This window comes from Macaca fascicularis, chromosome 12 (assembly GCF_037993035.2).
Source record: "Macaca fascicularis isolate 582-1 chromosome 12, T2T-MFA8v1.1".
Taxonomy (NCBI): Eukaryota; Metazoa; Chordata; class Mammalia; order Primates; family Cercopithecidae; genus Macaca; species Macaca fascicularis.
This window is the reverse complement of record NC_088386.1, coordinates 123,919,035-124,207,392: the sequence shown is the minus strand read 5'-3', so window position 1 is coordinate 124,207,392 and position 288,358 is coordinate 123,919,035. Positions and strand designations below refer to the sequence as shown.

Sequence of the window (288,358 nt, the reverse complement as noted above, 5' to 3'; positions counted from 1 at the left end):
TGGAATGCTTATACACTATTGGTGGAATGTAAATTAGTTCAGCCACTGTGTAACGCAATCTGGAGATTTCTCGAAGAATTTAAAAACAGAACTACCACTCAACCCAGCATTCCCATTACCGGGTACATACCCAAAGGAATACAAGTCATTCCACCAAAAAAGACACATGCACACATATGTTCATCACAGTTCTCTTCACAATAGCGAAGATACCAGATCAACCTAGATACCATCAATGGTGGAATGGATAAACAAAATGTAGCACAAATGAAATACTATGCAGCCATAAAAGAGAAAAAAATTATGCCCTTTGCAACAACATGGATGCAGCTGGAGGCCACTATCCTAAGCAAATTAATGCAGGAACAGAAAGCCAAATACTGCATGTTCTCACTTATAAGTGGGAGCTAAACACTGGGTACTCATGGACATAAAGATGGGAACAATAAACACTAGGGACTACTAGATGGGAGTGTGAGGGAGGTGGGGACAAGGTCTAAAAAACTACCTATTTGGATACTATGCTCAGTAACTGTGTGATGGGATCATGGGTATGACAAACCTCAGCATCATACAACATAACCATGTATCAAAACTGTACATGTACCTCTGAATCTAAAATAAAAGTGGGGCTGAGGTTGGTGGCTCATGCCTGTAATCCCAGCACTCTGGGAAGCTGACGCGGGAGGATCATTTGAGGTTAGGTGTTTAAGAACAGCCTGAAAAAAATGTTGAAACCCTGTCTCTACTAAAAATAGTAAAAATTAGCCAAGTATGGGGGTGAACACCTGTCATCTCAGCTACTCTGGAGGCTGAGGCAGGAGAATCTCTTGAACCTGGGAGGCGGAGGTTGTAGTGAGCCAAGATCGCACCCCTGCACTCTGGTTTGTGTAACAGAGCGAGACTCCATCTCAATAAAATCAATAAATAAGAATAAAATATAAATTGAAATTTTTTTAAAAGACATAGTATTTGCATATGACTTATATACATCTTCTTATATACTTTAAATTATGTTTAGCTTATAATACCTACTACAATGTAAAATCTATGTAAATAGTTGTAATATTCTATTTTTTATTTGTTATTTTTTACTTAGTATTGTTAACTTTTATTGTTTTTTTTTTAAATTTTTGATCCACAGTTGGTTTAATCTGCAGATGTGAAACCCATGAATACAGAGGGCCAACTCTAGTTTCTATAGATAATTTTGAATCACACTAAGGTTTGTAATTCCAAAAATCCGACCAGGTGTGTTGTCTCATGCCTGTAATCCTAGCACTTTGGGAGGCCAAGACAGGAGGATCTCTTGAGCCCAGGAGTTCAAGACCAGCCTGGGCAACATAGGGAGACCTCGCCTCTACAAAAAATTTAAAAATTAGCCTGCTGGGGTTGCACACATTTGTGGTTCCAGCTACATGGGAGGCTGAGGTGGGAGGATCGCTTGAACCTGGGAGGCTAAGATTGCAGTGAGCCAAGATAGTATCACTGCACTACAGCCTGGGCAACAGAGCTAGACCCTGCCTCAAAAAAAAAAAAATCCTTACAATTTAAAAGAACTAGAGCATCAATATTAATGGGACATAATGAAGACTGTTGTCTAATCTCGTAGTTAAAGATAGCAAGAGTGTACCAGCTACAATGACAACTCCTTTCCTTCCTCACACAGAGTACTCCTCGTAGAGGCAGACATGCGTAGAGAGCTAGTGCTGCAAAATGGTGCAGAGCAGGCACCCAGAGCCAAGGCCAGGCACAGGACATCTTTGCCTTCAGACCTTGTGCAAGTATCTTAACCTCTCTGTGTCCTAGTTTTCTCACTTTTCAAATCAGTACAACAGTAACTTCTACGTCAAAGGTGCTGAAAATTAAATGTCAATAGATACACACTGAGAAGAGTATTTGGTATGCACATAGTGAATACTTTAAAAATGTAAGGTACTGTTTTTATATGTTGAAGTACAGGAGAAACATATAAGAATGAAAGAGCATAGATTGTTTGTTTTGGATTGAATTATGACTTCCAAATTCCATATGTTGAAATCCTAATTCCTAATACTTCAGAATGTGACCTTATTTGGAGATAGGGTCATTGCAGTGTAAGTATTTAAGTGGAGGTCACACTGGAGTAGGGTAGGTCTTTACTACAGTACGACTAGTGTTGCAAAAAAGAGAAATTTAGATGCAGACACACATAGGAGAATGTCATGTAAAGATAAAGGCAGAGATAGGGTGATATTCTACAAACCACGTAATGCAAAGTTTGCCATCAAATCATCAGAAGCTAGGAAGGAAGCATAAAACATCCTGTCCTGTTGCCCTCAGGACCAACCCTGATGACACTTTGATCTTGGACTTCTAGTCTCTAGAACTGTGAGACAATATATTTAAGACACCCAATTTGTGATACTTTGTTACAATAGTCCTAGAAACTAATACATTGATCTGAAACTGGTAATACATAAATCTTTCCATGTTCTTGATTTTCTAAAGTAGAAGTGTAAAGACAAAAAAGAAAGACTTTCCCTGCTATTCCCACCAAGTTTTTACTGTTTGGTAAATGGCCACATACATCATGTTGTTTTGTGAGCCTCACACAAGCCAGTAAGAGAGTCTCTGAGTAAACCCATGGGAGATACTGAGGTTACCAGCAGGAATGGAAGACTGGCCTTCATCCACGGGCTGGAATCACAAGGGGCTTCAGACACATCCATCATCTGAAGCTACCATGGACAGAACCCTGGGTGCGAGTCATTCTCTGACAAGCCAACAGTTGGGGATGCCCCAAGTTCTAGGCTGGTGCCTCCTTCTCTGCAGAATTCCATGACATTGGGCTTCTTTGATGTGTTTACATCACATTGTTTAAAGAAAAATAGCTCTGGAGTTAGATTACCCTGATTAAAGCCATGACTTCCTCATTTGCTAGAGATGCTACCTTGGACAAGATGCTTAACATTACTGTGCTATCAATTTCCAAATTTTGTTAAAGTGGCTATTATATTAACTGACCTTTGCTTATAGGTTTATTGGAAAAATTAACTATAATGTGAAGGGCATAGGATAGTGACTGGCATATAGAAAACATGCAATAAATGTTATTCTATAATTTATTATTATTTATTATTATTCTGTAATATAGTCTTTTAAACACACCTGTGTTTACTGTAATATGGAAAAAAAATCTCTCAAAAACTTGGTGAAATTTTTTTTTTATTTTTTTGAGATGAAATCTCGCTCTGACACCCAGGCTGGAGTACAGTGGCGCAATCTCGGCTCACTGCAACCTCTGCATCCTGGGTTCAAGTGATTCTCCTGCCTCAGTCTCCCGAGTAGCTGTGATTACAGGTGCCTGCCACCGTGCCCAGCTAATTTCTGTATTTTTAGTAGAATCAAGGTTTCACCATATTGGCCACGCTAACTTTGAACTCCTGACCTCAGGTGATCCACCTGCCTTGGCTTCCCAAGGTGCTGGAATTACAGGTCTAAGCCACTCCATCCGGCCAGTCAAATAATTGTTACATGGATGTTTTGTGTTCAGCATTGTGACTGAATAGAGAGACCACATTATGGCAGAAAATATATGCACTTCACAGTCTTAGAAGAAGTAAGAACATTCTTCAAACCCCCTACTTCATCATGCCCAATTAAAAAAAAAAAAGTGTTATCTGGAGTCAGAGTAAAGAGTTGGGACAGAGAGGTGAACAATCAGGGCAGGACAGTTGTCCTGAAGGAAGACACCAATAGTTGCTCAATCCCTGAGCCTTCAGGGATTAAGAAACCTGAGCTTGAGATTTCCACACTAAACCCTGATAAGGAAAAAGATAGAAAGAGGTTCAGATTTGTGATGCTCCCTGGCAATTGGCAAAGCAGAGGTAAACCATCTTTAGAGAAAAGCTTTCATGAATGATGTCTAAGCAATGAGTTCATAAGGATCAACCAGTATCAAAGAAGGCGATCTACTATGCATGAGAATCAGCAGAAATATAGAATGATATTCTTACTTCTTCAAGATAACAGATATTGGAATTGCCAAATACAAAATAGTAAACAGCTATGTGTACAAGTATTACAGACATAAAGTGTCAGTCTCAATGATGAACATGCAACACAGATCATCAAGAATAAGTAGGAAGCATGATTTTAAAATATAATTTTTGGGGAAACCCAAAATATGCAATTTTGAATTTAAAATTTAAAAATTCAATAGATGGTTCATAGTAGAGATAGTTGAAGCATTTAGTGAACTAGAAGATGTAGAAATAGAAGATATATCAAAAATTGTACAGAATGCATCACACACAAAGTTAAGAAAATGGCAAATGTGTATAAACTTTAAAAGATATGAAGAATAGAATGAGAATAGGATGTGTATATCTAATTGGAGTTACATAAGCAGAAAAGAGAGACAATATTTGAAAAGATAAAGAATGCAAATATTCTAAACCGATGAAAAATGTAAATCTGCGTATACAGGAATACAATATTCACAGGTAGATAAATTAAACCTTCCAACTAAAAGCATAAACACTGGAAAATGTCAATTAGAAGCTAATTAAACTGTTTTAATATGCAGATGATGTAACTGTCTACCTAAATTCTCCACCCCCACAATCTACAAATTGTTAAAATGATAAGGATAATTTAGATAGGCAGCTGGACAGAAGACGTGTATATGAAAATTAATTTTCTAAAAGCCAGCAACAAGCAGAAATTTAAAAATGTAACATTTGTTATAAAATAACACTAAAATGCATCAAATTTCATCTAATAAAAGATACGTTTCACCTATACAAAGAAAGTCATGTAAATTTATTTAAATAAATAAAGGCCTAAATAATACAGATTTCATTTCATTAGATAAACAAAATCATTTTTCAGTTCTCCCCAATTTGATCTAAACACCCAATGTAATTTCAACAAAAATTCCAGTAGCATTTTCTGTGAAACTTGACAAAATTATTCTGGAATTAATTTGGAAAAGCAAAAGGCAAAAATATGCCCAAGGTGCCAGGTGCGGTGGCTCATGCCTGTCATCCCAGCACTTTGGGAGGCCAAGTGGGGCGAATCACGAGGTCAGGAGATGGAGGCCATCCTAGCTAACACGGTGAAACCCCATCTCTACTCAAAATACAAAAAAATTAGCCAGGCATGGTGGCGGGCGCCTGTAGTCCCAGCTACTCCGGAAGCTGAGGCGGGAGAATGGTGTGAACCCGGAAGGCAGAGCTTGCAGTGAGCCGAGATCGTGCCTCTGCACTCCAGCCTGGGGGAAAGAGCGAGACTCCATGTCAAAAACAAAAAACAAACAAACAAAAAAATGCCCAAAACATTCCTAAAGAAGAAAAAGAAAAAAAATTAGGCATATTCTAGCAGATGTAAAAACTTATTATAAAGCCATAAAAATTAATATAGCTATTTTTTTATGTATCCATATATTGATCAATCAAACAGAAAACCTAGAAACAGGAATTATGATCAAACAAATCATTGAAGATCATTAGAAAAAGCGGTCCTTATTCAATACATGAAAATAGGATATTGGGTTGTATAATAGAAAAATGCACAAAAGGTATTAATAAAGAATTATATAAAAGAATAAACACATATAGCTGACATGAAAAGATCTTCAACTCTTTAATGATCTTTAGAAATACAAATTACAACCACAATGAGATGCTGCTCTTTTACATACATTAGATTTGCAAAATCTTAGAAACCTGACAAGATTAAAATGTTCACATGGGTATGGAATAACTAGAACACACATTCTGTGGAAACTGTCATTGATACAACATTTTGGAAAACAATTTGTTTTCCATTTTGTAGGAAGTGTGAAAAAGCGTACATTGTCATGTCAGAAACATACATACTGGATTTTTGTCCTTAAACATAGAAAATTAAGTCAGTATTTGGTTCCCATTACACACTGAAACTCAGTCAGATGTTTTACAAAGAGGAAATCATCCATTAAAGTAGATATATCTCCTCAGCCTCATTGTTCCTCCCTATGAGATAATAGTATAAAATTGCCACTAAATGCAGGGAAAGAAGACTTACCTTTCCAGACAACCTACTTAAAATGATAGTGTTTTCCTAGTGGCTCAGTTGGCTCTCTAATTGGAGCCCACATGGTTTCAAACGGCAGCTAAAAGCATGGCAATAAAAGTATGCTCACTCGAGGCTGGCATTATAAACAATAACTTGAGAAGATACACATTGAGATGAAAGTCAAATTTACAAAAAGACCATATGATGACTCAATGGGTTGGCTAGAAACATCTGTTACTGAAATAATAGAATGTGGCAAGGTGGAGTTTCTCCAAAGATAAAATAAAAACTCTTTATGGCCTTAAACAGGAATGTGTTCAGGATGCAGTTGAAATGTCAGTCTTTTTTTTTTTTTTATGTGCAAATCCACTGAGGCAACCTACACATTACTTCTCTGATTCACAAGTAGCATTAAAAAACTTGGACCTCAGTCAGGCACAGTGGCTCAGGCCTATAATCCCGGCACTTCGGGAGGCTGAGGCAGGCGGATCACCTGAGATTAGGAGTTCGAGACCAGCCTGGCCAATATGGGGAAACCCTGTCTCTACTAAAAATACAAAAATTAGCAGGAGTAGTGGTGCTAGCCTGTAGCCCCAGTTAATCGGGAGGCTGAGGCAGGAGAATCCTTTGAATCTGGGAGGCGGAGGTTGCAGTGAGCTGAGATCGTGCCACTGCACTCCAGCCTGAGTAACAGAGCAAGACTGTGTCTCAAAAAAAAAAAAAAAGAAAAGAAAAAAAAAAAAAGATGGACTTCGAGAAGAGACAGGGAACAAGAGCTGGAGTATTTAGCTTTAGGGATCACTGGTTAGTTCACCTCCCTTGTACTTCTCTTATGTTTGGGGTCTTTTCCACATTTTATTGCTCAGAAAATCATTGGAAATTAGCTTTTATCTACTAGGCTTGGCATCATGGCTGTCTTTCTTTCTAAAAATATTTGTCTTACAACACTTTATGAAAACCTAGTCAGATGTTTTATTAGGAAAATGAATAAAACAATAAAAAGCATCATTCTTTTGGGGGAAAAAAAGCACAAAATTAGCCTATTCTGAACAACAGGAGTAATTTTAATCCATAGTTACATTTAGTTTCTTTTTAATATAAATGTATAAAACTAAATCTAAACCATTAGAAGCTGGCTATGCAATATATACATTGTTGAAATCTTTTATTAATGTATTGGCTTGTGAGTCCCAGCACACTCAATGCTATTAAAAGACATCCAGGACTTGTGCTGGAAATCTCTGTGGAAAATGCATGCATTTTCTTCCAGTTTCCTTAAAAATCATCACACTGTGAGCATTTATAAACTTCATAAGATAAAACACACACAGTCAAAGTGGAGACCATATTTTGAGAAGTTATTTGTGTTGGGCCGTCTCCATATGTTAGTTTTTTTGGCTATAAAACAATCCTAAGAGGTTATCATTATTAATTCCACTTTACAGACAAGGTAACCCAGGTTCAAAAAGATTAACAACTTGCATTTACAGAGTTTATGAGTATAAACTGTCGATTTAAACCAAGATTGTCAAGGTTCATGTTGTTCTTATTATTCTATACTGCATTCATTCCGAAGTCAGGCTGTCTTACCCAGCACAAGTCCCTAAAGGATTCATTTCTGATTTTGCTCATGCCCTGTTCATCACATTTATTTGTTCAATAAGTATTCGTTGAGTACTTTCTCTATGCCAGTCTCTATGCCATAGGTTTAGGATACAGAATTACGGATTACAGATTGTTTAAAATTAGAGAATATTTACAGCCAAGTGTAGAAAAATCTCTAGAGTAGGGAGACACCTATGAATGCAGTAGCCCAAAGTGAACTGATTGTGGCTGCCAAAAACACCTCAAGAAACTGACAGCAGGTGTTCTCTAGGAAGTAAAATAAACTGTGAATAATGCTTGTCCTTACAAATAAGCAATAACCAACTGGCAAGAATGTAAGAGGAGAGGAGTTAGAAAGGCTGGATTTGGAATCTCAGCTCTGCCCTTTATGAGCTGTGAAAACATGGACGATGAGATGAAGCTTTCCATGTTTGTTTCTTCAGCTGTAAAGCAGGAAAATGATAATAGTCAATCTCTTGAAGAAATTAAAATAAAATATTGCTGTGGTTTGAATGTGTGTGCTTCCCTCGACCCCCCCAAATATTTGTATGTTGAAACCCTAATCACCAATGTGATGATATAGATAGGGCCTTTGGGAGATGATTAGATCATTAGGGTAGAGCTCTCATAAATAGCCCCCTTATAAAAAAGGCCCCAGAGAGCTGCCTGGCCCCACAGCAAGAAGATATCATAGAGACACCGAATCTACCAGTGCCTTTATCTTGGTCTTCCCATCCTCCAAAACTGTCACAAATAGACTTTCTGTTGTTTGTGAGCCAGCCAGTTTATGGTATTTTGTTGTAGCAGTCCTCACAGACTAAGACACACATAAAACTTCAAGCACACAGAAGATAATCAAACCCTACTGCCACTATCATTTTTATTTCCCTAAACCTTCCCTTCATGTATCTAGAACCTATGCCAATATAGCAGAAAGTCATCATCCACTTAGTTAAAGGAAAAATATTTTAACATAATATAACAGTTTTCAGTTCAGAACTTTCACTTTTGGAAATGCAGACACAAAAATAAAACCAAATTACAAATATATTTTCTTGAAAAAGATTTTTTTTTCTTTTACATGCTAAAGTACACTATAAATACATTTGAAGTTGGTTATATATAATCCTTTAAAAGTTTAAGAGCTCAACTCCCTGGATTTTGCTCTTTCATTCTGTTTGTAATTAGGCCCCATGTATGAGTCACCTGCCAATGAAGATGTGAAACTAACTTTCCCTCTTTCCTTTTGTCCAACAGTGATTGTCACTATTGGCTAACCATTGAAAGCACCTGCAGAGCTTTGAAAACTACTGTTGTCTGGGTCCTCATTCCCAGAGATTCCAATGTAATTGTCTGGGATGAAGCCTTGACATCAGGATTTTTAAAGCTCCCCAAGAGATTCTATCTATGTACAATTAGAGTTGAGGGTCCTATCCCTCAATAGCTTCATTATATATTTGCCACTGACTGGTTAAAATTTTATGTGTGGGTTACAGTAGGAGAGAAAATTAATGAACTGCACAAGAGAGCTGAGGAAATTACCAGCATGCAGCACAAAAAGAGACAGGGGAAAATGAGTGCAAGGTTAAAAAGCATGGAGAATGAAATAACAGGTTTGACGTGCTTTATGTTTCAGAAAAAGGTAAAGATAATAGGACAGGCAATATCAATATGTCTAAGAATTTTTTAGTTCTGAAGGAAGATAAAAACCTTCAGCTTGAAGAAGCACACAGATACGGTTTGGCTCTGTGGCCCCACCCAAATCTCAGGTTGTATTGAAATCCCAATGTTGGGGGAGGGATCTTGGGGAAGGTGATTGGATCATGGGAGTAGATTTCCCCCTTGCTGTTCTCATGATAGTGAGTGAGTTCTCACAAGACCTGGTTGTTTAAAAGTGTGTAGCACTTCCCCCTTTGCTTTTTCTCTTTCTCTTCTTTCACCATGAGAAGATTGTCCCTGCTTCCCCTTCACCTTCTGCCATGATGATTGTAAGTTTCCTGAGACCTCCCCATCCATGCCTCCTGTACAACCTGTGGAAATGTGAGTCAATTAGACCTCTTTTCTCCATAAATTACCCAGTCTCATAGCAGTGTGAGAATGGACTCATACACACACCAAGCTGGGAGAGAGAAGATGACTTCTTCCCACACCCGATGTTTCCTTTCAGGTGTACAGAATGTCATTGATGTGATCCAACACGGCCCTTTATCCTCCCTGTAACTCACATTTCCCTTGGTGTACTAGTCGAGGTTCTCTAGGGTAAAAGAACCACTATGATCTAAATAGATGAGAGGACATTTATTATGCGAATTGGCTCATGGGATTATCATGGATGAGAAGTCTCACAATATGATGTCTGTAAGCTGGAAACTCAGAAAACCCAGTGGTGTAATTCAGTCTCAGTCTGGAGGCTTGAGAACCGGGGGAGCCCATGGTGTAAGTGCCAATTTGATGAGGAAAACCTCAAAACCGGGATGGAACGGAGGGGAAAAAGTGAGCACTAGTATAAGTCCCAAGTCCAAAGTTCTGAGAGCCAAGAGTTCTGATGTCTGAGAGAAGGAAAAGACAAATGTCCCAGCTCAAGAAGAGAGAGAAAGAGAATTGCTTTCACCGCCAAGGCAAATCCCTCAGGGGATTAGATGCTGCCTGCACATATTGGTGAGGGCAATCTTCTTCACTCAGTCTACTGATTCAAATGCTAATCTCTTCCAGAAATACCCTCATAGACACACCCAGAAATAATGTTTTACCAGTTATCTTGGCATCCCTTAACCCAGTCAAGTTGATGCATAACATTAACCATCACACCTCAGGAGTGATTTCTCTGACTAGCAAATATAGAAAAAGCAGCTGGATATGCACAGTTAGATATGCTAAGATATGCTGGATAGGCTTAGCTCTTTCTTCTTCCTCACTGAAGCCAACTGCCCAGGGAAGGCTTACCTGGGCCAGACCTGTCCTTACCTCACCTTACCTGGCCTTACCTGAGGCCAGACCTCTTTTCCCAGCAGTTGCCCAGTCCAGTGCTGCCTGGAACAGGACTGGTGAGTCTGTCTAATGCTGAGGTGAGAATGTAAGGAAGTGGGAACTCACATACCGAAGGAGGGAGTGTAAATTAAAACCACCACCTTTGAGGGCGTAATTGGACAAACAAATCCTTAAGTTGAAGATGCACATTATCTATGCACTGGCAATTCCACTCTGGAACTGGATATAATCCCATGAAACTCCCTTGCAAGTGGATATTAAAAATGTGTAAAGGTCATTGATTGTAGCAGTGAGAAAACTACTCAAATGCCGATCAATAGGTATATGGTATAGTCACAGAATAAATACTATGCAATGTTAATATTCACGAACTACATAGATTTGTATAGATGTGGATAAATCGTAAGATATTGAGTGAAAAAATTCACTCAAATTTTTAAAACAAGTACACATATATAATGTTATATATAGTTTATGAATATGTACATATATAATAAAAGTAAATCATTTAGATGGGGTAGATCTTCACGACCGTGGAGGGAGTTACTTCCGTGGAGGGTGTGAACCTCCACAACTTGAGACAGGTCTCAGTTAATTTAGATCGTTAATTTTGCATGACCATGACATAGCCTCAGGAAGTCCTAAGGATGTGTGCCTGAGGTGGTCAGAGCACAGCTTGGTTTTGTACATTTTAGGGAGACATGAGACATCAATCAACATACGTAAAATGAACACTGGTTTGGTCCAGGCCACAGGTACGTAAGAGTCAAACAGTTGCATTCTTTTGAATTTCTGATACGCATTTATCCCAGTGAGCAGAGAGATGACTGAGGAAAATGGGAGGCAGGTTTGTCCTAAGCATGTCCCAGCTTGAATTTTCCCTTTAGTTTAGTGATTTTGGGGGCCCAAGATCTTTTTCTTTCACAAGGGAAACAGAACAGTATATATATATATATGTGTGTGTGTGTGTGTGTGTGTGTGTGTGTGTAACAGGCAAACTTTCCTTTCCCTAAACTTAAGTTCTATTTCATCCTAAAGGAGAAGGCCATTCTGGTTCCACTCCACCCCACTTTACTAGATGAGAATGTCCACAGTTTGGGAAGCATCTGAAACTGCTTCTGCTCTCCCTTCCACCCTCTTCTACAGGTCTCCTCTAGGAGGAGTCATTGAGCCTGCGGGTGAACTAGGGAGCGAATGCTTCCTTTCCTCTGGGTTTTCTGAACAACCTCCATACACCATCTGCATCGCTGTATGGCAAGCTTATGAGGCAGTTATGTCTATGAGTGATGAGGTGAGTCTGCACAGGTGGGTACTAAAATAGCGAATTTTTTGGCCACTGATCCAGTTCAGCTCTGCTAGCATGCCTTGTAGCTTAACTCCCGTCTGTCTGTCTCTTGAATTCTTTACTCAGTTTCAGAGCTTGGAAGCAGAAGATAAAATTGCTGTCAGTCTTCTAAAATGCCAGTATCTCCAATGTGGACACTCAAGAGGACAGGATTTGAAATTCTAGGATGCATGTATTATATCCCCAAAGGGGTCAAGATCTAAATAATAAATGGAATGAGTTTGTAATTTAGTCATAAACAGATAAAATACTATTAATGCTATAATAAAAATGATAACATATGCCAAACGCTAGATTCGGTATTTATATTTCAATGTCTGGCAAAAGTTCTATAGCAAAGTCATTGTTATCCTCATTGTACAGTTGAGACAACTGAGTTTAAGCTTTAAACAAAGCTTTAAACAAAGGAAGCTTTAAACAAAGGTCACAGAAGTTGGATATGACAGAGACATTACATGATTCCATACCTATCTTATCTTTCTCCTGCAGTAAATGAGCCTAGAAATTAACTTTGCTCTGAGTCAGGAAGTAGACAATATCCTTTGGGAGATCACTAGTATTATGAAACAAAAAGAACTTGGATTTTCTCATTAAATCACCAGTGCAACTCTTTGGAAAGCCAGTAGAAAAGCAAACAACTGCTCTTCTTTTTATGTGCGCTGATCACAATTATTGTTTCGAAGCTCTTCATAGAGAAGCACGCACCAGGCAAATAATTTCATGGTAGAGTAAAATTAAGATTGCATATTTCACTGTGCTATGTACTGGAAAGTTACATAACATTCGGGAAACACGTGTGGGTTTTATTATGGTTTTTGGCAATTTTTGCAAGGGAGGTGAGATGTAATAAAATGGTCTCACTTTAATACATCAAAATATGTTGAAAGTAAAGTGTGAAAAAATATTCTCAACCAAAAAATATCAAAATTGATTCAAAATATTACTGGGAGACAGGCTACTGGGTTGTAGGGGTACATATGAGGACTGTTTTATTTAGTTTTGAGAATCCACTGCATCTGGACACCTTGTGTTTTTGTAGTGCGGAAAACTGGATTGCATGTATTAATGCTTTTGTGTGTGCTGAAGTATATGTATTGACATTTCCTGGCCATAGTAATTGCTAATTATGTGTGTGTCCAGAATGGACAAAAAGCCCAACCACAAGCAATAACAGGTTTGGAAAATTTGCCCTCGGTATCCTACCTCTCTGTGAGACTTACCTCACAATGAACCTCACTCTGCCTCATCTCCTAAGTGCACAGTGACCTGGTGCTCTTCCCTCCTCTTGACTTGTTTCAAGGATCTTGCATTACAAAACCCCAGGGGCACCATTCATAGGCAGGTTGTACCTCCAGGGGAGACCATTTATGTAAACTATAATGTGAAAGTCCTTCCTGAGATTGTGCCACCTGGTGACCCTCACCTGACCCCCTGTTTACCTTCTCAACCTCTTCTGCAACCCACTGGCTCTTTGCACGTGGCCTCCTTTCAGTTCCTCAAATGTGCCATCTTCATGCTACCCTACAGCCTCTGCACTTGCTCCTCTCTCACTCAATCATTCAACGCACGCTCTCAAAGTGTTCTCAGCATGCTCTCTTCTATACTAGACACCAAAGCAGTAACCAAACATCAATGATGTCGAGAATTATTCATTTCTTGCCTGCCTGGTTTTATTATAGGCAAATAAAATAATCCTAAAACAAACACATTCAGGGTTCAAGTAAAATTAAACAACAAGCATACAAGAAAATGGCATGCTGTGCATTTCATGATATTTTTGTACATGCTCATTGAAGAGACAGATGTACTTGAGGAAAGAGTGTGTATGGTAATTGGGACCCTGAGTTTTCAGTCCTCAAAATCTACCTTAAACTGGTTTAACAGAAAAAAAAGTGGGAAGTGAGGTTGAAATGCACATGCAACTAGAAAATCCAAAGTGTGGATCTGAGACCCAGCTAAATCCAGGGGCTCAAATATTATATTTTCAGCTTTCTACCCATTTCCTTTCTATTTCTCAATTTCTTGGGTTTGCTGGGCTTCACTTGTTGGCATTAGTCGTTCCTGTTTCAGTCAGGCTTTTGTTTCCTTGAAGGTCAAGATGTGCATCTTAGCAAAAAGAAGAGAAAGCCTGCATCTCAGCAACTATGCATCAAATGCACGGATAGACTGTCTGGGTCTGTTTGGTTTCATCACTGTATGTAGGAGGATTGAATACCATACTTAACCAGGCCTGGGTAGCATGCCCACACCTCTACACGAATAGAGACTTAAAGTACTGTAACTGATCATTCCTTCACAGTAACATGAATGGAGGATGAGTGACTTCCTTACAGAAAGTGACGTTCTTATCAAAAGTAGATGGAAATGGAAATGTGTTCTATATAGTTAAAACTATCGCTGCCAGTTTTTATTTTGATTACCCTCAAAACAGAGTCTAAAACGAGGATGTGGGTATGGTTCATTCCAGAGAACACAAGGGAGGAAATGTAGGAAGTAGGAGAGGGAAGGAAGAAAAACCAATAAGGAATAAATTAAACACAGGTTTCTACTGTGACTAACTGGGGCTTCTTTATACTTAGAACTCTCCAGAAACCAGGTAGAACACATCTCGGAATTAGCAACTAGAAGAGAGGAAAATAGGGGGGATTATTCCCTGGCTCACCCTCTGTTGGTTAATGGTTGCCTCCATGCTGTTAACTCTCCCTGCTCCCAGTGGAACAAGAAAGTTCTCAGGCAGAGAACAAAGGAGGTACCCAAGGTAGGCATCTGTGCATGCCAGGTGTGGCAGCTGCAGCTGGCCAAGGGGATGTGGAGGGAGGTATGAGCCATGTGTGTTACAGCACCACAAACCACTGCAATATAGAAAGTGACATCTGAAATAAAGTGTGCAAAAAATATCATCTAATGAGATGCAGGAAGAAGAAAACTATAACTTTTTAATATTTTTTCATTTGGGGTCCTCAATCCATCACTAACAGAAAAATTTAAGATTTCTCTACTATTTATCTAATATAATACGAAATAAACTAGTGTCTTCTAATATTTAGTGTACAGACCAATACTGGCACCCTCGCTCAGTCACCTGTAGTAAGCAAGATCTCCTAAGAGAGAAAGGGGTGTCACCCAGCTATCAGTTACAAGGCACCAGGCTGGCTCATCCACTGGCTAGGCATTTCAAATTATTGGAGTTTACCCAGTGCTCAGTTAAGTTGATTTAAAGATAGTATTGTTACTAAATTGACACTCACAAAATGGAAAAGTGGCTTATAGTGTGTGCTACAAAAAAAGCACCAGAGGGAAGAAGATGATTATAACATAATAAGGGAAGAAGGAAATGCAGAGATGGGGTGAGAAAATGTATGCTATAATACATACGATTTCAACCCTGTGTAATTTATTTGGGCTTTAAGTGTGGTCACTTTGGGAAATGTTTTCTGTGTGATTGAGAAAAAAATGTGTATTACACTTTTGTTCGGTGCAATATTTTATTTATATAAATTGAGTCCAAATTGCAAATCATGCTGTTCAAATTGGTTTTACCCTCCTTGTGTTTGATGACTCATTGTATAATTCACTCAAAGTGTTTTAAAATTTCCCATTATGATTATGGGGATTTTGTTTCTGCATGTAGTTTCTGACATCTTTCTTTCTGCATTTTGAACCTTGTTATTAGGTTCATCAAAAACTAGAAGCATCATATATTTGTTAAATAAACATTTTTGTGATGAAGGTGGAACCATTTTCACTCCTGCAAAGTTTTTTACCTTCAAGTAGATTTTTCCTGATATTAACATACCTGCACCATATTATATCAGTTAATGTTTGCATTGTATGGCTTTTCTCAATTATTATTACTTGTGTATGTGTATGTTTGATGGAGTTTCACTCTTGTTGCCCAGGCTGGAGTGCAATGGCATCATCTCGGCTCACCACAACCTCTGCCTCCCGGGTTCAAGCGATTCTCTTGCCTCAGCCTCCAGAGTAGCTGGGATTACAGGCATATGCCATCACTCCTGGCTAATTTTTGTATTTTTAGTAGAGATAAGGTTTCTCCATGTTGGTCAGTCTGGTCTCGAACTCCTGACCTCAGATGATCCGCCCACCTTGGCCTTCCAAAGTGCTGGGATTACAGGCGTGAGCCACTGTGCCCGGCCTTTTCAATTATTTTTTATTCAGCCTTTCTGGATCTTAAACTTCCAGGTAATTTTCTTTTATTTGTAATCCATTATGGCAACTTTTGTCTTTTAACTTTCACATGTATTCAATTTCCATTAAATTTAATTTATAATATCTTGGGGTGTATATCTATCAATTTACCATGTCTTTTATTTTTGACCAACTATTGAATTTTCTTTTTTCTCTTCTTTTTTGCCTTCCATGAACTAATTAAATTTTTTAGTATTTTATTTCTCTCTCTTCTCTGAATTAAGAAATTATGTTATTTAGTGCTTACCTGAGAAATAAAACATACACTCTTGACTTATCAATGTCTAATATTAACTGATTTTTGACACTCCTCCTAAATAAGCCAAGAATCTTAGAAAAACTTTACATTAATTTAAATAATATGCTATTGTTACATATTCTCCATATATTTTAAACCACATAACACATTATTGATGTTTTAGATCATCAATAATGTACATTTATATACAATCATGTGCATTAATATACAATAAATATGTATTTAAATTTGTATGTATATTTATCTTCTATATCTTTTCAATCATTCTTCTGTCTCCAAACTTCATTCTCAGATCATTTTTATTCTCCTTGAAGAACGCACTTTCTTCTCTATTTTAGGCTCTATTTGGAAGTGACAAATCTCTGCTTTATCTTAAAATGCTTCAATTTAACCTTTTAATAATGTGAATTCTTGATGGGCTCTTACATTCTTTCAACCCATGTAAGAACACTCATTGTTTCTATTCAGTATAGTGTATACATATTTTTATGTAATCTGATGTTTGCAAATTCTGGTCGTCCTTAAAATTTTGGCTTTGTTATTGTTTCTCTGCGGTTTCTCTAGGATGAACCTACATGAGAAATTATTTTTATTTTTCTTGTGGGATTGACTGGGCTCTGAATGTAGAATTTATGTCTTTCAACTATTTTTGAAAACATTTACTCATTATTTCTTTAAATGTATTTTCTAACTCATTTCGTCTCCGTTCCTTCTGGCATTCCAGGTTTAAAAAAATAATAATAATAAGCTTTCTCACTGTATCATGTGGTTCTTTTACCTTGTCTTCACAATTTTCCATCCCCTTGTCTCTTCATGCCTCATTTTAGATGGCGAACTGGCATAATAAGAAGTAGAATAAATAAAGAAGAAAATAATACACTCTGCAGTTATATCTAGTCTATGATTAAACTCATACTTGAAGACCAGAATTTTGGTTGCTGTAGTTTGCAGTTCTAAATTTGTTCTATTTATCTTTCCATTGTCTTCATCCAGAAGGTTAATCACTGTATCAGTTAGAGTTCTCCAAAGAAGAAGAATAAGAATACATGTATATAAATACACACACACCCCCCCACACACATATGTACACAGACACAGACACAAAAACACACACGCACAGATTAAGAGATTTCTTTCAAGGAATTGTCTTACATGATTATGCAGAAACTGGCAAGGGAAAAACTTCCAGAAAACCCTCAGGCAGCAACTGATACTGCAGTCTTGAGGAAGGATTTTCTTCCTCAGAGAAACCTCAGTTTTGCTCTCAAGGCCCTTCAACTGATTGGATGAGGCCCACCACATTATCAAAGATAATCTATTTAAAGTCAGCTGATTGTAGATGTTAACCACATCTACCAATGCCTCCACAGCAACAGCGAGATAATGTTTAATTAAAAAATAGGCAGTCTCGCTAGCCAAGTTGACATATAAAACTAGCTATTACAATCTGTATTTTCTAGTTTGCTGTCATCAGAAGCAGAAAACCATCACCTTTTCAAGAAACAACTTTTCTGTGTATTCATGGAAAGTCAGCTTCTGGATCACTAAGCAGGTAAGAACCCTGACTGGTAGGCTTCTCAGCATCCACTCTTAGTCTCCATCTTGAAGCTATATTAATGCCAGCAAGCCTATGGGCTTAAGGGATACTGACTTTACCCTGGCTCTAGAATGGAAGGGGTGTGTTATGGCAAATTTCATAAGCCTCAGAGCTCCTCCTTTCCAAGAGCTCCTTCCAAAGCTCTAGTGGGAATTAGTAATGAGCTCATCTGGCAAATATTTTGCAACATTTGCAAAAGTTATTTTAACAATTGGTTAAGGCTTCTATCTTTAAAAAATATATATTGTAGAATTGTTCCAAGCATTTAATTAAGAAAAGTACTGTTATTAAGAAAGAACAATTAAGTGCTTGCAACAATTAAAGTATTTAATTTAGCTTTTTAAAATGTGTATTTTTAATTGCAGCATTTGTTAGCTTGTTAAAATGTGTAATTTTTCTATCCTTGCTCTAAATTAATATTTATACCTAATTTATACAGGTAATTTCATATTCCTTTTTCTTAAAGATCCCTCTCCCAACCCAAATAATAAAGCTTTGGATTCCACAACACTTGAATGTGCAACCAGCAGTAATTGTTTCAGGAATATTTAGGAGCCCATTTGAATCAATGGGCCAGGAAAAGGTATCACTGCAGTTTTCAAGGCAGGAAGAAGTTTTCTCTTTCTCTTTCTCTTTCTCTTTCTGTTTCTCTTTCTGTTTCTGTTTCTGTTTCTGTTTCTCTTTCTCTTTCTCTTTCTCTTTCTCTTTCTCTTTCTCTTTCTCTTTCTCTTTCCCTTTCTCTTTCTCTTTCTCTTTCCCTTTCTCTTTCTCTTTCTAAATGTTTCATAATGAGCCACAGAAATAAACAAATTTCACATCACAGCTCAGTGCACACATTGTCTATAATTAACAAAATTTGTATAAAAGGTGTTTATCTTTCCCACACGTAATTCATTCTGACATTTTCAGATTCTATTCTGTTCTATTATTTTCCCTTACATTAGTTCATTTAAATGTTGGTCATGGTGGACTATATTGTTTATATGATCGGCTGACGGGTCATCAACACATTATGAAAAGCCCCACTCTAAGGTTAGGGTGAAGAGGTGATGTCTGGAGCTGCTGTAGCCACTTGGCTATGAAAAGTTAAGTCAGCCAAACAAAAGTAAAGCTGAGAGGATTGCAGAGAATTAGAAGTAGGGGTGTCTCATCACTTCATACCTGAAACTTAAATAGCTGTGGAATTTTCTTTCACTTGGGACCAAAACCCTTTTATAGTGTTAGAATAAAACTAATTTAAAATGATACATCACTGAATATTTATTATGGTTTATTGAATATTTATTGACTATTAAGTAGCAATACTCAAAGCTACTTTAAATTTGTTATGTTTTATTCTGGTTCTGGAAATTAAAAGCATCCTAGATCTTCTGCATCCAATTACATATAGAAATTGATTGCTTACAGCATCGTGAATAGCAGTCTGAGTGGTATCTGGGTTTTTAGGGTCTTTTTCATTTCCTGCTACCACTCCCTATTCCATTGTCATTATAAGCCACATCCTTTGTCAGCACAGGTTCTGAAGAAATTATGAAAAAGTATATATAATCTCCAGGAGTTTTGCCCATAGTATAATCTATATTATCACCCATGCCATTTTTGGCTTTAAAAAAATCTATTTGGCCGGGAGCGGTGGCTCATGCCTGTAATCCCAGCAATTTAGGAGGCGGAGGTGGGTGGATCACAAGGTCAGGAGTTCGAGACCAGCCTGGCCAATATGGTGAAACCCCGTGTCAACCAAAAATATAAAAATTAGCAGGGTGTGGTGGCGGGAGCCTGTAGTCCCAGCTACTAGGGAGGCTGAGGCAGAGGAATCCCTTGAATCTGGGAGGCGGAGGGTGCAGTGAGCCGAAATCATGCCACTGCACTCCAGCCTGGGCAACAGAGAGAGACTCCATCTCAAAAAAGAAATCTATTTGACTTCAAAAATATTAAATATAATGAAATGCAATTATGTTTGTTTTGTTTTTTAGTAATTTATTTCTAATATTTCAAAACTATCTCAGAATTCAGCATAGTCCCTGGATCTAGTGAATTCTCATGATAAAGAATGCTTTGTCTTAGAAATCTAGTTTCCTAAGCAAATGTTCTGCATATATTTGTGTATGTAATATAATTGTTGATTCATCATATCTCACAGCTGTTTAAAATAATCACCTTCTGCAAGATGAAAAAATATTGAGGCAATTATATTAGAGCATGTTTTTGTGTATGTCAAACTTACAACTATAAAAAGCATCTGAAATAGGTTCCAGAAAGCTGTAAACTAAAAAGGAAGGGAAGGGGACAAGTGGTGAGGAAAACAGAGTGAAAGACAGATAATCATCTTCTGATTCCCCAAAAATATGTTCAAATGTGTTTGGCTTCAGCATAAAGAAACCCTTTTCGTACTTTGCTTTTGAAAATGTATAAAATAAAAGATATTTCTTTTTTCATACAATAAAAGATTATTCCAAACACGGGTGTATTATTTTAATTAACTACAAGACAAGGTTAAGTGGACATTTAATGAAACTGTGATGACACAGAATTGGCAGTCAATCAGCATTCGCTGAGTGAAAGAGGAGCTGAATTGAGGTCAGTCTAAATTAGGTTGTTGGGAATAAAATGCATAATACCTGTTTCATAGGAAAATCCAGAAGCGTATGACTATATTTCAACAAATCTTCAAAATCTTACTTTTTAAAAATATTTGGACAAATGCTTATCATCATTCAAGAACAGGAAGAGGGATATTCATGCTTTTAGCATGCCTCCACCACCTGTCAATAGCAAGATAATATGTAAAGATCAATGCTGTGGGCTTTAATTTAAGAAGAAAGTGGGAATCCACTGGAATTGGGAAGGACACCCCAGATCCAGGAGAGGAGAACCTGGGAAAATAGCCTCCATGACAGCACCGGGCTGATAAAAAAGTGAGTGAAGTCCCAGTATGTGCATTGGGCACGGAGCCTCCCTCTCTGACTCAGGGGAGTCCTTTCCACAGGGGATCCAAGCAAACCAAGCCAAGAGAGAGCACTTTGTTTCTCCCAAGTCCTGGAGCTAACTTGGGGAGAAGATTCAAGGTCCTGAAAGGAGAACCTACTGAGAAAAGCTGCAGACATTTTTCCAGACCCAGAATCAAGAGTAGGGTGCCATTTTTAATCCAGGCACATACAAAGTTAGCCATTCTTTGGCAATTGGACAGTGCACCCATGCAGGCATTGCTGTCTCAGGTCAGAGATTGGAGCACTCGCTCTGGAGCAGGTTAAGGGCCTCCACAGTTAGAATTGTGGAAAGCACCACAGTGGTAAGTACTGGAATTGTGCTCCCCTCTGTTACAGGCCTGAGGCAGGAGGAGGAACTGCTACAGCTGCAGTTTCTGTTGGACAGTGAGACTTGCAGCCAGGGCCAGCTTGGCAACCTAGCACTGGTCAGCCTCTCCTGAGATCGTGGTGCAGTGGGACTCTCTCCACTCCACCCCCAGGCACGACTGCAAGCATTCAAAGCATAGGCTTACCTGGGCCAGCAGCCTGAGCTTCCCAACCCTTTCTTGGGCAGAGATCTTGGTGCAAGGGTCTTCCTTGCTTCAATTCCAGGCAGATCTCCAGGCATTCAGAGCAACTGCTTGCCTGGTTCAGCAGTCTGAGTCATCTCACCTCTCCTATTCAGAGGTCCTGGTGCAGGGGGACCCTCTGCATTCAATGCCCAGGCAGCTGTCCAGGTATTTGGAGCACTTGCCAACCAGGTGATCCAAATTAGCAACCTGGCCTGCCCCACCCTTCCTGCAGAGAGACCATGATGCAGCAGGGCCCTCTCTGCTCCATGACCAGGCATAGCTCCATGTATTGGGAGCACCGGTTTGCCTGGATCAGTAACCTAAGGTTCCCCACTGTTCTTATACACAGAATGTGATGCAGCAGAGCCTTCTCTGTTCTCTACTCCACATCAAGGCAGATCTCCAGGCAGTAGGAGCACCAACTAACCTGGATCAGCAGCCCAAACCACCTCGCTCTCCTGTTCAAAGATTGCAGTGAAGTAGGGTCCTCTCTGTTCCATACCCAGGCATATCTCCAGGCAGTCAGACTATTTACTGAATTACCAGCCTGAGTTGCCCCACCATTCTTGTACCCAGATGTGATATAGCAGGGCCCTCTACACTCTACACACCCAGGCAGATCACTAGACATCTAGAGCATTCACTCTTATAGATTAGTTTAGGCCATCACTCCTACTGAGCAGAGAACTTGGGGCCAAGGAGGTTTCCCAGCTCTGTGCCTCTGGGTGCTTGCTGGCTGCTGACTCAGTTTTGTCTTGGTGCTGGTGTATGTGTGCCTGCCACTGGAAAGCCTGTAGGTGGGCCTGTCTGGTCTGGCCCCAACCATCTTGCCTTCCATCTCACGGGCATTTGACAGGGAGCTCAGACCACTGTGAACTCTATGGATTAGCCCATTGCCTGAGGCAACAGAGAGCTTCTCCCGGGAAACAAGGATCAAATATATACACAGCCATATTGGCCACATCCAGCTGTTATGCATAAGGGCCATCTACTGCCTTGTAGATCAAACCACACAGCCCAATATAAAACCTGCTGAGAGAAGTAAAGCCAAAAGTCACTATCCAGCATCCTCTACCATAAGGACACCTGGCAGGGGATGGGAAAATAATAATAATAATATAGTAAAAGAAAAACAAAAGAAAAAACTCTACCCACATGAAAATAATTAATTAAAATGCCAGAGTCTCCAGATGAGAAGAAATCAGTGCAAGAATTCTGGCACCATGACAAATCTGCATTTAGTGACACCACCAAAGAATCACAGTAGCTCTCCAGCAATGATTCCTAAACATAATGGAAACTCAGAAATGACAGATAAATAATTCAAGGCAAGGAAACTCAAGGAAATCCAAGACAAGGTTCAAAATCAACACAAAGTAACTTCTAAATCAATCCACAAAATGAAAGAAGAAATAAACATAGAAGAAATCAATTAGAGCTTCTGGAAATGAAAAACTCACTCAAAGAATTTCACCAGTTGAAAGCTTTATAAATAGACCAAACCAAGCAGAAGAAAGAATTTCAGAGCTTGATGACTGGTCTTTCGAACTGACCCAGTCAGACAAAAATAAAGACAAAAGAATTTAAAACATGAACAAAGTCTTTGAGAAATATGAGATTATGTAAAGTGACCAAACTTACCCTTTTAAGTAGATGAGGAGTGACCCACTATTGCTATGGACCTCTGGAATCCTGGCAGAAGGAGATGCCACAACTTCCATGGAAAATTGTCAGGGAGAGCTACTTAGAGGAGTGGTACAGGCAGGACTCCAGCCTGTGCAGAACCCACAGGGTTTCGTGCAGGAAAGTCTGCAGGGGAACGTGGCCAGTGACGCACATCCCCCAAGGCTCTCCATGCTCCTCTAGGAGACTTATTCAGAGTTTATCATGTCCAAGGACCCAGACAAAAATGTAGCTGATTGAGGGGCAGACAGAATAGCTGTGACTGGGAGACTCGTAACCATGTAGATCAGGAGCTTCCCAGAGGGGTCTCCAAAAGGGTGACAAAGGTATTGCATTCATTTCTGAGCTCGAACAGGAGACAGAAGACACTTTCAGCTGAGATTGTGACTCAAACTTAATGAAAAGAATATTGACAGAGTTGTGCGCAAAGACAAGAAAAGCAACAAGGGATGCTGAGCTTCTTCAGCACTGGCAAGGGCAGGAAGCCCTTACCACCTATAGGCCTGAGGAGGAGGTAGGGGAGAAAACTCTAACAAAGAGCAAGCTGCCTGACAGGTGTTGCAACAGTCAGAGAGAGACACCGCCACCGAAGAAGGCAGATGGTGCCCCCCAAACTCTCCTACTCCTGCACTTCAGTCTCCTACCAGCATCTTCCATTTGCTGCCCACAATATGAAGCAGGGAGCAGAGGATCTTGATAAGGTGGTTCTTAGGGGTCAGTCCTCTTGGGACATTGAGCAGGATCGGAATCTTGGGAACAAGGGACAGAAAATGGGCAGTAAACAGCACAGCCATCTTTTAACTGGCCATGGTTAGGGATTTTTTATTTGGTAACTATTATAAAAATGTATAATATTTACCTATAAATCAATCAATTCGTCAACTGAGCTTGCTTCTTCTCTCTTTTCTGTCTGTCAGGCACATGCACAAATCATATGATCCATTATTTAAAAATACACACTCGCCTGTAATCCCAGCACTTTGGGAGGCCGAGACGGGCGGATCACAAGGTCAGGAGATCGAGACCATCCTGGCAAACACGGTGAAACCCCGTCTCTACTAAAAATACATAAAAAACTAGCCGGGCGAGGTGGCGGGCTCCTGTAGTCCCAGCTACTCGGGAGGCTGAGGCAGGAGAATGGCGTGAACCCGGGAGGCGGAGCTTGCAGTGAGCTGATACCCGGCCACTGCACTCCAGCCTGGGCGACAGAGCGAGACTCCGTCTCAAAAAAAAAAAAAAAAAAAAAATACACACTCAGTCAATGACAGACACAGAAGCTGCTTTTCCCTTTTATTTTTAATTCTGACCCTAAAGAACTGTAAAGCTTTTTATCTTCTTAATAAAAAGCAATATCATGATCTAATAGCATGGAATTAAAATGAGGAGACTAACCTTTGGCTCAGCGCATGTATTTTAATTTTTGACATTATTTTATACTTTGTGAATGAAGAATAATTGATATCAGATTAGAAAATATTTTGCATCTCTAGAAAATACCATAGTGTTTGTAACCATTGTATTGAATGGTGATAATTTACAGCAAAAGTCCTTATGTTTTTCTGTTCACTGAGCATAGCCCTTCTCTGTTGTATCTTTCTTATTCATTCCTGGATGACATTTCAGGCAGATCCTGTAGCTTTCTGATCACCCGAATAGTGGTCTCATGTTTATGATAATGCCAACTCTCAGGTACAAAAAGTGCATCTATAAATTCAAGGTTTCCTTGGCACATCTAGTTTGAAGCTTCTGTCCACTCACAACTGGAGGCTGACCTGGCATAGGGACCAGTCATGGCAGAAGAAGTGGGACGTATTGACCATGGAGGTGGGAACTGTCCGCTCTGGATGCAGGTAATAATAAATCTGAGGAAAGTTCGGGGTATTTTTTTATTATCACCATACATGGGAAATTTTAAACAATGTCATCCAGGAAACACTCCTGCCTCTGAAAAACCTTCTGTCGCTCCATCTTTTAAACAACCACTAGGGTTGTTGTTGAGTTTTAGTAATCTACCCGTGAGCTCCACATAAGCGCAGTTTTCTTACTTGCCCTTTAATAAACTTGTATTCCACATGGAAGTTAATTTGGGGAACTTTCAGTTATAGAGTCTACCCTGCCATACACAGCCTGTTATACACATTCACTCAAGAAGGTGTTAGTAAAGTTAGTAAAGCTGGAGCTCATTTAGGCACTGTTGTCAATCCGCACATATTCCTGGGTAAAAATAGGAGATTCAGAATAAATAGGGATAGCTGTTTGCAATTTTTCTTTTCTGAGTTTTCTTTTTAATGCGAAGTTTTAGAGAGACTAATCACACACAAATTTGCAAACAGCCAGAATCAAATGTGAACAATATGCAGTGATACGCTAGTCTTTAAAATTGTTCCTTGTGAAGAATGCCATTGATTAGGCAACAAAAAATGTAAAGAAATGAAATTTATATAGAGAAAAAAATCTAACTTAAAAAAGACTGACAGGAGAAAAGACAAAAGATGATGGTCTTGCCTTGCCAGAGATATCAAAAAGTCAACATTTGAATGCTTTGGTCATTTTCACAAAGAACTGGACATGTTCTAAGTCAATGAATCAAATAAACTCAATGTTACCAATCATTCAGCCATTTTATCTGATTTCTGCAGAAGAAAGAAAATTTAGAAGTTTTTTTCAAATAAGAAGTGCGTGATGAATTTTCTAGTGAAGATATTTTAGTGGAAATGTTTTAACTGCAGAGATATTTGATTGCCTCTAGAGTCAACTCTAAAGAAAAAAGACCTAAATAGTATTGCTATTTCTGGAATGACATTTTTATGAATTTCTGCCAAACTTACCCTGATAATTAAGACTTTTGTTAACTATTTTTAGATCTGTCACTTCATGTGAAAGAAACATTTCATAATTAAAATGATTAAAATGTGTGCATCAACCAGATATAAGCATAGATATGTAATGAACAATTTTAACAATTATTAACAAATTTGAATCAACTAGAAACTGTAATATTATTCAGTACTCTGATAGACTACTATATTAGTATAGGGTTTTTTTTTTAATATAGCAATGTAATTAAAAGAATTCATTATTTTTCTTTTTGTACTTTAATATTAATTTAAAATTTATTTAATTTTATAAAATTTCAACTTTTATTTTAGATACAGGGGTACATGTGGAGATTTGTTATATGGGAATATTGCACAATGCTGAGGTTTAGGGTATGAATCTCATCACCCTGGCATTGAGCATAGAACCCTATAAATAGTATGTTTTGTTTTTGTTTTTGTTGGCATGATTTTACATATGAAGTTCAATAAAAGAAAATTTTCATAGTCTGCATTCATTTTCTTGCTATAACAATTTTTTTTCAAGATTATTGCCAAAAATGTCTTTTCATGTAGAAGATGGTGTTAAAGAGTGATCTGGTTCAGGTGTCCATATGCTACTTATATCACAGACAGGTATATGTACTTCTGTGAAGAATTGCGTCTCCGTCTTTATTCTTTAGTTCTTCTACTTCTATCTCCTCCAAAGGATAAAAAAGAGGAGCTCCTTTTCTTCTTACATGTCCAGATGTTAGAGTCTATGCTGGATGCTCGATTTCCTTTGGGAAAGGTGTTCAAAGGGTTGGTTTTTCAGGGGCTCCGGGATTGCATTTCCTTGGGAAGCCCTTTAGACACTCTCCCCTGTACAATTCCTTGACGTGACTGATGTGATTGTTTTACACTATCCTGTCATTCCCCCATCTGAGTTGATGTTATTTGGAAGTACACCCCATGGCCTTCCATGCTGAGTTCTCCTTATGCTGGCAGACCATCCTCTTGGGGAAGGAACCAGCTGTGTTTTATTGTGTCCACCGGGCCCAAGGGAAACCCATGAATCCTAGCCATCCTAAACATCAGGATCAAGGGCTGCCTACATGTTACCTGTTCTTCTTGTCCTGCTTACGGAATGCTCCAGAGCAACAGGCACCTGTCTTGATCTTTATGCACGTCCCAACTCCAGGATGTACCTATGAGGCCCTCCCAAAATTCCACACACACAACACTCTGCCCATGGCAGCCCCAAATAGGTTGATTTTCTGCAGCACACGTTTCTAGCCAGTAGTAGTATATAATGCCACTTTCCCATGCTTGCTCACAATCTCAGTCTTCCTCTGTGGTTTCCTTGAAGTTCACTCACTAGGCCGTGTGTTCTCTAGTAGTTAGCTCTACTGGTTACGCCAGTTGGGTGGTGAAGGTCTCAGAATTACTTTGATTAAGTCTTACTATGCTGTGAAGTAAGCTCTTATATGCTAATTTTAGCATGAAACAGAATTTCTCACCTGCCTGTATTTAGTTTGGGTACATCAGATCTCAGTAGAGAGGAGAGGGAGGCCTCACTCAATGGAATGGGAGTGGGGGTAACTGTCAGGCAGGATTCAGGAAAGCTTTTAGAATTTTTCGGCAAGAATAGAGGGAGCTCCAGGTTTGTGATTTCTGTTTTCTCTGTGAAATGAAAAATGAGATTGTCTATGTCTACAAAAAGAAATGGGAAGAAGTAGTATGTTTAAAGACAGTGGAGAAATATTGAAAAAAGTTTTTGTAAAGATCTATAAAGACTGGGAAAGCAAGTTAATATGGAAGAACACATCAAATTATAAACATTTTTGAGCCCCTACTCTCCGTGTGCAAAATAGTACCAAAACATGGGGTAGAGCACAGGCTGGAGGGCCAACAAAGATCAACCTTGATTGCCCAATAATATAACCTTAGATGGGCTACGTGTGTGTTTAGATACATGGGATTCTTTAGATTGTTAAACAAAATTATCCACAGACACTTTTTTTTTTTTTTGAGACAGAGTCTCACTCTGTCACCTAGGCTAGAGTGCAGTGGTGTATTCTCGGCTCACTGCAACCTCTGTCTCCCGGGTTCAAGTGATTCTCCTACCTCAGCTCCCAAATAGCTGGGGTTACAGGCACACGCCAGCACACCCCGCTAATTTTTGTATTTTTAGTAGAGACAAGGTTTCACCATGTTTGCCAGGCTGGTCTTGAACTCCTGGCCTCAAGTGATCCACCTGCCTCGGCCTCCCAAAGTGCTGGGATTACAGGCATGAGCCATCACACCTCACTGACACTATGTTTTTGAAATTAGAAAGATGGAAAAGGAGATACTAAGAATAATGAAAGGAAGATATAGTGCTCATTTTCAACAACACAAGTGTCCTATTTTTTCAATAATGGCTTCTTAGACCTCTTTTTGTCTTTCTCTATATATAATATATATTTATATATTTATATGTGTGTATATGTACACATGTTTACACACTTTTACACATGTGTATGTATACATATACTTATGTGTTTGTGTGTGTACATATATACACATCTATAAATATATATGTATATATATCTATGACTTTCCTATACTGCATTTAAAAGTTGAAGCTATCACTCTGACATTGGTCTGCGCAATGAATTTTTTTTGGATATGACTCCAAAAGCACAGGTAACAAAAGCAAAAATAGACAAATGGAATTACATCAAACTAAAATGCTTCTTCACAGCAAAGGAATCAACAGAGTGAAAAGAAAACCTACAGAATGGGAGAAAATATATACAAGCTCTACATCTGATAAGGGGTTAATATCCAAAATATTCAAGGAATACAAACAACTCAACAGCAAGAAAACAAATAACTCAATTTTTAAAATGGGCGAAGTACATTTCTCAAAAGATGACATACAAATGGCCAATAGATATATGAAAAAATGCAGATTAAAACCATAATGAGATATCAGTTCACCCTGTTAGAATGGCTATTATCAAAAAGACAAAAGATAACAAGTGCTGCAGAGGATGTGGAGGAAAGGGAAGCCGGGCACATTGTGGAGGGGGATGTAAATCAGTACAGCCATACTGTAGGGAGACCCCCTGAAACTATTGCTACAGAGTAAAAGATGAAATGCTCCTGATTATTGTAAATACAAAATTGCATGCAGGATTGTGTAAAGACAATGCCAGGTTGGACTGCCAGAATGAGCCAGCAGCACGTGATGTGCTCCCCCTGCAGACAGCCTATGAACGGACGTGCAGTCAGGGAGGTTTCACATCACCAAGATTGCTATCCCAGAAAAGCAGATGTTCATCGCTCTGGAAATGGAATGCAATCCTTGTGGGGAGCCTATAAACGGATGCATGGGTTGGGGGGCGCCTGTCCATATGGATAAGACAGGGCTATAAACACCCTCATCTTGCCATAGTTCTTCTAGGCCTCTTTACGGTTAAGGCATACTCCCTTCTGAGAATTTCTGGTCTAACCGGTTGTCTATCTTCACATCCTGTTTCTATGGATTATTTGTAACCAGCTTTTGCTGCAACTGTTACTGCTGATTAATATCTTGCTAATCATAGGTTATGGAAAGACTGTGTTTCTGTTTTAAGGCTCTGTTAGAAATTACTGATGCACACACTATACTGTAAATTCTTCCCTCTGTATACTGTACTTCTGCATACAGATGTTAAAGAATTACTTCATCCCCATGTGACTATCTCACCTCATAATCAAATGACCCTAAATCCCTCACTAACCTACCCCTGCCCTCACTAAACTTAATAATAAATGCTGGTATATTCAGTGAATTGTTGGCACCACAGGACCAGATGGTGGTGACCCCTCTGGACGCAGCTTTCACTATCTTGTGTGCGTCTCTTATTTCTTGACCTGCCAATCCACCTGGGAACAAAGAGAGAGCCCCATTGCTTTGCAGGGTGCTGGCCAGATCTCGCAATATCTGGCGCCCAACATGGCCTTTTTGTTCCTTGGCTCAGTGCACTCTGAGTGTGGGTTCGTCATGACTAGTCTTCAGTCTCGATGGTAAGGTCTCCATGTACACTTTTTCCAACTCTCCCTTCTTTTTAGGTTTGTCAACCAATAATATTCCAGGGTTATTATGGGACAATCGCAGTCTAAACACCAGGCTTATCTGTCTTTTATTAAACTTCTTCTTAAACAGGGTGGAATCAAGGCTGATTCCAATAACCTTATTCTCTTATTTCAGACTATTGAAAAACATTGTCCTTGGTTCCCTGACAAAGGTTCTATGGACCTGTTAGACTGGGATAGAGTTGGTGCCACTCTCCGCCAACTCATGAGAGATGGTGTTTTACTTCCTATTTCTGTTTGGACTGACTGGGCTCTTATTCATGTTGCTTTACTTCCTTTTCAGTCTAGTGATCCTCTTCAACTGCCACAAGTTAATGTGGATGGTGAATCGCTCCCTTTACCTTGGGTAGCTGACCCCCCTACTAGCCCTCCTTCTGATGATGAGGAAGAATTCAATCTCTCCTTCTTTTCTCCCCAAGAGGAGGAATCTGGTGATGATCCCCTCTCTCCACCTCCTATCTTGGAACCTGTATATGTTAACTCTTCTTCTACTAAGCTGTTGCCCCCTCTGCCAGAGGAGGACGTGCGGCATTCATATGAATGACCTGTTTCTCCTTCCTCTCATCCTTTTGGACCTCTCCCCTCTTCTAAGCCTACTGTTTCTTTTGACGCTCTGGGACCCCTTCTTTCAGAGGCTTGGAATCCCGCTTCCCCCCAGTCTGCATCCTGGCGCCCTCACTCTCCTTCTCTTCTTCTGTTCTTGCACAATTGATGTGTGAGTCACCTGTTTGGATAGAGCAGTGGGTGCTTTCCAAACACAAGTTGGAGGCTTTAATTCATATTGTTAATGATTTACTACAAGCAAACACTATTGAGCCCTCCTTGTCTCCATGGAACTCGCCTGTGTTTGTTGTACAAAAAAAGTCGGGAAAATGGAGGATGGTAACAGGCTTAAGAGCTGTTAATGCACTTATTAAACCTATGGGGGCATTACGACCCAGTATGGCCTCCCCCTCCATGATTCCTAGGGAATCGCTTTTAATTATAATTGACCTTAAGGACTACTTTTTTCATATTCCTTTATACAAGTCAGACTGTGAAAAATTTGCTTTCACTATACCATCCATTAACAATTCAGCTCCCGCAGCTAGATATCAATGGAAAGTTTTACCTCAAGGAATGATTAACAGTCCTATTACTTGTCAGTTGTTTGTCAGCACTGTGTTACAACCTATCTGGCAGACTTTTAAAAATAATTATGTTCTTCATTATATGGATGATATACTGATTGCTGCTCCCACAAAAGATGAATTAATTCAATGTTTTACCTCTTTAAAATTAGCTGTTGCCAATGCAGGACTCCACATTGCTCCTGATAAAATTCAACAAGCCACTCCTTTTCTGTACTTAGAAATGCAGCTAGAAGCTCGCTCCATTAAGCCCCAAAAGTCCAACTTCGTACTGACAATTTAAACACCTTAAATGATTTTCAAAAATTACCAGGTGACATCAATTATCTCAGACCAACCCAAAGCATTCCTACTTATGCATTATCTCATCTATGTGCCACTTTATCAGGAGATACAGATTTAAACAGTCCTCGCTCTCTATCTGAACCAGCAAAACAAGAGTTGTCTTTTGTAGAACAATGAGTGAGCTCTCACATGTCTCTCATATTGACCCAAATTTAACTTTACAATTTTTAGTTTTTCCTTCCGTCCACTCTCCTACGGGACTTATAGTACAAAGTGATTCTCTAGTTGAATGGGTATTTCTTCCTACTTCAACCTCTAGAACTCTTTCAACATATCTTGATCAAATAGCCACTTTGATTGTGTTAGGACATCAACGTATCACTAAATTTCTGGCTTTGATCCAAACATTACTGCAGTCCCTTTGTCAAAAAACTAAGTTAAAAATGCCTTTTCTGCATCTTTGTGCTGGCAAACTAATCTGGCTGACTTCATTGGCACTATTGATACTCATTTGCCTAAGTCAAAATTCTTTCAATTTCTACAAAATACTTCCTGGATTCTACCAAAACTTACTTGTTCATCACCACTAGAGACAGCCATTACCATTTTTACTGATGGATCCAGTAATGGAAAGACAGGGTATGTAGGACCAAAAGATAAAGTCATTTCTACTCCATACACTTCTGCTCAAAAAGCCGAGTTGTTTGCTGTTATCTCTGCATTACAGGATTTATTTATTTATTTATTTATTTTTTGAGACAGAGTCTTGCTCTGTCACCCAGGCTGGAGTGCAGTGGCGTGATCTCGGCTCATTGCAACCTCCACCAGGTTTAAGCAATTCTCTGCCTCAGCCTCCGGAATAGCTGGGATTACAGGCACCTGCCACTATGTCCAGCTAATTTTTTTGTATTTTTAGTAGAGATGGGGTTTCACCATCTTGGCCAGGCTGGTCTTGAACCCCTGACCTCGTGATCCACCCACCTCAGCCTCCCAAAGCACTGGGATTACAGGTGTGAGCCACCGCGCCCGGTCATTACAGGATTTTGGTCAGCCTCTTAATATTGTCTCTGACTCAGCTTATGTAGTCCATGCTGCTAAGGCAATAGAAACAGCTACCATCAAAAATATTGCTGACACTAATCTGTTTTCCTTGTTCTCTTTGTTCCAAAAAACAGTCAGAAACTGAAACCACCCTTTTTTCATCACTCACACTTGTTCTCATACTAACTTGCCTGGACCTTTATCCAGTGGTAATCATAAACTTGATACTCTAGTTTCTCTAGCCATTACAGATGCAGAACAATTTCATCAACTCACTCATACTAATGCCTCAGGTCTTAAACATAAATATTTTCTCAGTTGGAAACAAGCTAAACAAATTGTACAACACTGTTCTCAATGTCAGGTTCTTGTCTTACCCACACCATCTCCTGGAGTTAATCCCCGAGGCCTTTCTCCTAATGTTATCTGGCAAATGGATGTTACTCATGTTCCTTCTTTTGGAAAATTAGCTTATGTGCATGTCACAGTTGATACATTTTCCAGTTTCATCTGGGCTACCTGTCAAACTGGAGACACCATTTCTCATGTTAAAAAACATATGTTTTCATGTTTTGCAGTTATGGGAATTCCTAGTGAGCTCAAAACAGACAATGGTCCAGCCTATTGCAGTAAATCTTTTAAAAATTTTCTTAATCAGTGGCATATTAAACATATTACTGGTATTCCTTATAACCCACAAGGCCAAGCTATTGTAGAAAGAAGTAACAGAATTTTAAAGTTACAATTACTTAAACAAAAAGAGGGGGATAAGGAATTGTCTACCCCTCACATACAACTAAACTTGGAATTGCTCACGTTAAATTTTCTTAAAATTGCTAAATCTAGTTCTGTTACTGCTGCCGAAAAACATTTCTCTGGTAACTGTTCCACAGTAAACCAACGAAGGGAAGTATGGTGGAAAGTTGTTCAATCTAATATATGGTCAAAAGTTTCTATTTTAACATGGGGAAGAGGTTATGCTTGTGTTTCCCCAGGTGAACATCAATCTCTTGTTTGGATGCCTGCTAGACACCTGAAATTGTGTCCTGAAGATGCACGCAACAACGAGACAGCGAAATTTGCTGAAAAATCGCCACAGCAGTAAACAACTAACACATCCAATTGTCAAAAAGAAGAAAATGACCATGCTAACTCCTTTACAACAGACAATCCAGTCAGTCATCCTGAACAATTTGTCTCCAGCGATCGAGGTCAGGCTCAACTTCTGCTACCTCTTGATGACACTAATCCTTCTACCCTCTGTCACTCCACAGACTGTTAAAAACTATACATATTGGGCCTATATTCCTTTTCCTCATCTTATTTGAGCCATGACATGGATGGACACTCCTATTGAGGTCTATGTTAATGATAGTATTTGGATGCCTGGTTCTGTAGATGATCATTGTCCTGCCCAACCTTCAGAAGAAGGAACCCCTTTCAATATCGCTTTAGGTTTTAGGTATCCACCTTTGTGCCTGGGACCCACTAATGGATGTCTCTCATTAGATATTCAAACTCGGGCAGTCACAATACCATCTAGTCACTCTGTCCCTCCTTTAGGACACTTGATATCAGGGCTCTCATTAAAACCTCTAAGGCAGATCAAAACAAGAATCACTGATTATATTCACACATCCCAATATAAGCCTTTAGGACCTGCATGTCCTCTCAACTTGTCTTCAAATGCTGACAAATTAATATGGAAGGATGGTGTAAGTCCAGAAGGAACTGTGTTATTTAATTCTTCTCGCTACACCGTTGTTGATTGGGCTCCTAAAGGTCATATTACTAGTGATTGCTCTCAAGGTCACAGAGATCATCAACATTTTCTCTATGATATTACTTACCAAAAAAGTACTGACAACCCTCCCCTATTACATCATAGATTTAACTTCTTTTTTCCTTTTAAGTGGAAAGAGGCAGGAGTTGCCCCTCCAAAGCCAAGGCTCATTGTTCCCCACTTAGGACCTGAACATTCAGAATTATGGAGATTAATCATAGCTATGACTGATATGAGAGTTGGGGCTGGAAAAAGTGTTATAAGTAAATCCACCTTGTCACCTCAAAAACTAAGACAACAGATCGATTTACACTACTATTTCCACACAGCCAAATATATCACTATGGTAGTTGTCAAAAGGTCAATTCAAAGATGAGACGGTACAGATTATGAGGACTCCCCCCATTGCTAAGGTCCCCCCACCACCTCTCATACAACCTATTCCCCCCACCCCACATTCACAAAAAAGAATACCATCCCAAAATATACATATACTATCTATATGGAGTCCAACAAAACGATACCACTTAAAAGTTGTGTTAAACCACCATGTATGTTATTAGTAGGAAAGATACATATTAGTTTAAAAACCAACATAATTACCTGTGTTAATTGTTACTTGTATACTTGTATTGACTCATCCTTTAATCAATATCATAGTATTTTAATAGTCAGAGCCAGAGAAGGTGTTTGGCTCCCCGTAGCCTTACATAGGCCTTGGGAATCTTCCCCTTCTGTCCATGTTATTAATAATATTCTACAGAAAATTCTTAAAAGAAGTAAATGGTTTATTTTTACATCAACTGCAGTAATAATGGGCTTGATTGCTGTTACTGCGACGGCTGCTACTGCTGGAGTTGCATGACATCAATCTATTCAAACTGTTCATTTTGTGGATAAATGGCAAAAAAAAAAAAATTCTACTCGGATGTGGAATTCTCAGTCAGGTATTGATCAAAAATTGGCCAATCAAATTAACGATCTAATACAAACTGTTACATGGATGGGAGATAGAATTATGAGTTTAGAACATAGATTAATGCAATGTGATTGGAATAATTCTGATTTTTGTATAACTCCATTTCAATATAATGAGTCTGTTCACTATTGGGAATCAGTAAAACGCCATTTACAAGGGAGTGAAGATAATTTAAGTTTAGACATAAGCAAGCTAAAAGAACAGATTTTTGAGGCCTCTCAAGCACACTTAACTGCTTTACCCGGTGCTGAAGTTTTAGACGGTATCTCTAAGGAGTTATCTAATCTCAACCCCATTCAATGGGTAAAATCTTTGGGAGGATCCACTATCGTTATTTTAATTTGTGCTATTGGTTTATTGTTCATGTGTAAAATTGGAAAAAATATTCTTCAATCCAATCGTAATCAGTGCCAAGCTATTATTGCTATGGTTCATTTAAATCAGAAAAAACGGGAAGATGTAGGGAGACCCCCTGAAACTATTGCTACAGAATAAAAGATGAAATGTTCCTGATTATTGTAAATACAAAATTGCATGCAGGATTGTGTAAAGACAATGCCAGGTTGGACTGCCAGAATGAGCCAATGGCATGTGATGTGCTCCCCCTGCAGAGAGCCTATGAATGGACGTGCAATCAGGGAGGTTTCACATCACCAAGATTGCTATCCCAGAAAAACAGATGTTCATAGCTCTGGGAATGGAATGCGACCCTTGTGGAGAGCCTATAAACGGATGCATGGGTGGGGGGGCCGCCTGTCCATATGGATAAGACAGGGCTATAAACACCCTCATCTTGCCACAGTTCTTCTAGGCCTCTTTAGGGTTAAGGCATACTCCCTTCTGAGAATTTCTGGTCTAACCGGTTGTCTATCTTCACATCCTGTTTCTATGGATTTTTTGTAACCAGCTTTTGCTGCAACTGTTACTGCTAATTAATATCTTGCTAATCATAGGTTATGGAAAGACTGTGTTTTTGTTTTAAGGCTCTGTTAGAAATTACTGATGCACACACTATACTGTAAATTCTTCCCTCTGTATACTGTACTTCTGCATACAGATGTTATGTTAAAGAACTACTTCATCTCCATGTGACCATCTCACCTCATAATCAAATGACCCTAAATCCCTCACTAACCTACCCCCACCCTCACTAAACTTAATAATAAATGCTGGTATATTCAGTGCATTGTTGGCACCGTGGGACCAGAAGGTGGTGACCCCCCTGGACGCAGCTTTCACTATCTTGTATGTGTCTATTACTTCTCAACCTGCTGATCCACCTGGGAACAAGGAGAGAACCCTGTTGTATTGTGGGCTGCTGGCCAGATCCTGCAATACCATATGAACAACAGTACAGAGGTTTCTCAAAAAATTACAAGCAGGCCAGGCATGGTGGCTCATGCCTGTAATCCCAGCACTTTGGGGGGCTGAGGCAAGCTGATCCACCTGAGGTCAGAAGTTTGAGACCAGCACGGCCAATATTGTGAAACCTCATCTCTACTAAAAATACAAAAATTGGCTGGATGTGGTGGTGGGTGCCTGTAATCCCAGCTACTCAGGAGGCTGAAGTGGGAGAATTGTTTAAAGCAGGGAGGCAGAGGTTGTAGTGAACTGAGATTACACACTGCACCCCGGTCTTGGTGGCAGAGCAAGCCTCTGTCTCAAAAAAATAAAATTTTCTTTACAAGCAGTTCTACCATGATTTACCAATCCTACTATGGGATATATATCCAAACTAAATGAAATAAGTATGAAAAGAGAGATCTGCACTGCCATGTATATTGCTGCATTATTTGCCACAGCCAAGACACAGAATCAAGCTAAGTGACCATCAGAAAATAAATGAATAAAGAAAATGTGTTTTGTATACACAATAGAATACTATACAGCCTTTCAAAAACAGGAGGAAACCTTGTCATTTGAGACAACATGGATAAATCTGGAGGATATTATGTTAAATGAAGGAAGCCTGGTAGAGAAAGACATATTGCATGATCTCACTTATATATGGAATCTTAAACAGTTGATCTCATGGAGGTAGAGGGAAGAATGGGGGTTACTAGGAGCTGTGGTAGTTTGGTTGGTTGAAAGGGAGGTTTGTGAAGATGTTGCTGAAAGAATACAAAATTTTAGGTAGGAGGAATAAATTCAAGAGATCTATTGTACAACATGGTGACCATAACCAATAATGTATTGTACTTTTAAAAAATGCTAAGAGTCAATGTAAGGTGTTCTTACCACAAAAATAACTATAGAAAGCAATGCATATGTTAATTAACTAAATTCAGTCCCTCTACAATGTGTATATACTTCAGAACAATGTGTCACATATGGTAAACATGTGCAATTGTATTTGTTAATGTAAATACATAAATAAATAAAAATTAAAGCTTTCAATAGAGCCTATCACTTAGCTTCAAAACAATAAGTTAAATATATCTCGGGTAGATAATTGAAATGAAAAATTCTATTTTTCTCAAGTAGCAATGATCAATTTTCAAATAGACCTTTCTCCCTACTGCCTCAGAGGTATTTACAGAAAACATCATGATTTCTCTTTAAATATAGCACATTGCTTCTGTTATTTTTAGTCTCCTAATTCTCTTTCCAATTGCTCAGTCCACAGCTTGACATATCTTTGGAAATGATTCCTTGGAGGGCTTAGTATGTTTTATAAAAGAGCAGAAAGACCTTTTATTTTCATGCTTCATGTGTGAATTTTCCATGCCCAGTTTCAGAATAAATAATCACTTTCTGTGCTGTGTTGTGAATGTTCATGACATTCAATGATCAACCTCCAGCTCTGGATATTTTCAAAAACAGAAATATCTTACTTTCACACAGAGGGAAGGACACAGAAAACGTTCACGTTGCTTCCTTAAGTAACAAATACTACTATTACAGAAATGCTATTTGTTCCTGGTTAACTTCCTTTGGTTCGCAGAAAATTTTTCTTTGTGAGTCATCTAATCTGAATTGTACATTACTTTTGTTTGACATCTCTTGTAAAGGGCTATAATTCCCATTTTCACAGAGGAATAATTTGCTGAACAGTTTCCTAGTGGTAGGTCAGCATTTATATTCTAAACCTCCTGCCTACAGGTATACTTTCTTTTATATTTGGCAGAAATATCATCCCAATTACCTGTGGTTTCCCCTTCTAAAATTATGTGTATCTTCAAACAGTAAAAGATAAAAACAAGAAAGCTCACCTTCCTTTAAGCAATAAATAACCAGCAGTTTATTCAGATGAAAGAGATGCTTTGCCTGATTGATAGTATGTGAAAGAGTGAGAAACTAAGGAAGAAGGAAATAAGAGATGTAGCATGCACCAAGAAAAGATTAATGAAGGCATTGCTTGCCTGGAAGCATTGAGGATAAAAATGGCATCCTGCCCCTCTGCTAGATTGCCTTGTCACATCTATCCAATGAGCTTTGGGGTAGGGTGGCTTGGCCTACGGGCAGTTAGAAAGGGAAGTGCCAGAGTGAAATTAGGTCAGCCTGGATGCATGGAGTCAACCACCACTCCCCACTCCCCGGTTCCATAGGGTCCCCATAATCCTACATTCAAGGATTGAGTTCAAATCTAAGTGAGTATAGTGAAAAAACTCAAAGATTAAAATCTGTTTCCAATGTTTTATACATTGATTTGAGATATGGTTAGATGGGTGTACACATTTGTTAAGGCTCATGGAATTTGTATCCTTTAAAGGAGTGAGTTTTATTATTTGTGTATTAGACCTTAATGAAGGTAATTTCAAAAAATAATTTAAAAACTTTTAGCCATAAAGATGACAAATATTAAGGAATATGCTTGTGATACAATGTTATTTTATAAATTTTTATTATTATATTAGTTTACTTTTAAAATAGAAGTTTTTAAAATAACTATGTCTGAAAAAATGTATATTCTCTAAATAACCTCTATAGGTAATATCATTATCTTTTCTGGTAATTAAAATAACTAATATCAACAAGGTGAAGAGAAACCCCACAGAACAAGAGAAAATATGTGCAAACTAACTATCTCACAAGGGATTAATAACCAGAATATACAAGGAGCTCAAACAACTCGGTAGGTAAAAAACAAATAACCTGATTTAAAAATAGGCAAAAGATCTGAGTGGACATTTCTCAAAAGATGACCTACAGAAGACGGCAACAGGTATGTGAAAAATTCTTCAACATCATTAATCACCAGACAAATGCAAATCAAAACTACAGTGAGATATCATCTCATCCCAGTTAGATTGGCTATTACAGAAAAGACTCAAAGATTAAAAGGGTGTGAAGGCAAGGGTGTGAAGAAAGGAAAATTCTTATACACTGTGTGAATGTAAATTAATACAACCACTATGGAAAACAGTACAGAGGTTCCTCAGAAAACTAACCATAGAACTTCCATAGGATCTGGCAATCCCACTGCTAGGTATATACCCAAAAGAAGTAAATTCAATATATAGAAGATATATCTGCACTCCCATGCTTATTGCAGCTCTGTTCACAATACGAAAGACTCAGAATCAACCTATGTCCATCAACAAATAAATGGATTCAGAAAAAGTGGTACATATATACAATGGAATATCATTCAGCCATAGAAAGAATCAAATCCTGTCATTTGCAACAACATAGATGGAACTGGAAGATATCGAGTGAAATTAACCAAACACAGAAAAACAAATATGTTCTCATCTATATTTGGGAGCTAAAAAAAAAAAAAAAAAATTGAACTCATGGAGATAGAGAATAGAATGAAAGTTATTAGAGGCCTGGAAGCGAGGGGATTAAGATGGGAGCTGGCCACAGTGGCTCACGCCTATAATCCCAGCACTGTGGGAGACTGAGGTGGTCAGATCACTTGAGATCAGGAGTTCGAGACCAGCCTGGGCAACATGATGAAACCCCATCTCTACTAGAAACACACAAAAAATTAGCCGGATGTGGTAGCAGGTGCCTGTAATCCCAGCTACTTGGGAGGCTGAGGCAAGAGAATCGCTTAAACCCAGGAGGTGGAGGTTTCAGTGAGCCAAGATTATGCCACTGCACTCCAGCCCCGGAAACAGTGCGAGACTCCGTCAGAAAAAAAAAAAAAAAGAAAGAAAAAAATAAAAAAGCTTGTAAAGGAAATTTTTAAACAAAAAGAAAAACTAAATCTTTATTCCAGTTCTGACATCACAAGTGAAGTTAATCTCTGACTCTTTCCTCATCCATAAAATGAGAATTTTGTCTACTTTACTAACATTACAAGGCAGTTGTGAATATCACAAGAAATAATATACATGAAACAACTTTACAAAGTACCTCATCAGTGTTCAACTTTAAATATATAACACATTTAGCGGTCCAATTAGTCTATAAACCCAGTCTTGTCTGAAGCTCTTTCTTTTTCACATTGTAGCCTCCAGCAACTATCATAACAGAGTCAGCATATACTAAGTGTTCAATAAATGTTTGTTGACTAAATAAGTTAAAGAGGTATAAACTGAGTACCAACTATTGCCAAGGAATAAGGTAGGCACAGAGAAAATATGCACATCAATCAAATCAAGATTCTACTTGAGCAGATAACACACGCATGTAGACTTAACAAGGTGATCTGTCCCTGAAAGAGATGCACTTGGAGAAGCAAAAGGATTAGCATGGGGAAAAATAATTGGACTTTCCTTGGCCAATCTTTTTCATCTTCAGAGAAAAAGGTCAAGAAAAGAGAGCAGTGAGGATTCAGTTGTCCAAAATGAAACTTGATTATAAAGACCAGAAGGGGCCATTCATTCAACACTAGTCAGAAACAGAAATATCTTTTTCTCTTGTCCGTGCCACAAATGCACACAAATACACACAGAGAAGCTTATTTTCTGTGTATTTCTAAGTAATGCTGAGGAACATGAGCAGTGAAAGGAAAAGTTATCTGGAAAAGTATTAGTAAATCATTGCCTTAAAAACTTTATGGTACCTCAGGGTCGCTTCAAATCTCAAATGAATACTGTCAGTAAGTTTTTTGTTTGTTTGTTTTTACAAATAACACTGCTACAAGTTATTTTTCATTTCCATTAGGAAACAAATGTGTACCTCCTTTCCTAGAAAAGAAGTAAGAAGAACCTCTTACTTATTAAAGTTGTCCAAATGTTGAGGATTCTGACTAAGGAGTGACAGCTGAGCATTGTCACTTCATAACTGAAGCCACTGCTGCTTTCAAAGTCCAGTGCAACCGGGACATTGAATTTGGAGAATGGCTTCCTTGATGCTGCCAGTTGGGTTTCTGACAAGGGGTGTGCCTGAGTCTTGAAGCCACTGAAGAGGGCTCTCACTCACAGTAACAAAATTCCAGGGGTCCATAAGCTACTGTAGTTAGTGATTTTACACAAACCTTTCACAGACTTGCAAAAGTATCACAATCACTTTAAATACAGCATCCAGGCCAACCACTCATGCTCTATTATTTGGTGCAGCCAATTACCAGACCTGGCTATTCATGCCCAGTGGGTGTTCCAGTGCTGCACTTACTTTCGAAACCATTTTATGAAGTTACTGTGTCTTTTCAACATTTGCAAAGCCAGCCTCTCTTTCCCCTACCTCTTCGCCACAGAATATGATTAGTTACATCTGCCTTTAAAAAATGTGTAAAATTGTACATTAAAGTTTGCATCATATTGATCAAATGCTGTTTCTATAAACCAGTGAAAACATTCATTCATTTCCTCTCCTTTTTTTCTATGTAAACTAAAACATATTCCTATCAAGACACAATCTTGAAGGCATGCCCATGCCTAGCTGTGACAGGAACAAGACTGCCTATGGGGAGCATAAATGTTTGCATGCTGGTCTCCTAACAATGGACTGCAAGGTGAAAAGCTTTACCACTGTTGGCCCAATAGACCACCATCTGTGCAGAAAGCTATGTACATTGCTCAGCAGGGTGTTCCCGATACAACCTATTCATGTCACTACAAATATTAGAAATATCTCAGACAGCTATTGAAAATCAGAAACTGCATGCAAGGTGAGGAAGTGTCCTTTATTCTAAGATCCACCTGCCCCATGAAAATCACCCTCCTGTGCGTTCTTCTTATTCTTTAGCCACTAAAGACAGTTTGATGCCCTGGTGTTTATTTCTTTGCCAGGAGAGAATCTAAATCCAGGATTTAACTGGTTGTTCTCTGAAGCAAAACTGGGTTGTTAATTGAAGAAAGAAAGTAGTTTACAAAGATGCTAGAGCTAACAATGGTCTTTGGAGTCCCAAGCAGAAGCACTGGGCTTTGTGATCTCCCATGGGTGGGTCTTCAGTAAACATAAAAGCCTTAGTTAAAATGCTCCCCAGTCAATGCTTACACTAACAAGAGTTTCTGCTTGAGCGAATTAGAGCAACTTCTCCAGACCTCTGTTGTCATGCAACTCTGCTGCTCACAGACACTAACTTTTGCATCTTGTAAATAATTCTGGGATGATTATTCAGAGGATGTTTCAAAGTGTCAAGTGTGGTGATTTACAAGGACTGTTCACTTAAGGTCTACTATCCACACCTCCCCTGACCCCAACAAAAGACATAATGAGAAAAATGAACTCGTATTGGCCACAAGATAATCTCCTGGGAGAAAATCGATTTGGTTAAATGTTCATGAAGTTGAAAACTTCACAAAATGAAGTGCTTTTCACAAATTAGGCTGGAAACCTTTCAGTGACAGGATATTTGGAGAGGTTTCTTACACTTCCAGATTTGAAGGAATTGGGAAAATCTACAAAGGCAGCTCTTAAGTTCATGCATCATATATAAGAACAGTATATTATACTCTTTCCTTCCCTCTGGAATCCAAGTGTGCTTACAGCTCACTATATGAATTTGAGAGTGGGTAACACATCCTTCTACTTAGAGTGACAGAGAGTAATGTCTTCCCTCTGGGTTCCAGTGTGAAGACTTGAACTGCTTTATAGATAACATCTCACTAATTTCCTTTGGATAGGAAATCATCTAGAGGAATTTGAGAGTAGTGACTATCATACTAATGTCAGTGGAAGAGGGGGAAAGTTAAGGAATTACTACTATGCTGAGCATCCTCTGAAACTCGTGTTTTCTCCAGGCCTCTTTCTAGTCTATTGTTCCTGTGCTGGGCAGTCTAAGGTAATCCTAGTTTCAGCTTTTATCTCCCAGAAATGCTTAAAAATTATTTTGAATTACCTTAATGTCTTTGACTCCTTTGCTGTACAATTTGTTGTCATGGAAATAGCACTAGACTTAAAGGAAAAAGGCAGGTTTTCCTGTCCCTACCATTTGCCAGGTGTGCAGTTCACATAACTGCTCTAATATTCAGTTTTCTCATTTATTCATTTGTTCATTAATTTGGTAAGCAGATATTCATTGAGTATTTACTCCAGGTCAGGTAGGGTGCTAGACACTAATGATAAAATGGTGACTCAAATTGTTTCAGCCAAGGTGACCATCATTGATTTTTTTACCTCCCCATAAGTTCAACTCTTTCCTCCACTGCAGAGTGGGTTGATTTCCCTTCCCTCGAAACTGGGTAGGCTTTGCGACCACGTGACCAACAGAATACAATACATGTGGTGCTAGATCAAAAGCACAGGCTTCAAAAGTCTGGTGGCTTTCAGTTTCTGTCTCTTGGAGCATCTGTTTGTGGAATCCCGAGTCCACCTTGTAAGAAATCCAACTACCCTGAAGCTACCATTTATAAGGAAACCCAGAGCCAGTCATATGGAAAATCCATGGGAATAAAGAAAGAGATGGAGAGATGGGTCAGGGGAAAGCTTGGTCAGTCCCTGGCTTCTTCACATAATCTGATACTGGGGCTGGAACAGTATCTAAATCATTTTAAACAGGAAGGTAACAAAATCAAGGTTGGTCTTTATCAAAAGACATAACCTCCCCAACAGGACTGCTGCTTGCTCAAGTGTTATATTATGCACAAGCATTTTTATAAGGCTAAAAGCATTATTAAAATGCAAAAATTATAATTAGTTATTACAAAAAATGTTTTAGTGAGTTCACGAAGAAAAAGCCAGACTTTAAAACCCAGAGGTAAATAGCACATTTTCAAGAAATATTCACAATGAAGGGAAAACTTAGTAATTACCCACAAATAAAATTAGTACTCTAATGGCATATACAGTTAAAATGTATTACAGCAAAGTAAAGTAAAACTACAAGTAAAAACATTTCTTTCGTTACATTTTCTCTTTGATTTGCTATGGCCAAAAGCACAAGGAATTTGAGATCAGAAATTGTGATTTGTCATACTAATTCTGTCCATAAGTAGTTATATGACCTTGGTCCAGTCTTTGAAATCTAAATACTTCACTTTCCCACCTGAAAATTAAGAGATCACAGTAATTGTTTTTTTCCAGTTCTTTAATTAAAATTGCTTTTATCTATTATCTATAAAATTATTACATATGTAAAGACATGTGAATATATAAAGAGAAAACTCCTGTATCATTTTGTTTTAGAATTTTTGACAAATTGTAAGCCAAACTAATATATTCATGACACTCTTTACACTGATATATCACTCATAAACTATGTTTTGTTCGAAGACTATTTTAACAGATTGTTCTTGGCAAAGTCGTTACATACTTTGTTCTTTAATTTTCTAGCAATCACTTAAGAACAACTGATTATTCTGAGTTTTACTGGAATGAAATGTTAACACATTCTATAAAAGGCTGGTTAGTTCAGTTGAAAGTAATTCACTGTCAGTTTCTGGGCTTACCCTCCAAAAGGACCTTAAAATAATTTACTGTTTTGTGTCTACTAATATGCAAGTCCCATTCGTCCTATTAGGGGACTTTCCCTGAAGGAAGATGAGCTTAATCAAGCTACTTATTTAGCTTGAGGTTTTGTATGTTTATAGCGTCCCCAGTCTAGGTAGAATTTCAGGCTTACCTAGATCCATTTTTCACTGGAGTTTACATGATTATGTATGAATAAGTATAAATGAATTTCTATAGCACCTTCTATATTCAAGTCTTCTTGCTAGAAGAAAGATACATTTGAGCAACACTCAGTCCCTGCCACTGTTCACTTAGAAAGCAAAACATTTATGCAAATAAGTACTGTAAGTCTGAGAGTATTATGTCATTATATTATGTCATTATATCTTTATAGCATGATTGCATGGTAACAATAGACTTCCAGACCCCAACTCCCATGCACAGACTCTGAGAAACACCTTTAGGTTAAAACAGCTGAGATCAAATTGAAGGAAGTCATCCGAGCAGGGAAAGCAGTGGTAAAAAGCATAAGCTTTGGCTTCAAAGACAACTGGGTTAGTTCCGCCACTTAGTAACCCTAATAATAATGGCAAGCTATATAAATGTTCTATATTTGGTTCTACATCTATAAAATAACAACATACACCTTCCTCATTGAACTGTTGGGAAGTAGTTTAATTGAGAAAAGATATACATCATGGTGATTATAATGGCTGTAACATAGTAAACACTGAATAAATATTGTCTGTAAGTATGATGATGTTGGTAGACGTTTTAAACAATGAAAATCAACGTAGGCTGGTGTCTGAGGACCAATTGTAGCATTGCACACAGACAACTACTATTCACTTGTATTAGGCAATACCTAAGTATGCTATACAGGCAAATCCAAAGCCTGTGTTGATTGGGTAGAAGCAGTATTCCACCAGTAAATTATGACATAGTCAGGATTATACTCCAGGGTTACCACTATACTGATTTGGTAAAATTTTTCTTTTACTATTCGGAGAACTAGTTCACCTTTCTCTGATATCCAGTATGTTCACACATTAATTCTCCTTTTCTCCAATTAAAGCTTACTCTCTAATATCGAATTAAGAGTACGTATTTCCAGCATATTATAGAGTCATATTATATCTAAATACATATTAGAGATATGTATTTAGATATAATATCTATGTATTTAGATATAATATTAGAGATACGTATTTAGATAATACATAATATCTATGTATTTAGATATATTAGAGATATGTATTTAGATATAATGTTTAGATATAAATAATATTTAGATACAATATTATATCTAAATACATATTAGAGAAATATGTATTTCTCTAATATCAAATTAAGAGTATGAATTTCCAGCATATTATAGAGTCATCTTCCCACAAACATTCCCATTTTAAAAGGGACCAACACTCTAAAGGAAATGAGCAAAACTTTTGTAGGCACCAGGTATATGGAGTGAGCAAAAGAATTTTCAATGCTGAGAGGTAGACAGATGCTTCCTCACACACCCTGAGAGTTGTATCTATTCATGTATGACTAAAGACAGAGTTACTTTGAGACGTTTGTTCACAGAAACTAAAAGATTGTCAACAGGATATGAAATGTGAAGACTACGTGCTAATTGATGTATAATTAATATATGATCATAACTAGTTAAAAATATTTATTGACAATACTACTGTTATTGAGAGTTCTTAGTTAAAGGGAAATAATTATGCAAGTAGCATAGGTTTCCAGGTGCTAAAACAAGTCCAAAAATAGAGATCGCAGCAGCATCTGGGATTTTTGTCTTATTGCACATAGTTTACATCATTACATAGGTGAAGCCCAGAAATCTATATAACAGAGCGTTCTATTTCACATCTCTCTGCTTTTTAACATAACTGGGTTCTCATAAAGGTTAACTTTTATAAAAATGAGAACGATAACCTCAAATGTCGGACAGAAGATATGAACATGGGTGTGTGTGCTGAGTTAAGGATGTCATCGAGAACAAATGTCTGAGGATGTATATGTGTGAATGCACATAGGGATGTGTGTAATTGTGCACAAATGATTGCTAACCTAGTGGTTACAATGAAAGAAACAATAACGTCTACCATTCATCAGTTCCCTAATGGTTATAACTGGCATTATAGTCTCTGCTTCACAGTCCATCCTGAGAAGCAGATATTACCTAAAGGGAATCTGAACCCAAAATCACACAGTTAATAAGTTGCCTATTTGTGGTTCACACCCAGGCTTGAGCAATGCTATAGACTTTATCCTCACTCTGTAATACTACTTCTTGTTATTCCCTCCTGTTAACTGCTTTGCTTATAACAAGATCAACCACATATTTGTCATTGAGAGAAATATGCATCTCTCATATGTTGCACTATTGCTTGATATTTTAATGAGGTCTTACCTCTTGCTGCATTATTTAAAAATCAAGTATGATTTCTTTTTATCTGGAAACCATCCTAATGCTGAAGTCAAGCATCTACCTTACATTCCCAATAAACTTTCAGTCATTTATGTCATTTATATCTTGTCATAGAAGATCAGCCTGGAATCCATTATGCGGAAGAAGAGAAGAATGCAAAAGCAGATTGTTCTGCCTTAATGCAGTGAGAAGGGGAGCTCCAGGGTAACTGCAAATGCCACTAAAGAAGAGGGAGAAGAAGGTGATTTTTGTCAGGTATGAGTTTGTATGAGCCCGTTTTCACATTGCTGTAAAAACTCCTCTGAGACTGGGTAATTTGTAAAGAAAGGAGGTTTAATTGACTCACAGTCCCCACATGGCTGGGAAAGCCTCAGGAAACTTATAATCATAGTGCAAGGTGAACAGAAAGCAGGCCGCTTCTTCACAAGGCGGCAGGAGAGAGAGAGAACAAAGTGGGGAAGGCCCCTTATAAAACCATCCGATCTTGTGAGAACTTACTCACTATTATAAAAATCGCACTGAGGAAACCACTCCCATGACCAAAACACCTCTCACCAGGTCCCTCCCTCAACACGTGGGGATACAATTTGGATTATAATTTGAGATACATTTGGGTGGGGACACAGCCAAACCATATCAAGGTCCCCACTCAAACATTCAGCAGTGGGTCTAAGGAATAGAATCCACTTTGGAGTGGCTGCTGTTTCTGAAGCAGGATTAGAAGTAGGGGTTAATTAGTGCCTTTGCCCCTTCAGGCTGCTGTAACAAAATGCCATAAACTGGGTGGCTTGTAAACAATAGAAATTTGTTTTTCATAGTTCTGGAAGCTGGGAAGCCCAATATCCAGGCACAGGCAAATTCAGGCTCTGGTGAAGACTTACTTTCTGATTAATACACAGCCACCTTTTCACTGTAACCTTACATGGCAGAAGGGATGAAAGGCTTCTCTCTGGCTTCCTGTATAAAGGCACTTTCCCATTCACAAGTGCTGTGCCTTCCTCATCTAACCCCCTCCTTTCCAAAGCCCCAAATCCTAATATTATCACCTTAAGCTTTAGGATTTCAAAATATAAATTTTCAGAAAACACAAACATTCAGACCATAGCCATTAGGAAGTGGGTGCCCACATGAGATAAGGGTAGCAATGGTATCGTATAATGATGAGAAAGCAAGGGAGGTGAGGGGTGTCATTGGTAAGAAAGTAGTAGCCACTCAAAAAAACTGAAAGAAGGAATTATTTTGGCATTTCATAGCTGCTGCTTGACCAAGGAGGAACCATGTTTGCTTTTAACATTGCAATGGGCTTTATGTCTATCCTGATTCATGGACTGCTGTTTTCTTTCTCAATCCAAGCTGATTTTTCACTTTTAGTCCAGGACAGGATTTACACTTTTACTACTAATTACAGTTGTTGAGATTATAAATCATTTCTATTTTATTGTTGTGTACTTCCTTTATAGCATGTTTTATATGTTCTATAATATTTTAAGGATCAGGGTAAATAGAGAAAGTCCTTGCAAAAGCATAGTTAAAAAGCAGTAATGAGTATAAAATCAATTTTCAATCAGGAGTCTGGAAAAATAATTGTATTTATATATATATATATTCATTATCTAAATCTCCTGTCTGCATTATTGAGCAATGCATTTTCATTTTAGATAATATTTATGTGAACTAAATGGCTAATACATTTCAATCAAAGCAAATTTCTAGTTTAGTATGTTGGAAGAATCCAAGTGTTTCAAAATGCTCATGGGCAAGAGAAGGAAATGGGAAAGTAATAAGGAGTAATGTTTTATTTATTAGCACAGAGATGATTGGACTCAAAAGTTATCATGGTGCATTTTATCACTAACCCCAAAATGAAAGGCTTCTGAATAGTACAGCCCACAATCCAGCTCCTGCTATTGGTCCCGGTCAGTGACTTCTGTATTTAACAGCACTTTCCAAATCTCAGAGTGGCCACATCTACATTTTAGGGAATTCCAAGAATTCCACATTGCTTTCTGAAGATGTTCATAGAAAATGGACAGAAAAAAAATTATCTTGTCTTCATCTATACCTTACAATGAGTAATAATTGATTTTAAATTCAATTTTAGCTTTGTCAGACCCAAATAGATCACTAAAAGTGCCAGGGTATCTGACATGCCCTCATACAGAGCAGAACTGAAGGTTCCGGTGGGTTCTTCTTCCTCTGCTATGTTTGGTGTCAGTGGGCAAATTGTGTGCTGTCTAATGCTTCATACCAAACACACCATTGCTGATTTAATGTCACTAACAATAAGACAGGACCCCATGTATTTTCCCCATGAAAGAGAAAGACTAAGATTGCCTGCTTTGATGTGTTAAACCATTGCTCTCTTTTCTTTCCATTTATTTTATCAAATATTTTATATAGAGAGTAAATTCCAAATGCAAGGTTTCTAGGAGATAAAAAATTACACAAATCTTGTTACCAAGGTATCCATCTAATGGAAGCTTTGGCAGGAAATCCTAAAGCCCCAGTTTTTCAATTTTGAGATACAGGATCAGGAAATATAAACCTACTATTATTTTTATTACAAACCCTTAGAGATGGGACTTGAGCTTACTTTTTCTATAATATATTCTTCTTTGTATCTATAAGCATATCAACAGTGAAGATATATTTCACACTTATTTGGACTTCTGTGTTAAAACTATTTCACCATCGCTGCCTTTGTAAACACATGTGGTTTTTCCTAACACCTCAAGAATATAGAGTGATCCCATCATTCTGAAATCTTTTATTTACTTTATGGACTTTAGAAACAACTCTTGATACAAATGTACCAGAAAAAAAAAGTTTCTAATTATCATTCTCCCTTTCGTCTCAATTTGCTGTGTCTTTATAAAAAAGCACATTTAGACTCTGAAGCCATTCATGAAAATTCTGATTCACAGTTGAAAAGCACCATTCAAGCAGGGCGTGGTGGCCATGCATGTAATCCCAGCACTCTGGGAGGCCCAGGTGGGCGGATCACTTGAGTCCGGGACTTTGAGACCCGCCTGGGGCAACATAGAAAAACCCATCTCTACAAAAAAAATGCAAAACTTAGCTGAACATAATGGTGCAAACCTGTAGCCCCAGCTACTTGGGAGCCTGATACAGGAGGATCACTTAAGCCTGGGAGGTAGAGGTTGCAGTGAGACGAGATTGAGCCACTGCACTCCAGCATGGGCAACAAAGTGAGACTCGGTCTCAAATTCAAAAAAAAAAAAAGAAAGAAAAAAAAACACCACTCAAGTATTTGATATTTATACTACTGTTTTTTTGTTTTGTTTTGTACTCTTTTAAGTTTGAATTCTTCTAGAGAAAGCCTTAGAATTTTATATTCTGTCACCATTTCTTGTATTCTAAGGATTTGGAATTGAATTGCAGAAATGGCCAAGCTTTATAAAATCAATTTGTTTTTACAATAGATACGAATTTTAAACATTCAATCCTTTCATGCTATCATATTAGGATCCTTCAGCTATTCATAGCAGAAGGGATATTCTTACTAAGGCAAACTTCATGCTAGTGCAAGCTAACTCAAATCCTTCCAATGGCACTTTATCTTCTTTCATTATCAAGCGCACTCACTAACCATTTCAAAAAAAATAAAAATAAATGCTTCTTGTTTTAAGACATGAATTTTGAGGTTATTATACAGGACTTTGGAAAAATAGATCACTAATACAAGCAGAATCTTACTAATCATTATTCATCCCGTCTCAAATATCCTGCTAAAGACAGACACAGTGGTCACCAAATAAAGCACAGTTAATGCTAGTATATGTGAGGTCAGTTAATACTTGTCAAATAAATTACGGAATGGACTGACAACAGATGTGGGTCAAGAAGAGGGTGATAAAAATGGTGAGAGGATGGTTTCATGCCAGCCTTAACAACAGAACTTTATTCTCTCGCAGTTCCAGAGGCCAGAAGTCTGAAATCAAGGTATTAGCTGAGGCGATTACTTCTGGGAGCTCTGAGACCTGAGAGGCTACTTCATGTCTGTATTAGTTTCTTAGGGCTGTGGTCATAACAAAACACCATGAACCAGGTTACTTTAATGACAGAAATTTATTTTCTCAATGTTCTGGAGGCTGGAATTCCAAGATCAAGGTGTCTGTAGGGTTGATTTCCTCTGCAGTCTCTCTACTTGGGTGATAGATGGTCACCCTCTTGCTGCTTCTTCATGTGGTCATTCTCTCATGTGTACACACCCCTGGTATCCCTCTCTGTGTCCTAATCTCTTCTTCTTATAAGGACACCAGTCAATTGCATTGGGGCACACCCTAATGACCTCATTTTAATTACCTATTTAAATGCCCTATCTCCAAATAAAATTATATTCTGAGACACTGGGGGGCTAAGACTTCAACATATGAATTTGCTGGAGGAGGGGCAACATTCAGTCCATGACAATGCCTATCTCTTCGCTTCTGGTGATGGCCAGTGATTCTTGGCATTCCTTGGTTTGTAGATGCATCACTCTGATCTCTGCCTCCTTTTTCACGTGTGTGCTCCCTGTATATATCTGTATTATATTGTCTTATGTGAATACCAGTCATATCTAATTAAGGGCACACCCTACTTCAGTATGATCTCATCATAACTAATTATATCTGCAATGACTTTATTTCTTATTTTTATTTATTTTTTTTTTTACATTTTCTTTTTTTCATTATAACTTTAAGTTCTAGGCTACATGTGCACAACATGCAGGTTTGTTACACAGGTATACATGTGCCATCTTGGCTGCTGCACCCATCAACTCATCATTTACATTAGGTACTTCTCCTAATGCTATCCCTCCCCCAGCTCCCCACCACCCCTCCCCTGACAGGCCCTGGTGTGTGATACTTCCCTCCCTGTGTCCAGGTGTTCTCATTGTTCAACTCCCACTTATGAGTGAGAACATGTGGTGTTTGGTTTTCTGTCATTGTGATAGTTTGCTGACAAATGGTGGTTTCCAGCTTCATCCATGTCCCTGCAAAGGACATGAACTCATCATTTTTTATGGCTGCATCGTATTCCATGATGTATATGTGCCACATTTTCTTAATCCAGTCTGTCATTGATGGGCATTTGGGTTGGTTCCAAGTCTTTGCTATTGTGAATAGTGCTGCAATAACATATGTGTGCATGTGTCTTTATAGTACCATGATGTATAATCCTTTGGGTATATACTCAGTAATGGGATCACTGGCTCAAATGGTATCTCTAGTTATAGATCCTCGAGGAATTGCCACACTGTCTTCCACAATGGTTGAACTAATTTACACTCCCACCAACAATGTAAAAGCATTCCTATTTCTCCACATCCTCTCCAGCATCTGTTATTTCCTGACTTTTTAATGGTCGCCATTCTAACTGGAGTGAGATAGTATCTCATTGCGATTTTGATTTGCATTTCTTTGATGACCAGTGATGATGAGCATTTTTTCAAGTCTGTTGGCTGCATAAATGTCTTCCTTTGAGAAGTGTCTGTTCATATCCTTTGTCCACTTTTTGATGGGGTTGTTTGTTTTTTCCTTGTAAATTTGTTTAAGTTCTTTGTAGATTCTGGATATTAACCCTTTGTCAGATAGGTAGATTGCAAAAATTTTTTCCCATTCTGTAGGTTGCCTGTTCACTCTGATGATAATTTATTTTGCTGTGAAGAAGCTCTTTAGTTTAATTAGATCCCATTTGTCTATTTTGGCTTTTGTTGCCATTACTTTTTTGTGTTTTAGTCACGAAGTCTTTGCCCATGCTTATGTCCTGAATAGTATTGCCTAGGTTTTCTTCTAGGGTTTTTATGGTTTTAGGCCTTACGTTTAAGTCTTTAATCCATTTTGAGTTAATTTTTGTATAAGGTGAAAGGAAGGAATCCAGTTTCAGCTTTCAACATATGGCTAGCCAGTTTTCCCAGCACCATTTATTAAATAGGGAATCCTTTCCCTGCAATGACTTTATTTCTAAATAATGTTACAATATGAGTACAGGGGTTCGGAACTTGGGGGGACATAATCCATTAAAAAGAGCAATAAAATAAATTCAATAAAAGCTAAAATTAAGGACCCCAAACCTAAACTTTTAGCTGCTAGGAATTGAGAGTTTGCAGCAGGGTCCTGCCCCAGAAGGAAAGTCACAGATACCTGCTAAAAGCAGAAAAAGTTATATCTGGAACAGAGAGTCTCAGATGTAAGGAATCATTCGTCTCTGTGACTTCAACTTATTCTGAAGTAAGCAGGGAAAATAAATGTTAATGAGGGAGAGAGATACAAAGCCACTAGCTGAAAAATAAAAGCAAGCACTGAAAGACAAATCCAATGGAGAGGTCAGACACTAGGAACATAAAGGGAAAGAGATGGTAAGCAAGAAACCAAATTGCAAAAGTCAGATCAAGAAAGAGGCTCTCAGCAATGCTGGATCTAGTCTCAGGAGTGGGGAATTGTCACAGAATTCAATGATCTGGGGAATTCTTATAGTTGCAGTGATTCTGAAATAGATATAAACCATCTGAGGTATCAAACCATCGCTTCCAGATGCGTAAGTCACCAGGTCTTCTGTGTAGAGGACTTTACACACCATGAAGCAAGAGCAGCCTCCAAGCATATGGGCATGAAATGGCTAAACATTAAAGTCCCAAATTGCCACTTCAAGGAATAACAGAATCATTTTCACCTTGGTCCCCAGGCAAGAAAGAGTCATTTTGTCCTAAAAGTTTAAATACTCTAGAACTTTCTCAAGAGACAGAGAATGTCCAGACTATCCCCTTAGTTACACTATGGAAAACCTGGTCCAAGTTAAGGAGGAAATTAAGACAATGCTGAATACTATCACATTTAGAGTTGCACATATTCGTGTACATAGCTCTTGTTCCAGAATTTGGTTTGATTCATTCTTAAGAAGTCATGTTAAGAAACACTTTCACTTGCCATTAGATATTTTATACATAGATGCTTAAACTGCCAAGAGCCTGGCTATGAGAGGCAAGATTCTTCATCAGTAAGAGCAGCACCACACAGGCATCATGACTCACCATCTCTCTCTCTCTCTCTCTCTCTCTCTCTCTCACACATACACACACACACACACACACACGCACAACCTCTCTCTCTCTCTCTCTTTCTCCGTTTAGAAAAGTTTTGCATTTAAAATTCTTTCTCTTTCTTGCATGCAGATCACCAAATAGTCATCTAAAGATGGTGAATCTTTAAGGACCATCATATTAGAGAATATTGGGTGTGAGTGGCCTTCAATGTCACTTTGTCTAATTCCCTCATTTTACAAAAAATTAATCTAAGGTCTCAAGAAGGTAAGAGACTTGCTTGAGTTCATACATCTATATTTAATTACCTTTTCTAATGTGACTGTTATGAATTACTGTAAACTACATATAAATTCCTAGATGTTGTGTTTAGTTTTCTGGGGAAAATAAAGAGAAAAAATATATGTGTAAACTAAGTGTGTTAATGGTGTCCTTCTGGAATCCAGAACTGAAAAGTTGCCTTTTTCATTTTGTTTTATAAGTATTTGTCCATTCAAATATGACTGAGATGATTAACAATTCTAAAACTTTATCAGCTAGCCCTTTAGAGGGAGGATAGAAGGCAGTTGTCTTGGTCCATTTTGTAGTGTTGTAACAGAATACTCAAGAGTGAGTAATAAAGGGAAAAAAGTTTACTTGGCTCGTGATTCTGGAGGCTGGGAAGTCCAAAAAGCATGGCACCAGTATCTTCTTGGCTTCTGGGGAGGGCCTCATGCTCTGTCACAACATGGTGGAGAAGCAGAAATGGGAAGTGGGTACATGCCAGTAGGGACAAACATGAGAGGCAACCTCACTTTATAGCAACCCACTGTCACTGAAACTAGTCCATTCCTGAGAGAACTAATCTAATCTCAGAAGAGCAGCACCAAACTACCTAAGCAGACACTCCATGACCCAAACACCTTCCATTAGGCCCCGCCTCTCAAAGATTCCACCTCTCAATGTTGCCACATTGGGAATTAAGACTTTCGGCAGGAACACTCAAACAATAGTGACAGCTAAGGGTAGAGGCTTATAAAATTGAATTCAGAATAGCTAGAGATATGGTATGAAGAGTAAGAATGAGAGACAAGAAATGGGAACACCAAACATGGTCTCTTCACAATTTCCACTGGGCTGATATGAAGGTCTTTACTGCAATAATATGATTTAGGCTATATATCTTTATAAAGAAGTTAAATCATCCAAACATTTTTTAGCAAACCAAACAAAACACCCATAACTCATTCCTCTTAAGCGATCCTTATCTTCCTGTTGTCATTTATTGATATAAAATGTTCCAGTCCTAATTAAATCAATTGTTTTTAGTTAGACCCAAGTACTTTCCCCACAGTGAGTTGAGATCCAGCAAATAGGCCCTTGCTTTGTGGGGTTTAAGGGAAATCAGTGAATTGCTAGTGACAGTTTTTCTCTCCAGCAGTCAGAAAGCTTCTTCCCTCAGGGAAGTTCCAATTACATGAACTTAAAATGTAGGTTTTGAAGAGGTGAATGAGCTTAAAGAATGTTCCTCTCTGCTCCTACTTGGAAAAAAAAGGTTATCTCTAATAATAATTATTGCTGTAGTTATCACTTGCTATATGTCAAAAACTGTGGGAAACTCTTTTCATGCATTATCTCACTTCATCTTTACAGCACTCCTATGAAACAGCCACAGGGAAAGTAAAACTTGTGTCAAGAGGCTGGCAATGGGAAACTATGACTAGAAAAAATAGGAAAGAGAATAAGCTTTGTGTCATTAAAGCAATAAAACCAGCTGATTTGAAAAAAGTATTACATGCACATTATGATGAAGCAAGATCGCTCCATTTTCTACTGAACAATTAAAAGATTAACTAACAATGGCAGTTATCAAGCCACAAGGAAGAAGTACTTCATAGAAGTTTGTTGCTCTCTGTATTAGTTAGGGTTCTTCAGTGAAACAGAACCAATAGGAAAGACAATTGATAAATGGATGGATGGATGGATGGATGGATGGATGGATGGATGGATGGATAGATAGATAGATAGATAGATAGATAGATAGATAGATAGATAGATAGGCAGATAGACAGATAGATAGATACCTAGATAGTTATTTTCTATTATATTACATTATGACAATTGGCTCACATTATGGAGGTTGAGGTAATTTAGTAATTTAGCCCAAGTCCAAACCTGGAGCTCCAACGTCTGAGGGCAGGAGAAGATGGATGTCTCAGCACAAGAAGAGAGAATTTATCCTTCTTTTACCTTTTTGCTCAATTTGGGCCCTCAACAGATTGGATAGCACCCACTTACATTGATGAGGGCAGATATTCTTTATTCAACCTACTGATTTAAATGTCAACCTCTTCCAGAAATTTCCTCACTGGAATACACACACAAAAATATACCTCATTAGCTACCTAGGCATCCCTTAGCCCAGTCAAGTTGACACATAAAATTAGCCTTCATATTCTCTAAGAGATATTGCAGTGGCCATTCTTAGACCTGTAATGAAATGTCAAACTGTCATGTCAGCTCCAATGCAACTGTTAAAAGTGTGTTAAGGATTGGGCTGGTTTTCTCATCCTTCTAATGGTGCATTTTCCTTTTTCACACTCCTTCAGTCATAAGATAACTATTTTGTCTTCTCTTTTGTTAAGATCATGTTAGTTTCTAAAGTTAAGTTCATTTATATCTTCTTGTGTCCTCAATTCTTTTGGGAGTTTGAAAAACATGATTATATAGCTTATCTAATATGGTTTAGATTTCTGTCCCTGCCCAAATGTCATGTTGAATTGTAATCTCCAGTGTTGGAAGAGGGACCTGATGGGAGGTGATTGAATCATGGGGGTGAATTTCCCTCTTGCTGTTCTCATGATAATGAGTGAGTTCTTACGAGATCTGGTTGTTTGAAAATGTGTAGCATTTTCCCCTGCACTCTATTCCTCCTGCTCCAGTCTTGTAGGACATGTTTGTTTCCCCTTTGCCTTCTGTCACAACTGTATGCTTCCTGAGGTCTCCCCAGCCATGCTTCCTGTACAGCCTGTTCAACCGTGAACCAATTAAACCTTTTTTCTTTATAAATTACCCAATCTCCAGTAGTTCTTCATAGCAATGTGAGAACAGACTAATACATCATCCAACTTGTTTTGATTCTTTCACTGATAGCAACATTCTATTGCAATATTCTTCATCTGAACCGGAAGCTATCCTCCTATCATATTAAGATTCAGTCACTATGTGTATTGTGTAATATTTACTAAGTCTCTCTCTAAATGGTGTATCATCTTTGTTATGTTTCAAAATGTCTTTTAGTGTTTAGGAAGATTTCTATTTTGATTTGAGTAGAAATCTTTCTATTCAAACCTTTTATACTGTTGTTAATCTTCTTTTGTCTTACTTAATCTTTTACCATCTGGTTTGTCTGTTTTGGCTGGTTCCTTTGATTTTCACTTACTAATGATAAAACTCAATGATCTTATGCAACATTCCCCATTCACTCTCCCTTTTCTTCCTATTTTTAAAATTGTATTCCTTCCACCTTTTCAGAACGTATAATGTTTACTTGGCTTTCTCCCATCCGTGTCGCCATTCTCAGTTTGGTCATAATTTTACAACTAAATATGTTAAATGTTCACCACCAGTCTTCTGGCTGAAATTTCTCCAGTTGTCTCCTGGGTGAATGAAACTCACCATACACTTGAATTTTGGGGAGTGGTTGATGTATTTAGGATTTCCTTTGTAGTTACATATTTAAAACTGTTTTTTTCTATAGTGTTGATATTTCAAGGACAGCTTGGCTGGAAATTATTTTCTTGGGTCATTTATCTTTGTGCTCTTTGAAAATGCTGTTCTATAGCACACTGGCTTTACATTCAGCTCCTGAAGAGTCAAAACCAGCCGAATTTTATTACCTTTATAAGGTACTTTGATCTCTTCGCCTGAAGGCCCTGCGGATCTCTTTCTTCGTCCTTAAAGACTAACAACTTTACTAAGAAAGATTTCAGTTTACTGTCAAATCAATTTTTTGAGATGACCTCTTTTAATAAGAATTTTAGAAGTTTCATTTTTTTAATTTCCAAAAAGATTTTTTTGGATTTTAGTTTTCAATATTAGTTCTCTATTATTTTTTTAATTTTTGTGGGTACATAACAAGTGTATATATTTATGGGTTATATGAGATATTTTGATACATGAATTCAAAGCATAATAATCACATCAGGGTACATAGGGTATCCATCACCTCAAGCTTTTATCCTTTGTGTTTTAAATGATCCAATTATACTCTTTAATTATTTTAATTATCTGTTTTTTTAAAATAGTTTGATGTTTTTCTTCTTCAAAGACCCCAATTTCATGTATGTTGAAACATCATTTTCTGGCTTCCATTTGAACCACTTTTACTCTCACCCATATTACTTTTTCTTTTATCTAATTTTCATTCTCCTGGCTAATGTTCTATTTTCCTTCCATGTATCTTATTACATTTTCCATGTTATCTATTTTTTGAGTCTTTGTATGCTCTTAAACTTTCTATGTAATCTATTTTTTGAGTCTTGTATTTCTGAAATAGTTTACGTTCTTTTATTTATTTTTAAAGTTCTTTTCTGCAGTCACATGGGTCCCTCTTTCTCCCTCTGAAACAAAGGGGTAATATAACAGAAAAGCAGTCACAGTGAAAAGAGATAACACAATAAATTGAAGTCAAAATATTTTACTTTCACAAATGTTGTCTGAAAGATGACCACGTGAGCACATTACTGGGACTTCTGCACAGATGTGGAACAGACCACTGATGGGAGGGACGCTGAAGCTTCTGATTTTGCTAGCATTACAATGACTCCACCTCTGGTGACAACTGGATGCCAGCAACATACTACGTGCTCTGCATCCATTATCTTATCTAAAACTTCATTTAATACCGAAACAACAAATCTTTAAGAAAAACAGTATTATAATCTACATGTTATCATGAGGAAAATGGGACTACAAGAGGCAAATCTTAAGTGGAAAACTTAATATTTGAATGCAGTACCTCTTTACTTCAAAGTCTGTGTTTCTTTAGCCACTCTGCTTTGATGCCTCTGTTAATTACCCCGTCGTATCCACTGATACTGCATTCAGTCTTTCTAGCCCCATTTGCCTTTAGCTGACACCTCCTCTCCATCAATGCCTTTAAGCCTTTCAAGACACCTGCATTGGTTTGTCCTTTTGAAGTCTTTGATCCTGGTTCAATTTCCTGCTTACTCATCTATTGCAATTGCTCAGAATAAAAAACACATAGAACGTTTCTACCTTCACAGCCCTCATAGTCATCTTAAAGATTCCAAGCACATTCATACCAGAGATGTAAGAAATTATGAAAATAGCATTGGAATGATCAATTCTTCATCATCTCTGCCAAATCTGGAGCCTCCTTGCTCACTGACCACCCTCTATCTCTGTTCATAGAGGATAAAAATAGGAGAGATCAAGGATAATAATCAGGTTATTTGCTGGAAGTATTGGGTAACTATGATAACATTTTCTAAAAGGTGGAAGACTGGAGATGTAGCTGCTTGGGGTATGGAAATCTCTTAGTGCCAACAGCCTTCTTTTAAAACCAGAGACACCAAAAATTGAGGGAAAAGTTAAGACAGGTATTTTCCAAGAATGGACATTTACAACAAGATTTACTTTCATACTTATTGAATAAAAACAAGAATTGCATGCTGAATTTTAATGCCTCCAATAATCATAGAAACTTAAAATTTGCTTTATCTGAGAGCATATGGGAAAAGAGAATACTATGACTTTTTTCAACATATTTATTTGTATATACAGACATTTATTTGACCGGCTTATTTTGACTTGTTTGTCTGCCTTCCAAACTAGGACAAAAGTTCCATAGGAAAATGAATTATAACTTCTTTGTTCACTGATATATCCACAGTACCAAATGCAATGCAATTGCAATCGATGAGTAAATGAATATTTGCACATACTAGACACTGACAAACTTACGTTGAAAGAAAAAAATAAAATAACTTCAACTATCAAATTTTATAATAAATATGAAATATTTATCAAAAATGAGTTGGGTTATGGATCTTTTTAAATACCAATTGTCAGTAAACTGTCATCACTGAAATTAACATTCAAATTTAAGAAGTTCATTCTAGATGACAAAGTTATCATTATTTTCTGTAGTTTCCTTTACACATGCACAGATATACATGGGCTTACATGCAAATGAACAGTAAGGCTGATAAATTGCTTAATAGCTAGAGCAATTTAAACTCCTACTTCACTCACGTGGCTTCAGTTTTCATCTCTCAGAATGTATAGTGAGCAGTGACTGAAGATATAGAGAACAACAGGACAGCAAATGGCGAGAACCTTGATGGTGGAGCATCTTTTTTTTTTTTTTTTTTTTTTTTTTTTTTTTTTTTGAGACTGACTCTCACTCTGTCGCCCAGGCTGGAGTGCAGTGGCATGATTTTGGCTCACTGCAACCTCCGCCTCCCAGGTTCAAGCGATTCTCCTGCCTCAGCCTCCCGAGTAGCTGAGACGACAGGTCTGTGCCACCACACCCAGCTAATTTTTTTGTATTTTTAGTAGAGACGGGATTTCACTGTGTTAGCCAGGATGGTCTCAATCTCCTGACCTCATGATCCACCCACCTCGGCCTCCCAAAGTGCTGGGATTATAAGCGCGAGCCACCGACCCGGCCAGTGGCAGTATCTTTTGCTCATATATGTTGAATTGCAAGGGCTGCATTTCCTGTAGATACAGGTACTTTACATAGCAACCTCACTAGTGAGCTTGAGGGTTTTGCTCTAGATGCCGACAGCATCTGCTGCAATGCTTCTATGTTGCTATGTGAAGTACCTACATCTAGAGGAAATCCAACCCTCATGGTAAATTCACGTAACAGATTCTGAATTCTTCCAGACAATGCACGGACTGTTTCCAGGTTCCACATTCCCCTTTCCCAGGACTTCAAAAAGTACCTGAAACATGAAAAAATGAAACCTCTTAACCCAAGTTTAGTTATATGTCTAAATTACAGGAAATTCTATGTGACTACTTTTCTGTGGTGGGCTTTTGAATAATGCCTCCCAGAAGATGTTCTGATCCTAGTCCCTAGGATTTGTGAATATGTTATCTTGTGTGGCAAAAGGGGCTTTGCTGATGTAATTAAGTAAAGGATGTTGAGATGGAAAGATTATCCTAGATTATCTGGTTGGGCTTAATGTGTAAACACAGGGTTCTTAAGAAAGAGAGGTGCAAGGTCAAAGGAAGGAAAAAGCGATGTGACAACAGAACCGGTGACTAGAGTCATGTGACCACAGCCAAAGAATGCCAGTCATCTCTGATACCTACAACAGGCAAGGAATCCATTCAGAGTCTCCCCTAAAGCCCCTGGAAAGGACAAGTCCTGCTAACACCTTGATTTTAGCCTCATGAGATTAATAAAAGACTTCTGACCTTCAAAATTGTAAAGGAATAAAGTTGTGTTGTATTAAACCACTAAGTTTGTGGTAATTTGTTATAATAGCAATAGGCAACTAATACACTTCTAATATAACTTGCAGACTCTTTCTTTTTTTTTTTTTTTTTTTTTTTTTTTAAGACAGAGTCTTGCTCTGTCACCCAGGCTGGAGTGCAGTGGTGTGATCTTGCTCACTGCAACCTCTGCCTCCCGGGTTCAAACAATTCTACTGCATCAGCCTCCTGAGTAGCTGGGACTACAGGCATGTACCACCAGGCCCGGTTAATTTTTTTGAATTTTTAGTAGAGGTGTGGTTTCGCCATATTGGCCAGCCTGGTCTCAAACTCCTGGCCTCAAGTGATCGGCCCACCTCAGACTCCCAAAGTGCTGGGATTACACACATGAGGCACCACACCCGGCCAATTTGCAGACTCTTGTTCATTCCCTTTTCACCCTTGATGCAAAATTGCCCTCTCTCGGCTCCATCAGCCCACTTTCTGAGATTTTGTGTCACTTGTTTCTACTTCTTGAATATCTGTGAACCACGTAGCCATCCTGAGCTGGGCTGTGGGTTTATTCAGTCGATAACTCTCTAACAGTAAAAGCTTGCTTCACAGCAGTGACAGTGTCCCAACAGTGAAACTTTCCTAGGGGTATTTCAAATTTTCTCTGTCTTTGCCTTGTCTTCTAATCCTTACTCTATGATGCTAAGAAAGTAATTTTTTAGCTCCTGCTTGGTACTGTTTTCCTAAGAATGTCTTCCAAATATATCTTTGATCACTCAGTCTGCCTTTAACTTTTTACTTTGTTCAATTTCCTTTTTCTTTTTTAACAGTACTTACATCTTCTATAATTGCATTATACACATCTTCGGGATGGCAGTTAAAATTTGACTGGAACAACAAGCCTATCTTGGTGGTTACGTCTAAAAGGGAAGTGCATCCAGCTTGCCAGATCATATTAACTCTTAAAGACTCAAGATCCTGAACTGAAATGTTCCAGGAAATAATTTGATATATTGGTAGATTTGATTTCTATTGTTGCTGCAACAAATCACCACAAACTTAGTGGCTAAGAACAACAAAAATGCATCATACGGTTCTGGGGATCAGAAATCCAACATGGGTCTCACTGGGCTAAAATGAAGTTGTCAGCAGGGTTGCAGTCCTTCTGCAGACTTAAAGAAGAGTCCACTTCCTTGCCTTCTACAGGGAATCTGAATTCCTTCGCTCATGACCCCTTTCTCCAACCCCTTTCTCCTGCCTCAACTGAAGGCAGAATCTTAGTGTCTTCAGATGTCCGTCTGACTCTCTGTCTCTCGCCTGGTTCTTATACTGATAAAAATCTATGTGATTCCATTAGATCTCAGAGATAGTCCAGGATAATCTTGCCAGCTCAGGGTCAGCTGATTAGCAGCTTTAATCTCACCAACAACCTTAATTTCCCTGTGTCGTGTAAGATAACTGATACGGTTTGACTGTGTCCGTGCCCAAATCTCATCTTGAATTGTAGCTCCTATAATCCCCATGTGTCATGGGAGGGACCCCAGTGGGAGGTAAGTGAATCATGGGGGCGGGTTTTCCCCGTGCTGTTCTCCTGATAGTGAATAAGTCTCACGAGATCTGATGGTTTTATAAAGGCCAGTCCCCCTGCACCCTCTCTCTTGCCTGCTGCCATGTAAGACAGGCCTTTGGTCCTCCTTCACCTTCCACCATGATTGTGATGCCTCCCCAGCCATGCTGAACTGTGAGTCAATTAAATCTCTTTCCTTTATAAAATACCCAGTCTTGAGTTTGTCTTTGCTAGCAGCGTGAGAACAGACTAATACAGTAACATATTCAGTTTCCAGGGATTAGAACATAGACATCTTTAGGGGGTCATTATTCTGCCTTCCAAAGTTCATAAGAGCATTCACTAGTATTTTAGCCATATCCTGACACTGTCTAGCTGCGGGAACTTTTTAAAGTCATCTGTCTCTGTCTTTTTCCCTTGGAAAATTAGAGATCTAAGCTCCTGTTCCAGTTGAAACACAGCAAGTGTTTCAAAATGTAAAAACATATATTTTTAAATATATTAAACATGTATTTAACCCTCCCATAAATGATGTTTCTCTTTTCCTTTGTAAAGAGAAAGAAGTATTTTCTAGACTCCTAGTCTGGACTCCTAGAATCCTAATCTAGAAGATACTTCTCCACAAAGGCCTCTGTGAAAACCTGAAAAAAAAAAATACAACCATTAGTTAACAGCTAATAACTTTTCATCTATAGCAATAGTGTTTTATTGTTGCAAATAGCCAAAAGTAAAAAAAAAAAAAAAAACAATTGAATCCTTCACAAGTTGCAGCCGTTGTATATTTCTCAGCATATAAATTATTTTACACATTGCAGGGGCTTCCAAACACTTCACAGAATATGTTCAGAATTACTCCTTGAAAGCATGCAGTAAGTTATGTAACAAGCAACCCCCACTTTTTAAAGCTCACAGTGTTGTTGCCAGGGTTGTATTTCCTATTACTGAGGTGAAGAAACAAGCTCAAAAACATGATGAGTTTTTCCAAGGTGACCCAGTTAGAAAGTAATAGAGTAAGGAATGAAGTTGTGTTTATGCCTGGAAACAAACACTGTTTTCTCCACGTCAATATCCCGCACATACTTATCTCCTCCATTAATAAATGGAGGGAAAAAATCGAGAAGAATAAAAACAAGGGTTCACTGGTAGAGGGTGGGCTTCCACTAGCCATTGTATTGGTGATAAATCATTTTTTATGACTCCTGCCTTGGTTTCAAACTTTAACCTCTCATTTCTATCAATTACACAATTTGTACAAAAAGTGTAGGAAGAAATGATGTATATATGATTTTAATCTGAATGCATTTAATCAAGAGCTTCTTATGGGTTGAGAGATTCTTGGTGACTGTGTCCCCAGGTGAGTTTGTGCTTATGGAACTCAATTTACTAATTTACTAGCAACATATAAAGTTGAATAAAAAATACTAAACAAGCTTCAATACATGAGGAAGGTTAAAAACTGGTACCGTATTTTCGCACTACGCAGCTTTTTTCTTTATAAACAAACTTGACCTAGAAACAAAAAAAAGAAACCATGGAATAACTTTTTTAAGGGAATGTTTTATTCCTGATACTTATTTTATTGCAAATTAGTATATAAAAGTTGCTATTCAAATTATGATACATATTAATTACATATGTTAATTGTAGTAGTTTACTAATTAATAATAATAAATTAATAACATATTAAATGTATCTATTAAGAGAGTGTATGTGCCTTTTCACCAACATGCCACATCCATCCTACTCCCTCCAGTGAAGATAAAAGTATGTAGCTAGCACAAATCTAGCTTGGAGTCATAGTGAAGGCAGTAGTTTGCCAAATGTTTAGGTTAAGGTTTATGGCCTAAAGAAGCTGCCTCTGATTATTTTTCTTATTCCTTCTGTGATCTAGGTTGAGGTTTGATGCCAAATGTCAAACACAGAAAATCAGTTAAAAAACTAAATCTAAGCGAATTAGATCATCGAGAATAACTTTGAAGTAAAACAAACCAAATCAATATAATTATGCCAGTGTATGCTTCCAAACCTAAAACCTGTATATTTCACCAACATACAGATTCTGTGACAAATCACTTTACATCAAACACCATTTTTTTTGTGGTTAATTACAAACATTTGTTTCCCAGGAAGACAATGGATCTATGTCTCTTACAAAAATCCACAGCAGGGATTGCACTTTACACACGAAAACTGACAACCTTGTCTCACAGGTTTTCGAAGTTGAAATAGCACCATTGACAATGTCTGGGCTACTTTGTGGGCTATTTACTACATCAAAGATAATATTTGTATGAGAGACATAAGATGTAATCGATCCTGTGACTAAAATTTTAGATAATAGAGTTATTTACTGCCCTTGCAACCTCTTCTGTTGAATGACACTTCAAAAGATATTTTACAGAAAATCACCAATGATGGCCATTATCTCCCCCATAAATCAATCAGCTATTACTTTGCTGTTGCCAAAAATAGCACCAAAGCCAGAGTAAGAACCTAATAAACACAGCAATTATTTTAAAGGAGCTTCTCTTAAAATCCAAATATAGATTTAATAGTTTAAGAAATAAATGGAAATTAAAATATTTTAAATTAAGTCACATTAATATTAATTTATTCACTGAATATTCATTAATAGTTACTGCATTCTGAAGCCTGGCTAAGCACTGGGAGTATCCCAGTGAACAAGGTATTATAGCTTCGTATGCTGCTTTCACGTGGGGCTTACAATGTAACAATGATGACAGACATCACATAGGCAATAATATTAAAATATCAGCAGTAACTGTCAAGCTATCCTAGAGGAGCTACAAGATGCTTTGGGAACACAAAGTATACAGTCACACAGCTGGCAGTTTTGTAATTGAAATATTAAAAAATACAAAACAAAAAACACTTTAAGATCGAGGCAAATTTATTATTTTAAAATTTAATTGTATAACTATGGAATAAAAATGAATATTTAGAATTTAAATTTAAATATGTGGGTTATGTAATTCCTCCACGGAATTCTTTTCCAGTATGCTCTTGAAATTATAACCGCATTAGAGGAATAAATTGTATCTACAAAAGAATACTCTACAATTACTTCAGGTTTTAGAGCTGAAGGGCAGAAAAATCTAATTGATTACTTATATTTAATTAAGCATTTTTGGGACTGGGAAAGTGTTTTTAAAAATAATGACCATTCTAAACACTTACATATAATTTGTTTTAAAATTTTTTCCCAGTTGTTACTTGTGCTGAATATATAGTGAAGGAGATAAGGATGTGTCCATCTATCCATATATTGACAATTGTCATGAGCATACACATGAGGCAGGCAAACAACATATTTGGGTTGAATCAGGTTAAAAGGATCACCAAAGTCAACTTAAAAAAAAAAAAAGAATTTTTAGGCTGGGCGCAGTGGCCCATGTCTGTAATCCCAGCATTTTGGAAGGCTGATTGCTTGAGCCCACGAGCTCGAGACCAGCCTGGACAACGTAGGGAGACCCCTGTCTCTACAAAACATAGAAAAATTAGCCAGGCATGCTAGTGCAGTCCTGTGGTCCTAGCTACTTAGGAGGCTGAGTTGGGAGAATAGCTTAAGTCCAGGAGGTTGAGGCCATAGTGAGCAGAGATCACACCACTTTACACCAACCTAAGTGACAGAGAGAGACTCTGTCTTAAATAAATAAATAAATAAATGTTCTATTGAATTCAATCAACTAATATTTATCATGCCAGCAACTGGGGGTATGCTAAAATGAAAGGGTTTTGCTTTGGTTCCCATGAAACTTATTGCCTTATAGGTAGACAAAGAGGTCTACATTAGAATACGATAAAGTGATGAGTGCCACACTAGCCCTAGTAGACGAGGACAGCAGAGGACACAAGAGGAGCAACTTGCTCATTTATGGGAGTATGGAGAAGGCATTCCTGGGACATTGCATCTGAGACAGCAGTGAGACATGACAAAATCAGGTGGAGGAGGGGATAGGGGTATGAAGGTGGGAGAAGAAATTACCAGCCACTCTTTATTTTGTGTGATCTTGGTTCGCTGTGCTTGTTGATCAATATCTCCCCAGGTTGCTGTTTCCCAGTTGGCCTTCACAGCTTCACACACCTCACTGAGAAGATTGCTGACCCCAGCCTGGGAAGAACCCATGCTTCCAACGTGTGGCAAACACTAGCCTTGCACTAGGGATCAGACAAGTGTTCAGTTTCAAAAGTAAACCGTATGGTTTCTTAGCCAGTATGTCTGGGGAGCAGAAATTTGACTCATCCTATAAAACAAATCCACATTTTTTCTTTATTTTTGCATGAAAATAATATTAATAAGCCTTTTCTGATTAAGAAAATTTTTGTAAGAAAAAATCAGAATGTACAGATAAACAAAAGAAATAGGTTCCCTATAATCCTATTACCAGGGAATAACTGAAGTGATATAACATTTTTATTGTTATATAACATTTTTATATAAATCAGTGTTGATTTTAGACTTTTTTTTTTCTTTAAAGACTAATAGCAGCATACCTGCTGGCCATTTGTATGTCTTCTTTATAGAAATGTCTATTCAGGTCATTTGTTCATTTTTTAATTGAGTTCTTTAATTTTGTTGCTATTGAATTACAGGAGTTACTTACATATTTGTGAGATTAACCCCTTATCAGATATATGATTTGCAAATACTTTTTTCACTTAGGATGTAGCAAGCTGAAAAGAGCCTCATATCCACTCTATCAACAAACAACAAAGCAGACAAACAGTATGTTTATGGCTTTCTTTGAACCCCTCAGAGATCTGAGAGCAGTGGATCATCAACTGGTCTGAAATCCCAGAGACAATTGTCTGAGAGAGAGACAGGGATAGAGTATTTGCTGACCTGGACCAGAAGTTGCTGGACAGGAAAAGTTCAACTAGATAGTTGTGGCATTGGTGGAGGCTAGGTAATGTCTGGCAAGAGAATGAGTGTACACTCTCTGGAAACACAAATATATAGAAAATTCTCACCCGCTTGCACGCTTTTATCGTGGATCCCTGAAAAATGTTTGGTGAGAGTCCTGAAAAAGTTTCCCTTATATGCAGGTCTTGAGGAGAAGAACAGCAGGTGCATAAACCCCACCTACACACTTCTCCCTGTCTACTGTAAGAAATAAAAGCCTTAATATTGCAGCTGGGGGAGGGCACCACTGTCATCTTCAGGGCACTGGGTAAAATCCATCCCAGCTGGGAAAGTCAGCAGAACAAATGTTTTCCCCTGGAGAGGGCGCAGGAATGCCGTGATGGGATCAGGACTACAGCTGGGGGAGGGAGCAACGAGAAAGTCTTACCCAGGAGTACAGGACTTGCCCGAGACTGAGACTTAATCAGAATTAAGAGAACGTCCTCCTTGCCTGTCTTGCACCACTGAAATAGCAACGTGTAGAGTATAAAGTAGCAGTGGAATGGCACTAGGATAGCTGTAAGAGCACAGAGACATCCAGTGAGAAGCACAGCACCAAGGAAAGAAGGAAAAGCGAAGGTGGAAAGGCACTGAGTAAAGCCCTCTGGCAAATCAGCCCGCACAGTACACACAAGGCAGCACTACAGGATTTTTGAAAACTATGGGCACTCCAGCAAGGAGAGTAGGCTGAGAAAGGCGCCAGAGTCTATGGGACAGTGCCAACCCTCCCTTCGCCTGCCAAGGTCGCTCATGAACCTTCTAGGAAGACAAGAATCTGGCCTCCCTGACCTTACGAAAGTATGTTAATCAAATAAGGAGATAAAACGTGCTTTATTGGCCGGGCACTGTGGTTCACGCCTGTAATAGCAGCACTTTGGGAGGCCCAGCCTGGCGGATCACGAGGTCAAGGGATAGAGACCATCCTGGCCAACATGGTGAAACCCCGTCTCTACTAAAAATACAAAAACTAGCTGGGTGTGGTGGTGTGGGTCTGTAATCCCAGCTACTCCGGAGGCTGAGGCAGGAGAATGGCTTGAACCTGGGAGATGGAGGCTGCAGTGGGCCAAGATCACACCACTGCACTCTAGCCTGGTGACAGAGCGAGACTCCGCCTCAAAAACAAAACAAACAAACAAAACACACAAAAAAGCAAACAACAACAACAACAAACAAACATGCTCTATTTAACAGCTCCCTAAGTAGCTTACCATTGGGACAGAAGGCCTGTGAGTTTCTATTGTTACACTGTCGATGTTTGTTTTTCTTTGATGAAGCGTGATTTTGGTGTCATATTCAAGAACTCTTTCCTTAGCCTAATATTCTTATTTTTCTAAAGGTTTTATAATTTTGCATTTTACATTTAAGTTTATAATCCATTTTGTGTTAATTTTCGTATAAGGAATAAGATATTGGCTGAGGTTATTTTTTTCATATGAATATTTCTTTGTTCCAGAACAGTTGGAAAGAATATCCTTTCTCCATTAAATTGTCTTTGTAACTTTGCCAACAGTCAGTTGACCATATTTGTGTATGTCTATTTCTGGACTTTCTATTCTGCTGTATTCATCTGCGTGTTTGTCTATTTGTTAGTACATAAAAGTCTTGATTACTGTAACTTTACTATATAGTAAAGTCCCACAAGTGTTATGGGTGTGTCCATGTGGGAGGTGGACTTGCATAGTGTTACTCAGCACACCATACGTGGAGACGAAAAGTCTCCCAGCTTCTAATCTCTTGGCTCCTGCTTTTGTGCTTTTCCTACGTCGTTTACTCTTCCGTAATTCACCTCATCTATTTTATTTTTCTTTTAATGCTATTTTACTGTGGTAAGAACACTTAACATGACATTCACCTCGTAACAGATTGTAAACGTATATTATTGTTGATTACAGGTACATTGTTGTACAGCAGCTCTTTGGACCTTATTCATCCTGCTTACCTGAAACTTACTGCCTGTTGATTAGGAATTCCTTTTTTCTCCCTCCACCCAGCCGCCATCCTACGCTGATTATATGAATACAACTATCTTAGATATCCTACAGAAGTGGAATCTTGCAGTATTTTTCTTTCCATGACTAGTTTATTTTACTTAGCATAATGTCTTCAAGTTTCATTCATGTTATTGCATATTTCCATATTTCAGAATCTCCATCTTTTTTTTTTTTTTTTTTTTTTGAAATGGAGTTTCGCTCTTGTCGCCCAGGCTGTAGCGCAATGGCGTGATCTTGGCTCACTGCAACTTCTGCCACCCAGGTTCAAGCTATTCTGCCTCAGCCTCCCAAGCAGCTGGGATTACAGGCACCTGCCACCATGCCTGGCTAATTTTTTTTGTATTTTTAGTAGAGATGGGGGTTTCACAATGTTGGTCAGGCTGGTCTAGAACTCCTCACCTCAGGTGATCCACCCACTTCAGCCTCCCAAAGTGCTGGGATTACAGGTGTGAGCCACTGCACGCGGCCAGAATCTCCATCTTTTACAGGCTGAATTGTATTCCATTGCATGTGTATTACACATTTTCTTTATCCATTTATCTGTCAATGGACATTTAGGTTGTCCCCACATCTCTTCTATTGCAGATAGTGCTGTAACGAGCATGGAAGTGCTAACATCTCCTCAGTATCCTGATTTTAATTCTTTTGGGTAAATACTTAGAAGAGGAATTGCTACATCATGTGGTGGTTTTATCTTCATATTTTTGAAAAACCTCTGTACTATTTTCCATAATAGTTGCACCATTTTATATTCCCACCGACAGTGTGCAAGCGTCCCAGTTTCTCCACATTCTTGCCAACACTTGTTGTCTTTTATGTATTTATTAATTTTTTTAGGAGCCATCCTGACAGGTGTGAGAGGATATTTCACAGTGATTTTGACTTTAATTTCCCTGATGACAAGTAACATTGAACATTGTTTCATATACCTCTTGGCCGTTTGCATGTCTTCTTTAGAGAAATGTCTATTCAAATCATCTCTCCATTTTTTAACTGAGTTATTCATTTTTTGCTATTGAACTATAGGAGTTCCTTACATAATGAGGACATTAGCCCCTTATTGGATATGTGATGTGTAAATATTTTCTCCTATTACACAGGTTGCCTTTTTATTCTATTGGTTCCTTTATTGTACAGAAGCTTTTTAGTTTGATACTATCTCACTGGTTTATTTTTGTTTCTGTTGTTGGTGCTTTTGGCATCATAGCCATGAAATCATTGTCAAGACCAATGTCATGAACATTTTCTCACTTTCTTTTAGAAGTTTTACAATTTCAAGACTTAAATTTAAGTCTTTAATCCACTTTGAGTTGGTGTTGTGTATGATATAAATAGAATGCATCATTTTATTTCAAATAATCTTTTAAAGATGATTTTAAAAATCAACAAAAGCTGTTTTTCACGACATATGAAACATCTATAAAATAGTAAATTAAAGCTAACAAAGAAAGATAAAACAAATGGCATCAATTGTTCATCAGCAAACTTTCAATACATCTGTTTTAAGTATTCTGCATAAATAAGAAATAATAACAATTACATAAGTGTATAAACATTTTCACTATCTTTTCTGTATATATAAATATCACACCTACACAATTTTTCCTACTGAATCTACAATACTTTATGAAAATTACTTCACACATAGGAGGGCTTTTTTCCTCACTATCAGATATATCCTTAGCTATTGCACATGTATATGTGTTTCTAATAATTAGAAGTTGACAGAATTAAACACTCAAAGTGCATTTAATCTCATAAGACAATGTAATATTCCAAATGCTAAAGAAACAATATCTTTCTTATGAGAATGAATAATTCAAAACCACAATTCCCAAATTAATATCTAAATTCAGTGCAATCCTAATCATACCAGCAGGATTTCCCATAGATATCTGTTAAGAACAGAATATTTGTGTTTCTTCAAAGTTCATGTGTTAAATACCTCCAAAATGCATGTGTTAAAGCCCCAGTTACCAATCCAACTATATTTGGAGATATGGGCTTTATGGGGATACCTAATGTTAAAGGAGATTGTAAGGATGAGGCCCCAATCCAGTAGAATTGCTGTCCTTAGTAGAAGAGACACCACAGAGCTAACTCTCTCTCTCTCTCTACCGTGTGAGGTCACAGTGAGAAGGGGCTTTGCTTTCTGTGAGCCAGGAAGGGAGCCCTCACCAAAACCCAAATCAGATGGCACCTTAATCTTAGACTCTCTCAGAACTGTGAGAAATACATTTCTGTTGTTTAAGCCACCTAGTCTATGGTATTTTGGCTGTGGCTGCCCGAGCAGACTAATACAATATCAATCAGCTATCTCTAAAATTTTTTGTTGAAAGGAAAGAACTAGAATAGCCAAAAGAACTTTGACAATGAAGAACAAAATTGGAGGGCTCACACTAACTGATTTTAAGGCTTACTGTAAAGTTACAGTAACGAAGACTGTCATAGTACCAACAAATGGGTAAACACAGAAATGAATATAGCAGAATAGAAAGTCTAGAAATAGACATACACAAATATGATCAACTGACTGTTGGCAAAGTTACAAAGACAATTTAATGGAGAAAGGTTACTCTTTCTAACAGTTTTGCAACAATGAAACATTCACATGAAAAAAATAATATCAACCAATATGTTATTCTTTATACAAAAATTAATACAAGATGGATTATAAACTTAAATGTAAAATGAAAAATAATAAAACCTTTAGAAAAATAGAAAAATAAGAAAATTAGGCTAAGGAAAGAGTTCTTGAAAATGACACCAAAATCATGCTTCATCAAAGAAAAATTGATAAATTAGACTTCAACAAAATGAAAAACTTTGTCACTATGAAAAGTCCTGTTAAGAGAATAGAAATATAACCTACAACCTGGATATAAAATATCCGTTAATTATATATCTGGCAAATTTGGTATTATATTTGGAATGTGTGTGGGAATGTGTGTAAAATCTCAAAACTCAACAATGTTTCAGTTTTTTAAAAAAAGAAAAATGGGTAAAAATTTGAACAGACAAATAATTAAGGAAGATGTGTAGATGGAAAAGAAGCACAGAAAAGACGTTAAACATCAATAATCATTAGTTAAATGCAAATCGAAACTACATTGGCACACCATTACACACTCATTAGAATGATTAAATTAAAATAAAATTGATACTATCCAATATTGATGGAAATGTGGAGCAATAGAACTCTCTTAAGTTGCTGCTAAGAATTCAAAATGGTACAGTCACTCTGGAAAATAGTTTGGCAGTTTCCTATAAAGTTAAACCATAAACTTAACATATGACCCAGAAATTGCACTCCTATGTATTTACTTTAGAGAAATGAAATTGTGTATTCACATGAAAACTTCCCCCTTGGTTGTATAACAGCAAATTCTTGTCAGAAAACTGGAAATATACCAAATGTTCTTCAGTGAGTAAATGGATAAACTGATGTACATTCATACAACAAAATACGATTCTGCAATTTAAAAAACGTGAATTATTGTTAGACACAATGTCTTAGTCTGCTTCTGTTGCTATAGCAAAATACCTTAAACTAGGTAATTTACAAACAATAGAAATTTATTTCTCACTGTTCTGGAAGGTGGGAATTCCAAGATCAAGGCATCAGCAGATTTGATGTCTGGTGGGTACTGCTCACTACTTCCAACATTGTGCCTTCTTGCTATGTCCTCACATGACAGAAGAGGGCAAAAAGGAAAGAGTATTGCGTTCTCACATGGCAGAAGGGATGGAAGGGCAAAAGGCACCAGAACACTCCATTCAAATTCTTTTATGAGAGCACAAATCTATTATGAGGGCAAAGCCCTTATGATTTAATCACTTCCTTTAAAAAAAAAAAAAAAGCCCACCTCTTAATACCATCACCTCGAGGTTTAAATTCCAACATAAAAATTTTAGAGAGACGCATACATTCAAACCACGGCATGCAACAATCTGGATAAATTTCAAGTGCATTATGCTAAGAAAAAGAAACCATACAAATGATTTCATACTGCATACTTACATGTATGTGACATTCTGAGGAATAAAACCAACAACAACAAATTTTGGAATGGAGAATAAATCAGTGGTTGCCAGAGGTGAGGGGTGGTTGAAGATGGTTGAAGGACTACAAAGGTATAGTATAGGGGAAGTTTGGGGGAGAAGAGGGAATCATCTTGATTCTGATTAGGTGGTGGTTACCGGACTTGATAAGTTTGTGGAAACACCCAGAACTCTACACACTCAAAGTGAATTCTACTGTGTGTAAATGTTTTTAAACAAATTTTAAAATATACCTTTAAACAAACAACAAAATATCATGAGAATGTTCCTAGTTCTTACCCCTGCCCTGATGCCCCCGTAGATGGAGCACTTGTCTTCACTCTTGCTTCTGTGGACTCTATTCCCACATCACAGCCAAACTAATCTTTTGACAACATCAATCACATTTCACTTCTCTGCTCAAAACCCTCCAAAGGCTCCCCATTTCATTTAGAATAAAATCAGAGTCCTTAAATGGTCTACAAGATCTTTTATGATTTGCTCTACCCCACCCTCCTTCCTATCCTGCAACTTTCCCTCGGAACCATTCTCTTTATTCCCTCTGCCTGGAAATATCTTCCCCAGATAGTCACTCCCACCACCCTTTCCTCAGTGATCACTATCTCAATAGGGCCAAACCCTACCACTCTATTTAATGCTAAAAGTACCCAGTACTCTCAACTCCTCTGCTCAACTTTTCCTTCTTAAAAGTACATATTGCCTTCCATTAAACCAATTCATGTACTTCTATGTGTTTTGTTGATTGTCTACCTTCTCCTAGGAGAGCATATAAAATAAACAGGAGGGCAAGGGTCTGTGAATGTTTTTTATTCACTAATGGAATCCAAGTACCTAAAAAAAAAAGATCTGCCATTGAAAAGGAGCTCTATAAGTATGTGTGGGCTGAATAAATAATTGAACATTGTGAAAACCTATAAAGTTTGCTAGGAACTATAAGGATGTATAAAGTAATCCCTTAAAGACTTGTACAAGCAAAATTATATTTGCCCTATATGACCTGGCGCTTTCACTTAAACAGCCATGGCCTCTTCTAAATGGCAAGATTTAGAATATTTCTATTCTAGGCCCAGCGCTGCATAGTATTTTAAACAAGTTGTCTTTTCCCTAGGCCTGTGATCTGTTCTATAAAATAAAATATTTGGAAAAAAAATCATTTCAAGTTCTTCTGTAGACTTAGTAAAGATTCATATAGACTTTGCACATTAGATCTACCTTAGAAACCTTTATAAAATACAGATGCCTGCACACTATCTCTAACAACTCTAACTCAGTCAGTCTTTGCAGGGCTTAAGTATGGATCTGTTGACGGGGTTGAGACCCACTGACCCAAAGAACATGGTTCAGCCATTTTCAAAAGCCATCTTCCAAAAGTGTACGTTAACGTTTTCAGGTGCTTACTGTTAAAGCTAAATGTTGATCACTAAGTTGATCATATTCAGATGTGTTCTGTTGACTTGATAGGTGTCATCAATGCTGCAGATCCTGGGGAGGGATATTAGGAGAGTAGCCATAACTAGACTACGTAAGGGCTTCTTCCCATTTCACTGCTACCTCTGAGCATACTGGCTCCTTAAGCTGCTAAATAAATATCATATCTCACTTGTTTCTTCTCTATGCCTATATCCTTAAAGATAAGTAGGGCATTTCCTTATGCCCACACAGGTAAATCTTAGTCATTTTCACCTACTCTTAGAAACTGTTCAGGCCCTGTACAGTAATCCCTTCAAGTTCTATGACTATCATTGAATCTTTGATATGAAACTTCAGAATTCTTACATTCTAGCTCCTCACACCTCTTCCAGAAATCAGAATGAAATCTACTGACTTCTGACTCTGTTTTGAGACCACATTAAGAGAACAGCACCTGCTGCCCTCCGAAACCTTGAGAAGCTCAAATTCTGACAGCTGCCAACCACTATGATCGGGCTAATTGCACCACCCCTTCCTGCTCTCAGAATTGGTAGAAGCTAACATATTGGAGAGCAGTGCCACAGGGACTGAGAACTTTGCAAAGCTGAGAAACTGGAAAGAAAATTTCAGTCAAACTAATGATTTGAAGAGTTCCATAATGCCCTATTCTCCACTTACTTTTTTTAAAATAATAAAAAGAAATTCCAACTGTTTATTTTAACATGTAGCACAAAAAATTGCAACTATCTCCCATTAATTTGTTTGAACCTCATTGCTTAGTTGTTTTGGCAGGCGCAGTGATCACTGCAATTGTGAAACACAAGAATGTTCTATTTTGTTTTGTAAAGTAAGGCTCTGAGTCTCAGTAATCAAAAATTTTTTTAGGACTTGGAGTGTACATAGACATTTTCCTTGTCTCTTGGTAAGGACTATAATGTGTGACATGTAAATTACAGACTGAACCACTTCCCTACAACTGTAATTTATCTCCTGATAATTTTTTCCTTTCTCTTTTCTTTATTTTTAAATGAAGAAGTATATACTATACCTGTCAGATATCTTGGGAGAAAAACCTCAGTGTCAGTCAGCGATCCATACTATTATTTGAGAGAGTCATGAGGACGCTATAAGACTTACAGAGAATGGTGGGGAGAGAGTGAGAAGAATACTATGATGCTCACTTCTCAGATTTGTGCTCAACCTCAGAATGGATTGTGAAGTGCAAGTTTTAGCTGGCCAAATCCTACATGTGGAAGAGGGAAACCATCACAAAAAAAGACAATGTGCACCAGCCTTCTTTGTACCTGCCAAGCTATCGAGTTCCTCCTTAAGTTAGGGCTGATTCAGAAACTATTCCAACAACCGTTTGTTCCCCCGCCTATTGGCCACATTCTTCTTTGCATATCTTGCTTTTTCTGTCTGGAATGAGTGTAAATGTTCCCTTTTGAGAAATATGTTCCCCACCAGCCAATCCAAAGTTACCCTGCTGTCTGTAATTTATACTGTACATTACTATCTAAAAGTCTCCCATTTACTCTGCCCTCTCCATCAGAAACTAAGCTCTGGCTGTGCGCAGTGGCCGAGAACTTTGGGAGGGTGAAGTGGGCAGATCATCCGAGGTCAGGAGTTCGAGACCAGCCTGGTCAATATGATGAAACCCCGTCTCTACTAGAAATCCAAAAATTTAGCCAGGCATGGTGGCGGGTGCCTGTAATCCCAGCTACTGGGGAGATTGAGGCAGGAGAATCACCTAAACCCAGGAGGCAGAGGTTTCAGTGAGCTGAGATCGCACCATCGCACTCCAGCCTGGGCAATGAGAGCAAAACTCCATGAAAAAGAAAAAGAAAAGAAAAGAAAGGAAGGAGGGAAGGGAAGGGAAGGGAAGGGAAGGGAAGGGAAGGGAAGGGAAGGGAAGGGAAGGGAAGGGAAGGGAAGGGAAAGGAAGGGAAGGGAACTAAGCTTTGGGGCATAGGCAAGGACCTGGCCACTCCTGTTATTAATGCCCCTCAGTATGCACTCAGCTGAAATAGTACCTGAACCATGGAACACACTCAGTGAGTACTCTGGTCTGAATATTTGTCCCCCTCCTCACCCCTACACACAATTCATATGCCAAAACCCAATCACCAATATAATTGGTATTAGAAAGTGGGGCCTAGGAAGGCAATAAAGTCATTCCTCGTGAATAGAATTAGTGCCCTTATAAAAGAGGTCCCAGAGAGACGCTTTGTCCCTTCCACCAATGTGAGGATGCAGAGAGAAGGTATCGCTGTAAATGGAAAGCAGGCCCCCACGAGCCACTGTATCTGCCAGCACCTTGATCTTGGACTTCTGAACCACTGGAACTGTGAGAAACAAATGTCTGTCATTTGTAAACCACCCGGTCTATGGTATTTTGTTGCAGCCACCCAAATGGAGTAAGACAGTGAGTATTCATTGTTGAATAGCGAAAACATGAATAGACCAAGGAAAGGAATGAAGGAAATCAACAAGTACAATCCTGTAGAATCTCCAAAGCAGAGGCATGTGGGCCCAGAGACAATCTGGGAATCATTGCAAAGCAGGGAACTTCTAAGAAACAAGAATCCTGGCATGGATGTGCAATTGAGACATACGGCCTTCCTTCCCTACCCACCACGCCAGCCCACCAAAATGGCTGATCACGGTAGGCAGAATAACAGAACCCAAAAGACAGTCAGATAGTCATGCCTCAGTCCCCAAAACCTGTGAATGTTACTTATGTGAGCAAAGGGGCTTTGGTGATGTGATTAGGTTAAGGATTTTGAGATGAAGTTACCCAGGATTATCCAAGTGGCCCAATCTAATCATGTGAGCCATTAAAAGTGGAAGAGTAAGGCAGAAAAGTGGGCCAGAGATATAGTGTGTATGAAAGACTTCACCCACTATTGCTGTCTATGAAACTGGAGAAAGAGAGAGGGCTAAGAGCCAAGCAATGGGGCTGACTTTAGAGGCAGGAAGTGGCCCCAAGTTTACAGCCAGCAAGAAAATGAGGACCTCGGTCCTACAGCCACAAGGAGCTGAGCTCTGCCAATCACCTGAATGACCAGGAAATGGATTCTTCCCTAGAGCCTCCAAAACAACATAACCTGTTGATACCTTGATTTTAGTGTGATGAGAACAATAATGAACTGACCTCCAGAACTGTAGGATTATAAATTTTATTTTGTTTTAATCCACTACATTTGTGATAATTTATAATAGTCTGATGAGAACTATAATTAACTGACCTCTAGAAATGTAAGATTATAAATTTTGTTATTTTAAGCCACTAAATTTGTGGTAATGTTTCTTTTTTTTTGGGGACAGAGTCTCGCTCTGTGGCTCAGGCTGGAGTGCAATGGCCGGATCTCAGCTCACTGCAAGCTCCGCCTCCCGGGTTTACACCATTCTCCTGCCTCAGCCTCCCAAGTGGCTGGGACTACAGGTGCCCGCCACCTCGCCCGGCTAGTTTTTTGTATTTTTTAGTAGAGACGGGGTTTCACTGTGTTAGCCAGGATGGTCTCGATCTCCTGACCTCGTGATCCGCCCGTCTCCATCTCCCAAAGTGCTGGGATTACAGGCTTGAGCCACCGCGTCTGGCCACTTTGTGGTAATTTTTTATAACCATAATAGAAAATGAATACACTGATCACAAAAGCCTTAGATCAGAAAAATACAGTAGAATGAAATGTAAGTAAAACCAGTGTTCCCATATGGTGCAGTGTGTATACTTAGCATCTCACCTCACTCTACCCCTCTGCTGCCAAGATTTCTCTTAGGAAAAAGAAAGAAAGGAAGAAAGGAAGAAAGGAAGAAAGGAAGAAAGGAAAGAAGGAAAGAAGGAAAGAAAGAAAGAAAGAAAGAAAGAAAGAAAGAAAGAAAGAAAGAAAGAAAGAAGGAAAGAAGGAAAGAAGGAAAGAAGGAAAGAAGGAAAGAAGGAAAGAAGGAAAGAAGGAAAGAAGGAAAGAAGGAAAGGAAGGAAAGGAAGGAAAGGAAGGAAAGGAAGGAAAGGAAGGAAAGGAAGGAAAGGAAGGAAAGGAAGGAAAGGAAGGAAAGGAAGGAAAGGAAGGAAAGGAAGGAAGAAAGGAAGAAAGAAGGGAGGGAGGGAGGGAGGGAGGAAGGAAGGAAGGAAGGAAGGAAGGAAGGAAGGAAGGAAGGAAGGAAGGAAGGAAGGAAGGAAGAGACCTGGATCGTTTCGAGTTCAACTTACAATGGTGTTAATCTTTCAGAGAATTCCAACAAGATGGAGCAGTTCTATTATTATTATAGTCAGGATCGATTTTATTCTATTATTCTATTCAGGATTGATTTTAAAGCACTGAAAGCATTTTAAAATATTGATGATTGTTTCTTTAGCAGCAGTTATGCTGCAACATCTCTTTATTCCACTGTGGCTAAGAGGGCTTTGCATCAGCCTGTGTGTGTGTGTGTGTGTGTGTGTGTGTGTGTGTGTGTGTGTGTGTGTGTTCCCTTTCTACTTATCTCTAAATTCCCATTGATTATGGGTACTTGGAAGGCAATCATTTTCTTTCTCTAGTGAAGACAGCATAATCTAGAGAAAAATCTTTAAATTTTTGTATAGGCCATGCACTTACTTTAGGTAATATTCTAGTTGACCATATAAAAGCAATATTTTCTTTCTGTTTTTTAATTCAATTTTTACCTGAAATTACTGTTGTTTCACATGCAATTGTAAGAAATAAAAAAAGCAAGCTTATATACCCTTTACTCAGGTAACTCCAAAGGTAACATGTTGCAAAAGCTATAGTATAATATTACACCTAGGATATTGACATTAATACAGTTAGGATATACAATATTTCCATAACCACAAAGATCTATCAATCATGTTGCCATTTTATATCCACATCCATTTCCCTTGGTCCCCACCCCTCCTTAGTTTCCATCAATCATTAATCTGTTCTCCATTTCTAAAATTTTGTTTTCTACAAATGTCATATATATATAATATATATACATTTATTATATATTATTATATATTTGCATAGTATACATATATACATATATTATATATTATTATATATTTACAATAATATAACCACCTGGATTACTATTTTCACTCAGCATAATTTTCTGGAGATTCATCCATGTTATTTCATGTATTGATATTTTGTTGTTGTTTTTAATTGCTGAGTAGTATTCCAAGGTATAGCTATACCAATTTGTTTAACTATTTGCCAATGAGGGATGTCTTTGTTGTGTCTACGTTTTGATTATTACAAGTAAAATGGCTATAAACATTGGAGTAAGAATATTTCATGGACAGAAGGCTTAATTTCTCTGAGATAAATGCTCAGGAGTGCAACTGTGGGGTTGTATTCTTCTAGCATGTTTAGTTTTTTTATGAAATTGATAAACTACTTTGGAGTGATTTTAATATTTTATATTCTCACCAGTAATGGATGAGTGACTCCGTTTTTCCCACAGCTTTTTCAACATTGGGTTGTGGAAATATTTTTAATTTTCGCCATTTTGAAAGGTAAAAAATGAAATATCATTGTCATTCTAACAAGAAACAACACAAAATTAAAACTTACCTAATAGTAATATTGGTCATCTTTTCCTGTGCTTATTTGTCATCTGTAAAACCTCTTCAGTGAAATGTCTGTTTATATCTTTAGCTCATGTTCTAGTTGGATTTTTTTTGTGTGGTTTTTTTTTTTTTTTTTTACAGTTGAGTTTTGAGAGGCTTTTAAAATATATTCTAGATGCTAGTCTTTTGTCAGGTATTTAATTTCCAGAAGTTTCTTCTTAGTGTGTAGCATAATAATGTCCCAGAAATTTTGATATATTATATTTTCATCTTCATTGAATTAGATGTATTTTTTAAATTTTCTTTGAAGCTCCCTCTTTAACCTATGGAATATTTAGATGGGTGATGTTTAGTTTCCAAGTATTTGAATATATTCCTCTTATCTTTCTGTTCTTGATTTCGTTTTTGTTCCCATTGTACTTGAAGGACACACTGCATATATGATTTCAATTATTTATAATTTATTGATATTTCCTTATTGCCCCCAAATATGGTTTACCTTGGTGTATGTTCAATGGACACTTGAAAAAAAAAAGTGTATTCTATTTTTAGGTGGCATATTCTATAAATGTCAATTTGATCCTTTTGGGTGATGGTGTTGCTGAGTCTTTCAATATTCTCAATAATTTTCTGACTAGTCGTTTTATCAACTGTTGAGAAAAAGTGGTTAAAGTCTTCAGATATAATTTTGGATTCATCCGTTTCTTTTTTTAGTTCTATTATTCTGTTGTTTTGTATGTTTTGCAGTTCTGCTGTTTCTGTGTATACATTTAAAGTTGCTATGTCTACTTGGTAGATTGACCCTCTTATTATTAAATAATCTCCCTCTCTGTCTCTGGTAATTTTCCTTGCTCTGGGGTCTATTGTATGTTATATAAATATAGCCACATATGCTTTCTTTTAAATAATGTTTGCCTAATATATCTTTTATTACACTTCTACTTTTAATCTTCCTATAGGGCTATATTTGAAATGTTTGTTACAGAGAGCAAATAATTGGGTCATATCTTTAATCCACACTGCCAATCTCTGTCTTTAAATTGTTCTATTTAGACCCTTTACATTTAATGTAATCATTGGTACATTAAGCTCAAAATTGACAGGGTTTTATTTTCTTGTTTCCATTTGTTTTCTCCCTTCTTTGTTTTTGTTTCCTTTTTCCTCCTTTACTATGGGTTAATTAAACATTTTTAAAAATTTTTAAATGATAAAAATCATTTAAAATGATTAAAATAATTAAAATCAATAAACCCAATTTTATTGATTTAACCTACATTATTTTTGAGCATATATATGTGCATAGCTTTGTAATTTCTATACATGCTATATATGTGTATACATATGCATGTATGTATATATATGTATGTATATATATACATATATATAAATTTATAGTTTATTGTTGTTGGTCAATTTACCAGTTTGAGTAAAATATGTAAACTTTACTTGTCTTACAACTTTTACCCTTCTCCCTTTAATATAGTTGTCTTAAATGTTTTCTCTGTCTACATTTAGAACCATATCAAAGTCATAATCTTTCCTTTGATTTTCAAATATAGTTTAGGAAACTCAAAAGGAGAAGAAAATTCTGTGGTACCTTTCAAATTTTTCCTACTGCTTTCTTCTTTCCGGATATTCTAAGATGCCTGAAACTGTAAAGACAGTTTCATTGGTATTTAGACAATTTCCTTTAGTCATTCTTTTAGAAGAGGTCTGCTGGAATCCTATACCATTTTCATCTTCATTTCTAATGCGTATTTTTATTAGACATAAGATTCTGTGTTCATAGTTCTCTTCCTCCGCACTTGAAAAATGTTGTCAATTACTTCAGTACTCCATGGCTTCCAGTGGGAAATTCACTGTTTTTGAACTATATTTCCTTTATGGGTAAAGTGATGCTTCTCTCCAACTAATAAAACAATTTGTGTTTTATTGTGGTTACTCTATTTTCACTTCTAAACCTCCCTTTAGTTTTTCTTTACATCTTCTACTTACATCTGCTTAGACTTTTTAGGGGCTGACTTTCTTTTTTTTTTTTATTTGTTTATATTGCTCATTAAATTATTTTTATCATGGCTGCTTTAAAATCTTTGACAGATACATTTAACATCTCTGTCATTTCCATATTATTAATAGTATCGATTGATTGTTTTTTGTGTGTGGATTTGCGTTCAGATCTGGTTTTTAATATGACAAATAATTTTCTATTAAAGCCTGCCTAATTGGGGCATTATGTCAGAACATTCTGAATTTCATTCAAAGATCTGTTTTAGATGGATTCTCTTGACACTTCTCCTATAAGGCAAGGAAAATAAGGGCAGCACTACCTCATCACTAGCAAGTGGGAGTAGAAATCTGGGCTCCTCACTTGGCTTTTGTTGACACTTGAAAAACAGGTAGTGGTATTCATTACTGTGAAGCAAGGGTGGGTGGGAGTTTAGGCGACTCACTAGGCCTCCACTGATAAGAGTGGTAGGAGTACCTAGTTCCTGCTTCCCATGTGGCCTTCTGTGATTGGGAGTGGGGGGCAGGGGATACACATAGGGCCTTATTACTTCTGAACTATGGTTTTTAGCTCTCCACAACAACTTCCCTGACACTGCCTCAGTGTAGAGTGGAAGTGGGGGAGTGCTCATTACTGCTCTGTGGAGATGAAAGTGCAAGCTCTATTGATACCAAGGTGAAGAAGCGGTGCTGCTACTCCTTGTTAGGATTGAAAGTCCTGGATCCCATGGAACCAGCCCAAATGTCCATCAATCAATGAGTGGATAAAGAAATTGTGCTATATATGTATATATAATGGAATACTACTCAGTCATAAAAAGGAATGAATTAATGGTATTTGCAGCAATTTGGATGAAACAGGAGACTACTATTCTGTGTGAAGTAACTCAGGAATGGAAAATCGAACATATGTTCTCACTTATAAGTGGGAGCTAAGCTGTGAAGACACAAAAGCATAAGAATGATACAATAGACTTCGGGGACTCAGGGGACAGTGTGGGAGGGAGGTGAGGGATAAAAGAGTGTAAATTGGGTTCAGTGTATACTGCTCAGGTGATGGGTGCACCAAAATCTCACAAATCACCACTAAATAACTTACTCAAGTAACCAAACACCACCTGCTCCCCAAAAATCTATGGAAATAAAAAATATTTTTTAAAAAGTCTTGGCTCCCTACTTTGCCATGATGCCACCTGCATGTGTGGAATGGGAAGGGGACTTCATTATTTCTGTGTGGTTGTGGAAGGTCAAGCTCTTTTTGGCACCATGATGGGGGAAAGGAGACATGAAGAGGAGAGTGCGGCCAGTGTTTGGAGGGGATGAAAGTCCTGGTCCCTACTTAGTTTTCTTTGACATCACCTGGCCCAGGGTACTGACTTACATCCTTAGAGCCTACAGATGGTGAAATGTAGCCTCCCTCTTTGGCCTTTGATGGTGTAGTTGAAAAAGGGCCACAGGTTTTTTTCTCATGGTGTTTGGCCACAGGGGAGCTATTATTGTGTGTAAATGTTCTGTCTTGCTAGGCTGCCTCTTTCCTGATCCTGTGGCTAGAAAGAGGAGTCCTTTGTCAAGGCTTTTCCTGTCTCTGCCCCTTGACATTTCTGGGTTGTCATCTTCTTCAGCCAAAGTCTGGGAGAACCTCAGGAACTCATCATTATGTCATGCTTTGAGTCCCAGGATCTCTAGGGGTCTGCATTCTTCCGTCCACCTTTTCCTCATGCCTGTTTTATAGATAACCTCCGGGGGATTTAGTTGTACTTACTAGGAGGATCAGCTAAAAGTACATTGGCTCAACCTTCCCATTTGTGGAAGTCCCAAATTTTATTTTTAATTTGTTTTTTAATTGGGAAAAGAAGCAAATTCCACAGCGCCCTCATCTTAGCAGATACTTGCTACTGTCAGTGTCTTTCTTCTTAAGACAACTCTCATTTTTGCTCAGGGAGATACCCAGCCGGCAACTGGGGAAGTTTGTGACAGCTCTTCCTCCCAGGTTCCGAGTGCTGTCCTCGGAAGGATGGCGGCTCTCATAGGTTTTGAGATTTCTGTGTGCGCACACGGTTCTAACAGAAGAGAGAGAAGACTAAGTCACAGTTAAGCAAAATGAGTTAAAGAAAAGTGAAAACCGAAACCAAGAGAGAAAGTCCAAATAAAGGGAAAAGACTTGGGGGCGTCAAAAGAGAGCATGGTTCTGAGTGCTCGACCATAACATGGTAGACCACAAACGAAAATGAAATCCAGACAGGAAGCCAGAGGAGCGGCGCGCGACCAGTGGGGAGTGTGGGCACTGCCAGGAGTGAGGGCGTGAATGTGGGAAAGTGGGCGAACAACTTCAGGGCTCAGACCTGCTGTATGCCAGAGAGAAAGGGAGGGGAGACCGACGGCGGGTGGGGAAAGAGACATTTGGTCGGAATCACCTATGTTTCTGGGCACGAATGAGCTGTAGAGCAGGATCCTCGAGCAACTGAGACTGGGGCCCGCCCTGCAGGAGGCAGGAGCCAGGCAGAAAAGTGGGAGCGTTGGCCAAGCGCTCCTGCAAGATCAGAGAGGACGGCGGGAGGGGACAGCGGGCGGTCGCAGCGCACAGAGCTTGCTGGCCAGGGAGGAGCGAGTCTCCGTGGGCGCCGCCGCCGCCCCAGCCTGCGCGCCTCTCTCCTGGCGCGCGCCAGTCTGCCACTCTGGGAGCTGGGTCCTAGCACCACAGACTTATCCTTCGCCTGCACTTTCCGTCTTTCTTCTCTAGGCGCCCATCAACAATGGATGGCAACTCCCTGCTCTCTGTACCAAGGTAAGACCCGCTTCTTTCTATGCCCAATATCATGTGGATCAAACTCCGTTCCGCGTTGTGAGTCGCTCACCAACTTGCCCCAGAGTGCTTCGGTTTGCACGGGGCTCCCAGCGAGGAGGCAGGGGTCACTGCACTTGTAAATAAGTCCTGTCCAGCCTCGCTGGAGCTACAGGGGTCCCTGTCAACTGCCCCACAGCGCGCGAGGCTGAGTGGGGCCTGTGCACTGGAGTGGCACGGGTTGGGGGTCAGCCCCGTGCCCGCCTCTAAGGCCCAGGGACGGAGGTCTGCTCTGCCCTGGGTGGAGCCAGGAGCCGGACTTTCCGCGGACACAGCTTGGAGAGGTTTCACACCTTGTGAGGAGCCAGATTCCAAGGTCTAAAACAGGAGGGAACCGGGCTAGGGCAAAGTACCCCCGCTTTCCGTCCACCTTAACCTGGGCGGGTGTCTGGGGCTGCTAGGGTGGGGAAGATCGTCCCTCGCTCCCGACCGACACCTAGACTACCCCCAAAGCGAGATCTTAAGGTTGAACAGAAAAGACCTGGGTCTCCTGCAGTCCCGCCGTCCTCCGCCGCCCCCACACTCCCTGCCAGTCTGCGAGTTCCTTCTTTAACACCTTTGGCTTTTCTCGTCCCCACACCGGGGTAGGTCAGGGACGCCCCCCCGGGGGCTGCCGGGTGCAAGTAACGTGTTTTTCGGGGCGTGTTTCTTTCTTCTGTTTCTTATTTGCCCCTGTTCCGCACTCCTTCTAACTCAGTCTTTTGCGAATTTAAGAACCCGAGATTTTTATGTCTTCCCCATAAACGTCTGGGTGAATCGGGGCGGTGGTGCTGCTCCTGCTCCGCCAGTTGGGCAGGTGGCCTTTGCGCTCTTTGCGCTCGCTGGGCGCGGAGCTTTCGCGCCGGGAGCGGAGGATGCTGTTGCTCCCAGGTAGAGGGTGCCCCGGCTGCGGCGCAGCGCCACCTCCCCTCGGCAGCGGCTTAGCGTGGCTCTTGGAGCCATCCCTACTCCCTCTTTTCCCCAAGCAAACAGCGAGGTAGCTTCCAGAGGAGAGCACCAGGCCCTAGAATAAACACGTTAAGTTCGGATTCTTGGAGAGCAGCAAAACCCAATATCCACTGGCCAGGGCACGCGTGTAGTGATACTACATTGCCAAGGAGCCGAGATGCGGTGGGAGGGGAGGTGGGGGTGGCGGAGGAGGAGACAGACTGCTTTCCAAAGGTATTGAAGGCTGCCATCTAGAGACTTGAATTTTTTTGTATTCCGCGATGAAATAACGCTTTCTCAGTTCCACAGGCGCTTCCTCCTTAAGCGTCCCTTCGCCGCGGGGGCAGCAAATGCTTCAGAAAAGGCCCGCGGTGGTTTCTGTGCACCCCCCTAAGTAGCTCTTAAGTGAAGTCTCAATTTCCACCCTCGGATCCCTGCCCCAGCCCAACAGGGTCAAACGACCACCACTAAGTCTTCCCATTTTGCCGATTTTTCTTAACTTAAAAAAAAAAAAAAATTGCCAGTGATATTTAAGCAAAGGTATTAAGGTGTTTGGAAAGTCATGTAAACTGGAAGCTCAGTTTCTCCACCTGTCTATTCTACTGTCTAGGGCAAATGGTCGTTAGAATTGAAATGGTGAATTGGGTGGGCCTAATAATCTTCCAATAGAGATTTTTGATCACAGATTGATTGCTTTAATCCGGTTTTACAGACCAATATAGCTGTGCCTGAACCCTGACTATATTTCTATTCAAATACTGGAACATTTTCTAAATCACTAGAAACACATTGTGCCAGTAATTTATTAATATTATTTCTGTCTCAGTACTATAAAATGACCTTTTAAAGAGCAAAGCAACTCCGATGATATTGCTCTGTGTCTTGTAGTAGCCTATTAAAATGTTAATATAGGTTTAATATCAGCTGCAGCAAACTAAGCTTTTTGAACATGACTCTTTATTCACCTATTTCCACAAATCAGCATAGCGATTTCGGGTATTTTATTAGTATTCTTAGTCGTGTAAATTAATTCCTACACATGAATTGATTCAATCCTCTGTTTCCTTGTATACAAGAAACATCATTTCTTTTCTATAAGACTTAATTGAAAGCCATAGGGATTGGTATGCAAAAAGTAAATTAAAATTTTCAATGGTGTAGACAAATCATGTATTAGTCGTGCTACTTGTTCACAAAACATTGCATTTTAAAGAACTGATTATTGAATATTCTACGTAAGCTTTTCAAAGAAAACAACAATGATTAGCAAATATCAAATTGTTACTGGTCGAGGCTTGTGATGTCCAAATCTGAAAACATTTTTGGTATCTAATAAAATTAAGTTGGTGGTTATAAATCATTGTTTCTCTTAAGAATTAGAAAACAATTTAAGACATTCTACTTAATAATTAGAGAAAACAAAATGATTTAATAACATATTGAGTGAGTTAGAGAATATGTTTTTATGTTGGCTTTTCCATTTTCTTAGAATTTTCAATTAAACACAAATATAAATTACTGAAATTTCAATCAAGTGATATTCTGTGAAGATTGATATTAAAACTGAATGTGACTCATATACTTCAGAAACTGTAAAACATGTTTTGTTTTGGTTTTAAAGGAAATGTTTCGGGTTCTTTGAGTTATTAAACTGTATTCCCTTCCTTCCATGAAAACTCCAATTCATTTTTACTAGGAATATTTTCATTTTTAAATGTGCAGTAAGTTATGTGGATTACATCATAGATTTCTTAAAATCACTGGTTATCAAAGCTGGAAGATACCTTCCATAAGGAAACCAAGCTGTGCAGAGATTAAATGTTTCCATGTTAGTTGCATTATAGACCTGGAGTCCAAGTGTTTTCTGACTAGTAGTCCAATTCAAGAAAAAAAAAAATTTAAGGGGGATTTTTTTAAATCTAAAAGCTTTGATAGAGGTTCTTTCGTCATCTATTTTATGGAAAATTGATTTGATTCGCTAAGTTACAAAATTAGATATTAGAAAAACAAAAAAAGAATCAAAGGACTTCTATCCAATCTGTTCTATAGTACACTGTAATACAATGCAGAAGTTTCCACTTAAAAAAAAGTCAATTTCACTTTTATATTGGTAACTAGTGTGTGTATAGTAAGGTGTTATCCAGTGTTATCTAATATATTAAATTATTTGATCATCACATCCTTGTGGACTCACAAGGATTATGATGGATATTATCATCTCCATTTCCTAGCTGAAAACTCTGAAGCGAAAGGAAATTAAATAAAGCAAATAATTGTATTAAAAATCCATATAAATTGTATGTAGCAGAGCTAGGTCATCCACAAAATTCTTCTGCCTTCAAGTCCAGTTTTCTTTCATGTACTGATTGAAAATCCATACTTTATTTTAAATGGAGGGAAAAATAAATTCTGGTACACAACTTGGACAAACACGGATATCATCAGAACACATGGAGGCAGCCTAAAAGCAAGGAGACCATCTTTTAAAGCCAACAAGTGCTAAAAAATAATCTTTCTTAGCAAACAGAAATAGTTTGTCACCTTGACCATATCTAAGCTTGAATTTGAGTGTTAAGAGAGTTCCTTGCTTTCTAAACATTTGCATTGTTATACTGTATTGTTTTGTTCTTTTTGCTTGGTTTACCGGATTCTATTTTAATAATAAAATGTTTATATGGCACTTCAAATGATAAGATCAAAACTCATCAAATGTAAACTTTTGAAACAATAATTTGTATTGATTTTCTCCATGTGTAATAATGTGTATAGGCTTCCTGTCATTTTGTTTTAACCAATCCAAAGTTTAACGTGGACACATTTCACTAAAACTCATCAGAATCTCAAGATCTTACCTCTCAGTATGTTAGTTCCAGGAAAAATAAAATTGATTTTTTAAAATGGAGCAAACAACCCAACACTGTATACTAGACCATGATCTTCCATCACCAAGTTTTTATAGAAAGGTTAACTGATTTTAGATTTACACAAAAGGAGAAATTTAAGAGTACATTTAAATTTCTTTGTCTTATTTATGAAAAACTTTCAGAAAAGATCAATCAATTGCTCTTAAGTTGAGGAACAGGGACAAATATGAAATGCTGCCTTAAGAGTACACTTCACTTCATTCTCTGTTCTGGAATGCACACTGTCCTCAAGGCCAGTACTGAGCTGTGGGCACCTTCCCCAAGTCTCACTCCCTTCTCAGGGTAACACTGCCCAAGAGGTACAATTTCCTATAGAGAAAGGAACTGGGAATTAGAAAGTCCTGGTGCCTCAAATTCTGAAAGTCCACTTTGTTGCTGGGTTGTGGATACTTGGTTAAGAGACTGGAATTCTGAAGGCAATTCCCAATAGAAAAAAAAAGAAAAAAAGAAGGCTTAAAAGACCAACATTAAAACTACACTTTAGATACTGGCAAGTTTGATGGGCCCTTTACAATCATCTCATAAATTAATGATTAAGATATATTGTGTTTTACAAGTGGCCTCCTTTGGCTGGTGCTACTCATTTGAATTTTTTCTTGGTGTTACAGAGTTACAGCTACAAATCATGGTAAGGAGGGGAAGAGGAAACAGTGATGAATTATATTTGTTTGTTGATTTGTTGTTGTTGTTGTTTTGTTTTGTGCTTTTGTTTTTGTTTTTAAGACGGAGTTTCACTCATGTTGCCCAGGCTGGAGTGCAATGGCGGCATCTCCGCTCACTGCAACCTCCACCTCCCTCCCGGATTCAAGCGATTCTCCAGCCTCAGCCTCCCAAGTAGCTGGGATTACAGGCATGCGCCACCATGCCCGGCTAATTTTGTATTTTTAGTAGAGACCGGGTTTCACCACGTTGATCAGGCTAGTCTCCAGCTGATCTCAGGTGATCTGCCCCGCCCCAGCCTCCCGAAGCGCTGGGATTACAAGCGTGAGCTACGCACCCAGCCCTGTATTTGATATTTGGAGATCTGGTGCTTAGTCCTGTTCTGAAATTAATGGCTGAGAATGTCTGGTCAAGTTACCTGACCTGTTGCTTCTCTGCCTCCTCCTGGATGTGCTGACCTGTATCTTGGATATATTTATCTTCTATGTCCCTCTTACTTTAGTCTTCTGTAATGCCACAACCTGTGTTGTAGCAGGGACTCTCTCTTGGGTATGATATGGATAAATGTCTTACTCTCTTGAAAGAGGAGGGTGAAATCAAGGAATTTAAAAGAACTGAAGCAACACCACCCATCCGAAAGAAAGCTTGTCTTGGAGAATTGGGCTTTATTGTTTTTAATGTTCCCCCAGAGGTGGGAAGTAGCCTTATACTTACAGAAACTCTTTTTGTAAAGAAGACAGCACAGTAATTAAGATCCGGTTCTGTCACATATTAGTGATTGGTTACCCACTCTGGGGTAAAATGCTGACCTACTCTGTGATTTATTTTCATCATCTGGGAAATGTGAAAACTACTTCAACCATTTGAAAAGGATGTGAGGCTTCAGACAGTATTATGAAGTACAAGAATAGTCTTTAGCCATTGCTTCCCATCATACTGAATGAATTCTTCTAAACATGATTGTTTCATGATAGATTTTTAAAGTTGATACTGGTGAATAGCTCACATAACTCAGAGATAAAGTTGACTTTATCTGATATTAGCATAGATACCCTTTCTTCCTTTTGTGTTTTTTTTTTCTATCTTTTTAAAAATATCTATCTCTTCAAATGTAAGTTTTTTCTTATAGATAGGGTATTGTATCTTACCTTTTTATCTCATCTAAAAATCTGTTTTTTAAATTGATGTGTTAAGACCATTCACATTTGTTAAGATTGTAGATAGGGATAAATTAGCTAGCTATTTTCTATTTGTGTCATATGTTTTTTATTCTTTTTAAAAATGTCTGCTCTGCTTTGGGTTAAATGAGAATTGTTTTGTGATTCCGTTTTACTTTCTTTATTGATTTGTTATTTATCTTCTGTTAAAAAGTGTGTGGTTGCTCCAGGATTTAGAAGATGTTTTTTATTCAGCAGAATCTACCTTCACATTTTAACATACCAGTTCACATCCACTGTGAGGTTTTTACAAGGGTACATTCTGAATTATCTCCTCTGATCCTTTGCGCTAATGTCATCATATATTTTATTTTTGCAAATGTCATAAACACACTATATATTTTGCTTTAAATCACCAGATATTTTTAGAACAATTAGAAATATGAAAAAAACCCTTCATTTATTCCATTTCTGACATTTTATTTGCATACATCCAAGTTTCTGCCTGGTATTGACATCTCTTCTGTCCAAAGAGCTTCTTGGATCTGTGACTTCATGCCTGTTATTAATTCTGAAAAAAAAATTCAGCCATAATTTCTTAAAATGTTTTTCCTATCCTGTTCTGCATTTTTCTTTTCCTTCTAGAATTTTAATTGCACATATATTAGAATATAGCTCTTGGATGTTCTCTTCTAATTGTGTTTTTGTTTCCTTTTCTTTTTCTTTTTTTTTTTTTTAGATGGGTAATTTTTATTGACCTATCTTTAAGTTCATTGATTCTTTCCTTGGCTGAGTTCATTCTACTGATAAATTTATCAAAGGCATTCTTCATCTGGTTACCATGTTTTACATTTTTAGCATTTCCATTTAGCATTTAGTTTTACCTTATAGTGTTCATCTCTCTGCTGTAACTACTCATGTGAACTTGCATGCTGTCTGCCTTTTCCATCAGAACCATTTCAATTAAAATCATGATTTGTAATCCTCTGCCAAATAGTTCCAACATCTGTGCCATACCTAGGTCTGATTCTGTTCGTTGCTTCATCCCTAGGATTTCAAACTCAAAGTGTAATGTTAACTCCATCACTGTCCCTCTCAGTTTTCTAATGCCAGTCCATTTCCACGCTGGAGTCCTGCAAGACCTTCTCATGCCACATAGTTTTGTTTATTTCAGACATTTTTCACCCCATATTCTAAGAATGTCATTGAAGCATATGAGATGCGGGTGATTTTACTATGTAATCTCAAGATATCACTTTCTTTCTGAATGTCTTTTGATTCAGTCTTTCTCAAAATATGGTCTCTGAATCAAAAGCAGTTACAAAGATGGGTGGATGCTATAAGAGGCTTTGACACGCCACAGGAAGCAATGGAAACATAGGGAGTCACAGCCAACAAAGTTTAGCATGTGAATTAGAAGGTTTTGTATCTGTTCCCAATATAGCTAAGAATTCAGATACTAAAGCCTCTACCTGCACGCCAAGCCACATTTCTGCTTGAGATAGAAGAGGTGACATATTCTGCCACATGGTTTAACAGAGTTTTTCTCCAAAAACAATAACAATAACATGCAGACCAATGTGCTTCCTTTTATTCCTTTTAACTACATATTACAAAGCCAAATTATTGAAATAGTGTCTGAATGTGTTAGAGTAGCCATAGTTTTAGAAATACAAGTTACTTCAAAAAACATAAAGGTATCGTATTGCTTTTCAATAGCTGCTTTTAAAAATTGTCAGAAAATGAGTGGCTTAAAACAATACATTTATCATCTCACAGTTCTGTAGGTCAGAAGTCTGACATGGATCTCACTGGAATAAAGTCAAGGTGTGGCCAGGGCTGCATTTCTTTCTGGAGGTTTTGCAGGAGAAATGGTCTCATTGCCTTTTCCAGCTTCTGGAGGCTGCTTATATGGCTTGCCTCATAACCAGCTTTCTCCATCTACAAAGCTAGCAATAGATAGTTCAGTCCTTTTCTCCAATCACACCATCTGACTTCTGGCCTCCTCTTCTGCCTCCCTCCTTCACTTTTAATAAACCTTGTGATTACTTTGGGTCACCTAGATAATCCAGCATAATCTTTCTATATTAAGATCGGCTGGCTATTAAACTTAATTCCATCTTGAACCTTGATTTTTCTTTGTCATACAATGTCACATATACTACAAGTTTCAGAAATTAAGATATGGACATCGTTGAGGGAGTTCATTATTCAGTCTACCACAGGCATTAATTGAACTAAAAACTGATCATCCTGGCCATCAAATGACACATGAAATTCTACGAGGATTAATTTCCGTCTTATTTCTTTCTCCTTGTGTCCTTCTTTCTTTATTAAATAAAAGGGAAGAGGGACAAGACTATTTGTTCCTCCTCTGAGATATGTGAGTCATTCAGTGTGCCTGAGCTGAAAGAACTAAAAGTTATTTGAGAACGTAAAACCAGACAGATCAGGATGGACCTGGAAACCCTACCAAATTCACTGTTTGGCACATGTTTATTGCAGTGGTCATTAATACTATTCAGCAAGTTTTCCAATTGTACTCTTAAGCATAGGGCAGGATTGTACTGGCTCTTCTCCTTGGTATAAAACATAGTGACATAATATGATTTGACCAATGCAAAGTGCACAGAAGGGGTACGTGTCTCTTCTAGTGTAAGTGTTAAAGATCTCATGTGTGGCGTGCTATATTTCACTTACTTTCTGCCACGGTGACTAACAGATTTCAGATTGTGGCTGTTCCAACAGCCTGAGTTTCAGAATGAGGTTGAATTGGAGCAGAGCCCCAAACTAGTCCATGATGGACACGTAGCATGAGTAAGAAATATGAATAAGCCTTTGTGGTCTTAATCCCCTGGGGTTCTGGAATTGTGTGATATTGCAGTATAACCTAGCCCATCCTGCCTGATCCGGTTACCCGCAGGGTTGAAATGGTAGGTGATCAACTTTGCATTGGCTTGTGAAGATTTCCAGAGGATCTCACAGAACTCTGTTTTTGCTCTAGACCTCCAAAGACCCTTATCACTACCTAACAACATATAACTGGACGTATTGATACGAGAATGAAGTTGGAAAAAGGGAGAAATGAGTCTCACCCTGAGCAGCTGTGCAAGTAGTCAGGAGGTACGTCCTGTGGACCAGCTCCAGATAATCACAATAAATACCATGGCCTGCAGGCTTCTCCTCCTGGGGACATGGAGTGTGAACTGGGAATCATACTTATCTTGTTATCAATTCACACATTGCCCATTTCACTGTACACAGGCTTCTGCTATTTAGGGATGGAATGATGTTGTATCTTATATGGTTTCAACTGTTGCAAATACGGTGAGACATGATCATTTTCCTTTTTTTATTCTTTCATTTCTCTTTCATCCTCATATGATTAAAAATATAGTAAACTTGTATTTAACTTACACATTTATTATATATTATACATTCTTATATAGGATGTATACACACACAACTTTATAAGATTTTTTCACAAAATCCAACATACCATAATTTCTAAGCCTCTTAAGAGATTTTCGAAGGTTATTTTAACTCCAAAAATTTTCAGGATAAACAATGACATTAGATGCTAAACCTTACGTTAGATGCATCTGTGCTACACAGGGTTGACAAAACACTGATTTTGGTAGCATGTCAACAGAAGTAAGTAAGAACAAGATTCAAAAGTCAATTGTCAGGCAACATTTATTGAGCAGACACTCTCTCCTGACACCTTCAAGACTCTCAATGGAGTAAGAACGACCCAGTTCCTGCCTTCCTTACATTAACAGTGTGTGGGTCCAATTGCACAGTGGGTACAGCTGGGGCCACAAATCAAAGGATGTAAAGAGGCATGCTAGGAAGTGGATACCCAGTACACCAGGAAGTTGACACTCATTCCACTCTGAAATTAACTTTTCATTTCTTGAGCAATCTCTCGCAAACGAACCAAACTGATCAGTCCTTCTCTTATTTAACTCTTCGGAGCATTCGACATAATTGACAGGTGACCCCCTAACTTAAAAATATTTCTTCCTAAGAAGAGATTATTTATCAAAAGGCAAATTTATAAAAAGGCAAACTTGGCTTTTTAAATAATAAGTGCTATTCTCTATGCTGGGAAAATGGGAACCCACTGGATATGGGATATTAGAATTACGAAGGACTTGAGCGCGGGTCATCTTGCCCTGTCCCCTTCCTTTACAGATGAAGAAACCAAAGTCAAGAAAACTTAAATGAATTACTCAAATCACACAAATATTTAGAAATTAAGCCAAGAATAAAATGATATGCAACAGATTGTACTTAAGACTGCATTGGATTTACTTAAAATAATAATAAATCTCCAAAACAAAACTGGAAGCACTTGAAATTGAAATTTTCTGTTACGGAAAAACGTGTCTATCAACCATGTCTAAATACCTTCTTTACTTTTCCATAAGAAAAAATAATGTCTGGCCGGGCGCAGTGGCTCAAGCCTGTAATCCCAGCACTTTGGGAGGCCGAGACGGGCGGATCACGAGGTCAGGAGATCGAGACCATCCTGGCTAGCACGGTGAAACCCCGTCTCTACTAAAAAATACAAAAAAAAAATAGCCGGGCGAGGTGGCGGGCGCCTGTAGTCCCAGCTACTCGGAAGGCTGAGGCAGGAGAATGGCGTAAACCCGGGAGGCGGAACTTGCAGTGAGCTGAGATCCGGCCACTGCACTCCAGCCTGGGCGACAGAGCGAGACTCCGTCTCAAAAAAAAAAAAAAAAAAGAAAAAGAAAAAGAAAAAATAATGTCTATGTAATTTCTCACCTCCTTATTTCACTTCAGCTGCCAGAAGTCCTAGAAACAAATTCAAAGCTCAATTATAACAACAGTGTAGAAATTTGTGACCTGAATATCTGCGTTCCTTTTAACCATATTGACCTCTTATTATAATTTCTAGTATTCTTAACCCTGAGTTCTAACTTATGTTTTTCCACTTTATTGCATATATCTTTTCCGTTAACTATCACAAATTCCTAGAAAAACAAGATGGAAAGGAAATATACCCCAGCAATATGGTAACCTTGGTTCTAGAACAATACAATAAAGTAAATATCATAATGAAGTAAGGCACACAATTTTTTTTTTGTTTTCCAGGGGATACAAAAGTTATGTGTACTCTATAGTGTCGTATATAAAGTGTGCGATAGTATTATGTTTGAAACCACAATGTAGATATCTTAATTTTTAAAAACTATATTAAAAAAGTGGTAATAATCATCTGAACCTTCAGAGAGTTCTGATCTTTTTGCTGGTGGCGGGTTTTGCCTTGACATTGATGATTGATAACTAATCAGGGTGATTGTTGCTGAAGATTGGGGTGGTTGTGCAAATTTCTTAAAATAAGAAAACAAAAATGCTTGCTCCATGGATCGGCTCTGCTTTCCATGAAAGACTCCTCTGTAGCATACTCTGCTGTTTGATAGCATTTTGCCCATAGTAGAACTTTCAAAATTAGAATCAATCCTTAGAACTTTCAAAATTAGAATCAATCCTCACAATCTCTGTCACCGCTTTATCAGTTAAGTTTATGCATTTAGGATACTTTATCAATTAAGTATTCTAAACTGTTTGTGGTCATTTCAACAATATTCACAGCATCTTCACCAGGAGTAGGTTCCATCTGAAAAAAACAATTTATTTGTTCATCCATAAGAAGCAATTCCTCATTCATTCAAGTTTTATAATAAGATTGCAGCAATGTAGTCATATCTTCAGACTCCATTTTTAATTCTAGTTCTTACCATTTCTATCAAATTTGCAATTACTTTAGCCACTGAAGCCTTGAACCCCTCAATGTCATCCATGAAAGTTGAAATCAACTTCTTCCAGACTCTCATTAATGTTGATATTTCGGCCTCCTCATGAATCATGAATGTTCATAATAGCATCTAGAATGCTGAATTATTTCCAGAAGATTTTTAAATTTACTTTGCCCAGATCCATCATAGGAATCACTATGTATGGCAACTATGCAATTTTTTTTAATTTTCAAAAATATGGAATGCTTCAAGAATTTTCATGTCATCCTTGTGCTGGGTCCATGCTAATCTTCTCTGTATCATTCTAATTTTTGTAAATGTGCTGTGTAAGCAAGCACAAAATGTACTTTTTAAATCATAAGACTTGAAAATCAAAATTGCTCCTTGATCCTTGGGCTACAGAATGTTATGTAAGCAGGAATAAAAACAACATTAATTTTCTTGTACAACTTCATCAGAGCTCTTGGGTGACCAGGTCCATTGTCAATGAACAGTAACATTTTGCAAGACATATTTTTCTAAGCAACAGGTCTCAATGGGCTTAAAATGAACAGCAAACCATGCTGTAAACAGACGTGCTATCATCCAGGTTTTGTTCCATTTACAGAGCATAGGCAGAGTAGATGTATCATTAAACCTTAAGAGCCCTAGGATTTTTGGAATAGTAAATGAGTATTAACTTCCACTTAAAGTCACCAGCTGCATTAGCACTTAAAAAGTGAGTCAGCTTGTCTTCTGAAGCTTTGAAGCCAGGCATTGACTTCTCCTCTCTAGCTATGAAAGTCCTAGATGGCATCTTGTTCTAATTTAAGGATTTTTCATTTACATTGAAAATCTGTTGTTTAGTGAAGCCACCTTCATCAATAATCTTAGCTAAATATTCTGGATAATTTTCTGCAGCTTTTTCATCAGCATTTGCTGCTTCACTTTGCACTGTTATATATGGAGACAGTTTCTTATCTTAAACCCCATGAACCAACCTCTTCTAGCTTCAAACTTTTCTTCTGCAGCTTCCTCACCTCTTACAACCTTCATAGAATTGAAGAGAGTGAGGGCCTCACTCTGGATTAGGCTTTGCCTAAAGGGAATGTTGTGGTTGACTTGATTGTGTGTTCAGAACACTCAGACTTTCTCCATACCAGCAATTAGACTGTTTCTTTTTCTTATCATTTGTGTATTCCCTGGATTAACACTTTCAATTTCCTTCAAGTACTTTGCCCTTTGCATTCACAATGTGGCTAACTGCTTGATGCAGGAGGCCTAGCTTTTGGCCTTTCTCAGCTTTCAATATCTCTTCCTCACTTCATCATACCCAGTTTTAGATGTAAGGTGAGATATGTGTGATTTTCCTTTCATGTGAAGACCTACAGGCCATTTTAGAGTCATTAATTGGCCTGATATCAATATTATTTTGTCTTAAGGAATAGAGAGACCCAAGGAGAGGAAAAGAAAAGGGGTAACTTCCAGTCACTGGAGCAGTCAGGCCACCATTTGTCAATTAAGTTCGCCTTCTTGTATTGCCATGGTGCATATTGCCACAAAATAATTCCAATAGTAGCATCGAAGATCACTAAACAGATCACCATAATAGCTGCAATACTAGTAATGACAAATTTTAAAATATTGCAAGAATTTTCAAAATGTGACACAGAGACATTAAGGGAACACGTGCTGTTTGGAAAAATGGTGCCAGTAAGATTACTGGATGCACAATTTCCACAAACCTTCAATTTACAACACAGTATCTGCAGAGCACAGTAAAGTGCAGTAAAATTAGGTCTGTCTATATCCATTATTAAATCAATCACTCTATCAATCAGTCATTTTCTTTAAAACAAAAGAAAAAAATTATTTTCTTGTGGCAAGTGGAAGCTCATAAAAATTATAGCCTATTCATATTTAATTTGACTTTAATGATAAACTGTATATAAAAAGTTGTAAGTAGTTTCTTTGAAATGATTAGTGCATTAAAGTAAAATAATCTGTTTTAAAATAAATATATAATAAGATAGAATGCTAAAGTTTTTTTGGATATTTTCCTAAATTATTCATTAAGCATAATATTACATATACATTTTAAATATGTGTGTATGTAAGATACCAGTGTATACTAAAGGTATTAATGTATGAGAATGTCTTTTTCAGTGTGTACATTTTATACTTTAGTGTATTTTTCTCAGATATTAAAATGAATTAAATAATATAATAGGAACTTTAAAATATTTAATACTGCTTCCAAAGATACTAAGAGAATTGATTATTTCCTTTCTTTATACTTCGGTGTTAATGTAAGTTACATAACATACCTTATTTCTTTTTGTCCTACAAGCCTATACTTTTGAACTAAGAACATAAAAAGAATTCAGTAAATTACTTTCGGTAGACTGCATATAGGAATAGACTTACCCATTTATTTTCACTTGAGTACATAATTCTTCCACTTAATTTACATAGACAAATAAATTAAAGAATTTATCTGGGTAATTCAAACCAAAAATAAAACTCAGATAAAAATAAATTAAGGACTCGTGGAAGTCATTTTTCTCTAAGCAAAATCTTGGCCCCATATAATGTGTTCATTGCCTACTCATGGATTTAATATATCCTGAATATTTTTAATTTGTACTTCAACTTTTTAAATAAATGAATCAACAGTGCTTCAAAATAGTGATTAAAAAGGTACATTGACTTCACTTGTGTTAATTATCAGTCGATCGGCTATCTGACCTGGCATTCTGTTACACTGTTAGTATTTCTATCTTTGCAAAGGTGAAAATTATGTGGTGACTTCAAGAGAATCAGGTAATATAGAAAATTAACTGCAGTTTCATCACAGGGATCATTATAAAAGTATCCAAGAAAGAGATTCAGTATTCAGAGAACATCCTAACTAGAGAAGTTGTTATCACAACTGATATAGTTTGGATGTATGTCCCCACCCAAACCTCCTGGTGGGAAGTGATTGGATCATGGGACTGGGTTTTCATGAATGGTTTAGCACCATCCTCTTGGTGCTGTCCTCATGATAGTGAGTTCTTGCAAAATCTGGTTGTGAGAAAGCATATGGCACCTTCCCCTCTCTCTGTGGATCCCGCTCTCACCATGTGATGTGCAAACTCCCGCATTGCTTTCTGCCATGACTGTAAGCTTCCAGAAACCTCCCTAGAAGCACATGCCAGCTCTATGCTTCCTGTACACCCCACAGAACTGTGAGCCAATTAAACCTGCTTTGTTTATAAGTCACCCAGTCTCAGGTATTTCTTCATAGCAATGCAAGAATGATACAATAACGATAATAACACTCAGCTCTTACAGATCACAGTCATTCATCATGCAGAAGAAATGTGTGAAAATATTAATGATAACTTTTTCCTCAGTATTTCTATTGTGTCAAAGATATTTTCCACAGGATGAATATGAACATATACAAAGAATGAGGCAGGAAAAGTGGAGATATGATCCAAGTTTTAACCTTGAAAATTAATTATATAGGACCAGTATGGATGATTGCGGCTGGGCAAAAAATCAGGGGAATAGCTCACTTAACTTATTTGAAAGGAAGAGATAAAACCTAGTGACTTGAATGTAGTCTTCACTATGTGAGGGTACATAAAACCTGGAAAAAGACATGTAAAGTAAATTTACTACACGAAGGTCTAAGTGTCATACTAAATGGTGAACAAAGTTAATATGTTTGGGCATTTCTCTTTCAAAATAATATAAGGAAAATTAGTTCATTTTGTCAATACTTTTTAAGTAAATATGAATTATGTAATAAACCAATAATGAGTTATGTGTTGATTAATAGATCATAATTTCCCTTCAAAATTGTATGTAAACATGGCCCTTTGTGTCACAAGATCATAAGTGCCTCATAAACAGCCTTATAAATTTTGCCAGCACTCCCTTTAATTCTTTGATTCTCAGATCTGTCTCTTTGAGGCACCTATCATGTCATAGCCCTCATGGATTTCTCTTCTTCTGACATTAACTGTTCTAACTCTGCCAGACTCATTTGGTGGTAGTTTGACATATATTAAAGAGTTCTCTAATGTCACTTTCTTCTTTTTTTGGAAATCCTTCACCTTCCTCAAAGTTTGTCATTCCAGTTGATTAGCATTTTACTTAAATAAAAGTCACAACCTCTTAAAGTATCAACAGGCAACAACTACCAAATATGTTGATGCAATGGACAGAGAGACATTCAAGGTAGGTGGGGTGAGAACTTTACTGGAAACTAATTGTTAAATGTTCAGTACATTAGCTAATACAACTTTTGCTTTCTTACACAATCTTGTAATTGCAGAAACTGGCTTAACAATAACAAGGACACCTGATCTTTTGGGGGACAATTTGCAATCACTTTAAGTTTATCAGATTTTCTCCATGGAATGACATTGCCAAAAATCATTTTTATTTTCACAAAGGTTATCTGTAGAGGAGTGAGTTAGCTCACTAAGCAATGCAGGTGCAATTTAATATTTCAAAATCTCAATCCTCTAAGAAATGTTCTAATGTAGTTAATATTACAGAGGTCTTTATGTTTCCAAAATACCTTACAATTATTATTCTATTTTTAATGCACTGGTAGTTATTTTAACTGAATGTATGAAAGGCACCAAATGGTGTTCCAGGAAGAAAGTAGGCCCTTGATAAATATCAATACCCTTCTCTTCCCTTTGGATAAGACCACAGTGTTATTCAAAGTCTAAAAGACAGCACATAGATCAATTGGATTAGAACTGTGTAGTGGGACTTCTAACAGTGTTTGAAGCGGCCAGGACTTTGGGGAGATGGATACATATCTAGTCTCTCAGAGTTACTGAGTCACTTATTGACCCCTATAGTGGGTTCCAAATGCCTGTGAAGTGGGTAAAAAAAGTGCTGCCACAGAAACAAGTCTCTTTACAGAGAGTTAAGGTCTAATGTAAAATAGATATAAGCCTTGGCAAAACAGAATCCATTCATTCTTTTATTTATTCGGTACTCATGTTGATCCTTTATTGTACATCGGATAAAATCAGCTGATATGCAATAATGAACACAAGTAGAATCCGCCCCCTTCTCATGGAGCTTTGGTACCAATGGAGAGAAAGACTATGACATCAGTGGACATATAGCAAATTGACATGTGTGTACCAAGGAAAAAGAACATGGTCTTTAAGAACATATGACAAGGAACAAGACGTAAGCAGGAGAGCAAGGCAGATTCTCATGAGGAAGAGCGCTCTGGCAGTGAGACCAGCAGTTGGAAGAGTCCAGAGGCAGGAGAGCAATTGAGCATTTAAAGAGCTCTAGGTGTGTGCCTGAAGTACAGGAAATGAGGAAGAGACGAGTGACAATGAGACCTGAAAGGCAGGGGCCAGAATAGGTTAAGCTTTGGGGATCATTGGGTATTCCTCCTAAAAACAATGGGATGTCATTGATGGTTTTCAGCGTAGAGGTGGCTGGAAGCCCTAATTCATGTAAAAGTTATAGCCCAGTGTGTGGCATATTGTAAATGCTTCATAAACAGAAACTGTTACTATTGTAATAATCACTGTTGAAACTATAATTTCAATACCACAATCTTTGGGTGCTGTATTAGTCAGGGCTTTCCAGAAGGACAGCATTAATAGGACATATGTATACGTGAAAGGGAGTTTATTAGGGAGAACTGACTCACACCATCACAAGGCGAAGCCCTACGATAGGCCATCTGCAAGCTGAGGAAAAAAGATGCCAGTAGTGACTCAGCCAAAGTCTGAAAGTCTACAGACCAGAGAAGCCAACAGTGCAGCCTTCAGCCTGTGGTTGAAGGCCCAAGAGGCCCTGGCAAACCACTGGTGTAAGTCCAAGAGTCCAAAGGCTGAAGAACCTGCAGTCTGATGTCCAAGGGCAGAAGGAAGCATCCAGCCTGGGAGAAAGAAGGAAACTAGAAGACTCAGCAAGCAAAGTTATCCCATCTTTTGCCTGCTTTGTTTTTGCTGTGCTGGCAAGCCAAATGGATGGTGTCCACCCACACTGGGAGTGGGTCTTCCTCTCCCAGTCCACTGACCCAAATGTCAATCCCCTCTGGCAACACCCTCACAGGTACACCCAAGAACAATACTCTACCAGCCATCCAGGCATCTTTCAATCCAATCAAGTTGACAGCTAATATTAACCATCACAGGGGCATTCCTGGGGAGAGCTAAGATTACAAGATCACCAGAACAGGGTTATTTCAAAGTGGCAACTGTCGTTAAGATGGCATTTTAAAAGCATCTTATTGAGTTTCAAGGACATCTGGAAGCAGTCACCCATCAGGTTGGTCATATGTCATGCAAATAAGAAGGCAACCCAGAATATCCCGAAGGTCTTCTTCATAATACTCGTTGGTATATTACCATGTTCTCAACTGCACATAGCAAGGGAGGTGGAAATACTGCCTACACCTACAAACACCCATGTTGACCCGTGTACATTATAAATAGGTACAATAGATCCTCTTCAGTATTATGGAGGAAAGGAGGAAGAGGGATAAAATAAGGAGTAAAAGAGAAAGAATATGTAGATGGGATGAGGAGGAGGAGCCAGTAGTAGGTCACTTAGTACCTTAGTCTGCAACTTGCATAATGAGCATAAAAGCTGTTGGAATTCAGTCAAAAATTTTTTCTCCCTAACATTTGATATGTGTACAATAAATAATACATAAATAAATAAAATAAATTTCTTTATTATAATTCTCTCTTTCTCTCTCTCTCTCTCTCTCTCTCTCTCTCATCTCTCTGTCTCCCTGGATCCCCATGCTACTCAGTTGGCTTAATAATTGCAGTCATTCACTGGGGCAGTGCAAAAATCTAAAACCTACCAGAAAAACATTGGGTGGTACTGGTAATCTCCAGCCTGTCATTGTTGCTGCTGATATCCAGCTGCTCATTGACATGCAATCGCTTTCTGCTCGCTTTAAAAGTGGGACAGCAAGATTTTGTCTGAGAGCCCCAGTGCTTCATGATTCCGTTTCTGTGGCTATAACAAAGCCGTTCCTCCCAGTTTTGCTACCTACTCATGGCACTGGCTTTAAAAAGGGCTTTGTGGCAGGGCGCGTGACACACCTGTAATCACAGCACTTTGGGAGGCCGAGGCGGGTGGATCACCTAAGGTCAGGAGTTTGAGACCAGCCTGATCAACATGGTGAAACCCCATCTCTACTAAAAATACAAAAATTAGCCAGGCATGGTGGCGCATGCCCATAATCCCAGCTACTTGGGAGGCTGAGGCAGGAGAATCACTTGAACCCGGGAGGCGAGGGTTGCAGTGAGCCAAGATCGTGCCATTGCACTGCAGCCCAGGTAACAAGGTGAAACTCCGTCTAAAAAAAAAAAAGAAGGGCTTTGTTTCCTCTCCTTATGTATTCTGCCATACTCTGTGTCCCTCCCATCCTGTTACCTCTCAAAGTCATGTTAACATAGCAATATATAATGTATGTGTGCTACATAATCCCTGTTGTCAGTATTAACAACTAATTTCACTGAACTCTTTTCGTTGTATATTAACTTGAATAGCTGCATGAATATAATTTAGTAAAAACGACCAAACCACTGGTCTTGTTCAAGCTTAACTAAGATAAAGCTTACCAATCAGTAATTAAGGGGAAAGATCCACTTGATTTGACCAGTTAGAATACTTCAAATATAAGAGATATTTCCACAAAATATTACTTATATCAGAATTGGTACCTGAAATTTAACTATTAATGAATTCTCTAATTTAGCTCTTTTGATTCTAAAATGCAGATATAAAAAGGCAGGAAGCATCTGAAGAGTTTCTAATTCTGGAGATCAACCTGTTTCTCCAACCTCTTTTATTTGGAAGGAAAGCACACAGAAGCAGCAAACCTCAGCCTCTGAAGGGGCCCAACTCCTGACTCTACACGGCTCAAGGGTTATTTCTTAGCAAAGAACATGTATAGCTTACAACCAACATATATCAAAAATAAAAACAAAGCAAATTCCTGGTAATTGGGAAATACCTTCTGTTTTCTATTGACTCCTTCCTCTGGGCCATGATTTTTTTGTTAATAAATCGTACTTCTGAAGGAATATGAACTTGAACCATGCAATAACACAATAGATTCAATAACACAATAGATAGAAAGCCTAGGAATGTTTCTGAATATAGTACTGGAAATCCTGTAACCAAGGTATTTCAACTGATCACTGCATACTTAATAGGACGTACAAGCTTGGAGTCCAAGGTGACAAAAACAAACCAAATATTTCAATCAAGGGCAATTTGTAAGAGTGGATTAGATGTAATGTGGATTTGTACTTCTAAGCAGACATCTATTTTATTTTATTTTATTTTATTTTATTTTGTTTTGTTTTGTTTTGTTTTAAGTTCCAAGATGCATGTGCAGCATGTTCAGGTTTGTTACATAGGTAAACGTGCATCATGGTGGTTTGCTGCACCTGTCAACCCACCACCTAGATATTAAGCCCAGCATGCATTAGCTATTTTTCCTGATGCTCTCCCTCCCCACAGCCTTCTGACAGTGTGTATTTTTCCCCTCCTGTGTCCATGTGTTCTCATTGTTAAGCTCCCACTTTTAATCGAGGTTATGCAGTGTTTGGTTTTCTGCTTCCTGAGCAAATATCTTATGAACCTTTTTTCTTCACTGATGGCTGAAACTCATGTAGCAAATGAAAATTCAGCCACAACATTCTGAGTAAAATATCATTGTTTCTAGATTGGGCCAACTCAGTAGCCTCCCACTTACATCTACTCTGAACACCTCAAAGGTCTCATATGAGCTCACCCTGTCTTCCTATCCAGGCTTTTCCTGACTTTCACATTCTCTCACTGTCTATGCAGTAGCTATATTGACTTACATTTAGTCATTCCTGGCTACTGGGTCTCTTCATCTAGATCATTCCTATTCATCCTTTATAAGCCAGATTCCCAGTGAAGCTTTCCCTGGACTTCCTTGTCAAATCGCAAGTCAAATCCCTGCTAAGTATCAGTGCCTCACAGTTCATGGAAGTCATACATTTGTACTTGTTTATGTGATTATTTGTTTAACACCTGCCTTATCCACTCACTGTGAGCTTGTTGAAAGCAAGATTCATCTAAGTTTTGTCACTCTTGTATCTACAGCGTCTCATCGCATTTGACACAACGTCAGACCTGACAATGTTTGTTAGACAAATAAATGAAACATAAATGTTATCTGGGCCAAGTTTACCTGTGTGCACAGAGAATTTGTATAGCACAGAGAACTTGTAATATCTTATTTGGAAGGCCAAGAAAGTCAGTATAAGGAAAGGGGCACTGAGTCCAGAGCACTGAAAATAAGTATTTATTAACTGACAAATATGCAGAGGTTTAAAATATATTGAAAAAGTACACCGAAAAGCAGTCATTGTCCCATCAAGTATCTTTGATTGGTGATATGATTCAACTGTGTCCCCACCCAAATCTCATCTTGAATTGTAGTTCCCATAATCCCCACATGTCATGGGCGGGATCTGGTGGGAGGTAATTAAATCATGGGCGCGGTTACCCCCATGCTGCTGTTCTTGTGATAGTGAGTGAGTTCTCATAAGGTCTGATGGTTTTATAAGGGGCTTTTCCTTCTTTGCTCGGCACTTCTCCACCCTGCCATCATGTGAAGAAGGTCGTGTTTCCTTCCCCTTCTGCCATGATTGTAAGTTTCCTGAGGACTTCTTCAGTAATTTGGAACTGTGAGTCAATTAAACCTCTTTCCTTTATAAATTACCCAGTCTCAGGCAGTTCTTTATAGCACTGTGAGAACAGACTAATACAATTGGTATATAAAAGTTTACCCCTAACCAAATAAATATATTATTTAAGATACTTAAGATATTATAAGATACTCATAGACCTAACTAAAGAACATTTAAACTTTATAATCATGGGGAAGACGGACATGAGACATGATTGGTACAATATTTCACCTCCCTTGCTTCCATGCCGGGTTCCACTGACAGCATCAATTCTCAGGTTCATTAAAAACACCAAATTAAGCTGAATTTCCTCCACTCTAATTTGTATTTTGGCTGGTTTCTGTCTTCTTCAAAGTGATAGAGGTTTTTCTGTTAAAGACCTTGTTTGGCAGCTGAGGGTAGGGAATGTCAGGTTCCCTTGACTTCCTCTCCAAATGAACAAGAAGCTCCTGGCTCCAGACTCCTAGCCCCAGACCAGATTCCTAGTAGCAGTCAACAAACCACAGATTGGTCTGGAGGGAGATTGCAAAGACACCCTTACATAAAAATTAGTTCCACAGACATAGTGCTGATGACACAGAGGTCAGATTCATAGTTCTCTGTGGTGAGAAACTAGAGCAGAGAGGAAGGGAAGGGCTTGATGATTGAAGCCCCCTGTAGTCTATGGAAGATGATCTTAATATGTCCCTCAGTTTGGCCAAACTTCACATAGCTTCCTGACTCTAGGCACAGACCTCCATTTCCTTACAGCAATTTCTCTAGAAAATGTGTAATTATAAGTTATTTCTTTAATTTTTTGTGACATAAATCCTTTTAAAAGCCTCTTTTCAATTTTATAACCCAGGAATGCCTTTCTTTAAGGATCCGGGAGCCAACTCCTTGAAATGCAAACATGCAGGGAGATGGCACCCCATCTCCCAGTTTCTGCGGGAGAGTAGGAGCCTAACTTCTGTGGGTGCGTTGTTTCCAGTTGTAGTTTTACAAGCCCCTCCTTTCATGAAGATATGAGAAAGTTTACTTTTCCTTTAGATAAGGCCAGTTAGCAAACACAGATGGCCTATGGTTTTCATTCCCACCCCCAACCCTGCTCTTAAAAACTCCCCTGATCTTTGCTTAAGCAGAAATGAGTTCTGTTTCCCATTTAAGAAATGGAGTTCTCCTCCATTGCAATAGCCTCGAATAAAGTCTTTCTTATCTATTTAACTTTGGTGGAATTTTTGCCTTCACACCATATTTAGGAACCTGGACTGTGTCTGAGTTAGGAGAGGCAGGGTGGGACAGCAGGGGAGAGCTTAGACTGGGAAGAGGATGGACCCTACAGTCCAGACTGGAACCCTGACTCCACCACTGCCTATTGGTAAATGACTTCATCCCTCAGTCTTGGTTTCTTCATCTCTGCCACATAAGGAGGGACTGAATCCATTCAGTGATATTAAGAACAGAAAGAAGGGGGTGGAATGCAAGACATATTTGGACAGCAAAATTGGAAGTATTTGGTACTTGACTGGGGTGAGGGAAAAGAGATTCCAGGGTAAATTCAATTTTTCTTTAGTTTAGATAATTTGGGCTCATTGTAATGCCAAAAACTGAGCAGCAAAGTCCTAGGGAAAGGCAGAGCAGGCTGAAATAAGTTGTATTTGAAATAGATGTGAAATATATAGATGTGGACATCCAACAGGCCATTGGGTATTCAAATCTGAAGCTCAGGGGAAAGATCTGTGGTGAGAATATAAATGTAGACTGAAAATCTTAGAGGGATGAGATCACTTGGGTGAACTGGTTAAGAATAGCTCTCACTTTTTCATTCCCAATTCTATTCTTCCTGAATTTTGAATCTTTTTCTATTTTTCTTATTTTCCCAGTGGGCCCCAAGTTCACACATAGAATTGGCCAGAGAATTCGGTGTCTCAGACTTTGGCCTTTCATACTCCCAAGGACATAACTTCAACTTGTCTCTGGTTCTTCCCACTCCTGGCTACTTTAACCACTTTCAGACTGGAGCTGGGATGTAACTGCTCTCTTGGCGCTACTGTAAGGGGTAAAAATCACATCGACTATGCTAAAAAAAGAAATAAGCAAATTACAATTACGATTATCTTATATATGTGTATTTTATTTTCACACAGCCTCTCTGGTCTTAAAAAGAGCAAAGTGGGTAAAGAATGCAGATAGTGGACAATTTGGGCAATAAATTGGAGCTGTTTGAATGTATGGTCAACATTGAACAGAATGCCGATGAATTTCACTGAATAATGGCTCAGTTCTCCGTGCTGCTTTGCTTGAGTGCACAGTCATGGAAGAAATGAATCTGTGTGTTGTCCATTCTGCTGCATACTTCTTGACCTTTTCCAATTGTGTCGGTCACAGTGAGCTTCATTAAGCTTGACATGCTGTTGTGCCCCTGGCATTTCCACATTAGTATCATGCATTCTGCAGCAGGCTAATAACCATGGCTTAATAAAAAGTAAAACTATCGAAAACTCAGTGCCTTGTTTTCTTGGTGACATTTATTTTTTTCTTTTAGGACTTACAATTATCCAACGTAAACAAAACAACTACTACACCTCTGTGGCCACCTAAACAGTCTGAAAATATTTTGGCCTCTGTGTTTTACTTCTAAAACTCTCCAATGAAGGCATTGCCTGCAATTGTGAAACAGACTCATGTACTACCCCTTAGCTTTCTTCCATAAGCTTCCCCGCAAAACGACAACTCCTTTACCCCCGTACTCATAAACCAAGGTAGTAGAAGTGCCTGCAATGAGACAAATAGACTCAGAATCCCTCTGAAAGAAAAGTCTATTAAAAAAACAACTAAAAAGGAGAAGTAACAGATGTTCTATTGCTCATTATCCAGCGCTCCATTCCATTATTATTAATTGGATCCTGCCTCTTTCTTTTTGGAGGCTGAGAGTAGAAAACCTTGAAATATTCAGATATACATATATTTCTGATTATTTGAATTTTTATTTCCATGATATTCAATATACAGCTCTCTGGAAACATGTAATTTCCTTTTGGTGCTGTGTAGGCAGTATTTTGCAATGGAAAAATCCCAAGGCGCGAAATCGAAAGACCTGGGTTTTAAGATCATATTCTATGACCTACTGTGTGACTTTGGCAAAATTAGTTGACTACCCTGAATGTGTATATTAATGTTTCCTGACCTGATTCTTATTATTTGTGTACAAAGAAAACTATCAGCTTATGCGAAAATATTTACTTTATAAGAGTAATATTCAAATGTCATTTTCCTTAATATCTTGCATATTTTACTTTTATTTATTTTACTGCTCTTCTGTCTCTCTTCTCCGGTACAACATAAACTCCATGAAGGTAGGGATGTTTGTCTGCTTTATTTACTGCTGTATCTTGAGCTCCTTGCACAGTGCTTGCTGCCCAGTAGCTTTATTAATCTGTTCTCAAGCTGCTAATAAAGACATACCTAAGACTGGGTAATTTATAAAGGACAGAGGTTTAATTGACTCACAGTTCCACATGGCTGGGGAGGTCTCACAATCATGGCAGAAGGCAAAGAGAAGCAAAGCCACGTCTTACATGGTGACAGGCACGTGCAAGGGACCTCCCCTGTATAAAGCCATCAGACCTCGTGAGACTTAGTTGCTATCATGAGAACAGTACAGAAAAGACCCACTCTCATGATTCAATTACCTCTCATGGGGTCCCTCCCACAACACATGGGGATTATGGGAGTTACAAATCAAGATGAGATTTGGGTGGGGACACAGCCAAGCCATATCAGCAGCTAGTTGTTGAAAGAATAAAAGAATGAACATGCACACAGATTTCTACTTGGTTTTATAATTGCTTAGAAAGGATTATGTTCTTTCTGATTGTTGTACTTTTAAGTTGCTTATGGAACTGTTAACAAGCCATAAGAAAGTCATCCCATTTTGATTGAGTGTTTCAGGAGAAATGAAATGCTTGTGTATTTATAGAAGACTTCGCCTTAGAAAATGAGGAGCTCAGAAGTAAATTTGAATCAGTGACAAGAAGGCCCTGGACGTATAACCATGACGATTTATTGTTGCACTGGTAATTTTGCTTAAAGCAATAAACTTCATTCCATCTACAATGGAGAAGAATTGGGCCAGTACATTAGGAACACTAATAAAAATAAAGCATCCTCTCAGTTCCTGTGGCTATTGTATCACAATTGGAATGTAACTACATGTGAAACATATATGTCGGATTTGGGGGGCAGTTACAATGTAAACACTAAAAGTATATATAAAAGATCTTATTACAAACTAGGTTTTAAGGGAAAAATAAAAGAGTCGTGTTCTCTTAGTTGGCACATCTTAGCTTAAATCTTTCACAAGGGAAGACATTTCTAACCACAACGCTCTTCTATATAGGACACATTCAGTTCCACTCTGCCTAGAAGCTGGCTAATAAACTGGATGACCTGCTGAGCTTTCTCCCTGAGCTACAACAAACGACAGCTCCTAAATTTTGAGGTTTTGCTTTGTCCTCTTTGCCTGCATCACATAGAAGCTCTCTGGCCTGTTTGCAACTATAATTTGCAACAAATATTACATTTATAGGATTTCTCTCAGAGATATATGTGTAGCACTTTTGGACATTTTAGTAATAAAAGAATCATTGTTTTAAAGTAGTAAGATGTCTGGAAGTCTCTTTACATAATCACCGTAGTTGGACTTGCTCACTTTTTGCTCTTAGTTCACTTTTCTCAGTGGCATCTAATGAGGCAACAGAATAAACCTGCTATGCCAATGGCTATATTGTCCTAATAATGACAAAACACCTCATCTGCTCAGTCTCAAGAAAATTTCATGCTCTGCTTCCTCCAGAAAAGATGAAATGTGGTTTCCAGGAACAAGTCAACAAGGTTCCTTGAACCTTGACTATTTGGAAATATATGGAGTTATAAAACCTGAAACACATACTTATGTCTTATTTGGTTTACAGTCTTTTTAGTGAGTAAACTTTTTCTTTTTTATGATTTATATGGGGGCATAATGCTTAAGGTTGCCATTAATAATAGTTGCATATAGGTTATGCTATTTAATTGTCTCCGTTTCAATTATTTTATTACTTAATTACTTTATTAATGATCTACCTTTAGAAAGCAAATAATTCTTACTCCATGAACTGTTGTCTCACCCAAAAAAAAAAAAAATGAACAACGGTAACTGCTGAATGAATAAAAAGGGTAATCATTGTTATTCATCAAACAGACATACTGGTACCATCTCAGGTCTTGATTTCATCTTCTGAAAGAAAATGAATTGGGCAAAGGTAGCACTAAGAACTAAATAAGAAAACTTTCAGTGAAACCACAATAATTGAGATTAACTTGGATGAAAAAGTATAATTAAACACCTCGCTAATGTCTAATGGTACTTGGGAAATGCATTGTAATTAGAAATACAACTTACACAAAAAGGAGGAATGTTGCTATACCATGTTTTAAAAATGGTTTTCTTAGGTGAGTTAAATAATAACCCTTGTGAATGGGTAATGGGCTTACAATAGTTTATTTACAAATTATACAAAAATATAATTTAATAAGTAATATTGATTATTCTAATTTCTGAAATGCTGCCCAAATTAAAACTACCATTTTTAACTACATTTTTTTCTTCAAATATAAAAACTAAGGATAATCCTACAAAATCTCCCTACTATTCTTTACAAGTTAGAAATGTTTTAAATGGCCGGGCGCAGTGGCTCAAGCTTGTAATCCCAGCACTTTGGGAGGCGGAGACGGGCGGATCACGAGGTCAGGAGATCGAGACCATCCTGGCTAACACAGTGAAACCCCGTCTCTACTAAAAAATACAAAAAAAATAGCCAGGCGAGGTGGCGGGCACCTGTAGTCCCAGCTACTCAGGAGGCTGAGGCAGGAGAATGGCGAAAACCCGGGAGGCGGAGCTTGCAGTGAGCTGAGATCCGGCTACTGCACTCCAGCCTGGGCAACAGAGCGAGACTCCGTCTCAAAAAAAAAAGAAAAAAAGAAAAAAAAAAGAAATGTTTTAAATGTTGATTTGACTCACATGCTTTTTTTCACGAAATGGAAAATGCAGGTATATTTTCCACTTGTAAGCACAATGTCTTTAAACATTACAGCTTTGGACTTACATGAAGACTTGCATATTGTCTGTCGTTTTGTTAACTATTTATTTATTTTTGGTTGAGTGATTTTATGTGAGAAAAGAGAAAGTAGACGGTTGATTCTATTTTCATTTTTGCATCTCATTCTAAAACCTGATCATTTTTAAGTTGCTTTTTTAACTGAGCGAGAGTGAGGAGTCATCAAAGATTGACATCCTATTTGCCATCCCTCTGTATCCAACTACTTCTGATGCTTTCTGGGAAGCTTTTCAGGCAATAGGCCACTTCTTTCTAATTTAGTCTTTTCTGCTCACAAATATTATTAAGTCTTTCTTATGCTATCCACATTTTTCTTTAAGCCCGCTGGTGCTATCCTTCTCTGTGTTTTTCCCAACACTGTCAGATAAATGTTAAATGCCTGTGAATTTCTGTTCCAGAAATGTGACAAAATTATTCATCAGTCCTCTTGCTGAAAATGACTAAAATTGCAAAAAAAAAAAAAAAATTAACATTTAAAAAGTATTGAAAAGTTGATAAGAAAATAAGGAATTACTGGCTAAATATCATCAGACCACCAAAGATAAACAGAAAATCTTAAATATCAGCCAGAATAAAAGATACATTACCTTTTAAAAAAATAATTAGACTGATACTTGACTTCACAAAAACAACCATGGAATTCCAAAGATAATAAAGTGATACTTTCAAGATGCTGAAGGAAAATAATCACAGTTTAGGATTCCATATCAGTGAAGAGATCTTGCAAGAATAACTAAAGTTATTTTTATATAGACAAAAACTGAGAAAGTTACTTCTCACTAAAGAATATTACACAGGATTTACTTCAAGCCAAAGAAAGACAATCTCAGATATGATGTCTGAAATACAAAAAGAAATAAAGAATGAAGAAAGTTTTAAATATTCAGTAAATCTAAGCAAATAATGATTATATAAAACAATATTAATACTAACTTATGGGGTCAAAAATAATAAAAATGTAGGCAATAATGTAAGTTAGGAGAGTGCATTAGTCCATTTTCACACTGCTGATAAAGACATACCTGAGACTGGGTAATTTATAAAGAAAAAGAGGTTTAATTGACTCAAAGTTCCACGTGGCTGGGGAGGCCTCACAATCATGGTGGAAGGTAAAAGGCACATCTTACATGGCAGCAGACAAGAGAGAATGAGAGCCAAGTGAAAGGGGAAACCCCTTATAAAATCATCAGATCTCGTGAGACTTACTACCACGAGAACAGTTATAGGGGGAACTCCCTCCATGATTCAATTATCTTCCACTAGGTCCCTCCCAGAGACATGGGAATTATGGGAGCTACAATTCAAGGTAAGATTTGGGTGGGGACACAGCCAAACCATATCAGGGGAGTTAAAGTGTTCTAAGATCCTTGTATTTACCAGGAGGAGGATAAAAATGTTAATTAGATTTAGAACATGATAAGATAAGTATACATGTTATATTTTTAGGATAACTACTAAAAGAAAAAAAAAAGAAGGTATAACTTCCACACTAGGCCAAAAATTAATAAAACTTGACTAATGCAAATGAAGAAAGAATATAAAGAAGAGATGGGATTGTATGAAAGCAGATGTTAAATGGACCCAAATATATCAGCAGTTACATTAACAATAAATGAACTAAACGCTGCAAAGAAAATGCAAACATTATCAACTGGATTTTTTTAAAAAACTAAACAAAGTAAGACATATTTAAAACATGAAATACTAATAAGTATGGCCATCCAATGGCTAACCAAAGAAAACATGCAGCTGGGCAAAAGGAACTTTAAAACAGAAAGACATTGCTAGAGATAAAGTATAATGGTAACGACCTACATTGCCAGCAAGATATATTATTTTAAGTTTCTATTCGCCTAATAAAATTGTCTCAAAAATAAAACAGCAAAATCAAACAGAATTACAAGAAGAAATTATTCAAAAGTTTATTAAGAACTTTGAAGATCTGTATATCACAACCAGCTTAACTTAATACACCTATATGGAATACTACAACCAAAACCTTCAGAAAGTATGTAACATTTATAGAAACTGGACCTGCATAGTGGAGAGTAAAGCAATTCTCAACAAATACCAAAGATTAGTGTCGTGTGAAATATGTTATCTGAGTACAATACAATTCAGCTAGAAATAAAGATAAATTGAAAATTTCTAAATGAATAAAAAATTTAAAATACTCTTTCACTAGCATACAGAGCTACAAAACTGTAATGAAAAGTAGAAAGTAATCTGAATTTAAGGATAATAAAAATTCTACATTTCAAAACTCATAGAATGAAGATAAAGCCATTTTAAGAGAAAACATATAGCCTTAAAAGTGTACTTTTTTAAAAAAAGAAAGGCTAAATATAATACTAAATATAACATGCATCTATCCTCTGAGATTTTAAAAACAACAACAAAATAACTCCAAAGACAGTAAAGAAAGGACAAGATAATAAGATCTGAAATTAATACAAGAAAAAATAACCAACCTTGCAACAGAGTGAGATCCCATCGCTACAAAAAAAAAAAAAATTTTTAAACTACCTAAGCATGGTGGTGCTTACCTGTAGTGTCAGCTACTGGGAGGCTGAGGTATGAGGATTGCTTGAGCCAAGGAGATTGAGGCTGTGATAAGCCATAATGGCACCACTGCACTCCAGCCTGGGCAACAGAATGAGACCCTGTCTCCAAAAATGAAATGTAGACTATGGAGAATAAATGAATCAAAAATTACTTCTTTGAAAATGCAAATCAAATTGACAAATGCCTGGTATCCTTAATTTTAAAAGTGGGGTAGAAGCCCATAAAACAATGACAAAAATGAAAAAAAAAGTAAACATTATTATAGATATTACAGACAAAAGTATTATTAATAATATAACATTATTAAAATGTTATGTTGATACGTAAAAATAAGATTTAGATAAAACAGGCAATTTTGAGTACAAATATAACTTACTAAACTAACTCAAGAAGAAATGGAAACCACAAATAGTCTATAGACATTAATTTGATTCTGTGATCAAAAACCTTCCAACAGAAAATTTCTACTCCCAGATAGCTTTGCAGGAGAATTCTGCCAAATATTTGATAAATAGGTAATTCCAATAGTATACAAATTATCCTAGCAAGTAGAAAAAGAGAAATATCCTGAATTAACTTGACAGGGGAACAAAGGAAATATAGCAAGTCTCATTCATGATCAGAGGAATAGATGCGCAACCAAAATATCAGAAAGTCGGATTCCACGACATATGAAAAAGATAATATTGTTATAAAACTGAGTTTATCTCAGGAATTCAAGCCTGGTTTAACTTTAGAAAATCAACTATTATAATCAATCAAATTAACAAATAAAATTAAAGCACTAGAAAACCACAAATAGACAAGAACTTCCTTAACTTAAACAGTATCCACAGAAACCTATAGCAAGCATAATATATGGTGGCGTAATTTTAAGGATTTTTGCATTACTCTGTTCAACATTTCCTGAAGGTCCTAGCCCATGCAGTAAAGCAAAAATGAGAAACAAACAGTAAAATATTTAGAAAGGAAGGAACCAAAACTCTGAGCATTTCCAGTTTATTTGATTGTATACACAGAAAATCAAAAATAATCTGCAGATAAATTATCCATTATTAGACTGAATAAATAAATTTAGGATGTTTGCTGAATATAAATCAGAAAATTTACATAAATAATATTTTTTCATATGAGTCACAAACAAAAATGGAAAATGTTAAAAAAGGAAACCATTTATAATGCTATCAATAAATATGAAATTTCTAGGAGTAAACCTAAAACAAGCATGCAAGACCTTTCCAGAGAGAATTATAAATGGCTTAGACTGGAGATCCTCTTCTGTGACTATACAGATGGTTGCTCCTTCATCCCTAATGGTCTCTTCCCCAATCCCTCCACACAAGGCAGGTATCCTGCCTTTATATCTCTGATATTTTACTACCTTAGTTATTCTCTGGCATTCTCATTCACATAGTAAAATTATATTGAATTCTAAAGATGTACCAATGACTATCAGGCAATGAGATGCAAAGATAATTTTGCTGACTACATCTTATTCACTTCTTGCTTCTACATACATTGATATTATTGATTTTTTTAATAATTATAATGACTTTCTAGCTTTTGAGATTTGAAGTAATATCCTATTGATATGCATGATTTGCATTGCAAAAAAGAACTAAAGCATGCCTTACAGGTAAGCATTGTGTAGAGACTTAGTTAAAGTAAACAAGTCATACAAAAAAGCTGAAATCAATATTCATAAACTATGTGGCCCTACAATTCTCTCTATTAGAATATCAAGCCTGAGAAACACGAAGTGTGTTTCTTACCCAGATATTCATAAAACAAATTGGAAAGCCCTGAAAGTTTTATCCAAATGATGTAAATTACCTTTTTAATGCATCAATTATATAAAGCTCAATCACAGACACAAATCCAGCATAGTATCCAAGACAGATGTTATCTGGAAATATACCTGCAAACTTTCAACTCTTTCCTGAGTTTTAACAAAATTATTACATCCTCACTGTTTAGCTACTTGTGTTCTTTGTAAAACAGCCTGCTGAGATCTGCATCTTTCCTCTTAAATCACACTAAAACTTCTGTTTCTTTTTTCCCCCCACCCTCTCCTCTCTTGCTTCCTCTCCAAATCTGCTGGTGTTTGTAACTCCCTTATTGTGGTTGTGGTCCTCTCCGTCAACCATGTGGGTAGTTGAACAAAACTCACCTACCTGCCTCTCTGCTGCCTTGCCCACCAGGAGACACTCCCAGGAATCCAGGTTGGTTGAGGGGTGTGGGGTCCAGGGGATTATAAAGCCAACTCATGATCAGGGCCTCCTCTTCCATTCCAGCATCCCATGAGCCCTCTGGGATCCCAGGTCTCAGGTTTTTACCCTGCCCTTGCAAGCCTCCTTGTTTAGGGTACTTCAGCCAGACAGCAAGCTATGCTGCACACCTTACCTCTTCTTTACCATCAAGTGTTACCCATTCTGTGCCCAATTCCCCATCCTGCTACCTTCTTCTAGCTTAGATGACTGTAAGGAATTAGGGATTTCAGCACAAGACTAGACAGGTGGCAGACAATTTTAGTTAGGCAGAGCATTCCTCATTCCTTGAATGTCAAAAGGAGGATGGTTTTCTACTTGCATGGAAACCCAGGACTGACAGTGTGTTTGGGGATAACCCTCAATGACCCAAGTATCCCTCTTCTCTCAACAAGAGCAGCCATACAACCTGATGCAGTCAGCAAGGCAGCTTCTTGTGCAAAGCCTCACTCGTGTCTGCATTGCTCTTCTCTGGGCTCCAGTATCAATGAAACCAGAGCACCCCAAAGAAAAACAGTTCTAAAGACAGTTAGCATGGTACCAAAGCCTGTTGTATTCTGTGAGGACAACAGGGCATCCAGGAAAGAGCACAGGCTGGAGTCAGTTTTGTCTAGGTTTGGATTCCAAATTAAGCCTCTTGATTAACTGTGCAACTGAGTAAATGCCAAGCTTGAGTCTCAGTCTCCTTAGAAATATAATAGGGGAATAGCACCTTCCCTCCTGTGATGCTGTGAGGCTTTAAAGTGGCAAATATAAAAATCCTGTCACAATGACTAGGGCAAAATAGGTGCTCTAAAAAGTATGTTTATTACCATTGACTGAAGTTATCTCCCTTCGGTAACAACAAATCTTGTAAAGTGAATCATATGGTTCCCATTTAACAGATGAGGCACCTGAAGCTCAGGGAGACTAAGGAATTTTCCCAAGGTCAAACTCATAAAAGTGACAGTTGGGACCCAAGTGCCAGTATTCTGACTTCTGCATAGTATCTTCACCACACCTTATGGCATAAGAAATTTTCAAACTTTGACATATTTATATCAACTGCCAGTCTCCTCAGGTGGCATATATATTTAATGTGTAGATACTGTTAGACATTGCCTCATTAATTCTACTGGTTTTAAATATTGCAATTATAAACCACATGCATGTTGTGTTGATTTTTAAAAAACAGAAAATACGAGATTTCCACTCATGGTTTATATGTATGATTTCTACTTACCTGATAGATTCACTAACACTGGTATCTCAGGACTATAGACTCTCACAGACAAAAGCACAGAGTTATAATTAAAAGATCATCTTTATTAACTTACTTAAAGATAAATCACATAATTTTTTAAGTGGTACCATTATTGACCCTACCACATTTATGGAGCACTGAATAATTGTCAGGCATTGCACTAAGTATATTGTGGAGTTCAATAGTGAATCAGATATTCTTTTCATCTCAAGAACTAAATAACAAATTTAGAAATAAAATATGTCAATTTCAACTCCACTTAAATTGGAAAATCCCCCTTCCTTCAATCTAAAATGCAAATGTGCCTTAAGATGGAGATTGGTACATATTAACATTGAGGGGTGAAGAGATATTTACTGAGTTTTATTTTTATAGATATTGTCTCCAAGAGGAAGCAAAAATCCAATTCTTTGTCAGATGTATAAGTAGCTTGCTGGCACTATTCACAATAGCAAAGACATGGAATCAACCTAAATGTCCATCAAAGATTGGTTAAAGAAAATGTGGTACATATACACCATTGAATATTATGCAGTCATTAACAAAGAACAAGGTCGTGTCTTTTGCGGGAACATGGGTGGAACTGGAGGCTATTATCCTTAGCAAACTAATACAGGAACAGAAAACGAAATACTGCATGTTCTCACTTATCAAAGATGAGAACACATGGACACAAAGACGGAAACAACAGCCAATGGTGTTAATTTGAGGGTGGAGGAGGAAGAGGAGCAGAAAAAATAACTATTGGGTACTGGGCTTAATTCCTGGGTGATGAAATAATCTGTACACAAACTCCCATGACACAAGTTTACCTACATAACAACCTTCACATGTACCCCCAAACCTAAAATAAAAGTTAAAATAATATTCATAAGTAGCTTGCTAGAGGATTTTTAGGACAGTGAAAATACTCTCATTCTGTTTAATGCTATAGTGACAGATATGTGTCACTTTTCCAAATCTATAGAATATACAAGGCCAAAAGTGAGCACTAATGTGAACCGTGGGCATTGGGTGATTACAATGTGTCAATAGGGATTCATCCATTGTAACAAATGTACCACTATGGTTGTGGATATTGACAATGGGGAAGGTTGTGTGTGCAGGAGCAGAGGGTACATGGGAACTCTCTCTGGACCTTCCTGTTAAATTTGCTGTGAACCTAAAACTGCTCTAAACATAGTTTTGGAAAAAAAAAAAAAAAAGAAAACCAAACAATTTCGCTAATGCAAAAGGCAAAAGCAAAAGCAAAAAAATCTGAGGGAAGAAAACCTAAGATGAAAAATATGTCTGGGATGTTTGTTATCCATGTAACAAACATGTATTTGAATATTCTCCAGGATCATGTAATTGAATATTCTCCAGGCCAATGATTGTAATGAAAAGGAGTAGGCTCACAAGCCACACTTCAGAGGGGTCCCAAGTTCGCCAGTTACTGCCCAGTGTAGCCCCATTTACCACATTTTCCAGAGAAGACAGAAACTCAGTCTTTTGTAGGTACATTCTTTCGGTTTTCAATTGTTGGCAGCTAATTTAAAATATTTAATACCGTGCAGGCCAACGTGGCTCCCCTTTCTCAGTTCTGTTTATACTCTCATTGCTAAATGTTTTTGATATAAAACTACCTCTATTTTAAGTTTACTGTATTTTTATTTATAATTTTTTAATATCTAACAAGCTGTACTTTTTAAAGTCCTAAAAGGAAAATGCATTCATGATGGGAATTAAGTTACCTAAATTAGGTGGAAATAATCTACAATTGTACTAATAGAAACTCAAGGTACATTCTGAAGAGCCATTCGTTGAATCCTAATATGCCTGCCAAAATGAGAGCCAAAATCGTCTGGGTAAGGTTATCCTCTCAGCCCTTTCTTAAGGAACATTCTTTAATCCCATTTCAATGTACTGAGTGTTCGGTTCTGCTTTAAACATTTTTCTACAGGGTTTGGATATTTTTTAAATACTCCCAATAATATATACTAAATGTATAGAAAATATAGAAAGGGATAATAAATCCAATAAAGGGCTCAATAAACCCTGGAGTCCACTAAGATAGTTAAAGAAAAATGAAGCCAGTAGCATTGGCCATTCTTACACTTCAGGAGATTAGAAGATACTGCTTTTAAGAGCATTCCTTTTTGTGGTGTGATGATGTTGTTGTTTTAAACTGTGTCAGAAACCCTATCCAGCCGACTCCAAGAGGTTTTTCTCTTGGTTTAAGTCTCATTATCCAGAATCAGTGAAGTGCTCCTTAGGATTGTCCAAGTTTGATTTCATTTCACCACCTATCTGCATATACAACTAGAAATCATTTGACAGCCTCATCCCCCAGAGATATGGGGGAGGCAAGATATAGACTCATAAACAATTATCTGTGATAAAGGATCTTTCTCAGGCAGGACTAAAGCTTTTGCCATGGGATGTTATCTTTGGCTTTAAGGCAGTGTGTGCTGGGTTTACTGGTTTTGTCACTTTTTCCAATTACATCAGTCCCCTTTACTGTGGCAGCTAAATTATCTGTTATCTTTGGTGGGGCCCATGACAAGTCATCGCCAAAGCTGTAACCTATGTATTAAGATTGAAAATTTCATTTGATTTGAAAGGAAAACATTATTTAATAATCAGAAAATTTCCTCGGAACTCTTAAGTGTAATAGAATTTCACATTTCCTGTTTCTTCATTTCACATGCTTATTTGTTTATAGGCACTAGATTTTGAAATATCTTTATATCACCCATTTTAAAATAAAGAAGCTTTCCCAGTCACAAAATAATATATATTAAAAATATAAAAAATATAGCAAGGGACAAGAAAAAATATCACAAATAGCTACGTTATCCAAAGATAGCTGCCATTAACATTTTCGTATTTCTATGTATATGAAACTATGTATGTATTTGTTTCAATGAACTCATTGATTCAACAAACAATTCCTGAGCATCTACGATATGCCAGGCATTATTCTTGGACTGGAACTACAACGTGGAAAACCAAAAAAGATAAATTTATTCATGAAATTTATAATCTGTAGGGCACAGGGGTGGGAGCAGACAAAGAGAGACACATAAAATAAATAATAAACACAGTAAACCAATACATTCTATAGAACATTGGAACATCATACTGATACTGAGAAAAATAGATCAGGGTAGGAGAGACCGGGCAAACAGAGACAAAGAGGCCTGTGTGGCAATTCTAGTTCAGGAAGTCAGAGGAAGTCTCACTGAGAAGGTGACAGTTGAGGAAGACCTGAAAGAAATAATGAAGTGAGATGTGCAGATCCGAAGGCACAGAGCATTTCCAGCCGAGGCAACAGTTAGGGAAGGCCCTAAGACAGCAGCTGTGCCTGGCCTGTTTTAGGAACAGCGAAAAGGCCAGTGTGGCCAGAGTGATTTGATAGAGGGAGAAGGCAAAAAGACAAGGTCACAGAGGTAACAGAGGGTTCGTGCATGCGGGACTTGGTAGTCCATGGCAAGGACTTACAATTTTACTTGAAGTAAAATGCAGACTTCTGCAAGTCCTTAAGAACAGAAATGACCTAAATGGCTGGGCATGGTGGCTCACGCCTGTAATCCCAGCACTTTGCGAGGCTGAGTTGAGCAGATCACCTGAGGTCAGGAGTTCGACATTAGCCTGGCCAACATGGTGAAATCCACACACAAAAAAAAAAAAAATTAGCCAGGCGTGGTGGTGGGCACCTGTAATCCCAGCTACTCGGGAGGCTGACACAGGAGAATTGCTTGAACCTGGGAGGTAGAGGTTGCAGTGAACCGAGATTGTGCCACTGCACTCCAGCCTGGGTGACAGAGTGACACTCCATCTCAAAAATAAAAATAAAAATAATAAAAAAATTAAAAATTAAAAAAAAGTTTTTGAAAAAAAAAATAGAAATGACCTGAATGGACTTATATTTTTATCATCATTATTATCATTTTAGAGACTGGGTCCAGTCCTGTCGCCCAGGTTGGGGTGCAGTAGTACAATCATGGTTCACTGCAGCCTCAAACTACTGGGCTCATGTAATCCTCATGCCTCTGCCTCAGAGTAGCTGGGACCACGCCATGAGGCCCAGATTTTGTGTGTATGTGTGTGTGTGTATATATATATGTGTGTGTGTGTGTGTGTACGTGTGTGTGTACATATTTAATATGTACATATATTTAATATGTACATATATTTAATATGTATATATTTTTATTCATGGAGACAGGGCCTCATTATGTTGCCCAGGCTGGTCTTGAGCTCCTGGCCTCAAGCTATCCTCCTGCCTTGGCCTCCCAAAGCACTGAGATTATAGGCGTGAACCACGGCATCTGGCCCAGTCTTTTATTTTAAAATAATACACCCATGTCAATAGCTACACAGTGTAATATTTTGCACTCAACTGTGTTCATTTAACATGGGAACATTTTCCCATGACATTTTTTAGGGCAAAGAGGCATCATCTTCATGTCTGCATACTAACCTTATCAATGTACTTATTGGGGAATGTATTTCTAATTTTTAGGTTTTTTTCTATTTAGAATAATGAACTGAATATCTCAGTGTGTAAGTCTTTCGTTTGGTGTCTATCATCTAAAATAGATTCCTCATGGAAAGCATTGCTGACAAACAGGCATGCATGGATAAGAGTTGTGGAAAGTATGGACAGGTTGTTTTAAAAAATGTCATATGAATGTGCACTCCCAGAAGCAAAATGCAAAGCAACACTCTTTTTTTAACTTTTATTTTAGATTGGGGGCACCTAACCTAAAATTAAGTTAGGTTTGTTATATAGATAAACTCAGGGGCTTGTTGTACAGATTATTTCATCACTCAGATATTAAGCGCAGTACTCAGTGGCTATTTTTCCTTGTCCTCTCCCTCTTCCCACCCTCCACCCTCCAAAATGCCCCAGTGTGTGTTGTCCTCATCTAGGTGTCCATATGTTCTTGTCATTTAGCTCCCACTTACAAGTGCTAAGATGCAGTGTTTGGTTTTCTGTTCCTGCGTTAGTTTGCTAAGGATAATAGCCTCCAGCTCCATCCGTGTTCCCACAAAAAACATGATCTTATTCTTTTTTATGGCTGCATAATATTCCAGTAACGTTGTTTTGATTAACAGAATACTATATGTTTTCTTAATTTCAGAGAGCAACAAAATTCATTCCTTCACTTATTTATCAACAAAGATTTCTTAAAATGTACACTCTGCAAAGCAGTCCCTGCACATCAGAATGGTGTACACGCATGCTCTTCATATGCAACTACGTTTCTTCTCGCTCCTCTTTTACTCCCCTTCACTTCATTATACCATTTTTGTTTTTTGTTTTTTGTTTTGTTTTGTTTTGTTTGAGACAGAGTATTGCTCTGTTGCCAGGCTGGAGTGCAGTGGGGCGATCTCGGCTCACTGAAAGCTCTGCCTCCGGGGTTCATGCCATTCTCCTGCTTCAGCCTCCCGAGTAGCTGGGACTACAGGCACCCACCACCACGCCTGGCTATTTTTTTTTTTTTTTTTTTTTTTTTTTTTTTTGTATATTTTAGTAGAGATGGGGTTTCACTGTATTAGCCAGGATGGTCTGGATCTCCTGACCTCATGATCCGCCCGCCTCGGCCTCCCAAAGTGCTGGGATTACAGGCGTGAGCCACTGCGCCCGGCCCATCATACCATTTTCATATGACTACCTTTAAATGTAAATGATCAGCATGAACGTCTCAAGCCAGAGTCCCGTTCCATGTCCAACCTTCAGTAACATTTCCTTAATTCAGTTCCATTTGGCAGTGTTTGTGATAAGTGAAGCAGAGCCTCCACAGAACTGTAACTCCTGGAATCCCTAGAAGGAATAATTTGCCAATCAAATTAAGAAGGCAAACAGAAAAAGAAAAAAATACATTAAATACAAATAGTTATTATATATTTTTAATGTAATCATTAATTTTTTGCCAATAAAACTAACATTTTAGCAATACAACTACTTTTCTCTAGAAACACTTTCAATTCATGTTTTTCACTAATATCAGATTAGTCTTCTGTAAGCTTTAGAGCTTTGCTTTAATGATCTCAATATTTTCCCATGATAATTGATATAAAACTTCGCATGAACAGGTTGCATCTTTGTATAGTGTTAGAATAATTGATTAAATTCTGTGTTGTCTTGGATTTTAAAAAAAGCCTTTGTTATTCTTCATTTTATAATATAACGATAATAGTTAAGAGTCAGCAGAAGAATAGAAATTTCTCATTGTATATATTTTGGAATCCTAGTTCTAAGAAAAGTGTCACTATAATAAATACGCAATCCATTCAAAAATGTGCATATATTAATGTTGAATACCAAAATGTCCTGAAAACCTATCAAGGAGACTCTTAAGAGTAAATAGATTTACAGGGCTTAATGTGGTATTATTTCTCAGTTTCGTATTAAGTGCTTACCTGTGCTAGGTGCTACGTGACTCCTTTACAGGAAATAACACCATAAACCACCATAACAGTCTCATGACAAAGCTTCTGTTATCATCTGCATTTTACAGGTGAGAAAACTAAGGTTTAGAGCGGGTTGAGTGACAGAGCCAACTCCAACTCTCCAGTAACTAGTAGAAATGGAACTTGCCCTTAGATTCTTGAATGCCAACACACTAGGAACTGGCTTTATTTAGACTCATTTAGATGACATGGTCACAGAAGCAAAGAATTAAAAGGAGTGTTAGAGATCACAGTGGAAAATAACATGGTGTTGACAGCAGCAACTGAAATCTTAGATCTGTTATTTGGCAGCAATATAATCTTGTCGTATTAGGCTGTTCTTTTGCTATAAAGAAATACCCAAGACTGGGAAATTTATCAGAAGAGAGGTTTAATTGGCTCATGGTTCTGCAGGCTGTACAAGAAGCATTACACTGGCATCTGCTTCTGGGAAGGCCTCTGGAAGCTTACGATCATGATGGGAGACAAAGAGGGAGTGGGCATGTCACATGGCAAAAGCAGAAGAGAGCGAGAGGGAGGTGCCACCCACTTTTAAACAGCCAGGTCTCAGGAGAAGTCACTCACTATTGCAAGGACGGCACCAAGGAAATGGTGCTAAGCCATTCATGAGAAATCCACCCCCATGATCCAATCACTTCCCACCATGCCTCACTTCTAATACTGGGTATTATAATTCAACATGAGATTTGGGAGGGGACACATATCAAAACTATATCACTTGGATTACATGTTAACCTCATCAATCCTCTGTTTCTCCTCTATAAAATGAGTATAATAAAATTAGTATGTAAAGTACACACTAGAGTGCTCAGTACCTGCTATGCATTAAATGAGAGTAAATTCTGTTAGAAGTAGTATAAAGAAGATTATATATCAGAGTGAGGCACCTGCCCAAGTGGTTTGATGGAAGAACACAGGAATATCAAGCAAGTATGGTAACATACATTCTGAATGTACCTGAACTACAGTCTAGATTTAGCAGAATGCAGTGATACACATAGTGTGCTTTGACTATCTGAAAAATAGATACCTATTTTTTTTTTTTAAATAAATAACTCTAGGCTGGGTGCAGTGGCTCACGCCTGTAATCCCAACACTTTGAGAGGCCGAGGCGAACGCATCACCTGAGGTCAGGAGGTTGAGACCAGCCTGGCCGACATGGTGAAACCCCATGTTTCAATACAAAATACAAAAATTAGCCAGGCATGGTGGTGGGTGCCTATGATTTCAGCTACTTGGTAGGCTGAGTCAGGAGAATCGCTTGAACCCAGGAGGTGGAGGTTGTAGTGAGCTGAGGTCACGCCACTGCACTCCAGCCTAGGCAAAAGAGTGAGACTCTGTCTCAAAAGAAAGAAAGAAGGAAAGGGAAGGGAAGGGAAGGGGAGGGGAGGGGAGGGGAGGGGAGGGGAGGGGAGGGAAGGGAAGGGAAGGGGGGAGGAAGGAAGGAAGGAAGGAAGGAAGGAAGGAAGGAAGGAAGGAAGGAAGGAAGGGAGGGAGGGAGGGAGGGAGGGAGGGAGGGAGGGAGGAAGGAAGGAAGGAAGGAAAGAAGGAAGGAAATAAAGAACTCTAGGAATAAATATTTCTATAGTAACGATCTAGTGGTATTCATGTATAAATATGCACATATTCATGCAAAATTAACTTAGCAGCAGGAATGTGTACTTTCTATCTTACATTAAAATAATGTTTTTATACACATTATTTGTAGGACACACATTTTGAAAAAATTCCCCCATAGCCTTCATTAAAAAATGAAAGATAAAAGAGAAAAAGGCTAAGTCATCATGCTCACTTGATTGATCCTTTTTCAGAATGAGGGATTATAGTTGGGGTCTTGGGAATGCCTGAGATTGCGAAACAGCTTTTAAAAATATAAAACTAGTAAATCTGTACAGTAGTGATCAAACCATAGGAAATAACTTGTTATTGTCTCCTTAATGAGAGATAATATATCAATTTACAAAGCACAGATTGTTCAGTAGGTGTTATTTATATTGTTATATGATCTCCAATAACAGTCTGTTTGGAAGTACAGCTGTTTTCTTCCATTAGGAAGTTTACCATTTGATTGCCTTTTCTGCTATAATCCACATATTTTATATAGTAGCTGTTTAAGAAGAGATTTCACATTTTACTGCATATATCTGATAGAGAGCATTGCCTAAATTTAAAAAGTATTAATTGAACAATATTCAACATAATGTTTTAGAGAAAACATTATACTGGCTATTGTTGAGAAAAGATTTCAGAACTGAAAATAGGGAATTTATCTGCTGTTGGTTTTTACAAATTACATTGCAAATGAAATAACAATACTAAATAGTGTCTTTGTTTTTCATCTTCTTTTAATAATCAAGACTGAACTAGAGGATAGTTAAATTTGAAGCCATTCTTTCTTCTAAGAATGGGACACTTGTTTTATGATTAGTCATGAATGACCTGTTTATATTTTGTTTATTGCCACTTACCAATACCTCAAAAAGTGAAACCCACGCTCAGGTCTGCAACAACATTTTCACCAATCTGAAGACAAAAACTGTAATAAAATTTTCTCACCCATCTTTTCTTGAAAAGAAATCCTGGATAATCATTCCTGGATAATATATCACAGTTTCTTGCTACACTGTTACAAAGTCCTTTATTTGAAGAATCATGGTTAAAACAGAAATATAAAGGGTTTTCTTGAAGTTTATTTGGGAAAATAAAAGGCTGGGCCCTTTATAACATCATTACTGCCTTGGTTATTTTTATTTTACTGGTCTAGGAGATTAAGAAGTCTGGGATTTATTTTCCAGCTATGGAGCCACCTTTAAGTATTGAAACAGGACATACAATGATAGCTTCTAAATATTTTCAAGGTTTGATAATGGTTTCCTATGACACATTTTCTAAAATCCTACAGAATAAATGATGATTTTGTAGGTCTTTCAGCTACCAAAGAGTTGGTGACATATTTAATCTGAATGAATGACATGATATGTCCCACCTAGGAAAGAAAGGAAAAAACATAAACTTCTTATCTAGGAGATGAAACCAGAAACATGTGCACAGCAGTAAATGAAAAATTTTGCACTGGATGCATATTTAAATTGGTAAAACAGATTTTATGCAAGCTATTGGAGTAGGAGAGAGAGCTGTCAGTGCAGAACTGAGGTTAACTCCTAACACAGCAGGGATTAGTGGGGATTTACACCCCACAGGCAGAGTGAAGGGGTGAGTAGACAGAAAATTACTAAGAGGGGATGTCAACAGTAGGGGATTCTGGCCAGGAGCTGTGGCTCACGCTTGTAATCCCAGCACTTTGGGAGGCCGAGGTGGTTGGATCACAAGGTCAGGAGTTCGAGACCAGCCTGACCAACATGGAGAAACCCTGTCTCTACTAAAAATACAAAAAAAAAAAAAAAAAATTAGCCGGACATAGTGGTGTGTGCCTGTAGGACAGGAGAATCACTTGAACCTAAGAGGCAGAGATTGCAGTGAGCAGAGATCACACCACTGAACTCCAGCCTGGGCGACAGAGTAAGACTCTGTCTCCAAAAAAAACAAAAAAAAAAACCACACAGTGGGGGATTTTTGCTAAACTGTCCTAACAGGCTGCTTAGTAGACAGGCCAAGGACTTTGTTATCAAAAGTGAGCAGATGAGGACGTTGATCAGATATTTGGATGTGAGAATTCTTTCTAAACATCCAAGTCTAAGTCATAGCAGGATTCTTCTCTACAACTGGCTCAGAGGCCAAGGTCCAGGCCCGGCTGAGAAGATGTCTCAAAGGAGCTTGAGTAATGTTTGGTCAAGAAAAGAGTCTTTGTCAAGATTGGATAGAAGAGGAAGACAGAAGACACTAACCCCTCACGTGATGTTTTAAACAAGTCAGTTTTTGAAAAATTGACCTAAACCTCTGGGCTTCATGTAACAGGTAAATTACTTTGGATGGGGGTAAAATAAGAACATTCACTTGAGAGAATTTTCATTTTGAACTGTTTAAAATCTGTTTGAATATTTTTAAATCCTCTCAATTTTTGGTTGTCATATGTTGTTAAATTGATTTTAATGACAACAACTCAATTCCTTGCTCAAGATCTCTTCTGGTAGCTCTGAGTTTTACTTTTTTTCTGGTGTTGGGATTAAAGGATTTCATATAAAGCTCAAGAGTAGATATTCCTAATAGGGTTGAGACAATCAAATGAATTATAATTACTACATTTTACCAAGAGGATTCTTTAAGGGGGGAGAAGACAAGAGCCAATCTTATCTTTCAGAAATCTGTTAAAATGGTTTAACTTTACCCTGTGTTTACTTGACATTTTAGCAAGCATAACAGCAGAATCTCTTTTCATTAGAACTATCCTGGGAAATTCTTTAAATTATCTTCTCAGATGTGGCTTATCTCACCATCTGTCAGTACTGCAGAAAATTTAGCATTAAATTCAAACGCTTGTTTGTGCCTAATCTTTTGAGGTTAATCAGGATGCCCAGAAAGATAAGAGCAAACAACCTCAGTAAGAGCTTGTTGGGCATCTCCCACTGACTGGCACTGTGCTGTGTCCTAAGTGATGCCCTGCCCTTTTAGAACACACAGCCTAAAGTGGAAAGAGACAAATATTACAAAATTATATGCCTTTTGGACAAGTGCTAAAGCAAGATACGGCTCAGAGTGCTGTTGGAATACACAAGAGGAGTGTCTCTCTCACTTCCTGAGTTGGAGTGGGGTGGGAATATTTGGGTGGGAACGAGGCAGGAGTGTAAGTGTGCTTGTGTGTGCGTGGGGCACTGGCGGTACGTGGGAGAGGAGAAGTGGCCTCCTTGGCAAGGGGAAGGGAGAAGGGAGGTGCCAGAGGTAATTTATAGGCCAAGACCCAAAGGATACAGTAGGATTTACCAAGAAGGGAAGGTGAGGACTAGGCAGAATATTCCTAACCAAAGTAATATCATGAGGATATTACACCCGGGCCTCTTTATCTATGTTTGCCCAATCTCTTTTACTCTGATCTATTTTTCTCGGTATCACAATGACGTCCCACAGGCAAATGGAATGTGAATTCAATTTAATATGTTATATAAGCATTTCTCAGACTCTAATGGATGTATAAATTACCTGAGTTTAATGTCAATATGCAGATTCTGATTCAGTAGCTCTGAGTTTCTGGGTGTCCAACAAGCTCCCAAGTGACACCAATACTGCTGGTCCGTGGACCAAACTGCAACGCAATGTACGGACAACTCAGTTTCCAGTAACTGGATACGACTCTCTCTAGGGAAATAACTGGATATTCCCTAGGCTGTTTTCACTATTGATGTGACCTACTTATTCATATTGCATGAGTCACTGCAGTGGTAGCAATACGGGGGCAACATAGTATCTCATTTATTAATATATGAAATTGTTCTATAAAGAAAGCTGCTTTATAGAAATCTGGTTTAACATCACTACTTCAAATGCAGCTTCGTACCTTCTTTCCCATCTTTATCTACATCCTCATTGAAACACACTTAACAGTTTCAGCATGAAACCAGTTTGAAAGGTCATGCTTAATAAATATTGTCAACACTTGTCAAAATCAAAGGAAAATGTCCCAGGGAAGAATTTGCCGCCTTACCCATTAGGAGCAAGTTATAAAGCTGTCCTGTCTCTTGACAGCAGTTCGTTTAATGTCGATTTCAGCTCATTTTAATACAGGCATGAGTTTCATATCGCTGCCATCTCCGCCTCATCCTGTAACAGCAAACGTTCTGCTTCTCTAAAGAGCAAGGACAGCATCATTGTAAATACTCTAAAAATTCTCTCTCCAGCCAAAAGCTATGGGAACAGACTGGGCCATGTTGTAAAGTCACCTACTGGAAAGGCACACCCACATCAGGTGCTTTAAAACATAAGCCTACCTACATTTTCTTTGATATTAGGCATCATTAAAATGATATACAATGTGTTTCAGAAGATGCATTTTTTTTTTTTTTTTTTTTTTTTTTTTGAGGCGGAGTCTCGCTCTGTCGCCCAGGCTGGAGTGCAGTGGCCGGATCTCGGCTCACTGCAAGCTCCGCCTCCCGGATTTACGCCATTCTCCTGCCTCAGCCTCCTGAGTAGCTGGGACTACAGGCGCCCGCCACCTCGCCCGGCTAGTTTTTTGTATTTTTTAGTAGAGACGGGGTTTCACTGTGTTAGCCAGGATGGTCTCGATCTCCTGACCTCGTGATCCGCCCGTCTCGGCCTCCCAAAGTGCTGGGATTACAGGCTTGAGCCACCGCGCCCGGCCCAGAAGATGCATTTGCTTTAAATATGGGTGCAGTGGAGTTGCATTACACTTGTCATCTAGTAATGCATTAATTTTTGCCCCACCATGTGACTCAACTTCCTCATTTAATACTCACAACAATGAACAAATATATATGTGCATATATATAGTTAGATTTATTTATTAATGCTATACAGGCTTAGCATTAGAACAAATGGCATCAGCCTTGCAGGCAAGCAAAAAAACTTTCTAATTCCCTTCCATACCTTCGTTTTCAACTAGGATTTTACAGTCATCTTAGAGGCAGAAAAACTTTCATACCAAGATATCTGTGGGTAGACTTGTCATTACTTCCTCCTATTAGATGAGCTCAGCAGTTCTTAAACTTTTGAGTGCATAAAAAGTACTGTAGCAGGTTGTCTATCTAAAGCTATAAATAAAAGTGCTTTATGGGCAAATATGTAATTTTCAAGGCTGACCTTTTAGTTTTCTCTATTTTTACATTACCCCAAATTTGGACCTAACCATCTCTGCGCAAGTTAGATGTGATTTCCTTCCAGAGTGACCAGAGGCTGTTGAAGTGCTTTTTTGCTTTTTGTTTGTTTTTTGTTTTGTTTTGTTTTGTTTTTTGTTTTCGAGACGGAGTTTTGCTCTTGTTGCCCAGGCTGGAGAGCAATGGCGCGATCTCGGCTCACTGCAACCTCTGCCTCCCAGATTGAAGCGATTCTCCTGCCTCAGCCTCCTGAGTAGCTGGGTTACAGGCATACACCACCATGCCCAGCTAATTTTGTATTTTTAGTAAAGACGGGTTTCTCCATGTTGGTCAGCCTGGTCTTGAATTCCTGATCTCAGGTGATCTGCCCGCCTCGGCCTCCCAAAGTGCCAGAATTACAGGTGTGAGCCACTGCGCCCGGACTCAAAGTGATCTTTCTACAAAGTTTCATAGCTGGAAGGAGCAACCTGAGGTCTGTGTCAGCCTTACTTCTCACTTTGCCCATTTCTTACTTCTGCAGTCTCTAGCCTCTAAAAATCACAGCAGATGTCTTAGCACTGGGAGTAAGTCCAGGGATGGCCTGCATGGAATGGATCTACTAGCCCATCAAAGCTGCCTGGAGGACACACTAGCAACAGGACACAGAGCTGTGGGACCCTATATCCTGTCTCCCTGACCTGCACACAGGGCCTTGGCTGGCTCCTAGAAGGAGTCATATAACTTGACTTAGAAGTCAAGTTTTTATAGATCAAAATTAGCTTGGTGCATGGCCTTATCTTCCACATGTAAACTATTTGGAGCCTAACAGCAATAGCCGTTTGGCCTTTTGGTAAAAGCCAAACTGTCCTGTGGACAAGAAAGCATTCAGAGAGACGTCCACGCTTGGGTTTGAAGTAAATGGCAGCCTAAAAAGTTATAGGCCCACATTGTAGGAAACCTGTAAAGACAGGGGCTGAAAACTAGGTCATCTCTGATATTTTGCCAGGTGACTTCCAGAGCTGTGAGGGAACCACAGACTTTAGTCCAAACATGTCATTTATAAATGATGAGACTAAGACTCAGAAAGGCTACGTGGCAGAATAGGTCAGGATTGGCAGCCAGGAAATGCAGCTAATTTCTTTTTCTTGCTTTCTTGCTCTCTTTCTTTCCTTCTTTCTTTCTTTCCTTTCTTCCTTCCTCCCTTTCTCCCTTCCTCCCTCCCTCCTTCCTTCCCTTCCTTCCTTCCTTTCTTCCTTTTTTTTCTCTCTCCCTCCCTCCTTCCATCTTTCTCCCTCCCTCCTTCCTTCCTCTTCCTTCCTCTTCTCCCTCTCTCCCTGTCTCTCTTTTTTTCTTTCTCTGTTTCTTCCTTCCTTCCTTTTGTCTTCTTTCTCTCTTTCTCTTTTTCTTTCCTTCCTTCCTCCCTTCCTTCTTTCTTTCCTTCCTTTCTTTATCTTTCCTCAGCTAAGCAAAGGTAATATAGATGTCATCCTTTCACGTACATTAGGTTCACTCTAGCCCTCAAGTGACAATTGCTCAAAAAGTAATATATTAAAAATTCTAACAAAACAGATTTTATTTTAATTACTCTGTGCAGATTTTGCCTGAATCTATGATTTGTTACACAGCACAGTCAGTAGTCATTTTTTAAATGTCATTCCATAATAATGGAAATGCCAAAAGACTACACTAATGCCCTGTTTGACTTATGGCTAATTGAAAATTGATTAATTTAGTGCTTGAAACATGAGAGTTATAGGTTAGTTAGAAATAAATTGTTTGTTTAACTGATCTTTTATTTGGCACTTGTTTTAAGAGAAAACATCTACCTTTTGCACTGAAAATTTTATACAGAACTATCAGATCGTATTCCAAAAGTGTATGTTAATGAATTGTGCATTGTTCTGTGTGGACAACAACAACAAAAATTAAACATATAGACTTAAGCTATCAGTACATTTTAAATGTCCAAATTATTATATTTTCAGAAGAAAAATATTTAGAAATACATATAACATTTAGAGAGTTTTTATATTTAAATGAGGTTCAATTTTGAGTTTCTAGTCATATTATTTAAAAAATTTGATAATTTTCATTTTTATCACATCTTGAAAACACAGAAGCAATTTTTTATTTTTTTATTTTTTATTTATTTATTTTGTTTGTTTGTTTGTTTTTTGTTTTTTGAGACAGAGTCTCACTCTCTCACCCAGGCTGGAGTACAATGGCACCATCTTGGCTCACTGCAACCTCCACCTCTTAGGTTCAAGCTCTTCTCCTGCCTCAGCCTCCCAAGTAGCTGGGACTACAGGTGTGCACCACCAAGCCCGGCTAATTTTTTGTATTTTAAGAGAGAAGGGGTTTCACTGTGTTGCCCAGGCTGGTCTCAAACTCCTGAGCTCAGTCAATCCACCCACCTCAGCCTCCCAAAGTTCTGGGATTACAGGTGTGAGCCACCACACCCAGCATTGTTTTGTTTTCTTTTGTTTTGTTTTGTTTTGTTTTGTTTTGCTTTGAGACAGGATCTCACTCTGTCACTCAGGCTGGAGTGCGGTAGCATGATCTCAGCTCACAGAGACCTCCGCCACCCAGGTTCAAATGATTCTCATACCTCAGCCTCCTGAGTAGCTGGGATTACAGGCACATACCACCACACCTGGCTAATTTTTTTGTATTTTTAGTAGCAACAGGGTTTCACTGTATTAGCCAGGCTGGTCTCAAACTCCTGATCTCAAATGATCCGCCTGCCTCAGCTTCCCAAAGTGCTGGGATTACAGGCGTAAGCCACTGTGCTCGGCCAATTTTAAATATTTTAAAAATATTAATACAACTCTGTGTGTAGTCAAGCCCATCAAGATTTGACAGAGCTGGTGAGGGGGCAGGGGATGTAAGTCTATACTTTTGGAGATAGAGAATTTGAGGCGCTCTCTCCAGCCACAGAGATGATAAAGAGATTACTTGCATTTTCTAAAGTTCACACTTTTTTTTAATGGCATTATACGGAGTCCAAATTAAAATTATATTTTACCTCCATTTTAAAAAATAAAATGAATATTTGTTATGTGTTGGTGTTTTCAGAGCTGGATTAATGTGACAATTGAGAAAAATGTATTTGGGTTTTAAAACCACTTGCTTAAGAAAAGATGCGAACAAGGCTAGTAGTCAGACAGATGCAATTATGTCCCTCAAAGCACTGTGGAAGGCATTGGGTTGCAGTTTTACAGTCACAGTAGGATCATCTATAGTGGTTCCACCAATTATAACAGTGTATGCAACAAAGAAATATCCATTTCAGCAATGGGATTTGCAGTGTTTAATGCAATCTGAAAAGATGATTTTTGATACACCACGTTGTGATTTATTCTTTATTTCTAAATATAGAGATGACTCACTGGAATGTGTTTTTGTGTTTTGGGTCACAAACAGCAACTTGGAGTCATCACGGATGTATGACGTTTTGGGACCACAGCAGGGCAGAGGCTGTGGCAGCTCAGGAGGCGGCCCGGGGAACTCCATCACTGCCTGCAAGAAGGTAACCTTGGCTTACACCACTTTCTTCTTGACTGTTGAACTTGAACACTCATTTAACTGGAAATTTTAAGCTCTCTTCCTAAAGTAGGAACAACAATAAAAACAAACAACAAAATGATCCACGGTTAGCTTTCCCAAGTAAGCCTTGATAACATTAAAATTTTAACTTATGGAAATGATGAAAAAATTCAAGCATAGAAAATTATAAGCCTCCACTGCCATACTACATCAACGCAAGACTTTTTGCCGGTACTTCTTCTTAAACTTAGCCATGAATAACAGTTTCTTGCATCTCCTTTCAGAAAAATGTTCATGGGTTTTGAATGAGTCAACATATTATATTAAGTTACTAAGTCTGTATCTAAGAAAATTTTAGGGCTGTTTTGCTTTTGGTATTTCCATAAAACAAAGGGTATGCTGGGATTATTTTACTAAGAAAAACAGAATTGTATTTTCTAGAACATAGACTTAAGAGCCGATTAAAAAAAAATATATGCTCTAAGATAGTTGCAAGAACCCTTGAACAACATAAAATCATAGAACCTGACTACCTCATTTTTCCAGCCAATCAGCACTAAGGCCCCAAAACTTGAAGTAAAATGCCCACGATCCTGGTTCCCCATCTAATGCTTTTATCACTATTTGATGCTGAATTCCAGGGTAGTATATGTTTCTTCTCATCCCAATTCAGAAGCAGTCACACTGAGTTATTTCATTTATTGCAAAAACATTAAATTATAAAAACTTACAGATGTAAATTAACACAAATTCTGTTACTAAGCATATTGTTTATGTGTATGTATTGTGTATATATGTGATATACATTATATATATGCATATATATAAACATATATGTATGTCTGTATATATATATACACACCCAGTTAAGCAGCATTAATAATTCTCTGCTTGTGTGACTTTTGTATAAGTTTTTAGTTTTCAAGTATTAGAGAAATGAACAAATATCTGTACTAAAAATATACTTATTACAGAAAGGTAACATTAAACATAATTTTACAAAAGTATTTCCATACATTCATTCATAACCGAATCTGAAAAAACTTTCTAATTAATTAAGGATTCTTATTAGCACATGTTGTATGATCTATTATTCTTTCTCCTCTTATAAATTCCTGCAAAGGAACTGGTGCTATAAATTCCCCTTTTTGATGAAGGAAACTAATGCACTATAATTCAAAATGATTTCAAGTTATTCATAAAAGAGCTAATAGTTTATAAATCGATTTATAAAACAGGTCTCCAAGCCTTAGGTATACTCTGTCGAACTCTGTAACTCCAAATTGTAAATGCTTCATCATAATCTGTACCTTTTATAGGGCTAAATAACTTTTAGCTTATTCTAATTTTTTAAAATACATGTATGTTTATTGATACAAGGTTGTGTGGTATTTAAAAGAAGAATTGAATCCAGACTGCCTGAATTTAACAGCCAGTTCCATCATTACTTGTGTGATCTTGAGCAAATGACTTTACTTCATGTCTCAATTTCCTCATGTGAAAAATGAAGAAAATAGTATTACCTATTTTACAAGATTGAAGCGAGGACTCAATGAATTAATTGATGTGAAATGTTTACAGCAGTGCCTGGCACACTTCATGCACTCAAAATAAAGATCTCTATCACTAATATTACTCTACAGAAGAATATTGTCAGCAAGCATATGGTCACAGAAAATAATTCCGTATAGGTATTACCATTCCTAGAGAGTTAGGGATTTATGATCTGTTATCTCAGCTACAGTTATTTCCCTGGAAAAGAGGTGGTCACATTTATTTCTTTTAAAAAAAAAAAAATCCCATCTAGAAGCTACTTAACTGAAAGGGCTGTTTGGACCTGGATGTCTACTCAAAAAATTAAAACTGGTGCTGGGCGTGGCGGCTCACGCCTGTAATCCTAGCACTTTGGGAGTCGGAGGCGGATGGATCACCTGAGGTCAGGAATTCCAGACCAGCCTCACCAATATGGTGAAACCCCGACTCTACTAAAATACAAAAGTTAGCTGGGTGTGGTGGCAGGTGCCTTTAGTCCCAGCTACTCGGGAGGCTGAGGAGAGAATTGCTTGAACCCGGGAGGCAGAGGTTGCAGTGAGCCAAGATCATGCCACTGCACTCCAGCCTGGGTGGCAGAGCAATACTCTGTCTCAAAAAAAATGAAAAATAAAAAATAAAAATAAAGCTAATCTTTAATTCTAAATGACTTCATTAGCATATATATTTGCATGTGTATACATATGTATAAATGTGTATATGTATACATCAATATATACATTTACAAATACTAATGTAAAATTTTAACATAATCTGACTCATTTCACAATTATTTCTAGAATAACTATTGGGAAATTGAACATATTAAATTGTCTTTTTTACAGATCACAAATGATCAAATATAGGCAATTTTGTATGGCCCAACCTAAATACATTCAAAACTCTGTTAGATCTTGGGGAGAAATACAAAGATAGGTCATAAATGACCCTCACCCTTAATGAATTCACAGCATGGTTTGGGATATAATACTGGTTTCTCTTGTAAAAAGTCAAGTAATAATTCATAAGTTAAACTATTATGCAAGATAACAACAGACATGCCTTGTTTTACTCTACTTCACATTATTGGACTTAGCAGGTACTGCATCTTTTACAAAATGAAGGTTTGTGTCAGTCTTGCATCCAGCAAGTCCATTGGTGCCACTTTTCCAACAGAACATGCTCACTTAGTGACGCTGTGTCACATTTTGGTAATTCTCTCAGTATTTCAAACTTTTCGTTATTATATCTGTTGTGGTGATCTGTTACCAGCGGTCTTCGACGTTACTATGGTAATTGTTTTGGAAGCCATGAACTGCACCCAGATAAGATGATGAACTTAATCAGTAAATGCGTGCGCTCCGACTGCTCCAAGGAAAAGCCATCTTGTTAGAGGCTAATGAAGTTGGTAACTTCAAGTGACGGCCAATGCTCATTTACTGTTCCAAAAATCCTAGGGCCCCTACGTATTATGATAAATCTACTACCTGGGTTCTATAAATGGAACAACAAAGCCTAGATTACATCACATCTGTTTACAGCATGGTTTACTGAATATTTTAAGCCCCCTGTTAAAGCCTTCTGCTCAGAAAAAAAAAAGATTCCTATCAAAATATATTACTGCTCATTGACAATGAATCTGGTCACTTGAGATCTCTGGTGGAGCTATACATGGAAATTAATAATGTTTTCATGCCTGCTAACACAACCCATTCTGCAGCCCATGAATCAAGGAGTAATTTTGATTTTCAAGTGTTAATGTTTAAGAACTGCATTTAATAAGGCTGTAACTGTCATAGATAATAATTCGTTTGATGGATCTGGGCAAAGTAGATAGAAAATCTTCTAGAAAGGATTTACCATTCTAGATGCTATTAAGAACATTTATGATTCATGGGAGAATGTCAAAATATTAACATAAACATGAGTTTGAAAGTTGATCCCTACTCTCACGAGTGACTGAAGGGTTCAATACACGTAGTTGAAATAACAAGAAAACTAGAATTGGAAGTAGAGCCTGAAGAATGACTGAATTGCTGCAATCTCCTGATAAATCTTGAAGGAATGAGGAATTACTTCTTATGGAAAGAAAGTAGTTTCTTGAGATGGACTCTACTCCTGGGGAAGATGCTGTGAAAGTTTTTGAAACAACAACAAAGGATTCAGAATATTACATAAACTTAATTGATAACACAGCAGCAGATTTTGAGAGGACTAACTCCAAATTTGAAAGTTCTCCTGTGGGTAAAATGCTATTGAATAGCAAGCATTGCATGCTCCAGAGAAGTCTTTGGTGAAAACAGAGTTCATCAATGTGGCAACATTCATTGTTGTCTTATTTTAAGAAATTGCAACAGCTACTGTAAGGTAACTTTCACTGTCCACCACCTTGATCAATTAGTAGCCATCAACCTGGAGGAGACAAGATCTTTCACCAGCAAAAGGATTACAGCTCGCTGAAGCTCAGATGATTGCTAGCATTTTTTTAGCTACAAAGTATTTTTAATTAAGCTACATACTTTGTTGGTTATAATGCTATTTCACACTTAATAGACTATAGTATAATACAGACATAACTTTTATATGCATTGGGAAACCAAAAGTTTTGTGAGTCCCTTTATTGTGACATTTGCTTTGTTGTGGGGATCTGTGACTGAATCCACAATATCTCCGAGATGTGCCTATGTAAATCAGCAGAAAACAGGTTTTGTTTTCATTAAAAGCTAAGAGCCAAGATCATCCTTAGATTTGCAATAGACATCAGCAAGTTCAGCAGAAAGTACTCAGAAGGATGATCAAGATTTGAATTGAGAAAGAGAACATACACCCAAACTTGGAAAGGGCTGCTACAAATTAGTGAAGAAGTCAGTACCTTTCCTGGTAATATATTTTTTAATATTTATAGCACATTTCTTTCATTTCAAATATTCTGTCACACTTACATAAAAATTGCATTTAAAAGACAATTTAGTAACTGTATATGCCACATGTCAAACACTGTGGGGCTCTCATTGCTTACCTTCTCTTCAAAAGAGTAGTTCACCAGTGTTTTCTTCTTCTTTGTATCCAGAACAAAAGCACCCAATAAAAAGTCATTTAATAGTGAATGGTTTTATGCCATTATTAATTATTTTATTATTAAATAATACTGCGAGCTAATTCTTTAAAATCTTGTTAATCACAGATTACAGAACAGAGAAAGAGAAGGTCCATGTGTTAAATGCCCATGCAATGTATGTTCTGTACAAAAAAGGCAAAAAGAACAAGGACAGTTACATCTGAGAAGCAGCAAGGCTGTCCTGATAAATCGCCACTCTTCACAGTCAATCAACCTTCACTGAGAGTACCATGGATAATTGAAATCTATTGGTAATTCCCCAAACTCATTTCATGTAATCGTGTCATCTTTTTCCTCATCAAATCTTTTTATCAGAACTGACATATTGCTAAATTAACTGGTGGAAGAAATAAAACAAGGGTCCACAAGATAATGCATTCATTGGATAATCAGCCTCCGAAAAAATTGCAAATTGACTGAATTTCTTTCATATGTTTCATAATGAATCTCTAAGGGTTTCAGGAATCCTACCCAGACACAATTGCTTGTGTTCCTCAAATTTCCTCTGTAGTATTAGAGAAATATGATCCCTGGAAACTGCAGCTCTGAAAAAGCCATAGCATCAGGAATGAGACTTTGGTGTGCTTATTCGAAGGAGGAACTCTTCAATATATGTTTTTGGTAGTGAGAAATGGCCTTTCCCCAGAGCTAAGATGACCATACCATACAGTGACAATTTTCATATATTGTCCTCGTATTTTGTTAATAGACCCCCATTTGCTCTTATAAGTGTTTTGGTATGCAAAATAGCTTATATGGTCATCCCAACTCTGGCTTCAGAATTATCTTTTTTCTCTCTCTCTTTTTTAAGAACTAGGTAAGTTAGATAAATTCACACTGAGGTTTTAGTGATTGCTTAATGGAGTGGTGACAAATAAATTATGTTTGCTACTACTATTACCCTCTCCCTTAACTGGCATTGATAATTGAGCCTATTGAACCTGGACATGACCTCAGAATTCTACTTATTACAAAGCTCTAAACAAACACTTTCAATCCATCCAAGTTGGAAAGTGAGCTAACCTCTATGTCACCCTAATTAATGTGCATGGAGACACAGGGCCGTTTTAATGTATGCAACATGATTTCCCAAAATAATGCATTTAAAATGATATAATTACAAAATACTACAAGAAAAAATGGAAAAGAGCTGCTGGGTAGGAAGCCCTAAAGTTCTCCCCCTTGAATCCCTTGAATTATATTTAACATAAGCATTGCCTGATGCCCCCATCTCATACAACCACTCCTTCTTTGTTGTTGTTGTTGTTGTTGTTGTTGTTGTTGTTGTTGTTGTTGAGGCATATCAACACCAGGCTGGTGTGCCGTGGTGTGATCTCAGCTCTCTGCAACCTCCGCTTCCTGGGTTCAAGCATTTCTCCTGCCTCAGCCTCCCAAGTAACTGGGATTACAGGTGTACGCCATGACACCCAGCTAATTCTTTTTGTATTTTTAGTAGAGATGTGGTTTCACCATGTTGGCCAGGCTGGTCTCGAACTCCTGACCTCCAGGCCTCCCGCCTCAGCCTCCCAAAGTGCTGGGATTACAGGCATGAGCCACCGTGCTCAGCCCAACCACTCCTCCTTATAAGACAAATACAACCACCATTGCTAAACCGAATCTTAGGGATTTTACACTAAACAAGCTAAATGATTGTAAGTGTCATTCTTTTATATTTGTTTAAAACTAGGTGAAAATTCTTCCTAGTCTCTTTATAATAAATAAAAAACTGTTATCTCCAGGGCAGCAATGGGATGTTGTGTATCAAACCTGGACTTGGAATTGAGAGACCTGAATTAGATCCCGGGTTTCTCTTCTTACTGTATGTGCTTAGGCCGGTGATGTAACCTGTCTGACTCAGATTCTCTAAGATTAGTGTGATACTTACATACAAAAAGGTTTGTGTACCCCCTTGGCACATAGTTGATGCTCAATGAATATTAGTTCATTCTAAATAAATAATCTTTTAGATAAGGGAAATCTTTATTTAAATGAAATTTAAAAACAGATGTGAATGTAGCATGCAATGTGCCTCCACTGTATTGAGTATCTGTTAGATTTTCCTTTCCTCTGAAAGCATTATATTCAATGTCATATTTCCACAACAGCTGGCATTTTCCATCTGTGCTTTACTTAGACTGAAGGTTTGCTATTTGGGATATAGTGAAATCAAGTCTCTGAATAGGATTCTTGCGAGGAAAAACTTGTCGGAGAAAAATCAACACCTGGAATATCCTTCTCTTTTCATGGCATGTTAATTAAATCCACCTTAAACTTGGACTTATCAAAGGTGGCAGACTGAAAACACTTCAGGTTCCCAGAGGCAGAGTTTGATCTTAATATGATATCTGAACAGCTTTTTGAAGTTTCAAGAGCATTCTTGGCCATGGTCCTCCCCCCCCCCTTAAACTGACTTAAATTTGCTGTCAACAGTGACAAAGATATATCTGAAGAATGACAGAATGGGTGTCCCTGGATGTTTCATTTTATTCTGCAAAATATACTTTCATCTAAGCTCATATCTTTTTGATAAGATGTAATTAACGAAAGCAATTTAATTAATGTGTTCAGGCACAGGCATACAGATCGGGAGGCTTTTTCACAGTCTGAGCCATATCTCTGGAGACATTTTTATTAGTCAGAATTTGATTGCTCTTGGACAAGAGCCCCAGTAATACTTCTGAGAAGCTACGAAGCACTTTCACTGTGTTTCAAAGCTAGATAGTCACATGATGGAAAATCGATATAACATTCTGTATTTGTAGAAGCTGTTTCTCTCAAATAAGCAAGGACCTTACGAATCAGTAAATAAAATTAAAGAAAAATCAGCATTCTTGAGCTTATTTACATCCCTATAGAAGGAAGACACAAGAATTTCTCCCTGGAGTATAAACCACTCTAAAGTTTCAAACACTCTCTTCTGATCTAGCAGCCTGTCAGTGGTCTTCAGGCTGGTTTCTAACACCAGAGGATGGCTTAGCCAATTTTTGCGAAACAGTTACATGTCCTGTTTTATCACTATTCTGCAAGAGTAATCAGAAGCATTGAAGAAACAGGGATATTTTTAAGACAAGAAATAGAGAATTATCCTACTAAAAGCGGCCTTTAAAGAAAGCTAATGTGATCGTTTTCAAGAGAATTCCTCAAAACAAAGATAGCTTGCAATCTGGGCTGCCAGGAGGGGAATACTGGGTAGGGATGGGGATAGCGGAGGGGAGGGGAGGTGAAACCAGTGTATGGGGTAGTGGATGGAGACAAAAAGAAACCTGGGTGAGATACATTTGACAGTCAAGATCGGAAGGACTCTTTGACCGTAAGGGCTGAACAGGAGAATGACTACTTAGGCTAAGATATTTATGAGTGGTGGTACATCCAAGACCACTGGGAAGGGGGCACTGGGAGACAGAGAGGAGAAGAAGCTCTGAGTTTTGGTTCAGCCCAGTTGCATCAAAAGAGCCAGCCACAACATTTCCTCTGGAGGCAATTTCATTCACCATCTAAGGAAACTTCTCTATGCCCCGAGCCACACCAACATCAGGGTTGTACTGAGGACAGAATGCAAGTAATAAAAGCTTTGATTAAGGGTTCATTTTCTCTTCCTTCAGCAAAAGCAGGTCAAGAACAGCTTCTCTCACCTTAGAGGCAACCAGGTCCACACAGACACCAAGAGGTGGGGCTGCCTGTGTTGCATGGAGAGCTCATCCTCTGGAAAATACCAATGTGGTGACCCTAGATGGGAAAATTTTAAGCCATCAGTTATGGCTTGTTTTGCAGTTTGAATACAATTCAGCTTCTTATTCTGAAGTCAGTCTGTTTGAGGACTTCTCTTCTGGACTCTGAACTCTGCTCACTTCTCGTTGCCTCCAGCAATTTTTTCTATACAGTGGTGACAGTCCAACATGCCAGCCTTGTTCTGTTCTCTACAGCTCAGTTCCTTGAGCATCCTTTTCACTGTATGTGAAGAGCCCCTAGAAGGAACCTGCATGCTTTTACTTTTTTCCTTTAAAAAAACAAAAAAAGAAGATCAAAAAGGAGGACTCTGAAAACTTAAAATAGCTTAGAACATTTTGTGGAGTTGAGGCTGATGCTGTACTGCTGGAACTAGGCAAGTGATCTGTTTTTCTGAATTCCTGTGGTCATTACCCCAAGCCTTCTGTATTTTATGTATTAAATATCTCTCTAGAAATACAGCGGGTTTACATTGAATATATCTAATCCAGCATTAAAAATTCTCCTTTCTATCTTTGGATACTTAAAAAAAGACTAGCCAGCCTGCTCCCTATCACTGGCCTCAAGGCCTCCCCTGTTTTCTTTCAGTCCCTCCTGTAAGAAACGTTCCCAGCATAGTAGGCTGGAGTACACACTACATTCCCCACGTGTCCTCATAGCATCCATCTTTCTCATATCATGCCAGACTCACCCTTCTGATTAAAGTGCCAGTTTTCAGTCCTGCCAGTGTCAACGTGGGAAGGAATAACATGGCTCAGATAAATTGGAACACGTCTCTACAAGGGACCTTGTGGCTCATGATCCTTTACAGTGAGCCCTCTCCTTTACACCCTTACATTCACTAGGCACATCTCTGCCTCTTGAGAAGGGAACTCACTCTAAAAGTCTCATATCAGGCTCATACTCTCCAGGATGGAAAGTATCCAAGAAACATTTGTATCCCTTCACAGATTATGGGCCCATCTGCATGCAGTTGTTTCCTGTAGCTTTTTCCCAAGAAGAGAAGAGTCAGAGAAAAGAGAACTATCTCTTTTTTACTTTATTTTATTACTTTATTTTGTCTTGCTTTGTCACCCAGCCTGGAGTGCAGTAGTGTGATCATGGCTTACTGTGGCCTCGAACTCCTGGGCTCAAGTGATCCTCCCACCTCAGCCTCCTGAGTAGCTCAGACTATAGATCCAAGGCACCATGCCTGGCTAATTTTTTGTTTTTATTATTTTGTAGAGACGGGGTTTCACAATATTGCCCAGGTTGGTCATGAACTCCTGGCCTTAAGTCATCCTCCTGCCTCAGCCTCTCAAAGTGCTGAGATTACAGACAGGAGTCACTGCAGCAGGCCATGTCACTTACATTTTAATTGCCACAGTCCAAAGGCATGCACCAATACTCAAGAGATACGTGGCCATCAAATTCATTGTCCCTTTGTCTAGTGGCAAATTCTGCACTACCTATACTTTGCATACCAACACAAAATAATCCAAAGTCGATGGAAGGCTTTCATGCATTTCATATATTTTCCTACATATGTATTTCTTCCTATATTTTCCTTCTCTTAGCATTAAAATCACATTCCCTTCACTGATAGTATAAATATTATAGCATTATGCTGACTCTAAATAACAATTAATCAGCTGTCCTCTATTTATGTGTCTAACTTGATTCTGCTTAAACCATTGCTGATCATTCATAAATTATACTATATTTGCATTTCCTGAGTGTATCTGTTTTTGTAACTCTTGCATTTTATACTTGAGACTCAAACTCAGTTACTGCATTCATGTGGATAAAGCTCTGATCAACTTTCAAAGCCTTCTTCAGCCAGCTGACATCTGTGTAATATGACAGAGGTAGTGTGGCTTGATACTTCTTTTTCAGTCCTCATCAGTTCCCAAGCTCTAACTCCTCCTCTGTACTCTTATTCTTTTGACAACATTAAGATACAGTGTAGCACCCAGAATACCGGTAATTGAGTGGCACAAGAAAGATAGAGAGATATCTGAGACTGTACAGAAGGCATGCAGGTCATTTCTTGCCATCTTAGGATGCATCCTGGCCCAGGATAATACACAAAGTCTCTAAGTTACATATATAGGGACATAAATTTCAAAGAAAGGGGGGCTTTTGTTCATAAAGCATCTCCATTTTGTGCTCAAATTACATCCTTATGTGATATTTGTCAGAGATAAATGCTCCATAAAATAGTGTAATCCATATTTATTTAACAGAAACAAACTTAGACCAGGTATGTATTGCAAAAAGTATTTCATAGATAAGGACTCTCCTACTAGAAAAACACAATTAGTTTATCTGAAGGTCATTCATTTGTATGTTTATCATGAGATGACAATTTTACCTTTTCTCTTCTCTGGTAGTCTTTCCTCCTACCTGCCTTTACAGTAAAGGGAGAGAATGAATGGTAGGCTCACTAATAACCATTTCCTTCCCAACCCTTCCAATCAATCATACCTTTGATCTGGTAAATTCTCCTTGATAACGGAGAATCATTTTGTTCCAAGAGCTAAAAGAACGCCATTATTTTATGACACTTTAAAAATAACCAGTTACAAAATTTCTAAATTTTATTAGGTGTCAATGGTAGAATGCATGAATACTTTACATCCAACCAAATAGAATTACAGAATATGTTGTATGAATAATAAAACAAGAATATTCATACTTTGGAAACCATTTCTCCTTTTTGTCAAAGGAGGCTAATGCACAAGGACTCAGGCAGTCATCCAGTAAAATCATCGTTAGAGAAAAATGTTATCCTAATATTTAATTAAACCTTCTGAGAAATGGAGACTAACTCACTGAGTTTCTGATGCCAATTTTTTTCTTCCATGCAATAATTTTATTTCAATTTTCTTTTATTGTTTCTTCTTAGTAGTTCAGTGTGCTTTAAATAGGCATTACACAGTTGCCCCGTGAAATAATGGGAAAGTATTTCTATTCCAGAGTGGAAAACAAAAGACTATAGAAGTCTCAGAAAGTTTGCTATGACATAAGCTAGATCAGCATAAAGTTAAATGTATAAAATTAAATGAAACCTCCTGACTTCCAGGTCCAGCATGAGAGAGAGAGAGAGAGAGAGAGAGAGAGTGTGTGTGTGTATGTGTGTGTGTGTACTAGGCTTTTTAACTATTATAAAATATTTAAGTCAGCAATTAAGCATGAATTAAGCCAGTGACTAAACTTTGCAAAATTATACTAAAAAAGTTTTGCAGACTTTTACGGTGCTTCAAGGCATTGGAGAGCATCTGGCCCAGCTCAGCAAGGAATTTCTTTTCATTGAAGGATGAAAGATTCTTTCCCACTACTGGGAACCTTCATGTCCCATCACTTCCTCCGCTGCTCATTCTGCACCAGACATTTACCATCCTTCAAACACACCATGCATACTCCTTCTATGAACCTTTGCTGTCCCCGGTAATCTCTGCCTGGGAGGCTGCTCTGCCCTCAGATGGGAGTGTGGCTGGCTTCTCACTTCATTCAGATCTCTACTCTATGTCATCCTTAGAAAGGCCTGCCACGACATACTTTCCAAATAGCATCCCTTATTTCCTTATCCCTTTGTCTGGCTTTATTTACTTTCATAGTAGTTTTCATTATCTGACATATATATGCTTATTTATAATTTATGTGATTACGATGTGTCCTCCTACAACAGAATGAAAAGGAAAATGGTTTTTTGTTGTTGTCATTCTTGCTTTGTTCACCAATGCTCCAATTAAACAGTGGCTAGTACAGAGAGCAGGTGCTCAACAAGTAGCTGATTGAAAGATGAATGAAAACTTAATAGGGATGGCATTATCCTTGTTTCATAATAGCATTCCAAAGCTTACATTAAATATAGAGTCTAATTAATACTTTTGAATATGATATGAGCCAATATGGAATCCAGGCTTAATTTTTATTTTAAAAGTATCTTGAAAAGAAAAAAGATATCTTAAAATGGAAAGGAAAACAAACCACAAAGAAATACCACCATGCACCTGTTAGAATTACTAAAATCAATTTAAAAGCAAAAATTGACAACACTGAGTACTGCCAAGGATACGGGACAAGTTGGACTCTCATACCTTGCTGGTGGAAACGGAAAATGGTAAACCCACTTTAAAGGACATTTTTTCAGTTTCTTATAAAGTTACCATATGACTTAGTAATTTCATTCTTGGGTACTTACCCGAGAAAAGCAAAACCTTAAATTTAAACATAAACCTGTAGGCAAATGTTTATAGCAACTTTATTTATATTTGCCCCAAACTGAAACAACCCAAATTTCCTTCAGCTAGTGAATGGCTTTAAAAATAACTCTGTGTATCTCCATAGAATGGAATGCTGCTCAGCAACAAAAGAAAGCAAACACTACTCATGCACACGATAATATAGATGAATCTCAAACTCATTATGCTAAGAGAAAGAAACAGGTCATAAAAGGTTACATATTATACAACTCCATCTGCATAACATTTTAGAAAAGGCAACATTTTAGGGATACAAATCAAATGAATAAATTAGAATGAAGCTGTAATATTGTCTAGGGTTATAAATCAGATCAAAAAATTGGAATAAAGCTAAACTATTGTCTTTTTATCTCTTAATATGTCACAATTTTTTCCCTTCATATGTCACAATTTTTCACTTACTCATGCCCTCTTTTAACGCACCAATAAAATTTTGCAATTTTCTTTATTCACCTTCTACAAAAAAAAAAAAAAAAAGGAAAGGAAAGAAATCATATCAGTTGTTGCCAGGGGCTGGAACTTAGGATACATTTAATTACAAGGAGAAGGAGGGATTGGAGGAAGGTGATGAAACTCTTCTGTATCTTGATTCGGTTGCTGGTTACACAACCATGTGCATTTTTCAAAACTCATAGAACTTTACACATAAAAAGTGAATTCTATAGGAAGGCAGTATCTCTATCAAGAAAATGTTACCTTGAGTAAAGATGTCATCATTTTGCCAAGCAAATAGATCTAAGTGTCTTAGTACTCGCCTTCATTCCAATCATCTCTTCTCTATCTTTACCATTCACCATTCAAATCCAATGAACCACTCACATCGCAGTCTTCTTGTGTAAGAAAATGTAACTGAGTGCCCTAGAAAGAGTCTCGAACTGCAACAGGAGCCTGGAGAGTCTCCTCTGAGTGATGCCCATGCCTCTTCCAATGGACTTCTCTGGCTCCCTTTATTTTACTGCTCCTCTTGCTTTTTCTCTCCACATCTCCAGCACACATTTATTAATACTTTGTGTCTCATTTGAAAGTTAGCATCACACTGTCCAAAGTTATCATCAAGTATAGAGTCTAACAAATGCATTTAAGAGATGTTGATAAGAGATTTTGCTGTCAAACAGCAAGCAGCTGTTCTGTACCAATGGTATGTAGGGAGAAAAGTGTTGGACACAAATTGAATACGTATATATTTATGTAATATATATACTGGGAAGCATGCACCTTCCAATATTCTGAGGAAGAAATTCTGTTTGTATTACAAAAACTTCACAAGAACAGGGAAATATTTATATAGGGGCAGGCTCAGTTTCAGTTATATCTTGAGGGTTGGGGAAGAACATTGATGAAAACTTCAGGGAGCAGATGGAATGATGTGGAAAAAAATGTGTGCATCATAAAGGCTGTGTGGTAGAGCTGTTTATTAAACTTGTGGATTATAGCAGAGTATTTATGGAGGGAGATAATCTGAGACAAAGCCTAGGAAACGTCTAAGTTGGGCAAAATGCAGTATCTTAAACATTGGAGTTTAGTCACTGTTTATCAAAAGATTAACAGGAGAGAACTGAATTAGAATCTGTTCTGTCTTGAATGCTAGCCTATTGTTTGGCAAAAAGCCCATAAAAATTTGGGCTCACCCACAGCAAATATTGTCCTTCTGTCTTGTTTTGCAAAACCCAGCTTAGTTTCTGACAGGATTAGAAGGTCCTCAGTCATATTTATTGGATCAGTTAGTCAATTGCGGTCAAAGTCTTATGAGAGAATTATATAACATTAGTAATAATATTAATAATAACAATAGCTACTCTTCGTGAGCACTTGAAATAATCAGAGAGTATGTGCATTCATTATTTCTAGTGTCTGCAAAAGATTCCTCATTGTGAGTAGAAATGCCACCCTCATTTTGTAGGTGGGAAAACTGAGACTCAGAAGTTAAGTGACTTGCCTTAGGTTGAACAGGTCATTAATGGGAAAATCTGCAATTTGAAACCAGATTTGTCCTCAAAGCTTACATTTTTACTCTTTATTTTGGTTTTAGTGAGCTAGATGGATTTCAGAGATAAGGAAGATAGAGAGATGAGAGAATTACAATATGAATACATAGGACCTTTGTGTGTGTCCAGCCTTCCCTAACTTCCCATCTCAAGTATCATCTCTGTTTTACTTTGTTAGAGCTGCTATCACAAAATATGCTAAACTGTGTAATTTACAAACAACAGGAATTTATGGCTCACAGTTCTAGAGTCTGGAAAGTCCAAGATCAAGGTGAGAGCAAATTCAGTGTTTGATGAAGACTCATTCTCCATAGATGGTGCCTTTTTGCCATGTCCTCACATGGGAGAAGGGCAAAAAGCTTTCAAGCCTTTTTTTAATAAGGGCATTAATTTCATGCATGAGGGCAGAGCCCTTTTAACCTAATTACTTCCCAAAGGCCTTACCTCTTAACGCCAACACATTGGGGATTTGATTTTAACCTCTGAGTTGATGGGATGGGGTGGGGAGAGGGGAGGACACATTCATTCAAACTGTAACAATCCCCATCCCTTTTATTCCCTATCACTGTACTATGTTTATTTCTTCATGATAGCCACCACAGTGTATAATTAAGTGTGTACTTCAATGCTCCTTTATTTTCTGTTTGACTCCCAAGCCAGATTTTAAGTTCCATGAATATGGAGACCAGTTACGTATTACTCACTGTTGTATTACCTGGAGAGTAATCCATGATGTGCACTAAAAAATTGCTATTTTTTAAGTAATTGAAAGAACTTAAGTAACTGCTAATTGTTAAGTAATGTGCTCTCCAAATTAAACTTTGGAGAGCAGACTATAAGACAGGAAATAGATAAAGAGATGTTTCAGATAGCACCGAATTTTCAAGCAAGGGTAATTGGGAGAATTGTCCTGACATCAACTGCAAATAGGGAAGTCAGGAAGTCAGGTTTCTCTTAGGCACTGAAAGTGGGGAAGGAGGGAGTTTGTGTGTAGTCATGAATAGTCCAAGGTGACAGCAAGAAATCCAAAAGTAATAACTAACAGGAGTGCAAAAAGTCAAGCTCTACAGAAAGGTTAAACCTGGAGCTACGGATCAGCGAGTCATCCCTCCAGGTTGTAATTAATTCCCTGAGACTCTGTGAATGCTAAGGAGATAAGGAAAATGATTGATGAGAGTAGAAAGACCAACACACTGACGACCAAACTATAAGGAATACTTATATTTACCACACCTGGGGAGGAAAAACTAGCTGAAAAGAGACACATGTCTTCTCCACCTGCCCTGATACATCCAGACAACACAGATCCACCTTTCAATGCTCTGGTCAAGGGCAAAGCCCTTTGCCATCCCTTCCCCCAGGGAGAACTGACCAGTCCATCCTTGGTGATAGCTGACCTGGATTGTCATTGATCAAAGCACCAGATTTCCTTTATCACAGTCAGAGTGTTTGTTCTTCCTCTGGTAGAGTTATCCCTCTTAATATTCTCAGTGCCGACATCAAAAGAGCTCAGTGAGCATTGGCTGACTAATACTGACTGAAGGAGAGTAGAGAAGCAGGAGGAGAAAAATGACAATGGCACGTCATGAATAATAAATAAAAGAAGAGGAATTGTCAAATGTTGTGAAGAGGCCGAGAAAATGTTCGATGAAACAGATATTGTCTAAATTTTCCTGCATTTCTGATACTAATAGCAACCATGTATCAATTGCATACTCTGTCGAGGCTAGCCCTTTACAAGCATTTTCTCATTTGATCCTTAGAATAAACTTCTGAAATGTCTTTAATTATCTTCATGTAATAGATGTAAACACTAAGTCCCACAGAAGTTAAACGACTTGCCCAAGCTCATTCAATAAGATGAAATGGGATTTAATATCAGTTCTGCCCCCAAACCTCTGTGACTAACCACCAGTCACTGTCTTCTCCAATTTAAATTACTTAAAAATTATTAAGACATTGCTCAGTGATGTTTGGGACTGTGTCCAAGTTACTAATAGTCTATTTCTCCCTCTCTGTCTAATCAATACTACATTTCTTCAACTTGGTTCTCTATATAAAAAGAAACGTAACTGTAATGTAGAACAAAAGGATCTTCCTAACCTTATTTACTGCACTCATGAAATTTTAAAAGAAAATGTGCCATTATTATTTCAAATTCGTGAACACAAAAAACATTCATTATTAGCTCTTCATCTAAAATAAGTAAGTCCGTAACTAAAAACAGCAGATAAATAAATGAGCCGTTGAGAGCCTGGTGAGTTTTTCTCTTTTCCTTCTCAGAAAGCAACTTTCTCAGCAGGGAGACTATATTCATAAAGCTTCAAAATCATTGAATTCGCAAGCACATATTCTTCCTTCAAGCATTCTTTTTTTCCTTATGATTTGTCCAAGCCATGAAACTAAAAGCTTTTCACAGGCTGAAATTGCTTAACATATGCTGCTAAGTGGTTTACTGAAGTCCGCATTTTTATTCTCTCTTGCTTATTTGGCTCTCAATGTATACTATTTGAGAAAGGGAGAAGGAGGAGGAGCAAAAGCAGAAGGGAGGAGGAGAACGACATGATGGTTGGTATAGAAGTGGCCTTCAGATCATTTGTTTTAATTGTTTACCAAAGGCACAGGGAGGCCAGGAGCTAGTGGACTTAACTACACAGTTAACAAGGAGTCAGGACTGGAATTCGAACCTCCTGAACACACCTGAGCTCAGACACAGAAAGCGAGATATGGATAAATGTATAGACTGGGATTTGGTAGAACTTGAAAATGAGAAACTATATAATTTCAATGGAACACTGCCTTAGTGGACGCTCTAATGTCTGGGAACCTGACTGAAATTCAAGTTCTGCAAAAACTAGATAAATTCTTGATCCCTCTAAGCCTGGGCAAAGGAAATAGTAACTATTATGATAGCTAATGCTTATCGGGCACTTAGGATGCACCGGGCACTGTTTTAAGAACCTTATCTATGTTAGCCTTGAGAATTTACCTCACAAGCCTAGAGATTTAATTCAGATAATAGTGTGGGTTAGGGCATTAGCCCAGACAGTTCTCAATAAATGAGAACTGTTCTCAAAAAATAAATTTAATTATTGGGTCAATAATTAAAAATATAAATATTTAATAATGAATCATCTAAATGTTAATGAAATTTATGGAAAAATGTTTAATTATTGATATAATTAGATGAACTAATTTTTAATGATGATAAAATTAAAATTTTAAAGTTACATTTATGTGGCGAATAAATGTTCTCACCAAACAAAGAAGCTCTCCTCCAAACATTTCTTCTTAAGCACGGCAAGATTTAGGTTTTATTTTAAATTTCAGTTCCTTATTTTGCTATTTCTGTTTCTTCTAAAGCAAAGATGTGCTTTAGGAAAGATCCACAGTATCCCAGGGAAATGGAAGAGTCAAATGAGAAATCTTTCTAAAATTTTTCATTGAATGAGCAGATCCCTAAAGCACTTGACATTTTCCTCACTTCTAGGATAGGACAGAGCAAGGTCTTTGTATATTTTTAGTTATTTATTTTTCAAATAGGTTCAAAAGAATTAATACCTTCGAAATATCTGCCGAGGACTTGGCAGATTAATCTGTCTGTGCACATTTCTCTGTTAGAGAAGTTAAATGCAGGTGAAATCCCACAGGTAGCCAGCTCTTCTCCCAACTAGCCTCATCTTCAGACAGCCCCTTTCATAGCTCTGGAGTCTTTGCAGCGTACAGTTTCAGACTGATGACTTTTGGCAAGTCCCCTTCTGCCTGTCTGTGTTTCACCAGGAAAATGTACCCATCCAGCCCACCAATTTTCTGAAACTACCCAGTGAATTGTGTTTGAACTCTGTCCCCTTCCTAAGGCCGATACTGATAAGTGACAGTTGCTTTACTCTGTTGACATACTTTGTTGTAACCATGGTATTATGTGTCCTAAATATATCAGAATGTAGACAAGGTGCAGGATATAATTCTGAGTAGTGAGCTCTAGAATGACTGAGAAGTGATTCTTAGTCAGAATATTTGTTAAACTGCATTGTAAGGCATTATGAACTGGTATGCTCATTGGATGCCTGTGTTTTACACTTGATCTTAGCCAAAAGGCCGAGAAGTGATGATGCCTGTATTTTAAATCTTTAATATTCTTATGCACAGAGTTAACGAGTGCTTTATAGTTGGGTGTTCCAAGATCTAGGGATCACAGAAAGGCAAGGAGCAGAAGCATGATAACATCGGTTGGCTTAAAGATAACTCAATTAGGTGTAAAAGCATGCTTTCCTTTGAAACATTAAAATACTGATAATACTTGCCAAGTAGATTAACTACAGTATGTAATTTACATCACAAAAAGTTTCCTGTCTTTCAAGAAAATTGTCACCTCAGAATTTCATTCATAGAAAACTAACTTTAAAATGGAAGTCCATAAGAAAATGTAGTTTTATTTACAAAAAAAATAGATGCAGATAAGTTTTTGGAAACATACCCCAAATCATACCCATTTGTATGAGTATATAAGACAGCCCTGTTCAGGAATTTCACATCCAAAGTCAGGCTCTGAACAACTTGGGGCAGAAATTCAAATCTCTCTGAGGCTCAAGGTCTTGATTTTCAACCTGAAAATTTCTGTAAAGATTTGTATCCTTCAAATAATTCCTACCTCATAGCATTGCAAAAAAAGATTAAGTGAAAAAGTAAAAATATATATATATATGTGTGAAAATTTTAGCACAACTTCAACATATTCTAAGCATACAAAAATAGTAGCTGTAACTATTAATACTACAAAATGCATAGCTAAAATTACACCTTAGACCAGAATACTTGCTAAAGAAAATCTGCCATCACACATCTGAAATATTTTCAGTCCTCTCATTTCAGACAGAAGGCATCCAAAGTTCTATTATCCTTTTCAGCCACCTTCAAATAGTAACAGTAAAAACCAAGTTCTGAGAGAATAACTTACCATTTCCATGGCACAGTGTTTCACATATATCATCTCACTGAATACCCTCAGTGATCCCACCAGATGAGTAGTATCCATATTCACAGTTATGGACTGAAACTCAGGGTTTAAGTCATCTCTTTGAGGTCATCCTTCTACTAACGACCAACTTAGTATTGCAACCCAGTTAGACCACTAATGTTGCTGCTCTTAAACTCTATTCCATGCTGGAAATAAAAGGGAAAGGCATTTGAATGGCATAAAGGGAATGTGGAGTTAGAGCCTTTTTCTGCTTTAAATAAAGTTCATCTGGGTCAATGGTTCTCAATGTTTTTTTAACTCAAAATTCTTTTGCACTCTAAGAAAAATATTAGGGACCTCAAGAAACTCTTGTTTATATAGATTATACTTATTGCTAATTTCCATGTTACAAATTAAAGCTAAGAAAAGTTTTTGTTTTATTTTCTAATAATAAAACAGAATTTAAATTAAATAAGAATTTATTATTTGACAAAATAATTTTAAAATAATAATAAACACACTATCTTATATAGCATACTTTTATGAAAAATATTTGTTTTCCAAAACCAAACAAAACCCTTTAGCGAAAAGAGTAATTTCGGCTCACATGTTTGCAAATCTCCTTAATGTCTGACTTGATACAAGACAGTTGAGCTGTCCTAGCTGCCTCTGCATGCAGTCTGTTGTGCTATCACACATCACGTAGCCTCTGGAAAACTCCACGGAATATATACAAGACAACGAGAGCAAAAAGAACAAATAACATCTTAGTATTATTATCGAAGTAGTCTGACTGCTGCACTCTCTGAAAGATTTCAGAGACCCTGAGAGGTCCCAGCCCACCCTTTAAGAACCAGTTTAGGTAAAATATTTAAGAGAACTGAGAAGCTCCCTAGCCAATGTCGGTCTGCAGTAATAATCCAAGTTTATCATTTAACTACTTGCTCATCCACAAAGGGTCTTTTTGTACTGTTCTGGGAAAGAATGATGAAAATTTATTAATGAAAATTCATCCTTAGTATGATAAATGATATTATTTTAATATATAATTGTATATTATTATAAATTATAATAACATTTATCATTAATACATTTTCATTATTTTAGATAACTAATATTACTCATGCAAAATGTGTCAGAATTAGATTTACTTAACTGTATTCAGAGACCAAAAGTAATGTATTTCTATCTTCACAGAAAAAGAGAAGACAATCTTTTGTTGTACGAATGAAATGTAATTGAAGTACCAACCTATTTTAGTGTTTAAATCTGTTACATTGCTCAAGTGAAAGCAGTAGTCAAGTATTACCAGACATATCCCCTAATAAAATAGAGGGTAGAGGGTACCAGAAGAGCACTGGGAATCTTTAAAAAGATAAAGAAAATGTTATACAATATTTGGCTTTTTTTTTTTTTTTTTTTTTTCCTGAGACAGAGTTTCACTCTTGTTGCCCAGGCTGGAGTGCAATGGTGCGATCTCAGCTCACTGCAACCTCCACTTACCGGGTTCGAGTGGTTCTCCTGCCTCAGTCTCTCCAGTAGCTGGGATTACAGGGGCACGCCCCCACACCTGGCTAACTTTTTGTATGGTTAATAGAAACGAGGTCTCACCATGTTAGCCAGGCTGGTCTTGAACTCCTGACCTCAGGTGATCCACCCGCCTTGGCCTCCCAAAGTGCTGGGATTACAGGTGTGAGACACCGTGCCCCACCAATAATTGGATAATTTAAAGACATTAGCAGTTATTTATAATATTTCATCTTCAAAATATCTCAGCTCCAAAATATGCTTGTTCTTCCTTGCTTTAAGAATCCAAGCCCAGAATTAAGATATTTGTAAGTCATATTTGGTTTTGTTAATTATGTGTTCCAATTATTTTTGCCATACCATCCTATTTCAAAATAGCAAATGGTATTTAATGCAATTTGTTTCTTAGTTATCTCTAACAACTTTTAAACTTAACATAGTACCTTAGGCGTTCTAGAAAAATTGTACACTAGTCAAAGCGATGTTAGCAGAACTAAATAAGTGAAGAATCAATATTACATCAAAGGAAAAAAAACCCACATTTTGTTAATTGAAAATATTTATGGAGTGTGAAAGAACATTAGCACTAAACGAAATTTGACCCCTATCACCCATAGAACCATACCCCCAAAAACAATCATTTGATTGCAAACTATGCAAAAGCTACACAATTGACATTCCCAGGTGTTGAATTTGATGAGAGAACATCCATGTTAACATTAATGTATTTCTCTCCAGCTAATTCTAGGTTGGATATTTTATCCATTTTAGAGGTGCTATCATCCTGCAAGTTTTTTTTTTCTAACACCCAGAAGCTCTGAGGAAAAGAAAACACCTACAGGTTTTTTTATAAGAAAAAAAAGAGAGCTTAGATAGAAAGCATTGCCGAATAAGCACTGAGTTTTTCTGGTTCCCCCAGGTTCTTCGCAGCAACAGCCTACTGGAGTCAACAGACTACTGGTTGCAGAATCAGAGGATGCCTTGCCAAATTGGTTTTATAGAAGACAAGTCTGAAAACTGTGCTTCTGTAAGTATACAGAATTCTTGGGATGTTGTGTGATAACTGTGCTTCTGTAAGTATACAGAATTCTTGGGATGTTGTGTGATAAAGCAGGGAAATGGGCATAGGTACCCATGTTTAGGACCAAAAGTTTCATAATTCATTAAATACCAAGTAGAGAAAATATTCCTTTGAAAATACGTAACTGTTTTATATGGACTGTTAACAAAATAGCATGCAGAGCTAATGTTTCTACCCCCATTTTGCTCATTTTAGCAGGTAAAGTTATCTAATAGAAAAAATGTTTATATATTCAAAAATGACTAAGAAAAAGATTCAGAAGTAGAATTATATGATGAGAAGTAAAAAGCCATTCAACAACTCTCTTGTATTCTTTTCAGTATATTTTACATCACCTGCTAGTAGATATTTTCTAATATGAAAAGTGTCTATAAATGTTCCATCGTTCTTATATGTTACAGTCATTATTGGAAAACCTTGATAAAAACTTTTCAACCTAAAAAATAAACAGGCGTACAATTTAATATATCGAAGCTGAGCCTTACATACGAAACTTTCTTTTCCAAGGGAAAAGATATTCTTCCAGATAAACAATATACTTCTTTTAGCTTGGAATGTCATTAGACACTATTGTAGAATGTGTTCCTTCCCATAGGTTAGCGAAAGCTGTATGTTTCGTTTTGATTGAAATCACCTAGCTCTAATGGGGTCATGATTACAGAGATTGGGGGAGAGTGTTTCCAACGAGGAGAAAAATGTAATTCGCATGACTAAATTGAGAGCATCAGCTCTGAGCTATTCCTGGAGGTAAGTTGCATGCCAGCATTTCTGTTAAAAGAAACAAAAAAGGAAGCTGAATATGGGATAGGGAGGCTTTTTATATATAATGAGCAGAACTAAAGAACCAGAACTGGCAGACAGAGGATGTTAAACATTTTCACACTGCACAAGAAATGCAGAGTCCATTCAATAGATTTAAGTCAATCCCTTTGTTTAGGCAAAGGTTTATGATTCTGCTACTTTTAGTGCTTTTGATACCTTGTGCAGAAAATTAGTTGCTGGCTAGGATTCTTTGGGGAAAACACAAAGAATTAAGTGGCAAAATTTTAAGTGATATTGTCTTTGCAAATTCAGTTCTGAGATGAGTTGGAAAATTCAGGCATTTGCGGATACAGATCTCTAGTTACACAGCTGTAAATTGTAAAATGGAGAGGAAGAGCTACCAGCAGACACACTTTGGTCAAAGTTGTCATTTGAACAGACCCTAATAAAAAGTCTCTCAGGAGAACTCACTAAAGTTGAGGCACTAAAACTTGTGTAGTGAAAGGCAAAGAGTATATGTTGGGAGTCTGGATTTCAGAGCTACAATTAGAATGCTAACTTTAAATTTGTAGTCCCTTTATAGTGTCAGATGGTATCAGTGTGGTTAAGCTGATTCATCCCGCCTTTATGATTCACCCTATTCCTTCCAAAATGGGAAAAACCTATACACAAGTAAGAGGTGCATTGGAAGATTCATTTGCTCCCAATAGTTTGTAATAATTGAAATTTCCACAAAAATGAAAACTTGAATTTAAAAAGTTGAACTCATAAAAGTCGAGAATAGAATGGTCGTTGCCAGGGACTGAGATAATGGATTCGGGAAGGTTGAGAAGATATTAGTCAAAGGATACAAAATTTCATTTATATGGAAGGGATAAGTTTAAGAGGTCTATGGCAGAACATGGTGACTATAGCTAGTAGCAATACGTTGTATTCTTGAAAAATGCCAAAAGAATTGATTTTAAGTGTTCTCAACCAAAAAAAATGATAACTATGTGAGTTAATGCATATGTTCATTAGTTCAATTTAGCCATTCCAGATTGTATATTTCAAAATAGCTTGTTGTATACAATAAGTATATTCAATTTTATTTGTCAATTTCAAACTTAAAATAAAACATTTTTGGAAAGTATCCAGGACTCTAAACCTAAAGGAAATCTCAGGGTCACTATGAAAACTAACTGTAATCTCTCACAAGTGTCCTATAGTTACTTTTCTTAATTTCCAAATCCCCTGTCTTTCTGGCCTGGCACATATTTCTAGGATGGGTGGAAGAAACTTGTATGTCCAGAGTTGCACATTCCTGAAGGGAAATTATTACTCACAGAAGAAATAGAAGTAAACCATAGAGGTGATGGACTACGACAAGGAATTCATGAGCAAAATAGCTACCCAGAAGCAGTGACCAAAATCATCAAGGAATAAGGACTTAATTCCTTTTCAAAACCAGTTCTCCACATCAGCATGCAAATGAAAGTATAATTTAAAGAGGGAAAATAGATTATATTTTAATATAATATTCTCATTAAAGTTTAATTTTAAGAATAGTTTTATAAAATCATCCCAAACTTAAATGTCTTTACATATAATCACAAGAGAATCTGAGGAACTTGTAGCAATTCAGTTATTATTGCTTTGTAACCTGTAACCTGTTCATAACTCTGGAGGGACCCAACTCCAGGTTATTCTTACTTCTTTAACTTATTTCATCCTGACCAAAATTAGTAGCCAACCTTTTCATATCCAGTTGTGATTGGTTTGGTATTCACTGTAATGAACTTCTAGTGTTTAGACGTGTGGTTTCTTTGATCTCAGTATGTCAGTGGTAGCAAAGTTTCCTGAATTCAAGATGTCCACATAATATTTTTATTGAGGGACAGTCTCAGACTTGGAAAATATTCAGGGTGTTGTATGCATATTTCAGTACCCCTGTTTGTTCTCAAGCATCAAATGATGAGTTATAGTCATTTCTGCAGTGGGAAACTGCACTTATTTCACAGTTAATGTAAGAAGTCTTAGTGAAGAGCAGTTTGGAGCAGCTAGAAATATGATAGGCATGTGGAACAGGAACCACGGTCCAGGAAGTCTGGCTCAGAAGTCCCCTGAAGGCATCTTCAATAGTATTTCAAAAGGTATCTGTATTAGTCTGTTTACATGCTGCTGATAAAGAAATACCCGAGACTTGGTAATTTATAAAGAAAAAGAGATTTAATGAACTCACAGTTCCACGTGGCTAGGGAGGCTTCACAATCATGATGGAAGGCAAAAGGCACAACTTATATGGTGGCAGGCAAGAGAAAATGAGAGCCAAGCAAAAGGGGAAATCCCTTATAAATATATCAGCTCTCGTGAGGCTTCTCCACCACCACAGGAAGAGTATGGGGGAAACCACCACCATGATTCAATTATCTCCCATTGGGTCCCTCCCACAACACATGGGAATTATGGGAGCTGCAATTCAAGATGAGATTTGGGTGGGGACAGAGACGAACCATATCAGTATCAAATATAAAAACTGTGCTTATGTGTTTCTAATTAAAGTCTCCTACCAAACAATATAATTTTATTTCTTTTTCTAATTTGCTATTCTGAAAAAATATTCTCATATACTAACCTTCACAGCATTTTTTAAACCTCATTATTTAAAAGAAAGGAAATGAGGAGTAGGATAGTGGAATTGGAAGCCAATCTCCAAAACCCAAGAGCTGAGACATTATCTTGATAGAGGTCCTTCACATGAGTGGTAGGAATGGGACTTGTCAGTACCCGACCTTTTTTTTTTTTAATTAAAGGTTAAATTAGGCCAGGCATTGTGGCTCATGCCAATAATCACAGCACTTTGAGAGGCTGAGGGAGGAGAATTTCTTAAGGCCAGGAGTTCAAGAGCAGCCTAGGCGACATAGTGAGATCCCATCTCTACAAAAAATTTAAAAATTAGCTGAGCATGGTGGTGCATGTCTGTAGTCCCAGCTCCTCAAGAGGCTGAGGCAGAAGGATTACTTGAGCTCAGGAGTTTAAGGCTGAAATTAGCTATGATCCCACAACTGCAATCCAGTTGGGGTAACAGAGTGTGACTCTGTTTCAAAAAAAAAAAAAAAAGCTAAATTAGTTCTACAAAAACCTTCTACTGCTTTTCTCCATTTACTAGAATTTAATTTTTGACTTTTCAGAAAACATCTTTTGGTTTCATACTTCATTAACATTACCTTGACCATTCATATTTCTTCTATTCAGAGTTACTGTCAGGATCTTTTCGTATTGATTATTTGAAGACTGCCAGCTATCATCCTCCAAACAAATTATACCTTTATTTCTAGCATGCACTTTAATTGATGAATGACAGTATTTAAAAATGTGTCGTATTTGCCTTAAATTTGTAAATAAGCACATAAAGCCCTCAAGCAGCCTTCAGCATTCCTCATATGATATTGCAAAACTGAGATGTTTTATAGCTGCTCTGTGAGTCTTCTATGCTAACGCAATCCAGAGGGAACAATGACAAAATGATATCTCAGACAATTCGTATATGATTTTTTCAAATATACCTGAGCCCTATTTGACAAACACCACAGTTGGTAAGTTGTTCTATGGAAGAATCTAGACTCACATGATCAAAAAACATATTAATATTATAATATATTATAATTATAATAATTATATATTATATCCTAATTATAATGATGTAATATATATTTTATTAGAATAATCATATATAATATAATAATTCTACATACTATATAACATAATAATTATAGAACTTTGAAAGGACATTTTAAATTATCTAGTGCAAGTAGTTACCAAGTTTTCAAGGAGCCTGTAGTGTTTTCTTCTTTAAAAATCAAGTTTCAAAATTATTACTTCTTTAATTTTAGACTTACTGAAAAATTGCAAGAAGAGTGCAAAGGATCCCCAGACTCCTTAATTTTTTTTTTTTTTTTTTTGAGACAGAGTCTTGTTCTGTCACCCAGGCTGGAGTACAGTGGTGCAATTTTGGCTCACAGCAACCTCGGCCTCCCCGGTTCAAGCAATTCTCCTGCCTCAGACTCCCAAGCAGCTGGGACTACAGGCGCACTCCACCACACCCAGCTAATTTTTTTGTATTTTTAGTGGAGAAGGGGTTTCATTATGTTGGCCAGGCTGGTCTCAAATTCGTTACCCACCCACTTGGCCTTCCAAAGTGCTAGGATTACAGGCGTGAGCCACCGCACCTGGACAAACTCCTCAAATTTTAACATTTTTCCACATTTGCTTTATCCTTTTCTCAGCATATATATGCATCTGTGTAAATGTACGTATATAAATTTTTTATGGAAAATCTTGAGAATGAATTGCAGACACGATGTCCCTTTATTTCTTTTTTTTTTTTTATACTTTAAGCTCTAGGGTACCTGTGCACATCGTGCAGGTTTGTTACATATGTATACCTGTGCCATGTTGGCGTGCTGCACCCATTAACTCATCATTTACATCAGGTATATCTCCTAATGCTATCCCTCCCCACTACTCCCTCCCCACAACAGGACCCGGTGTGTGATGTTCCCCTTCCTGTGTCCAAGTGATCTCATTGTTCAGTTCCCACCTATGAGTGAGAACATGCAGTATTTGGTTTTCTGTCCTTGTGATAGTTTGCTGAGAATGATGATTTCCAGCTGCATCCATGTCCCTACAAAGGACATGAACTCATCCTTTTTTATGGCTGCATAGTATTCCATGGTGTATATGTGCCACATTTTCTTAATCCAGTCTGTCACTGATGGACATTTGGGTTGATTCCAAGTCTTTGCTATTGTGAATAGTGTTGCAATAAACATACGTGTGCATGTGTCTTTATAGCAGCATGACTTATAATCCTTTGGGTATATCCCCAGTAATGGGATGGCTGGGTCAAATGGTATTTCTAGTTCTAGATCCTTGAGGAATCGCCACACTGTTTTCCACAATGGTTGAACTAGTTTACATTCCCACCAACAGTGTACAAGTGTTCCTATTTCTCCACATCCTCTCCAGCACCTGTTGTTTCCTGATTTTTTTAATGATTGCCATTCTAACTGGTGTGAGATGGTATCTCATTGTGGTTTTGATTTGCATTTCTCTGATGGCGAGTGATGATGAGCATTTTTTCATGAGTCTGTTGGCTATATGAATGTCTTCTTTTGAGAAGTGTCTGTTCATATCCTTTGCCCACTTTTTGATGGGGTTGTTTGTTTTTTTCTTGTAAATTTGATTGAGTTCTTTATAGGTTCTGGATATTAGCACTTTGTCAGATGAGTAGATTGCAAAAATGTTCTCCCATTCTGTAGGTTGCCTGTTCACTCTGATGATAGTTTCTTTTGCTGTGCAGAAGCTCTTTAGTTTAATTAGATCCCATTTGTCAATTTTGGCTTTTGTTGCTGTTGCTTTTGGTGTTTTAGACATGAAGTCCTTGCCCATGCCTATGTCCTGAATGTTATTATCTAGGTTTTCTTCTAGGGTTTTTAGTTTTAGGTCTAACATTTAAGTCTCTAATCCATCTTGAATTAGTTTTCCTATAAGGAGTAAGGAAAGGATCCAGTTTCAGCTTTCTATTTAGGGCTAGCCAATTTTCCCAGCACCATTTATTAAATAGGGAATCCTTTCCCCATTTCTTGTTTTTGTCAGATTAGTCAAAGATCAGATGGCTGTAGATGTGTGGTATTATTTCTGAGGACTCTGTTCTGTTCCATTGGTCTATATCTCTGTTTTGGTGCCAGTACCATGCTGTCTTGGTTACTGTAGTGTGTAGTATAGTTTGAAGTCAGGTAGTGTGATGCCTCCAGCTTTGTTCTTTTGGCTTAGGATCGTCTAGGCAATGTGGGGTCTTTTTTGGTTCCATATGAACTTTAAAGCAGTTTTTTCCAATTCTGTGAAGAAAGTCTTTGGTAGCTTAATGGGGATGGCATTGAATCTATAAATTACCGTGGGCAGTATGGCCATTTTCAAAATATTGATTCTTCCTATGCATGAGCATGGTATGTTCTTCCATTTGTTTATGTCCTCTTTTATTTCACTGAGCAGTGGTTTGTACTTCTCCTTGAAGAGGTCCTTTACATCCCTTGTAAGTTGGATTCCTAGGTATTTTATTCTCTCTGAAGCTATTGTGAATGGGAGTTCATTCATAATTTGGCTCTCTGTTTGTCTGTTACCGGTGTATAAGAATGCTTGTGATTTTTGCACATTGATTTTGTATCCTGAGACTGCTGAAGTTGCTTATCAGCTTAAGGAGATTTTGGGCTGAGATGATGGGGTTTTCTAAATATACAACCATGTCATATGCAAACGGGGACAATTTGACTTCTTCTTTTTCTAACTGAATACCCTTTATTTCTTTCTCTTGCCTGATTGCCCCACCCAGAACTTCCAACACTATGTTGAATAGGAGTGGTGAAAGAGGGCATACCTGTCTTGTGCCAGTTTTCAAAGGGAATGCTTCCAGTTTTGCCCATTCAGTATGATATTGGCTGTGGGTTTGTCATAAATAGCTCTTATTATTTTGGGATTCATTCCATCAATACCGAATTTATTGAGAGTTTTTAGCATGAAGAGCTGTTGAATTTTGTCAAAGGCCTTTTCTGCATCTATTGAGATAATCATGTGGTTTTTGTCTTTGGTTCTGTTTGTATGCTGGATTATGTTTATTGATTTGCATATGTTGAACCAGCCTTGCATCCCAGGGATGAAGCCCACTTAATCATGGTGGATAAGCTTTTTGATGTGCTGCTGGATTCAGTTTACCTGTATTTTATTGAGGATTTTTGCATTGATGTTCATCAGGGATATTGGTCTAAAATTCTCTTTTTTGTTGTTGTATCTCTGTCAGGCTTTGGTATCAGGATGATGTTGGCCTCGTAAAATGAGTTAGGGAGGATTCTCTTGAATAGTTTCAGAAGGAATGGTACCAACTCCTCCTTGTACCTCTGGTAGAATTCGGCTGTGAATCCATCTGGTCCCGGACTTTTTTTGGTTGGTAGGCTATTAATTATTGCCTCGATTTCAGAGCCTGCTATTGATCTATTCAGGGATTCAACTTCTTCCTGATTTAGTCTTGTGAGAGTGTAAGTGTCCAGGAAATTATCCATTTCTTCTAGGTTTTCTAGTTTATTTCCGTAGAGGTGTTTATAGTATTCTCTGATGGTAGTTTGTATTTCTGTGGGGTCGGTGGTGATATCCCCATTATCATTTTTTATTGCGTCTATTTGATTCTTCTCTCTTTTCTTCTTTATTAGTCTTGCTAGAGGGCTATCAATTTTGTTGATCTTTTCAAAAAACCAGCTTCTGGATTCATTTATTTTTTGGAGGGTTTTTTGTGTCTCTATCTCCTTCAGTTCTGCTCTGATCTTAGTTATTTCTTGCCTTCTGCTCGCTTTTGAATGTGTTTGCTCTTGCTTCTCTAGTTCTTTTAATTGTGATGTTAGAGTGTCAATTTTAGATCTTTGCTGCTTTCTCTTGTGGACATTTAGTGCTATAAATTTCCCTCTACACACTGCTTTAAGTGTGTCCTAGAGATTCTGGTGTGTTGTATCTTTGTTCTCATTGGTTTCAAAGAACATCTTTATTTCTGCCTTCATTTCGTGATGTACCCAGTAGTCATTCAGGAGCAGGTTGTTCAGTTTCCATGTAGTTGAGCAGTTTTGATTGAGTTTTTTAGTCCTGAGTTCTAGTTTGATTGCACTGTGGTCTGAGAGACAGTTTGTTATAATTTCTGTTCTTGTACATTTGCTGAGGAGTGCTTTACTTTCAACTATGTGGTCAGTTTTGGAATAAGTGCAATGTGGTGCTGAGAAGAATGTACACTCCGTTGATTTGGGGTGGAGAGTTCTGTAGATGTCTTTTAGGTCCGCTTGGTGCAGAGTTGAGTTCAATTCCTGGTTATCCTTGTTAACTTTCTATCTCATTGATCTGTCTAATGTTGATAGTGGGGTGTTAAAGTCTCCCATTATTGTATGGGAGTCTAAGTGTCTTTGTAAGTCTCTAAGGACTTGTTTTATGACTCTGGGTGCTCCTGTATTGGGTGTATATATATTTAGGATAGTTATTTCTTCCTGATGAATTGATCCCTTTACCATTATGTAATGGCCTTCTTTGTCTCTCTTGATCTTTGATGGTTTAAAAATCTGTTTTATCAGAGACTAGGATTGCAACTCCTGCTTTTCTTTGTTTTCCATTTGCTTGGTAGATCTTCCTCTATCCCTTTATTTTGAGCCTCTGTGTGTCTCTGCATGTGAGATAGTTCTCCTGAATACAGCAAACTGATGGGTCTTGACTCTTTACACAATTTGCAAGTCTGTATCTTTTAATTGGACCATTTAGTCCATTTACATTTAAGGTTAATATTGTTCTGTGTGAACTTGATCATGTCATTATGATATTAGCTGGTTATTTTGCTCGTTAGTTGATGCAGTTTCTTCCTAGCATCGATGGACTTTACATTTTGACATGTTTTTGCAATGGCTGGTGCCTGTTGTTCCTTTCCGTGTTTAGTGCTTCCTTCAGGATCTCTTGTACGGCAGGCCTGGTGGTGACAAAATCTCTAAGCATTTGCTTGTCTGTAAAGGATTTTATTTATCCTTCACTTATGAAACTTAGTTTGGCTGGATATGAAATTCTGCATTGAAAATTCTTTTCTTTAAGAATGTTGAATATTGGCCCCTACTCTCCTCTGGCTTGGAGAGTTTCTGCCAAGAGATCTGCTGTTAGTCTGATGGGCTTCCCTTTGTGAGTAACCCGACCTTTCTCTCTGGCTGCTTTTAACATTTTTTCCTTCATTTCAACTTTGGTGAATCTGACAATTATATGTCTTGGAGTTGCTCTTCTCAATGAGTATCTTTGTGGCATTCTCTGTATTTCCTGAATTTGAATGTTGGCCTGCCTTACTGGGTTGGGGAATTTCTCCTGGATGATATCCTGCAGAGTGTTTTCCAACATTGTTCCATTTTCCCCATCACTTTCAGGCACACCAATCAGACATAGATTTGGTCTTTTCACATAATCCCACATTTCTTGGAGAAGTGTAGAGCAAAAAAGAGTAAAAAGAAATGAACAATGTCCCTTTATTTCTACACACTTCAGTGTGGAACCTGAATACATAAAACCAGGATTGAACCCAGACCCACAGGAATCTTAGTTCAGGCTCTTAGTTCAGTACCCACTGCACCCATTGTACAGTGGGTACTGAATTAATTATTTGAATATTTATTTAACAGTATTTAAGGAAGAGCTGAATGCTATCTACAGAAAAGATAGATGACTTCTGCTAATGGCAGAAGTCATCCAGCCTCTGAGCAAAATAAAGGCCCTATATTCCTCTGGACCCACTCACTTTAGGAAGCAGTTTCAGCATCAAGAGTTACCTGAGCAAGCAGCAGGCTGTGGAGGGCAGTGAGAGGCAGCTCTCAGCCACCACCATTCAGGGCTTCTTCCTGCCAATTTCAGCCAGTAACACACTGTGAGAGAGACCCTTGGATAAGTTCTGTTTCTTCCATTTTAACATATTTTCAGGGATTTTCGTGCCCATCCCCCTTAGGTGAGTGCAGAAGGGACCTCCTGGGGAGGCTTGCTTCTTAATCCAGATCTAAAGAAAACAGATAAAGCCAGGCAACTGAGTGAAGCAGAGTGGGAAGCCCCAAGCCTATCTGGGTAGCCTCTCCTGTGCAGCATTTCCTGGGGCACCTTAGGAAATCCAGCAGACCCAGAGGAAACATTTTTACTTTCAGTCAAATGAAATTTCTACTAAACTTTATCAAACCTCTTGAAGACAATGAATTAGGTTTCTTTGGTGGATTGGGGGAAAAGCATGACACAGAATGTCGGTTGAGAAAAGAGTCAGTCATCACAGCAGCCAGGTGACTCAACATCCATGAAGGTTGTGTGGAAGAAACAGAAACCAAGAAAAGTGAAACATGAAACTGAAGTGCAGTGGCTCACACCTGTACTTGTAGCACTTTGGGAGGTCGAGGTAGAAGAATCACTTGAGCCCAGGAGTTCAAGGCCAGCCTGGGTAAAAGAAACGAGTCCCCCATCTCTACAAAATATTTAAAAAATTACTTGGATGTGGTGGCAAGCACCTGCAGTCCCAGCTATTTGTGAGGTTGGGGTAGGAGATCACTGTAGCCCAGGAGTTCGAGGCAGCAGTGAGCTATGATCGCACCCTTGCACTCCAGCCGGGGTAACAGATGAGACCCTGTTTCAAAACAAACAAAAAAAAAATGAGGAACTTTTAGTAAACAACTTGAAGGCTAAACTTGAAGTGAATTGCCAAATAATGCAGCATTAATTTAGAGTATATTCAGTAAATACCGTATGGAGTGCAGGCTTTAGACTTACTCCATACATTTATCAACATCTTGGATCCTGAAAGTATTAAAGAAAAAGTTTTTACAAATTTACTTGTATTTAAATGTACTCCAAATTAGAACTTATGTTGTAAGTAGAATTCTACAGAGTAAAAATTAAGATCATTGACTTTATTTTACTTGCTCAAATAATTACAATATGTAAGAATTAGGTAAGCAGAGTGAGACTTCCAATAATTAATACTATGAAAAGTAATTTATAGTGAAATATAGGTGATTGTTTATATGACTATTTAATATCATGCAACTGCAGAAACCAATTTTAAAATGTCTATACTTCAGTAAATAACATAAACATAATTTAAAAACCAAATGACAATTGTGTTTTTAAAAAGGCAAGCAACGTATTTGACAAACTCAAGTATTAATCTCAATAAGTAATGAGTTTCTGTAACATGATATGAAAAAATGAAAATTCCAGTAGCAAAGTTTGCAAAAGCCATATGTAAAGGTACAACTGTTAGCATACACATGAGAAAAATAAGCTTCTCTGGTAATCAAAGAGATGCAACTATAACTATTAGACCATTTATTCCGAGTAAATTGCTCAAGAGCTTTGAAATTATTACACCCAGAGGACACTCAGCAACTGACAGGGGTAGTATAAATTGATAAAGTTGTACAATCTTTCTGGAGGATAATTTCGTAATGTGTTCTACTCAAAGCATTTAAAATGTATGACTATTGATCCACTTCTAAGGATATATTTTAAAGAAATGACCAGAGTTGCATGCAGACTGGTATAAAATATGGTTGTGGTACAAAATGGTATATCTAAGCAAACAGACTAGTTCAATTTAGAACCTGGGTCTGGAGTCAGACCACTGGTTTGAACCCCATAGCCTCCCCTTTCCAGCTATGTAGTTTTGAGTTAGTTTAGTCTTTCTCTGCCTCAGGTTCCTTATCTGCAAAATAGAGATAATAATTGTATTTACCTCATAGATTCAAGGATTAAGGGTGCTATCACTTTTAAAATGCTAGAACAGTGCCTACAAACAGTGAGCATCAGATAAGTATTCAATATACTTAACAACCGGTGATGGCAAGACTTAAGAGAGAATTTACATGCCCAGCAGTATAGGAATGATGAAATAAACTTTGGACATCTACATCATGAAGACTCATGCATCCTTCATAAACCAGATTTTCAAGAAATAATTAAACATATGGAAATTAAGGCCAACAATGTAACTGTATATAAAAAGTAGGCTACAAAATTGTACATGTATGTTAAACAGCATACGTTAATGAATTACGTGAAGAAAAGAACGAAATCAGGAATAACTGCAATGATTTTGGCTTGAGTTCCTGGGTGTATGGAAGCTCCTAGTGTATGGAAGGGGCAGACTAAGGAGGGGAACAATGGGCTGGAGCTAGGAAGTGGTGATGATGCTGGATGTCCTTTAGTCATTCAAATGGAGAAGTCAAGAAAATAGTTGAGTGTTAAGTTGGAGTTATTGGCAATATCAGGGCAAGAGATAGACATTTGAGGGTCTTCAGAGTGACCATCAGAAAGTAAAGATCAGCTAACACGGGAGAGTGTGTAGACAGAGAAAGCAGCTTGTGCTGAATTCTGGGCCACTCTCATTAAAAGTGCTTGGCCATTCTCTCAGAGGTACAATGAAGCGCTGGTGCCAATCCTGCTGAAACTGCTCCAAAAAATAAAGGAGAAGGGACTCTCCCCTAACTCTTTCTGTGTAGCCAGCAATACTCTGATACCAAAATCTGGCAAACACACAACAACAACAAATTACATGCCGATATTGCTGATGAACATACATGCAAAAAAAACCCCAACAAAATATTAGCAAACTGAATCCAACAGCACATCAAAAAGTTGATTCACTGCTATCAAGTAGGCTTTAATTTTAAGATGCAGGGCTGGTTGAACATATACAAATCAACTAATGTGATTCACTGCATAAACAGAATTAAAAACAAAAATCATACTATCATCACATAGATACAGACAAAGTTTTCCATAAAATCCAACATCACTTCCTGATAAAAACTTTCAACAAACTAGGCATCAAAGGAACATACCTCAAAATAACAAGGGCCATCTCTGACAAAGCCACAGTCAACATTATACTTAAAGAACAAAAGCTGGAAGCATTCCCCTTAAGAACTGGAACAAGACAAGGATGCCCACTCTCACTACTCCTCTGGTACTGGACCTAACCAAAGCAATCGGGCAAGAGAAAGAAAGAAAAGGCCTCCAGATAGTAAAAAATAAAAAGAAGTCAAGCTATTTTTCTTCACTGATGATATGATTCTATACCTAGAAAATTCTAAAGACTCCACAAAAAGTCTCCTAGAGCTGATAAACAACTTTAATAAAGTTTTAGGATATAAAATCAATGTATAAAAATCAGTAGCGTTTCTATACACCAATAACACTCAAGGTGAGAACCAAATAAAGAACACAACACACACACACACACACACACACACACACACACACACACACATCCATCTTAGGAGTACATATAACCGAGGAGGTGAAAGATCTCTACAAGAAGAACTACATATTACTGCTGAAAGAAATCATAGGTGACACAAACAAATGTGAAAATCATCCTGTGTTCATGGATTGAAAGAATCAATATCATTAAAATGGCCATACTGCCCAAAGCAGTCTATAGATTTAATGCTACTATCAAATTATCAATGTCATTTTTCACACAATTAGAAAAAACTATTATAAAATTCATATGGAACCAAAAAAGAGCCTGAATAGCCAGAGCAATTCTAAGCAAAAACAACAAAGCTGGAGGCATTATATTACCCAACTCCAAACTCTATTACAAGGCCACAGTAATCAAAACAGGATGATACTGGTAGAAAAACAGACACATAGACCAATGGAACACAATAGAGAACCCAGAAATAAAGCTGTACATCTACCACCTCTGGTCTTCAACAAAGTCAAAAACAGCAAGCAATGAGTAAACGACTTTGTATTCAATAAATGGTGCAGGATAACTGAGTAGCCATATGTAGAAGAAAGAAACCAGACCCCTATATTTCACCATATATACAAAGTAATTGGGTATATACACAAAGGAATATAAATCATTCTATTGAAAAGACACATGTACTCATCTCTTCATCACAGCACTATTCACAATATCAAAGATCTGGAATCAAACCAGATACTCATCAATGGTGGACTGGGTAAAGAAAATGTGGTGTATATACACCACGGAATACTATACAGCTATAAAAGGAATAAAATCATGTTCTTTGCAGACATAGATATAACTGGAGGCTTTTGTCCTGAGCTAACTACCACATGTTCTCACTTAGAAGTGGGAGCTAAACATTGGGTACACATGGACACAAAGATGGGAACAACAGACACTGGAGACTGCCAGAGATGGAGTGTGGGAAGGGGTAACACTTGGAAAACTACCTATCAGGTACTGTGCTCAATACCTGGGTCGTGGGATTATTCTCACACCAAATCTCAATGACACACAATTTACCCGTGTAACAAACCTTCACATGTACCCACTAAGCCTAAAATAAAAGTTGGGGAAAAAAAACAAATGATGCATTTCACCAAAATAAAAAGAAAGTGCTCAGGCAATAATCTGCATGTCCCAGGGTCCCCAAAATAGCAAGAGATGATGATTTTAGTATGTAAGCCTTATTTCAAATATATAATGAAATGTTTTATATATCTGGACATTTTTGCCGATAAAAATACAATTAGATGAATAAATCGAAGTGTGTTTTTAAAACTTGGGTTTTTATATCATTTCTCAACTATTTTTAAATTCATTTTGACAAAAGAGTACATTATTAAAATAGCTCAGAATAGCTTCAAGTTTCAAATTTTATGCAATTCCTGCGATGATAGCAATTATCCTCTGCGGGGAAAACCTGTCAATCAAGAAAAACAATAATAAACAATGTTTCTCATTAAAATACCTTTAAACTTCAAGGATACTGACTACATAATTTTCTATTTCTCTTCAGTAAAATTATTTGTTTGGATTAACATGTCTGTCTTAATCAGTTCTTCCAAAATCTTAGAAAAACTAGTTAGAAGCGATAGCTTAAAAAAGAAAAACACTTAGATTCTCAGGGTAAATTTTTAAAATAGAAGTAATTAAAGATGGATCTGACTAGTGACACCCCCAGGATGTATGTTTTTTTAGTTTAGAGACTCCAGAGTATTATTTCTTTCTTTTGTAAAAATAAGACAAGCTCACTCTAGAGGTGTGTTAGGAAATGAGAAAGTACTAAAAGCAGAAGCAAAATTTCTGTCTTTGCAAACTTACATATCGCACTTCTTTATAGACCAGAGACAGCTTTCATTTTATATTCCAGACAGCACCCAGCAGCACTACAGCATCTGTAATGTTGCTGGACACACACACACACACACACACACACACACACACACACACATATAGTTGATCCCTGAACAACATGGGTTTGAATTGAACAGATCCACTTATGAGCGGATTTCTTTCAACCAAACTCAGATGGAAAATAAAGTATTCACGGGATGCAGTCTTCATATGGGCAAGCTCCTCCCAGGCCAACTGTGGGACTTGAATATGCAGGAGATACTGGCATGCTCAAGGGTGGGGAGAGGGGCTTGCGGAAGTGCTGGTTTTGTTCTGGAACCGATCTCCAACGTACACTGAGGGACTTGCATATATTTCTGCTGAAACTGTGATTCTGATAAGCAAGCAGTTCACCTCATGAAAACTCAACCAAGAGAGTGATCCAAAAGATAAAAATTAATCCAGTAGGTATATTTGCACCCAAGTATCCAATTCAAAGTCCTCTATATCTGCCCTCTCCATACTTTGCCTCCTGATTAGCCCTCACTCCCGATCACTGCCCTTCGTTAGAATGCTTGCCACTCTTCAAACATCTATGTTCCTTTGCTCATGTTTTACTAGTCTGAAGTCCCCTGGTACCCATTGGCTGCCCCATAAGTTCTTGCTGATGTTTTCAATCCACCCACGTTCATGCAAAATTTTTAAACATTACTTAACACTTTAAAGCATTTCTTCTTCAGGACAATTCAGTGAGAAACATACTAAATTTTTAAATTCAGATTAATTCCTGGAAACTTACTGTAATTTCCTGCACTTACTTTATTGGGAACTGACAGCTGGTTTCTCAATTACTTTAATATCATGCTCCTTCAAAATTGCTCTGTCATAAAAGAGAACAAATGGTCACCATTGTTAATGAAAGTGCTATTCACCACTGCACTCTTATATTCTTGCATGTAGTTCTCCATCCTATAAATACTTACGTTTCTCCAACTGCCCTTTTAAAAGCAAATAACAAAACAAAGAATATTTTTCTTTACCTTCACTCCCTGTCAAACTGCCACTATGTCCCTTCTTCTTTTACTACCAAATTAAAAAAATAATAATAAAAGTATACTACCTCTGCTCTCTAGCTTATGTTTCTTATCATTTTGCTGAAATTTCTCTTATTAGTGTCACCAAATCTACTGACATGTTTTCACTGCTTATATTACTTAGCTCTTAGAACTGAACCCACACCCCCACACAGCTTCTGAAAATTAGCTATTTTCTCCATGGCTTTAAAAGCACTAGTCTCTCTTTAATTCTTCTTCTACCTTTGGGATCATTACTTTTTCATCTCCATGCTGAACTTCTGCTTTCCCCACCAGGCACTTTAATGTGATGTTTCCCAAAGATCTTCCCAAAAGCCTGGTTGCTTCTCGCTCACTGCCCTCGCTCCATATCCCTGGTTTCAGCCACGGCTATTTATTCATAACCACCATCTCTGGACTGTAGACTTGATGCCCAGGTGCCTGTTAGGTACTCCCATCTGCACATGGCCAAAATGTCCTACTTCAACATGGCTAAAGGTAAATGTCCAAAAATATGTTCTGTCTTTCAGATTTCCCATTTCTATTGACAGTTTTGGAATCTACACGTTTTTCCAATCTATAATCCTGAGAAACACACCTTCTCCCTCACCCTTCATCGTAAATTCATTATCAAAGCTCTTTTGGTTTTGCAATTCTGGCTCTGTGTTTTCAGCCCCGGCATCGCTATTTTGTTGCTGAAAGCCCCACATATTTCTTCTCAATATTTAAAATGCAAAAATCAAAAGCAAACACAGAAAAAAAGCAAAAAGACCCCAGCAGCCTTGAAAAGTCACTGGTATCTTTTTCTCCCGAAATCCTCTGCAGCACCTAATTCTGAGATGTATTTTAACGTTACCATGGTATGAATAACTGCATTCCTAGTTCCCAACTGCCACCCTCAGCATCACATAATTCCTCCAGGGGCTGCTGAGTCAATCCAGTATCTAATTCAAGACCATGGCTCTTACTTTTTAACTGAACTGGATATTAATTCCAAAGGAGCTGATTCATCGTCTTCATCCTAATTTTTTAAATGGCGTGCAAAATGCCAGGCCAATGAAAAACACTTTGACATTGGCACATTTTGATATTGGAAACACTCTTACAATAATCATCTGTCAGATCCTAGTGATAGGACCAAAATAAAATATCTACTGGTGAATGTATTTGCACCATATGCTAAACAAATAGAATGCACAAGTGTTTTTCTATTCTGCCAAACCAAATGACTAAGCTTCCATTTGTGAAATCGCAGAATCCAAGAGCTGTGATAAACCTGAGAAGATATATTGCCCATTCTACTCATTCTTCACGTGAGAAAACAAAACAGCAATGAAGAAAAGAGATTTCTCAAGGCCACAGAGTAAATTAGTAGTAAAGCCAGGCCTGAAGCTTAAATCCACTAGCTCTTAGCAGTGAATACATCACTTTTAAAATATTCCAGTTGGTTCTTCACTCCAAATATTATAATTTTAAGAAAATGTTTCATAAGGTACAATTGATTCATTATAGGATTATCATGTATATTTGAGGCTTAAGATATTTGCATTATTAATCCATGCTGAAAACCTAAAATTAGTATTATACAAAAGTACTTAGATATTTAGATTTTTGGTTATTCTCAATACACTCAAGATTGTCACACATTTGTATCAATTTTAGAACATTTTTATTACCTCAAAAGAAACTCCACTTTGCTTAGTCATCACGTCATCACTTCCTAAGCATACCATCTACCTTAGGCCCAGGCAACTGCTAATCTACTTCCTGTCCCAATAGATTTGTCTATTTTTCTTTTTTCTTTTTTTTTTTTTTTTGATACAGAGTCTCACCCTGTCGCCCAGGCTGGAGTGCGATGGTGTTATCTTGACTCACTGCAACCTCCACCTCCTGGGTTCAAACGATTCTCCTGACTCAGCCTCTTAAGTAGCTGGCATTACAGGCACCCGCCACCACTCTCAGCTAATTTTTGTATTTTTAGTAGAGACAGGGTTTCACCATGTTGGCCAGGCTGGTCTCGAAATCCTGACATAGTGGTCCACCTGCCTCAGCCTCGCAAAGTGCTGGGATTACAGGCGTGAGCCACCACACCTGGCTGTTTTCTCTTTCCATAAATTTGTTTACTCATAAAAATTGCATCATACAATATGTGGCCTGTCGTGTCTGGATTCTTTCACTTAGCATGTTTTCAAGGTGATTCATGTCATATTATGTATCCATATTGTATTTCTTTTTATTGCTAAGTAGTATTGCATTGTGTGGGTTTTATTTATTCATAAGTTGAGGAAGGTTTGCATTGTTTCTACTTTTTGACTGTTACAAATAATACTGTTATAAACATTTGCATACAAGTTTTGTGTGGAGATATAATTTTATCATTCTTTGATATAAACCCAGAAGTAGAATTGCGGGATCATACTACTATTTTGATCTCCATTTTTTATTTTAAAGTTTATTTTGTTTGATATTAGTGTAGTCACTCTAGCTTTCTAATTGTTGCTTTTTGCATGTTTTTTATTTTTAATCTGTATTTACTTTCAACCTATTTATTTCCTTCAAACTCTACTATGTCTTTTATTCACACCACATAATAGGATATTGATTTTTATCCAGTATTACAAACTCTGACTTTTGACTGGACTGTTTAATCTAGCTGCATGTTACCACTATTTTTAATGTAGATGAATTACAGCTGCCATATGTTTTAGTTTGCTCTTCTGTCATTATAAAGGAATACCTGACTGGAAAATTTATCAAGAAGAGAGATTTAATTGGCTCACAGTTCTGCAGGCTAAATAGGAAGCATGGTGCTGGCATCTGCCCAGCTTCAGGTGAGGCCTCAGGTAGCTTACAATCATGGCAGAAGGCAAAGAGGGAGCCAGCACACCACATGATAAGAGAGAGAACAAGGTTGGGGTGGGGGGTGGTGATCACTCTTTAAAAAAAAGATCTCATATGAACTGAGTGAGAACTCACTCATCATCAAGGAGTTGGTGCCAAGTCATTGATGAAGAATCTGCCCCAAACCAAAACACCTCTCACAACACCCTACCTCCAACATTGGGAATTACATTTCAACATGAGATTTGGAAGGGATAAACATCCAAACTATATCATTCTGCCCCTAGCCCCCAAAATCTCATATCCTTCTCACATTGAAAAATGCAATCATCAGTTCCCAATAGTCCCCAAAAGTCTCAACTCATTTCAGCATCAACTCGAAGTCCAGTGTCCAAAGTCTCTTCTGAGACTCAAGGCCAAGTTGTTTCCAGCTATTAGCCTGTAAAATCAAAAACAAGTTATTTACTTCCAAGATACAATGGAGGTAGAGGCGTTGGGTAAACATTCCTATGTCAAAAAGGAGAAATTGGCCAAAAAAGGGGTAATAGGCCCCATGTAAGTCTGAATCCCAGCAGGGCAGGCATTAAGTCTTAAGGTTCCAACATAATCCTTGATTTTATGTCCTGCATCCTGCTGCAAGGGGTGGGCTCTTATGACCTTTGGCAGCTCCACTCCTGTGGCTTTGCAGGGTGCAGTCCCCACGGCTAATCTCACAGGTTATAGTTGAGTGCCTGCAGCTTTTCCATGCTGAGGTTACAAGATGCTGGTGACTCTGCCATTCTTGGGTCTGGAGGACAGCAACCCCTTTCCCACAGTTCCATTAGGCAGTTCCTTGGTGGGGACTCTGTACAGTGCCTTCAATCCCATATTTCCCTTCAGCACTTCCCAAGTAGAGTTTCTCTGGTGGCTTCTGTTAAGGCCTTCTACCTCTAGGCACCCAGGCTTTCCCAAACATCCTCTGGAATCTTGGTGGAAGTTGGCAACCCTCCTTCACTGTTGCATTCTGTGCACCTGCAGGCTTAACACAACATGGAAGCTGCCAAGGCTTACAGCAGCTTACATTCTCCGAAGCAGCAACGAGAGATGTACCTGGGGCCCTTTGATCTGTGGCTGCAGCAAAGAGGCAGGGATGTAGGGAGCAGTGTCCTAAGACTGAGCAGGGCAGTGGTGCCCTGTACCTGGCCCCTGAAAGCTTTCTTCCCTCTTAGGCCTCTGGGCCTATGATGGGAGAGGCTTCCTCAAAGATTTCTAAATTGGCTTCAAGGCATTTTTTCCTTGAATATTAGCATTTAACTTCCTTTTTGTCATGCTAATCTCTTTAGCACGTGGTTCCTCCAGAGCCTGCTTGGATTATTTCTGTACCACTGGGCCAGGCTGCAAATTTTCCAAACTTTTATGCTCTGCTTCCCTTTTAAATATGAGTTTCAACTTTAAGTCATTCCCTTGCCCCTGCATCTAACTGTAGGCGGTTAGAAGCAGTCATGCTGCAACTTGAACACTTTGCTCCTTAGAAATTTCTTCTGTCAGATACCCTACATCATCACTCTTAAGTTCATACTTTCACAAATCCCTAGAGCACGGACACAATGCAGCCAAGTTCTTTGCTAGGGCATAACAAAGGTGACCTTTGCTCCATTTCCCAATAACTTTCTTATTTGCATCTGAGGCCTCCTCAGCCTGGGCTTCTCTGTCCATATTTCTGTCAGTATTTTGGTCACAACCACTCAACAATTCTCTAAGAACTTTCAAACTTTCCAAACTCATTTTCCTGTCTTTTTCTGAGCCCTCTCAATTTTTCCCACCTGTCCCCATTACCCAGTTCCAAAAATGCTTCCACATTTTCAAGTATCTTTATAGCAATGCCCCACTCCTCAGTGCCAATTTTCTGTGTCAGTCCATTTGTGTTGCCATGAAAGAATACTTGAGACTGGGTAATTTATAAAGAAGAGAGGTTTTAATTGGATCATATTTCTGTAGGCTGTATAGGAAGCATGGCCCTGGTATATGTTCAGCTTCTGGTGAAGCCTTAAGAAGCTTACAATCATGGCAGAAGGTAAAAGGGAGCCAGTGCATCACACGGCAAGAGAGAAGAGGAAGGTGTCATACTCTTTTAAACAACCAGATCTTATATAAACTAACTGAGAACTCACTCATCACTAAGCAGATGGTGCTAAACCATTCATGAGGGATCCACCTCCATGACCCAAACACCTCCCACAAGGCTCCATCTCCAACTTTGGAAATTACGTTTCACCGTGAGATTTGGAGAGGATAAACATCCAAACTATATTGTCTTAGCACTTCTTGTTTTTTATATGTCTTTTATTCTGTTTGTTCCTCTACTCCTGCTTAACTTCTTTCTTTTGTATGAAGTGAATATTTTCTAGTGTAACATTTTAGTTTCCAGAGCAATTTTTACTGTATTTTTAAAATATTTTCTTAGTGGTTGCTGTAATACTTACCATTTACAATTCAACACCCCAGAATACATGGTATACATAACACTTTAGATGTATACCAACTTAATTCTATAAAGATAGAAATGTTACTTCTAGTTTATGTGTTTTTAATGTTATTAATACTACATCTATATATATTCCTAATTCAACAGTACATTATTATAATTTTATGCCTATTAAAGAATCCAAGAAAAGAATAGAGAGGAAGTATACATTTATAAATTTTTTTATATTTACAATCTGCAGGTCTCTTTCATTTTTCTTGTGATTTTATTTTACCTGGTCTCATTTTCTTCACTGCAATACAACTCAGTTCTATCCCCTTTCTTTGCGATGTGTTTGTCAAATGTATTACATTTCTATATGTTATAAGTCTAAGAATACAACTTATGCATATTCTTTTTAAGAAATTGCTTTTTGAATCAGCTAAGAAAAGAACAACTATTCATTTTTCAGCAAGTTTGTAGTTTTTAGATATTGTTCCTTTCAAATATTTGCTGTTCCTCTCTCTCCTCTCTCTCTGATATTCCCATTGTATGTAGTTGGTGAACTTAAAGTGTGCCACATTTCTCAGAGTCTCTGTTCATTCTATTTTCTCTCTGTTTTACAGGTTGCATATCCCTATCAATCTCTCTTTTAAGTTCACTGATTATTTCTTCTTCCAGTTCAAATCTACTGTTGAGGTCTCCTATTAAATTTTTCATTTTATTATACTTTTCAATTCCAGAATTTTCATATGGCTCTTTTAAATAATTTCTCTCTTTTTATTTATATATTCTTAATCTGATGAAACATTGCCCTCGTACTTACCTTTGTTTCTTTAAGCACTATTTCCTTTAGTTCTTTGAACATATTTGTAGCAACTATTTTGAAGTCCTTGTCTGTTAAAGCTGACATCTCACAGTCAGCTTCTGTGGCCTGCTATTTTTTCTTGTGTATGGGCCACATGTTCCTGTTTCTTTGCTTGTCTCATAATTTTTTTTTTTGGTTGAAAACTGGACATTTTAGATAACATATTGTCTTTATCCAACAACTCTTGGTACTGACTCCATTCCCTTCTCTTTAGGACTTGTTTTGTTGTTCCTTAATTTTTCATTTGCTTTGTAATTTGGCTAGGTTATTTTAGTGAAGTCTATTTCCCCCATACAGTGTGAAGCCTTTGGTATGATTCCTCAGAGGACATAGCCTTGAAACTTTGTCCAGCCACCTAGGATGGCACTGGTCTTAGCATAGGTCTCTTTGACTGTGTCTTTTCTGGATCTTTCTTTTTGCCTGTCTAGTTCATTTGGTATTACAACACTGAATGCTTGACCTCACTATTTGCCAGGTGATTGTGCTATCATTGTTTTCAACAATGCCCTGGGGTACAAATGCTCAGCAATCTGATCCAATTAAATTTCAGCAGGGGTTACTTTTGGAGCTAGCCTTTGAGTTTTGTTCTGACCCCGAGGGCTCTTCTTAAGCTGTCTCATTCCCTGGTTCTCTCTAGGGCACTAGCTGGCCAATGATTTAGTTTGCTGCTCTTAATTAACTGGGGCTATTGTTTTTGAGAGAACCCCTTAGGCTTGAACTTTCCCAGACTCAGTTTCAAATACACTTAGTTCCTTGAGGTGAGCTTCAGAGATCTCTTTCACAGACTATCTTTCCTCCTGGGCAAACTCCCTGAACCACTACTCTGGGCTCAAGGTAGACTGGTATCCTCTGGTGTCCAGTTTGACTCTCTTAGTGTGGAACCTCTTCCCTCGAGCAAATTTGAGTGAGGGTGGTCATGGCATCCTTACCCCGACGTATCTGGGGTGGTACTTCAATCTTATGGGTAGGACCTAGATGAAAAAAAGGAGTCCCCAGCTTCTTGGCTTCACTCACTAAGGATTTAGTGTCTTCAATTTGGACTGAAAAGGGATGAGAAATGTGAGTAGCCTCTGCTTCCCAGCAAGATAGAGTAATTCTTGGTTGGGATTTGAGGGGAGAGAATGCACCATCTTCTTAGATGCCCAGATGGAGCTTCTGTCAAGTTGTGCTGGAAAGAGAGGAGGCAAGGGAAAGAAGGGAGTGGGTTGTGGTTTAACTTTCACAGACTCTCTCTTCTAGTGGAGATTTGGTCGATTTTCTTGAATAAATATTTCTTCATTTTCTATATGCCCTTAGTGAAATTTCTAGATATTATATTTGTTTTCATAATGCTTTGCCAATTTTTTTGTTTCACTGGGAAGCTGGTCCTCAGAGCTCTTCACACTGTCACTGCAGACCTGAAACTCACTACTTTCTCCATTTCCAGTTCTTTTCACTGTATATTATGTGCCTGGCCTTTGGAGATGTTTGAGTTTACAACTGAGACAGGGTTTGTAAATATAGAGTAAGCAGTTTCATGTCTTCTGTGAGAGGTAGTGTAATATCCTTTAGCATTTAGCCTCCTTGAGGGTATGGCTGGCCTCTCTCATGAAAGTTAAGGCACCTAATGTCAATGAGGAAGAGCATCTCATTTTTGCATAAAGTTGACAAGTGAATATTTGTGAAAAGAGGCAAGATTTTTTTCACACACAAAAAAATCAGGGTTCCTTATAATACATGGAGTCCAACTTCAAAAGATGTTTTTGTTAGTATTATTCTGAAAACCTGTAACGGAGGTCACTTAATGTCCAGAGCAGCCATCAAAAGCCTTTTTCAACAGCATTGATTGTTTAACTTTAAAAATGCAATTTCAAGATAAGCCCATGAAATAAATAGTTTGTAAAATGTTGCCCTTAATATGACATGTGTTGACTTGTAATACAATTGTCAGCTAAAAGCTACTTAGACATTAAAGAAGAATTGTCAAAGGGTGGTAAATGTTGCATAACTAAAATTGAGTCATTCTCTGTAGTACCAACTGGACAGAAGACCAAATTGTCTATTGATGCCATTCATTTTTTCCAACATAATCATGTTATTGGCCTACAAGAGAGCTTAGTCCTATATCCTTGAAGTCATCAGAACATTTACCTATTTTCAACCAGAAATCCATGGATAAATATATCCGTATTAAGTAAAATTTGCTGCAATTTAGTCTAATAACAATGATAAGTCATGTGAGGTAGGTACAGGCAAACAAAAACAAACATGATATTAAAGTTAAGAGTGATATTTATTACCACAAATTCCCAAGTGACTTTACTATGTGAGCTCAAAATTTTAAGACCCTTTCCAAATGCTTATTCATTGTTCTCAACAGTACAGTATTGGAATAAAGAGATATTTGGCTTAATTAATGAGAAGAGCATGATTTTTCTGCCTTTACATATATACATTTTACACTGACCTTCAGCGTGGTATTCTGATAACTCAGCAGATCTCTGCTGTTCTGGCACTTAGTCTGTGAAAACATATTCTGTTGAATTACCTAAGAGACAAAAGAACTAGAGGTGTATTTTTGGTTTATCTCAGTAACAGCAAAGGAAATTCATCAATCAATACCACAGGCTTCAAACCACTCTTAGGACAACTCAATTTTATTGACTATTTTTCTTCCTTTAGTAAGTTCGCCTGCAAAGATGCATTTTTTCTCTGTTCAACCCAGCCGTTTCTCATTCTTCACCTAAGCAGAGATCCCTTTGATCTAAAGAACAAGGAAAGGCAAAAAAACTGGACCCAAGCCTTGTTCACGTGCCCGAAAACAAAAGGGGAAATTAATTTGCTTAGGGAAAGTTCACTTGGGTTTTTAGCATATGAAAGCACTTCTCAAAATTAATCAATGGTGAACATTTCAAAGATGACCTAAAACAAAGATCCACAGGACATTTAAGATGATACAAAATTAATGGATTCCTATGGTGCATGAAAATTTACATCACATCATTTGTTTGAAAACAAAACAAAACTTATACCAATTTATAATAAACAATATTTATATATAAATGTATAAAAACATGAAGTGAATGGATCTATTTTCTTAGTTTATTAACAATTATAGGAAAAATTTATGCAGCCTTTAGACTTAGCAGTTTTTAGTTGTGCAGAGACTACCTTTCGGTTTGTAGTCATGCTCTACTGTTGATATAACCATTATTAACTATAGTAATATTTGGAAGATAACATTTTTAATACTAATTATTAATGTCAGGAGGCCATTATGAACATGCACTGCCTATGAAAGATGAAATGGGCTTGGATTTGCCAGTCATTCCTTTGAGAGGCAGATGGCAGAAGTTTTTTTAAACACCATTGCATTCTATAAGCATCCTCTAGTAGGCATCATTTCTTTCTTTTTTTTTTTTTCTTTTTTTTTTTACTTTAAGTTTTGGGCAGTACATGTGCAGAACGTGCAGGTTTGTTACATAGGTATACGTGTGCCATGGTGGTTTGCTGCACCTATCAACCCATCATCTGGGTTTTAAACCCTGCATCCAATAGCTATTTGTCCTAATACTCTCCCTCCCCTTACCCTGCACCTCCCGACAGAACCCAGTGCATGTTGTTCCCCTCCCTGTGTCCATGTGTTCTCATTGTTCAACTCCCACTTATGAGTGAGAACGTGTGGTGTTTGGTTTTCTGTTCCTGTGTTAGTTTGCTGAGAATGATGGCTTCCAGCTTCATCCATGTCCCTGCAAAGGACATGATCTCATTTATTTTTTCATGGCTGCATAGTATTCCATGGTGTATATGTGCCACATTTGCTTTATCCAGTCTATCACTGATGGGCATTTGGGTGGGTTCCAAGTCTTTGCTATTGTAAATAGTGCTGCAATAAACATACGTGTCCATGTGTCTTTATAGTAGAATGATTTATAATCCTTTGGGTATATATTCAGTAATGGGATTGCTGGGTCAAATGGTGTTTCTGGTTCTAGATCCTAGATGACCATCGAAAAGTGGGCAAAGGATATGAACAGATACCTGTCAAAAGAAGACATTTATGCGGCCAAAAAAATATGAAAAAAAGCTCATCAACACCGGTCATTAGAGAAATGCAAATCAAAATCACAAGGAGATACTATCTCACGCCAGTCAGAATGGCGATTATTAAAAAGCCAGGAAACATAGATGCTGGCGAGGCTATGGAGAAATAGGAACACTTTTACACTGTTAGTGGGAATATAAATTAGTTCAACCATTCTGGCATCATTTCTTAAGGTGGCAAGACACTGCCTATTGTTTTACTCAGGCTTAGAAATGTGTAGGAAGAGTGAAAGGAAGTAATATACCCCATCCATTGCTTGCTTTTTTTCTTCCTTATTTTGTTTTTCAGTAAGCTTTCTTGGGTTGAAAGGTTTATTTTTTCTATGAGGAAATAACTTTCCTGTATTAACAAGTGAAATAGTGAATAAATTATCTGTACTGAGAAGTTCTGTGTGAGGTAATGAGCTTCCTAATAAAGAAAGTGTTCAAACAGACGCAGAGTGAACACAGAGCCAGGATGTCACGGAGGTGATTCCCACATCTAGTGGAGGGTGGTGCAGTAAATGACTTCTGTGGGATCTTCCACTCCTAATTTGTATGACTTCATGAATCATTTCAATAAAAAAAAGTTGATATTTACTTAATACTTCTGGTCTGCCAGAATCTCTCCTAAGCACATTAGGTGGATTCATTCATTCCGACAGCATCTCTGAGGGGTAAGGAGTATTATTTTCTCCTGGGAAGGCTACCTTGAATGCTACAACTGAGTCACACAGCTAGTAAATAGTGGAGCCAAGAATAATCCACCCAGGAGTCCAGTCTCCCAGCCTTTCCTACACTGTCTTCACACTATTTATACCCATTTCTAGCCCTATGACTTCATGGTGACTGAACAATATGCTTATTCCTTTTTATACAAAGACAGAGAATCCCTTAATTATGTAAGTGACGGTTTAGCGATTTCACAAATATACATGCTTTTTATTGCTACCATTTTAGATGCCTTCCTGAGAATTTTTCTGCCCACTTATCACCTGTTAATAACAACAGCTTTATCCACTTACGTAATGCTTTAGTTTACAAAGTACTTTGACTAACATTTCTCCCTGAGTTTCTACAGAAACCCCATGAAGTAGCTGGAATACATATTGTAAGTGAAGAAATGTGCATGGTTGTTGAAAGGTTAAATGCTTGTCCAGGATTATAAAGCAATGGAATCTGAGCCTGAACTCAGGTCTTCCAGTTACAAATGCCAAGCGATCTCCTACCGGCCATGTCACCTGCCAACTAATGGACTAATTGGGAAAATGAAATCTTATGATTTCACATCCTTGATTTTTTAGAAAAGCAGCTGGCAAAACATAGTCCTTGAACCAAACCCGGGCCACTGCCTGTTTTGTAAATATTTATTTTTTTTAATTGGTAAATAAAAGTTGTACTTATTCATCATATACAACATGCTGTTTTGATATATGTCTACATTGTGGAAAGGCTAAATTAGGCTATTAATATACACGTTACCTCACATTGCTGTTGTTTTTTTTTTTTTTTTTTTCTTTTTGGCAGTGAGGACACTTGAAATTTACTCTCTTAGCAATTTTCAAGAATACGACACATTGTTATTAACTACAGTCATCATCTTCTACAGTAGATTTCTTGAACTTATTCCTTCTTTGTAACTGAAATTTTGTGTCCTTTGACCAACATCTTCTCAACCCCACCCTCATCCTCAGCCCCTGGTAACCACCATTCTAATCCCTACTTACATAAATTTAACTTTTTAAAACTCTACACATCAGTGAAATTAAGTGGTGTTTGTCTTTCTATGCCTGGCTTATTTATACTTAATATCCACCAGGTCCATCCATGTTGCCCCAAACGAGAGGATTTCATTCTTTCTTTAAGGATGAGTAGTATTCCATTGAATATATACACCACATTTTCTTTATCCATTCATTCATTGATAGACATGCAGGGTAATTCCATTTCTTGGCTATCATGAGTAATACTGTAATAAACACAGAATTGCAGGTATCTCTTCAACGTACTTATTTCATATCCTTTGAATTGTAAACAAAAAGTATATGAAACAGATCTCCATCAGTTTACAAATTTATTTTGACAAGGTTAAGGACACGCCTAGAAGAAAAGAACATGGAATCAAGGAAACAGTCTGTGGTCTGTGCCTTTCTCCAAAGATGATTTTGAGGGCTTCAATATTTAAAGGGGAAAAGCAGGCTGGAGGGGAAAGAGAGAGGGTACAGTAATCCACATGTTGCAGGAGAAAAGGAGCAGGTGGAGGAATCGTCAATTGTGTATTTCTTGCACTCAGCACCTTACATAAGATGAGGTGAACACAGCGTAGCTATCTGTGGAGATATATGACCTTTTCTCTGTAGCTGTCGGCTTAGGAACAAAAGGAAAGGCGACTTCTTGCGTGACTCAGCTTTCAGCTTAATATTTTTTTTCCTTTTGGCAGAGTGAAAGAGGGTCCTGAGTTTTTACTTCCCTTTCTGAGGATACATACCCAGTAGTAAGATTTTTGGATGATATAGTAATTCTATTTTTAATTTTTCAAGGAACCTCCGTACTGTTTCCATAATAGCTGTACATTTCCAACAATTGTGTACAAGGGTTCTAATTTCTCCACATCCTCTCTAACACTTGCTATCTTTTGTCTTTTTGATAATAGCCATTCTAACTGGTGTGAGATGGTATATCATTGGGGTTTTATTTTATTTTTTTATTTTATTTTATTTTGAGATGGAGTTTCACTCTTGTTGACCAGGCTAGAGTGCAATGGCGTGCTCGTGTCTCACTGCAACCTCTACCTCCCTCAAGTGATTCTCCTGTCTTAGCCTCCTGAGTAGCTAGGATTACAGGTACAGATACACCAACATGCCCAGCTAATTTTTTGTATTTTTAGTAGAGATGGGGTTTCGTCATGTTGGCCAGGCTGGTCTCGAACTCTCGACCTCAGCTGATCCACCCACCTCGGCCTCCCAAAGTGCTGGGACTACAGGCGTGAGCCACCGTGCCTGGCCATCGTTGTGGTTTTAATACATTTCTCTGATTATTAGGAACGTTAAGCATCTTTTGTTTATATACCTGTTGGCCATTTGTATGTCTTATTTTGACAAATGTCTATTTATATTATTTGCCAATTTTTAAATTGGGTTATTTGTTTTCTTACTATTGAGTTGAGTTCTTTATATGTTTTGGGTATTAACCCCATTAGACGCATGGTTAGCAGATATGTTCTCCCATTCCATATGTTGTCTCTTCACTCTGTTGATTGTTTCCTTTTATGTGCAGAAGCTTTTTAGTTTGATGTAATTCTATTTGTCTATTTTTGCTTTTGTTACCTATGCTCTTGGGTTCATACTTGAAGTAACAATGATTTTATTTACTTCAAGTAGTTTTACAGTTTTAGGCCTTACATTTTAATCTTTAATCCATTTTGAGTTTAGTTTTGTGTACGGTGTGAAATAAGGGTCTAATTTCATTCTTCTGCCTGTGGATATGCACATGTTGCAGTTTGAGGGAGGCCTTGCTGCTAGCGTTTAGGGGCTGGCTGGCCTGTGCCTGAATCACCTGGCAGGTAGGCCTTGAGCCTGGGTCCATAGGGATGGACCAGAGGCCAGGATCCACTGGGGTGAACCTGATGATTAGGTTTGTGAGGATAGGTTTGGAGCCTGGGTGCACGAAGATGGACCTGCAGCCTATATTCAAGGGGACTTGCTGAACCCTAGGTCCACAGGGGCTGACCCGGAGCTGGTGGGCCTTGAGCCTGAGTCTGCAGGGGCTAGTCAGGCACTGGAATGGCCCTGACACATGCATCCACTGGGGTAGGCCTAGAGCTTGAGTTCACAAAGGCTGGCCCAGTGATGGGAAAGGCCTGGAGCTTGAGTCCCTGGGGATAGGTCTAGGCCTGGAGCCTGGATCTTACAGGAGTGGTCTTGGAACTTCAGTGCACAGGGTCCAGCCTGCTGCTAGGGTCTACTGGAGCAAACCTGAAACCTGGGTTCACAGGGGCCAGCCTAGTGCTGTGGGCCAGGGATCCCCAACCCCAGAGCCATGGACCCATATCAGTTGGTGGCCTGTTAGGAACCAGGCCATACAACAGGAGGTGAGTGGCAGATGAGCAAGCATTACCACCTGAGCTCCGCTTCCTGTCAGATCGGCAGCAGCATTCAATTCTTAGAGGAGCACAAACCCTATCATGAACTGCATATGCGAGGGATCTAGATTACGCACTCTTTATGAGAATCTAATGCCTGATGATTTGAGGTAGAACAGTTTCATCCTGAAACCATTGCCCACCCCACCCCTAAGCCCCACCTCCCCTTGACCTTCCATGAAAAAATTATTTTTCACAAAACCAGTCCCTGGTGCCAAAAAGGTTGGGGATCACTGCTGTGGCCATTAGGATCAGTCTGGCAGTGCAGAGGCCCAAACACCGAGTCTGTGACATAGGCCTAAAGCCTGGGGGGCTAGGGGATCCTGCCGGGTTCTGGAGGGTGCCTGGAGGCTCCGTTCATGGGTACTAGCCTAGAGTCTGGGGCTGTGGGGGTTTTACTTGGACGGGCCTGGTTTTGAGGTCTGAGGCAAAGGCTGGTGCTCACTTCCCTCTCATTCTCCTACTCAGTGGGTATCTCTGCCTACTCTATGCTGCCTGGAGTTGGGTGATGTGAGTAATGTCACACTGTCCTTCCTACACTGTTCCATGTGTCTTTTCTTATTTCTCTGCTACACGGGGATGCTGTAATCTCTCACCTGGTCTCCATAGTTCTTGTGAAGGTATCTTTGTGTGTGGAAAGTTGTTTGACTGGATGTTTCTGTAGGTTTAGGAGTGCTAAAGAGTCCTATTCCACCATCTTGTTGGCATCTGTTTGTTAATAAAGTTTTATTGAGACACATTCACACCACTCATTTACTTATTGTCTATGACTCCTACACCACCACCACAGAAGAGTTGAGTAAATGCACCAGAAACCTTACGGTATACATGTTTAACATACTTACTACATGGCCCCTTATAGAAAAAAGTCTTCCAACATCTCCAACATGTATTCTAGAGCAAATAACCAACACTTTGAAAGATAAATACTACTTCTCTGTGTTGATGGTTTGGTATGGACAAGCCCAAGACTGTTCCTGCTATACCTGAGCAATCTCTCAGGTCCTTTTTACATCAAGTGTTTGAAGTACTTCACTCACAATCATAGAGACTTTAATTGGCTGGTCTCTTTTATTAGTCCATTTTCATGCTGCTGATACAGACATACCTGAGACTGGATAATTTATGCAGGAAAAAGGGTTTATTGGACTTACAGTACCAGTGGCTGGGGAGGCCTCATAATCATGGCAGAAGGCAAGGAAGAGCAAGTCACATCTTACGTGGATGGCAGCAGGCAAAGAGGCCTTGTTCAGGGAAACTCCCATTTTTAAAACCATCAGATCTTGTGAGACTCATTCACTGTCATAAGAACAGTGCAGGAAAGACCCGCCCCCATAATTCAATCACCTCCCACTGGGTTCCTCCCACAACACATGGGAATTGTAGGAGTTACAATTCAAGATGAGATATGGGTGGGGACACAGCCAAACTATATCATTCTGCCCCTGGTCCCTCCCAAATCTCACGTCTTCACATTTCAAAATCAATCATGCCTTCCCAACAGTCCCCCAAAACCTTAACTCATTTCAGCACTAACTCAAAAGTCCACAGCCCAAAGTCTCATCTGAGACAGGACAAACCCCCTCCACCTATGAGCCCGTAAAATCAAAAGCAAGTTAGTTACTACCTAGATACAATGAGGGTACAGCCATTGGGTAAATACAGCCATTCCAAACAGGAGATATTGGCCAAAACAAAGGGGCTACAGGCCCCATGCAAGTCTGAAATCCAGCAGGGCAGTCAAATCTACACATTCCAATATGGTCTCCTTTGACTCCATGTCTCACATCTGGGCCACACTGATACAAGAGGTGGGTTCCTATGGTCTTGGGCAGCTCTTCCCCTGTGACTTTGCAGGGTACAGCCTCCCTCCTGGCTCCTTTCACGGACTGGCATTGAGTGTCTGCAGCTTTTCCAGGTGCACAGTGCAAGCTGTCCATGAACGGTGGGGTCTGAAAGATGGTGGCCCTCTTCTCACAGCTCCACTAGGTGGTGTCCCAGTAGGGACTCTGTGTATGTCGGCGGGGGGGGTGGTCTCTGACCCCACATTTCTCTTCTACACTGCCCTTGCAGAGGTTCTCCATGAGGACCTCACCCCTACAGCAAACATACATCTGAAATCTAAGCGGAGGTTCCCAAACCTCAATTCTTGACTTCTGTGCACTCTGCAGACTCAACACCATGTGGAAACTGCCAAGGCTTGAGGCTTGCACCCTCTGAAGCAATGACCTGAGCTCTACATTGGCCCCTTCCAGCCACAGCTAGAGCAGCTGGGATGCAGGGCACCAAGTCACTAGACTACACATAGCATTGAAACCCTGGGCCAGTCCCACAAAACCACTTTTTCCTTTTAGCCTCAGGGTCTCTGATAGGAGGGGCTCCTGAATAGGTCTCCGACATGCCCCGGAGACATTTTCCCCATTGTCTTGATGATTAACATTTGGCTCCTTGTTACTTATGCAAATTTCTGCAGCCAGCTGGATTTCTTCTCAGAAAATGGGATTTTCTTTTCTATCTCATTGTCAGGCTGCGAATTTTCCAAACTTTTATGCTCTGTTTCTCTTTTGACACTGAATGCCTTTAACAATACCCAAGTCACCTCTTCAATGCTTTGCTGCTTAGAAATTTCTTCCACCAGATACCCTAAATCATCTCCCTCAAGTTCAAAGTTCCACAGATCTCTAGGGCAGGAACTCCAGTCTCTTTGCTAAAATAAAACAAGAGTCACCTTTGCTCCAATTCCCAACAAGTTCCTCATCTCCATCTGAAACCACCTCAGCCTGGATTTCATTGTCGGTATCATTATCAGCATTTTGGTTAAAGCCATTGAACAAGTCTCTAGAGAGTTCCAAACTTTCCCACATTTTCCTGTCTTTTTCTGAGCCTTCTAAACTTTTCCAACCTCTGCCTGTTACCCACTTCCAAAGTCACTTCCACATTCTCAGATATCTTTTCAGCAGCACTTCACTCTACTGGTACCAATTTACTGTATTAGTCCGTATTCACACTGCTGATAAAGACATACCCAAGACTGGGTAATTTATACAGGAAAAAGGGTTTATTGAACTTAAGTTCCAGTGGTAGAGGAGGCCTCACAATCATGGAAGAAGGCAAGGAGAAGCAAGTCACATCTTATGTGGATGGCAGCAGGCAAAGAGGGCTTGTGCAGGGAAATTCCCATTTTTAGAATTATCAGACCTCGTGAGACTCATTCACTATCACGAGAACATGCAGGAAAGACCTGCCCCCATGATTCAATCACCTCCCACTGTGTTCCTCCCACAACACGAGGGAATTGTGGGAGTTACAATTCAAGATGAGATTTGGGTGAGGACACAGCCAAACCGTATCATCTCTGCTTCCCATTACTTAAATGTATGATTTGTTTTTAAATTTTTATCAAAACAACCTTTTCATAACAATTTTGTGAATATCCTCCTATTGTAGTTTGATTTTAGTAAAGGCTTTCTTTCCTTCCTCTATTAGCTTCTTCTAATTTAACTACTCAAAGTGTCCTAAGAAATTACATGTTTTGCAGTATTTCCACATGACTTACATCTGAGAATGAGACAGAAATATTGCTTTCTCTTTTTCTTCTGAAGAGTAATTTGGCATCATTTTCAAGAATGATACTGGTTCCTGCATAAATCTAGCTTTTTTTTTCTCTAAGCTGTAATTACTAACAGTATTTTTAGTCCTATAAGCCCTAATTTGCCATCCGATTTTACTGTAGGCTGTTAGTTACAACCTACTAGAAATTTCAAAAGCTACTCGAAAGATTTGATACATGGTTTGCAATTCTGAGAAAGGACCAAACACTGATCAGCCTTTGGAAAAGAAAAAAAGCATGCCCTTGATAATTCAAAGAGGGGGTAAGCAGAGTATATATATCTGGGCCTCAGATTTCAGGATATGAGTTAACAGGGGCAGGTACACATACACCTGAGCCTAACTAAGGTGTTACTCATTTTGAGAAACAGACACATCTGTGTATACCAAAAAACAATGTGCTCAAATGTTACTACATTCGTGGCACAACAGAAATAATGCAGTTATTGTAAAAACCCTCTTATCTTTGAGGTCCATTTTGGGGATGATATTCTATAATTTGTATTTATTTCCATAATCATGTTCTTCCTACTTTAATAGGCATTGTGCTACTCCCTGGAGCTACCGTGGTGACTAAGATAAACGTACTCTCTGCCTTCTCAGAACCAACATTTTCTTGGCTTGGAATAGAATGCCCTCTTCCTCCTCCTCCTCTTCTTCTTCCTTTTTTTTTTTTTTTTTTTTTTAAATAACATTGGGTATCTTATGCTGTACTGAGACTTGATTGGCAGAAATACATGTTGTCAAGTAATGAGAGTGTGAGGAAGAAGGATTGGGGGAAAGAAGGAGAGAGAGAGAAGGAAGAAAAGAAGATAAGGAAGGAAGAAATTTAAAAAGGAATGAAGATGAAAGGAAGGAGGGCAGAAGGGAAGGGGAATAGAAAAGCAGACTCAAAGGAAATAAAAGAGTTACAAACTATGAAGGGTGTACTTCAGACGACTTCAAATAATTCAGGATTAATTTTCTTGTGGACTGATATGGTTTGACTGTGAGTCCCCACCCAAATCCTACCTTGAATTGTAATAATCCCCACTTGTCAAGGGCGGGGCCAGGTGGAGTTCATTGAATCGTGGGGGTGTTTTCCTCCACGCTGTTCTCGTGATAGTGAGTGGTTCTCATGAGATCTGATTTTATAAGTGTCTGGCATTTCTCCTGCTGGCACTCATTCTCTCTTGCCTGCTGCCATGTAAGACGGACGTGTCTTGCGTCCCCTTCACCTTCCACCATAATTGTGAGGCCTTCCCAGTCATGTGGAACTGTGAGTCAATTAAATCTCTTTCCTTTATAAAATTACTGGGTAATTTTATTAGCAGTGTGGTATATCTTTATTAGCAGTGTGAAAACAGACTAATACATGGGCATTAATATAAAGCACAGATCATGGATCTGGAATTATGTCAGTTTACAACCATTATATATTTTGTGTACGTGAACACACTTTTTAATCACAGTATATGCTTACAGTAATGTTTTGCACTGTAAACACTTCTTTTTAAATTATCAAAAATACAGTCTGCCTTAATGCAGACAATTACTTGGAGTACATTATGGAAACTTTGACCTTGAGGTTAACTCTGCAGCAGTTTATCCTTATCCACCTCTACGGTGACTTTTGAAAACTGAATGTTGAACCTGCTTCAATTTATTGTTTTCTACATTGTCTCTAATATTTCACACAGTGATTCTCTCCTAATTATTGATAGATCACTGGGAGGTTTTCTTTGGTCCTCCTCATGACACTGTAATACAGTTAAGCTCAGATCCAAAATTATTGATTTTATGCTTTAAAAAAAGATTTTAAGTGATGATAGAAGTAAATGTAATGTTAATCAAAATCACCTGCAGAGGGGCTGATGCTTGTAAATTGTCAGTTCATGTGGTTCTAAGGGCAGCAGGTTGGTCTGTTTGCAGATAAAGTGGAGTGACTGTGTAACAGTGGTCTAAGGGTTAACCAGAACATTCTGCTTTGAAAGTCTGTGATTATTGATATGTTGATTTAATTTGGAAAGGGTTGCAGCACAGTTTAAAATTTGAGCAATACATTCAGACACAAAGATTCCTGAAGTGTCAGGTTCTGTTGATGTCAGAGTCTTTTAGCACTTCCTGAGAGGCAGGCAGCACATTCAGGATGAATTTTTTTCAAGACTACCCACTTAATACTCCTGGCAGAATCAGAGTTGGAAAGATTCCTTCATCTTCTATCCCCTACCTAACACCCACATACTTGCACATATCCATATAATTACTGGTTTTCTAGACCGTTTCTGCTTAGTGTATTTTCAGGCAGGCAGTGTCTTTTAGTGACCTCCAGAGTTCTTTGGCCCTGACTTTATTTATCAAGTATCTGGAATTGTCTGAACCAACACTCATTCAATTTGAAGCCCTTATCCCAATTCTGTAATTCATGTGTGGCATTCCATGCCAGACCAGCACCCTCCTCACGTCATCAGGAGGGAAAGAACATTTGATCTGCCACTAATGAGCTGTTAGATTTTGGGTCAATTATTCTGCCCTTCTCAGCTAATTTCCTCATCTGTAAAATAAACTGCTTTGACTGGATGTTTTCAAAGTTTCTTTCCATCTCTGAAAGTCTATGATTCTCTGATTATCTGTTCCAGTTAGTATGGCTGAACAACAAATTAACCCAAAATTTAGTAGCATAAAACAACCTCTCATTATGCTCACACATTTTGTGGATCAGGAATTCAGTCAGGGAACAGGGCAGGTGGCTTGTTCCTACTTCACACTGTCTGAAACTCAGCTGGAAGACTCAAAGCCTGGTTCCACAGGGCATCAGCTGTGTTGGCTGGAAGGCCGAGGGCTGAACCAACTGGAAGTTTGCTCATTCACATGTCTGACACCTGGGCTCGAAAACTGAGACTTCAAATAGCTGGACATCCCCAGGCATCTCTCTCTGTCTCTTTGTGGCCTCTTCAAGTGTTCTTTCCACCACTGCATCTTCAGTGGAGCCAGACTTCATACATGGTAACTCAAGATTCCCAACGTACATGTTCCAAGAGCCAGCTAGAAGCTATGTTACATTTTATGACCTATCTTCAGAAGTCACTAGGGTTATGTACAGTATAGACACAGCCCAGTCAGAGAAAGGGGGAAGGAACCCTGAACACACCTCTTGATGGACACGTGTCAATAGTACATTGTAAAACATGGATTTGGGGTGATGCATACTGGGGTCTTCACCTCTGGAAAATGCAGCATCACGTTATGAAGAAATAGCTTCTCAATGTGTTTGGTCTAGCATTAATAAAACTAATCTTCCATGGTTCCCACCTTCTTGAATTTTTAGTTTAAAAAAGTTATGATGCTAGATAAAAACATGATTAGTAGACACTTATAGTAGACAATTATAGATAACTGCTTATATAATGAACTGGCTCATGTGATTCTAGAGACTGAGAAGTTTCATGATCGGCAGGCCGTAGACCCAGGACAGCCAGTAGTGTAATTGAAAGGCCTGAGAGCTGATGACACAGATTCCAGTTCAAGTGTGAAGACATGAGAACAAGGAGTGATAAAAAGTAGATCAATGTCTCAGCTCTTCAGTTTCAGTCAGAGAACAAATTCAACCTTCCTCCACCTTTTTATTCTATTAGGGTCCTCAATGAATTAGATAATGCCCACCCACATTGAGGAGGCCAATCTGCGCTGCTCAGTCCCCTAATTCAAAGGCTAATCTCTTCCAGAAGCACTTCACATACACAGATAGGTTCCGTAGAAGGCAGTTATCCAGAAATAACGTTTAACCAGCTATCTGGGCATCCAGTGGCCCAGTTAAGTTGACACATAAAACCAACCATCACACTGCTGTTGGGGATTCTTTAGCTAATTGGCATATGAAACCCCTTCCTGACATTACAAAAAATAAAAATAAAGTAAGTAAAAGAGGTTGAATTGCTTGATATGTACCACAGATAGAGGTCTGTAGCTGCAGTTGCCTACTACTCCAAGGTAAATAAATCCAGGGTAAGGACCATTATAAAAAAGAAAGAAAAGGAAATTTCTTTTTTTTTTATTTAAGTTCTAGGGTACATGTGCACAACGTGCAGGTTTGTTACATATGTATACCTGTGCCTTGTTGGTGTGCTGCACCCATTAACTCGTCATTTATATTAGGTATATCTCCTAATGCTATCCCTCCCCCCTACGCCCTCCCCACAATAGGACCTGGTGTGTGAAGCTCCCCTTCCGCTGTCCAAGTGATCTCATTGTTCAATTCCCACCTATGAGTGAGAACATGCGGTATTTGGTTTTCTGTTCTTGCGATAGTTTGCTGAGAATGATGGTTTCCAGCTGCATCCATGTCCCTACAAAGGACACGAACTCATCCTTTTTTATGGCTGCATAGTATTTCATGGTATATATGTGCCACATTTTCTTAATCCAGTCTGTCACTGATGGACATTTGGGTTGATTCCAAGTCTTTGCTATTGTGAATAGTGTTGCAATAAACATATGTGTGCATGTGTCTTTATAGCAGCATGTCTTATAATCCTTTGGGTATATCCCCAGTAATGGGATGGCTGGGTCAAATGGTATTTCTAGTTCTAGATCCTTGAGGAATCACCACACTGTTTTCCACAATGGTTGAACTAGTTTACAGTCCCACCAACAGTGTAAAAGTGTTCCTGTTTCTCCACATCCTCTCCAGCACCTGTTGTTTCCTGATTTTTTAATGATTGCCATTCTAACTGGTGTGAGATGGTATCTCATTGTGGTTTTGATTTGCATTTCTCTGATGGCAAATGATGATGAGCATTTTTTCATGTGTCTGTTGGCTGTATGAATGTCTTCTTTTGAGAAGTGTCTGTTCATATCCTTTGCCCACTTTTTGATGGGGTTGTTTGTTTTTTTCTTGTAAACTTGATTGAGTTCTTTATAGCTTCTGGATATTAGCCCTTTGTCAGATGAGTAGATTGCAAAAATGTTCTCCCATTCTGTAAGTTGCCTGTTCACTCTGATGGTAGTTTCTTTTGCTGTGCAGAAGCTCTTTATTAGCTGGTTATTTTGCTCACTAGTTGATGCAGTTTCTTCCTAGCATCGATGGACTTTACATTTTGACATGTTTTTGCAATGGCTGGTACCTGTTGTTCCTTTTCATGTTTAGTGCTTCCTTCAGGATCTCTTGTACGGCAGGCCTGGTGGTGACAAAATCTCTAAGCATTTGCTTGTCTGTAAAGGATTTTATTTCTTCTTCACTTATGAAACTTAGTTTGGCTAGATATGAAATTCTGGGTTGAAAATTCTTTTCTTTAACAATGCTGAATATTGGCCCCCACTCTCCTCTGGCTTGGAGAGTTTCTGCCAAGAGATCTGCTTTTAGTCTGATGGGCTTCCCTTTGTGGGTAACCCGACCTTTCTCTCTGGCTGCCCTTAACATTTTTTCCTTTATTTCAACTTTGGTGAATCTGACAATTATGTCTTGGAGTTGCTCTTCTCGAGGAGTATCTTCATGGCATTCTCTGTATTTCCTGAATTTGGATGTTGGCCTGCCTTACTAGGTTGGGGAGGTTCTCCTGGATGATATCCTGCAGAGTGTTTTCCAACTTGGTTCCATTTTCCCCATCACTTTCAGTCACACCAATCAGACATAGATTTGGTCTTTTCACATAATCCCATACTTCTTGGAGGCTTTGTTCATTTCTTTTTACTCTTTTTTCTCCACACTTCTCTTCTTGCTTCATTTCATTCATTTGATCTTCAATCGCTGATACTCTTTCTTCCAGTTGATCGAGTCGGTTACTGAAGCTTGTGCATTTGTCATGTATTTATCATGTTATGGTTTTCATCTCTATCAGTTCTTTTAAGGTCTTCTCTGCATTGATTGTTCTAGTTATCCATTCATCCATTCTTTTTTCAAGGTTTTTAGTTTCTTTGTGTTGGTTACGTAGTTCCTGCTTTAGCTCTGAGAAGTTTGATCGACTGAAGCCTTCTTCTCTCAACTCGTCAAAGTCATTCTCCATCCAGCTTTGTTCTGTTGCTGGCAATGAGCTGCATTCCTTTGGATGGGGAGATGCGCTCTGATTTTTTGAATTTCCAGCTTTTCTGCACTGCTTTTTCCCCATCTTTGTGGTTTTATCTGCCTTTGGTCTTTGATGATGGTGACGTATTGATGGGGTTTTGGTGTGGGTGTCCTTTCTGTTTGTTAGTTTTCCTTCTAACAGTCAGGACCCTCAGCTGCAGGTCTGTTGGAGTTTGCTTGAGGTCCACTCCAGACCCTGTTTGCCGAGGTATCAGCAGTGGAGGCTGCAGAAGATAGAATATTGCTGCACAGCGAGTGTTGCTGTCTGATTCTTGCTCTGGAAGCTTCGTCTCAGGGGTGTACCCCACCGTGTGAGGTGTGAGGTGTGAGGTGTTGGTCTGCACCTAGTGGGGGATGTCTCCTAATTAGGCTACTCAGGGGTCAGGGACTCACTTGAGCAGGCAGTCTGTCCATTCTCAGATCTCAACCTCCATGCTGGGAGATCCACTGCTCTCTTCAAAGCTATCAGACAGGGGCATTTACCTCTGCTGAGGTTTCTGCTGCTTTTTGTTTAGCTATGCCCTGTCCCCAGAGGAGGAGTCTACAGAGGCAGGCCAGCCTCCTTGAGCTGCGGTGGGCTCCACCCAATTCGAGCTTCCCAGTGTCTTTGTTTACCCACTTAAGCCTCACCAATGGCGGGCACCCCTCCCCCAGCCTTGCTGCTGCTTTGCCGTTAGATCTCAGACTGCTCTGCTAGCAATGAGGGAGGCTCTGTGGGCCTGGGACCCTCCAGGCCAGGTGTGGGATATAATCTCCTGGTGTGCCATTTGCTAAGACCCTTGGTAAAGCGCCGTATTAGGGTGGGAGTTACCTGATTTTCCAGGTGTTGTGTGTCTCAGTTTCCCTTGGCTAGGAAAAGGGATTCCCTTCCCCCTTGCACTTCCCAGGTGAGGCAATGCCTCCCCCTGCTTCAGCTCTCGCTGGTCAGGCTGCACCAGCTGACCAGCACCAATTGTCCGGCACTCCCCAGTGAGATGAACCCAGTACCTCAGTTGAAAATGCAGAAATCACCCATCTTCTGTGTCACTCATGCTGGGAGCTGGAGGTTGGAGCTGTTCCTATTCAGCCACGTTGGGCACCAGTCTAGAAAAGGAAATTTCTGAAGCCATCACTGCAGCTATGCCACCAGACCAAAAAAGAAAAAAAAAAAAAAAACCTTGTACTTTTTTTGAAATATCTCTTTATTTTGTATTGAAAATGCAACTTTTATAAGAAAGGCATACTACAGACTGATATGACTCAAGAAAAAGTGAAGTCATTATATGGCAACTTAAAGCAAAGGGAAGCCAAAGGGTGTAAAGCTGGAGAACTTAATGCCAGCAAAAATGGTTTGAGAATTTTGGACAGAGGTTTGTGTTTTAAAATGTCAAGATAACAGAAGAAGCAGTTCCTGCAGACCAAGAAGCAGGTGACAAGTTCCCAGGTGCCATTAAGAAAATCATTGACAAAAGATATCTGCATGAACAGGTTTTCAATATAGATGGAAGTGCCCTATTTTGGGGGAAAAGATGTCACAAAGGGTATTTATTAGTAAGGAAAAGAAGCAAGCACCAAAATTTAAGGCAGGAAGGGATAGGCAAACTACTGTTTCATGCAAGTGCAGTCAGGTTTCTGACCAGGACTACCCATACTACAAAGAAGCTGCTAACCCCTAAGCCTTGAAGGATAAAAAGGAGACACCAGCAGTGGGGTACAGTGGCTGACGCCTGTAATCCCAGCACTTTGGGAGGCCGAGGCAGGTGGATCACGAAGTCAGGAGATTGAGACCATCCTGGCTAACATGGTGAAACCCCATCTCTACTAAAAATACAAAAAAAAATTAGCCAGGCATTGTGGCGGGTGCCTGTTGTCCCAGCTACTCGGGAGGCTGAGGCAGGAGAATGGCGTGAACCTGGGAGGCGGAGCTTGCAGTGAGCCGAGATCACGCCATTGGACTCCAGCCTGGGCGACAGAGCAAGACTCCATCTCAAAAAAAAAAAAAAAAAAAAAAAAAATTAGACACCAGCTTCCAGTCTTTTGTTTGTACAAGAAGAAGGTGTAGACAATGAGATTCCTTCTTCTGGATTAATTTCATCAATTAATCTTTCATAATTAATTGATGAAATCCTGAAATCATCATGTACCTTGCCAGTAATGGAAAATATCAACTCTTTTGATATTGAACAATGCCCAGGGCCACCCAGAACCCCATGAGTTCAATAGCAAAGGAATCAAAGTGGTCTATTTTCTCCCAAACATAACGTCTCTAACTCAGTTTGTAAATCAGGGTGTCATAAGGACCTTTGAGGTTCATTACACATGGGATGCTATGGAAAGGATTGTCAATGCTATGGAAGAGAATCCTGATAAAAAGAACGTCATGAAAATCAGGAATGATTGCACCATTGAAGATGCCATCCTTGTAATTGAAAAAGCTGTAAAAGCCGTCAAGCCCAAAGATGACTTGACAGAGATGAGTGCTTCTGAACCAGTGCCAGATGATGAGAAAGAAGATGTATTATAAAAGAAACAGTGCCAGAAAACAAATTGACATTAGACAATCTGGCAGGAGGTTTCCTATTCTTCAAGACTGCTCTTGACTTCTTTTATGACATGGACCCCTCTAGGATGGAGGCACTGAGACTAAGACAGACTGTGGAAGAAGAATTGGTATCATTTCAAAACATTTTTACAGAAATGAAAAAGCGAATAAGTCAGACAGAATTTACTATGCATTTCCACAAAGTTACACCAACTATTCCTGCTCCTCCTGCCTCCCCTTCAGCCTCCTCTACCTCGTCCACCTTTAATGCCCTTGAGACAGCAGGATCAACACTTCCTCTTCCTCCTCCTCCTCAGCCTATTCGACATGAAGATGACAATTATGTCTTTAGCTTATTTTATTATATGAATAATTATATAATATATATAACATAAAAATATGTGTCAATCCCCTGTTTATGTTATCAGTAAGGCTTTTGGTTAACAGGAAGCTATCAGTAGTTAAGTTTCAGGAGAGTCAAAAGTTATATGTGGATTTTTTACTGCACAGGGGTTGACATCCCTAACCCACGTTGTTCAAGGGTCAACTGTACTTCCTTTAGAAGTTGAAATGGACAGATAAGTCCCCCTTTTCCAGCTAGCACATAGGCATCTGACCGAAGCTTGTCCAATCACATGTTCCTGATCCCAGCTGCGACACAGCGAGGTGGGGGCAGCACAAAACTTACTCTGTGCTGGCAACACTATGACGTACTGAATGGCAGTAATGCAAGTCACAACTACCAGTGTGACAATGGCAGTAGGACCTAATCAGAGTCTTCCGATGGCCTAACCCACGTTTGATCCAGCCATTTATAATAGCTTCTTATGGCTCCTATTTTCCAAGCTTGGTTCCTCAGGCTTCCCTCATCTGGTTCTATGTTACCCACTATCTGTGTATTAAATTTATTTGCTGTTAGTGTTAGCCAGAGTTCATTTCAGTTGTTTACAAACAAGAACCTTGATGGTTCTAGTAATTTAAAAAAAAAAAAAAAACTTCTTTTAAATAAAGAGGCCTGTACAGTGGCTCACACTTGTAGTCCCAGTACTTTGAGAGGCTGAAGCAGAAAGATCTCTTGAGCCCAGGAGTTCAAGACCAGCCTGAGCAACAGAGTGAGACCCCATCTCAAAAAAAAAAAAAAAAAAAAAAAACAGGAAAAAAGAAAAAGAGAAAAAAAAGAAATTTAGTAAATGTCAATCGGGCACTTTCTATATACGAGGTACAATGCAAGGAGTGGACAAACTAATGATAAATAGAAGTCAGAATATTTCTGGAAAGTGGCTTCAGGAGTCCTACATCAAGTCTTTGCCCAGTTTTTGTTGTTGTTGTTATTGTTTTGAGACAGAGTTTCGCTCTGGTCGTCCAAGCTGGAGTGCAATGGCACGATCTCGGCTCACTGCAAACTGCGCCTCCCGGGTTAAAGCGATTCTCCCACGTCAGCCTCCCGAGTAGCTGGGATTACACCCGCCACCACACTCAGCTAATTTTTGTATTTTTAGTAGAGACAGGGTTTTGCCATGTTAGCCAGGCTGGTCTTGAACTCCTGACCTCAAGTGATCCACCCGTCTCGGCCTCCCAAAGTGCTGGGATCTTTACCCAGTTTTAACTCCAGCCCAACTGCCTCTTTTGGGAGAGGGAGACACAGGGGCTTCCGGACTGGCCAGGCTTGGACAGTAGAAAACACTTAGAAAAACTTACTCACCACACAAAAGTGAATCCTTAAAACTGAAAACCATTATTTTAAAACTAAATATTTCAGGAGATGAGTTGCATGAAGGGCATTTACTATGGAGATTCAATTTTGTAGTCTGGGAGCTAAAACAAAAGAAATAGTTCCAAACCTCTAACTTTAGAAAATAAAAACACACAAAAACTGAAAGATAGACCTAGGACATTTAACATGAGAATGACAGAAACTTCAGAAAGAGAAAAGGAAACAATGAAGGGGAAAACAATAATTAAATAATTTAAAAGGAAATGTTTACCTGAACTTAAAAAAAAAAAAAACACCTCAGTCTCTAGATTGAAATGGTTCTCCAAGTTATAGAAAAGATTAATGAAAGATGAAATTGAAAACTAAGCTTATGTAGCCTGAATTCTTTTAGGAAAAAGAAACCAACTCAGAGATTCATGTGCTTCATCAAAAAAGTATTATCCAATTTTAAGCTGCTTGCAATAAAAGCAAAAGTGTTGAAAACTTATGACCATGTATTACTGACATGGGAAAAAAAGATGCAAGGGAAAAGATACTATGACATATTACTGGTGGATATTTGAATTGTTCCAACCTATTTAGATATAAAACCCAAATATTTGTTACAATTTAAATAATAGATGTGCCTGTCAATGGAGATATCCCACTTTTGGCATTGAACCCATAAAAATCACTGAAAATGAGAATATATATGTAGCCTTCTTCATAGTGGCAACATTAACAACAAAAAATTAATACAAACTTTTCATTTAAGCAGGAATAAGCAAATTGATTCCGTTAATAAGCCAATGGCTGGATAAATTATGCAACCTCAGCCCATGGAATAAGATGCAGTGCTTACAAAGAATGCATTAGACCTATATTACTATGCTTGGAAGAATTTCCAAAATATATTGTTGAATGATGAAAGTCAAATGTAAAGAAAGGTATATCATATAATGTTATTTTTAAAAAGCAAACAATGCCCAAATCTCCCATATATATGTACACACACACACACACACACACACACAGAATATACATTATATGGTAAGTTCTTCCCTTAAGAAAGAGGTATGGGAGGAGCAAGGATTTTACATGGAAACAACAGGGAAAGGAACAGGAGGAACTAATTAAAAGAAAAAGAATTAAAACTGTACTTTTTCTCAGCCTATCCCCCCTAAAAAAACACTCTTACAGGTTGCAAATGGAAAACCTAGCACAGTATAACCCCATTTATTGAAAATCATACTGTTTATATGCAAAATTAGAAAAAATGTGTGTCCATGTGAAAAAGTATGTTGTACCATATATAATAAAATTATATTATTGGAAAGCAATTTAATAAAATTTTTAATCTGTGGATATACGTATACAGATAGATAGATGATGTAGATACATAGACACATATATAGAGAGAGATGTTTTGAGAAAGGTATGAAAGGATACACACCAAGCTGTTAAAACTAATTATCACATGGGTATGGGTATTGAACAGAGGAGAAGGTCAGAGGGGGCAGAGATGATCAGCTTTGCTTTTATGTATGTTTTACTAGGTTTTGCTTCTAATATTACAATGAGTATATTATTTGAAAAAAAATGTTTTTAATCCAATAAAGCTAGATAACCCAGAGCTTACACAGCTGATTGTTGTATTTATATTTTTATTATTTTAAAAAGATTTTGAAGGATTTTAATTTTTAATTATTATAGATACATATTAGTTGTACATATTTATGGTATACATGTGGCATTTATACAAGCATACCATGTGTAATAGTCAAATCAGGGTAATTGTGTTATCCATCACCTCAAACATTATCATATCTTGATGTGAAGAACATTCCAATTCCATTCTTTTTGTTATTTTGAAATATATTACTAACTATAGCCATCCTGTCATGCTACCAAACAGTAGATCTTATTCCTTCTCTAACTGTATTTTTGTACTTATTAACCATCTCTTCTTTATCACCCCTTCTGCTCTACCCTCCCCATTCTCTAGTAACCATTATTCTACTTTCTATCTCCATTAATTTAATTTTTTTAGCTCCCACATATAAGTGAAAACATGGTATTTGTCTTTTTGTGCCTGGCTTATTTCACTTAACACGATGTCCCACAACTCCATCCATGTTGATGCAAATGACAGGATTTCATCCTTTTTATGGCTCAATAATACTCCACTGTGCATATATGCCACATTTCCTTTATGCATTTATTGATGGACACTTCAGTGGATTTTGTACCTTGGCTATTGTGAATAGTGCTTCTATAAACATGGAAACACACATATCTCTTCTATATACTGATTTCTTTTCTTTTGGGTGTGTACCCAGCAGTGGGATTGCTGGATCATATGGTCATTCTATTTTTAGTTTTTTGAGGAACTCTTATACTGTTTTCCATAGTGGCTATACTGATTTACGTCCCCACCAATAGTGTATGATGACTCCCCCACTACTCCACATCCTCACCAGCCTTTGTTATTGCTTGTCCTTGGATAAAAGCAATTTCAACTGGGATATATCTCACTGTAGTTTTGATTTTTACTTCTCTAATAATTAGTGATGTTAAGCATTTTTTTCATATACCTGTTGGTTATTCGTTATTAATCCCTTATCAGATAGGTAGTTTGCGAATATTTTCTCCATATTGTGGAGGCATCTCTTCACTTTGTTAATTATTTCCTTTTGTTCTGCAAAAGTTTTTTAGCTTAATGAGATTCCATTTGTTCATTTTCGCTTTAGTTGCCTGTGCTTTCGAGGTCTTACTCAGGAAATCTTTGTCCAGATCAATGTCCTGGAGTGTTTCTCCAATGTTTTCTTCTAAGATTTTCATACTTTCCAGTCTTAGATTTAAGTCTTCAATCCATTTTGATTTCATTTTTGTATTTAGTGAGAAATAAGGGTCTAGTTTCATTATTCTACATATGGATATCCAATCTTCTCAGCACCATTTATTGAAGAGACTCTCCTTTCCCCAGTGTTCGTACTTGGCATCTTTGTTGAAAACAAGTTGATTGCAAATGGTCAGTGTATCTGTTTTTAGGCCACTATCATGCTGTTTTGGTTACTATAACTTTGTTGTGTAATTTGAAGTCAGGTAATATGATGTCTCCAGTTTTGTTCTTTTGGTTCAGGATGGCTTTTGTTCTTCTGGATCTTTGGTGGTTCCAAATAAATTTTAAGGTTTTTGTTTTTGTTTTTTTTTTCCTATTTCTGTGAAGAATGTCAGTATTTCAACAGGGATTGCTTTGAGTTTGTAGATTGCCTTGGGTAGTATGGACATTTTAACAATATTGATTCCTCCTATTCAAGAACATGAACTGGCTTTTTATTTTTGGTGTGTCCTTTATAATTTCTTTCATTAATGTTTTATAGTTTCATTGTTGAGATCTTTCACTTCTTTGGTTAAGTTTATTCCTTGGTATTTAATTATATTTGTAGCTATTATAAATAGGATTCCTTTCTTAACTTCTTTTTCAGATTGTTCACTGTTGGCATATAGAAATGCTACTGATTTTTGTGTGTTGATTTTGTATCCTGCAACTTTACTGAATTTATCAATTCTAATAGTTTTTGGTGGAGTCTTTAGGTTTTTATAAATATCAGATCACATCATCGGCAAACAAGAATAACTACTTTTCCTTTCCAGTTTGGATACCCTTGATTTCTTTTTCTTTTCTAGTTGCTTTGGCTAGGACGTTTTTAAAATTTTCAATCCATGTTTGATTGAATACGTGATAGGGACCCACAGACACAGAGGACCAACTGTATATTTAGTAACTTATGTTTAGTGATTATGCATGTATATTTGTAAACAACTCATATAAAACTGATTACACCCTGGATCAGTGTCAGTTTTTCTTTTAGCAGCAGAACTCTTTCCTAAAAGAAATCTTACCTGACCCTGCTCAATATAAAAAAGAGAAAACAGAGACATGCATAAGTGCTTATTTGAAAGCTGAGAGCCCTGATTGGAATCAAAATCACTCACAGCTCTAAACCGGAGGCCCCTAGTTACATGACAGATGTCTGAATGAAGGTCTGTCTCTCTGATCTTGTTGCTGATGGCTGGCTGTTTCTGGTTCAGCCCTCCGGAGACCCTATCAATTTATAAGTCAAGATGATCATAATAGAGAATATGAAATGAAGTACCTTCCTTTTCAGATTCCTACCTCAGTATATGTAGCCTATATTGAATTTTATGTTGTGTAAACTGTTAGCTTCATATTGAGCTTTTATTAGTTTTTTTTCATTGCATAATTTTTAAAAAATAGATCCATTTATGTTGCAATTGAGAGCACCCATCAATATTTTTAGCAGTTATCAGAGAGTCAATAGAATTCAAATAATTGGGACTTCTGCAGTGTTCAGACAGAAGATGCAAATGTTCCTGTCATTTCTCAGTTCTTTTTACTTCTGTGCTGAAACAGAGAAGTAGAATGGCCTTCGGCCCTGATGTCACCATGCAACAACAACACAAAAAACCAAGGTTATTGAGTCTTTCAACATATATTCTTATGGTCTGCACTATTTTAGTTACATCGATGGAGCTGGATTTTCAAAGTAGGTGAGGAAAGACAATTCTGGATCTGTTTTACACTAAGGAGCAAACATAATGAAAGAGTATGCATGAATAAAGAAATGAAGAGAAGGTTAACAAACTGAACAGTACATCAAAAATACATTTACAGTTTCCGAAGTATTACCCTTCCATTTACTAGCCTAGTTTAAATGAATGCGAAAAACAACAGTCAAATTTGAAGAGATTATGAGATCCCATAAGTTTGTGCTGTAATGAAAATTTGTCATGGAAGAATGCATATTCCTTTTGCTCCAAACAGCTCTACTAGCTGAGAAAAGTGTTCCCTTTTGCATAGAAACTGAAATGAGCATGATTTGTCACTGTTGAGCAATATGCAACCAAGAAGCTTTGTGCTTATTACAGCCCTGGACTCTGGCTCCACTGCCCCCACACAGCCAGGGGCTCAGGGGACTCTGTCTGTTCTCTCTGGAAGGTGAAGAAGAACTTTGCATCTGCAGATTCTAACAGCTTGACTGTGAAAGGGGACAGAGGGTAATTGAATAACCTTTTTAAAGTAGGATAAACTTCAAATAGGCACAAATTACCATTTTCTAGAAAATGAATTACCTTGTGTCAAGGTAAGACCCAAGGGAGAGAGACACAAGGCTGGAAGGTACAAAAAGAATATGACCTGTGGCTGACGATGAAGTCAGATGTTCATGGGCACTGGGATCATAATTCTTTCAAGTTTCAGAACACAGGCTTATTTCAACAGTAGAATGAACTACGTTGTGCTGGAAAATCTTTTGGAGACAAAATACAGGGAAAACATAAAAAAATGAAAAAGAACCATTTGGGGCTTCTCTGACACTTATTCCATTGTATAATTATTGGAAAAAAAATAACTGAACCTCTCTTCTTTCTGTTGAGTTATCAACAGGGTTTTGCTTGGTTCTTAGTCTCTAAAGACATAATTAAATTCCACCATGAACCATGTCCTTCAAAGCAAAACCACAGCCCCCCTACCCACAGAATAAAGGATGCCATTTGAAGCTTCATCCCGCTGCTCCTTAGTTTCTCTCACTCGTATTGTTCCAACAGAAAGCTTTTGCACAGCTGCACCATCATCACCTAGTACCATCATCTAGTTGACTCACGATAATTTTGTTGAGTGCAGGCAGGGTAGTCATCTTGATAGCCTGGGGCTGGTTTGCTCAGTGGAGGATTCATCCTAAGTGTCCTGAGGCAGCCTTGCCACAGACCCAAAAGGCAGCCTTCCCTCAAATCAATGCACTGTCTTTCTCTCTCTAGAAAATTATTCTGGTGACCCTACCATTCTTCCATGACTAAAAAGTTAATGGTGCCGGCTGGAGTTCCACAGCCCACACGTTGCACAACCATCAGCAGTAGTAGCCTTAAATCAGGAATCACAGACTCAAAAGCCCAAGGGGACCAGGCACAATGAAATGGCTAGAAAATGACTGTCAAAAATAGAATTTGAACCCATTTCTTCTTTTAGAGATTACTCTCAGTGCCCCCTTTTATAGCCAAACTTTTTGAAATAGTTTAGACTTGCCATCTCCACTGCAGCAACTAAACCCACTGCAATTAAGCTTCAGCTCTCAGAAGTCCATAGATACTGCTCTTTGCCAAGTTTATCAAGAACTAACAGACTTTTTTTCAGTCCTTGCCTTACTTGACCTCATGGCAATGCTAGTACCTCCTTTCTTTCAAGGACTGCGAAGGAGCTGATATTTTGCTCTACTTTCAAGCTAATAAATTAGTCTGTGACTGTTTCATGTATGTTGGAAAAAGACATGAGACTCTTGAGTCAGAGAAAAAGGACCCAAGGACTCTATTACTCACAGTACCCAGTAGCCTGAGAGTTAGCTTGGTTGTGTCGGTTTCCCTTGCCTCCCAAAACGCACAGTAGTGACAGAGCTGGTTCCCAGGTATATGCCACACTCACAGTTAAGTTGGTACCACAGCCAGGAAATCCTGAGCTTGGAGAATTCACTGTATTTACAGCAAGCCATAAATGGCCATGCTTTTTGTTTGGGAAGGTGGGAAAATACCACATCCTTCAAGGTTACTTGCTGCAAACACCATGCTGAGAAATGGCCCTGATAATAAGCAGTGAATATGTGAAATTTTTGGCAGACCCAAGGCCATCCAGTGATGCTCAAGGCTCATGGCAGTTTGCCCCTTCCCACAGTGTCTTTCTTCACCTACTGTAGTGCCACACGTTCCTGGTTTTTTGGCAACTTCTGTGGCTAGCTGTGTTCTTTATCAGTTCTCTTACTCTGCCTTTATGTCACCATTTAAAGAGTCCTGCATTAGCCCCTCCTGTCTTCCTTAAATGCTCTTTCCCATCAAGATTTCATGCTTTAATTAGCATCTATATCAGGAAATATAAACCCAATACCGACAGGGGCAAGAAAGGTAATGTAAATGACTGATGCACCGCAGAATAAAGCTAGAACTGCCAGAAATATAATCCTCAGCTGTTATTTTTACTGAACGGAAGTGAAAATACTTCACATAATACAAACATGTGTGATACTGAAAATAACATTTTCAAATCAAATATTTAAAATTATAGACTCTAAAAAATAAAAACATCACATTATTAAATGGTTACATTGTAAGTTACTAACACTTGATCTGAAACTTTTTATTCTATACCCAATGTTAATGTCAGGTTTAATATTTCTATTTACAATGTGCAATAAATACCAAGTTATGGCATGATTCCTCTGCCTGGTTGTGATGTTTACTTTTACTACTTTCCATTATGGAAACAGCTGGTCCCAAACACAAGAACTGCCAAACCTGAGTATGTTTTTTTATTTAGGTTAGCTATGCCTAGGAGAGTGATAGAATTCTGATATTCCAATGTTATCATTTTTAGATTCTACTACTTATGATTCTGAATTTAAGTAATCTCTATTGGTAGTTCTTTCTTCCCAATTTAAATATTAAGAGAGAAATTGAACTGAGCAATATCAACTAATTTTACTTGAAGTTTAACATGGACCAGGGTGATCCTGTTAAAGATCAACCTTCAAAACCATAGTATGGAGAATGTAGATCAGTTTCATTTGGGTAACTAATACCCATTTAAAGATTGACCAGTTTATTTCTCCCCAAATGACATCTCAAACTACATAATTTCAGGATGAACGGACCACTGAAATAATGCATTCCTATAACTCTTCAGTAGTTAGACTGGTCATACTGGCAATTAAAGTGGTCAAATCATTAATGCAATCTTTGCAACCACAGATGCATGAATAAGTCAGTGTCTTTCAACAGCTAAAACTCTCTACAACACTTTGTCTTAACAAAGCCACCTAAATTCCGTGTAGTGCTTCACTTCCAGTTTATTCAGCAATATCATCTTGATGAAAGTTACAGCACAGTGAGATCACGGAGTTCATTACTATGTTCATAATATTGTCCAGTTACAACTTTTTAACAAAACAGATAAAAACAAAAACTAGTTCATAATGTGCTACATGAACTAGAATTCTACATTGTTGCAAAATGTTGCCACTGTATAGTTTCTTAGTAAATCAGACTTTAACACCAACCATAACAACAACACTGTGTCTTACTAATTTGACCAGTCTACCATAAACTATTCACCCTATCTCATTATGCAAAATAAGTCATTTCATGATATTATATAATCAGACGTGTTATATCCAAAAGTTCCTGGGTTAAATCAAAGTTGACACCAACACCAAAAACAAATATAATTAACTAGGCAGTACTAGAATGGCAGATAGGTAGGTAGATAGACAGGTAGATAGGGAGGGAGGGAGGGAGGGAGGGAGATAGATAGATAGATAGATAGATAGATAGATAGATAGATAGATAGATAGATAGATATAAATCTATGCTTTCAGCAGATACCATAAATAACTTTTCCATGTAAATTAAATAGTAAAATCTTAGTACTAACTTAACATGCCAAGCAACAGTATTCCCAGCTAGAACTTTATTTGTAAAGCTTGTTTCTGTTCAGAACACATAATTTCTGCTATATTCAATAGACTTTAATAAACCTACCATCTGTAAAAAGCAATTGACCAACCAAGTTATTTTCTCTAATGCATAACTAATTCCCTAATGCGTAACTAATTCTGCAACAGCACCAGTTATTTTACTCACATCCAAAACAAATGCTTAGAAAATTTCAGTTCTGGCCGGGCGCGGTGGCTCACGCCTGTAATCCCAGCACTTTGGGAGGCCAAGGCGGGCAGATCACGAGGTCAGGAGATCAAGACCATCCTGGCTAACACGGTGAAACCCCGTCTCTACTAAAAATACAAAAAAATTAGCCGGGCGTGGTGGCAGGTGCCTGTAGTCCTAGCTATTCGGGAGGCTGAGGCAGGAGAATGGCGTGAACCCGGGAGGCGAAGCTTGCAGTGAGCCGAGATCGCGCCACTGCACTCCAGCCTGGGCGACAGAGCAAGACTCCATTAAAAAAAAAAAAAAAAAAAAAAAATTCAGTTCTTTTTTAAGATCACCAGTTGATTCATTATGCTTCTTTTCTTTATACCTATATGGTTCTTCAAGATGGATTATTTCTAAAATTATTTTATGATTTTGTTTTTTTCTTTTAAATACAGACATACTTTGCATATTCAATATGTGGATCCAGGACTTACTTTCACAAAGAAATAGGCTCTCTACCATTTTTCTTAAAATACACAGCTTTTACATTTTATTTTTTTTCCATTTTTAATAGAGACGTGGTATGGAGACATATTTCTCTATTATTTAAAAAAATGACTGTTCAAGAACATTGACAAAGAGCATTTGCCATGAGACTTCAGTGTGCAAGATGTGATAGGAAATGGTGGAGACTGGGGAACAGAGGAGCACATGCGACATTAAAGAGGTCAGCGGAGGCCGGGCATGATGGCTCATGCCTGTAATCCCAGCACTTTGAGATACTTGAGGTGGGTGGATCACCTGACGTCAGGAGTTCAAGACCAGCCTGGCTGACATGGTGAAACCCCGTCTCTACTAAAAACCCAAAAATAGCCAAGTGTGGTGGCATGCCCCTGTAGTCCCAGCTACTTGGGAGGCTGAGGCAGGAGAATTGTTTGAACCCAGGAGGTTGCAGTGAGACGAGATTAAACAAAAAAAAAAAAAAAAAAAAGAGGTCAGGGGAGTGGTTGCCCTACAGAAATGCAAGCTCATTGTCCCCAGAGTCATTTTTGTTTTTTGGGTTTTCTTCAGCCAAAAATCCGGGTTTCTTGATACGAAATCATCCAATTGTTTCGTATTACCTTGATTCATTTAAAGCATAACCTATTCCACACTAAACGTATTTCCAAGCTGGTTAACAGCTAATTTTAAACTGAGGGTACCAGTTTGTAACCTCTGAAAGGAATAGGGTGATATTCCTTATCTCACAGGCTAATAAGGCCAGAATCTGGATTCAGTTGCTAGAAGAGCTCTTAGTCTTTAAATGAAAAGAGTTTTATTTTGTTTTGGTTTTGGTTTTTTTAATGGCCACAGCTAATGTTATTTTCAAAATATATATACATATGTGTGTATGTACATATATTAATATATATAAATATATGTATGTATATATATTTATATATATATATATTTCCTGGATATTCAGAGTATAAATACCCCAGCCCAAATATTATAGCCATTATCAAGCAAAAATCTTTTTTGAATTCCTTATCGTAAAGTCTATTTACCCAGTAATGGGTAAAATGGAGAATTCAACTAATAATGATCAACAATAATAATGATAAGGCCAGGTGCATTAGCTCAGGCCTGTAATCCTAGCACTTTAGGAGGCCAAGACAGGCAGATTATTTGAGGTCAGGAGTTCAAGACCAGCCCAGCCAGCATAGTGAAATCCCATCTCTACTAAAAATACATACAAAATTAGCTGGGCATGGTGGCATGCCTGTAGTTCCAGCTACTCAGGAGGCTGAGGCAGGAGAGTCACTTGAACCTGGGAGGCGGAGGTTGCAGTGAGTCGAGATCACACCACTGCACACTCCAGCCTGAGTGACGGAGCAAGACTCCCTCTCAAAAAAATAAAAAATAAATAAAATAAAATAATTATAATAATGATAGTAAAGTGAATTGACTTAAGTTCTTATCCCTGATCCTGCCGTCCATCGTGTACACTTGTCTAGAACCAACAGAGCACACCTGCTGTTATTATCCCCAATTCCTAAGCTGTGCTGTGGAGGCGGTTTAACACCAAGAAAAGAAAACCCACACATATTACATCTGAAGCACACATATGGAAATGGAGTATTTCAAAGCATCCCAAAGGTTCCAAGTTTGGCCCCAAATCCAGTGAGAGTCATGGAGCCTTTGTCACCAGCTTTGGCCTGTGTTCTCCTCTTAGAGATGAAGCCATCGCTTTCCCCTTTCAAGGGCTGCTCTTCCTCAGTCACCGATTTCCATGGTCCTGTCTCAGTCACCCATTATATTCACAGAGCTTTCTGAGAACTTTGCTTCTTCCCAAGAAAAACCTCACGTCTCCCCCTTTCTCTGGGGAACACCTCTTCCAAACTCTGCCTCTCCATGTCAGCCCCTCATCAGGCTCTTTGTGGCTTTCTCCAAACCACCGTTTGAACCCAACATTAGATGCCTCGTGGAATGAGCATTCCTCAACAAACATCATGGATTTGACTACAAATGTATCAGAGCCTTGAAGTAAATATCACTTTCCTATCAGTAAGTCATGGTTACAAAGAAAAACACCCTTGTTTGGCTACAGAAAAAGACATGCTGGAAAAGTATCCAATTATTAATCAAATTAAAAACACTGCAACCATTTGAGACTAGGTTCTTTCACTCAGCAAATTGATTTGTCCACTTTAAACCAAATGAAAAAAATCTGTTTTCTCATTTCCAAGTAATGGTTCTTTCACTGCTTAATTATTGCAATCATGCGAAAAAGACCCGTGGGATTATTCTTTTTAAACTTAAATATTAGTTTTGTCACTGACCCCATCATTTCACAAAGCAAGAGTGAATTCCCAGTGTGAGTGAAAAGAAACGTTGCTTTCTTTGCTTTATGTTTAATAATTTCCCATTAAACAGTTTTTCCAGGAAAAAAAGCCATGAACTCGGTATTGAATACAGAATTTATTCAGTCTATTCCACACAAACAAGCAGTAGACATATCCCTTCTAGCCTATTTAATCTGTTCATTTGCTTTTCAGACTCTCTCTCATAGGAAAGGCATGGTGATGTAGTGGTTAAAAGAACAGACCATAGCATCAGAATTGTCTTCAAACTTTTAGTTCTACTGTTCGTTGATTTTGTGGCCATGGGAAATCAATTAATTTCTCTGCCCTTCAATGTCCTCATCTATATGTAAGTACAAGGTCAGGGTCAAGCTTATTGGGTTGTTATGAGGATTAAGTGAGCCAAGGTATGTACAAGCACTTAGCACAGAGCGCGATAAATTGTGAAGCTTATTACTGCTACTGCTATAATAATCAACACAGATGGCACTAAGATAAGCCAACCAAACTCACTGAAGGAAAGAATCCTATGTTCTACATCTTTGTATTCCCTGTAACACCTAGCAGACTGCCTTCTATATCTGTGTAAACATTAGTCTTGATTGGTAAGATAAAATATACCATCACTTCCATATAGTAGCATCTGAATGAATGCTTTTTGCCGTATTTAAGTTTCATGTTACCCCAAAACAAGAATTGGAGGATAAAGTGGCAAATAAACCAATTTCTCCTAGTCCACTTTAAGATTCTGTTTTTCAGAGAAAAAACGATCTTTCTTTCCCTCTCTCTCTCCTGGTATAGCAGCCTTTGCAGCCACTGACTGGCATCGTCAGCCAACGCATGCAGTATCCTCTGCAAGACCATGACTGCAGCTTAGCTTCACTACTTGTAGAAATCAATATAGTAAATGTTTACAGAGAGTCCTTTTTTTTACAAGTACATTTAAAAAATTACAAAAGTGACTAAAGTAGGGAGTGAAAAATGTTATAGGCACTCTGGTAAACGGTTCGATAGCTTCTTAGAAGCTGAATATGTACTTAGCATACAACCCATCAATCCTACTCCTAGGTATTTAATCGAGTGGAATGAAAATTTATGCTCATGCAAACACCTGCATGCAATGGCTAGAGAAATGAGCGAATGGATAAACAAGCCATGGTGCATCCAGACAGTAGAATTCCACACAGCACTAAAGGGGAATAAACAACTGATACACACAACATGAATACACCTCAAATGCATTTTTCTGGATCAAAGAACCCAGTATTAAAATAGTCACCTACCATACAATCCCACTTATATGGCATTCTGGAAAAAACAAAACTATAGGAACAGGGAAAGGATAGTGAATGCTGGGGTTAAGTGGGGAGAGGGTCAGCCTATACAAGGCAAGCATCAGAGAATTCTTGAGAGTGTTAGTATTGGTCTGTATACTGTGGTGGTTACAAGAATCTATACAAGTGTAAAACGTCACAGAACTGTTTGCCCAAAAAGGTGAGCTATGCTACATGTAAATTCAAAATGGAATAAAACATTGTAAGTGAATAAGCAGATTCTTCTATTTGGGAATTTATGAACTACTTTTAAAAGACCCTTCTATGTATTGCCACAGTGCTATATAGGAACTCTTTAAAAGAATGCTAAGGCGAGCACAGAATGCTAGGAAATCTGTGTGTGTAGGTATTAAAGAAGTCAGCACATTGGTTAACATCTTAATGCGTATTCTAGTTAGGGAACCGGAAGCGGGGCACAGGTAACAGATCCCTCCAGCAACGTTAACAGCGTGATCAGAGGTGCAGAGGAAGGAAAACCCTGGGCATGTTCAGGAAACACTGTTGGTCTGGTTTGGCTACAATTTAAGGTGCAGGGTTGACAAGCAGAGTACAGTAAAATGCTAATGCCTGTCTTGAGTGGAAGTGATGGGGATTCAATTGCATAATGTGGGTTATAATGCATGTATAATGGCATAATGAATGACATAATGTGTGTATAATGAGACAATGTACGTATGAGCATTTAGCATCTAAGTTTTCTCTAGACATTACCAAAATGTCTAAGTTTTCTCTAGACATTACCAAAAAAATGGAAGCTTGACAGGCTGGGAGATGCAGGATGCAGAATGAGCTAGAATGGGGTAGCTGGAGTGGTGGATGTCCACTGGAGGCTTTTGTTTCTGGTCACAGAATGAAGTTCTGAATTAAGCAGTCGGCAGGAACAGAAAAGAAATGCAGTCGTATCTCAGCAAGTCTGTAGATGTACAAGGAACTAAGACTAAATAAGACCAATTATTAACGGGATGTTGGGGATGGGGATAGGAGTAGAGTGGAGGGAAAAGAAACTGCCCACACAATTATGTCACCCTTCCTAGGGAAAGCAGGTGCCACCAGATCATATCACTATTCATAACAAAGCTCCGAACCACATAAGAGCTTCCAACCAATGGGGCCTTTCTTCTCATTGGCTTCCTATTGCTTCCAAGATAAAGACATGCTCTTCAAAATTTCCTTGCATGAAATTTCCCAGCAAAATGTGAAACCTGTTCATCCCACCGGCCTCAATATCCACCATCCTTCTGCTTAGTCCCTACACTCAACCATTCTTTCTTTCAGTTTCTTAAATACACTATGCTCCCTCTTGCCACAAAGCCTTGACAAATGCTATTTGTTCCTTACCCGGAATCCTCTCTCCACCTTATAGGCTTCCTATGCATTTCTCAGCCCTTGCCCCCACCTTGCCTCCAAGACCCTCAAACCTGTGCTCAAACTTCCCTCTCCTCTTTTTTGAGTTCAGTGTTCTTTGGAACACACACCCTCTAAATGCTACGGACTCTCCCTTGCAGTTGTGTTTCTTCAAGTTATTGCTAGCATAGGCATTCAGATATTTTCCCAAGTGATGAATAAAACACCTCATAAGTTTTGAGACACAGATAACCATGTAGACACAGAGAACTCCAGGAAAGGACAGAGTTTTGCTTCACATTTGAATATTTTATTGCCTACTATCCTCAATAAAAACATAATCAGTTCAATGATATTACATGAAGGTATTTTCAGTTCATAATAGGTAAGAGTTATATGAATACAAATAACTATTTAACAATCATTAGCTAAAGTTGATTTAAAGTTTCTGATTTTAATTCTATGCTTTTTAAAGATATTATAGAATACTTCTAGAGGACATCACAACATTTTCTTCATTCATGGTATAGAAGAGAACTTTAAAGAAATAAGTGAGGGATAATGTCAAGTCAGGTTTTGCTTTCGGCCATGCCTCGCTTCCTTATTGTGCAGTGGCATTTGAGAGTGCATGCTTAAGTTGTCAAATGCAGATATTTAATGCAATGTTCTCAGTCCATTGAACAAGTCAGATGTGCCTTTTTTGAGCACTGGTGATTCATGATTTTCTTCCTTTCCCAAATGTGGAGACCATCCAGGCTACTCTCAGGAACACTGGTAGGCCAACCCACTTTAAATTATGCCTGAATATATACATGCACAACCATCCAAAAAAGAAAAGAAGTCTTCCCAATACAAGCTGCAAAGAGTATAAAGGTAATTCTATCTATCCATACGTTAAAGTTGTCTGATAATTGGTTTAAAAGCACATTTGCCAATACTCTACAAACAAGCTTTTATTGACTGCATTTACTCCCTGCGGAAGTGTGATTTCCTCTGGCTCATGCTCATACATTATGTAATACTTCCTGGAGAGCAAAGATACATTTTTTTTATTGCTCATTTACTTTATCCCCTTGTTCAGATTTTGAACTGAAAAAGAAACACTTAAGAACCTCTCAAGTCAGAAAGAGTGAGTATTGCTAGCTCAGTGCCTAGAGAAAGCAGATACCTCCAGGTTATGCCACGACTTCATTGTAACATAGTTCCCAACCAAAGAGGACCAGAAGGGATGGTCCAAAACACACAGACATAGGCCAAAATGGGACATTTGATATGGCCACTTCAATATCTCTACATGTTCCTCTGTGACCTGGCCATTCTTCATTTAGCAGTTATTTACTGATCAGGGCACCGTGACTTTGATAGGTGCTGGGCACATAGTGACAGACCATGGCCCCTCTCATCATGAGTCAGCCTTCTAGTTGAGAAAAAGCAGGAAATAATTAAACAATATTTATATAAATTGTGATAATGGTGATGAAGGAGAGGCACAAGCTGCTGTGAGAGACAATAGTAGCAGAGTGATTCGGAAAGGTTACTTTGAGGAGACAGCACTTCAGAGGAGGTCCAAAAGATGAGAAGGAATGTATGTACCACGTTTCTAAGCTTCATCTCATCATTGAAGATGGAGTGAGCTCTGTTGTGCACAACATAAAAATCCATCCTGATAGCAGCATCGGAACTATCTCATCAAACTGGCATTGGCCATTTCTCACCCCTGGGCTCTCTGGACTGCTGGAGACAGTAGCAGCAATATGCCCAATGAAACTGGAGGAGCAATCTGGAATCCTGGTGTCTTGAAGATTCATGCTTAAGTTCTTAAAAATACTGTTGGAATTCGCAGGAGGAGGTTTGCTTTTTTGGAATAAGCACAGCTTTCATGGCAGTAGTAGATTTTAGATGGCAGCCTCAGCTGCCATCACTGGGAATCCCAATGCCATGAACTGTCATCAGTATGCAATAGCACTCTCTAAGAAAGAGGTCCGCAGCTCCCCTTAACCTCTGAGCTGGAACTCTCACTTGAGAGTCTGTTGTCACCACTATTAATACTTTCCATAGTCATGGTGAGTGCAGGGAGGAGCAAGAATCTACAAGGTTCCATCAGAAGCAGCTGTTAGTTTTTGGAGTCTCCCCTACCAGACACTTCATGGCTTAGGGCTTCCTCTACAGATATAAGAGAAGTAATGGCATGAACCAAGGACCTGGGAATGAACCTTCCCCAGTGAGCGGGGGAAATGTGATGATGCTGTTAATTACTTGGCATTTCATACTCATACTATCATTTTGCTTTGTTTTCCATTTAGTTTTAATATACTCATTATCTGTTACTCTTATTATTCTACCATGTATTTATCCCCTCTTATCTTCTCCATTTCTCTCTCCTCATTGACATGGTCATTCTAGGAAACAAATAGGCTTAAATTTGCTTTATCTTCAATCCTCTTCCAGCTGTCCCTTGATCCTACAATCTTACAAACCATTGGTTTTTGTTTTGTTTTGTTTTGTTTTTCGTTTTGTTTTTTGTTTTGTTTTGTTTATTTTTTTGAGCAGAGTTTCGCTCTTTTTGCTCGAGCTGGAGTGCGATGGCATGATCTCGGCTCACTGCAATCTCTGCCTCCTGGGTTCAAGTGATTCTCCTGCCTCCGCCTCCTGAGTAGCTGGGATTACAGGCATGCACCACCAAACCTGGCTGATTTTTTTGTATTTTTAGTAGAAACAGGGTTTCACCGTGTTAGCCAGACTGGTCTCGAACTCCTGACCTCAGGCCGTCTGCCCACCTCAGCCTCCCAAAGTGCTGAGATTACAGGCAAACTGCTTTTTCTATCATAAGTTTTCACTCCGTCTAGAATAGACTGGTAAGATGTCAGTATACTAATTGACCGTCCCAACTCTCCCTACACTCAATGAATCTTGGGCAAGACATTTAATATTTCAAGGCCTCCATTCGCTTTTCTATCAGCAGATAAGCTTTTAACTCCGAATACACATCAGAGTCACCTGCGACCTTTTCCAAGGTGCTCTCATGCCCAAGTCACACTTTTAGAAGTTCTGATTGTGGAGGTTAGTGAACCAAACGTGTGTATTTTATCATTCTCCCTGGAGAATTCTGAATCTCCTCTCTTCCCTTCCTCAGTTGAGGACAACTATATTATTTACTCCCTAAAGTTATCTGATTATAAGTCTGTAATTAAGTGATTCATTGACAAACTTCTCAAAATGCTATTCTATACTTCTATTCTATACTATTCTACACTTTCTCCTGGCAACTCCTCAACCCATTGCAATGTCTCTTGCCCAAACCCTACAATTTTCTTAAATTTTGCTTTTCCATTATCATCTATATGCATTCTCCCACCAGAGAAAATACCCTACCCTCATCCTCATATGTGTTTTATCTAAAGGGAAATATTATTATCTAAACAATTCAGGATTTTTAAAAATGCATAGAACTTTTTGACCACTCTTCCCTTTCTCCCACCACGTGATAATCAAATCCTTTCCAGGTTGTCTCTGAAAGGCCTGCTTACTTCCTTCTGTTCTAGTACCTTGGCCACGTCTACTGCCTATATCCAGTGATTTCCTTTGTACTCTTTTGTCCCCATCACTGCCAAGACAATCACTTCAATGCAATAAATGAGGAAAAATGTTTTAGCTTAAGAGCTGGCACCAGAATTCCATTCTGAAGAAATCTTGTCTTTGATGGAAAGAAATGTTTGGGGTGATGCATTAAACATAGATGATTAAATACATTAATTTATCTCTGTTCCCTCCTGAAACCACACTTAAAGTAGAACAAACGATGTATAAAACCACAAAGGACAAAGGAAATGGGACAATAGATGAGAGATATGAAATTTTCAGAAAATGGAAACCAAACGTATTGTAGCAGAGATAAGAATGCTAAATACATCACAAGACTTCAGAGGGAAATGCCAAGTCATTTCACATCTAAAAATCTAGGAAATAACTAATAATTTGAAAATAGGTTTTAGAATTAGTGAAGTAGCAGGCACATAACAGGGACTCAACCAGTAGTTTTTCAATAAATCAGAGGGACTAAAGGTTTATTCCACAGTAACACTAGTCAGCATCAGAGAGAAAGGTAGGGGAAATTATAGGCCTGAAAAATGAGTTTAAGTGAAAATCTATCCACTGAGACACTCCCCCAGCCCCTGTGTACCACCAAGATCCAAGAATGCTATAAGCCAGATTTTAACACCCACGCTCAGGCAATAAATTAAAGAATTCCTCTCTGGAGAAACAGATTGGTTGCAGGAAGTACAACTTATACATTGTAGACTGAATGCTTGCATTTCAATGAAATTAATATGCTAAAGCCCTAATCTCAACATGACTGTATTTGGAAATAGGGACTATTGCTTCTCAGCTTTTTGACTAAGACCAAGTGCAGAGATAGGGGCTTTGAGAGGTGATAAAGGTTAATTGAGGTTATGAGTATGGGGTCCTGATTTTGTAGGGAGGGTCCCCTTATGAAAAGAAGAAGAGACACCAGGGGGAAGAGACATAAGAACTCTCTTTCCACCATGTGAGAACACAGCAAGGAGATAGCTGTCTATGAGTCAGAAAGAGAGTCCTCAGCAGGAATCAAGTCAGCAGGCACCCTGATCTAGGATGTCTCGCCTCCACAACAATGAGAAAATACATTTCTGTTGCTCAAGTTGCCCAGAATGAGCATTGTATGGCAGCCTAAACAGATTAGCTCTTACTATACAAACTAATAGTAAGAAGTCTTCTAAGGATATGACTGGGTTCCATCCAATCAACCTAGAGAGAAATCCATTAGTTAACAAGCACCACTCAGGGGCCTCCAATCTGTTTATCATTCTTAAATGTAAGTGTAGAACAAAGGACAGAGTTTTTAAACTCTCTAACGTAAAAGGAATAAAACAAAATATCAAGACCCCAAAGAAAGAAAGAGAAAAAGTTTTAGGGAAGAAAGTAACTTCTCCACAAATAAAGAAATATCTAGAATGTTTATCATTCTTAAAAAGTGTGGATGGGAGACAGCTTTAGGTATTGCTTATTTGAAAAGAGTCTTAGTCTAACCCTCACCTTTGATTGATAGGTTGACTAGTATAGACCTCCAGGTTGCAAAAATTATTTTACTCAAAATTCAGTAATACTTCTCTGATATCTTTTGGCTTCCAGCACTGCTTTTGAACAGTGTTATATTGTTCTGATTCTTTTTGTTTGCTTGTGTGGCTGTTGTTTAAACTGGAAACCGTGATAATCATCTCTTTATCCCTGGTATTCGAGAATTTCATGATGCTAAGAATTAGCATTGGCCTATTTTGTGAGCTCTTTTAAGCAAAACTTTTCAGATCTGAAATATTTTCTTATGTTTTAATCATTCTGTCCCCTCCATTTCCAATGTTCTAACTCTACCATTGCCAATAGAAATTAGATTAGATGTTGGATTTTTTGAATTGGTCTTTAGATTTTTTACTATTTCCTCATCTGTGTTTTTTTTTTTTTTCTTTTTTGTTCTTTCTGGAAAATCCCCCTTGACTTTATCTTCCAATACTTCAATTAAATTTTACATTTTTGGCCTCATAATCTTCAAATCCACACCCCCTTTTATTATATTGAAACAGAAAATAGAGAAAAATACCTGTTGGCGCTTGCTTTTGCTGGGTGAGAATTGGTATGGTTTAAATGTTTGTGTCACTCCAAGATTCACATGTCAAAATAATCTTCAGGGCCATGGAGATAGAAGATGGGGCGTTTGGGGGGTGATTAGGTCATGAAGGCTGAACTCTCATGAATAGGATTTGTGCCAGTACAAAAGAGGCCTAAGGGAGCTGCTAGGTGAGTAGGTAAGGATAAAGCAAGAAGGTATTTATGAGGACCAGGCCCTCGCCAGACAGGAAATCTGCCAGTGTCCTGATTTTGGACTTCCCAACCTTCAGAACTTTGAGAAATATATTTATTTTATTTAAAGATTACCCAGTGTAAGGTATTGTGTTATAGCAGCCTCAACAGACTAAGACAAGAATCAACCACTGAATTTTAATAATAGCAGTAGACAGCAGTGCACTTCACCTGGGTCTTCAGGTTGTTTTACAGTGGGGTCAGGGGAGCAGCTTACCTAGGTTGGGCAGGCATTTCTGGGTCTGGGTGTCCTGTGTGTCTTTCAACCCCACTTGATCCAGTGGTCTAGCCTCAGAGCATGTTCTTATCAGGGCGATGGCAGGCATAGGCACAAAGAGGACAAGTCCACCACACAGACACATTTCAAATTCTTGCTTGCATTTCACTGACTAACATCCCCTTCACCAAAGCAAGTCATGCAGCCAAACTCAAAGTTAAGGGGCAGAAAAGTAGATTTTTTTTTCCTATGGATATAGAAAAGAATGTATATTGAATGAACAATAAGTCAATCTGCTGCATAAGACAAAAATTAAATCAATAAAAACAAGTTTTAAGTAAAGGAAATACTACAATATACAATGTGGTCCCTACTGAACAATAATTACCTGATCACAACAAGGCAAAAACTAAATATTGATTTGCCCAAAATTGTGATATAACAATTCCGAGGGGAGGCAGAGAAAGTGGAGTGGGTGGCCAGGTGCAGTGGCTCATGCCTATAGTCCCAGCACTTTGGGAGGCCAAGGTGGAGGATTGCTTGGGCCCAGGAGTTCAAAACCAGCCTGGGCAACATAGCAAAACCCTGTCTCTACAAAATATACAAAAATTAGCCTGGTGTGTTGGTAGCATCTGTAGTCCCAGCTACTAGGGAAGCTAAGGTGGGAGGATCACCTGAGCCCAGGAAGTTGAGGCTGCAGTAAGCCAAGATTATACTATAGCACTCCAGCCTGCGCAAGAGTGAGACCCTGTCTCAAAAAAAAAAAAAAAAAAAAAAAAGTGGGGTGGGGGAATGTAAAAGTCTGATTAAAAAGTAAAAGTATACACTTAGATCACTTAGAAGAAATAAGACCTGGTGTTCAATAGATCAGTATGGTGACTAGAGTTAACAATCAGTTCTACATTTCAAAATAGCTAGAGGAGAATTCAAATGTTTCTGGCCTAAAGAAAATATAGGCCAGGCGTGGTGGCTCACGCCTGTAATCCCAGCACTTTGGGAAGCCGAGATGGGCGGATCACGAGGTCAGGAGATCGAGATGATCCTGACTAACACGGTGAAACCCCGTCTCTACTAAAAATACAAAAATTAGCCGGGCGCGGTGGCGGGCGCCTGTAGTCCCAGCCACACGAGAGGCTGAGGCAGGAGAATGGCGTGAACCCGGGAGGCAGAGCTTGCAGTGAGTGGAGATCGCACCACCGCACTCCAGCCTGGGTGACAGAGCGAGACTCCATCTCAAAAAAAAAAAAAAGAAAATATAAATATTGAGGATAATAGATATTTCAGTTACTTTGATTTAACTGTATTAATGTATCAAATTATCACATGTACCCTAAACACAGGTACATCTAATATGTATCAGTAAAAATAAATTTTTAACAAATCCACCATTGATGATTCCATCTGCATATGGCAAAACTTAAATCAGTAAGAACAAATTGTAGGTAAAGGAAATATTGTGAATACTGCTGCTGTGAACATACAAGTACATGTGTCTTTGTGGCAGAATGACTTATTTTCCATTGGGTTTACGCTCAGCAGTGGGATTGTTGGGTCGAATGGTAGTTTTAAATTATTTGAGAAACCTCCAAACTGCTTTTCACCGTGGCTGAATTAATGTATTTTCCCACCAACAGTTTATAAGTGTTCCTTTTCTCCAAACCCTAACATCCAGTTTCTTTTTTTTGGCCTTTTAATAATAGCTATTCTGACTGGTGTGAGGTGGCATCTCATTGTGGTTTTAATTTGCGTGTCTCTGAAGATTAGTAATGTTGATCATTTCTTCATATGTTTGTGGCCACTTGTACGTGTTTTTTTTGAGAAGTGTCTGTTCACATCCTTTGCCCACTTTTTAATGGGGTTATTTGTTTTTTCTTGTTGAGTTGTTGCAGTTTCTTATAGATATTGAATATCAGACCTTTGTTGGATGTTGGAGTTTGTGAAGATTTTCTCTCATTCTGTAGGTTGTCTGTTTACCCTGGGTAAAGAAAATGTGGTACATATATACCATGGAATGCTATGCAGCCATAAATAACAATGAAGTTATATATTTTGCAGGAACATGGGTGCAACTGGAGGTCATTATCCTATGTGAATTAAGGCAGGAACATAAAACCAAATACCGCTTATTCTCACAGGTGAGAGCTAAACATCGGGTACATATGGACATAAAAAATTGGAAGATCTGGGGACTGCTAGGGCAAGGAGAGAGCGGGGAGTCCAAGGGCTGAAAAAGCTACCTATTAGGTCTTATGCTTATGATCGGATCATTCATACCCCAAACCTCAGCGTCATGCAATAAGCCCATGTAAGAAGCCCGGGCACACATGCACTCCTTAAATCTGAAATAAAAGCCAAAATTATTATAAATAAATACGTCAATAATTTGAAGTACTGAAAACCTCATTGTTTATAATGCGTCAGTGTCTAACATTTGTGATCAATAAACAACAGTATGCTGGAAGAAAGAGAAGTTAGTTTGGGAAGGGAATCACACTTTAGAAGGGGTGGGGCAGAAGATTTTAAATAACACAGATTTTTTAAAGTTAATTATGTTTAAACATACATTGGTAATTGTTTGGAGAAGTAACAATAACACAACAAAAATATTGAGCACTTCCTGTGTTTTAGGCTTTGTGTTTAAACCCTTCCAAAAATCCTATGAGTTAGGTACTGTTGTTTTCCCCATTTTATGGGCAAGGATATGGAGCCTCCTAGTGGTTGCATAATTTACAAAACTAATAGGAGCAGAGCTGGGAATGGAGCTGGGTTCTCAAGCACTGTCCCACACTCCCTCTCCTGGCCTGGGTTGGTGTCAGTGCAATCGCATGTCGCTTAAAGACACGAATGCATCCTGAGAATTGAGTCATTAGGTGATTTTGTCATTCCGCAAACATAGAGTGTGCTTACACATATCTATAAGAAACTGCAACACCTCAACAAGAAGAACAACCCCATTAAAAAGTGGGCAAAGGATATGAACAGATACTTCTCAAAAAACACACACAATTGGCCCACAAACATATGAAGAAATGAACATTACTAATCCTCATAGCCTACTACACACCTAGGCCATACGCTGTAGCCCATTGTTCCTAGGCTACAAACCTGTACAGCAAGTTACTGTTCTGAATACTGTCGGCATGTAACACAGTGGTAAGTATTTGTGAGTCTAAAGATACCTGAACATTAAAAAAAAAAAATTACAGTAAAGGTACAGTATAATTTTATGGGAACACAGTCATATATGCGTTCTGTTGTTGACAGAAATGTCATTATGAGGTACATGACTGTACTTCAGCAAAGAAACAGTTCTACATGATAAAGAGAATTTAGAGGTCAAGGACTAGCCAGGAGGGTGTAGGTGAGAGATGAGGTGGAGGTGAAGAAATAGAGCAAAGGGTGATGATAAATAGGTAGATATTCCCCACCCATCTGCACCCCCACTCTTGCACCAAAAGGTGTTCAGATACCCTGCTAAACTCAAAGGCTTGATATGAACGATTTATTTTTCTGTGTAAACCAAAGAAGTGACTGAGTTTTACCTCAGAGTTGATCTCCTGCAAGCAAGCTAACCTTGTAGAAATCTTTTGAGGGTGCTCCAATTTCATGGCAGCGAGCTGAAGAATTAAAGGTAATCAAAAGGGATTTCAAGGAGCATGGAGTCCCCTTCAGCCCCAACGGACAATTAGGCAAAAATAAGATATAACTTTTTCTCGTCCTCACTGTCTTTAGAAATAAATCTTCTGTCACTCCCCAGTACTTAAAATGGAAAGCACAGAATCTTATCAAGACAATGGAATCTTCACCTATACCAACTTTCTCTCCCAGTGTACTCTCCTTTCCACTTTGAATCCTAGATTAACTCATTCAAAAACCCCCTGGTCTTTCTGAATTTCCATATCTTAGAGCCCACCCGTTTTCATTTGTCCAGATTTCAGTATCAGTTTAGTTTGTACCTCTGTTGTAGCACTCACTGGAGTCTGTCTTCATTTACAGCTGTCTGATTTCAAGTTTCAGATCATCAGACTAGTTTAGCCCACCAAACTGCAAGGAACCATGACCATCTCGTTCATCTCATCACTGCATGCCTCACCTAGCTCTGTGAGCCTAGAGGGGCTGTCCTTACATGTTCTTGTTTTTTTTTGTTTTTTTTTTTTTTTTTTTGGAGACAGAGTCTCACTTTGTCTACCAGGCTGGAGTGCGGTGGCGCGATCTCGGCTCACTGCAAGCTCCGCCTCCCGGGTTCACACCATTATCCTGCCTCAGCCTCCCGAGTAGCTGGGACTACAGGTGCCCAACACCGCGCCCGGCTAATTTTTTGTATTTTTAGTAGAGACGGGGTTTCACCATGTTAGCCACAATGGTCTCGATCTCCTGACCTCGTGATCCGCCCGCCTCGGCCTCCCAAAGTGCTGGGATTACAGGCGTGAGCCACCGCGCCCGGCCCTTACGTGTTCTTTAAATGGAAAAGTGAGTAAGTAGGGTGAGTGAAAGAATGAATGGACACAAATTAATGAATGAAGTAGCTGTGGGACTTGGCATGTTTTGCTTAACTTATCTGTAATTCAGTTTCTTTACAGATAACATGAGAGAGTTGAACCAGATAATTTTATTTATTTATTATTTATTTATTTATTTATTTTATCTATTTATTTATTTGAGATGGAGTTTTGCTCTTGTTGCCCAGGCTGGAGTGCAATGGCACAATCTCAGCTCCCTGCAACCTCTGCCTCCCAGGTTCAAGTGATTCTTGTGTCTCAGCCTCCCAAGCAGCTGGGATTACAGGCACCCGCCACCACGCCCAGCTAATTTTTGTATTTTCAGTAGAGACAGGGTTTCACCATGTTGGCCAGGCTGATCTCGAACTCCTGACCTCAAGTGATCCGCCCACCTTGGCCTCCCGAACTGCTGAAATTACAGGCATGAGCCACTGCGCCCGGCCTAAACCACATAATTTTTTAAGTCACTTCTTGCTCTCATATTCTGTGATTTTACACTGAAATAAAAATACAAGAAACACATTTTCCTACATATACTCACTTATATTTTGGAGAGTTATTCCACTTTTGTTTGCTGTCTCATTCATGTACTGATAGCGAAATTTAAAAATGTATTTGGCAAGAGCTATTTGAAGCTCAAGAATATTTTTTATGCTTTTATTCTGCTTTCAAGTGGGAAAGTGTTAACTAGATGTAGATGCGGAATCATGATGAGGTTGGGGAATGACAAAAGGATAAACTTCAATGCTCAGCTGCCCTTGCCTAGATAGTATTGTCTCTCCTTGCCCAAGGAGGGGGTCTTTTTGAGGCTTTTCTGAAGGCTACGAAGAGATCGTTCACATACCCTTCAATTGCCTCCTGGAATTCTAAGTCTCAGACAGGAAAATATAATGATATTACAAAGAATTTTTCTTTGTTCTTTTTGTTGTTGTTGTTTCTGTATATACTAAAGCCAGATTAATGGGTGCTTCGGGGAATAAAGTCAGAAACATTGAAATATGAAAGAAACAAATAAAAAACCCAGCTCCCTATCCTGTAGCTGTCAGTGATTTTTGGTAGCATTAAAGAATATGAAGTGTTGGCAAGCTTTTCAAATCGCCTATTTATTTTTAATACTTGGTTTAACAACTGGAATTTAAGTGCAAAATTTATTCGCCACAACTTAACAGCCTGAGCTCACTTAAGCTACTGCTTACATCATAAAGGTCATTTTTCTAAAAGTCATTGTCTAAAACAAGTGAAGTTCAAGGGAGTAAATTAGACAAAGAATACAGAAATCAGGATATACATCATTTTTACCAACAGAGACCACAAAAGAGAATAACAGTAGTATTCAGCATGCAGAAAGTCTTTTGAAACATGGATTTTTATTTTAGTTTATTTTAAATATTTAATGAATAAACAAAAATTATATGTATTCAGAGTATACAACATTTTAATTTGACATGTGTATACATTGTGTACTGACTACTGCAATCTAATTTTCACAGCCATCACCACCCCTAATTACCATCTGTTTGTGTGTGCACGTGTCTGTGTGTGTGTGCGTGGTGAGGGCAATTAAAATCTGCTCTCTTATCAAAATTCAAGTAAACAATACAGTACTATTAAGTATAGTCACCATACTGTACATTAGATTTTCAGAACTGATTCATCTTAAAACTGAAAGTTTATACCCTTTGACCAATTTCTCCCCATTTTTCTCATCCCCCAGCCCCATGCAATCACCATTCTACTCTTTGCTTCTGTGAGTTTGGCTTTTTTAGATTTCACATATAAGTGAGACAATACAATACTTATCTTTCCGTGCCTGGCTTATTTCATCTAGCATAATGTCCTCCAGATTCTATTTTAATAACTAATTAGCATCATTGTCAAAGGAAACAAATATGAAAGACTAGTGGTTATCCTACTCACTCTAATAGATGTTCCCTCTCGTATTTTGCTTTGTTTTTCTCTAATTGTTTTTTCTATGTATTTATTCATTATGTGTCAACTATAGTTGGCAGAATTCCACTTTTCAAAGGCTTGAATTTAACGGTCATTTTTTTTGAAAAGTAAGTTACCTCTCAGCACTTGGCAGGCTGTGAGAAGATTTAAGTTAATGAGTCTCTAAAGCGTCCAATCTATAGGGATAGTAATTCAGATACATGCCTTGGGCTAAAGTTTTCATATGCAAACCTAGAGCGGGCCAAATAGAGTGGTTCTTAGAGTACCCGTGAAACTAAGAACCACTTGATGTCTTTTATTAATGTAGATATTCAATCCGGATAATTCTGTTAAAAAAAGAAGTACTTTTCCTGCATTTGCAGCTATATTTTAGGACTAAGTCCTCTGAACATTTTTCTGCTTCCCTATGTAGAGTCACTCAAGTTGTGCCTTTAATAATTGCTATTGAGTTGTTGGGATTTTTAATAAATTTTACCTATACCAATGAGATTGCAGCATTAGTTAATTATTAAAGATGCACCAAGTGTTTGCTCAGTTATACCTGAGGCTTCTTGGAGAGGTAAAGTTTGGAGTTATTTAGTAGTTTGGTTGTCAAACATGTGAGAGGGGAAAGTTAGATGTTTAGTTTAGATAAACTATTTGCATTTTAAAATTAAGTTCACTATCACTTATTCTCCATGATTCTAAGTATATAAATTGTCTTTTATCTATTCTAAAATAATTGAGCCCTTCAGATTACAAACATGACTTTCTACCTTTTCTTTTTTGTATTTTCTCTGCGCAAATGTGTATGACTTTCAGAAGAGAGAGAAAGCAACCACTAGATGTTATTATGTTTTATTACTTTAAAGGTGAAAAAGTCTTTAATGGAAGTTTAGTGGAAGAGTTAAAACACAAAATTCTACAAAATTGAAAAGCATGCAATATTTATATTCAATTTATCATGTCTATGGCATTTTTTCTTACCCCATAGTCAAAGTTAGGTTGTCTCATTGTACCTGAGGAAGACTTTCATCAATTATTTGATTAGCTTTTTAACATTAATGAAAACTACATCCTCGGCCAGGCACAGTGGCTCACACCTGTAATCCCAGCACTTTGGGAGGCCAAGATGGGTGGATCACTTGAGGTCAGGAGTTCAGGACTAGCCTGACCAACGTGGTGAAACCTTGTCTCTACTGAAACTGCAAAAATTAGCCAGGCATGGTGGCACATGCCTGGAGTCCCAGCTACTCAGGAGGCTGAGGCACGACAATTGCTTGAACCTGGCAGGTGGAAGTTGCAGTGAGCCGAGATCGTGCCACTGCACTCCAGCCTGGGCGACAAAGCGAGACTCCATCTCAAACAAAACAAAACAAAAAGTCCATCCTCAATTAACTCTTCTAAATGTTTAAAATAAAACTAACCTATATATCCTTTCATACATTGTGTTGAGAAATTGAAATTATGCCTTGGATTCAAGTGTTTGATCTGCACATAAAAGCTGGCATTTGCTCATTCTGATCCAACATCTTTTTCTCTAATAATAAAGGATCTGTTGTCTGCAGGTCTATAAGTTCTCTCAGTATTTTTCATATTTGAAATTGAATCAGTAATAATGACTAGAGAATGCTTGATATTTTTAACCTGCCTATATTTCCGTTTTAAATTGCAGTCTTTTTGTAATTTCATGTATGTCGTTGGATACCTATTGCATATTCCTTGCAATCATTCCGTGGTATTATAACACATGATGGCAGGCAGTACCCATAATGCTGGCATCCATTTATATCCATTAAGTCATAAACGCCTCTGGGAACAAGAGGGAAGTCATTTCTTAATTAAATGTTCCATAGCCCTGAAAAACAAAATAACATTCTGTTCTTATATATAAGTAATAAAGGTTTAGAAAAGGCAATTTAATGTCTTAGGTCAGTAGATAATGTTTATGTAATTAAACAGAAATAAATACTTATGCCAAGTAAATAGAATTTGGGTGGCAGAAAAAATTACAGGCAAGGAGCCAAATTTTAATTGTTTTATGTTCTCAGAAATGGCTGTTCTTTATAAATAGTCGATCTCAGTCACCAAAAAACTACATATTATATTGTTCTATTTATATTAAATTTCCAGACCAAACACATCTATAGAAATATAAAGTAGATTGATAGTTGCCTAGGGCTGGGAAGAGGGTATTTGGGGGAAATGGAGAATGACTGCTAATGGATATAGCTTCTTTTAGAAACGATGAATATACTAAAAGTTATTGAATCACACACTTTAAATGGATACGTCATATGGTATGTAAATTAGATCTGAATAAAGCCATTGTCTTTAAAAAATAAATACATAATGATAGTAAGAATTGATAAAGAATTGAGTAAATATCCCCAGGCCCCAACCCAAGAGATTTTGATGAAATAGTTGTGGTTCAGAGCCCAGGAACATGCAGGTGTAAGAACTCTTTCCAGATGATTCCGATGGGCCATGCAGGTGGGTTAAATGTTCTTACTCCCGGAGCCAGGTGGTCTTCAGACCTAAATGCAGCTCCTTCCAGGAGTAAGCCAGTCCCTGTGGTGCTCCATTGGTGGTTTGTTTGTTTGCACGATTGCTTGTTTGTTGTTGTTGTTTTTTTTGTTTGTTTGTTTTTTTCTTCTGCTCTCTCCTACTTGGGTCCTTTTAATTTCCACGTTCACTTTCTTCTCCCTTTTCCGGGAAATAAGAGTAGTCCTCATAGTTCTGGTTCAGCCTTAAGACTGCCGACTAGTAGAAGATGACTAGCTGCTCTGTTTCTAAGACTCACCGGACAATTCACAAGCCACAGGACATGGCTCCCATCTCCTTTCCTCACAACAGCATGGGAGCTGAGAGCAGAGCCAGCATCTGCACATCCCCTCCCACGGCCAGTGTCCTCTGCTCCACATTACCACCTAGATTCATTCAGCAAATCTGCACTGTATTACATAGAGTAATACACTTACTCTAAGCCAAGGTTATACCCTCTAGTGATCATAAGATTTCAGAGAATGTAGAACTGTTTTCTTCCTTTTTTTTTGAGACAGAGTCTCACTCTGTCACCCAGGCTGGAGTGCAGTGACACTATCTCTGCTCACTGCAACCTCCTCCGCCTCCTGGGTTCTGCTGAGTAGCTGGACTACGGGCATGCGCCACTATGCCCGGCTAATTTTTGTATTTTTAGTAGAGACAGGGTTTCGCCATGTTGGCCAGGCTGGCCTCGAACTCCCGAACTCATGTGATCCACCTGCCTTGGCCTCCAAAAGTGCTGGGTCTATAGGTGTGAGCCACTGTGCCCAGCCCAGAACTGTCTTCTAAACAAATACTTGGAGAATCCTGATTTAACTTTCCTAACGGCCCTTGGAAATAAAAATGATTATCCCCGAGAAAAGAAATTAGTGCTTAGAATATCTGCCTTAAACTTAGAGTGTAGTGTTGGCATGTAGTGGAATTCCACAAAAAATTGCTGATTGATGGAAAACAGAGAATAGCCACACTAGAGAAACTGCCAGTGGCTGATAAAACACAAGAAAGCTATTCCTAAAAAATCATATAGGAAAACATCTTACAGTACTGTGTATTTTTAATATGCTAATTTTCTATTACCACTTTATTTTTATATAACCCAGAGCACCTTTTTCCAAGCAGGTGAAGTGTAGAAACACATTTTTCTACTGATTCTTTAGTTTTCATCTGATCCAAATAATTACTCAGGGCCTACTTTCAAGAAGGAAACACTTGCTAGTAACAGATCTTTAAAATGGAAATCTAAAATAAATATAACGTGTTACATATCTAGTAAAAGTACATCAGACATTACATGTAAGTGTATCCTCTTGATTCAAATGAAAGGTCTAAGACAATAAACACTACATTTTTATGGCAAAATAGCTAATTATCTTGAGTGTATACTTATTTTTTAATTTTATTTTTTAAGCTATCAATAAAATTGACTTCAGGTATGATTCGTTAAAAGACCTCTAGTATTTTAGGTATTTGTGCTCCTTTTACTGTATCTCTTATCACAAACTGTTCGAGGAGCTTCCCCCAGAATTGCAATTCAAAATTATTTTTAATGTTGACAATAAAAAAAGGAGAGAAGCTGGACAGTCTTAAATGTCAATAAAACTTTATATTTCATTTCGTGTAATTGTTGCAATCACTTCAAAGCAATGACTGGATATAAATGCAGTATTTTCCCAAACAGTCAAATGTATTCCAGAACGGCCACAGCATGGTGGCATAATACCATTGATGAAAAACTTGCCTACAGTCCTAGGCAGAAAAAATGTCATATTCTTTATAAGGTAATTTTGGTCCAGGGTCCTGAATCTAGCAGAAGCCTTTTGGTTAGAAAAAGAAAGGAGGCAATGTTTTCTTTGGATGTTTTGTGAATCAGCATTTTGATGCCATCACATTAAGAGATGCTGTCATATCCCACATGGCCAGATGGCTGCATTGTTAGAAGCTGCTTAAAAGAAGGAATTGCTTTTCTTCTAAGAAAAACTGTAAGTATATATTTGGTCATATTCAACATTCAAATATCTAGATTTTAAGGCAATTTGACATCATGCTGTGGGTTAATATTTTCTGAAAAGGTTTTCTTTTTTTTTTTAATTATTTTTTGTTATTATACTTTAAGTTCTAAGGTACATGTGCATAATGTGCAGGTTTGTTACATACGTATACTTGTGCCATGTTGCTGTGCTGCACCCATCAACTCGTCATTCACATCAGATATAACTCCCAATGCAATCCCTCCCCACTCCCCCCTCCCCATGATAGGCCGCGGTGTGTGATGTTCCCCTTCCCGAGTCCAAGTGATCTCATTGTTCAGTTCCCACCTATGAGTGAGAACATGCGGTGTTTGGTTTTCTGTTCTTGTGATAGTTTGCTAAGAATGATGGTTTCCAGCTGCATCCATGTCCCTACAAAGGACACAAACTCATCCTTTTTTATGGCTGCATAGTATTCCATGGTGTATATGTGCCACATTTTCTTAATCCAGTCTGTCACTGATGGACATTTGGGTTGATTCCAAGTCTTTGCTATTGTGAATAGTGCCACAATAAACATACGTGTGCATGTGTCTTTATAGCAGCATGATTTATAATCCTTTGGGTATATACCCAGTAATGGGATGGCTGGGTCATATGGTACATCTAGTTCTAGATCCTTCAGGAATCGCCATACTGTTTTCCATAATGGTTGAACTAGTTTACAATCCCACCAACAGTGTAAAAGTGTTCCTATGTCTCCACATCCTTTCCAGCACCTGTTGTTTCCTGACTTTTTAATGATTGTCATTCTAACTGGTGTGAGATGGTATCTCATTGTGGTTTTGATTTGCATTTCTCTGATGGCCAGCGATGATGAGCATTTTTTCATGTGTCTGTTGGCTGTATGAATGTCTTCTTTTGAGAAATGTCTGTTCATATCCTTTGCCCACTTTTTGATGGGGTTGTTTGTTTCTTTCTTGTAAATTTGTTTGAGTTCTTTGTAGGTTCTGGATATTAGCCCTTTGTCAGATGAGTAGAGGTTTTATTAATAGATGTTAGCTAACTTTAGGAAAAATGAAAAAAATTCAAGCAGAGGAAATCAAAGGACTCACCTCCTAGCCTAAAACCCTGGTGTCCTCTGACCTCTGGCACAGTGATTTGCCCCTAGTGGACGCAGAATACAATGACATCTCTTAATGATTGCATTTCACTATCAGAATAGTCTAAAATGTTGACTAAAATTAATACATGAAAACATAAAACTGCATTTATGATATGGTTTTGATCCCGACCATTGTCATCATCAGTTATTTCTATGTGTTTTCAATTCAAAAAGTCAAACTCATTTTTATCTGATATAAAAGCAGTGATTTCGTCTGACTTTATTTGTGTCAAATAAAACTATTTAGGGAATACAGTTGCCTCAAAAAAGTTTCTGTGAATTACAATCCACTTAAAAATTACTTGTTTTGTATTGAATACTAGATTTTCATGTCAGCCTCTTCCTCACATCAGTTTTTCACAAAGATATATTTTATATCACCAGTTAACAAAATTTCACAATAAAATTTGAGTGTTATAAATGCCTACATGGAGCTTCATTTATGAAAAGAGAGTCATAAATAAGAGTAATCACTGAGATTACTTGGCTAATAACCCATGATACTAAAAAATAAAGTATATTTCCTATAGACATTCAAATTTTTATTACATATAAGTAGTTTTGAGGAATATTTTATTAGATTATATAAAAGTCAAAATCATAAGGTGGTGTCATCTTCTCAGTGATATTTATTCCTGCAATGTCTTCTTTAAAAACCATAATAATGATAGAAGAGCAGCATTTGAGTGTAAAACATAGAGTACAACCACAAGATTAGCTCTGTTGAGGAAGCAAGAGAAGAACTGCTTGTATGCTTTTGGGATGATGCGTGTTTCCATCTGCTTCAGCTGAGTATGTCTGCAGATGGTCTCAGTAAGGACACGTGCACAAATACACAAAAGAAATGTATTTTATGTGAAGAGGAAGGAGCTGCGATTCCAAGAAAAACGTTAGCACCTTTTATGTGGCTTTATTACACTTATGATTCTCAACATTTTTGTCTTTTTCTATTTTTTAGCAAATCCTTCTTTGTGAGAAAAAAGCCAATCTAAGTACTGGAAATAAGAGCCAATAGCTGGGTGATTAGCTCATTTAATTCTTCTGTAGCTTCTCTACGTATTCCCTATACCTTTATGGGAAGAAAATTGTTTATTGACTACACTGGAATTCATTCTATAAATAAGGGAAATGATTATTACAAATGTCCCTTTCTTGTACACCTGTCACCTGCACTCACCAACAAGAATTTATTGAGCATCTGCCAGATGCTTGGCACCATGCTGGGCATCCAGTAATGGACAGGGCCTGCCCTCATGAACTAACAGGTTGTGAAGGCTGCAGGAAAATCAACCACTTCTAGGTTCAAGAAAAAAGAATAATTATGTAAAAATACATACTTAAAAAAATCCTTTCCTAAGTCATGTGGCATATTTGGATTTGCTCATGCAGGCATTTTACAGATAATGCAAAAGCGTCACAGTACTTATGCCTTATTCTCCATCGGCTGGTGGCTCCAGCATGCAACCCTAGCCTCCGCACCGACAGGATTCTCTCCAGCTTATGGAACTGTAATGCAGAATCTTCCAGGCTTTATCATTGTAGTCTCACATAACATTCATCCTAACTGCTCCTGCAAAAAACAAAATAAATAAAAAACTTTATTTCAGTTTCCCACTACCAAAAGTTTCCTCCTGTAATAACACTGTAAACGTGTTCATGATTGACCCAGTTCTCCCAACTCCCTTCTCCAGCACACATGGCCCATGATGTTTCTGTCACTTTAAGGACATGTCCTGCCTTCAGACAGACCATAACTCCCAAGAGCAAGAATAATGCCTTGTATTGTTTGTCTTCTCAGCACCCAGGATTGACACCATGCACTTTGGAGACATTCGATCTCCTCATCAAACATTCAGTCTCCTCATCAAAGCCTCCTAATCCAGGCTCACCATTCCCTAGCTCTCCTAGACAGAGCCTGGTTCTATATTCTCCTTGGACTTCAGCATTAGTGGTTGCTTAAATCTCAATTAATAGCCCCAGTTTATAGAGATTGAAAACTTGCTAAGAGCAATCCAGTCACATGGTCCATTTCATCAAGAAGTGGATTTACTATAAAACTATCAAACTTTAGGTTTCAGGGCTGTTGATATGCATAGGCCCCAGTTTCAAGGCCCTTGGAACAGGGCCTGTCAATGTATTCACATGGCTATGTGTTTTTGTAAAATATTCAAAGTAAGATATTTTAATTTTGATTATCTCTTTCCATTTCGACTCCTACTACCTCTTACCTCCCCCAATACTGAGAGTCACTGGAGTGACCACAGGTGTTATTGGGCTCTGGCTTAAGGGAAATTGAGGGGGTTGTGTTTACATGAGATATATTTATGTGGCTTGGTACCACTTTCATATACAGTTAAGTGATTGCTAGCCATCCACATATAGCAATGACTTCCAGGAATGCTTCTACCATCAAGAGTGGTAACCCAGCCAGACACTGCAACATGAATGTGCCAGGTCAGGGATATTGTGAGCATGTCCTACAGTTTCCAATACCAAAACTATGTAGGCAGTGAGAGAAAACAAGGTTTACATGCCAGAAGCTACTCTGTGTAAAATTCTTCCAGTCATCAGACATGGAAAACTGAAGTACAAAACTGGGTCCTCATTGAGGCCTAGTCAAGCAGCAATTTCCTCTTGGTGGGCATTCATTTGATAGCACAGCATTGAAAATCAGAAATGCATGATTCATTGTTTTCATGGAAATCACACAAAAGAGAATCAATCCAAATTATGTCTTTAGAGTATGAAACTGTAAAGGTACTACAAAGAGTGAGTATGCCTATAACAACTCATATATGAAAGAAACTATATAGTAGTTTCCCACTGAATTTGACAATAAGCTGAAAAACATATTTTCAATAAAAAGTTGGAAGTTAAAAAAATCAGTCAACCATATTAGAGGAAAACTAGCTTATTTTTCTAGTTTCTCTAGAGAAGACAATATTTCAATATTGCTTTCACATGAAGAAGTGACCGAAGAGTATTTAGTCAAAAATGTAAAAAAAAAAAAAAAAAAAAAAAAAAAAAAAAAAAAAGTATTATGGAGGTGCATTGGGCAGTCGATTAGATATCATATTTCTGGCAGTTTTTATGTCTTAGTATTTGCCAGCCCTTTTAAGTTCTAGCTTTCTTGTGATTCCTTTCTTCCTTCTAAATAAGTAAATATTCACTCTCACACCTAATTTAGAATATTCCTTTTCTTTTTTTTTCTTTTTTTTTTTTTTGAGATAGAGTCTTGCTCTGTTGCCAGGCTGGAGTGCAGTGGCATGATCTTGGCTCACTGCAACCTCTGCCTCCCAGCTTCAAGCGATTCTACTGCCTCAGCCTACGGAGTAGCTGGGATTACAGGCACACGCCACCAAGCCTGGCTAATTTTTATATTATTAGTAGAGATGGGGTTTCACCATGTTGACCAGGATAGTCTCGATCTCTTGACCTCATGATCCACCCGCCTTGGCCTCCCAAAGTGCTGGAATTACAGGCGTGAGCCACCACGATCGACCGTTATTCCATTTCTTAAAGAAGGCCTCACATTGCATGCATATCAGGCCCTAAGAAGCCTGGATCATCCTCTACTACCAAGATATTGAAAGATGTGCATAAGAAGTATAAGCAAGAAGTTGGTTTGTGTCTTGCTTTGTTTTTATCTTGGTTCAGCTAGCAAATGTGGAGAGTGTCCTTCAGGTGTAGGCAGAGTTTCATTTAGTAGCCTAGAATGGGTGAAAAGAGAGTTCATCCTCAGAGAACTAAAGAAAATATTGGAGGGCAGACAAATTGTTACTATAAATGCCTTTCTTTGCTTTCTGGTCTCTGCTTTGCCCTCTCCCACTGTGATGCAGGATAATAAAAGCTTTGTCATGCCCAGGGGCAAGGTAATGGGCCTTTCTTTAAGGTGAATGGAAAATCTTCTCATCAATTCAATACCTCCAGTCCCAGTTGCATGTTATTAAAAGTCCCCAAGCACTGATGGATATTGAACTAGTTTTCCAAGGGCAAAGTTTCAATTATTATATGAATATTCTCAAACTTCCCTAGATCATGAACTGCTTCTGAGCTCCATCTTCTATTTATGCTTCCATTTGCTCTGTCTGCAAAGGGACTTGTGCCGATTTCTTCCTGTTTTTCCATCTTATTAACCCAGAGTAAAAAGAACTTCTGATGAGAGTGTGGGTCCTTTTATGCCCTTTCTTCTCCCTAATGCCCATCAAGTTATCAGGAACATTTGGGGTCCCTGACTTCCCACAACACAAGTTATTCTTAACAGGTAGATGGTGCACCCGAGGGTTACACTTCAAGGATCTCGTGAGCCCATGAAACTTGAAGCAATCTCTTATTCTTTGGGACTAAAGCAGACGTGATCTTTATAATTCTGTTTCAGTTTTTAAGATCATTCTCAAAACCTTTCCATTATTTTTTTAATCTCAAAAAGAAAAAAGATGGACTAAGAAACCATGACCCCAAAAAGTAACTAAGATCAGAAATCCCCATATATTTGCAGGCATCTGAAAGTTCAAATGTCTAACTAAATTCCAGGCAATTAATGTTCTCAGTTTTGTATCATCAAACCAACTTGTTAGAAACAAAAACCTTTGGATGATTTTTAGCAAAGTATTAAAGAACTTCATTTGCATCTTCTCATGTAGCACAAACCTAACTAGACCTAATTACCGACACTTCCCTTCCTCTAGGCCTGCCTGCAATCAGATTCTCTTATTCTCTGTGGCTTGACAGCATGTTACACCTTCTCATCTCAAAGTATTAATCATGCTGTCTGTCCAGCCCACTAGTGATGGTCCCCACCCATTCCCTATCCAACAAAAGTCTTTTTATCTTTCAAACACATAGCTAACCTCTTTGAAAACTTTAACTTTCTTTTCTCCAACCCCATCTGAATGCTCATAGTAGCTTTCTAACTATGTGATATGTTTGGGATTTAAATTACAGGCATGAGTCACTTACTCTTAGGGACATGTTATGAGAAATGCATCATTAGGTGATTTTGTCACTGTTTGAACATCATAGACTGTACTTACACAAGTCTAGAAGGCATAGCCTACTGTACCCCTAGGTTATATGGTATAACCTATTACTCCTAGGCTATAAACCTGGACAGCATGTTTGTGTCCTAAATACCACAGGCAACTGAAACACAATCATTAAATATTTGTATATCTAAACATATGTAAACATAGAAAAGGTAAAAACAGTAAAAATACAGTATTATGCTCTTCAAGGACCACTGTTGTATACGTGATCAGTTCTTGACCAAAATATTGTTCATTATGCAGCATATGACTTTATAACAATGTTTCATTGTTGTTCAGATTTATTGTTTAATATTATGGCTATTGTTTTTAGACTAACCCATTCAGACGTTTATCAAAGATGGCTAGCAAAGTGGCAAATTGTATAACAAGGTAAAATAAAGTAAAATGAACTAAAACAATGTGGCAAAGAGGAGTCCTGGCTTATTATGCACTATATTAAAAGTGGGTGGAGAAAAGGAGCAAAAATGAGAAGTGGAAAGGAGAAAACAGAGAAAAGTATTTATTGCAATTACAAACAGCCTTAGAGCATGAAAAGTTATTTTTCCTATTTCATGAGAATTGATAACACCTTGTAAACTTGAAGATTTTGTTGTGACTGTTCTATTCGCTCTAATACAAACAGACTTTTTCAGTATGTTGGGCCATAAAAGGAAGAGAGCATTTGTTATAACCAGTGGGAAGCTGAGTAGGGTGTTGGAGAGCTATTTAGAGGCTCAAAAGTGAAATGACTATTTCTTTTTTTCTTTTTTCTTTTCTTCTTTCTTTTTTTTTTTTTTTTTTTTTTTTTTTTGAGATGCAGTCTCACTCTGTCACCAGGCTGGAGTGGGCACTATCTTGGTTCACTGCAACCTCCACCTCCCGGGTTCAAGCAATTCTCCTGCCTCAGCCTCCCGAATAGCTGGGACTACAGGCATGTGCCACCACGCCCGGCTAATTTTTGTATTTTTAGTAGAGACAGTGTTTCACCATGTTGGCTAGGATAGTCTTGATCTCTTGACCTTGTGATCTGCCCGCCTCGGCCTCCTAAAGTGCTGGGATTACAGGCATAAGCCACCACACCCACTCTGAAATGACTATTTCTATGCCAAACTGTCTAAGATGTGGAAGATTCCCAAAGCATTTGCCCCAGCTGATTCCGGCTTGCTTTCTTCTAAAAAGACAGTCAGGTTTTGACTTTAATGTACTATTTTTGCCCTCTTTCCCAGGTCTGCTTTGTGAATCTTGATGTGAACAAGGATGAATGCAGCACAGAGCACCTGCAACAGGTAACATTTGAAACTCAAGCTGTCCAGGAGGTGATTACAAGGACTATTCAACTTGATTTCATCTGTAAATAATGCTCATTTTGTAGGAGACTCTTTGGTTAGATAGTTTCATTACAGTCCATTTCCCCGACCCTTTCCCTAGCACTTACCCTCTACAGTTTGCCCTTTTTACATTTGTGAAACTTGCTTTCCCATGTAGGCAGAACTGTCCAAGCAGGCACACAACCTCTTGCCCATCAGTGTCTTAAAATGGCTATTTGTAGATGATTTTTCCAAGACTTTTCCAAAACCTGCTGATACCAGCCAACCCTCCCCTCTGTCTCTCAGATTTGCTTCTTCCTGCTGCTTTCATCAAATGCTCTATCTGTACCCGTGGCTTGAATGTTTTGCATCCTGTTGCAGCTAAATTCCCCAAGCACATCCAAGGCCGTGAGGGCCGTGATGTAAATGCTTGACAGTATGGAAAGACTTGAAGATCTATTCAGTCCTCTGGAACTAGAGCCTGCTGATACAATGGGAATAATTAGTGCTATAATAAGGTTGCCATTCCATGCCAAAAGCTGACAATGGTTTGAATTTACCATTTGGTGTAATACTGTTTAATGTATAACAGCACACGATTTGCCACTTGATTTTCACCGAACAGTAGACCTGCAATTACTCGGTTATTGACAGTTATTCCCGTATTGACAATGCTGTACTTCAAGCTTCTCAAACCCAGTTTCCCACACCGCTAATTTATTACACATTTTCACCAAGCCCCAAATATCATCATCTGTATAGTACTATGGGATTTTCAAAAGAAATTGCACACATAATTTTATTTGATAGAATTATGGTGCAGAGTCCATCAGACAGCAGGGAGGGCCAAAGCAAGTTGGCATCTAAGAGTAGCGTGTTTGAAGAGTTTATGTGTGTGATTTGAAATAATCGTCTGTTATGGCTAAGAGCATACCTTGGCACTGATGTAGCTACATGAACTGAGCTAGTTACTCATCTCTGGGCCTGAGGCTGCTTGTGTATAACATGAAAGGAATAATGGTACCTAATCCATATAGGATTGTTGTGAAGATTAAATGTAGTCAGATTTAACATATATAGAGGCTCTAGCATAGTGCTTAGTACATAGAGTAAAATCAATGCTAGTCATAATTTTATTATTATTATTATTGAAAATTAGAACAGGAGATGTATTAGTCCATTTCACGCTGCTGATAAACACATACCCGATACTGGGCAATTTACATAAGAGGTTTATTGGACTCATAAGAAAGAGGTTTATTGAACTTACAGTTCAACATGGCTGGGGAGGTCTCACAATCATGGTGGAAGGCAAGGAGGAGCAAGTCACATCTTATGTGGAAGGCAGCAGGCAAAGAGAGAGCTTGTGCAGAAAACAATCCTGCTTTTTAAAACCATCAGATCTCATGAGACCTGTTCACTATCACGAGAACACCGTGGGAGAGACTCGTCCCCATGATTCAATCATCTCCCACCAGGTCCCTCCCACAACACGTGGGAATTATAGCATTTACAAGATGAGATTTGGATGGGGTAACAGAGTCAAGCCATATCAGAAGATTATTAGTTAAAAAAAACAAAAAACTTTTATGCAAGGTCTTTAAAGGGAAAATTTTTCCAAGTTACTGTTTATACCTGTGGTAGGATAGTAATTACTATCATATAATGTTTACTTTATGTTTACTTTGTAAAATGTTTAGTTTCGTAAAATTTAGAACTAAAGAGTTTAAAGCTTATATTTTCTCTTTCAATCTAAACTTGCATGCTTCCACTTTATAAAATTTCTTCTGGTAAGAATCTTAGTAGATTAAGCAATCTATAGTATGAGCAGTTGTGAGTATTATTTCCGAAGGTAAAATAGTTTGTGAGTAGTATATGGTGAAAAGAAATCAGCTAAACTAATAAAGATTCTTGCTTTACAGAAACTGGTCAATGTTTCACCAGATCTTCCAAAACTTATCAGTTCCATGAATGTCCAACAACCAAAAGAAAATGAAATTGTCGTCCTAAGTGGATTAGCCTCTGGAAATCTCCAGGCAGATTTTGAAGTTTCACAGGTAAGACGTAAGTTCTTGATAAGCCATTCACTTAAATCTATAGTTAGCTCAGCACAGATCAGCGTAACCCCCAAATAAACGCTACACATAAGCTTCTGTAACATAGGAATCAAAGTGTCTTTATATTTGAGAGAAGTCTGCATTTATATTTCTCTTAAATACCACCACTTAGAGTTTGACAGAGCTTTTATTACATCAACTCCTAATTTCTATTGTCTTCTCAAATTCCTAAGTTGTATTTGAACTAGAACAGATTGAGTAGGCATTGGTTACTTAGCTTGGTTTTCCACAAATCTACTGGAAAAACGAAAACGGAACTGTCTTCTCTTTTAGGAGCAGTACCAAAATTCTATTTCAGAATCCCACAGTATCATCTTTCAGATGTTATGTATTCCTTAGGAGGTACCAAACTAGCCAAGCTAGTAAATCCAGAATGGCAGCTTCAAGGATGGAAAGAGAGTGTCTTGGGCCCAACGAATAAAATATCCCTCCTCCAAAACAAATGTTATTAAAAATAAAGCAGTAACTAAAGCACTACTATTATCATTCAGTGCACTCATGTGCACTCCTACTATATAAATCACTATAACATTATTTATTTAAAGACATGTAAGTAAAATTGTTTAATTAATTTGTAAGAAAAATGCACATAAAGTATGTTACAGTGATATGTAACAGCTCCAGATTAAAATGATGAGCATTTGTTTTCCACAAATTGTTCTTCCTTGGGTTTTAATTTCGCTGTCCATTTTTAAAGTCTTCTTTTATCCTTCAACTCTTCAAAATATCAAAAAGCCCCAAAGTGTCCAAATTTCAAGAAACATAATACAGTGTGATAAATCAATTAATAAACGAGAAGGCTTTATTTCCAGGTAATCAGATCTCCCTGACTTTGTAGCTACTAACAAGGTTTGTATCCTATAAATTTTACATGAATCCTAGGTAATTTGTGGCTTGTCAATAAATTGTACATTATGTCATTGAAAGCGAAGACTTTATTCCCATTTTCTTTTTAGAATTCGCATACTTTTTAAAAGCTGCCTCTGCATTATAGAACAATTTTCCTAGCTTTGGCAAGTATAGGTATTACCGAGAAATTCTGGCTTTCTTTCAATATCTCTATGAAAATTGGTATTGACATTAATTGGACTTGACCTTGAGTTTAACTTACTAGACCCTGATTAATCCCAGTTAGATTCTTAATTAAACATGGCAGAAAATTAGCTTAAACAAAAAGAGAACATATGGTTTCATGTAACCAGAAAAATTCAGGAGTAGATTAGAGACTTAAAAACAATGTCATCAAGACATGGATTTTTCTCTTGTGGCCTCTTTCCTGTTTTCTCTCCATTGACCCCATTATCAGACAAGCTCCTCCAACAAGGAAGCAATATCCCTTTGGGTTCAAGTCAGGAAAGTGTGAATGGAACGTCATTTCCAGGTGGTTTTCAGCAAAAGCCTCATTGCATCCTATTGGCTCTCAAATGTCACATGCCCATCTCTGAACCAATCACTATGACCCAAGGAATGCATCCTTCAGATTGGCCAGCCTTGAGTCACATGATCACCTCTGGAGCCGGAGGTGAATCAACTCCATGTGAATCACTTGGACTCTGGTGAGGTTGACTGACTGATAGTATAGTGTGCCCTTCTCCCCAGGGCAATTGTCTGATTCATGTTTGCACCTCCTTGCATAATTTGCATACAACAGGTACTCGGAAAATACCGGGTAAGTTTCAGTTTAGTGTAGTGTGTCTAAACTCAGTGGAAAGAAAATTAAGCCAACTTCTACTTACTCTACAACAGCAGTTACTCTCCATTTGGGGGATCACAGATACTTTGTGAATTCAATAAAAGCTATAGACCAGTGGGTCTCAAATGCTAATGCATGTACCCATCGCCAACAGATTCCTTGGAAACACAGATTCTGATTGAGTAGATCTCGGTTGAGGCCTGAGAGTAAATATATCCAACCAGCTCCCAGGTGATGCCATGGCTGCAGGTCCATACCCACACTTAGAAAAACCAGGCAATGGACCACCTTCTTTGAAAAATAGACCTAATCACATATGCATACAGGGGAATTCAATTTTTGAGCCCCCAGGAGATTCCTGAACCCCTTGGAGAAGGATTGAATTTTTCATTTTATAATCATCTCTCCTAGAATTATTGGAATCTTTTATTACTATTCCAATGGCAATAAATAATATGAATAGTGAAAATGTGTAGTGGAGAATGAGCATATGGTTCATAACCCCAGAACTAAAAGAGTTAACAGGTCTAACTAGTACACGATTCTATAATTTGGGCCTCTTTATCACTGTTCTTACCACACGCTGGTCTTTTAGAGATCATTAGTTCACTTCCTATGGATTTCATTTAATTTCATGTTGACTGCTTCTTCAGATAAGCAATACAAATTATAGAATCTAACTGTAGTTGATAGAACACTTACTGTACCTCTGAAGTACTAGTAGAGGTTTTACTGAGTATCTTCAAGGCAGAGAAAGATACTGGTCTGAGAAACTGGAACTCGATTTAATCAAGAGAGGTAACCAAGACAGCGTTGACATTCCCTTCAGCTTGACCAAAATGTGGACAGGCTCCTTCCTGACTCTAGACCCTGACTTCCCTTTTCTTAGAGCATTTAATCTAGAAAATTTATAATTGTAAATTCCTCTGCCTTTTTGAGATGTAAATCATTTTGTAAAAGCCTCTTGCCAGCTTTATACCCAGAAATGTCTTTCTCAAGGACCTGGGAGCTGTCTCGTTGAAATGTAATCATCAAGGAAGATAGTTCCGTTAATGTCCCCAGTCTTTATGGGAGCGTAAGAACCTAACTTCAGTGGGCATCTTGCTCCAGGTTGTAAAACTACCTCCTGTCAAAAAGACACAAGAAAGTTTACTGTTTCTTTGGGTAAAGCCAATGATCAAACACAGATGACCTGAGATCTGCCCCATCACTCTAGCCCTTAAAAACCCTATTGCCTTTTGTTCAGTGGAGTGTGGTTCAGCTTAATTCTGGTCTCTCTTCCCTATTTTAATAGCCTTGAATAAAAACTTCTTTGCCTGTTTAACTTTGCCCAGTTAAATTTTTGCTTTGACCAAGGGAAACTAAAATATGTGATACAGCCGATCTATTTTCCCCCAAGTCAGGCTTTCTGCTAGGTACCTTGTGTTCCCAAACATCACTTGAATTTTTTTCAAGCAGTTTATTAATATAATCCCAGAAGACATTTCACATATTTTAAAGGTCCCCACTCCTATTAACAGGGGAGCTTGGTGGAAAAGGAAAGGTCAGAGGCAATAGTCTTTTATTTTCCCTTTTGAATAAATGCCTTCTTTTCTCTCCACTTTTAGTGCCCTTGGCTGCCAGATATCTGCTTGGTCCAATGTGCAAGAGGGAACAGACCAAACAGTACCAATTGCATCATCTTTGAAATCAACAAATTTCTGATTGGTCTGGAACTGGTGCAGGAGCGACAGCTCCACCTGGAAACAAACATCTTAAAACTGGAGGATGACACAAACTGTTCCTTATCCTCAATCGAGGAAGACTTTCTCACTGCTTCTGAGCACTTGGAGGAGGAAAGCGAGGTGGATGAATCTAGGAACGGTGAGAACTTCCCAATTAGTGCCTCTTGAAATTAGTCCCCATATAAAAATGTCTGGGTGGGATTTGAGAAAAGTTCCAGGCCACATCAGTTTGGCTGACACATCACAATCTTTACTTGCTGAATTTTAAGGAAGGAAGGAAGGAGGATATGAGAACACTGGTGAAGATGCTGACAAACACACTTAGCAGACTTAATGGTTGGATGGATCCAGACTCCCAAATGATGCCTTAGGGATGCTGAAGGGAATTTGTGTACTTTAAAGGTAAATCCTCCTGCCTGCCAAGAGATGGAGGCTATCACTGGGAGGAAAGTTAACTTCCCTAAGACTTCCATAAAAGCCATATATTAGTTGGATCCAAGTTGGACCAGCCTGGGCTTAAATCCCAGCACTGCCACATTGAGGCTGTGAGATCTGGCGCCAGTTATCTAATCTTTCTGAGCCTAGTTTCTTTGTCTAATTTGGGAGTACAATTGTGCCTGTAGCTAATGATTTTTGTGAAGACAGAAAGAGATAATCCAGGAAAGTGTTTAGCACTCATTTCTTCAGCTCTTTCTGTTGACCCACTCACAGAGCTCAATGAACAATGTGTTTCTCCTCTCCACTTTTAGCCACAGAGGAAGGGGTACCCCAGATGTTATTGCCACTGTCTCTGGGACAAGTCTCCTGCAAACTTTAGAACAAATCTTTGCAACAAGTCCCACTACTGAGCTTGCTGTAAACATCCTCCCTTCTTTCTTTGTACCCAGTGGGAAGCTCTAAGATGCACCTGTCTGGGTTGCTTTCCCCTGAAGAATGGTGGCAACCCTCAACCCTCAAACACTTCCTACTTGCATTTGTATCCCACATGGAAAGCCATTTTTTGGGGTGGCATTCTATCATGAAACTTGAAAGCCTTTTCCGATTCATTTTTCTTGAAGAAAACCATTCAAAATGTTATTCTTGAAGGGGGAAAGAAGTTGATGCTTTATTTTTATTTATTTTTATTTTTTATTATACTTTAAGTTCTAGGGTGCATGTGCACAACGCGCAGGTTTGTTATATAGGTATATATGTGCCATGTTGGTGTGCTGCACCCATTAACTCGTCATTTACATTAGGTGTATCTCCTAATGCTATCCCTCCCCCCTCCCCCCACCGCACGACAGGCCCCGGTGTGTGATATTCCCCACCCTGCGTCCAAGTGATCTCATTGTTCAGTTCCCACCTATGAGTGAGAACATGCGGTGTTTGGTTTTCTGTCCTTGTGATAGTTTGCTCAGAATGATGGTTTCCAGCTTCATCCATGACCCTACAAAGGACATGAACTCATCCTTTTTATGGCTGAATAGTATTCCATGGTGTATATGTGCCACATTTTCTTAATCCAGTCTATCATCGATGGACATTTGGGTTGGTTCCAAGTCTTTGCTATTGTGAATAGTGCCACAATAAACATACGTGTGCACGTGTCCTTACTGATGCTTTACTTTTAGAAAGTAATTATTACTTAAGACTTATGGTAACCTGCTATCCAAAAAGTAATAGTGCCTCTCATATTCTCCTCACTAGGCTATGAAAATATAAATGTCTCAGCCAATGTTTTGGAAAGTAAACAGCTAAAGGGAGCCACCCAGGAGGAATGGAATTACAACAAGGAAAAGTGGCGTTATGCTTTGGAAGACAAATACATCAACAAATATCCCACACCATTGATTAAACCAGAACGATCGCCAGAAAACCTAACAAAGAACACAGCCTTGCAGAGTCTAGATCCCTCAGCCAAGCCATCACAGTGGAAAAGTGAAGCTGTAGGGAATAAGAGAGAAGCCACCCGTTATTATTATTCAGAAGATTTTAAAGGTCAAATGGAAAAATCACAGGCACTATATATTCCAAAAGATGCTTATTTCTCCATGATGGATAAAGATGTACCTTCTGCATGTGCTGTGGCTGAGCAGAGAAGCAACCTAAACCCAGGAGATCATGAAGACACAAGAGACGCTTTCCCTCCTGTACAAGATGGAGAAGTCACCACTGGCAAGTATGCTACAAACTTAGCAGAATCCGTGCTGCAGGATGCATTTATTAGATTATCTCAGTCTCAGCCCACATTACCCCAGGAATCTGCAGTCAGTGTTTCTGTAGGAAGTTCTCTGCTTCCCAGTTGCTATTCTACAAAAGATACAGTGGTTTCTCGGTCATGGAATGAGCTCCCCAAAATCGTCGTTGTTCAGAGTCCAGATGGCAGCGATGCTGCCCCCGAGCCAGGCATCTCCTCATGGCCTGAGATGGAAGCCTCTGTTGAAACCTCAAGTCTCCTCTCTGGAGAGAACCCCAGCAGACAACCCCAGAGTGCTCTAGAAGTGGCGTTAGCTTGTGCAGCCACTGTGATTGGAACCATTTCCAGTCCACAGGCCACAGAAAGACTCAAAATGGAGCAAGTGGACTCAAACTTTCCACTAGGGGGCAGTGGTGCACTGCAAACGCAAGCACCCCAAGGGCTCAAGGAACCTTCCATCAATGAGTACTCCTTTCCATCTGCTTTGTGTGGCATGACTCAGGTGGCCAGTGCCGTGGCTGTCTGTGGTCTAGGTGAAAGAGAAGAGGTGACGTGCTTGGTGGCTCCAAGCGGTGGCCTCTCGCCTGCAGCTGAGGCTTCTGAAACCATGCCCCCACTTTGTAGTTTAGCAAGCATGGAGCTTGGCAAGGAAGCCATTGCTGAGGGATTGCTCAAGGAGGCTGCTCTGGTTTTAACAAGGCCTAACACCTACAGTAGTATTGGAGACTTCCTGGACTCCATGAACAGGAGAATCATGGAAACTGCTTCAAAGTCTCAGACCCTGTGCTCAGAAAATGTCCTCAGGAATGAACTGGCACATACCCTGTCCAATGTTATCCTGAGGCATTCCATTGACGAAGTTCACCACAAAAATATGATAATCAACCCCGATGACAATAGGCATTCATCTGAAATTCTGGACACCTTAATGGAAAGTACAAATCAACTGCTTTTCGATGTGATATGCTTCACGTTCAAGAAGATGAGTCATATTGTACGGCTTGGTGAATGTCCTGCTGTCCTTTCTAAGGAGACCATCAGAAGGAGGGAGACAGAACCTGGCTGCCAGCCATCTGATCCGGGTGCTAGTCTAGCTTGGACAAAAGCCACTGAATCCTCCAGCAGCTCTCCACTTAGCAATTCACACAACACGAGTCTTGTCATCAACAATCTTGTGGATGGCATGTATTCAAAACAAAACAACGGTGGAGTGAGGCCAGGCCTCTTCAAGAACCCCACGCTGCAGTCAGAATTATCACATGGTCACAGAGTGCCCGATTCTTCGACTGCTACAACATCCCCCAAGGAAATATATCTGAAAGGAACAGCGGGAGAGGATACAAAAAGCCCTCATCACAGTGAGAATGAATGCAGAGTCTCTTCCGAAAGACAAAGGTCCCCGACGGTTGGCCAGTCCAGAAGCGGTTCCCAGGAGGCTGAGGACAGTATCCACCCAAACACCCAAGAAAAGTACAACTCTGCCACATCTTGCATCAACGAAGTTCAAGTCAACCTGTCCATGTTAGGGGATGACTTGCTGCTTCCTGCTCAATCCATGCTTCAAACAAAGCATCCAGACATCTACTGCATTACAGACTTTGCGGAAGAATTAGCAGACACGGTCGTCTCCATGGCAACTGAAATTGCAGCGATTTGCCTTGACAACTCCAGTGGAAAACAACCCTGGTTTTGTGCATGGAAAAGAGGGAGTGAGTTTCTGATGACACCCAATGTACCCTGCCGATCCTTGAAGAGGAAGAAAGAGAGCCAGGGGAGCGAGGCTGCTGTGAGGAAACACAAGCCGCCCCGGCTCAGTGAGATCAAGAGGAAGACGGATGAGCATCCCGAGCTTAAAGAGAAGCTGATGAACAGGGTTGTGGATGAGTCCATGAACCTTGAGGATGTCCCAGATTCTGTCAACCTTTTTGCCAATGAAGTGGCAGCCAAGATCATGAACCTATCGGAGTTCTCTATGGTGGACGGCATGTGGCAGGCGCAGGGCTATCCCCGGAATCGGTTACTGAGTGGTGACAGGTGGAGCCGGCTGAAGGCCTCTAGCTGTGAAAGCATTCCTGAGGAAGACTCCGAGGCTAGGGCCTATGTCAACAGCCTGGGCTTAATGAGCACGCTGAGCCAGCCGGTCAGCAGGGCCAGCTCTGTCTCCAAGCAGTCGAGCTGTGAGAGCATCACCGATGAGTTTTCCAGGTTCATGGTGAACCAGATGGAAAATGAAGGGAGAGGATTTGAGTTACTGCTGGATTACTATGCTGGCAAGAACGCCAGCAGTATTCTGAGTTCAGCCATGCAACAGGCGTGCCGGAAAAGTGACCACCTCAGTGTGAGGCCAAACTGCCCCTCTAAGCAGTCCAGCACAGAGAGCATCACTGAGGAGTTCTACAGGTACATGCTGAGGGACATTGAAAGAGACAGCAGAGAAATCACCTCCTCCAGACGGAGCAGCCAGGATTGGACAGCCAGCCTGCTGTCTCCTTCTCTGCGATCCCCGGTGTGCCACAGACAGTCGTCCATGCCAGACAGCAGATCCCCATGCTCCAGGCTGACAGTGAATGTGCCCATCAAAGCCAACTCTTTAGATGGCTTTGCTCAGAACTGCCCACAGGATTTCCTAAGCGTGCAGCCAGTCAGTAGCACGTCCTCATCCGGTCTCTGCAAATCTGACTCTTGCTTGTATCGGAGAGGTAGGACTGACCACATCACGAACATGTTAATTCATGAAACGTGGGCGAGCTCCATTGAAGCCCTCATGCGCAAGAACAAAATCATTGTGGATGATGCGGGGGAAGCCGACGCTGAGCCTGTTTCTGGTGGCTCTCCCTCGCAAGCAGAGACATGTGCAAATAGATTAGCTGCCAGCAGGATGTGCAGTGGGCCAACTCGGCTTGTTCAGGAGTCTCTCGATTGCCCGAGGAAAGACTCTGTTACCGAATGTAAACAGCCCCCAGTGTCATCTTTGAGCAAAACTGCTTCTCTTACAAACCACAACCCTTTAGATTCTAAAAAGGAAACTTCCTCGTGCCAGGACACTGTCGCAATAAACCACAAAAGGCGATCACTTTGCTCGAGGGAAGTGCCTTTGATTCAGATTGAAACAGATCAGAGAGAAGCCTGTGTTGGGGAACCTGAACCCTTCCTTTCCAAAAGCAGCCCCCCAGAGGAAGCGGAAGAGCATTCGAATGACAAAAACATCCCAGATGTGGTGAGAGGTGGAGACACAGCCGTGAGCGCTTGTCAAATCCATAGGTGAGTGAATCGTCTCTTAGGCTACATAGAGTGCATGTGATGGAGTTTGCATCTTAATCAGTGTTTAGTCTAAATTTTAGACATAAAGGATTTGATTGATGCAAGAACTAAATTTTCAAAACCAAAAATAATGACCTCCTAGGTTAATATGCATTTATGGTAGAGAGTTGAAAGTAAATTTCTTCTTAAAATCTCCAAAGCAAATTAAACTCATCTATATAACCAAAGAAGTAAGATATAATTCCCCCCCATTAAAATTAATCTCCTGTGGTTTCCTACCTTTTAAAATTCATTCATGGCAATTTTTAAGCAAATAATAATCTTAATAATATATGATGCAATAATATTAATAATAAATGATGCAACTTATTCAGTTGAAAACAGTTAAATTTAAATAAATATTAGTATTGGCATTTGACATTAAATATCTTGCAATCATTTTTCTCTCCTCTCCTTTTTCTTCTCCATAGAATCTCTCCTTTCAAGTTTTGCTTTCTGTTTTTGTTTTTTGTCTTTTTCTAAAGATCTTGCCAAGGACACTGTGTTCCACAAGGGCTGGCCCTTTAGATGCCTGGTATAATTCTGGCAGTATAAATGCAAAGCAACACTGAAGTATTGTTATTTAAACAGCTCTTTTCCAGAAAATTATGACGTAGTTGACAATCCATTTTGAATTTGACATAAGGTAATAATTTCTCTGAGGCTGCTTAAAGAATCTCCATTCCTTTTATAACTCATATTTTCTGTAGAAAATCTATAAGATCTTTGAATATGAGACCATTGTATCATTTCTTTAGCTTTGGTTTGTAGTTAAACAAGACAGGACAACAAAAAAGGAAGCTAGTGGCCTTGGAAAATCTAAGTTGGAGAAGTCTTTTCAGAGACATATGCCTATATTGTTTATTATTTACCAAAAAGCCTGTGATTTTTAAATGTTTAGTGGCAATCAAGTGGAACACAGCCTTCATCAAATTTCAGCAGCTCTCTGAAAGTCTTTGATACTTTTCCACTTCCACCAGGGAAGGAGAAGGGATTCATCCTCAGGTACCAGTGCTGCCCACTAGAGGGCATCATCACTGGTGTGGTTATGGTTGAGTGTATTTGGTACATAGTGTCTAGGTGGATTTAAATATTTCTTTTTTAGCCACTCAGTACTAAGACCTTAACTTTCCAATCAGATGAAACCCTGGAAGAATAAGGAGAAAGGATGAAAACATAAAAGCAAAAGAACACAAAGCTAAATCAAATGACGTAGGCAGAGCTAACCCAGACCCTTTTTTATACATCAGTAGTTCTCCAGCTATAGACAATATGTATCGAAGCATTTTATGTAGGTGAGACGGAGAATTACAAATTTTTTAAAGCAATCAGAGTTAAAGAAACAAATTAGCTCATGTGTAATTCTTTAGAATTACCTTAACCTGAAATACAAGAAAATGGAAAACCCTTCTTATAGAATCCAGATGCCTGACTTGGAGTCTTCTTTAACACAGATATCTTAAACCCAGCTGAGATTTTTAACCAAAGAGTGACTAGTTAGGGAACATTCATGAAATAGTAGTTCTACAAGATTTATGGTTGTAGGCTGAGATCAAATAGCAATTGTCCCTGAAGTTGAATAAAATTCATTATACAATTGTGAATTAAATGTCACTGATATTATCCTTAAAATAGGATATATTGGAAATATGTATGAATAAAGTCCCCAAATGACTTAGGTTTGTATTACATAGAATGGCCCAAGAATATACCCTTTCAAATCATGATTTCTGGTTTGGTTTTCCACTAATAAAACAAGAAAGAATGTGGAGTCATCCACCTTAGAAATTCAAGACCTACATCTGCTTCCAAAACATAAGGACTAAATATTGAAAATGTTTTTCTTTGTGGAACAATATAAAGAATTATTAAGAACATGGATTTCACTAACCTTGTAACTATGCAACCTTGAGCAACTTCTCTGTTTACCAAAGTTTACTCACCTGTAGGTGGGAAAAATAATTATCTTCTAAGAGGATCTTTAAGGTTTTATTAAGGAAATGCACATAAATCTCTCAACTCAGGGCCTCGCCTATTGTCATAAATGCTTGCTTTTTGGTTGTTGTAATTGCTGTTTGGGGTTAGGGTACATGATTGCCCTTATTCCAGGAATTTTTTTTCCAAAAGAAATATCTTAAAGGCTCATGCCTGTAATCCCAGCACTTTGGGAGGCCAAGGCAGGTAAATCACGAGGTCAGGAGTTCAAGACCAGCCTGGCAAGATGATGAAACCCTGTCTCTACTCAAAATACAAAAATTAGCCAGGTGTGGTGGCAAGCACCTGTAATCCCAGCTACTAGGGAGGTTGAGGCAGAGAATTGCTTGAACCTGGGAGGTGAGGTTGCAGTGAGCCGAGATCATGCCACTGCACTCCAGCCTGGGTGACAGGGCAAGACTCTGTCTCAAAAAAAAAAAAAAAGAAAAGAAAAGAAAAAGGAAAAAAAAGAAAAAGGAATATCTTGTAAACGTTACGAGGATTTTATTAAAACAAGAAAATTTCCAGATTTTGCTAGAGGGAAAATTAACCATATTTAGATTATTACATTTTCTAAGCTCAGAGATGTTATAGGATTTCATTAGTAAAATAGTTAAGTACAAAACTCGCTTCTCTGTGAAGCAGTTCTTCTCCCTTACACACAAACAAGGTAAGTGGCATATGGACTCTTAATTTTGTTTGGAGATGGGGAGGCGTCATGTCCTGAAAATAATTTTAGGCTACTTTCTTTAGGCATGTTTTCATGATTCTTTCTTTAAAAAATGTTATTTACGCTCAATATGCTGAAATAAAAATCACTTTCTTACATTTTTGATAAAGGAATAACAACTTCAGAATTTGTTGACTTTCTGGTAAGTTGAAACCACAAAGTATAAACAACAAACTGAGAATTCCGGACATTCATATGCTGTACTTACTGACATCATCTTGTGTTTTAGAAACATATTTTAGGTTGTGTATCCATTTATATTTGCTTCAAGAAAAAAAAATATTCATCCAACAAATATTTGAGTGCTTATTCTGACCAGCAATTGGCCTTGGGGCTGAAAACACAGAAGAAAATAGAAAGACTGGGTATCTACTCTCATAGTTCTTACACACGAGTGGGAGAGACAGGGAGAGTACATAGGAAAATCTTTTGAAAAAATATTATTGTACAGTGTGATGAGAGAAAAAATAAAAAGTAATGTGGTAGCAAATAACTGGTAGGGAAAGTGGATACTTAGATAGGATGTTGGCATTTGAGATGAGACCTACAGGAAGAGAAGGTGCCAGCCGTGGGAAGAACAAGAGTGAGAGACTTGCATTTTAAGCATTGTGGTGATCTAGCCAGCCTGAAAAATGTTCCCACTATGAGTCACCTAGAGATCCTGGATTAAGTATAATAAACATCTTTTTAAGTATGTAGCTGATCTTTTTTTTTTTTTTTTTTTTTTTTTTTTAAAAAAAAGAAAGACAAGCAAATAAGCTTTAGTGATCTATTGCCCAGAATGGTGAATGTAATAAATAACAATGCATTATATATTTCTTTTTTTTTTTTTTTTTTTTTTTTTTTTTTTTTTTTTTGAGATAGCGTCTCACTCTGTCACCCAGCCTGGCGTGCTGTGGTGCAACCATGGCTCACCACAGCCCCAACCTCCCAGGCTCAAGCAATCCTCCCACCTCAGCCTTTCAAGCAGCTGGGACTGTAGGTGTGCACCACCATGCTTGCCCAATTTTTTAATTTTTTGTGGAGATGGAGAGCTCACTCTGTTACCCAGGCTGGTCTCAGACTCCTGGGCTCAAGTGATCCTGCCACCTCAGCCTCCCGAAGTGCTGGTATTACAGGTGTGAGCCACTGTGCCTGGCCTGTATATTTCAAAACTGTTAAAAGATTAGATTGTAAATGCTTTCACCACAACAAAATATAAGTATATGAGGTGCTAGATTTGTTAATTAGTGTGACTTAATCATTCCACAAGGTAAAACTATATGAAAACATCACAGTATATACCCCATAGAATTGATACAATTACTGTCAATTTAAAAATTGACAAGCAGGTGTGGTATATTCCCCATGGATTTGGATGTTTAGCACCCCCGTCTAAAACAGCAGCCCCCAAGAGCCCTTATCTGGAGAGATGGAAGCAGAATGCTGTCTGCCATTTATGATTTACCCTCGTTTCTATATCCTCAGGAATTATTTTATTTACCCTTATTTGCAAGGCTAATCTTAACAATAGTAATTATAAAAACTGCAGAGGTTAAAAAAAAGAATTTGAAAAGGTAGTAAATTAAAGCTGACTCTGCTTGCCCTTGAGGGCATCTACCAGTCTCTGTAGCCTAAAAATTCATTTTCTAAAGGCTAGTGGAAACCAGGAAATGAGGGTCCACGAGTGGTGAAGACCTGGAACTGAGACAGACTTCCGCATCCTCAAGGGTTACAACCTTAGTAAAAGTGTGAACTATGGAAAAAGTTCACCCACCAGAACAGTGAACTGATTTAAAAAAAAAAAAAAAAAAAGAAAAAGAAAAAAAAGGTGTCTTTCAAGCTTCCAGCGCTGGGTACGAGGAGAAAACAATCCCCTGGAGAATTTATGACCACGGCTTACCCTAATGCGTTTTTGCCATTCTAATTTGCATTATACTTGTGGTCCAGGAAATCCCAAGCTGGTGAGTTACCTTAAAGCAATCTCAGGTTAACAACCCTGTGAGAGCTTGGCAGAGACAAAAGTAAAATCTCTGGAGAGTTAAGCCCAGTCTCAAAGGATTTCAACAAATAAAACCTCATCAAATATGAGCTCAGAGTCTTAAACTGAGAGACACACAAGGAATCAAGGCACTGTAAGACTCATCACAAACATGAAGAGGCAGAATTAGCCCCATTGAAGTTCTCAGACACTGGAATTATTAAACACAGAATGTAAAGTACTTATGTTTAATATTTGGAAAAATTGAGATACCAAATAGGAGCAAGAAACAAACCACCATCAGAATAGAATAAGGTAGATATAAAAATCAATCAAATACTACTACAAAGATGAAAAGTATAATAATTGAAATTAAAAACCACTAGATAGAAAAACATATGAATTATTGAAATCAAAACCACAATGGCATACCTGCAGAGAGAGCTTTAAAGATAAATGTGAAAGAACTTCTGTTTCTATTCACAATGAAATTATTGAAACTCCACTTGCCCTCCATTCGCAAATAATCTTTTTTCTTTTTTCTTTTTTTTTTTTTTTTTTTTTGAGATGGAGTCTCGCCCTGTCACCCAGGCAGGAGTGCAGTGGTGTGATCTCGGCTCACTGCAGTCTCTGCCTCCCAGTTGCAAGCCATTCTCCTGCCTCAGCCTCCTGAGTAGCCGGGATTACAGGCACATGCCACCACACCCGGCTAATTTATCTTTTGTATTTTTAGTAGAGATGGAGTTTCACCATGTTGGCCAGGCTGGTCTCAAACTCCTGACCTCAAGTGATCCACCTGCCTCTGCCTCCCAAAATGCTGGGATTACAGGCATAAGCCACTGTGCCTGGCCCATCCATGAATAATTTTTTTAATGGGCAGAATTAAACAACTGTTTTCATATATTATATGACAAACAGCACATTGAGCAAAGGGAAACAAACATGATTAGCCCTATAATTGCCCTCACTTTCTATCCGGATTGCCTTTTCAGGCAATAGTGCAAACAGGGAAATCCTGAGCAGAGTTCAGTGGGCACAATGAGGTGAGGAGACATGGACTAGAGGGAGATAGGCAGAGAAAGAAGAGGAACCTGCACAGGAAGCCCCTCGACCTGTTGCTGAGCAGTGAGGCATGCATACATAGGTACAGCCCCATGACACTAGAGAGTTGTAAGCTGAACGATGCCACAAGCTCACATAATACTAGAAGATGTTTAGTCCCAACTAGCCAGAGTGAAGAATCCATCTTACATACACGCAGTACTTTGTAGAGACCCTAAAAAGATCACATCATAGAATTAAGGCTAAACTAGCCCTAAAAATAAAGGCTAATCTACACTTGTTCTAACAAAACTTAAAAGCAAACATCAAAAAGATCAAGCTGAACTGAAACTAATTTAGAATAAAGTTCAACATTGTTTAAAGAAAAGATGACAAAATCTAGTACTCAACAACATAAACTTGCAATGTAACATCCAAGCAAAAAAATACTACATAAAGAAGTAAAATATCACTCATAATAAGGAGTATAATCATCAAAAGAAACATATCCAGAAATTACAGAAAAGATGAAATTAGCAGACAAGGATTTTAAATATCTCTTATAAATATGCCGAAAGATTTAAAGGTACACATGAATATAAGATTTGATGGAAGTTATAAACTCACAAATTAAGAAATATAATGAACTCTAAGCATGATCAACAGAAGAAAATCACATCAAGGCACATGATAATCAAATTATTAAAAACAAATCATAAAGAAATGTCTTAAAAGCAGCCCAGAGGAAAAAAAATTATATACTAAGGAGCACAAAAACTGCAGATTTCTTATCAGAAACAATGTAAGATAAAAGACAAAGCATGACAACTATACTACGCTGAAGGAGAAAAAAAACTGTCAGCCTAGTATACTTTGTCCAGCAAAAATTCCTTCAAAAATAAAGGCTATTCATTAATAGGAAGATTCGATATTGTCAAGATGTCAGTTCTTCCCAACTGAATCTATAATTCATTGCAATCCCAATCAAAATTCCAGCAAATTATTTTGCAGATATCAACAAACTAATTCCAAAGTTTATATGGAGACCAAAAGATGAAGAATATTGAACACAAGATTGAAGAGGAAGAACAAAGTCAGAGAATTGAGACTACCTGACATGATGATTTACTGTACAGCTATAGTAATGAAGATAGTGTGGTATTGGCAAAAGAATTGATAAATCAATCAATGGAACAGAACAGAGAGCCGAATAATAGACACCCACAAATACAGTCAATGGATCTTTGACAAAGAAACAAAGGCAATATATTGAAGAAAAAATAGTCTTTTCAACAAACAGTACAGAAACAACTGGACATTTACATGCCAAAGAAAATGAATCTAGACATGGACATTACACCCTTTGCAAAAAATAACACGAATGGATCACAGACCTAAATGTAAACACAAAGCTATATAACTCCTGGAATGGCCGGGTACAGTGGCTCAAGCCTGTAATCCCAGCACTTTAGGAGGCCAAGGATGGTGAATCATCTGAAGTCAGGAGTTTGAGACAGCCCAGCCAACATGGTGAAATGCTGTCTCTGCTAAAAATACAAAAATTAGTTGGGTGTGGTGGTGCGCCTACAATCCCAGCTACTCAGGAGGCTGAGACAGGAGAATCTCTTGAACCTGGGAGGTAGAGGTTGCAGTGAGCCAAGATCACACCACCGCACTCTCAGCCTGGGTGACAAAGCAAGACTCTGTCTCAGAAAAAAAAAAAAAAAAAAAAAAAAAAACTCCTAGAAGATAATGTAGGAGACAAATCTAGATGGATCATGGGTATGGCAATGACATTTTAGATACACCAAAGGCACAATCTATGAAAGAAAGGCTTGATAAGATAGACTTTATTAAAATTAAAAACTTTTGCTCTATGAAAGACACTGACAAGAGAATGAAGACAAGCCACAGATTGGGAGAAAATATTTCTAAATACATATCTAATAAAAGACTATTACCCGAAATATACAAAGAACTCTTAAAACTCAACAACATAAAGATAAACTGATTTAAAAATAAGCGATGTCATGGAGTTTTTCAGCTATGTTTTCTTCTAGTAGTTTTATAGTTTTAGTCCTTACATGTAAGTATTTAATCCATTTTTAGTTGATTTTTATGTAAGAGGTGAGAAAAGGGTTCATTTTTAGTCTTCTGTATGTGGATATTCAGTTTTTCCACACCATTTATTGAAGAGACTATCCTTCATTGTGTGTTTTTGGCACCTTTGTCAAAAATCAGTTGATTATAGATAGGTGGGCTTATTTCTGGACTCTCTATCCTATATCATTGGTCAATGTGTCTGTTTTTATGCCATTACCATCCTGTTTTAATTATTATTGCTTTGTAGTATATTTTGAAATCAGGAAATTCTGCCATTTGTGACAATATGAATGAACCTTGAGGATTTTATGTTAAATGAAACACGCCAAACACAGAGAGACAAATACAGTCTGATCTCACTTACGTATGGAATCTTTAAAAGTCAAACTCATAGAAGGAGAGAGTAAAATTATGATTTCCAGAGGCTGGGGACTGGGGGAAGTGGACAGAGAAAGGAAGATTCTTGTCAATAGGTAAAAAGCTACAGTTAGAAAGAACATGTTCTGGTGCTCTATTGCACAGAAAGGTGACTACAGTTAATAATAATGTATCATATATCTCAAAATAGCTAAAAGAGAAGGTTTTAAATGTTCTCATCAAAAATAAATAAATATTTGGCATGATGGATATTCTTATTACCCTGATTTAATTATTCCACAGTGTATACATATATCAAATTATCGTATTGTATCCCATACATAGATACAATTATTATTTGTCCATTAAAGATAATACAAAACTTGAAAAATGATCAAGAGACCTGAAGAGACCCTTCACCAAAGAACATGTACGGATAGCATCTAAGTATATAGAAAGATGCTCAACATTATGTCATTAGGGACTTGCAAATCAAAACAATCAGATACCACCACATACGTATTAGAACCCCAAAATTCAAAATACTGACAAAACCAGATGCTGGCAAAGATGTGGAGCAACAGAAACTCATTCATTGCTGATTGGAATGCAAAATGAAGCAGCCACTTTTGAAGACATTTGGGGAGTGTTTTACAAAACTAGATACTCTTAGCATACAACCCAGCAATCCTGCTCCTTGGTATTTAGCCAAATACGTTGAACACTTATGCCCATATAAAAACCTGCACACAGATGTTTATAGTAGCTTTAGTTAGAATTGCCAAAACTTAGAAGCAACCAGGGATTCTTCAGTAGGTAAATGGATAAACTGTGGTACATCCAAACAATATAATTTTATTCAGCCCTAACAAAAAAGAACTATCAAGCCATGAAAAGATACAGAAGAATCTTAAATGCTTAAATGCATAGCATTAAATGTCAATTTTTTTTTTTTTTTTTTTTTTTTGAGATGGAGTCTCACTCTATCTCCCAGGCTGGAGTGCAGTGGTGCCATCTTGACTCACTGCAACCTCCACCTTGTGGGTTCAAGTGATTCTCCTACCTCAGCCTCCCAGGTAACTGGGACTACAGGCGCCCACCACCATGCCCGGCTAATTTTTTGTATATTTAGTAGAGATAGGGTTTCACCATGTTAGCCAGGATGGTCTCCATCTCCTGACCTCGTGATCCACCCGCCTCAGCCTCCCAAAGTGCTGGGACTACAGGCATGAACCACCACGCCCGGCCAAATAATTTTTGTACTTTTAGTAGAGATGGGGTTTCGCTATGTTGGCCAGGCTGGTCTCGAACTCCTGACCTCAGGTGATCTGCCCACCTTGGCCTCCCAAAGTGCTGGAATTACAGGTGTGAGCCACCACACCTGGCCAAATGTTGCCAATCTTAAGATGCTGCATGCTATATAATTCCAACTATATGATATTCTGAAAAAGGCAAAACTATGGAGACAATAAAAAGATCAGTGGTTGTCAGAGGTTAGAGGGCAGGAAGGATGAATAGGTAGAGCACAGAGGATTTTTAGGGCACTGAACTTATGCTGTATGATATTAGTCATTATACATTTGTTAATGCCTATAGAACATGCAACATCAAGAGTGAACCATGGCTGGGTGCGGTAGCTCATGCCTGTAATCCCAGCACTTTGGGAGGCCGAGGCAGGTGGATCACAAGGTCAGGAGATCGAGACCAGGGTGAAACCCTGTCTCAACTAAAAAAAAAAAAAAATTAGCCGGGCACGGTGGCACGCACCTGTTGTCCCAGCTACTCAGGAGACTGAGGCAGGAGAATGGCGTGAACCCGGGAGGTGGAGCTTGCAGTGAGCTGAGATCTCGCCACTGCACTCCAGCCTGGGCAACAGAGCAAGACTCCATCTCACCAAAAAAAAAAAAAAAAAAAAGAGTGAACCCTAATGGAAATTACAGGCTAGATGGTCTCTAAAATCTCTACCAACTCAGAGATTAGATTCTGTGGTGGAATTTGCTATGACGTAGTCCTCTGAATCTCTGTGGATGACATGTAAGATAAGAAGGAAGCCATCTGCATGCATCTGCACAACACCTCTATGCATTATTCACAAATGAGCAGAACTATACATTTCTCTCAAAAGAAAATGAAAACTAGTGTTGTGGATGACGATTACTCATTCTGAATTCCTAGTTATGTGACATGGAACGTGAGATTTACTTTAAATAGAGCATGAAATTAAGATAAAGTAAAATACACTAACAGACTCATTTTTTTAATAAGGATGTTGGATGTCAATCACTGAGATTTAAGTTCTTTAGTAAGAAATAGCCTGGAATAAATGTTTCTAATAACAGGAGATTCTAACTTAGTAAGAAATTGGTCCAGGAAATGACTTTTTAACTAGGCAAATGAATGGTTTGGGAACCTTCTCCTTTGTATCTGGTCCTTGGCTCATTTGCACTGTGTTGGGAATATGTGTATTACTTCCATTTGTCATCAATGAACTTTTCTTTCATTTGAATTTAAGTCCATGCTGCCTCTTTGGCTGCACCATTCCCCTCCTTCCCCATTGCACGATTTGGAAAAATCTCAATATTTCAAAAAGAAAAAACCAAGCAAGGACCTTCTTTCACAAAGTGTTAGCAGCATAGCATACTAGAAATAACCACACCTTAATGCCAAACCTACCCAGAACGCTGTGAGAAGGACTGTCAGGAGCAAACATCCAAAACCTTTTGTAAAATTCCTGCAGTGGCGAGTTCACATACCAAAAAGGAGATTTTTAATCACACTCAAAAAGTTATGCATTTGAAACTCTGCTCTCTATATGAGAACTTTTTTAAATGTTTAAAATATAACCATTCTCAGAGAAGGGATAACAGTACTAATTCTAAGACTGAGGAAAATTATATAGACCTTTCTGTAACCAAATTGATTTTACTTTCAATGAAAGAGGCCACCTGTCTTAGGTTGTATTCCCCAGGAAAAGACTCTGAGAGGGAGAATTGCAGGCAGATAATTTGTCAGGGACTTCTCTGCAGAAATATGTGCATACACATGTAAGGAAGTGAGAAAGGCAAGATTGGCCAAGAGGAGAGGTCCTCCCCAAATGTGTTTGCAACTGAGGCCTTGGCACATCCTGCAGGAAACGCTGAAGATGGGATGGTCTGTCAGTTTTGATGCAAATGGAAGCAAGGAGTGGGCTTTTGTATCTCTGTATTAGCCAGACATTAGGATCCTCACTGGGAAAGGGTCTAACCTTGGCAAGGAATTCCTTCACTGAGGGTAATTCCCAGTGTGTATAGTCAGCAGCCTGTGTTCTCCACAGTCAGGGTACCATGGCCTGGAGTAAAGCATTCCAGCATCTACTAGATCAAGTGACTCTATTTTTATTGTCAATAGCAAAATATGCTGTTGCTTTTTGTTTGTAGTCATTTATGTCTGTTAATGTCAAAAACATAAATACTGTTAGTTTTTGATGACCCTGTAAATAGTCTGCAGACAAATTTCCATGAACATATTTACATTTCTGTACACTCGGAGTTTCCTGAGCAAAGGGCACTGACACCTGAATTAAAGGGTGATAGTATATTAACCCTAAAGGCCAGGCGCGGTGGTTCATGCCTGTAATCCCAGCATTTTGGGAGGCTCAGGAGTGCAGATCACTTGAGTTCGAGACCAGCCTGGCCAACATGGCAAAACCCATCTCTACTAAAAGTAAAAAAATTAGCCAGACGTGGTGATACATGCCTGTAATCCCAGCTACTTGGGAGGCTGAGGCAGGGGAATTGCTTATATCTGGGAGGTGTAGGTTGCAGCGAGCCAAGATCACGCTACTGCACTTCAGCCTGGGCAACAGAGCAAGACTTTGTCTCAAACAAACAAACAAACAAAAAACAACTATTAGCTTGCAAGTAGTGCAACATCTCAGATCTTTCACAGTTTACAACTTAACAAGTGGAGCTCTGTAGACTGAGAGTGTGGCTCTACTTATAAAACTAGATACTTTTAGCAATAACATATTCATCCAAAGAATAGTTTATGTATTCACAGCTCTGTTCTTAAAATACAAAAAAGTGCAAAAATTCTTAATAATGAATATTATATACACAAATAACTGTATGTACCAGAATGTGAGTCAGGAAGCTTTCCATTTCACCAAAAAGAAAGAAAAACAAATAGATTACTTCAACCATTCAAGGGAGAGAGCTCCAGCTAAGGAGATTGAGAAATGTTTTGGGGAGGTGGGAGTGTCTTGGCCGAGGCTTGAGGAGTAGCGAGAAGCAAAGATCAAAAAAGCGTGTTATTAGACTTATGATTCTTTAAAAAAGCATGTTATTAGACTTAATGAATTATATAATTTATTAATAAGGAGGAATACTTATTGGATACTTATATACAGGCACTAAGCTAAATGCATTAAATGAATTTTTTTCTAATTTATATCTTCCAAAAACCTTTATGAGATGTTATTACTTTTCTTGGAGAAATTTATTAACTTACCTAAGTTGAACAGGTGACAAGTCGTGGAACAGGAATCTACAGCAGTTGGATGGCAGAAAGTATGCTCAAAGCACACTTCTCCACCATTTGGTCAGAGGACTCAGCTAGGCGAAGGCTGGGAGGCAAGAAATCCCTGCATTTTTGAAAAACAGTAGATAGTTTTGTTTGTTTAGTAGTGATTAGGGTTGAGGCACATGAAACTTGGTAAGCAGGGGAAGGCCATGACATATAGAGTTTGGCTTCAGGAAGTTCCTGAAGGCTCCTCACGAGAGCAACCAACAATATGCTTTAGGAACTTTAATCTGGCACCAGGGTTAAGAAGGTTTTGAAAGTGGATGACTAGTTGAGGCACAACCGTTGGAAGGCTGGTGCAATATAGTCCTGGCAAGCACAAGTGGTGCAATGCCCACCGATCGCAAAACTCAACGTCTAAATGTCTAGTACCAACTCCTGTTTCAGGATAAGCCCTCCAATCTCACTGGGCTTCTGGATCTTCATCTACAGGAAGTCTTCCTTCGGAATCTGGAATTCTAGCAATTTAGAAAGACAAATTGAAACATTATGTTGGTGCAATAATAATTGAGGGTTTTGCCATTAAAAGTAATTGCAAAAACCGCAATTACTTTTGCACCAGCCTAATAATTTCATGAACACGGAGACAGGGATGAGTGAGTAAGTAAAAGATACTTTAGAGTTGGAACTGATTGAACATAGAAATTTATTGAATGTAAAGGGCAAAGAGAAGAAATTGGAAGACTGCAAGATTTTAAGCCTAGGCACTCAGAAAAGTCAATGGAAATAAGAAGCCCGGGAAGAGGGTGGGAAGGCAATTAGAATTCATTTTAGATCTATTGATTTCGAGATGTTAATGAGCTATGCAGAAGACCCACTGATAAAAGAGCCCCAGAATCTAGAAGAAGGATCCTGACTGGGATCCAGACTCGGAAGCTATTTTCATAGACAGGCAAGGAGATTGCTTAGGAACTGACTGTGGAAAGGAGGACAGGAAATCAATCAGAGTCAGCTATAGCTACACTTAAAGGAAAAACAGAGAACTGGGTTCCAGGCAAGAAGGGATCAGAGACAGAAATTCACAGGAGGCCGGGGAGAAGTTTCTAGAACAAAGGCCTGTCAGATCAAGGGTTAAATGCTCTGGAGAGCTCCTTGGTCTAAAAATTCAAGTGCTCAAAAGAGTGGTGCTGATATAAATCAGGGGTTTCAGAGGGATGAGATGGGGTAAAACACAGCACAAAATACAGTGCAAGTACAAAATACAGAGGATATGTATATCAAAATATAGAAGCATCTTGCTTTTTACCAAGTCAGTGCAAAATGACTTGGTAAAAATCACCAGAAACGGGGCAGGTATTTTTCTAATGATCCTTTTGCGTTAGAATCAACCAGGAGTGATGGATGAAAATGCACATTTGTGGGCCTCCTTCCAGAAACGCTGAGTCATAATCTCTGGGGTGAATGCTTTGTGTGTCTTCTTTTTAAACACCATTGTTCCTCGATAATTCTTTTATGTGTAGGCCAGGCTACATACATTCAACCTGTGTTTCAAATGATTGGAGGGAGTCAGTAGACAGAGATTAATAGAAGAGATGGAAAAGCTGGCTGATGGGGAGTAATCCTGAAAAGGCAAATGGTACCTGGAGAACCAGCAGAAGGATCAGCTCAGGGAGACTCTGCCTGTGTCCAGTGACATCCTGTTTATTGGGACTCTACAAAGTGGCTCTGTGAAGTTTCTGTGTGTGTGTGTGTGTGTGTGGGTGGGTGGGTGGGTGTGTGTGCTGCCTCTCTTGGTAATAATATCCTGCCCTCTACAGTGACAGCCTTGATGCCAGAGATGTACCACAGACTGAAGCCTCCACAGAAGCCAGAGCCCCCGATGAGTCCCCCAACCCTCCAAGCAGCAGTGAGGAGAGCACAGGCAGCTGGACACAGCTTGCCAATGAGGAGGACAACCCAGATGACACAAGTAGCTTTCTGCAGCTCAGTGAGCGATCCATGAGGTACCTGCTCTTCCCTTGACTTCCCAGGGAAATTGGTCTCAACACAGATTCTAAAAAATATGCTTTAATGGTTCTCTGCAAAGGGTCTCTAATAAAGAGAGGAGGAGAGAACAAAAAAAAGGAAAGTTCCCACTATGTCAAGGTGCCTGCCTGTCATGATTTGTGTGCCGAGAGGTATCTTAACATCCAGTTATGGCTTAAATTTCATTGGCCGTGATTAAGAATGAGCCGCGTTCCCTTCCCTGCAAGCCCCAGCTAGTATATTCTGTGATAACAACTGAAATTTTTTTTCAATGGTGAGCTGCTTTTACACCTAGTGTGTTTGATGCTCTGCCTCTGGTTCGTTTGTATTTCAGATGCAACACAGGCTGGGTTTACACGAGGCAAGTGTTTCCACACTGTGTTCTATTGTTTGGCCTGACTGTTCCTCCCTCCGTCTCCCCTGCCTCTGTATTGTTCCTCCCACAAAGCCAGAGAGGAGATTAGGAGACATCAGATCTGGAAGGGCTCAAGCCAATCAGGAGACTTTAACTAAAAACTATTCCCTGTTGAGGCGGAACCTCTAAAAGACTCCCTGTGTTTCTGCCCAAAATCTCATTTGATACCGGACCGCAGGCTTTGCACAGAGGCCAACTGGAAAATGGGATTGGCATCTGGGTGTATGTATGACTCTTGGAAAGTTTTATTTCTGGGAGTTTAGTCTGTTTCGACTTAACATTTCACAATGTTAAACGGTTTGTCAAAACTTCTAAAACTAGTGGAAAGTATTGCAAGATAGAAACAAAAAGCAAAGAGAACTCGAATCTTTGGACTCAACAGTAAGGTTTACAGGGTTGATTACCTCCAGTGCAATTTTGAGTCATCAGGTTTCAATATGTGAATATATCTGATGTCCCCCTCAAAAGCTAAGACAAGAATTTAAAATTGAAGGCATCCAGTTGATATTTTCTACTCTTAGAGTACCATCTACTCTTGGTATATTCAGGAGAAAACTGTCCCACTACACGATGCACCACCACTCACCCTTTGAAAGCCTTGCTTGAAAAAGACGTCACTGGAAACAGAGAAGGTGTGAGGAGACTGAGTGGTTTGGTAAAATTGGCTATATTTCATTTCACAAGCACAAACAGAGCCTAAAAATTGGCTCAACTTTGCTGTGTTTCAGTCAGTAAGTTCCAGGCTAGTAACTAGACCATATGTTGATTGTGCAGCCTATGAAAATGATGCAATCTGGGTCCTCCTTCTCTACAATAAAAAAGGTACCAGGTGTTGCTCTTTCTTGAAGATTGTAAGATAAAGGACCAATAAAACATTGACACTGCCCAGCTTTGTACTTGGGGTTCTGTAGTCTCATAGGAAAATAACAAGCCAGATGCTTAGCCTATGAAATCCTATGGAATGTCCCTGAGAAAATCCCCCAAATGGCAAAGGGAGAACATGAGTCCACTGGTTTCTGTCAAAACTGGTTTCTGCCAGCCCATGTTTTCAGAAGTTCCTTCATCTCTGCAGGTGTCCCCAGCAGCAAGAAATCTCTTGCCAATAGATAAATACCTTCGCTGTAACTAGAATGAAGAAGTGAGGCATACTGATTGTTATCCCCTGGGTGTGATCTACCAGCTGTGATACCACTCCAACTTAGTATTGTTCACAAATTATTAGTAGTATTATTAGTATCTGCTGAGCCTGTTAGGCTTATGTCTCATTATGATTTCTCTTAATTTGGTCAGAAATAAATATTAATTGAGGTGTCCTAGGCACAAAGCGATATTCTTCTGGGGACCAAAGGAAGGAGCTTGTACAACAATGGAACATCACTGTCAGCAGCATGTTAGGGGCTGGAGACGGGCATTAATATGTAAACTTTTGCTTTGTCAGCAATGGCAACAGTAGTGCCACTAGCAGTCTTGGCATTATGGACCTGGACATTTATCAGGAAAGCATGCCATCTTCTCCCATGATTAAGTAAGTAGCCACTGAGATGCAGTGATTGTGAGACCACTACTCCAATTCCATCTGGCAATCCATTTTGATCATTCAGGGTGTGCCCAACCACTGACCTCATCGTGTCTGTACTGCTGTGGTTCCATGTCACTGGAGCAAGAATTCAAGCCTAGAATAGGCCCTGCCCTGCCACCACCTGCTTTCTGGGTTTCAAATCTGCCCCCTGTGGAATAATTATTTCAGATAAAACTTATCAATATAATCTGAAGTGTATGTCATTTTACCTACCTAGAAACAGAAGCAAAAATCCATTTAAATTATACCATGCCAACTAAAGAAGACTACTCAATAGTCTTCACTGTGAAACATCATCACTTCAGTAAAATCAAATGTGAATGGCTTTTCCTTTACATGTAGAAACCTGGGATTATCACTACTAAATGTGTCTAATATTAAATGGTTGTCATGATGGATATGTGTCATTCTCACCCAGTGACTATGCTCTCCACAATATGGGGACTTCCTTAAGACCAAAGGAAAAAAGGACTTAGAGAAGGACGAGTACTTCTAGGAAGTACATGCATCCTAAAATATGCCGCAGAAAGAGAGGGCAACATGAGGTCAGGACTACTTCTAGAATATGTGGTTATTCTGGAAAATTTAAATGATCGAAATCTATTTTTGACCATTCTGATTTAGCTTATGATTTGGAGATTTCTGAAATTTCAGAACAATGATAAATAAGTGTAGGCTAAAGTTGCTCCCTGACCTATTTTCTCCATCACTATCTATAACTACAGCACTCTTATTTCACCATTTAACCGGGTGTGTTCCTCAGTGATTGAGGGTGACGGTGCATCTTTTGTTGCTCCACACAGCCATTATTCAGTGGAGATGAACGTACACATTATCTTGTTTTTTTGTTTTGTTTTGTTTTAAGGAGAAACCAAAAACCAAAACAAACAAACAAAAACTACCTTGGGGTAAATTTATTTTTCTCTTTCAGGAAACATTTATTTAGCTACTTTTCCCAACTTTCTCTGCAGTATGAGCCTATGAGCCTATGACCCCAGGGAAAATCTATATTCTAAGAAAGCCAAGAAATCACCTCCATGGTCAGCATCCAAAACAGCAGAAACTGTGCCTCCCATTTGTCATACCCCCAATGTCACTTGCATAGAGATCTAGAAGAAAATCTAGATCCTTGAAAAATTAACATTTCTGCAAATAAATATGTATGAATGAAAGAATTACTATACTCTTTCTCTTAACATCAGGAACGCAATGGAATTTTTCAACCATATCTTAGTAACAGAATGAGAGAATTGTCTAACATCAAACAACACATTTTTAAGGGCTCCTGTACTCCAATTTCTAGACACGACAAAAATATAGGACAACCACAGGCTTCCCAGGATAGCCACTTCCTTTCAGCTGCTGGCCATATGTTCTTACTTTAGAAACATTTACCAAGTCCTCCCACTACGTGCAAGGCTCTGTAATAAGTACACACCATATGAAAACACCTCCGATATTGAACTCTACCATATCTAATGAAATACTTCAGTTATGAGTCCCTCATTCTAAACCACCCAGCCTACTACACTTCCCCAATAAAAAGAAAGAAAAAGAAAATTTTTAATTGAGATATTTTTCTGTCAAATGTAAGTTCTGCAGTTTGTTGGTTGTCTTTTTTCTTTTTCTTTTTTTTTTTTTTGAGATGGAGTCTTGCTCTGTCGCCCAGGCTGGAGTGCAGTGGCGTGATCTCAGCTCACTGCAAACTCCGCCTCCTGAGTTCACGCCATTCTCCTGCCTCAGCCTCCTGAGTAGCTGGGACTACAGGTACCCGCCACCACGCCCAGCTGATTTTTTGTATTTTCGGTAGAGACGGGGTTTCACCATGTTAGTCAGGATGGTCTCGATCTCCTGACCTTGTGATCCGCCCGCCTCAACCTCCCAAAGTGCTGGGATTACAGGCATGAGCCACCACACCCAGCCGGTTGTCTTTTTTCTTATTTCAGATCAAAGAACCATATACCTGTAAAATTATTTTTTAAATAAAATAAAAGCTAGGTTGCTATTGTAGTATAGAAAAAAAAAACAGTGACAAGATGGGAACATATGATTCATTAACATGAAAGTAAAATGCAGAAGAATAAATCTCCAAATCAGAACAGTTACCCACAAAATCTCTCTTTGATTGTTTAAACCTATGAAGGTTTATGGTAAGGAGGTTGAAGAGAAGAGAATGCATCTCTCAGTCTCCCACACCAGCTATCCTAACTAAAGTAACTTGAGTTATCTGGCCTGTTGTTGTTGGAGGAGGACATTTATTGCAGACCCAGTGATCCTACATAATAGCCACATTGGTATTTTCCCAGCATTACTCCACTCTACAAAAACAATAAATCCAGAATGAACTTCAGAAGCCTTTAGATCAGTAAGACCCATCGCCTCATCTTTCATTTACAGCTTATTCTTCTAAACATTACCGATCATATACTGTTGTTTTCTCCCAAAGTGAATTACTAGAAGAAAAGGAGATTCTTAAAGGACAGTCAGAAAGCGTAGAGGGTAAGCCACCTTCCCATACTTTTGACACGCAATTGCCTGGGCTCTCCCTTTGGAAAGAGGGATAAGGCTGTGGTTGTGTCTGTGCCCAGCGCCTGCATCTGGACTGCCCATGGGAACAGCCAGCCCCCAGAGGAGCCTGCTGGTGATCAACTTTGACCTGGAGCCAGAGTGTCCGGATGCCGAGCTCCGAGCCACCCTGCAGTGGATAGCTGCCTCTGAACTTGGGATTCCCACCATCTACTTTAAGAAGTCTCAGGAAAACAGAATTGAAAAGGTATCATGTTCCAGGTTTGGGTATCAATGAAGCTTTGTGTTTTTATCACCACTGGAAACTCAGTAAATGCTCAGTAAATGCCCTATTTCCATTTGAATTATTTGATGCTGACTGTTCTTGACCTTAAAATTGTAGCTAGAACATTGAAATCTTCCACCTGTGTAAATATAATTAGCATTTCTTTGATCCTTACTTTGTCTTGGCTAGTAGGTGGTTGTGAGAAAAGCAAATTGGGGGGGTTGGGAACTTTTTTAGAGTCTCTTAGTTTTTGGTGTTTTCTTGCTCTGGGACAAACTTCTTCATAGCACTCCTTTAAATAAAAGAAAGAAAGAAGAACCTGATATATAGCAGAAATCAAAGTAAAGCCACATTGACATCTAAAACAAGCCAAGAGAAGGCATTTTTAATTCCCTTCCAAACAGATTTGCATTAGGAAGACTTTTTATTTATTATTCTCCACCTACCAGAAATATAAAGCTAGGCAAGGGATCCTTGGCCAACATCAAAATTAATAGTAACTATCACTCTAATTCTATATCTGTAACTGTGGTAGAATCTTAGCTATTAAGAGTAAGGCATGAATCTGTCTGCCAATGTCTTCAAGCTCAATTTTCCATAGTTTAAAAGTAGACTCGTTTTAAAAGATTTCAAATTAATAATAACATATTAGTTTTCTATTGCTGTGTAACAAACTGCCACAAATTTACCAGCTTAAAACAGCACTCAGCTCCATAGGTCTGAAGTTAGGGTGAGTTCCATTGTAATCTTTGCTTTAGGTTTTACAAGGCGGAAATGAAGGCATTAGCCTGACTAGGCACTTATCTAGAAGTTCCAGGGAACAGAAGGAGTCCAAGCTCCTTCAGGTTGTTGTGCTAACTCAGTTTCAGGTGGTTGTAGGACTGAGGTCCTGTTTCCTTGCTGGCTGTCAGCAGAGGGCCGCTCTCAGCTCCCAGAGCCACCCACATTCCCTGTCACATGGCTCCTTTATGTCCTTTTGGTATCAATCTCTCTGATACCTCAGCCACCAGCCAGAAAAAGCTCTGTCTTTAAAGAGTTTGTGTGATTAGGCCAGGTGCGGTGGCTCATGCCTATAATCCCAGCCGTTTGGGAGGCTGAGGTGGGCAGATCACCTGAGGTCAGGAGTTCAAGACCAGCCTGCAATATGGTGAAACCACATCTCTACTTAAAAAAAAAAAAAAAATAGCCGGGTGTGATGGCAGGCACCTGTAATCCTAGCTACTCAGGGGGCTGAGACAGGAGAATTGCTTGAACCCAGGAGGTGGAGGTTGCAGTGAGCCAAGATTTCACCACTGCACTCCATCCTGGCATCCTGGTGGCAGACTGAGACTTGAGACTTTGTCTCAAAAAAAAAAAAAAAAAAAGAATATGTGTTATTAGATTATAATCACCAGATAGGTTTCTGATTAACTCAAAGGTAACTGATAAATCCTTTTTGCCATGTAAGGTAGCGTAATAAGGGTATGATATCTCATCTTATTCATAGTCCCAGGGATTAGGGTGAAAAACCTTGAGTACTGTTTTAGGATCCTGCCTATCAAGCCACCGGGTAGGATTTTCATGTCTTGTTGTCACAAGGTGCCTCCATGTGCCTCATCCTACTTGCTTCTCAACAAGCCTGTGAAAAAACAGAACAGATATTATTGTCCCTTTTTGACTAAGGAGCAAATCAGGTACATGAACGATTTCCCAGGCCAAGTCCCTGCACCCTGCTTTCTCCATAAAATACTTCTCAGTAGTTCTTTATTTTAAAAGGACCTGTCTCAAGTTAAATGACCTTGGGCTTACAATCTGGATTTTTTTTAACTGTGTAATTGCATTTTAATTATCTGTGCCAAAATCTAGCAGTCTGAAATGGAATGTTCTTTACCTTCTTGCCCCTGCTTACGGTAGTTAGAGCACCTTCTCTATTTCTGCATCACGAGTCCATGGGATCGACTATAGGAAAAATTGAAAAGGAGATCTAATTCACTGTTCATACCCTCTCTCACTTCAACCTTTTACCAACTGGTAATTAATACGTCCTTTCATGCCTATGCCTGCCTGCTGTTATACCCAAAATTATTCTAGGCACCTTGCTATACTTGTCATACTTTCATTTACAAGGTGTTGAGCGGTTCACTACTTGATAAATTCTCCTCCAACCTTACCACTCAGCTGCAAAGGGTGCAATAAAAAAACACAATCACATGTGAGCCTAAGCCCATGCCATACACTGTCCCAAAGACCCTCTTCTATATAGAGGAGAGAAAAGCATTCTCAGGAATACATTCCCAGGCTCATGGGAAAATGAAAGATGAGCTGGTTCCAGCTCTATCGCCTGCCACTTACTGAAAAAGAGTATGACATGGTAGATTTTTAGGTGGTACCTTAATGGAATAGATGTTTATACAATGGATCTTCTTGAAGAAACAATGTTATATGAATATATGTCTCAGAAATCCCCCGTAGGTGCAAGGGTAAGAGGTGTCTCACAAACACCTGGGTTACATAAATCATGCCCTGACTTGGTATTTGTTTATCCCAACCTGATTTTCAATTCTCAAAGAGAATACTTCTTTTTGGATATAACTCTTTTTCTGAGAAAATAGACATTCCGCTAATGTTATTAAGAAGGATATTAAATGATATTTCACTCATTCAATTAGCACCAGCCCAAGAACTTTAATTCTAAATAATGTAATTTTAGGAATAAAATCTTCTAATTTTTTTTGAGTCATCTAAGATTCTCTCCAAAGTCCATTATATCATTCTTATGCCTTTGCATCCTCATAACTTAGCTACCACTTATGAGTGAGAACATACAATGTTAGGTTTTCCACTCCTGAGTTACTTCACTTAGAATAATAGTCTCCAATTTGATGGTATTGACTTTTGACTTAACTTTGCAGATACGAAGACAAAAAAACTACAGTTAAGGTTATTAGTTTCAAAGAAACTCATCGCAAAGGAAGGGGAAAATTAGGAAGAATTCAATACTGAGGCGCTTCATCTGTAATCATAATAAAGTGCCTTGAACTGATTTCTTTAGTCAGATTTAGTGCGTGTTAGAGTAACACAGGGAGGTTTTACAAACTCCAGTGCTCCAATCAATTAGATCAGAATCTTCTCCGGCAATGCTGCCCAGGCATCAGGGTTTTGTAAAGGTGCCTGGGGTTCCAGGGTGCAGCCAAGGCTAAGGCTGGTAGCTCTACGGGCCTTAATTGCAGGAGCAATATAAGAACCAACTCTCTTATGCTTAATGCAATCTAATTCTGCCTTGGAGCAAAAGGATGTAGTTGCTTTCAGAAACCTAAGTTGAATGTTTCCAAAAAATTATACAACTTGCAACAACTCCCATAGATTTCATGATACAATTTTGTAAACAATTAATCTAATTTATTAAATGCACCTGAGAATATAAAAACTATCTCCTATGTGATTCTTTTCTTCAAACGAGTCTACAGATGATAGAATGTAAATTCTTCTAGTTTCCTAAGACAAAACATTCGAAATGCCAACTATGATTTAAGGGAAGGGAACCTCATTATTACTGATTGTGAAATGGCAGAAAATGAAATATTTTCATTTTTATTTTTCAATACCATTGAAAGAAAAACTCAGATCCTGACATGCTAAAGCTGATTGTGAAAATACCCAGGCAATAGCATGAACAGACACAACGAGAGCTCTAGGAATTGCTGCTGAGTAGGACGTGGTTTTAAAATTTCAGCCCAGTAAAGAACTAGAATGTCCTTTTCTGACTTCTTCACAATCATTTTTCATTCTTACCTTTTTTTAATGGAAGAAAAGAAAACATGAGATCTTCTTGCTCATCAGCCCCAAAGATGTTTCCAGGTCTCAATATCCAAGATTAAGTCATCATAGCCTCAGAGCATGCTCTGTGTAGTGGGGCCAGACCATTGTTAAATGCCACTTTTTTGGGATATCAGCCTGGACTTAGAAATCATGACAGATTCCAGCTTGTGACCACACCACAAACTATACGCAGAGTGGCCTAGCTGGTGGGTTATTTTGACAAGTTTGGAGAGATTGTCCTTCACAGGCCCCAAATAGATGGAAAGAAGCTGGTGTTAGGGCTTCTGGAAAAGTATGAGGCAGGGAGAATTCTGGGAAAATATTGGCATCTGCTCCAAAGCTTTGATTCTTCCCCCACCCAGACAGTGACTCAGAGATAAAAGCTGGGGATAAGGTGGTGGTCCCGTGAGCCACGGTTTACAGAAAGGAGCCAAGGCAAATGTCATGTTTTCATCGATGGAATCTTTTCAGACTTGCTAAGTGAAAGGAGACACCAAGACTACTGGAGATGCTTTGGCGAAATCTCGAGAAACAAATCAACAACCTGTGAGCCTCTCCCAGTGAGACCTCAGAAATTCAATGTCCCCACCTTCTGCACTAGAAGCTCTACTTTCTAGATTTCCAGTAAGAGCTGGAGAGTGAGGAAAAGCCTGCTTAGTGGAATCACACAAAAGCTGTCATTTTAGCCTTTCTCCCCTTTATTCCCTTCAAGACCACTATTCCAAAGCCACATGTCATCATCCCTTTGTTGAATCAAAATCGTGGCTTGGATCTTACATACACTCTTAGATAATAAGTAACAGCTCACAAAATTATTTTTATGTATCTCCATAAATCACTAATAGCTGCTTGAAATGTTTCCCTTCCCAAAAGTATTTTCATCATTAGCAAAGCCTTAACCTAAAGGGTTTGCACTCTGTTCCTAAAATGTCAAGAATCAGATGGACAAGAAGCTCAGAAGGATGGTGAGAGGTCCCAGGCAATGAATACTTTCTTTTAAATTTTTTCTTTCTTTCTTTCTTTCCATTTTTTTTTTTTTTTTTTTTTTTTTTTATTGAGATGGAGTCTCACTCTGTCACCCAGGCTGAAGTGCAGTGGTGAGATCTCAGCTCACTGCAACTTCTGCCTCCCGGGTTCAAGCGATTCTCCCACTTCAGCCCCCTGAGCAGCTGTGATTACTGGTGCATGCCACCACGCCTGGTTAATTTTTGTATGTTTAATAGAGATGGGGATTTCACCACATTGGTCAGGTTAGTCTCGAACTCCTGAACTCGTGATCAACCCACCTCGGCCTCCCAAAGTACTGGGATTACAGGCATGAGCCACCGCACCCGGCCTCTCTGAAATTCTAATACTGAGACTGATGGGAGTGAATGAGCTGGCTCACCATGGCTGCTACCATGAGCATGAAGCAGCCCCACATCTCACCCCCACAACGTATATGCCCACTCAGTCACCACGTGACAAGAAACATGCCCCATGACCAGCTTTTATTTTGCCGCATGCCCACCACTCTCCCACTCCAGGCTCTGTTCAGCCTTTTCCTAGATCTATAACCTCCAATCATTTTCGAGGAGCGCTCTTGCAGTAGAAAATTATTGAGCAACAGCCTCAAGAGATGCATGTTTAAATTATATATGTGAAAATACATTACCCAAAACTCAAGACTGAATACTTAGTGAAAGTTCATCCTCAATGATGCTAAACGTTTATCCATATTCCAAACAGCCTTCTTGAGATCTTTGAATGTATTTGACTCATGCTTGGTCTTGCATCCCTTCTGTCATTCAGCAAATATGCATGGAGCACCTACTATGTGCAGGCATGAGATATGAAAAGATGGCTAAGATGTTGTCCTTCTGCTGGGAGATCACTGTCTGTGGTTACCATCTGCCTTCCATCTGTCTCCCTTTTCACAACATCCTAAAACTCCTTAAGACAATGTTTATGTTTCCAGGTATTAAGGATGTCATTTTCCAGCCTAGGAAATTGCTTTATTTTGATTCAGCCAATACAAGCCAAATGAGTACAATAAAGCACTGATTACTGTCACTGTGCAAATGGTTGGTACCATCACAGCTGGGAGAAGAAACATCATTTAACAGCGGATCTTTATGAGACAACTTCTCAGTAATTGAAATGAATTAACATACTCAAACTGGAAAGAAATTAGCATTCCAGTTCCTGGCTGATCTCTGAAGTCTGAGCAAACAAATACCAAAAAAAAAAAAAAAAAAAAAAAAAAAAAAGAAAAGAAATTTAATTTTTAAAAATCCTAGAAAAAAAAATCAAAGAAATAGTAACTGAACCACAATCCTCATCTTTTTAGCAAATAAAGCTCTCTTCCTCATAAAACTGCCAAATTTCCAGCCTATTTTTTCTCCTAGTGCTCCAAGTAAATATCAAGAACATAGAATTTACTTATCCATATTCCAAACAGTCTTCTTGAGATCTTTGAATATATTTGACTCACACTTGGTCTTGCATCCCTTCTGTTGTTCAGCAAATATGCATGGAGCACCTACTATGTGTAGGCACATAGTTATTCTGCCACCAAAATGCAGAAAGTTACGGTGGTAGAAAGAGCATTGGACGGAAGCGTTAGAAGACCATGATCCTACTGACAACTTTTCATCTTCCAAGCCCACATCTTTTTCATTGCAAATGCTCACATCATAGAGTTGTGACAGAACTGAATGAGATTCCACGTGTTAAAATATTTCCTGTAGTTCCTGGCTTTCATGACATCTTTCCTCAAGAAAGTACCTAAGAAATTAGAGAGTCCTTCACACTGGACTTCATCAGTTCTATGAAGAGAACCACTTATAATTATTTCCCCATTTTTCCTCCCTTCAAGCCCTCAATTTCACTTGCAGTCCAGACTTTCTCTCTAGGTTGTGGCCGATAGAACTGGTACCAATCACCAGGTGACAAATCTAAGGTGTTTCCTCCATCTTTCCTGATCCTGTGGCTGTGGAAAGCCAGACTTTCCTGATCCTTCATCTTAGCCTGGAGGGTGAGGGAGTTGCTTCTCAGGATGGAATGAGAAACCAACAGGTGGTCCTGCTTCAAAGTTTACCACTTGATTTATTTGGCCTAAATTTACACACCCAATGAGATCTTATTTGTGATAGAAATAGAAGGGACTGGGAGCTGTAATACACAGTCCTATTACAGAAAGTCTAACCCAGAAAAAAGCAGACCCCAGAAAACACTAAATATCTAAAAGACTGGCTCTTAAAAAAAAGAATTAGTCTCATTCCATCTAATCCTCTGCAATCAGTGAATGGCAAACTGCTGTGAAAAAAAAAAAAAGCAGTTGATGAAGTTGGTAATAATCTGGAATCTTTAAAAAGAAAATAGATTATCCTGGAAAACAGTCCTCTGACACTAGAGACATTTAAATAGGGACTGGAGAGCCATTGGCTTTGCGAGGGTGGTTGAATGAGGTGGCTTTCAGGGCCCTCTATGCTCTGTGAGCCCTAACTCTCTGTTTTATTTTAGTTTCTAGATGTCGTGCGGCTGGTTCATCAGAAGTCCTGGAAAGTGGGCGATATCTTCCATGCAGTTGTCCAGTACTGCAAAATGTATGAGGAGCAGAAGGATGGGAGACTGAGTCTGTTTGACTGGCTCTTGGAACTGGGATAAGGCAGTCTGCCCTATAGAGCATTCCTTCCCTTTATTCAGCTTAGATTACAGTGGTTTGTTCTAAATGCTCTAAACATTCTCAAAACATCACATCACATTAGCAGAGCTATAAAAAAAATCTGCTACTCAAATCCACTGCATACAGAATAAATCGGAGGAAAAGCAAAATATAGGTCTGTCCAAATTCATACAACTTGTGGGTGAGTTCCAAAGAGCTTGGATTAGAAGGGCTGGACAAAGAGAAGTTTCAATGGGGCCCAAATTAGAAGGCTTATAATGAGACCCAGTCTCCAGGAAAACAACGCTCACATATGTTTAATCATATAAAATGATTTGTAATATCTCTAATTAACAAACTCAGTGGTCAAAATAATTTTTAAAAGTATTCTGTAACCTATATTTTCCTTTTTCTGATTATGTTAAGGGGCTGCCAGCCCAGGGAAATACTGAAGATATGAGTGAGAAATCCCCAGGCTTTTATACAAAAGATTTCCACTTTCAAACCAATGTCAGTGAACACTGATAAAAGGATAGCAGCGTCCTCTACTGAGGTGATTTCATTTATTCCCTGCAGCCCACTGATAAATATCCCACTTCTCCCAAATAGTGTCTGGGCTCCCAGCTAAGCAGAAAACTAGTGTCAATTGGCATTCAACTGAAGAAGAGGAAAATCAAAGATTGTCTTGTTTCCATCCCTGTATTACTTGGGTAACATGATCACATAATTCTTATCCTAACAGAAAGCTCTCATATTAAAAAAAAAAAAAAAAAAAAAGTCTTTTCAGATAAAATCTGCTTGTGTCTTGAATAATATGACATACAAACTTCCACTTTATTTTATTGTAAATTATAAAGAGATTATTGTCTTAAATAATATATTGAGTTAGCTTCGAGCTTCCTAACTTATGAAGAGATTGTTGTCTAAAGTCACATATTGACATTGAGCTCATGGTTTGTTTCATCACGTGTGTGCTGGTAGCTGTACAGCAGACACTCCACTCCAATGACATTTTTAATGACAGAAGCAGGGTAATGGTCTCATATTTGACATGATCAGTTAGGATCATAGACTTTCCCTGACTCGTGGATATTAGCCTTGAATTGGGGGAAAAGAAGATTTTGTCACATTTTAGTTATTTTAATAACAGAGATTTACTCTTTTGAAAAATAAAGGTATCTAATGTCCCTTAATAAGTCTTCTTTCCTTCCAAATAATGACCTACACGGACTTTTATTTTCTTGATCAAAGAGGTGTTTATTAAGGATTTCTGGATATACTATACTTTTACTCTATTTTTCAAGATCACAAAGTAATTTTAAATGTCAACAGGTTCTCATACATGAATGCTGGCCTCACCTGCTCTATCAGCCACATTTTGAAATGCAAAGAAAGCTCCCTTGTAAGCCATCCTTCCTTCCCCACTCCCATCCTAGGATAGTTGCCCAGTGCTCATTAGGCATTTATTATTGAAATAGTCCAAATTTAGGTTATTATGCTTAATTTGACACATTAACCAAATGCCCAGTTTTAAAATACATCCATCAATTCATGCTGAAATGTGCTTCTTTGTGCTATCAAATGGAATAGAATACACGTATTTTTTAAACAATCCCAGAATATTGTGTGTAGACTTTTGTTGTGCTTGAATAAACGTTCACTTATCTTACAAAGCACAAATACTGGATTGTAACCATGTGATGAAGTTATCTATGTTGTACCTCACGTTGCAAATTAATCAATAAATCTCTGTTGTCAGATTGTCGATTATTTTTTCTGCAAGAGCTTTAAGCACCTCATAGGAAAAACAGTCACGGTACAATTGGATAAAGGCCTATATATCCCTTAGGAAAGTTTTGTTGTCCTGCTTTCATTTATTGGAAAACATAAATGTTCTTGGCTTCGTTTGTTAAAATCAGTAATATTCATGGAAATCAGTTTCTCAAACTTGGCACTATTGACATTTGGGACCACATCATTCTTTGTTGCAAAGGGTTATCCTGAATATTGTGACATGTTTAGCAACATCCCTGGCCTCTACCCACTAGATGCTAGTAACCACCCCCTCACAGTTATGATAACCAAAAATATTCCCAGCCTTGCCAAATGTCCCCTGGAGGCCAAAATCATCACTGGTTGAGGACCACTGTTGTCAAGAATGCATTGAAGGATCAGGGCCTGAGTCTCTATGAGGTCTTAAAGGAGGAGGTGCCTTCAGCCATCTAGGGAATCCCCATAAGGAGCCTGAAAACCGGGTATTTCCCTACCCAAGACCCATAGAGTGTGGCTTTTGCCTTAAATCTGGGGAATAGGAGAAAGAGGCACAAGACAGACAAGGAGTCTAGAAACCTGGGGATAAACCAACCTAGACTCAACTAAACTCAAAGTAAACTCATCAGGGTTAGAGGTAAGTGAATGATGCTCTTTGAATTCAGGAAATAAACTATTAGAATATATGCAAATAGAACATTGAGAATCATGGGCACTTTGTTTTATTCACTAATTAGGAGGCATAAACATGCTTTGAATTCTGCAGTCAGCCAGGGGATATTGTTAAATAAAAACAAACTCTGCACATTAGCAAAGAGAGATTTTATTGAAACCGATTAGGGCAAGTGGGGTTGGGGGACTCTTTCAATGGAGGATGGAACTATTGCAATAACAAGAATGCTCCAACCACAAGATCTGCAAATGTGTTAAGGGTTAGGCAAAAAGGAGTTTTTTGTTTGTTTTGTTTTGTTAGAAAGAGAAGTAAATAAGGCTAGAATGAACCAGGTGTGGGGAATGGGATGGACAGGGTGAGCCAGTGAGGTGGCGTGATCACACAGTAGATTAGAGAATGTTTTATCCTGAGATCAGCCTGGTCTCAGGAAGGGGCCTCTTCGGGAAGGGCTGTATGCTGGATCATACTGAGAAGGGGCCAACATTCAGGAACCAGGGAAAGGAGAGAAGTTTAACTAAGTTTAGTTACAAGCGCTTGTTCGAGTTGGTCAGTGGGTACAGTTTGGCTAATTCTTTATGAGATAATAAAAAGAATTTGGAGGGTCTGTGTCTGGCCTTGTTAGAAGTAAACCAGAGAGTAATCCACGAGTCTTAAGTCGTCTGCAGAAGGATGATTCCTTGCACTAAGCTATTTCTAGAACATACTGGTTGGGGGAATTTCCCTAACCATGGCTGTTCACTAGCATCTCAGTTGTCCGTATCAAAGACTCAGCAGATAGTCCTTAGGAAACCATTGTCCTTGACATCTTCTTGGGACCCATTGTCTTCCTTTCACAGTGTAAGTGCATGTCCCTTCATTTAATAAACATTTTCCTTGGAACTACTGAGCGTTGGGTACCATGCTAGACAGTTGGAATGAAGAGCTGAATTACACGGCATGGCACTTAGGAGTTCACAGACTATAGGGGAAATGTACACATCAAAGTCTAACAGAACAACATAATAATGGCTATAATGCAACTCTATACGGACTGGCAAGGCAGGGAACCCTGGGGAATATTCATTGCTACGTGGTGGAGAGAATATTTGAGCTCAGTTTTTGGGGTATGAGGGAGTCATTTAATAAGTAGGGAGAAGAGACCCCAAACTGCAGAAGAGGGGGCATTCGGAGCAAAAGGATCATGAGCAGCAGTCTGGATATGCAGCCTGAGACACAGCTGGAAATTTGATGCAATCGTAACACAGCTATGAGCTGAGGGAGGCACCAGGTGTGAAGCTGGGAATAGAAATCGAAGCCACATTTTAAGAGGCTTTCCATCTATGCGAAGGAGTCCAAAATATATTCTTCTTTCCCCCCCCATAGAGACAGGGTCTTGCTATGTTGCCCAAGCTGGTCTTAAACACCTGGCCTCAAGCAATCCTCCTGCCTTAGCCTCCCAAAGTGCTGAGACTACAAGCATAAGCCACTCTATTTGTCCCAAAATATATTATTTGAGCATGAATCCTTTTAATCAAAGGAGATGGAAAATTAGAGGTACATGTAAGAAAAATTATATATAATTTTTGAATTATATATAATATGAATGTGTATGAATTATATGAATTAATGAATGTTTGAATTATATATGAATGGATGTATATAATTTTTGAATTATATACAATATGAATGAATACATGTGCGGGCCACTGAGTCTTAGCTTTCATTTGAGATAATGCCATGGAAGACAGCTTTGTTCATGGGCATATTCAGGGTAGAGGGGTTCCCTCACAGTTCTACGACTTGTTCTTCTCATACAGCACTCGGCACCAGGGGTCTCTCCAAGACCGACCTCAGACTCAGCGATATGCTGGAAGGATCCACAGGATTCAGAAGCCATGTTTCCACAGTTATGATTTATCACACCAAAAATGGATGCATTAAGCTCAGCAAGGGGAAAGGGCACACAGAGCAAAGTCCAGGAGAAATAAACGCAAGCTTCCAGGCGTCCCTTCCCAGTAGAGTTGCGCAGGATGCACTTAACTCTCCAATAATGATACATGACAACACAGGCAAAGTGTCGCCAACCGGGGAAGCTTTAGTGTCCAGGTCTGGTGCTGGAGGTCAGCCATGTAGGCATGCAGCACCCACGGGACTGACCTCAGCTACTCATGCTCCAGCCTCCACTACACACCAGAAATGGATGTTTATGATACATCCTATTATTAGAGTAAATTATGTGGTCAAAGTTGTATAGCGTGGCCCAAGGCCTCAGGCACACAAAACACTCTTACCAGGCAGAACATTCCCAAGGCTCAGTGCTTAGCTCTTAGGAACCAGCCAAAAGTCAGTCCTGGAAATAGACCTCTTTGGGGAATGTGCAGGGTTGGAACAACCCAGGCATCATGAGTTAACCCTTTCCTGCACAAGCACTTATCACCATCTGCCTTCTAGCATGGTACTTTGTGTACAGGTGGTCTCCGTTGCTGATTGTGAATTCCTGGAGGATGAAACCACATTTTACTCATCTATGAATTCCGCCATAGTCCCTAGCACAATAGCAGATGTTATGTAGACCTGGAAAACGAATAGGCCTTGGAGAACTGAGGCCTTGGTTTATGTCTGATAAAGTTCAGCCATTAATTCTAAAACTACAGTTGTATTTTTATGCTCTTCTTAGCTTATTAGAGACTGCTACCTGGCATATAAATCTGCTCAGAATTTCTTATGAATTACTTTTGGATTCAGGCAAGTGAAGCGTTCTACAAACATTTGCATGTTATTGGAATTGTATAAGAATGTTTGACCTAAAATATTTTAATACCACAAAACTGAGAATATTTTAGAGGTATTAGAATGAATTTCAGTGATATTCAGGACATTGCCAGCAGAACTTGGAGCCAATTGAGTGCAGGCAGGTTCAAATGAAATGAACAGAGGAAGAAAAACATCCTTTGAGCCTGCCTTGCTCCCAGCAAAACTTGTTTGTGCACAAACAAACAAAACGTTAATCCATCTTTATTGTTGCAGAGATCCTTTTACCAACTAAATTTTTCCTGAATAATTCCTTCAAAAATGCCCTCTCGAAAGTCCTCTAATTTCCCATTCTTCCTGTCAGTGTTCACAGCTCCTTTCTGCAAAAAGGGAAGGGAAGGCCTTCTGTTCCTTGGAGACGGCCTTCCATTAAACAACTATCAACATGTTTTTATTTCTTTTTGGAAGATTCCCACCACTTTGTTGAACTCCATCCCATTACTATACCCTTCATTCTGTCAGTTTCTGGTCCAGAACCTGGCAGGGACTCCTGATTTTACAATGATGCTCTGAGCACTCAAAACCCAGGTGCCAAGATTGTTTTATGGCAAATTGTGATGTCCTCGGGCTGAGTATCTGGCCCAAATATTTATATGCACACAACCTGTCTCTCTCTTGGCTTGTCATAAACAACAGCATGCGGGACAGATAAAGCAGAAACAAAGGTTTCTGTTCTTAGGGAGGAAGGTAGAATTAAGGCTCTTTGTTGAGACAGCATAAAGGTGGATGAAACCAAGACAGCCTCTAGCTTTAAGTGCCGTGGATCCTTCTCCAGGCCCATGTGTGACATTTGTGAAGGATACTCTTGCTGACTATTTCAAGCAACAGGACACAATTATTTTAAACCTAACAATATTTTTAGTAATCAGGGCAATAGACCACATGTTGACCTTTTATGAAATGCACAGAAATGCCAAAAAAAAAAAAACCACCTCAATGAATTAGATCAGTTATTACCCTCTGTATTTTTGACAGCAGAGTCTTGTTTTAAATTTTCATTGCAGGGTTATAGTATTGGAGAGTTCTAGGCTCTCCAATCTATATACCAAATGTTTTTGATACTTCATTTTTAATCTGTGTTTTAATATAACAAGTGCGTGAATAATCTGATACGAGACCATTTCTAACTGAACATTTTGTACATTGCTGTCTGCCAGACAGATGATACCAAGGACGGAGCAAAACAATTGTCTGGGGTGTGGTAAGCAACGTGAAGGTTAGAAGAAGCTTGCTCCTAAACATCCGGGAACAGTTTGTTTCTTTGTTTTCTAAATGCCTGGAGCAAGAGGCAGAGAAATCAAATTTTGAATAATTATTCCCAAGAAGGTCAGGAAAACTCTGAGAGTGTTGAGTGAGACAAAGAAAAAATGTAGCTACAATTCTTAACATTTTTATGGCATAGGCTTTTATTAGTCCTTTCTCATGCTGCTATAAGGACATACCTGAGATTGGGTAATTTATAAAGGAAAGTAGTTTGACTCACAGGTCCACAGGGGTGGGGAGGCCTCAAGAAACTTACAATCACGGTGGAAAGGGAAGCAAACCATCCTTCTTCATATGGCGGCAGCAAGGAGAAGTGCAGAGCAAAGTTGGGGTGGGGACAAGCCCCTTATAAAACCATCAGATCTCGTGAGAACTCACTATCCTGAGAACAGCACGGAGGTCACTGCCCCCATGATTCAATTACCTCCCACCAGGTCCCTCCTACAACACATGGGGATTATGGGAGCTATAATTCAAGATGATTTGGGTGAGGACACAGCCAAACCATATCGAGGCTCTTTTGAAAACCTGAGAAAAGCTGCAAATACACAAAATTTAGAGGTTATTGGTAGAACTTCAGGGAGCTGTTCAAGCCTTCTACATAACTCAGTTCTAGTTTCCAAATAGTAGGGCTCATGTCTTCTTCATTTGCTTTCACCTTCCAGACCCTACCTCTGGTTCCTATCCTCAATTCTTGTTTGTTTGAAGAAACCCCACCCTCATTCATGAGGAAGGCAGATCAAAAAAGTCAGATTCTGACCAGAAGGAATGCTATTTTAAAGGTTTTTGGTTTTTTGTGTGTGTGGAACATGTTCTCATCAAGATCATTACAGAAATGCAAATTAAAACCACAATGAGACATCACCAGTCAGAATGGCTATTATTAAAAAGTCAGGGCTGGGCATCGTGGCTCATACCTGTAATCCCAGCACTTTGGGAGGCTGGGGCAGGCAGATCACTTGAGGTCAGGAATTCAAGACCAACCAGGGCAAAAAGGTGAAACCTTGTTTCTACTAAACATACAAAAATTAGCTGGGTGTGGTGGAGCGTGCCTGAAATTCCAGCTACTTGGGAGGCTGAGGCAGGAGAATTGCTTGAACACAGGAGACAAATGTTGTAGTGAGCCGAGATCGCGCCACTACACTCTAGACTGGGTGACAGAGTGAGACTCCATCTCAAAAAAAAAAAAGTGGTCAGAAAATAATAGATGCTTGCAAGGTTGTAGAGAAAAACTCATTCCGTTCATTAGCCACTCGTTCCACCAATACTTATTCAACACCAAGCACACTAAGCACTGTTCTAGATGATGCAAAGAAATGCAATGGAGAACAGAGAGTGTTTTTGACATTTGAGAATTTTCACTCTGGTAAAGGATATAAATGATGAGCCGTAACAAAAATATATTAAAAATATATAAACTTAGTTGGGCATATAGCATCAATAAATAATGCTGGGAAAAATAATTTAAAAGCAGAGTAAGGGTTAAAGGGTAGTGAAAAGTGTTCATTAGGACATGCCTCCCCTCAGTGGTTCCAAGGGCCTTTTAGTAAATTTGAAAGTTCTTGAAGAAGTCCAAGAGCGTCACTTGAGATGGCCCCTGAGGACTGACGCGCTAGTCTATCTCAGCGTGTGATTGCTGGTACCAAGTAAAGAGGTGGTGAGAAAGCCAGCTACTGCCTGCACTTCATCAACTGAGAGCGTCTGTGCTTGCTTGTTATAACCGTGAGAACAATACTGGGAGCAGGGATGAAAGAGTAAACTATATATCAA

At 38.5% G+C, this 288,358-nt stretch overlaps 1 protein-coding gene and 1 non-coding gene across 9 annotated transcripts; one reads left to right on the top strand and one right to left on the bottom strand.

Moving 5' to 3' along the window:
- The first annotated feature begins 86,236 nt into the window (after window positions 1-86,236).
- Window positions 86,237-281,850, top strand: SPHKAP (SPHK1 interactor, AKAP domain containing). Of its 8 annotated transcripts, none has more exons than XM_015432911.3 (13): window positions 86,237-86,349; window positions 118,425-118,491; window positions 136,366-136,471; window positions 158,498-158,605; window positions 242,080-242,139; window positions 244,083-244,217; window positions 247,578-247,833; window positions 249,384-253,134; window positions 267,656-267,841; window positions 269,717-269,803; window positions 272,304-272,356; window positions 272,446-272,630; window positions 279,951-281,850. In XM_015432911.3, the coding sequence occupies exons 1-13, from the start codon at window positions 86,322-86,324 to the stop codon at window positions 280,092-280,094; spliced, it is 5,166 nt and encodes a 1,721-aa protein (XP_015288397.3). In that variant the 5' UTR covers window positions 86,237-86,321; the 3' UTR covers window positions 280,095-281,850. The 8 variants fall into 8 exon arrangements, with proteins under 8 accessions (XP_015288397.3, XP_015288395.3, XP_005574571.3 ...); XM_015432909.3 differs by having other exon boundaries at window positions 242,080-242,169; XM_005574514.4 differs by lacking the exon at window positions 118,425-118,491.
- Window positions 98,092-98,198, bottom strand: LOC123568233 (U6 spliceosomal RNA). Its single transcript, XR_006691436.1, has one exon. It is a non-coding gene; the product is annotated as a U6 spliceosomal RNA (small nuclear RNA).
- Window positions 281,851-288,358: the final 6,508 nt, after the last annotated feature.

What these genes read in the sequence shown, in the direction of transcription:
- SPHKAP (XM_015432909.3), top strand. Translation starts at nt 86,322, where the DNA reads ATGGCAACTCCCTGCTCTCTGTACCAAG. An exon ending in AGTCTGAAAACTGTGCTTCT is followed by an intron (nt 158,606 to 242,079) that starts GTAAGTATACAG and finishes CCTCTTTCCCAG; the next exon opens with GTCTGCTTTGTGAATCTTGA. An exon ending in AAACTCAAGCTGTCCAGGAG is followed by an intron (nt 242,170 to 244,082) that starts GTGATTACAAGG and finishes CTTGCTTTACAG; the next exon opens with AAACTGGTCAATGTTTCACC.